Source organism: Dasypus novemcinctus, chromosome 27 (assembly GCF_030445035.2).
Source record: "Dasypus novemcinctus isolate mDasNov1 chromosome 27, mDasNov1.1.hap2, whole genome shotgun sequence".
NCBI classification, from domain to species: domain Eukaryota; kingdom Metazoa; phylum Chordata; class Mammalia; order Cingulata; family Dasypodidae; genus Dasypus; species Dasypus novemcinctus.
The window spans coordinates 17770736-18059093 of record NC_080699.1 but is presented as its reverse complement, the minus strand read 5'-3'; the positions used below and the strand labels follow the sequence as shown (position 1 = coordinate 18059093).

At 40.9% G+C, this 288358-nt stretch overlaps 6 protein-coding genes and 1 pseudogene across 21 annotated transcripts in view; 2 read left to right on the top strand and 5 right to left on the bottom strand.

Annotated features, from left to right (window-relative positions):
* DIXDC1 (DIX domain containing 1) overlaps nucleotides 1-81262 on the bottom strand; it is an 89435-nt gene extending 8173 nt beyond the window's left edge. Inside the window, exons 1-19 of one of the 6 annotated variants that reach the window (XM_058289080.1) lie at nucleotides 81156-81219; nucleotides 80612-80703; nucleotides 80014-80105; nucleotides 39076-39205; nucleotides 34697-34822; nucleotides 32474-32705; nucleotides 31790-31897; nucleotides 25268-25380; nucleotides 23222-23370; nucleotides 20633-20722; nucleotides 19903-19956; nucleotides 18712-18762; nucleotides 17164-17268; nucleotides 16651-16704; nucleotides 16072-16164; nucleotides 15921-15992; nucleotides 15103-15192; nucleotides 14586-14747; nucleotides 13327-13393 (exon numbers count right to left, since the gene is read on the bottom strand). In XM_058289080.1, the coding sequence (XP_058145063.1) occupies nucleotides 13327-13393; nucleotides 14586-14747; nucleotides 15103-15192; nucleotides 15921-15992; nucleotides 16072-16164; nucleotides 16651-16704; nucleotides 17164-17268; nucleotides 18712-18762; nucleotides 19903-19956; nucleotides 20633-20722; nucleotides 23222-23370; nucleotides 25268-25380; nucleotides 31790-31897; nucleotides 32474-32705; nucleotides 34697-34822; nucleotides 39076-39205; nucleotides 80014-80070 (1753 nt within the window). In that variant the 5' untranslated portion in view covers nucleotides 80071-80105; nucleotides 80612-80703; nucleotides 81156-81219. Of the gene's footprint in view, nucleotides 1-13326; nucleotides 13394-14585; nucleotides 14748-15102; nucleotides 15193-15920; nucleotides 15993-16071; nucleotides 16165-16650; nucleotides 16705-17163; nucleotides 17269-18711; nucleotides 18763-19902; nucleotides 19957-20632; nucleotides 20723-23221; nucleotides 23371-25267; nucleotides 25381-31789; nucleotides 31898-32473; nucleotides 32706-34696; nucleotides 34823-39075; nucleotides 39206-69143; nucleotides 69656-80013; nucleotides 80106-80611; nucleotides 80802-81151 lie in introns of those variants that run through there. The other 5 variants (XM_058289079.2, XM_058289081.2, XM_012520691.4 and 2 more) reach the window with 5 other exon arrangements.
* Nucleotides 81263-81747: 485 nt separating this feature from the next.
* Nucleotides 81748-91408, bottom strand: C27H11orf52 (chromosome 27 C11orf52 homolog). Of its 6 annotated transcripts, none has more exons than XM_071212331.1 (6): nucleotides 91258-91408; nucleotides 88481-88504; nucleotides 84524-84587; nucleotides 84357-84394; nucleotides 83223-83287; nucleotides 81748-82578 (listed from the first exon to the last, which is right to left on the bottom strand). In XM_071212331.1, the coding sequence occupies exons 1-6, from the start codon at nucleotides 91343-91345 to the stop codon at nucleotides 82327-82329; spliced, it is 531 nt and encodes a 176-aa protein (XP_071068432.1). In that variant the 5' UTR covers nucleotides 91346-91408; the 3' UTR covers nucleotides 81748-82326. The 6 variants fall into 6 exon arrangements, with proteins under 6 accessions (XP_071068432.1, XP_012376160.1, XP_058145060.2 ...); XM_012520706.4 differs by lacking the exon at nucleotides 84524-84587 and adding an exon at nucleotides 88205-88243 and having other exon boundaries at nucleotides 91258-91393; XM_058289077.2 differs by lacking the exon at nucleotides 91258-91408 and adding an exon at nucleotides 88205-88243.
* Nucleotides 91409-95007: 3599 nt separating this feature from the next.
* HSPB2 (heat shock protein family B (small) member 2) lies at nucleotides 95008-96825 on the bottom strand. Its single transcript, XM_004481145.5, has 2 exons — nucleotides 96119-96825; nucleotides 95008-95666 (listed from the first exon to the last, which is right to left on the bottom strand). Exons 1-2 carry the CDS (start codon nucleotides 96324-96326, stop codon nucleotides 95212-95214), a joined length of 663 nt encoding a protein of 220 aa, XP_004481202.3. The 5' UTR covers nucleotides 96327-96825; the 3' UTR covers nucleotides 95008-95211.
* A 315-nt stretch (nucleotides 96826-97140) lies between these two features.
* Nucleotides 97141-100202, top strand: CRYAB (crystallin alpha B). The gene is made up of 3 exons (XM_004481144.5): nucleotides 97141-97520; nucleotides 98559-98681; nucleotides 99855-100202. Exons 1-3 carry the CDS (start codon nucleotides 97320-97322, stop codon nucleotides 100056-100058), a joined length of 528 nt encoding a protein of 175 aa, XP_004481201.2. The 5' UTR covers nucleotides 97141-97319; the 3' UTR covers nucleotides 100059-100202.
* Nucleotides 100203-126685: 26483 nt separating this feature from the next.
* Nucleotides 126686-130292, bottom strand: CFAP68 (cilia and flagella associated protein 68). Its single transcript, XM_004481140.5, has 4 exons — nucleotides 130165-130292; nucleotides 127795-128025; nucleotides 127197-127263; nucleotides 126686-126967 (listed from the first exon to the last, which is right to left on the bottom strand). The coding sequence occupies exons 1-4, from the start codon at nucleotides 130186-130188 to the stop codon at nucleotides 126792-126794; spliced, it is 498 nt and encodes a 165-aa protein (XP_004481197.2). The 5' UTR covers nucleotides 130189-130292; the 3' UTR covers nucleotides 126686-126791.
* Nucleotides 130281-282182, top strand: ALG9 (ALG9 alpha-1,2-mannosyltransferase). 6 transcript variants are annotated; one of them, XM_071212326.1, is made up of 21 exons: nucleotides 130305-130498; nucleotides 130745-130901; nucleotides 132524-132727; nucleotides 133077-133235; nucleotides 143003-143235; nucleotides 144025-144163; nucleotides 145006-145140; nucleotides 160958-161028; nucleotides 169879-169967; nucleotides 173295-173430; nucleotides 177847-177934; nucleotides 178113-178218; nucleotides 184663-184785; nucleotides 187968-188122; nucleotides 190129-190258; nucleotides 190868-191015; nucleotides 192144-192273; nucleotides 250013-250143; nucleotides 266413-266489; nucleotides 278663-278781; nucleotides 279052-282182. In XM_071212326.1, exons 5-21 carry the CDS (start codon nucleotides 143105-143107, stop codon nucleotides 279115-279117), a joined length of 1974 nt encoding a protein of 657 aa, XP_071068427.1. In that variant the 5' UTR covers nucleotides 130305-130498; nucleotides 130745-130901; nucleotides 132524-132727; nucleotides 133077-133235; nucleotides 143003-143104; the 3' UTR covers nucleotides 279118-282182. The 6 variants fall into 6 exon arrangements, with proteins under 6 accessions (XP_071068430.1, XP_071068428.1, XP_071068429.1 ...); XM_071212328.1 differs by lacking the exon at nucleotides 266413-266489 and having other exon boundaries at nucleotides 130297-130498; XM_071212329.1 differs by lacking the exons at nucleotides 133077-133235; nucleotides 266413-266489 and having other exon boundaries at nucleotides 130281-130498.
* Nucleotides 264685-265328, bottom strand: LOC139437711 (serine/threonine/tyrosine-interacting protein pseudogene; annotated as a pseudogene).
* Nucleotides 282183-288358: the final 6176 nt, after the last annotated feature.

Sequence of the window (288358 nt, the reverse complement as noted above, 5' to 3'; positions counted from 1 at the left end):
ATAAGAACAAAAAATTACAATCCACACCAAGAAACAGGACGCTATGGTTCAGTGAAAGGAATAAGATAAGCCTCCAGATAACATAAAGGACTTGAGACAACTAATCATAGATGTTCGTCAGTAGACTTGGCCCAGTGGTTAGGGCGTCCGTCTGCCACATGGGAGGTCCGCAGTTCAAACCCCAGGCCTCCTTTACCCGTGTGGAGCTGGCCCATACACAGTGCTGATGTGCGCAAGGAGTGCTCTGCCATGCAGGGGTGTCCCCGCGTAGGGGAGCCCCATGCGCAAGGAGTGTACCCCGTAAGGAGAGCCGCCCAGTGCGAAAGAAAGTGCAGCCTGCCTAGGCATGGCGCCGTACACACGGAGAGCTGATACAAGAAGCGGACAAAGACGATGCAGCAAATAGACACAGAACAGACAACTGGGGTGGGGGGTTAAGGGGAGAGAAATAAATAAATCTTTAAAAAAAAAAAAAACTAATCGTAGATGTTCAAACAAAGCTCCTTAATAAATTTAATAAGATGGCTAAAGAGATTAAGGATATTAAGACACTGGATGAGCACAAAGAAGAATTTGAAAGCATACATAGAAAAGATGACAGAGAGAAATAAAAATTTAAAAATATTAAAAAAAAAAAAGTATTGGTGGTAGGGTGATGTACTAGAGTCCTGTATGATGTTATATATGTTTGTTTTATAGGTTCACAACTATTACTACATACTTATTGTTTATGTATGTTTATTTTTTAAAAAGATTTATTTATTTATTTCTATCCCCTCTCCCCCCACCCCAGTTGTCTGTTCTCTGTCTATTTGCTACATGTTCTTTTTTGTCCGCTTTTGTTGTCAGTGGCACGGGAATCTGTGTTTCTTTTTGTTGCGTCATCTTGTTGTATCAGCTCTCTGTGTGTGCAGCACCATTCCTGGGCAGGCTGAACTTTCTTTTGCGCTGGGCGGCTCTCCTTACAAGGCACACTCCTTGCACGTGGGGCTCCCCTATGTGGGGACACCCCTGCGTGGCAGGGCACTCCTTGTGCGCACCAGCACTGCACGTGGGCCAGATCCACACAGGTCAAGGAGGCCCGGGGTTTGAACCGCGGACCTCCCATGTGGTAGACAGACGCCCTAACCACTGGGCCAAGTCTGCTTCCCATATGTATGTTTATGTATGAATGATATACTTCAATAAATTTTTTTTAAAAGCAAAAAAAAAAAAGATACAGGATCTACCTCATCCCTTAGCTACATAGACTCTAGCTTACATTCAAGCCTCCTTTTTCTGCCTAGGCCTTAAGGATTGTTCTCCTCAGCATTCCACTCTGGGCCCTCTTCTGTCTTATCCATTCACCCACAAGCCTTGATGCTCCTTTGAGCATAGCTCTTGGCACAGTGCCCGGCACACAGTGGTGGTTTCATAAATATTTGCTGAATAAGAGAAAATTCACATGAGTAGTGAAGTATATATTAAGATTCATTCATTCACAACAGACATTAAGCATCTACTATATATTAGATTTTGAAAATACAAAAATCAACTATATATGGTCCTTGTCTTCAAAGAGTTTATAGTCTAGCATGGACTACTAATAATTACAATACCTAAAATAAGAGTTGTACAAACTGTCTGGGAAGGCTAAAGATGAAGGCCTTTACTCCACCTAAGAGAGGCCAGAAAGGTCCTACAGTTGAAATGACCTTTGAAGAGAATCCTTCAAAAAAAGGCCAGGCTGAGACTCTATTTGGATATTAGTCTGAAGCTATGGGGAGATACTAAAAGGGATTGGTATAATCACACTGGCATTTTAGAAAGATCAATCTAACCACCAAGGAAAGTTTGGAGTGTATGGGAGAAACTCTGGAAACCAGGACTCCTGTTAGGAGGCAATTACAATATTCCAAAAGATGAGGTTTCAGAGAAGGGATGGATTTGGGAGAACTTTAGAAGGGAGTACTTGGGATATAAATGAACACAGGGCAATAAAAGGGAAAAATAAAAAAGGACTCAGAAAAGAGGTGGGGATAGAAATAAAGATTTAAAAATAACCAACATTAGAGTCGTTAAAATCATGGTAATGGAAGGGATCACCCAAAGAGAATATGAAAAGGCCTAGGCCTCAAATGGAATGCCACGGCACATAAACATTTAAGAGTTAAGCAGAGAAGAAGAACTGGGGTATCTAGTTCACCAGACTAAATCCATCTTCTTCACCTTTTTATCTCCACTAACACAGGTAGATAATAGATGCTCAATAAATATTTGTTGAATGAATAATCGGTTGACATCAAAGTTAAAGGAGAAGAATGCTTCCAAAGGACAGACTTGTCAAGAATAGTAAATGGTTTTGAAAAGTAAATGAAGCAGAGCAGCTGTAGCCCAGTGGCTGCAGGCCTGCTCTGCATGTATGAGGAACCAGGTTCAATCTCTGGTATCTCAAAAAAAAAAAAAAAAAGAAATCAATGAAAGGTAAGGTTTGAAGAATTAACCACTTGATTTGGCAATGAGAAAGTTAAACAAAGCTACAGAAAGAACACAAGGTTTAGTAACTGGGTTAAAGTCAAACTGCAATGGATTGAGTAGTGAATAGGATGTAAGGAAGAAGAGAGAGCAAGTGCGAACTATTCTCTCAATAAGTTTAAATGTTGGGAAGCAGATGTGGCTCAAGTGATAAAGCCTCTGGTTCAATCTCTGGGGCCTCCTGGTGAAAAAGAAGAAGAGAAAGTGTGCCTGCGTGGCGAGGTGAATCCCCGCGCAGTGAGCCTAATGCCCGCATGGATGCCCGCGTGGTGAGCCAGTGCCCGCATGGGTACCCGCGTGGTGAGCCAGTGCCTGCGTGGGTGCCCGCGTGGTGAGCCAGTGCCCGCGTGGGTGCCCGCGTGGTGAGCCAGTGCCCGCGTGGGTGCCCGCGTGGTGAGCCAGTGCCCGCGTGGGTGCCCGCGTGGTGAGCCAGTGCCAGCGTGGTGAGCCAGTGCCCGCATGGCAAGCCGAATGCCTGTAGGGTGAGCTGAGTGCCCACAGAAGTACTGGCGAGACGAGCCAAGTGCCTGTGTGGTGAGCCAAGTGCCCATGCGAGTGCCCACATGGCGAGCTGGGTGCCCACGAGTGCCCACATGGCGAGCTAGTGCCCCATGGCGAGCAGTGCCTGCACAGTAAGCCAAGAGCCCACGTGAGTGTTCACATGGCGGCCAAGTATCTGCATGGGCGCCCGCGTGGTGAGCCAGTGCCCATGCAAGTGCGTCATGCAGCAAGATGATGAGGCAACAAAAGAGAGACAAAGAGGAGAGTCAAGGTGAAGTGCAGCAGAGACCAGGAACTGAGGAGGCACAAGTGACATGGAACCTCTCTCCACATCAGAGGTCCCCAGAATCAAATCCTGGTGAATCCTAGAGGGGAAAAGACAAGAAGAGAAGACAAAAAGAGAAACAGATACAGAAGATCACAAAGCGAATAGACACAGACAGCAAGAACAGCAGGGCGGGGTAGGGGAAGAGAGAGAAAAAACGGTTAATGTAGGGGATTAAGAGAAATAAGACAGTAGCCAGAGGGCTAGCAGAGTTAAAGAGGTTCTTGTATTTTTAGATGAGAGATATTTCAGCTTGTATGTGTAGATGCCACAGGAATCTTTAGATCAAGATATTAGTTTCCAAGTAGCTATGCATATATTTAGAGTATTTTCAATAAATACTGCATATGGATGAAAGAATTTTTCCAGGGAAAAAGGAATTAGTCTTTTGAAAGAGAATTTCCAAATACTTAGTCCTGTCTACAATGGCAGTTTGCACTAATGTAAAGAAAGCACTGAAGAGGATAACAATAAGATAAAAACCCTCTCAAGAAAACAGAAATAGGCAGCGAACTTGGCCCAGTGTTTAGGGCGTCCGTCTACCACATGGGAGGTCCACGGTTCAAACCCCGGGCCTCCTTGACCCGTGTGGAGTTGGCCCATGCGCAGTGCTGATGCGCGCAAGGAGTGCCCTGCCATGCAGGGTGTCCCCCGTGTAGGGGAGCCCCATGTGCAAGGGGTGCGCCCCGTAAGGAGAGCCGCCCAGTGCGAAAGAAAGTGCAGCCTGCCCAGGAATGGTGCCACCCACACAGAGAAATGGCACAACAAGATGACGCAACAAAAAGAAACACAGATTCCCGTGCCGCTGACAACAACAGAAGCGGACAAAGAAGAGGCAGCAAATAGACACAGAGAACAGACAACCGGGGTGGGGGGGGGAAGGGAAGAGAAATAAATAAATCTTTAAAAAAAAAAAACAGAAATATTTTGAAACAACGCTGGAAAAAGAAATTGTAACTAATTTTGGTATTAAAATAATTTTTCATTTCCAGCATAGACAACTCTGTTCCAAGAGGGAAAAGATCTAAGATCAGAGGTTTGAGAATGTTTTATTATTTACTCTACAAAAATTATTTTGTATTCCATATTTGTGCAAATATTTTAACTGTTTTACTATTTACTACCATTTGGTTTCCATAAATTATTATTTGCTTTTGTCTAGGCCTGGATACATTATAAAAAAAAAAGAAAATGTGAACATTATTAAATCAAAAGTTAAACTACAATTAAAACAGAAATGACCAGGCAGGATAGATTCCAACATGTTGGAATGAACAGACAGGAAACTGTAAATAAATGAGGAGGTCAAATCATACTTCCTAACCATGTGCACTAGATGGTGCAAATATTTTATAAGACAAAAAAATGAATAACCTAAGCATTCAAAGTTTAAGGAAAATCCTCAAAGAAATTTAACTTAACTCTAGGAAGAACTGGAGGTTTTCTTTCCTGCTGTAGGGTGACTTGTGTGCATATATGTGTGTGTTCTTGTTTGTTTTACACTTTGCTTTGTTTGGTGTAAATGTTTTGAGCTTTTATCAGTTCCAAAGATGTTTTAGCTTCTAAGTCTGCAGCATCCTGCCCGTGGCTAACTGGCACTTGGAGTGATGGTGGTAGTGGTGACAGCTTGTCCTCATAGTCCTGGAAATAACTCTGTTAAGAATGAAACACATGGGAAGTGGACTTGGCCCAATGGATAGGGCGTCCGCCTACCACATGGGAGGTCTGCGGTTCAAACCCCGGGCCTCCCTGATCCGTGTGGAGCTGGCCCACACACAGTGCTGATGCACGCAAGGAGTGCCGTGCCACACAGGGGTGTCCCCGCGTAGGGGAGCCCCCCACACAAGGAGTGCGCCCCATAAGGAGAGCCGCCCAGCGTGAAAGAAAGCGCAGCCTGCCCAAGAATGGCGCCGCACACACGGAGAGCTGACACAACAACAAGATGATGCAACAAAAAGAAATACAGATTTCCGGTGCTGCTGCTAAGGATAGAAGTGGACACAGAAGAACACATAGCGAATGGACACAGAGAGCAGACAAATGGGGGGGGGGGAACGAAAGGGAGAGAAATAAATAATAAATCGTTAAAAAAAAAAAGAATGAAACACTACTTCCGGGAAGACGGCAGACTAGAAAGACATGGGACTCTCTTCTCCAGAAAAACAGCTGGAGGATAGGCTGAAGCAGCCTGGAAAAAGATCTTCTAGGGTTCAGGACACCAGGTGAAGGCTGGACACTGCCCAGAGGAGAAAGGGACCAAGGAAGGGAATCGCGACGAAAGAACTGAGATGAAACCAGAGGCTGCTGCTGTCGGCACCCTCCCCCACACCAAAGACACTTTAGAATTCTGAGACCTCTGGGCCTGCAGCTACAGACAAAGAGGCTCCAGGGATCCACCACCCTGGAAAGGGGAAAGAGAGGGTCGCAACCTAAGACTGATTCAGCTTTTGACTCACAGCCTTGGTCTACTGTGTCCCAGGAGCCCTTCCAGGCCGGGTGGGCTGCACCATTGTTTGCCTTGGAGCCTACCAGGGGCTCAAGATATACCACCCTCCCAACCCTCCTCCTCCACTAACAGGCACTGATTGTTGAGGACTAGAGGGAAGTGGAAATATTTCTGACCTGAGAAAAGGGAGGGGGCTGCCAGAGAAGGGTGGGGAACTGTCAGCGAGAAAGTTTGAATTACAAGGCTCTTAGCCTCCAAGACAGGAAACTGTGTCACTTTGATCCAGGCACTGAACTGAGATGCCAAAGAGCGCCATCTGCTGGCAGATGGAAGAAGGGCATGTGATAAAATTAAAATGAGTAAGAAAGGCTTTTTCTGGCCTTTACACTTTCCCTCCCCAAGGAACTAGGAAGCAGGTCTGCAACCAATTACAGGGTCCAGAGTCCTGTTTTGAGCAACTATAAGGGACAATCCTAACAATCCAGGTCAAGCCAAGAATCAAAAAGCAGAGGTAACACAAAGCCTCCCACCACTAAATCCCTACAAAAGAGAAAGAAATTGAGCATCTGAGTAAACTATATCTTAATCAGATGCCTAGACATCAGCAAATAATTACAAGCCATACTAAGAAAATGGAAGACATAGCCCAAGGAAAGGAATATATCAAAGTCCCAGAAGAGACACAGGATTTGAGAGAAATAATTAGCAAGATGTACACAAATTTCCAAAATCAAATTAATGAACTGAAAGACAATATGACTAAAGAGATAAATGGCATCAAGGAGACATTGAGCGAGTGCAAAGAAGAACTTGAAATCCTGAACAGAAAAGAAACAGAGCTCAGGGAATGAAAGATATAAGAGGTGAGATCAAAAATACATTAAAGGCATAAAAGAGCAGACTCAAAATGAGAGAAGAAAGAATAAGTGATACTGAAGAGAGAACAGCTAAAATTTAAGAAAGAAAAGAATGGAAAAAAATTGAGCAGGGGCACAGAGAGTTGAATGACAACAGAAAACACAGCAACATATGTGTCATGGGAGTTCCAAAAGAAGAGAAGGGAACAGGGGCAGAAAGAGTATTTGAGGAAAACATAGACGGAAATTTCTGAACTCTCATGAAAAAATTGAACTTACACATCCAAAAAGCACACCTTACCCCAATCAGAATAAATCCAAATAGACCTACTCTAAGACACATACTACTAAGAATGTCAAATGTCATTGATAAAGAGAAAATTCTCAGAGCAGCAAGGGAGAAGCAAACCATCAAGTACAAGGGACAGCCAGTAAAACTTAGCACAGATTTCTCTTCAGAAACTATGGAGGCGAGAAGACAGTGGTATGGTACAATTAGGATACTGAAAGGGAAAAATTGCCAGCCAAGAATTCTTTATCCAGCAAATTGTCCTTCAAATATGAAGGTGGGTATAAAATATTCACAAACAAAAACTAAGAGAGTTTGCAAAAAGGAGTCCACCTTTTCAGGAAATATTGAAGGAAATCTTAGAACCTGAACTAAAATGGGGAAAGGGAAGCGGATATGGCTTAAGTGATTGAGCTCCCGCCTACCACATGGGAGGTCCCTGGTTTGGTTCCTGGTACCTCCAAAGTAGACAGCAAGCTGGCATGACAGGCAGGCATGGCAAGCTGATACAAGAGACACAAGAAGAAAAACATAATGAGAGACACAACAAAGGAGGGAGCAGAGGTTCCCAGTATCTCCTATAGAGGATGAGCAAGACATCAAGCTGATGTGATGGGCAAGTGTGGCAAGCTGATGCAACAAGAGACACAAGAAAAACACAATGAGAGACACAACAAAGGAGGAAATGGAGTTGGCTCAAGCAATTAGGCTCTTCCCTCCCATATCAGAGGACCCAGGTTCAGTTCCTGGTGCCATCTAAAGAAACAAGAAAGATGAACAGACACAGCAAGTGCAAACAATGAGGAGGTGGGAAAAATAAATAAATTTATCTTAAAAAAAAAAAACAACTAATGGGATGCAGTTAAAGCATGGTTTAAAGTGAAACTCAGAATGTGTAAATGACAGGGGAGAGAGGCCTGGAGGAGAGTATAGAAAAAAGAATAAAAAAAGGATAACCAAAAGAGTAAAAACACAGACAAAAGTATGATACGACATAAGGAAACCAAAGAACAAAATGATAGAAGTAAATAATGCATTTATAGTAATATCCTTGAATGTGAATGGATTAAACTCCTCAATCAAAAGATACAGACTGACAAAATGGATAAAAAAACATGAGCCACCCAAATGCTGCTTATAAGAAACTCACCTTAGACTCAGGGATACAAAACAGCTGAAAGTGAAAGGTTGGGAAAAGATACTCCATGCAAACAGTAACCAAAAAAGACTAGGAGTAGCTAAACCAGTATCAGACAAAACAGACTTTAAATGCAAAAAAGCTGTAAGAGACACAGAAGGCCATAAAATATTAATAAAAGGGACAATCCACTAGGAAGATACTACAGTTATTAATATCTATGCAACTAATCAGGGTACCCTAAAATACATGAGACAAACTCTAGGAAAACTGAGACATCTCTATAATAATCACTGGAGATTTCAACACCCCACTTACATCATTAGATAGAACAACTAGACAGAAGATCAACAAGGAAACAAAGAACTTGAACAATATGATAAACGAGTTAAAACAGACATATACAGGGAAACGGACTTGGCCCAGTGGTTAGGGCGTCCGTCTACCACATGGGAAGTCCGTGGTTCAAACCCCGGGCCTCCTTGACCCGTGTGGAGATGGCCCATGCGCAGTGCTAATGCACGCAAGGAGTGCCGTGCCACACAGGGGTGTCCCTGCGTAGGGGAGCCCCACGCGCAAGGAGTGTACCCCGTAAGGAGAGCCGCCCAGTGCAAAAGAAAGTGCAGCCTGCCCAGGAATGGCGCCGCCCACACTTCCTGTGCTGCTGAAGGATGACAACAGAAGCGGACAAAAGAAACAAGATGCAGCAAATAGACACAGAGAACAGACAACTGGGGGGGGGGAATTAAATAAAATAAACCTTTAAAAACAAAACAAAACAAAACAGATATATATAGAACGCTGAATCCAAACTCAGCAGGTTATACATTCTTCTCAAGTGCCCATGGATCTTTCTTCAGGATAGGCCACATGTTAGGGCACAATGCAGCTCTCAATAAATATGAAAAGACTGAAATTATACAAAGCACCTTCTCAGATCATAATGGAATGAAACTGCAAGTCAATAATAGGCAGAAAAAAAGTAAATTCGCAAATGTGTGGAGGCTGAATAACACACTCCTAAATATATATGATCAAAGAAGAAATTGCAAGTGAAATCAGTAATTATATTGAGACAAATGAAAATGAGAACAACTTATCAAAACTCATGGCATACAGCGAAGGCAGTCTTGAGAGGGAAATTTATAGTTCTAAATGCCTATATTAAAAAAGAACAAAGAGCTAAACTCAAAGATTTAACTGAACAACTACAGAAACTAGAAAAATAACAGCAAACCAATCCCAAAGCAAGCAGAAGGAAAGAAATAATAAAGATTAGAGCAGAAATAAATGAAATTGAGAACAAAAAAAAAATAGAGAAAATCAACAAAATCAAAAGTTGGTTCCTTGAGAAGATCAATAAAAATCCCAATCTAGACTAACAAAGAAAAAGAGACAGAAGATGCAAATAAATACCATCAGAAATGAAAGGGGGGAAGTTACAACTGACCCACAGAAATAAAAAGGATCATAAGAGGATATTATGAGAAACTGTATGCCAACAAACTAGACAACCTAGATGAAATGGACAAATTCCTAGAAATATGCAAACAACCTACATTGACACTACAAGAAATACAAGAACTTTACAAACCAATCACATTTAAAGAGATTGAATCCATCATCAAAAATCTCCCAGTAATGGAAAGTCCAGGACCAGATGGCTTCACAGGTGAATTCTACCAAGCATTTCAAAAAGAATAAACACCAATCCTCAGAAGCCTATTTGGCTCAACTGATAAAGAGCGTCCACCTACCACATGGGAGGTCCAAGGTTCAAATCCAGGGCCTCCTGACCCATGTGGCAAGCTGGCCCATGGGCAGTGCTGATGGTGCGCACGGAGTGCCGTGCCACGCAGGGGTGTCCCCTGCATAGGGGAGCCCCACGCGCAAGGAGTGCGCCTCGTAAGGAGAGCTGCCCCATGCAAAAAAAGCACAGCCTGTCCAGGAGTGGCGCCGCACACACAGAGAGCTGACGCAGCAAGATGATTCAACAAAAAGAGACACAGATTCCCAGTGCTGCTGACAAGAATCTGAGCGGACACAGAAGAACACACAGTGAATGAACAAAGAGAGCAGACAACAGGGGGAGGGGGGAATGAATTAAAAAAAAAAAAAGAACAAACACCAATCCTGTTTAAACTCTTCAAAAAACTGAAGAGGAGGGAAAGTTACCCAACATATCTGACAAAATCCAGCATCATTTTTTGATAAAAACACTTCCAAAATATAGGAATAGAAGGAAAATTCCTCAATATGATGAAAGGCATATGAAAAACCCATAGCCAACATCGTACTCAAGGGAGAAATGTTGAAAGCTTTCCCTCTAAGATTGGGAACAAGACAAGGATGCCCACTGTCACTACTGTTATTCAATATTGTACTAGAAGTTCTAGCTAGGGCAATTAGACAAGAAAAAAAAAATTAAAGGCATCCAAATAGGAAAAGAAGTAAAACTCACTGTTTGCAGATAACGTGATCCTGTATTTAGAAAATTCTGAAATATTAATGACAAAGCTACTTGAGCTAATAAATGAGTTCAGCAAAGTGGTAGGATATAGGATCAACATGCAAAAATCAGTAAGGTTTTTGTACACTAGTACTGAACAATCTGAGGAGGAAATAAGGGGGGAAATTCCATTTACAATAGCAACAAAAAGACTCAAATACCTAGGAATTAATTTAACCAAAGAAGTACAGGACCTATATGCAAAACAATGCTAAAAGAAATTTTAAAAGACCTAAACAAATGGAAAGACATTCCATGTTCACAGATTGGAAGAATAAATATTGTGAAGATGTCAATCTTACCCAAACTGATTTATAGATTCAATGTAATACCAATCAAAATTCCAACAGCCTATTTTACAGAATTAGAAAAGGAAATTACCAAATTCATTTGGAAGGCAAAGTACACCAAATAGCCAAAAGCATTCTAAAAAGAACAAAATGGGAGGAATTTCACTACCTGACCTTGAAACATATTACAAAGCTACAGTGGTCAAAACAGCATGGTATTGGCATAAAGATAGACACATCAATCAGCGGAATCACATTGAGAATCCAGAAATAAACCCTTAACTATATGGTCAATTGGTTTTTTACAAACCTACCAAGTCAATGTTAATGGGACAAAACAGTGTCTTCAACAAATAGTGCTGAGACAACTGGATATCTATAACCAAAAGAATGAAAGAGGACCCCTATCTCACTCCCTATACAAGAATCAACTCAAAATGGATCAAAGACCTAAATATAAAAGCCAGGACCATAAAACAACTAGAAGAAAATGTAGGGAAACATCCTAAAGACCTTGTGATAGGTGGTGGTTTCTTGGACCTTATACCCAAAACACAGGCAACAAAAGAAAAAATAGGTAAATGGGACCTCGTCAAATTGCACCTCCCAGAACTTTATCAAGAGGGTGAGAAGGGGGAAACGGACTTTGGCCCAGTGGTTAGGGCGTCCGTCTACCACATGGGAGGCCCGCGGTTCAAACCCCGGGCCTCCTTGACCCGTGTGGAGCTGGCCATGCGCAGTGCTGATGCGTGCAAGGAGTGTCGTGCCACGCAAGGGTGTCCCCCGCGTAGGGGAGCCCCACGCGCAAGGAGTGCGCCCGTGAGGAAAGCCGCCCAGCGTGAAAAGAAAGTGCAACCTGCCCAGGAATGGCGCCGCCCACACTTCCCATGCCGCTGACGACAACAGAAGCGGACAAAGAAACAAGACGCAGCAAATAGACACAGAGAACAGACAACCAGGTGAGGGGGGTAAATTAAATAAATAAATAAATCTTAAAAAAAAAAAAAAAAAAAGAGGGTGAGAAGGCAGCTGACTCAATGGGAGAAAATGTTTGGAAATCGCATGTCAGATAAGGGTTTAACATCCAGGATATATAAAGAGACATTACAACTCAACAATAAAAAGACAAACGACCCAATTAAAAAATGGACAAAATACTTGAATAGACATTTGTCCAAAGAAGAAATACAAGTGGCAAAAAAAACACATGAAAAAATGCTCAACATTGGTAAACACTAGGGAAATGCAAGTCAAAACTACAATGAAATATCATTTCATACCTACCAAAATGACCACTATTTAAAAAGGCAGAGAATTACAAGTGCTGGAGAGTTAGGAATACTTCTTCACTGTTGGTGGGAATGCAGAATGGTATAGCCACTGTGGAAGACCATTTGGCAGTTCCTAAAGAAGCTTAATATAAAGTTCCCACATGGCCCCGCGATACCACTACGGGGTATACACCCAGAAGAACTGAGAGCAGTGACACGAAAAGACATCTGTTCACAGCAGCATTATTCACAATTGCCAAGAGCTGGAAACAACCGAGGGGTCCATCAACAAGAATGGATAAACAAACTGTGGTGTATTCACACGATGGAATATTATGCAGCTGTAAGAAGAAATAGTCATAAAGCATATGACAACATGATGAACCTGGAGGACATTACGTTGAGTGAAGCAAGCCAGACTCAAAAGGACAAACATTGTATGATTTTATTCCTATGAACCAAATATACTGTGTAATATATTGTATGAATAAAAAAAATTTATATGTAATCCAGTACATTTAATTGAGAAATATGTTTTTATTCAACTGTTTTTCATTTTTAATTATTGTTTATATTTTCAATTATTAAATTACAAAATAAAGTTAAAAATAACATAAAATAATTTTTTTTAAAGGAGTGAAATATTATGAGAAAAATCCTATCCTCAAAATATCAGTAGCACAAAAAATACTAAATGTCTGGTCTAAGATTCTAGGAGGGGAAGTAGACTTGGCCCAGTGATTAGGGTGTCCGTCTACCACATGGGAGGTCTGTGGTTCAAACCCTGGGCCTCCTTGACCCGTGTGGAGCTGGCCCATGCGCAGTGCTGATGCACACAAGGAGTGCCCTTCCACGCAGGGGTGTCCCCCGCATAGGGGAGCCCCACGTGCAAGAAGTGTGCCCCGTAAGGAAAGCCGCCCAGTGCAAAAGAAAGTACAGCCTGCCCAAGAATGGCACCACACACACGGAGAGCTGACACAACAAGATGATGCAAGAAAAAGAAACACAGATTCCCAGTGCCACTGATAAGGATAGAAGCGGGTCACAGAAGAACACACAGCGAATGGACACAGAGAGCAGACAACTGGGGGGAGGAGGGGAGAAGGGAAGAGAAATAAATAAAAAATAAATCTTTTAAAAAAAAAAAGATTCTAGGAGTATTTACAGAGCAATAATGATTACTCACTTGAATTAGGGGGCCAGGACTCCCGGTATCCACTACCTGCTTGAGTTCTGGGCAACTTACCCCGAACCTGGGGAGACACACAAAAATCACAAGAGTTATGATCAATGGGGAAACTCAACCAAGAAATTTAAATCAAAAAGTCTACCTCAAATATATACTTCTCCTACCACATCTTCCACAGTATATAAAATTGAACATATTTGTCCTGAGAATAGTAATACACATTTATAAAATGCTTTCTAGTTTCCAGTGCATTTTCCCATATATTATTTCATTCAATACTCTCTGTGTCAAGCTCTTTTGGTGGGTGGAGGGTATGTGAGTAAGCAGAGAGACCCTGTGGGGTCAGGAGTCACAATTCCTGATATGGTTATGAATTCCAAAAATAGATATTGGATTATGTGTGTAATCTGGTCTGTACTTGGGTGTGATTAAGTTATGTTTAGGGCTTTGATTGGGCCACGTCATTAGGGCACTGAGTCCTTGATGGGTGGGGACTCACAGATAAAAGGCATGGCAAAGGAACAGAGTTGAGGGTTTTTGATGTTGGAGTTTGATGCTGAAGCCTTAAGCTGGAGCACTGGGAAGTAAGCTCACAGAGAACAGAGAAGCCAGCCCCAGGAAGAGAGGAACCCTGAGCCCAGGAAGAAGCAAGCCCTGGGAAGAAAGGAACCTTGAACCCAGAGAGAAACAAAACCCTGGAAGGGAGGAACCCAAGAAGCCCGAAGCCTTGCAGCTGTCGCTAGCCATCTTGCTCCAACACATGAAAACAGACTTTGGTGAGGGAAGTAACTTATGCTTTATGGCCTGGTATTTGTAAGCTCCTACCCCAAATAAATATTTTTTATAAAAACCAACCAATTTCTGGTATTTTGTATCAGCACCCCTTGGCTGACAATTCCTAGACAGCTATCAAGTTGTTAGAAGTAAGAGTTGTCATCATGGTGATGGCAGCACAACTTTGTAAATGTAACCAATACCACTGAATCGGATACGTGAAGGTGGTTAAAATGGGTGATTTTATGTTGTACACGTTACTACAATATAAATTAAACAGAAAAGCGTTATCATTAACTTCTCCCTGGATTATCACCCCATGATGACTAATCAGCTCCACTGAGGGGAAAACCAAAGAGAAAAACAACTGCCACCTTCAGCAGGGTCTTCTATCTTTTAACCCCGCCCTCATCTAAATTAAAGCTCATAAAGCCACGCTTCCTCAGGAGCTTGCCTAAGAGACACGATAGAAAGAGGATCACCCTTCTCTCCTGTTTCTTCTGGGTCTCCACGGCGTGCAGGCGCTCCATGAGGCTCGAGATGCCCTGCTCCAAGCTGTCGATGGTGTGGTGCTGAGGGTCGTGGCCACTGAAGCTGTTGCGCAGGCTGCGGAGAGCATCGCGAACAAGCTGCAGGTCACTGGTCTGTGGGCAAAAATAGGGTGCTACTGGCGTGGCGCAGTGCCCCATTATTAGTCAGGGCCCAGCCGTGGGGTTTAGGGAGGTACGGGAGAGAGGTTTCCAGGAGAGATCTTTCATTGGGGGTTGAAGGGGAGAAGAATGGTGTGGACCGGAGGAAATTTTCTTCCATAGAAGCAGGCCATCTATTTGCCCATGAATTCTTAATTTTGAATAGCAAGTGTCTCTCATCTTTATACACCCAACAGATGCAAAATCAGAGAACTGGAAAATGAAAGGCATAAGCCACTCATGATGTCTGGGGCACTCTCCTGGTTTCAGATAGAAGTGGCAGTTCAGAAGCCAGATCCTAAGAACTTACCCCTCTGTGAGTGATTGAAGCAGCTCCTTTTCCCGCCATTGGTAGGAGAAAACCATTGCTTTGAGAGTTGTGACTGTTGTAGTTGGTCACCTATAGCAGCAAGAAAAGGGTTGCCTGTTTTAGGGGAGAACCCCAAGCCAAGATAGATGTCCTGCCTTATATTTCTTCTTTACACTCATCACTGCCTCACATAATATGTAATTATTTTGCTTAAGATCTCTTTCTACTAACATGTAAGCTTTATGAGGGCAGAGATGTTTTTCCCTTTTGATCACTGCTGTATTTCTAGCACCTGAAATATTGAATGAATGAAATGGAAACCTCAGCCTAGAGCCCCCAACCTGGCCTCTGCCATGGCCATGCTGGAGGACCTCACACTTGCGAAGAGTCAGAAAGCTGCTCCAGAACCACCTGCCTTTGCTTCAGTAATAAAAAGATAATAACAACAATGAATAATATTTTTGAGCCTGACTGTGTCAGATGGAACTAAAAGGATTGTGTTTAGTTACTTACATGAATTAGCTCATGTATTCCTCATAATGACAGAAAGGCCACTATTATTTCCGTTTTCCAGATGGCAACTTATTTCTAAGGCTCAGAGGTTAAGCAACTCACTCAAGGTCACACAATGTATTAAGTGGTGGAGCTGAAATTTGAAACCAGAGTTTCTTATTCTGGAACCTGCACTCTTACCCACCTCACCAGACAAACAAACTGCCTAACAAACCAACCTGTGGCCTGGTTTCTGGCCTGAGTTAGAAACAGAATCTCTCTCTTTGCCCTTGTAACACAGGAAGAGAAACTGAATTGTAAGTTACCTCATCTGCCTCTCTTTTCATACAGTGAGCCAAGAGCACATCTTTGTGTTCCAGCTCCCGCTCTAGATCTACCTGCAAAAGAGAGACTAAATCAGAAAAGGATTTCTTCAGGCCAAGGGGACAAAAAATACGCAGCTCAGTGTGTTCTGACCTGCTGGTAACTGGCCTCAGAGAGTTTCCGGAGTGCTTCTTCCAACTTGGCCTGGTGCTGCTGAAGGAGCCGATCCTTCTGCGCCAGCTCTTTCTGCAAGGGAGAGAGGCTTTCCGATGTGTGGCAAGACCAAGGACGCGGAGCCGCTCACCCTTTGCAATGTGGTTTTCACCCGAGTAAAGTAGAGCCTCTGGAGGTACAGTCCTTTTCTCAAGCTATACCAGGAAGACGTTACACACCAAGAGTCTTGACATGGCACAGAGGATTCTTGGAAGGGTAAGGAGGAAGGAACTACCATTTGTAAGGGGATCACTAAGTACCGTCTGTGCTAGTTAGAGATAAAGGAACTCAGGTTTCCACGCTCCTAGTTCTGTGGTCCTTCTCCTAGCCATGCTATCTATTTATTAGGGTTAGCAAAACAAGGGAACATAGAAAAGGATTTTCTTGAAGAAGAAAAAAGAAGAGAACAGGGCATTTCAGTGCTTTTTGAGCAACAGCAACAATGGGTAACAGTCAAGCTTCAATGACTTCAATAAAAGCTTAGATGGAAATCATTTCCAAACTCATGTTTAACCTTACTTTATATTCTCCCAAGAGCCGGTTCCTCTCATCTAGCTTTCTCTGCAGATCTATCTGTAAAAAGGATAAGAGATGATTCACTAGTGTTAAATATTGTCTGCCAATTGTACTAGGAAAGCAGCTACTTACTTAAAGAGTTGATGTTAGCAGTGACAGTACATAACCCAGAGAGGGCATGATTATGGTAAAAAAACACAGCTCCTCTTCCAAGTTGTTAGCAAGATAATCAGACTGTAGACCCATTAGACTGTAGAACCACAATTTAGCCTCAGTGGCCCAGTGTCCTCAAAGTTGAGGAAGGGCTCAAGGAAGGCATTCCTGCAGAGGGTAGTTTGGGCTTTCACCTAGGATCAGAAATGAGCCTGATGGCGAATAAAAATAATTGCAGACACTGAGGGCAGGCATCCCAGAAGTAAGGTAAGAGAGATTAAGGATGGCAGATCTAACAGGATCATGCAGTGTCTTACTCTGTACTGGGCCCGAATGAGGTCAGAGTTCATTCATTTAACTTACATTCTGGTTGTGTAATTCATCTTTGTCCATATTTGCCCTCAGTAATTCTTGTTTGAGCTGAAGAACAGATGTGTCCTGCTGAGTCAATCTCTGCTGTAAAGCATCCTGGGGGAAAAAAGCATACCAATTAGTGTGGCTCCAATTAATCAATCAGCCAGTCATTACTGAAAGGTATTGAACCTCTTATTATGTGTCCTGCATTAGTTCTTTCAAACCAGGAGACAAAGAGAATATAAAGGTCTCACCACAAGAAGCTGAGCAGTGGTTTTCCTGCCACCCCCTCCAAGACGCCAGCATCTACCCATTGCTCTACCTTAATTTTCTTTCACCTCCTACTTACCCCTACCCTGCACGTCATTCCTGATACTATGGCATCCTGGAGCGAGAACTGAGCGGCCTTTGGGATCAGACAGAACTAGATTCAAACTGGAAGTCTACCACTTGGTATTTCTGAGACCTTGCACAATACACTCTCCCCCTCCTACCTTGACTTTCTCATCTATGTCTTGGGCTATAAATATTTCATCCATTAGTTCTTTTTCCTTGTACCTCTCTGTCCAATCTCCATTTCCTAGGGGGGCTGGATCCTATCCCTGCCTGCTTTGTTCATTCAGAATCCTTGGAATCATTCCTACCCTGCTTTCCAGAGCCTTCTCCTTCCCTGCTTCCACTGCCTTCCAGTGTCTGGACCAGGATCAAAATTATAGTTCTACTGCTCAGATGCGTGCTTAGACTGATATTTCCTCCTCCCAAATTCCCAAGATCTTACCAGCTTTAGGTTATCTTCCCTCACCTTGGATCCTCTATGTTCTTACCATGCCTAAGAAAAGGTGGACTGAATATATTTGTACTTGTGAGAGTCAGCTACAGTTCCTCCACCATGGTGACTGGGAATGGAACTAGCGACTTGTGTTGCTTCTCCCTGCTTCCAGTATCCTGGCCCTGCCTTTTCTCTCTTTTCAGACTACAGAGAAATGGTGCAGGCCCTGGAGACTGTGGGAACCCCTTCTTAAACATGCTGCCTGCCGCAACTGCACATGGCAACGAGAGTCTAAAATGTCTCTGGCATCCCTAGTATTACCCAGACTGTACCCCAGAGGGTGTTAATAAGCGTTGTAGGCGAGAAAAAGTGCTTCTTCCTTAGTACTGAAGGGGAGTATTTTGCATACAGATATAGCCACGGTGAAACGGGGAAGTGACAGCACCATGAGTCGTAACTACCAAAAAGGAAAACAAAGGTGTCTTCCTCCACACGTCTCACTTCCACCTGAAAAGCCCTTTCTTAACCAAAGGCACAGAGCCCAATAAAGAAAAGACTATAGGACCCAACTGTCCTCCTCCTGGCCAAGTCACCAGGAGACGATTCCTTGCAGAGACTTCATTTAAAGAGCTAAATGCTAATCCTGCAGTGATGAACGCACAATTATGTGACTACACCAGATACCATTGACTGTGCACTTTGGATGAACTGTACGCTTTATTAGTATGTGTCAATAAAATGGATTTGTTTAAAAATTTTTTTACAGAGTTAAACGCCTTCCTTTTTACCTTTATCCCCTGTAAGTTTCTGGCTTCTTGTTTACATTTCAGCAGCTCCTTCTGTAAACCAAATATAGTTAGATCAGATGGTAGCATCTGGGTTGTTTCAGAAGCATTACCTCATTCTGTCAGTAAGAGGACAATACCCAGATGACTATGCCATGAAAAACTACCTCTCTACTGAGGCAAAAGGAAGGTCTGGTCCAGTAAGGTCTGACCCATAGAAGCAAGAGCAGCGCCCACTCTGCTCCTCCTGCTGGCACCTAGGCTCAGGCAGAGAAGAGTCGTGCGGAAAGCAGCGACCGGCCATTCCCGTAGGCTCTTATTCCTATATTCCTATAATCCTCACTGACAGGAAAAGCTAATCATAATAATCTAAATTCTTCTCACTGAAATGGACAGTCGTATCTGAGCATGTCTACCCCCAATGTCATTAAATAATGGTCTCCAATCCTAATGTTCAGCAGAGGGTCAGAGTACTTTTGGTTCCCTAAAAGGGTATTGTTCTTTAGGGTCCAAACATAATGAAATCATGAGTAATCAACTGTCCCTTTAAAAAGAGTAAATGTATAAACCTGATAATACTCACTAGGAAAGAGATTTTGGGAGGGGACTGCCCATACCCCACTCAGCTGTCTTTTCCTATTGCATCATACCAAGAATTTGTGTCTAAAATGGGGACTCTACAGGTGGGCACACAGAGATGAATATTTCTGGAGAGTGGATTAATGTATGTAGTCATACACTTATGACCCCAAAAAGTTAAGAACCACTGACGAAGAAAATTCTAGGAAATATTAATTTTAAAATATCATAGTGGTATTAATTACTTTTTTAATTAAAAAAATATATACTATGGGGAGCAGATACAGCTCAAGTGATTGAGTGCCTGTGTCTCATGTACGAGGTCCCAGGTTAAATCCCTAGTACTTCCTAAAAAAGAAAAAAAAAACCCAAAACTATGAAACATCTCACACATATAGAAAAGTACAACCAATAACGAGCTGGACACCTACTACCCACCACCATGATATATTTAGGACGGATCTCTCTTTCAATTAAAGACATAACACAGATTCAGATATAGCTAAAGTTCCAATTCTGCATCCCCATCCCTCCCCACCATTACTGTCCTGAAGTTGGTGTGTAACATTCCCACAACTTTTTTTCAAAGGATAAAATGTGCATGTCCCAACACACCTTTAGGTCCTGATTCTCCTCCATACTCTGATCCAGACGACTTCGGATTACAATCTGGATATAAGGCAAAGAGATGTTTATGCACCATAAGCTGAGTTCAGTGGCCATTCATGCAACGAACACTTATTGAACAGCTACTAGATGCCAGGCTCTATACTGTGGATAAAAAGAAGAGCAAACCAGTCCCTGCCCTCTAGTCTAGTCTAGCATATGTCTAGTGTGCTACAAGTAGATCGATGTGGATAAAGCGGTGGGGCAAGGGGTTGAAGAGCCAGAGAGAGATGGGCTGAAGATAGATATCTGAGAGGCAAATCTGAGGGAGGTAGGAAGTACCGAAGCCACGGAGGCAAATAACAGTAAGACAGGTGGGGGCCCCGGGTGGAACGCCGAGTGTCACCAACATTGAAGGCACAGGCAGCAGAAGAGAAGCTCCCAAAGGGGGCATCAGTGTAACCTCCCTAAGGGATGGGCTGTAGGTCTCTTCTGTCTACCACCCTATTTCCAGCACCTTGAAACAGTGCTTGGCACATAGCTGGCCCACAGTAAATATCCATCGATGGAATGAATGAAAGAAGGAAAGAGCAGTCAAAGAGGTAGGAAGAAACGAGGAGAGCTGGGGTCAGGGAGGAGAGCATATCAAGAGGGCATGGTCGGAGGTGTCAAACGCAAAAATTAAATCAAGCACATAAGCCAGATGACTTCGTGTCCAGTCACAGAAGAGGGAGCTCACCAATTGTTCCTCGGGATTGACTCCTGGTTCACAGAGCGCCAAGGACCTGTCCTGTTCATCTTCAGGCAAGGATCCATTAAGCAGCAAGGCCTAGATGACCACAAAGTAGGCAGAAAATTAACTCCCTATCGGAAGGCTCTGCCCAGAGATGGTGTGGGAAGCTCACCCCAACTCAAAATCACAACCCGGTTCCCTCTAGAAGTCTCAGGAATTTTGTTCCCTAGATGCCTCTAACTACTAATCTAGGGGCTCTCTGGAGTTCCTTCTGTCAAGCCCATGCTCTAGGCCTCTTCCATCTCTTTGGACGCTCCAGCACCCTCTGTCCCAAGGCACCACAACCTAGAAGAAAAATCTAAAACCGAACCTTCCTTTGAGAAGTGACAAGACACATTTCAAATCCAAGCTGCTCAAACTGCATTTTATCAGCTGGAGAGGGAACAAAAAGCAGCATAGAACTATCCTGGCTTAGAAAAGTTCATTGGAACAAATAATTTGGAAAACGCTAAGAGCACGGTAATTCTGAGTTATTGTTGGTTTTTTTCACTCCTGAAGGCAACCTGGATAGAGCAAGAAAACATATCTGCAGAGATGTCCACATTCAACTCCCTACACTAGACTTTGTTTTCATTAGACTATCAGAGGGTGGAGAGGTAGGGCAGATTTACCCTCAAGCTGAAGAAGCTCAAGCTTCAGGGCCCCCTCACTTGCAGGGACCCCTTTCAAGGTGCTATACCTAATACTGTATTCGTAATTTTGTAATTTAATTCTTAAAGAGTCCTCCCAAATTGAATGCCCTTAGGACTCATAAAATTTGGATCCACCCCTGCAGGTAGGCATTATCAGAGCCATCAGTTCAGAACCTTTTAATTTAAGACTGAAACGTGTCCCTATTTTAAATCTTGATTCTGTCACAATTCAATCAAAACAGAAGGGTTACAGAGGTTACAACCTGTTCCATTAACTTATAACTCAAATTACATCACGAATAATTTAAATGTAAAGAACATTTTTCAATCCAGTCCATGGTTGGGCTACCAAGCACTGAATAAATTTCAGTTAATCAAATGAATTTGGTTTTCCCATGGACCTGTCAGGGGTCCAGGCATATAAATGAAGCTGCAGGGCTGCAAGGAGCTGAGGGAGAGCAATATTGACTCTAAAGGCAAACTGTTTAACAGCTCTAACCAAGGCATTCCTCTAAGTCAGAAATCCTGGATGTGGCTTAGCATGCAACTTGTTCATCATTTGAAAGAGTTAAGAAGCTCAGAGGATGCTGCGAGTGCCTTTGTCCTCAACAAAGGAACTGAATTCTCATTGTAATCATGTGGCTTGAATTAAAATTCCTCTGTTTGCAGGGAAATATTAGGATGCAGATTTTCTGCCAGGTCAATTCCTCCTTTCCCTATCTAATCTGCCACAGGATTTCTCCCAGTCTTCTCCCAGAAATGCAAACCAAACTGAGAGCCAAACTGATGGATATCAGGATAATGCAAATTATCCTGGGAAAAACTTGGTAGAGTCCCAAAGTTCTTCAAGGAGTGCTTCTTATTAAAGCATAGCACAAATAACCATTTCTTTCAGATATCCCTTAATGGAGTGGTAGAAAAGCCAGCTAAATGGCCTCACAAGTCAAGTGTTTTCAAAACACAGAGCAACACCTCTCCATGGGAATGTTTAGGCATGTAAACATTCCTATAACCCTTCTCAGTTCTTGGGGCATACATTATGCAAATTGTTTTGCCCCAGCACCAATCTCCTCTTTTCTTTAGGAACCCTTTGTGTCCCCACCCTGTTGTTGACAGGCTGGGAGCACGCCCTCCACCGCCTGCCGGCTGCCAGAGCCAAACACATAATGTGGGCTTTGTTTCATGTCCATAAATATTTGACAATTCAGAAGCAGTGCAGTTCCCAGCACACAGAGAAAGGAATATTCCTAGGCAATTTCAGGGTCATCTGCACATTACAAGGGCTCACCCCAAACAGGGACAGACACACAAAGAGAGGATTGTGGGGGTCATTCAGGGTAGGAACTATGTCAAGTGGATCAGTCAGTCCCTGAGGAGATTGGCCGAGCTGGCACTGCAGGTATAGTTCAAGCCAGAGGGCTTTGTCGCTCAAGGAAAACTTCCACCTGATCCATATGCCTTGGCATCCACTCACAAATGCATTAGGGGTGAGCTAAGTCCCCTGACAGCATTACTGGCTCTTGCAGGAATTCTCCTCTCCTGATGGAGAACTCCTAGAGGCGAATCCTTGGCTATTCACAGTGCCATTCTTTGGCGAAAGCTGCAATTGCAGGTTTGTAGCCCTGTAAAAGGGAGAAACTCACCTGTGCAAAGGGAGAGCCAGAATAAGGGTTTGGGAGGGACTGATAATGGTTCCTGGGCTTGTGGAAATCCTAACAGCTGCGCTTCAACAAGACTCCATTAAGTTCCTTTAAGAGTACTCATAAAACAAAAGAGGAATATCCTGCTCTCCCTCGATGGAAACTCCCCATTCAACCCTGACCTACGCAAAACTAAAATCAGTTTCTTTTCAATTGACACTAGTGATTTTAAAATATTAAGACAAACCACAAGGGAGACCTACCTGTAGCCCTGATATCATTTTCTTTGCTTCCTCCATTTCTTTTTCTAAATGTTCTTGTTGTTCCAACAGCTGTTCTTCCCATGAGGTCTCCAGATAGGTTCCTGGGCTCCCTGGCCGCCAGTCTCGGGATAATGGAGAATCTGTCTCCTCTACAAAATGAAAGGACGGAGTACAGTTCATGTTGGTGACAACTGATTTTCCGGCAGAAAGCATTCACGGAGCTGCATTCACGGGTTCAGGTCACCTGCCTTCTGAACCTGTCCTCATGGCACAAACTAGACTCTCCACCAGGTGGGGTTGCGAGGCCTCGAGTATTGGCTGTTAACTCAGGCTCCGGCTCTGGAAACATCCATTAAGCTATTAGTACACTCCTACTCTGTTAGTTCCTCTTTAGAACCCTCAGGCAGCAATAAGACTCTCAACCTGGGATTCTTGCTATAGGACACAGAGATTTTACTTTAAATTCTCCAGCACTGGGATTTCCAGAACCTGATTCTGCCAGATACAGAGAGGAGCTGTCGGATGCAATGAAAATTTCCTACTGTTCTCTCTGGAGCTTTAGAGGGGAAACCTCAGATCAGCCACTGCTGTTCTGACCATTCAGCCGTAACAGCTGAAACCCCTCTCACATCCAACACAGGAAACAAACCGAAAAATGCAAACTTTTGCACAAACCAATTAATACCTCCCCCTTGTTTCATTTTTCTACCTTTAGAGTGTCTTTGTCCTGGTTTTCCTTGTCTATTTTATTCTAACTGTATGCAGTCATTTTAAATACACTGGAATACAGCAGTGTATAAATTATTTGAACAAGTTTCTTCATTCGTAAAATGGGTTATAATCCCTCTGGGTTGTTGTGAAGATTAAATGAGAGCTTATGGGCAGGACCTGGTGGGGCCTGGCCCAGAGGAGGCACTCAACAAATGCCACCGGCCCCCACCTCCTTCCCCAGGTCTCCAGCAGTTTCGGCTCAGTAACATGATGGCTATTTGGTACTAATGCCAGGGCTAGAGGGGGAGCAGAGTAAGGAAGAATTTGATTCCAGTTTTTCTTCTGAGAGCTTTAGTTTCATTATACCCCTTACGGGTGAATAAAACTCTCTAAATCGCATGCTTGATTCTTTCATGCTTTCCACTATGTTTATGTAAGATACAGGACAGCAACTGAGGCAGAGCAAGAAGGCTGAACAGAGGGAATCCTTGGTGGGCCTTTCTGTACTCCTCATACCAAGTCAGATGTAGACCGCTGTCTTCTGGATCTTCTCACTCATACTACATACTCCTGGACTTAATTTACATGCAAGGGAAGCGGATTTGGCCCAACAGATAGGGTGTCTGTCTACCACATGGGAGGTCCATGGTTCAAACACAGGGCCTCCTGACCCATGTGATGAGCTGGGCCACAGGCAGTGCTGATGCGCGCAAGGAGTGCCGTGCCACGCAGGGGTGTCCCCCGTGTAGAGGAGCCCCATGCACAAGGGAGTGTGCCCTGTAAGGAGAGCCATCCAGCGTGAACAAAGTGCAGCCTGCCCAGGAGCAGTGCCACACACAGGGAGAGCTGACATACAAGATGATGCAACAAAGAGACACAGATTCTGGGTGCCGCTGACAAGATTACAAGAGGGCACAGAAGAACACAGAGTGAATGGATACAGAGAACAGACAACTGGGGCAGGGAAGGGGAGAGAAATAATTGAAAAATAAATCTTAAAAAAAAAATTTATGTGCAAGATGTATTGAAATTATTATTTAATAAAAACTGCTTACTTAAACAAGGCTTCTGTCTGTCACAGAGTCATTTCCTAATTCACTGACAATCAGATGAGGAAGGACCTCTCTAGGCTGTTGCAAGATTTCTGACAGTTAGGGCATCAGAAGTTATAAGAGGATAACAACCTTAACTGGTGCCAAAGGCATGAGAGCCTTTTCGAGCTGACCATGGAGAAGGAGAAGCCTGGAGAATTGGTAGGTGGACAGTCAGGAGCTCCCAACTCTTGAGTCTGACATCTTTTCCCTGAGCCAGCGCAGGCAGGCTGAGAGACAGTACCTGTTCTGTTCTCTATTCCTTCAGAGGGAATGATCACAAAATCCGCCTTCTCTTCTGACTGGGTTATAATGGACTCGCTCTTTGCACTGTGGATTGGACTGGGTGAGGTCAGGCTGTGATCAAAAGAAAAGGAAAAGAATTACTATGAACAACTTTTTTTTTTCTTTTTGTGTGTGAACAACTGTTTAGAAGTAATAGGGTACCCCAAATACATGTTTTTATTCGTCTTCGTCCTAATGCCTTCACACAGGACACTGATCCACAGTAAGAACAAATACATGTTTGTGAATGAATGGTGACCTTGTTGAATGAATGAAATGAATACCAAATGAATGAATGACCCAGTCCCAGGATATCTTTTCCACAACAAGCCTGCCTTTAAGCCTAATTCACGAAGAAGAGATCAGAAGGATGGGTAATCTAGCACTTTTTAAAACTCTAGGTTGTGTTTGTTTTCATTCCCACCACCACCACCACCATCCTTGGGCCCCAGTTCAGTGACTAATACCAGAATATATCTTAGCAGCTCTGGGAGCTGGAAGGAAAATCTGTTTCCAAGACATTGATCTCTCAAGCAGGACCAGCAAAATGACCACAGCAGATCACCTCAGGTGGATCACAAAACAGGGGACAGTGAAGGGGGATGATTTTTTTTAAAAAAAGATTTATTTATTTAGTTATTTCTCTCCCCTTCTATCCCCCACCTCAGTTTCTGTTCTCTGTGTCTATTTGCTGCATGGTCTTCTTTGTCTGCTTCTGTTGTTGTCAGTGGCACGGGAATCCGTGTTTCTTTTTGTTGCGTCATCTTGTTGTGTTAGCTCTCCGTGTGTGTGGCACCATTCCTGGGCAGGCTGAACTTTCTTTTGCGCTGGGCGGCTCTCTTTACGGGGCGCACTCCTTGTGCGTGGGGCTCCGCTACACGGGGACACCCTGCGTGGCACGGTACTCCTTGTGCACATCAGCACTGCATGTGGGCCAGCTCCACACGGGTCAAGGAGGCCCGGGATTTGAACCTCAGACCTCCCATGTGGTAGTCGGACACCCTAACCACTGGGCCAAGTCCACTTCCCGAAGGGGATGATTTTGGGGGAGAAATTCCTGGAGTGTGTACAATGCCAGGCTGGGCAGACGGGCAGGGATATATATCAATGATTGAACTAGAAGATGATAGGGAGAAAGATAATATATTGAAAGGGTAAAGACCTGCTCGGGAACGGTGGAGAAAAGGTAATTGCTGTTTACTTGATTTATTCTCAATAGTTATTCGTATCTCTGCCACAATATTTTCAAATTGTCATTGGAAACCATTTCAACAAAATTCTTAAGTTCTGGATGTAACTACCACCCTTGGAAAGAATTTTCAGATTTTCAGAATGACAGCAAATCTACAAGAAAAGATAAGAATGTGGGGCTGATACTTCCATCTGATAAGGAAAAAGAGTCGGAGAAGCCATTTTTCTTTGCACTGCACCTTGAGAACATCAGCCCTGAAACAATTTCAGGGGCTGTGAGAGCTGCAGGCCCAACCCCTTCTCAAGAATTCTTTCCAAATCTGTCACCCAAACAACAGTGCAAGTGTCTAGGATTCACTGACCCACTTAATGTCCCCTGAAGTCTCCCAGGCTAATCCTCACAACACAATCAGGAGTTAACATTTTGTCTTCCTATAAACCAGTAAAAACACAAGCCAAGCACACTGGAGGAAGTCAAAGATTTTTAAATCTCTGAAGCGGCCTGAGAACTAGTGTCTCATCCTCCCAGAGTCTAAGAGTTTAAGGGCCCTGGTGGGAATGACACAACCAGTCATACGAGCTCTTCTTTTTTAGAACCTGAACTGGCATGGAAGGTGAGGAGTGGAAAGAGTTGGTATTTAGAAATGGGGGTTGCTTTGCACAATTCTTTTCCATCTTATACCACTGAGGCAATCTGAATTCCAAGCCAACATGAATTAGCTGTTGGAATAAATTGGTCTAAGGATCTATGGGCATTTAGAAGGAGAATAGGTTTATGACTGCTCAGGACTCTGGGTTTGCCTTCTCACGGAACCGGGGATCCAAGCGCAGGTAGAGGTCCACAACAGCTGTTCCTCTTCGAGAAAGACTAAAACAACAGTTTCTCAGCTGACGAGGTGCTATGCATTACATGTTCCACTGCCTGCAATGTGCTGGGCCGCGGTGTATGTGCAAGACGAAGGGGGATGAGCCGTGGGGGTGTACTATGAACCGGGTTGCTGGAAAACTGCTTTCCTAAAAGCACAGACGCATGCTTAGCTCTCCTCTCCCTCCTATGAGTTGTCTCCCATATAAGGGCAAAGGGAGGCGGATGTCTGGCCATCCAATCCCGCCGGGGGAGTGGCAGCCCAGCCAAAGGAAAACAACATTTCTCTTTCTTGAATTAAGGCTGCCAGTGTGAGAGGCCATGGAAAAGTAAGGCCAAGTCAAAAGATGAAGGCCAGGAGGAAGACAATTCCTGAGGCATCTTCTATCCTAGAAGAAGCACCTAATGCATGAGAAAGGTACATTGAATCTTCTGCCTCAGGTCAGAGAAAAGTATTTTAATGCTTATTAGTTTTATGATTTAGGTTCCTCCCTGATTAGCTGAAAGTCCCTATCTTATAAACAGATAATCCCCTACTCCCCATCATAATCTTCTCTGAGGTCAGGGAATGACTGGTCAGGTCCTACTGATAAATTTCTTAATTCCCACATGTCTAACAGTTCCCAATCTTAATTTATCAGACAAGCAATCCTCCAGCAAAAATACATCCAAATTAGATTCAAATCCATTTTTATCATATGGGCAGTAAGTAAATGAGTCCTGTCGCCTCTTGAAATGCCCTCCTGTAGGAGAGTCACCAACAGAGTAAAGGCCACTCCTCTTTCCCCAATGCTCGCTCAGGCTTCCTAAAGCCCCTCTATTTTACAGTGATAACCCCAGACCAGCAGCCCCAGTAAACAGCCCCCGACCATACCAGCAGCCCCCTCCAGCCCTGACCCTGCTCCCACCCGTGCCCCAAAGTGGCTGCAGCTCACCATTTGACTTGCGCCCCTCCCATGGTCCCCCCTCCTGGCTCCGGCTTCAGCAAACCCGCTTCCCTGGATGAAGTGGGAGGCTGAGGATCACATCGCTCCCCAATTCGGGCATGTCAAGCCCCGCTGGGGCCCGAAGAACGACTCCACGGGCAGGCCAAGTACCGGAGCAGCTAGCTCGGACGGCGGGAGACGGCAGGAAGGACAGAGGGCCAGGCGTCTCGGCCCCAGGGACGGGGATGCTCGCGGGTCGGAGGCGGGCTGGCCCGGCGGCTCAGGCGCTGCAGCAGCCACGCGTCGGCGCCCGCCACCTCCCCGCGCCGGCGGCCGGGCTCCGGCAGCTGCATCTCCTTCTCGGCCGCGCGGCTCCGGACGTCCCCCCGGGTGGAGGCATCTCAACCCATCTCCGATGGGGAGATCCGCTGCGCGTGGAGCCGGGCGTCGGGCGTGCGGGCCTCCAGCTCGGCAGCCGCCGCCGCTCGCACGCCCTGCCCCCCACCCCCTGCGCTCGCGGCCCCGCCCCGCCCGCCCCCCGCGGGCCGTCACGTGGCGCCCGGCCCTGCGGGGCTCGCACCCCGGCGGCGGGCGCTCTGCTCGCCCTGGGCGCTCGGGACGCTGGGAGGGCGGGCAGGGCCGCGGGCCGGGCGGGGGCGGGAGGTCGGGGCGAGCCCCGGCGCCGGGGAGGGCCGCCGGGTCGCCGGGTGGCCGGGTCCCCGGCAGGGGCCTGGGTGGCTCCCGTCCCGGGAATGGCCGGGCCGAAACGTGAAACGTGGCTCCCCCGGAGGCCGGGCGGCGTGGGCAGGTCGAGCCCAGGGGGCGCGCAGCCCGCCCCCGCCGAGGGAGGGAGGCGGCTGGCGGGCTGGAGACTCAGGGTCTGCTCCGGAAACCCGCAGCTCTCCTATCTGCTCCCGACTTCCCCTCTGGCCTTTGATGCTGTCATTTTTTTCCTAAGGGTCATTTTGCTGGGACACAGTGAGAGGGTGGCCCGAGGTTTACGAACACAGGCGGGCAGGCAGGGCCTCGCCAGGGCGTCGCTCGCGGAGCTGCCAGGGGGGCTGAGACAGCCTATCTTCCGAGGCACCCCCGAGCCTGGGCCACGGCCCGGGGTCTCCTGGCCCCTTCATGGGTCACAGAGCGATTAGATGGGGCTCCTTCAATTGGAGGGGACTGAATATGCCAGAGCCTGCCGGGTCCCAGCAGCTGGGAAGCCCTCTCCTGTCCTTGGGGGCTCACTGAGGAAAAGGCACAAGGCTGACTGGACATCCCAAAGTGGGTGAGGGGTCTGCACTGGAAGAAAATGGCGAAATAAGGAAAGAGAGAAAAACAGGAATGTGAATTATTCTCCTCTGACCACTCTCCTAAGACTGTCACCAGGGGTCCACAGCAGCCTGATTTCCAGGGGGTCCCTAATTCACACTGTCCCATGACCTGGACCCTGCATGAGCCCTGCTGCCAGGGAGGAAGAAAGCAGGGGCTCATTAAGAAACCCTATTTTTGTGCTCCCTGACACTGGCAGGCACTACCTTGCTCCGAGAAGTAAAAAGTCTATAGACATGCAGGAAGCAACGCACCCTCCTTATACAACCCAACATCCTTTGATTTTGTAGCAAGTGAAAGGTAAGCAGCAAGCACGGAAGAAATGGTTTAGATTCTCATTAAAAGCATAACCTCAGGATGAAGGAATAAAATATGGATTAGAGTGGACTTACTGGTATTCTACTGCTATAGAACTATTGTGACTCTAGCAATGGAAGAAATTATATCATTGATGGGAGACTGTGGCCACGGGAGTTGCTGAGGGCAGGGAGAGGGAAGAAGAGGTGTGATACGGGGGCATTTTTGGGACTTGGAGTTGTCCTCAAAGATATTGCAGGGACAGATGCAAGACATTATATATCCTGCCATAACCCACTGAATGGACTGGGGGAGAGTGAAAACTATAATCCATGCTTAGTGGTAATGCTCCAAAATGTATTCATCAAATGCAATGAATGTGACACACTGATGAAAGAGGTTATTGATGTGAGAGGAGTATGGAGGAGTGAGGAGTGTGGAGGAGTGAGGAGTGTGGAGGGGTGAGGAGTGGGGTATATGGGAACCTCTTATATTTTTTAATGTTACATTTTATGTGATATATGTATCTTTTTTTAAAAAAGTAAAAATAAATTCTTTAAAAAGCATAACTGCTTAATGGGTATGGGGCTTCTTTTTGGGGTGATGAAAATGTCTTGGAATCAGAGGTGATGGTTGCACAGCATTATGAAAGTACTCAATGCCATTGAACTGTACACTTTAAAATGGCTAGCGGTTAATTTCATGTTCTATGAATTTTGCCTTCAATAAATAAATTTATTGAAAAGCACAGTATTTAATGCTAAAATTAAAGAAAGTTGGGCAAGGTTACCAGTATATTCAAGTGCTGGAAAGAATTCCACGTGACCACAATAAATTAAGGAAAGGGTCCATCAAAAGAGGATGGAATTTTATGAGGAAAACCAATAGGAGGAAGAAAACCAAGACATGTTAACACATATTCGACAAGGAACAGGCTTAAATAACAACAGACTAAGTTGGATAAGGGGTAGGAGAGAAAAGATCATAAGAGCATAAGCTAAATTTGATTCAGCAACAAAATGAAGTTAGCAAATAAACCAACATGATCTGGGGATGTTTGTAGGAGTGGGATTTACTGGAGTCAGGAAAAGATTCCTCCTCTGCCAGCAGGCCTTGATGAGGCTTTTAATAAGCACTGGGTCCTGTTTTGGTCTCTACACTTGGGCTCCAAGGCAAGGATTCTAAACCTTCTTTGTGCAATGAAAGCCACGGACCCCTTACCAAGTCCATACTATACTGTGCATTATTTAATAAATATATCACACCTGCACCAACACGTCTCCACAAGAAGAATGTTTTTTGAATTTCAGTTCAAGCTCATGGAGCCCTGGCTAAGAACCCCTGCTCTAAGGGATATAGACTGTCTTTCAGCCAGATTCTCAAACATCATTAGCCCACTCAAAAACACACTAATCTGCCTTAATTCCCGGCCCAAAAAGTGAAAAGCTGGAAACACTCTAATGACCTCAGACAGCTTGGCTCAATTTACTTCTCTTGCTATGAGCTTTTCGGGTCATAGCTTAGAGTTACACTCAGGCTCAAAGATAGTGTAATAGAACTGACTGTCATAAATATGGTCCATGGACTTGCAAGTGCCAGCAACACTGGCCTGGGGCCTGACAGGTGCCAGTCATGCCCCCGTGTGGTCACACTAAGCACTGGCACCATGGCTCTGCACAAAGCTTCCTGAGTGGAAACTCACCAGCACTCCACCCCCCGTCCTGCCAGCAAAAACCAGAGGGGAGTGCTGAGGACCACCCCTTGAAAGCCAAACGTGAGCTGTTTATCGGGTTCTTCTTGGAGCTGAGAACCCCAAAAAGCCCCAGGGGTTCCGCTTATAGCGGGGCCTGGGTGGTAAAGAACCTGCGGCCACGATTACCTGGAGCAGCTGGACTCGGCAGGGGAGCTCTGCTGCCCTTCGTACTGCTGCACCAGGGCGCGCACGCTCCAGTACGGGTTCTCAATCTCCTCGTCCATGCTGCTGTTCCTAAAGGCAGAGTGGTGGGGACAGAGGAGCAGGTGTCAGTCTGTCAGTGCAGGCAAGCCAGCACCACAAAGACTGCCACTCTGTGAAGTGCTATGGATACAAAGATGAATGACACAGGCAGAACTCGGCCCCCCCCCCACCCCCGAAAGATACTTAGAACCTCGTAGGGAAAATCTTTGTAACACCTCAGGGTCACACTCTCCCTAAGTGTAGATACATAGCCCCCAAAGCTTTGGATACGTTTCAGGGTAGAAACTCCCACAGATGAATTTGAACACTGCCCCTGCAGATCGCCCCTGTGAAGAAAACACACTGTACCAGAGGCCTATATTTAAAATTCTGGGCAAGAGAGCAAAAAATGACACACATGATTCCTTGACTTTCTGCTAACTACAAAATTTAACATCTCTAGAAGAAAGGGCTCCTCTCTTTTGGAATGCCCTCCCCAACCTCCACGCCACATTTTTCTCTGCAGTGTCGGGGCTGTCTGGGTGCTAGTCCATCTCCTGCATTGTACCATTTGAGAGAAGAACTAGCAGAGGCGCCAGTTCCCCACGGTCAGTTTTCCACCCTTACCTCTGTCTGTAGCGAAAGACATCCCGTCCTGACCGTGACACGTCATGGCACACATCAGCCAGAGCTGCAGCTGCCCCCTGGGCCACAGCAGTGGCGCAGTGTGGCTGGTGACTCTGCAGAGGGGCTCTGGAGTCCCACCTTTGGCTCACCATCCTGCTAGAGCCGGGCTTGAAGTGAGCTGCCAAGGCCAGGACCAGCCTCATGATGGACTTCAGATTTCCCTCCACAATATCTGTGGGACAGAACAGACTAAGAGGTCTTGATAGGGAGGCAGAGAGAGGACTCACACACTCACTGAATGCATCTTCGACTAGGTAAGCAAGGCAGCGAAGGGCTCTGTTCTCAGAACACTGTGTTCAACAGGGGAGATGCAAAGAACGATACAGTCACAACCCAGAACAGTAACATGTCCTGAAAGAGAAGAACAGACTTCTTTGGGAACTCTAGAAGGTTCAGAGAAGGATTCCTTGAGGAGGCGACTTCTACGCTGACTTGATTGATGAATGGAGGTGCATCAGATGAAAGAACAGAAGGTAAAAGAATTTGCCAGTAAGAGACAACAGCAGGTGAAGGTCCGGAGGTAAAGAGAGAGAGCCTGACTTTAGAGCTGCACTCCCTAATACAGAAGCCATTATATCTTGAGGCTTGTCTGAATTGAGATGTGCTCTTAGTACTTGGCACACAAAAAAGAAAGCAAAATGTCTCATTAATAGATTTTTATATTGATTACATGTTGAAACGCTAATATTTTGGATATTTTGAATGAAAATATCTTACTAAAATTAATTCTACCTGTTACTTTTTCTTTTTTTAACCTGGCTATTGGATACTCTTTAATTACATACGTGGCTTGCATTACATTTCCACTGGACATCCCTGCAGTAGAGGAGCTGAAAGAAGCTCGGCATAGTTATAGCACAGAGTGCAGGGAGAGCCGTGAAGGGTGAGGCCACAGGGGAATGGATCAGAGATCAGGTCACAAATGGCACAGCAAGCTACAGGAAGGACTTTGGATTTTATCCTAAGGGCCACCGTCGGGTACAGAGGAGTGGTATGAGCATATGTGCTCTTAGAAAGATCATTCTAGTTCCAGTGTGAAGAACAGACAAGAGGGAAACAAAAATCGATGACATGAGGCTAGTTCTCCAGGTAAAACACAATGATGCCCCAAATGGCACTGTTCCCTCAAAATAACCAACTTTAATGAGCCAGATCCCTAAGCGCTCTCCACGTGGGGACTAAATCACCGATATTAAAGCATTCTAAATTTTGTCTTAGAAAAAAAAAGAAATGCTGGCAGAAAGCAATTTGATAGGTCTGTTGAAAGTTAATGTAAGGAAATGGGAAGAATTCTACCTTTTTAGTTTCATAGTCTTTTAAATATGTGAGGCTTGGAAAAAGATTGACTAGTACCTTCTACAGGGTCCCCCAAAAGTTGACATCTGCCCCATCTGAGTGACCCCAACAAGAAAGGAGGGCTCCCTCCTGCCCCGTTCTCATCAGACCCACAGGCAAGGCCCAGAAACTAAAGCTGAAACAGAACCATTTGAACAGTCAGGGCCAGGGAAGAACGAAAACTGGTGTCCTCGGAGGACACCTCCACTGTTTCTTCCTTGTAGCTTGGGCTCAAACTGGACTGGGAATTGTCCACTCCCGGCAAACCTGCCTGGGACATATGCGACAGGACAGGGCAAATTAGAGGTCACAGAGCCCCTTTCATGTTGCCTAGAATGTTCTGTGAGGCCCTAAAAAAAAAGCTATAAAAACATTTTCCTTTGGAAAATTGGATGGGGAAAAAAACATGGGCTAAATAATACTTGGTCGTGAAACCCTAAGATCTTGAAAAATGAAAAGTAATCTATCTTCACTTTTGATAACTTAAGTGGGACATTCTATAATTAAAATCCCAATTTTGCATTTGCTTCTCTAACCATTAATTTTCCTGCACACACTCTCCACAAGCCTGCATTCAATTAAAATGAACAGAGAACGTCTCTCTCTACCCAGGTTTCCAAAGCACTCAGATTTTGATAATCACTCAGTCCCAAAAGGATAACTTCCTTTATGCAAAAATGATACAAGGTCCCAGGCCTGCTTCTACTCGAGCCTACTATCGAGGCTACTCAGAACCCTTGGCTACACAACCAAGGGTTGTTCCGAGGCTGATAATCACAGGTTAAAGTCGAGTGTGCCCACCCAGCAAGGACGAGTTGAGGCACTGACCTTTGGCAGAAGTCTGGTGCATACGAATCTTTTTGGAGGCCACAAACTGTAGCACTTTCTCCACATTATTCTTCATCTCTTGCTGGTTGCTGGGACTCAGCTGTACCCCACTTAGCTTTTCTCCTGCTGTTAGGAGAGAAAATAAACAAAATTATAGGGAGGAGCATTATCAAAGTTTCAGAGTAACCAGACACAAAGGAAGGGACTGTGTGATGTGAACACTGAAACTATATATTAATATGCAAGAGAATTAAGCCCTCGTGTTTGTAGTTGGGTGAGGAATAGGAAAATGAAAGCCTGTTTTGGAGGCTTCAAATTTTCAAATCTATACCCAGGAGCCAGTGAAGTTACTATGTATACATTTATTCATTCAAAAAGTATTCAATAAGCACCTCCTGTGTGCCAGGCACTGTTCTAGGCACCAGAGGGACAGCAATGAACAAGCCAGACAAAGTTCCTTCCCTCCGAGTTTACATTCCAGGAGGGCTGATAGATAACCAAGTCTACAAGTGTTTAATATAATTTCAAGTAGTGATAAGTGCTATGAGGAAAAATAAAGCAGGGTGATCAAGACCTTTCTGATAATACCTTTGGGCAGAAACATGAATAAAGTAGGAGATGTTAAGGTTTGAGAAGAAATGGTATATACGGATAATGGAATTTTATTCAGCCATAAAAAGGAATGAAGTTCTGATACAAACTAGATGAATCTCAAAGATATCATGTGAAGTGAAATATAAGCCAGACACAAAAGGACAACTATTGTATGATCTCATATGAAATAACTAGGATATACAAATTCATACAGACAAATTCATAGAAACCTCAAGGTGGGAATGATCTTGGCTTACGTGAGGAATGGCAACAACCAGTATGGCTAGAGTGGCAGGTGCGAGCAGTCAAGCCCTAGGAGAGGCCAGAGAGGTTAGCAAGGCCAGGCCAGGCAGGGCCACGGTAAGGAGTGTGAATTTTATTCCAAGTGTGATGAGCAGCCAATGGAGAGCTGGAGGTGGAGAGCTGGAGGCAAGGGACTGTCCTGATCTGATTTATGTTTTTAGTTGTTTTTTTTGTTTGTTTGTTTTAGGTACTGGGGCCAGGGATTGAACCTGGGACCTCATAGGTGGGAAACCAGAGCTCAACCAGTGGGTCACATCAGCTCCCCTGAGTTGTTTTCTCATGTTTACTTGTTGTTTTTTTGTTATAGCATAACTTATCTATTTCAAATATACAAAAATTAGAAGCATTTCAGTATCTTAAAATATCTTTGAATGGCAGCTTCCTTTCCAGTACTTTGAGATCTACAAGACGTATCTAGAAAATTTACTACTGTGAAAAATGAAGACTGCTTAAATCGAATGGGGTAGAGGGAGGGCCTGTAGATTTTCTTTTTGATTAACTGCTGTAAAACTGTCCTGCAGGTGGCTGAAGGAGTTTCATATTTTCTTTAGACATCATTAGGTGCTGAAGCTCTTGCAGGACAACTTCGACGCTATGTGAATTCTGCTATTTTGCTAGCACTGGTATGGCTCTTGGATCCACCACGCCATTAGAACTATTAACTCCATTCATATTAATTTTTCTTACAAATCTTACAAAGGAGGGTGCTTCTGGTATTTAGATCCACATTTTGTTCAAGGCTCATAAATTGTCTGAGCCCATGGTGAGTGCCATTTTGAATCACTAGAAGGCCAGCCCCTTCTTCACCACCCCCATCCCTGACCCTTTGTTTTTGTTGTTTGTTTTTTAGGAGGTACCAGGAACCGAACCCAGGACCTTCCATGTGAGAAGCAGGTGCTCACTGCTTGAGCCATACCTGATTTATATTTTAAGAAGTCCACTCTGTATGGACACAGACTATGCAGAGAGGAAACAGGGAGATGAGTTATAAGGATACTGAACATAGTCAAGGCAAGAGATAATATGCTAAAGTGGGGGAGGCTGACTTGTGAGAAATCAGATATTGGATATATTTTGATGAAGCCAACAGCATATGTGAAGGATGCTTATGATATATAAGGCAAAGAGAAATATTAAAGACAACTTCTAAGTTGTTAACAACTAGTTAACAACTAGGTGAGTGGCTTTGTGATTAAGATGAAGTAACCTGGAGAATAAGGCAATTGATGGGGAAAGGAAATCAGATGTTCTGATTGGGACTGATGTGTGCAAGGAGTGCCCTGCCACACAGGGGTGTCCCCCTCGCATAGGGGAGACCCACGCACAAGGAGTGCGCCCCGTAAGGAGAGCCGCCCAGCGTGAAAGAAAGTGCATTCTGCCCAAGAATGGCACTGCACACATGGAGAGCTGACACAACAAGATGACGCAACAAAAAGAAACACAGATTCCGGGTGCCTCTGATAAAGATAGAAGTGGGTCACAGAAGAACACACAGCAAATGGGCACAGAGAGCAGACAACTGCGGGGGGGGGGGGGGGAGGGGAAGGGGAGAGAAATAAATAAAAAACAAATCTTTAAAAAAAAAGGAAAGAATTGAAAATAAGGAAGTAGTTCAGTAAGTAGGTGAAATCTTTAGAGGAGTTTTTCTATATAAGCAAAGACACAATAGAATGTAGAGTTTAAGAGTTTGGGATTTGGGAGGTTAAGAATACATAATTTTCATAATTGCTTGTATAGGCATAGAATATCTCTGGAAAGAAATGCAAAAAAAATAGTTGCCTCCAGGAAGGAGAATGGATAACTGGAGGGGAGACAGCGGTAGAAAAAAGGCTTTTAGTTTTGTTTTTGTTTTTTTATTTACAAGATTTTTAATGACACAGGAAAATGTTCTTGATATAATAAGTGAGAAAAAGAAGATATAAGGTTGTATATATAAGATAATCTTATATATCTATATGAAAAAGGCATAAAATTGGTTATCTCTAGATGGTAGGATTATCAGTAATTTTTAAAATTTTCCACATTGTACTTTTACAGTTGATTTTTTTAAAAATTGTGGCAACATATATACAACATAAAATTTCCCATTTTAACCCTTTTTCTAGTATACAGTTCAGTGGTACTAATTACATTCACAATGTTATGCTACCATCACCACCACCTATTACCATAAGGAAAAAAGCTTTTGACTTTTTATCCCTTTGAATCCACTAAATTTTCTACCAGTCCAAGTATATTCTATTCAAGTAAATAAATAAAACATAAATATTTAAAATAGGCTATGGAATTAAAGCAGATCTAGGTTTTTTAAGTTTGCTTTGCTTAGCTTAGTTATGTATACCTTTGTTTAGTTATGTGACCTTAGAAAGTTGCTTAGCCTCTCTAAACCTCACAAAATAGTAAAATAGTAGTTCTCATGTCATACCAACATTATAAAATAGCATGCTAGCAAAATGCTTGACAGATACTAAGTGCTCAATGAATTTATTTATTCATTCATTCACTCATTTATATAAATACATTGTTAAGCTTCAGTTTTCTGTAAATGGGGATAATATTTTTCTCCCAAGGATGTGATGATTATATAGAATTAAATCAAATGAGAGAGAAAGCTTTCAATAAATGGTAGCTGCTATTACTATTACCACTATAAATGATACACTGGTAAACCCATGAGCTCTCCCAATGAGCTATTCATGGAGAAGCTGCCTATGGCAAACCTGGCTTCTTCCACATCCATACCTCTCAAAGGCTCTAAGCCAATCAGCTGACTACTATAAAAATAAAGGTTTGAGTATTTATCATGTGCTAGGCCCTTGGTTAGGGGTTGTGGACTGAGAAAAACAATGATCCTGTGCTTGCTTTTTAAGAGCTCAATCTAGACAGGAGATAAGTACACAAATAATTACCATTTGGTGAGACAAGTTAGGACAGAGCTATGGAGAAATGATGTGGAAGAAAGGTTAAGGCCTCATCTCAGAGGAAAGACAACTCTAAGGTTCCAAGAGCAAAAGCCCTTTCGTGGAGCTTTGTGGGAGTGAGTAGCATGGAGGGGTCCTTTCACTGGTCATACACTCTCTTTTTGCCTGGCTATTACTTCTGGCTTCGATTTAGACATCAATTCTCCTGGCAAGCCATCCCAGGACCCCAAAGACTGGGTTGGGTATCCCTCCTATGCACTCCCATCTATATTGTTAACGAATATTGACTTCACTTTCCAGTCTTCCTAACTAGTTTGGGAGATTCTTGAGAGCATGGTCTGTGCTCATCATCATATCCCAAAGCAAATACAGTGCCTGGCACACAGTATTTATTGATTAATAAATAGATGGATTGACCTTGGGCAAGTATTTAAGTCTTCTCTACCTCAATTTCTATATATTTTTAAAGAAGCAACTGGCTCTCCTCTTTCTGCTCAGAAGGGCATTTGGAAGATAAAGAAGGCCATGTTCTGGGCTAGGCTGGCATCAGGGCCAACTGACCGACAATCTCGATGAGATATGCCAGCACCACCCCATCCCGGAGATCGTGTCGCAGATCTTGCACAGGCTTCACTGCCGGCCTCTTCTTCAGCTGTGCATTCACCCAGGCCACATACGCCTGCAGCTGTTGCTGGAAAATGAAAGATAGAAATAAGGGAAAGGTTGCATATCAATATAATCCCCTACCCTGGACCCTCTAAGGCAGCATTTTGAGATTGAACTATGGTGGGCAGTCTATATCTGAGGAAGAAGAAGGAGGCTTTAAACAAAGAAACAAGATAGTAGCATGGTCAGATGTTGGGGCAAATGCCAAAATTCTCTAGTTTTCAACCAATCTCTGGGGTAAACTAACTTCTGACTTGGGTGGCATTGTAGAAACAGATAAGCAGATGACTGTTTTAATGATGATGACTCTTTCTTTCCTGGAGTTTTCCTCTAGTTCTAGGGATGAGGGCTGGGCCAGAACCACAGCAAGTTTTCAGGAATAATCACTGCTGCTGGTGACCCACCCTGCTTCTTGGGAACAATCACTCATGCACCATGTGCACAATGTGCTATGATAATCATAAGAACTGACCTTGGAGACCAGGAATAAACAGTCAACCAAGCTCAGGACTCTCTCTCCCATGGCAAAAAGGCGACTTAAGTGAAATCATCTAAGAGTCACCCAAAGATTCATTCTCCTGAGCCTATAATCCTGGGATTGCTATAGAGTTAGGTTTAATCTGTGCTTTATATGGTTAAAGAGGATCTGAGTTACCTAAAACTTACAAAAAGAAGGAAAAAGAAAGGCTATGGTAAACAGCATTACTGGGGACTTTCATTTCTTTTCAGACAAATCTAGGGCCCATTTAGATCAGAAGTCTGCCAGGCCCAGGTAGGCCCATATAACTCCTGCCAACCCTCGGACAACCTGATATATTCCATTTTATCCATTAAACAGAGCTTGAATTCAGATATTTATTCTGACTATTTGGTCAGAAGATGAGCACTAAATATCAAAACAACACATGGTGAGTGGATGTTCAAGTGGTTGAGCACCCGCTTCCCATGTACAAGGTCCTGGGTTCAATCCCCCAGTACCTCCTAAAAAAAAAAAAATTGAAAAAAAAAAAACAAAAAACACATGAAGAAAGTCATCATCTAGGCAGTAACTGTCTCATTCCTGTAGAAGTCCAAAACCCAGAACCCAAAAATTAAGTTCAAGGGATAACTGTAGTAAACTTAATTTGCTTTAACAACTAGGTAAACAGCATTGTAACAAATTATGAATGAGCACTGTCAAAGTATTACTACCAACTATAGTCCATATCTTATATTTGGTGTATTTGTACACCAAAGTACAGTAGATTTCTAAGTCCTGAGTACTTCCTAAAGAAACGATAATTTGGCTAAAGTATAGATGATTTCTAAGCCCCAAGTGCTTCCTGAAGAAACGATAATAGTAATTACTCATTGGCAGCTTCCTGAGCTTAAATGAAATCTTCATTATTTCTCTCTATCGATTTGTGAGAATAAAGATGGAAGACAGTACGAGCACTAATCTGTCAGCTACAGGCAAACTGCAGGAAGTGCAATGGTCAGCAGGAGGTGGAGGGAAGGGATTTAACTTATTACCTACATGTTTTAACACGTTAACAAATGTACCTGGCACAGGGCTTGACATGCTGCTGACGCTTACTAAATGGTCACTATTGTCTTCATCATCATCATCATCTAATTCTCACAAAAGCACTAAAGGGCAGGTATTACCTCCATTTTATGGATGAGGCTCAGAGAGGTTACATAATTTCTCCAGTGTCCCCTTAGTTAGGACATAGCAGACTTGGTACTGAAATCTAGTAAATGTTGTCCAGGCATTTACAAAGGGCCTCTCGCTATCCAACTCATTTTATAAGACAAAAAGTACCTGCGCCTTCTGCTATGCATTGGCCAGACACCTGATCCCAGATACTGGCTGAGGTATGTAAGGTCCAAGGAGTGTTCCCACTGCATAGCCAAAGCGCTGTCTGAGGCAGGACAGGTGAAGGGTGTCTGTCTCCTGCGGAAACCACGCAGGCAGAGGCGTTCAGGCCGGAAAAGGCACTGCGGGTAGGGTAAACTCAGTGAGCTCCCCGCGGGAGGGGGGGAACGTGTGCTTAACCTTAGTCCATGTCTGTGGGTGTGAACCCATCGTAAACAGGGCCTTTTCAAGATGTCATTTTTAGTTAAGCTGCGACCCCAGTGAATGAGGTTGAACCAAAATCCTATTACTGGTGGCTTGATGGAGAGAAAGCCACGTGGAGAAGAAACTAGCTAGAAGTCAAAGCAACCCAGAAGAAACAGTGCCCTGTTCACTGCCACGGGATGGAAAAGCCAAGGACCCGAGGATGAGCCGCAGCCAGCCCCCGAATGTCAGAGCCTTCAGGGAGAAAGCAGCCTTGCCGACAGCCTCAAAACCATGAGCCAATAAATTCCCATTGTTTAAGCCAAGCTATTTTGTGGTATTTGTGGTAGCAGTTGGGGAACAGGTACAAAGAGTAACAGCTGGGATCTGATTACCCGGCTTATGTATAAAACTCCTAACCAATCTCCCTTTATCTAACAACATCCTCCAATCCACCCACCACACAGTCAAGCTTAAAATCCTTCACTGACCTACCGTTATCCTCAAGATAAAATCCAATCTCCTTGTAATGAAAATGCCCTAATATTGATTGAAGTGATGAATGCACTACTCTGTGATTATATCAAATGCCATTGACTGTACACTTTAGATAAATTGTATGGTTTATGAACAAAAAATATAATAGGGTGGGTTGGGAGAAAATACACCAAATGTTAAGATATGGACTATAGTCAGTAGGATTACTCTGATAATGCTCTTTCAAAATTTGTTACAAATGTTTCACAACAGTATAAGGTACTGGTGATGGGATGAGGTATGGGAGCCCTGTATGATGTTATGCGTGTTCGCTTTGTAAGTTCACAACTTTTACTATGCGTTCATCGTTGATGTATGTTCACATACAAATGATATACTCTGATAAATTTTTAAATGAAAAAAAATCCAATCTCCTTAGCTGCCATTCGAGTTGTCATACTCTATTCTGTGCCTCTCCAGCTTCACTCACAATCCCCCATAAATCCCCAGGCTTCACTTCTTCCCAGCTGTATGCAGCTTTCCAAATGCACCCCACTTTTTATTCAGTCGACCTCCCCCTGCTTGCCCCTCTCTTCTTAAGTCTCAGCTCAAGCATCATCTTTTCCAGGAAGTCCTTTAAACCCTCCCCTACACTTAAGACTCTGATCTCTCTGAGGACTTTCTGTGTCATACAACCAGTTAGACAATAATGTGCCTGGCACTACAGGAGTAGAGGCACTGTATTAACCTATGGTGCTACAAAGAGCCCCACGTCTTTAAGAAGTTTGGAGGGGAAAAAAAGAGAAGAGGGGCAGAGAAGGGGAAGCCAGCTGGCTGGTACAGACCAGTATTTGAAAAAGGTGCACAGAGTGTGGGGGGATGTGTGGGGACCTCATATTTTTTTTAATGTAACATTAAAAAAAAAAAAAGAAAAAGGTGCACAGGGAGTTAAAGCATAGTCCAACCTGAGGCGTCATGGGGTTTCCTAAAGGAGGGGACAGAGGCAAAGAGAACAGGGAGTTCAAAGGTACTGAGCTCTGGAACTTGCTCTTTGCAGGGACAACAGTTCAGAGGCCTAGACTCAGCGTGATTTGTTTAAATGAATCTTTTGTCCCATTTCATCAGGTCAAGATTTAAGATGATTGCAAAAGTTAATTACACGGGGCAGACAAGAACAAGTATTTTTCATTAGGTCAAGATAATTTCTACCTAAGTAACTGCAGCCTTCCCTTGTAAGTCATCTCTGACGCACAAATGATTGGAGGTTCCTAACAGTACTTTTTGTGCACATTAATCACAGACCTGGTCTTCCAACAAAAGAGGACTCTATAACAGTGTAAACGATAATAGTCCCCACTTTTCTGAATATCCACTGTCAAGAGCTATGCTAAGACCTTTAATACATTTTCTCTAATACTAATCTGCCAGGGAGATTTTATTGTATCTACTTTGCTGAATGGAAATGGAGACAAAAAAGCTGAAATACTTTGTTCAAGGTCATTTATTTTCTTTTAAATGTTACATTAAAAAAATATGAGGTCCCCATATACCCCCCACCCCACCCACCCCACCCCTCCCACATCAACAACCTCTTCCATCATCGTGGCACATCCACAGCACCTGGTGAATACATTCTGGAGCACCGCTGCAGCACATGGACAGTGGTCTACATTGCAGTCCACACTCTCCCCCAGTCCAGCCAGTGGGCCACAACAGGACACACAATGTCCAGCATCCATCCCTGCAGCACCACCCAGGACAACTCCAAATCCTGAAAATGCCCCCACACCATATCTTTTCTTCCCTCTCCCTACCATCAGCAGCCACCGTGGCCACCCTCACCACATCACTACTACAATTTCTTCCCTTACTAATCACAATAGTTCCCCAACAGAACACCAGTAAGTTCACTCTAATCCATACTCTATTTCTCCATCCTGTGAACCCTGGGATGGTTATGTCCAGTCCCACTCTACATCAAGAGGGGTTTAGATTCCACATGGATGATGGATGCAATTCTCCTGCTTGCAGTTGTAGGCACTCTTGGCTCCCTGGTGTGGTGGTTGACCCTCTTCACCTCCCTGTCAGCTGACCAGGGTAAGTCTAAGAAACCAGAGAGTAGGAGCCACAAGTCTGCTGAGGCCCAGGGCCTGGCTGTCACATGGACAGTCCAGAGATTCAGGTCCAGTAAAAGTAACAGAAGAGGCATGTGTAGAAAGGTCATATCTGAGTCCAACTCCATCACACTCAGGAACACAAACTCCAAAGTAGGGCCAACTGACATGCCCTGAACTCTTAAGTCAATGCTCTTTCCCTCTCCCACTCTGTCACCTAAATAAATGCAGCTCCAACGCTGAAATGATCTCACTGAAACCCTCAGGACTGGAAGGGACCTTCGTCTGACCCATTCCCTCCACCACATTCAGTGCTCGCTTGAGTCCCATGTACATCGCACAGTTACCCACACTAAGTGGCTTATCTCTGCCTTTGCTGCCCCGGGACCAGCAGCATTGGCCTCAAATGGAAGACTGGTCGATTCTCTGACTCCATCCCAGAGCTACTGAATCAGAACTTGCATTTTAACGAGATCCCCTGGCGACTCATATACGCTTTAAAGTCTGATACACACTGACCCAGCCCACTAGTTCCATATCTGGCTGCACATTTAGATCACAAGAAAAGTTTTTCAAAAATACAGATGTGCAGACCTCACCCCGAACCACCAAATTCTCTCCTGTGGTTAGAACTCAGAAAACTTTACATTCCCAAGCTCCTTCAAATGATTCTTGTGGAGATGGCATGTCTTCTAGCTAAACGTTTCAGTTCCTGTAACTCAGTGGACCTCAACCCTTTATAATCTGTGCTGATTTGAATCTTTTATATGCGGACCCCAGAAATAGATGTTCTTAAATTAAACCTATTGTGACCCCTTGATTATATTAGATGAGTTAAGGACCATTTGATTTCACTGCTCCAATAGGGAACAGGCCAATGTGGGTCTTAATCCTCATACTAGAGTCCTTCATAAACAGAGGAATAAGCACTGCAGATGCAGAGAGAAGACTCCAGATGTTGACGAGCCCGGGAGAGAGAAAAACCCCAGACGGAGTAGCCTGAAGCTGAAGCAACAGCCGGAGGAGAGGGGAGAGGGGAGCAGATCCCACCATGTGCCTGACCACCCACAGCTGAGCTCAGGGACAAAGTGGGCCTGGAGGAGCCGGCAGAGACCAGCGGAACCATCATTGTGCCCTGCCACGTGGCCGGAGGCCAGGATCGCCAGCAACCAACCTTCAGGGAGAGAGCTTTGTCTGATGCCTTGATTTGGGCATTTTCCCCAGCCTTGGAACTGTAAGCTTTTAACCTAATAAATCCCTATTGTAAAAGCTGACCCACTTCTGGTATATTGCATTGGCAGCCTTTAGCAAACTAAAGTGTAATCCATCAGAATCTCTGAAGACCAATCAGAATTTCTGAGAGGCTCAGAGATGAGAACCAAGGTTAACCATTCCTTACATAAAATGGTTTCAAGTATTATTGCCATTCCAGTCTAAATTTCTCTGAAACCCTGACAACTAGACCCAAACCTAATACTCTAGGTGTAAAGAAGTGTAGCTCCTCATTCAAAATATTTTTTTCTTTTTTTTTTCTGACCGCCAGATGACATTTTTTTTTCGGACCACTAGATCAACACTGAACAGTCAGTCAAAACCCCTAAGTATTTCTCTTAATATATTAACTTTTCATTCATTTTGAAATAATTCAGATTTGCAAATACTGGCAAAAATGGCACACAGAATTCCCCTGTACCGAATACTCAGCTTCCCAAAATGTTTACATCTTATATGACGATAGTACAATAATCAAAACTAGCAATATACACTGACATCCTATTATTAACTAATTTACAAATCTTATTCAAACTTTGCCAGTTGTTCCACTAATGTTATGTTTCTGGTCCAGAATCCAATCCAAGATCTCACACTCCATTTAGTGTTTTTTGTTGTTGTTGCTGTTGGGTTGTTTTAGGTACCAGGGCCAGGGATTGAACCTGGAACCTCGTATGTGGGAGACTGGCGCTCAACCACTGGGCCACATCAGCTCCCCTGAGCTGGTTTTTCATTTGCTTGCTTGGTGTTTTTTTTTTAGGAGGCACCTGGAACTAACCCAGGACCTCCCATGTGTGAGGCAGCCACTCAACTGCTTGAGCCACATCCATTCCCCTCCATTTAGTTGTCATATCTCTTTAGTCTCCTCCAATCTAGGACAACTCTACAGTTTCTCTTTGTCTTTCATGACCTTGGTGCTTTGAAGATTTTGAAGAGTAATGGCCAGTTATTTTGTACAGTGTTCCACAATTTGGGTTTATCTGATGTTTCCTCGTGACTGAACTCAGGTTATGCATTCTTGGCAAAAATATCTCAGTGCACCATATCAAAAGGCACATGGTAGCAAAATGTCTCATTACTGGGGATGTTAACTTTAATCACTTGGTTAAAAGAGTGTCTGTAATGGGAACACTCATCCACTGCTGGTGGGAATGCAGAAGGATCCAACCATTCTGGAGGACAGTTTGGCGGTTTCTCAAAAAACTAACCATAGATTTGCCATATGACCCAGCAATTTCACTGCTGGGTATATACCCAGCAGAACTGAAAACAAGGATACAAACTGATATATGCACACCAATGTTCATAGCAGCATTGTTCACTATCGCCAAAAGTTGGAATCAACCCAAATGCCCATCAACAGATGAATGGATAAATAAAATGTGGTATATACATACAATGGAATACTTTAAGAAAAAATACACTACAAACACACGTGATAACATGGATGAATCTTGAGACCCTTATGTTGAGTGAAGCAACCCAGGCACTGAAGGACAAATACTACATGACCTCAATGATATGAAATAAGTAAGCCAAGCTGCCTCAGAGAGCTAGAGACTGGATGATAGGCTTACAGGAAATAGGGGGGAAGAGGAAGGATATAAGCTGACATCTACCTGGGTGAAATCTATGATAAGCTGGAGGTAAGTATGTGTACAAGGAAGGAATAAAATGGGGGTATAGGGTTACCTTTGGGTGGGGCTTTGTGGGCTTGAGGGGGCTAGAGATGGGCAGATGGGTAATATTGCCCAAGAAATGGGGGAGGGTGGGGCAACATATGAACACAGGAGATTGTCAGGTGTTCGTTGAGAGTATAATGCTGAGAAAACCTTTTCAAAATATAATTAGGAAAGTTACCTGTTTAAGATACTTAAAGGGGATAATCTGATGTAGGACAGATTCCTAGGGAATATGTGAATGCTCATTTTGCCAGAGTGGGTTATATCGTTGGGTAGAGACCCATATAATGAGAGTGAAGGTAGATCCACAACCTGGGGAGGACTAATGCCATCAAATAGAGGGAACTGTATCTCTCAAGAGAAATGGTGGCTCCCAGGGCATTAGGGCAGTTGAGCATGTCAAGCCTTCAACACTGTTGCAAGTATCTCTGAACATGGCTCTTCAAGAAATGAAGACTGACTGTCACTGTGGGCCCTAAGGGGAGAGGGAAATAGATATTGAATAGATGGAACCAACATAACTGTGAGGGCAATAGAAGTGTTTCACAAGAGTACACAAGGATGGATATAAAACATGTAATATTACACCAAAAACATATAGGGGCTGACAGACTAATAATGTAAATCATAATGTAAAACATAGGATAACTAAAAATTTAGAAAATTGTATAGCCCAAAGTATAAACCACAATGTAAACACAAATGTTACCTTGTTTGAAAGCTATTGTCTCAATATCTGTACATCAGTTTCAGTAAATATGGTATGAATATGTTAAAAAGATTATTGCTGTGGAAGGGAAAAGGTTTTATATTGGATATGTGGGAGTACTGTATATTGTATATATGAATTACTGTGATCTAAAACTTTTGGGAAGATAAGCTTAATAATTAGAAAAAAGAAAAGAAAAAGATAGGATGTAGAATTTCTCCAAATTAATATGTATTCTATATCTAACCTTTAAACTCATCCCTATATTCCATTTTACTATTAAGGGAACCTGGCATTATATTGGGCTTCACTTTTCAGGAAGTTTCGGATCACAGAGTGGTTCAACAATGGCAGCGGAGGAATACTGGTATGGGATGTTATTGACAGGGGACATATGGTTGACAGGGAGTTGTACAGGGCATGTGTCTGGGGTGCATGGAAATGTTTGGATATATTCATAGTGGAAACAATTAAAAACAAGAGCTGGGGGGGTGCTGGGTTCCTGGCCGGGGAGGCTCTGTCGTGGTCCCTAGGGGAGCAGCGGCAGTCCCCCGGGTGCAACAGCAAGGACCAGGAAGAAATGAGGGTCCAACAGTGAGCCCCTGATACTAATGACTATGCTTATGAGCCTATACACCTGAAATAAGAAAAAGGCCTAGAGCGGCAGTATGCCTAAGAGTTCCCTCCTGAGAGCCTCTGTATTACTCAAATGTGGCCAGTCTTGAAGCCAAACTCAGCGTGTAAATGCACTGCCTTCCCCCCAGCGTGGGACATGACTCCCGGGGATGAGCCTCCCTGGTGCTGAGGGATCACTACCAAGTACCAGCTGATGATGTAACTACAAAATGTCCTTGAATAAGAGGTTCAATTTGGACCAGCAGAATATCCCTGTCTACATATAATAACAGGAGTTAAAAATGCTTTTTGACCTAAATCAAGGGGGAAATGGAAAGGACAAATGAGTTTATATGGCTGTGAGTCGCTAAAAAAGAGTCTGGAGGTTATCAGAAGGGTTGCCCTTATGCACACCTGAGCAGAGTCTCAGAGACAGATAAAGTAGATACAACCCCAGGTATAGGTTCTTCTGAGGGCTAAAGAAACCCACAGGTTCTATGGTCATGGCAGATGGAGTTCACTGCCATGTCAGTTGGCCCTTCTTTGGAGCTGGTGTTTCTATGTGAAAGAGCTGGACTCAGATGTGATCTCTTTTCACAAGCCTTTCCTGTTACTTTACCAGAATTGTAGTTGGTGCTGGAGTTTAAGATATATCTAGGGGATCTGAATCTCTGGACCGACCATATGATAGCCAGGCCCTGAGCCTCAACAGACGTCAGCTCCTACACTCTAGTTTATTGGACTTACCCCTCTCAGCTAACATGGAGTTGAAGAATGTCAACCACCACACCATGGAGCCAAGAGTGCCTACAACTGAAAGCAGGAGGATTGCATCCAGTATCCATGTGGAATCTAAGCCCCCTCTTGACATAGATGTGGAATGGACACAACCAATCCAAGGTCCACAGGATGGAGGAATACAGCAAGGATTAGAGTGGACTTACCGATATTCTATTCATGAACTATTGTGGTTAGTAATCGAGAAAATGTGGCATTGGTGTGGAAAAAGTGGTCATGGTGGCTGCTGGGTGCGGGGAATGGGAGGAAGAGATGAGATGTGGAAGCATTTTTGGGACTTGGAGTTGTCCTGGGTGGTGCTGCAGGGACAATTACCGGACATTGTAGATCCTCCCATGGCCCACTGGATGGAACGTGGGAGAGTGTGGGCTATGATGTGAACCATTGACCATGAGGTGCAGCGATGCCCAGAGATGTATTCACCAAAAGCAATGGATGTGTCATGATGATGGGGGAGAGTGTTGCTGTGGGGGGAGTGGTGGGGTGGGGGCGGTGGGGGGTGAATGGGGACCTCATATTTTTTGAATGTAATATTTTTTAAAAATGAATTTTAAAAAATATTTTTTAAAAAAGTGTCTGTCAAGTTGCTATTTTTCCCTTCGTAAATAATAGGCATCTTGTAGGGAGGTGCTTTGAGACTATGAAAATACCCTTCTTTCTCATCATCACTTTAGCATCCTCTGTTTATTTATTTATTTATTTTTGTTTTGTTTTGTTTCTTGAGGGGATTAGACCCGGGACCTTGTATGTTGGAAGCTGGCACTCAATCGCTAGCCACTTTGGCTCCCCTGAGTGGTTTCCCCCCCCATTTGTTTTGCTTGCTGTTTGTTGTTTGTTTTTTTTTTAGGTAGCACCGGAACCAAATCAGAACCTTCCATGTGGGAAGCAGGTGCTCAACCACTCGAGCCACATCCACTCCCCTCGCATCCATTTTAATTTCAGCATCTATTGATTATTCTTTCCTGCAACAATTACGGTTGTGTTTGCCAAATGATGATTTTCTAAATCCATAATTCCTTCTCCCTTTATTAATTTGAGTTCCTTCTGTGAGAAAGAGTTCTCCCTTCTCATCCATTTATTTATAGCATTATGGACTCATGAATATTTATTTTATTTATCTATTCTATTAACTCATTACTATAATTATTTATATAGTTGCCAAAATTGTTTCAGATTTGGTTCCTGTATCCTTTCTGTATGCCCCCATCATTTTCTAAGCACTTCCTTACTTTCTGGCATCAAAAGAAAGCTCAACGTAAGTGGAAAAATATAGTTTTAAAAAACCTACTTTCCCTGCCCCTGCTCTGGAACCAGCCATCTCTCCAAGGTACTTTTATTGAAGAATAATTTTTAAAAATCAAGATTTACGTGTGGGATGTGCTCACTGCTACTGGTATAACATTGTTGCTAGGTCCTCTCAGTAGAGGAACCTACTGAGTTCACACGTCTATATCTGCTTCTCTCTTGATAGACAATAGGCAGATAGACAGATAAATAGATAGAGCTATAAAGATATATGCCATAAATTATACTGATATCTCCAATTCCAACCCAACACCACCATGTTCCTTTTTTTTGTAGTAACATATACAACACAAAATTTCCCATTTTAATCACTTACATGTGTAGAATTCAGTGACATTAATTACATTCCTAATATTGTGCTACCATCACCATTATCCATTTGAAAATTTTTTATCACCCCAAACAGAAACTCTGTACCCATTAAGCAATAATTCCCCTTCTTCCACCCCCACCCTAGCCCCTGATACTTTCCATTTCTGGATTTGCTTATTCTAGCTGTCATATAAGAGAAATCATACAGTATTTGTCCCTCTGCCATGTTGTATCATGCATTCTTTTTTATGGCTGAATAATATTCCATCATACGTATTTTATGGCTGAATAATATTCCAGTATGTACATACCATATTTTGTTCATCATTCAAATGTTGATGAAAATTTGGGTTGTGTCTACCTTTTGGTAATTGTGAATAATACTGCTATGAAAATTGGTGTACCAATATCTGTCCAAGTTCCTGTTTTCAATTGCTCAGGATATACACCTATAAGTAGAATTCTAGGTCATATGGTAATTCTATGTTTAACTTTCTGAGGAACCGCCAAACGATTTTCCATAGCAGCTGCACCATTTTACCTTCCCAGCAACAATAAACGAAGGTTCCAAATTCTCCCAATACTTGTCAACACTTGTTATTTTCTGTTGTTGCTTTTTGAGTTATAGTTATCTTGGTGGTTGTGAAGTAATGTCTCATTGTGGTTTTGATTTGCATTTCCCTAATAACTAATGATGTTAGGCATCTCTTCATGTGCTTATTGGCCTTTTTTTTTTTTAAGATTTATTTATTTATTTCTCTCCCCTCCCCCCTCCACCCCAGTTGTCTGTTCTCTGTATCTATTTGCTGCATCGTCTTCTTTGTCTGCTTCTGTTGTTGTCAGCGGGTTGGGAATCTGTGTTTCTTTTTGTTGCGTCATCTTGTGTCAGCTCTCCATGTGAATGGCGCCATTCTTAGGCAGGCTGCACTTTCTTTCGTGCTGGGCGGCTCTCCTTATGGGATGCACTCGTTGTGTGTGGGGCTCCCCTATGCGGGGGACACCCCTGCGTGGCACGGCACTCCTTGTGCGCATCAGCACTGTGCATGGGCCAGCTCCACATGGGTCAAGGAGGCCTGGGGTTTCAACCGCGGACCTCCCACGTGGTAGACGGACACCCTAACCACTGGGCCAAGTCCGCTTCCCCTTATTGGACATTTTCTATCTTCTTCAGAGAAATGACTTTTAAAAATATATATATTTTTTTAAATTTCTCTCTCCCCCCCACCCCATAGTCTGCTCTCTTGTGTCCATTTGCTGTGTGTTCTTCTGTGTCCGCTTGCATTCTCAGTGGCACCAGGAATCTGTGTTTCTTTTTGTTGCTTCATCTTGCTGCGTCAGCTCTCTGTGTGTGCGGCCCCATTCCTGGGCAGGCTGCACCTCTTTTTGCCCAGGGCAGCTCTCCTTGGAGGGTGCATTCCTTGTGCATGGGGCTCCCCTATGTGGGGGACACCTTGCATGGCATGGCACTCCTTGCATGCATCAGCACTGCACATGGGCCAGCTCACCACACGGGTCAGGAGGCCCTGGGTTTGAACCCTGGACCTCCCATATGGTAGGCGGACACTCTGTCAGTTGAGCCAATATCCCTGATATTCTTTTGAACTTTGCTTTTTTCACTTCACTTTACTTAATATTCGTTAATATATCCTGGAAAGCAATCCATAACAGATGATAGAGATCTTCCTCATTCTTTTTCTATAGCTCTACTAGATGAATTATATGGATATACCATAGATTATTCAAACACACTCCTGTGTATGGGCATTTAGGTTATTTCCAATATTTTACAGTTAGAAACAATACTGCAGTGAATAACCTTGGGCATATGTATTTTCATTTTGACCAAGGTATATCTCCAGGATAGATTTTGAGAAGGGGGATTTCTGGGTCCAAAGACAAGTGAAGATGTAACTGTTCGATATTGCCAAATTCCCTGCCAAAGATTGTACCCATTTGCATTCCTACCAGTAATGTGTGAGTATACCTGTTTTCCGACAGCCTCACCAACAGAATATGCTGTCATACTTTTAAATTTTCTGATGAGCGAGAAAGTGTTACTTTAATTTTCATTTTTCTAACTGTAAGTGAATTTGAGCCTCTCTTCATAGATTTAAGAAACAGTTTTAATTTATCTAACAGAATTGTCTGTTAGTCTCATTTTGTCCTTTGTCCCTACATTTTAAAAATTCTTATATATATTAAGGATATTGGCCTCTGAATTTTGAGTTCTAGATAGAATGACTTTCACTTAAGGTGAAAGAGGAACTCGCTTCTATTTTCTTCTGGTTCCTGTATGGTTTCATTTTTTACACTTAAATCTCTAATCCATTTGGAATTCATTCTTATGTATGGTATAAGCTATGGATCTAATTTATCTTTTTCTAACTGGATACCCAATTGTTCCAAAATCATTTATTACAAATTCCATCTTCACCCCAGTGAGTTTAGGTGCCTCCTTTATCATGTCCTAATTTTCATAAGTTTTTGGCTCCATTTATGGGCTTTCTTTTTTTAATTTTTTTATCTTTTTAAAAAAAGATACATAGATCACACAAAATGTTACATTAAAAAAATATAAGAGATGGGAAGTGGATTTGGCTCAACTGATAAGAGTGCCTACCACATAGGAGGTCCAGGGTTCAAACCCAGGGCCTCCTGACCCGTGTGGTGAACTGGCCCATGTGCAGTGCTGATGTGTGCAAGGAGTGCCGTGCCACACAGGGGTGTCCCCCCCATAGAGGAGCTCCACAAACAAGGAGTGCACCCTGTAAGGACAGCCACCCCATGCAAAAAAAGCACAACCTGCCCAGGAGTGGTGCTGCACATACAGAGAGCTAACACAGCAAGATGACGCAACAAAAAGAGACACATTCCTAGTTCTGCTGACAAGAATCCAGGCAGACACAGAAGAACACACACTGCAAATGGACACAGAGAGCGGGGGGGGGGAATAAATTTTTTTTTAAAAGTCTTAAAAAAAAATATATATATATATATATATATATAAAAGGTTTCCATATACTCCACTCCCCACATCCCCCACTCCTTCCACATTGACAACTTCTTTCATTAGTGCGGTACATTCATTGCATTTGGTGAATACATTTTGGAGTGCTGCTGCACCGCTTGGATTATAGTTTACATTGTAGTTTACGCTCTCTCCCCCAATCCACTCAGTGGGTTATGGCAGGATATATAATGTCCTGCATCTGTCCCTGCAATATCGTTCAGGACAATGCCAAGTCCCGAAAATGCCCCCATATCATACCTCTTTTTTCCTCTCCAAGCCTTCAGCAATTCCCATGGCCACTGTCTCCACATCACTGATATAATTTCTTCTATTGCTAGAGTCACTATAATTCTCCAGTAGAATACCAGTAAGTCCACTCTAATCCATATTTTATTTCTCCATCCTGAGGATCCTGGGATGGGGATGTCCACTCCACCTCTAAATCAAGAGGGGGCTTAGATACCACATGGCTGATGGATGGAATTCTCCTACTTGCAGCTCTAGACTCTCTGTATTTATGGGCTTTCTATTCTATATTACTGGTCTATTTGTCTATTCATGTACTAGTACCTCACTGATTTAATTATATAGGTTTTATGATGTTTTTATGCCTTGCAGAGCTAGTTCCCCCTTGGAAATTTTCTTGTTCGTATTTCCTGGCTATTCTTGAACATTTATTTCCCCATATAACTTTGTTTGTTTGTTTGTTTGTTTGTTTGTTTGTTTGTTTTAGGAGGTACTAGGAACTGAACCCAGGACCTGGTACATGAGAAGCAGGAACTCAGCCACTGAGCTACATCTGCCTCCCTCCCCATATAACTTTAGTATCAATTTGTTGAACTCCTTAAGAAAGCTTGTGGGCATTTTTGTTAGGATTGTATTAAATTTACAAATTAACTTAAGAGATCTGACATTTTTATGAGGTTGAACCAACCTATTCAAGAACAGAGGATGTCTTTCCAGTTGTTCAAGTCCAGCTTGGGATTTTTCAGGAGTGTTTTAGTTTTCCTCCCATAGATTTTCCTTAAAACATTATTTTTTAAGTTTCAAGAATTATTGATAGACTGGTCTAAATTCCTCTAAAACCATGATACCTAGAACCAAACACAATGCTCTTGATGCAAAACCAGACACTCAGCTTTCTGATTCAAGGTATTTCACATTCTTTTCTTTTTTTTGTTTTTTGCTACTACCTCACATTGGTGATTCGCACTGAGCTGTCAACCAAAACCCATAAGTAATTTTTAACACAGTCTCCTGTAAACCAATCTCTTCCATCTTTGTGCTTGTAAAATTCATTTCCTTGATCCACATTTACCTTGTTAGAGTAACAAGTTGGATTCGCCATTCAATGCATTCATTTATTCAAACTGACCAACATTTCTTGGATCTCTACTGTATTAGGCAGCCAAAGGGGTGCTGATGCAAAATACCATAATTGGCTTTTATAAAGGGTATTTATTTGGGGTAGGAGCTTACAGATACCAGGCCATGAAGCATAAGTTACTTCCCTCACCAAAGTCTATTTTCATGTGTTGGGGCAAGATGGCTGCCGACATCTGTGAGGGTTCCGGTTTCCTGGGTTCCTCCCTTCCAGGGTCTTGCTTCTTTCTGGGTTCGGGGTTCCCATCTTCCCAGGGCTTGCTTCTTCCTGGGCTTAGGGTTCCTCTCTTCCTGGGGCTTGCTTCTCTTTCCTCTGTGTGCTTACTTCCTGGAGCTCCAGCTTAAGGCTTCAGCATCAAACTCCAACATCAAAAACCCCTCCAACTCTGTCCTTTGCTATGCCTTTTATCTGTGAGTCCCCACTCACCAAGGGGTGGGGACTCAATGCCCTAATGACATGGCCCAATCAAAGCCCTTGAATCATAACTTATTCATGCCCAGGTACAGACCAGATAACAAACAAAATCCAATATCTATTTTTGGAATTCATAACCATATCAAACTGCTATAGCTACTATCTGCCACACATTGTGCGAATAAGCAAGCCCAGAGCTTACAGGCACAGAAATAACTATGATAAAAAGTGACTGCTGCTGCGGTAGGGAAACATCACAAATGTTATCAGTGCACAGAAGGAGCAAAGGATGAAGGATGGGGGAGATAAGGGAAGGGTCAAGAGGGGAGCAAACACTTGGCTGGCACTTTAAGGATGTTTGCCAGTTGGAGAAGAGGATGTGGGCACTCTAGGCAGAAGTGACAGAAGGAGGAAGAGCCAGGAAGGCATACGGCGTCTTGGAATGAACAAACAGTTAACAAGTTAGTATGTGGGCAGCACTGCCAGAGGGAGGTGAGGACACTGGAGAGAGAAGCCAGCACAAGACCAAACTCCACTTAGACTTAAGGCTTAAGACCTTCAACAGGAGAGCGTGGGGAGCTTTCAAACAGGAGAGTGAAACTTAGATCTGCATCTTAGGAAGGTCACTCTGGATAGAAAAGAATATAGGGTAGAAAGAGGAGCACCCATATTTGGAGAAATGAATGGGGAGAAATGAATAAGTCACAGAAGACATAATGACAGAGATGAGACCCTAAACTGAAGCACTAACAGGGAGGAAAGCTAGGAAGGGAGAAATTCCAGAAACAGGTCAGAGGTGCTTGATAGGACACAGGCAGTGACAAGATGAGAGGGTCCAAAAAGTGATTTCTGAATGACTGGCTGGATGGTGATGCTTTAACCGAGAGGGAGAATACATGAAGAGCAAGTGTTGGGGAAAAGCAAATGGTTCAGTTCTGAATAAGAGTCTGAGCTATCTGTGGAACATCAGGGTGGAGATGTTCCATAGTCGGTTGGCAAAATAGAGGTCCAGAGTACAAGAAATGAGGGTCAGGTGAGAGTACATGTTTGAGAGTTTCTGCATATAAGTGACAGTAGTTAACATCTACTGAGCACTTAATACATACTAGATAGTAAGCTAACACTTTATCACATCTATATAATTCTCAAATTGATCCTGTGAGGAACTATTATTTCCATTCTACAGATGAGGAAACCAAAGTTTAAGGCGGTAACGTGTCCACAGTTACCAGACCTGTGAAGAGAACAGAGCAGCCGAGCCTGGAAAGAAACAGACCCCAGGAGAGAGACGAGCCCTATGCCAGCCTACAGCTGGTAAGTGGCAGAACAAGGATTTGAACTTACTCATGACTCCAAATCCTGGACTCTACCACATTCTAAAAAGTAAAGTGAACTACAAGATGTTATTTGGAAGGAAAGGGAGTGGGAAAAGAGGGAATTGAAGGAAAAGAAGAGAACCAAAATGTACTGAGTGGCAACTCTTGCCAGTGAAGGAGGCACTTTATATTTTATATGCATTTCTCCTTTAATCCTCATTCCCAATAATTAAATTAGTTACTATTAGTCCATTTTTCATATGGGGACCCTTGCTCCAGATCATAGCACTGGTAAGTCATGAGACTGGGATTTGAACCCATTCCTTTTTACTCCAAATAAGTTATTTCTCCTGTACAAAAGCAAGCATACAAGGAGAGGAAAGAAAAGTAGACTCAGGACAGAAGCTGGGATATATCAGCATTAAAGAAACAAGTGATAAAACACCTATCAGAATGGCCACTAGTAAAAAGACAGAGAACTACAAGTGCTGGAGAGAACAGGGAGGGACAGGAACGCTTATCCACTGTTGGTGGCAATGTAAATGGTACAGCCATGGTGAGGACTGTCTGGCAGTTCCTAAAGAAGTGGAATATAGATTTGCCACATGACCCTGCAACACCACTATTGGGTACATACCCATAAGAACTGAGAGCAGTGACAAGAACAGACATCTGCACACTGATATTCATGGCAGCATTATGAACAAAAGTTGGAAACAACCAAGGTGTCCATCAACTGATGAAGGGATAAATCAGCTAGGATGTAGTCACACAATGGAATATTATGTAGCTGTAAGAAGAAAGGAAGTCTTAAAGCATATGACAGCATGGATGAACCTGGAGGACATTAGGCTGAGTAAAGCAAGTCAGACACAAAAGGACAAATACTGTATTATTGCATTACTATGAACAAAATATACTGTGTAATATATTGCATGATTCCATTTATATAAAATGTTAATATAAATCAATTTATAAAGATGAAATTTGATTAGTGGTTGTGTAGGGCTAGAGAAGGCATGTTAAGGGGTGTGAACTTTTTCTTTTTGGAGTAATGAGATAACTCTAAAATTTTTTGTGATGATGAATGCACAACATTGTGATTATACCAATAGCCATTGATCATACATTTTAGATAGAGTGTATAGTATGTGAATACATATCAACAAAATTGCTTAATAAATAAATAATTGTGCAAGAATAGCCAGAAATAGAAGCTATGTACAGCAGGGAAACAGAGAAAGACTGAGAGGTGAAAAAAATTTTTGCTTGCCCTATTTATTATTATTATTATTATTATTATTATTGAAATAATGCAGATGCTCTTGGAGGCGGACTTGGCCCAGTGGTTAGAGCATCCATCTACCACATGGGAGGTCCGCAGTTCAAACCCCGGGCCTCCTTGACCCGTGTGGAGCTGGCCCATGCGCAGTGCTGATGCACGCACAAGGAGTGCCCTACCACATAGGGGTGTCCCCCGTGTAGAGGGAGCCCCACGCACAAGGAGCGTGCCCTCTAAGGAGAGCCACCCAGTGCGAAAGAAAGTGCAGCCTGCCCAGGAATGGCGCCGCACACACGGAGAGTTAACACAACAAGATGACGCAACAAAAAGAAACACAGATTCCCGTGCCACTGACAACAACAGAAGCGGACAAAGAAGACGCAGCAAATAGACAGAGAGAACAGACAACTGGGCTGGGGGGAGGGGAGAGAAATAAATAAATAAATCTTTAAAAAAAAAAAAGAAAATCCTCTAATAATAAATGAAGTAATGTGCACAACTATGTGATTATACCAAATACCATTGACTGTTTCGCATGAATTGTATGCTTTATTAATATGTATCAATAAAATTGTTTAAAAAAAGGAGACATTTGGAGAGAAAAAAGAAAAACCATTCTTTTAGAACAGGAAATCAGAGGGTATTAGTAATTGAACCATGTCCCCCACAGACAGCCTGTTCAGGTCCCAACCCCTGGTCCTGTGGGTGTGAACCCATTGTAAACAGGATTTTTGATGACATTATTAGTTAAGGTGTGTCCAAACTGAATGGGGGTGGGCCTTAATCCAATATAGCTGGAGTCCTTATAAGCAAAGGAAATTGGACACATAAGAAAAAGTCACTGGGGGCAGCAGGACCTGGAAGTCAATGGAACCCAGAAAAGAGAAAATGCCACCACATGCATTGCTACACGATGGAAAAACCAAGAACCAAAGATCACCAGCAGTCAGCCCCAGAATGCCACATTTTTCAGGGAGAAAACATCACCTTGCTGACACCTTGATTTTGGATTTTTCCAAGCCCTAAAACAGTGAGCCAATAAATTCCTGTTGCTAAGCCAAGCCATTGTATGTTATGTGTTTTAGCAGCTAGGAAACTAAAACAGATAGGAGAAAAATTGGGAGACAGTGGTAATGTGGGAGTCAAGGAAAGAAAGAATTTTAAGAAGGATGGCAATAAGGTCAAATGCTGTGAAAACTCCAGTCAAGGACTGGAAAAGGCCATTTGATTTCATAATTAACAGCTCTGGGTGTTAATTATGGTGACCTCTTTGATAACAGATACTGTAGAGTGGCGGGGTTAAAAGTCAGATGTCAATGATTATGAAAAGACCCAAGGGAGTAGGAAAAACAGGAGCAGTGAGAGAAGAAAGAGTATTAGCTGGAGAGGAGAGCAGGGATAAGGAAAGAGGGCTTTTTAAGATAAGAGGACATGTGTAGGCTGTTAAGAAGGGGCTAGTGGTGAGTGAGAAACAGAAATACAAGAGAGGGGGAATAAATGTAGTGAGGTTCCAGGGAGCAGGCTGAAGCCCACTTCGTCCTCTGATATTGGGAGGGCAAGACGAGGCACCAAGGTGGCTAACTTTGCAGGTGAGGAAGAAGGCAGTTGGGGGAGTTGATGCTGGACTGCCCCACTATTCATTATGAAGCAGACAGGAAGCCAGTTTATCTGTTGAGAGGGAAAGAGACAGGGAGAATGAAGGAGGCTTCAAGAAAGGGACCACCATTTGGAAGAGACCCTGCAGGAAGCTGGAAAGAACAGTGACTTCCCCCAAGACTTCCCCCAAGTACCAAGGACTCAGATAGGGCTGGGAATCATAATGTTGCCATTTAATCCATCAGCAAGGTTAGAGGATTTACCCTGGCAGTGCTCAGCAGGCCTGGGCCGTGGGCAGAGAAACCAAGAATGAGTTCATGTACGGCTGAGTGGAAATGGTCAGAGGAGAAGCAGGGGTCACCAGGGCAAAGGAAGTGAGGATGTCAGTGAAAGTATATTCGAAATGATTGACTGCGGAGTCTGGGCCAGGAAGAAGAAAAGAAAATAAAAGAACTGATAACTGAGTAAATAAAGAATAAGGAGAAGAGAATTTGATAAAGTTGAGAAAAAATAAGGTTAGTGGGAATTAAGGAATGTGAAAATAGGGGTTTTGAGCAGAAAGAATTTTGGGGTTCAGGATTTCAGGGGGTAAGGCAATTCTGTGGGATAACTTCCAGGGTATGGCCTGGATATGTGGCACAGAGGGGAGCAATCATTACAGTGGTGAACTGGGAACTGGGAGACTAGGCCACCATCATCTTTAATCCCACAGTCCTCCCAGGATGGTGGTAGATATTAAGAAGCTGGGGACATTCACTATTCAGCCCAGATCCATGTAAAAAAAAAAAACAAAAAACAAAAAAAAAAAACAACAACCTGATAAGCATGCCTTCAATTAAATCATTGATAATTTTTTTTTAACTGGAGAAAGGCCTTTAGCATGTTACTACTATGTCTGTATGCTGATATGGAAGTTAGTTATCATCTAACAGAGTTTCAAAGTCAAATGGGCTATCCTTAACACAGGATAAGGGTTACACCAGCTTTAGGTATCTGCATCTCCCTTTAATACTATTTTTTTTTACAATTTTTTTTTTCTTCCCCTTCCCCGTCCACCCCTGTTGTCTGCTCTCTTGTGTCCATTCACTGTGTGTTGTTCTGTGTCCGCTTGCATTCTCAGCGGCACCAGGAATCTTGTGTCTCTTGTTGCATCAGCTCTCCGTGTGTGCAGTGCCACTCCTAGGCAGGCCAGTATTTTTCACATGGGGTGTTACTCCTTGCAGGGCCCACTCCTTGTGCGGGGGGCTCCCCTACGCGGGGGACACCCCTGTGTGGCATGGCACTCCTTGCATGTGGCAGCACTGAGCATGGGCCAGCTCACCACATGGGTCAAGAGGCCCTGGGTTTGAACCCTAGACCCTCCATATGGTAGGCAGATGCTCTATCAGTTGAGCCACATCTGCTTCCCATCCCTTTAATTCTATTATTCAGTGAAGCCAAGATGCAATAGATGCAGCAAAATTATTAAGGTTGGTGCAAAAGGACTTGTGGTTTTGGACCATGAATTTTAAATCATTATAACTAGGCTCAAACATGTTTGTTAATCAAAATAGGAACCATAACAAGCACATTTTTGCCAACACGAAATAAGTTTGTTTATTCCTGTAGTGTAAAAATCCATGCTTCAAAATTCAATGAACCTTGGAAAGTATTTTCTGCATCCTGCTGGTTGTGGAAGTATTTTCCCTGCAAAAAGTTGTTGAGATGCTTGAAGAAGTGGTAGCTGGTTGGCTAGAAGTCAAGTGAATATGGCAGATGAGGCGAAACTCTATAGTTCAATTCGTTCAACTTTTGAAGCATTGGTTGTGCAGTGTGGGGTCGGGTGTTGTCACAGAGAAGAACTGAACCCTTTCTGTTGACCAATGCTGGTTGCAGGTATTGCAGTTTTCAGTGCATCTCGATTTGCTGAGCACACGTCTCAGATGTAATGGTTTTTCTAGGATTCAGAAAGCTATAGTGGATCAGACCAGCAGCAGACCAACCACACAGTGACATGACATTTTCTGGGTATAAGTTTGGCTTTGAGAAGTGCTTTGGAACTTCTTCTCAGTCCAATCCCTGGGCTGGCCATCGCCGGTTTTTTGTATAAAATCCACTTTTCATTGCACATCACAATCCGATCAAGAGATAGTTCATTGTTGTTGCAAAGAATACGACAAGATGACACTTCAAAACGACAATTTTTTAAAATTTTTGGTCAGCTCATGAGGCACCCACTTTTCAAGCTTTTTCACCTTTCCAATTTTCTTCAAATGCCAAACGACCATAGAATGGTTGATGTGAGTTCTTCAGCAACTTCTCGTGTAGTTTAAGAGGATCAGCTTCGATGATTGCTCTCAATTGGTCATTGTCAATTTCAGATGGCCAGTCACTATGCTCCTCATCTTCAAGGCTCTTGTCTCCTTTGCAAAACTTTTTTTTTTTTAAGATTTTTATTTTTAAAAATATTTTTTCTTCCCTTCCCCACCCTCCCCCCCACAGTTGTCTGCTCTCTGTGTTCATTCGCTATGTGTTCTTCTGTGTCCATTTATATTCTTATCAGTGGCACCAGGAATCTGTGTCTCTTTTTGTTGCACCATCTTGCTGTGTCAGCTCTCCAGGTGTGCGGCGCCACTCCTAGGCAGGCTGCACTATTTTCCACACTGGGCAGCTCTCCTTACAGGGCGCACTCCTTGCACATGGGACTCCCCTATGTGGGGGACACCCCTGCATGGCACATCAGCACTATGTGTGGGCCAGCGACACAAGGGTCAGGAGGCCCTGGGTTTGAACTCTGGACCTCCCATGTGGTAAGCGGACGCTCTATCTGTTGAGCAAAACCCACTTCCTTTAGCAAAACTTCTTGAGTCACCACTGCACTTTACAATCATTGGCAGTTCCTGCCCAAACACATTGTTGATGTTGAGTTGTCTCTGATATTTTATGGCCCATTTTGAAGTCAAATAAGAAAATCACTCAAATTTGCTTTTTGTTTAACATCATTTCCATAATCTAAAATAAATATGAAATAAACAGCAAGTAATGTCATTAGCAAAAAAGTGTAAAGTGAGAAATGTACATTAAAATGATGTATAACATAACCACATTTATTTAAGAATGTATTCCAACATCAAATGGCAAATTTCAACAATGTAAAACCACAATTACTTTTGCACCAACCTAATAAAATATTTGGAACACAAAAATTCCACTGTGCCCAAGACCTCAGTTCTTGGTCTGCTTCCAACAACAGCTACAGAGACACAATGGGACCATGGTCAGACTCAGACCAGGCCCAGGGGACGAGGTGGCTAACAGCTCTTGGGGTAGCTGCCCAGTTCTCGGTGATTCTTCTGCAGGACCATCTCCCTTCCCACACATGGCAGTGGGCCCTGTGGCCAGGTCAGTCTCTTACACCACTCACCACAGGTGGTCTAGCTGAGATGATTGGTCAAATCCACAGAATTTTTTGAACTGGCATTTCGGGTCAAAATCAGTCACTCTCTAGTGGACAAAACTGGGAGATTTAGAGCTTAGATATTGCCATAGGGTGGTCGCCCACCTGATAGGGACACACCATCTGTGGTGAAAGGGAAGAGAGTCACACAGAGAAAGAGGCAGGGCACAGAGGCAGAAGGGATCCTGAGACTCTGCTGCATTCCTGCCCTCTCCACGGTTTGGCTTTTTCAGCCTTTCCTTGGATTCCATGAGTCAATAAACTCTACTTTCTATCTCTGTTAGTTCAAGTTCGGTCCTTGTCACTTGCAACTAAACTAATGGGAAAAAAAGCAGACAGTTAAAACATTCAACCTCAGTGGCAGCGTAGAACTAATCTCAGCCCTGAGTTCCATCTAACTTGTTCCGGGGAAGCTGGAGGGATGCCAGTGTCATCCAGTCTAGAACCACTGAGAGCTTTCAGGTCAACCCTTCTGAGTCAGGCCCCAGGGGAAGGAAAAGGAGATGCAGCAACCAAGACAGACAAAGCTGTCTGAGAGAGCTCCCTCAAGCTGTCAGAGCAGTGGTGGTACCAAGAAGTGGCCAGCGTGGTGAGGCCTTAGCAACCCCACAAGCTCTATCAGCTTCCTCCAAGGCACTCCAAATAACCCTACAATTTGAATTAAAACTCTTCCAGCATGGACAACTCTGTCTGCATTTCTTCATTTGGGTGAGAAATTGTGACTCTGAAAGCTTTCTTGCCACCAAATATAACGTTGTTTTTCTTTGGGACCTGCCCTTCCTTCCAAACACATGTGTAAACCTAGCCTCTACCATCCAGAACCTCCCAGCCTCAAGATCAAAGAGAATTACTGCGGGGGCCTGTTTGGTTAGAGTTGCAAAAGCACTGACTGGGCTTCAGCAGGGAAGACCTGGGACTTACCCTTTCTAGTGGAGAAACATCCAAGGGGCCTGCTTTCCGGCTCACTGCTGGCCAAAGAGAAAAGCAGCAGGGCTTCTGCAGTGTGCCAGAGAACAGGCAGTTCAGGAGGAGACAGGAAAGTCTCCGGAAGGAAATCAGTTTTACAGTGAAACCAGATACCTGTTTAGAACTGAGACCCTCCAGCAGCAGAAGACGGAGATGGGGGCAGGGGCAGGGTGGGGGTGAAGAGCTGCTGAGGGATTGAGAGGAAGGTGGGAGGTTTAGAAACCTTGAGTTATTATTGGCCTAAATTCTGCCAGGAAAAGAACACGATATTGTATTTCTCTTCCATTCACTCTTTCAGGCCTTTACTCAACTAGGAAAGGATTTGTTCATTGAACCTGATAGCTCATTAGGTAAAAATAAAGTTTGCCATCAAAAGATGGTATGTCAGAAAGTGAAGAGCTAAAGATTTCTGAGAGATATTTTCTCCTAACCTTATTTTTTCATTTCTATTTGTTATGCGCTCCCCCGTTACTTCAAGAGTATGTAACAAGGTAAGTGCTCAGGAAATGCGTGTGAATGAATGAATGAATGAATGAATGCGGTATCACACATTGTCTATGAGTATCCCTTATCCTAGACACAGAGCACGAATCCACCCCTTACCACACGTGGCTACGGAAGGTTATACCATGACCTCTTAAGTTGGGCCTGCTTTGGGGATAAGAAACAAGACAATGCATTCAGAAAAGTGTCAGTTTGAGTCTTTGGTCTTTAGGGCCTAGATAACAAGTCCAGTTACGGTAGGGGAAGACTTTCTGGCGCTCCCCAGACTCTCTGAACAGCCTGGAAGAGTGGCACCTGGCAAACAGCACCCTCTCCCTGCTTCACACGCTGGGCCTGCCCATCACTCACTACGGGGGCATCAAGCCACCGATAGCATGCTGCCAGGGAGCATCTGCTTTCCTGGCATCGACTCCTGCGGGAACGTTGCCAGCGAGCCTGGGTGGAGAGGAGAAATCAGTCCGGGATAGAAAAAGAAGGTTGGGGAGTGTGGTGCTTTGTTACATTAAAGACTTAATAGGCCTTTCATTTCTACAGCACAGCACAGAGGAATCCTTTGTGAAGATGCCCAGGAGCCTCCAGTTGGCCCAAGGCTCCATGCCCTGGTCCATGGAAGGCAAGGGGCATGAAGAGAGATGTTCGCCGCAGCTGCCGCACCTGCCAATCCTCTTCTTCACTCATTCTCTGTCCCCCTTATGGGGCTGAGTCCAGACAAAGGCGCTTCCTAAATTTCTCAAGGACTGCCAAGCAGATGAATCTTAATGTGGAATTTAAATTGATTTTCTACTTGGTGGCGAACTGGCAAAGAAAGACTGCCAGGTCATGTGTTAAAATGGTTAAGGCTCAGACAGCTGATGTCCTGTTGGCCAACACTTGAATAAATCATTTCAACAACGTCCAGCCCCTCTGGCCATTCACACTGTAGCCCAGGTATGGGATCACTCTTATCCACAAAGGAGATTTCTGTATCACCACAATTTTCCCAAGTTTGATATTCTGAACATTTCCTTTCTTTATCTTCATGGGCTTGTGAGCTCATAAGGGCACAGATTCGATGTTCTCTGACTTCTATTTCCAGAGGCTGGCATACTGCCTGGTAAACAGGACGATTCAGTGAATGTCTGGTGAGTGAGGGCTTGCATACACATTTACGTGACTAGCAGGAAACAAAAATACTGGCCTCAGTGAGCAGGTAGGTTAGTAAATATTTGGTGCTTTTCCAGATGTTATTAATTAACAGGTATCTCTTTGATCTCCCATAAACCCTACTGATCACATTAAGCATCTTATTACAGTCTTTTTTTTTTTTCTATTATGGTCTTTTGAGCACACCTTGTCTCTCCCTGTAAGTTCTTTGGCAGCAGAGACCAGGTATTTTTCTTTTTTTTTTTAATCCATCCTTCTCCCAATAAATGACTGAACAACTGAATGAATGAACAAATGAATGAATGTTTCTTCATCAATCTATATTATATAGCCTTGCATCTACAAAAACCTTCCAAGACAAACACCAAAGTCTTTTTTTAAGAAACGTTCAGCTCCCAGAGAAACACTGGCAGAAATTCATGTTCACACACTAACCAAAGACAACGTCCACATGGCAACATCAATACCAGGAGGCAGAGAAAACAAACAAATAAGAGTTTTGAGGCAGACCCAGAGTGGAAAAATTGTGAACTGTAGAAAGCCTGACCAGACCCAGAACACAGGAGACAGATGACAGCCACAGTGGACTAGAGAAGGTGGCAGAAGTCAAAAACTGGTGGATAATGCACAATGCAGGTTAAACATGGCAATAGAAGAGCCTGTACTGACAGCACTGACATGGAGCAATTCTGCGAGTTACTCAGCAAGTATGCTGAGGCCAGGGCTCCACTCAGGAAACACAGAAGAAAATTCTTCATGCGTGGTTATGCATAGCGGTACACGGGTTGAGAACAGAGGCCAACAGTGGGTAGAGGGAAACTTTGATTCAGGGCTCCTTCCTGCTGCAGGGTTTCCTGATAATTAGCCAGTTAGGGCCATAGCCCCATTTCCTGTGGCAATTTTCACTACCATACAAAATGAGGTCACAGCCCTAACCACACTGGCCTATGAAGCATCTGGGTGATAAAGCTTCAGATGCACTTGGATCATCCCCAGATGAATGGATACATATGTGGTTTATTCTTAGCATCAGTAGGAAGCACTTCTCAGAGGAATTAAAGTGGTTTTTGGGTTGTCATTTTTTTGAGGTATCAGGGCCAGGGATTAAACCCAGGACATCGCGTATGGGAAGCTGGCACTCAACCACTGAGCTACACCAGCTCCTCCAAGTTGTTTTTTTCATTTGTTTGCTTGTTTGTCTTGTTTCTGTTTTTAGGAGGCACCAGGGAACAAACCCAGGACCTCATACGTGGGAAGCAGGTGCTCAGCCACTTGAGCTACATTCACGCCCCTGAAGTGTATTCTGACATCGGTTTTTAAGTCCCTATTTACATCCTTATCATATGACCTTACAAAAGAGATTAAATATTATTGGGTCTATTAGGCAACCCTAGAGACTGGAATAGGTCAAACTGGGCCCCATCCAATCCAGAATAACCAATCATACCATTATGTAGTAGCACTAAAGGTGAGGCTGTGAAAAACAAATTATTTAATATGATTTATTATGCATGTGAAAGAATGATTTAAATTGTAAAGGACCATTCAAATTTAACATTCTTAGTAATAGTAGTTAGATGATGTCAGTTTCTCAGAGCAATCAAAAGTATTGGCTGTCAGAGTTCCACAGAAGGGAACAGAAGTATAGCCTGTGGAGGAAGTGGAGGCAGCTTATTGGATGAATAGAAAATCAAATGTCAGAGAGGGAAAATAGGAATTACTCTACAGATAAATTAATTATAAAGTTGTCTATCTGCTGCATTTATGAAGATTCCATCACTACCATGAAAAGAAAAAAAACTCTCCCTCTCCCATTTTCTCTAATGGTTTAAAAGAATTAGAGGTCTGGGATATTTATGGAAGCACCAAAGCAAGAAAAAGACACCCAAGCCCCTTGGTTCAGCTGGTTCTTCAGCTGAAAGGTTTGAAAGTGAAAATGAGCAGAAGGCAAAGGCTAGGACCGACTCTGGGCTGGTTTCCTCCTGCTAATCAGACACCAGGACCTGATACTTGGGGGCTGGGTGGTAAAAGCTGAAGGCACATTTGGTAGACCAGTTGGCCCTATAAGGCTAAGGCGTAAAGGAAGCCAAAGGTAGGGAAGGAGAACAGAGGAGACAGGAGGACTAGAAGCTCTCAAAGAGGGGGCTCCCTGGCTCTTCTGTGTTATAACCCTTTGGCTGCAGCTCTTTGTTCACAATCCCCTTACGTGTGGTGACAGGAGTGATACAAAGGGTAAGGAGTCCTGCAGTGCAGGCTGGAGGCAAGCTTTGCCCTTCAATGAAGGTTGTGACACCCCTCAGCCAAAGGAAAATTCCGGCTCAGTTGGGTAGGTTGGGACAGCACTTTTCCAGTTTTCCTCTGTGTCAGGAACAAGGCTGGGGCCTCAGGGCCGGGACTGGAAAAGGTTCTGAGGCAGGTCACGCTGCAGAGCTTCTTAATTAGAAACAGGAATTAAGGGAAGGGCCTGGAATGCTGCTGTAGAAAGAAAATCTTCAGCACGAATTCATGAGAGTGAATGGGGGAACGCTCCAGACTGGAGGGACGGCCAAGGGCAGGCAATTCAGCCTTGCCTGTACTGCTAGTATTTGAGCATATAAAGAGGGTCTATGTGTTACTTATAGGATAAAAAATACTTAAAGTTAAGAAAGAGAGACATGGAGGGTTGGCAGGGAAAGGCAGAAAGGAGAGAGAGAGAGAGAGAGGAAGAAAGACAGAACCAACCGCCAAGGTCTCCTTGCAGGAGTCTCCCTGGACGCTGGATGAAGCTAGCCAAGGGGATGGGGGCCCAGAAGCCATGGAAGACGTGTGGAGCAAATCTCAAGGGGGCAGGGAAATGTCCCAAACCAGAATTTCCCAGGTCACAAGAGAAAGAAACGAAATCAACGGAATTTTGAAAGAAGAAAAGTCCCTTCTCTCTGTGAGGGGAAATGCCCGCCGGGCAGGCCCTGGCCCATGCTGCCTGTCCAGTCCAGTTCCCACTGTCACAAGAAGGGAGAAAACCCTGGCTCCCCCAGACTGGGCCCGAGACCCAGGCCCCCTCTCCTCATAGCCCCTCCTGCCCATCATGCCTTTAGTTGTGGAGAACCTAAAGGCCCGGATTTAGGAAGAGCTAGGGTCGTGCTGAAGGCACTTCGTATGGGCCACCTACAGCCCTCTGCCCTCTCTCCAACTTTCTATGAATGCAAGGCCACCCGGCTCCTCCCTGGGCTCACTAGCTGCCAGCCGGTTAGCTCCCGAAATACCTTGAGAAACTTCCCCAGAGGGCTTCCCTGGGGGGGAAATGCCCCCAGAGACCACCCCTTCGGGGAAGAAATGACTAAACGCATCCGTGGTCCTGCCCTCTGGGCTCAGGTCAGCTGTCAGGCAAGGTGACCCGCCAGTTCAGCTGGGGCGGGCGAGCCTTCCGATTTCTCCCAGTTCACCCGCCCGCCCCGCATCCGCCCCCTCAGCGCCCCTCAGGGCTGCGCGCGGGCGACTCCCTCTGGGGTTCGGGTGCGGAGGGGGAAGGAGGAGGACCCCTTGCAGAGACTGGGCGGGAGGCGCAGGGGGAGGGCAGTGGGGGAGAGGAGGAGGAGGAGGACGGTTACCTCGTTGAAGCCCTCCTGCAGGCCGTCCATCAAGTTCCCCCGGGTCAGGCAGGCGAGCATTGTTCCCGCCGGGGGCTCCCCGGGCGGGGGGCTCCAGGCCCAGCGGCCGCCGCCGCCCCCAGCTCCCACAGCACACAAAGACTCTCGCCTCAGCTCCCCGGGGTCTCTCCGGAGTCCCGCACGCCACTTACTGGAAACCCAGCCCAGAGCCCAAGTAGCGGCTTCCACTGGGCATGCTCGCACCCCGGCCTCCGCAGGAGGGGCCCGGCGCTGCCGCAGTTCCTATAGAAACAGCTGGGCGCGCCCGGGATGCGCGGGCGCGGGCGGGCTGCCCCGGCTTCGGCTCGCGCGCAGGGAGAGCCCCGCGGCGCGCGAGCGGGCTGGCGGGCGCGCCGGTGTGTGTGCGCGCGCTGCACACACGCACCCACACGGACACACGGGCGGGTGGCGGGGCACGTGTTCGCGCTCGGGAGACGCACACACCCGCCTTGCGGGCGGGCCTGCCGACCCGTGCGCGCGCGCTGCGTGCACACACACACGCAGACACACTCGTTCACCCCCATGGCGGCGTGTGCATGCGTTCACAATCACACATACACACACTCATACCCTCCCTGCTGATTTAAGGCCCCGAGCACCCCACCGCTAGGTGGGTGGAAAAGGGAATGAATCATAAGAATTTTTTTCCAGACTAGCTGAAAACGGCAACCTTTTTCCAATGGGGCCAAAGAAGAGGAAGCAGAAGGAAGAGAAACGAAAAGAGAAAGAGAAGAACAATCGCGATGGACCGTTAAAGGGGAAAAAAAATGTACAGAAAGAAAGAACTTTAGTTTTGGATGGTACTGGAAAAGTGCTGAGCAAATCCTGCAGGATCATTACAGAAGCCTCAAGGGTGAACCAAAGATGACTAAGGCTTTACCCAAAAAATCTTTTTCTTTCTTTTTTAAAAAATTATCATTAAAATGTAAAACCCAAATTTCTAATGGTTTTTAAAGAAGTGGGTTTTAATTAAAACAAAAAGTGCCAAAAATATCTTGGCGCTTTTGCGAGAGTTAAGTAAAAACATTCTCAAGTGAAACAGTTATTTCCCTTTGTTTCTAGTGATTCAAGCCACAGCCTTGCTTATTTACGTTTAAGACTACTAGTCACTTGCTCTAGTGCAAAATCTTGTTTCTACAGGAAAAGCAAAAGCTGAAAGACTACCCATATTGTTACTCCTCCTGATTCCAGGTGGCAGAGAAGAGTTTTCAGAGTGGTAAGGCTCAGAGAAAGTTGGCCTTGCCCGAGGACACAGCTTATCGTGGCAGAAGCAGCTGAGGAGCCCAGACTGGACACTCATGATTTTTCAGAAGGCCCAAATTCCCTCCCCCAACCCCACTAGTACCTTAGGAAGGAGGCTCACTAATGGCTCATATTCAACCTAATGTCCTCCTTTCCAGTTACCAGTAAAGAAAAACCTTACCTTAAACAGCCAACTAACAACATCTTGTCTGAACATCTAAAGCTGCTAAACACAAAGATGCTTCTGGGGAAAGACACAGCCCCTTCTGCCCACAATGGGCAGGAAGCTGAAACCAGCACAAGTATTGTGCTGTACATTGGATGCTATGAGTTCAGTTCTGGCTAAGGCCGGGGTATAGCTATGACACCAAATCAAATGGAGCCACTCATAAATCAGAAGATCTCTGTCCTGTATAATCTCATCTAGCTGGGGAGTTTAGCTGGCAAGACCTCCCTGACCCTGCCATAGGGGTAACACCTTCAGTGGAGACACTAGCCAATGCAACAAGCCTCTTTTTTTAGGTACTGGGGGCCGGGAATTGAACCTCAGATGGACCTAGTAGGTGGGAGGCCGGCGCTCAACCACTGAGCCACATTGGCTCCCCTGGGTTTTTTTTTCGCTTGTTCGTTTTTGTTTTCTTTTCATTTAAAAAATGTATTCAAGTATATCACTCATACATAAACATACATAAATAATAAGTGTATAGTAAAAGTTGTGAACCTACAAAACAAACATGCAAAACACCACACAGGGCTTCCACACCTCACCCCATCACCAACACCTTGCATTGTTGTGAAACGTTTTTAACAAATGATAAAAGAGCACCCTCAAAATATTACCACCAACCAGAGTATCTTACGTTTGTTGTATTTCTCCCCTAACCCATCTTATTAACATTATTATTTGTGTGTGTGTGGAGGAGAAAAGAATTTTATTAACGGTCTTGCAATATCAGTCGTTTGACCTGGATAAAATGGCCGACCTATTACTATTATTTTTATATCACTCATACATGAACATACATAAACAATAAGTATATGGTAAAAGTTGTGAACTTACAAAGCAAACATGCATAACATCACACAGGGCTCCCATACATCAACTCGATACCAACACCTTGCATTGTTGTGAGACATTTGCTAAAAAATATGAAAGACTATTGTCAAAAATCTTACTATCAACTATAGTCCATATCTTACATTTGGTGTATTTTTCCCCCAACCCACCCTGTTATTATTTTTTTAATATCTTTATTACAGAAGTTGTGAACTGACAAAACACTCATGCTCATGTGCAGAATTCCCACTCAACACCCCTCCATCAACACATTATACCATAGTGAAACATTTGTTACAGATTGTGAGATATCATCATCAGACTATTACCAGTAACCACGGTCCAGAGTGTACATTTAGCACACTTTTCCCATACTCCCCCATTATCAACACAGTATATCATTGGCACAGATGCATGAATATCACAATATTGCTGTTAACCACAGTACATAGGTCACTCCAGATGTATTTTTCCCATGCTTCTCCACATTCCTACCACCCTGCAATAATGGCATACATCTGCTCTAGCTCACAGAAGGACACTTGCATCTGTACCATCAATCACAATTCTCATCCACCTCTGGATTTACCGTGTCAGTCCCTAGATTATTCTCTAGCTTTCTGTCATTTGACATTTACATCCCTAGACTACCCTTTCCAGCCACATTCCCATTTATAAACCAGCTGCGACTCACTATAATGTGTTAACATCAACTCTATACATTTCTATACTTTCACAGTAAAGTTAATTAAAACTTCTACATATATGAAACATCAGTAGTCCATCTCAGTCCTCATCTTATCTCCTTTAAGAATCCACCACCTACCACCAGGTCTTGAAGATGTTTTCCTGCATTTTCTTCTAAAAGCTTTATGGTTCTTGTTTTTATATTTAGGTCTTTGATCTATTTTGAGTTAATTTTTGCATAAGGTGTGAGATAGGGATCCTCTTTCTTTCTTTTGGCTATGGATATCCAGTTCTCCCAGCACCATTATTGAATGGACTGGTATGCCCGAGCTGGGTGGGTTTGACAGGCTTGTCAAATACTACTTGTCTGGTACTGGATGTTGCTCAAGCAATTGGGTGCCCGCCTCCCACAGGGGACATCCCAGGTTTGGTTCCCAGTACCTCCTAAAGAAGATGAGCAGAAAGACAAGGGAGCCATCTCCGGAGGGGGTAGGGGCAGGGGATAAAAATTTAAATTTACAAAAAGTATACTGTCCCTCCCAAATGGTTTCCTTTAAATAAATAAATAATCACTTGACCATAGATGTGAGGGTCTGTTTCTGAACCATCAGTTTCGTTCCATTGGTCTCTGTGTCTGTCTTTATGCCAGTACTGTGCTGTTTTTACCACTGTAGCTAGGTAACATGATTTAAAGTCCAGAAGTAAGAGTCCTCCAACTTCACTTTTTTTTTTAAAGATTTACTTTATTTATTTCTCCCTACCCTCTTGCTGTTTTTCATTTGCTGTGTCTGTTCGTCTTGTTTCTTTAGGAGGCACCAGGAACCTCTGCTGCTTTTGCTGTGTCTCCCATTATGGTCTTTTCTTCTTGTGTCTCTTGTTGTGCCAGCTTGCTGTTTTCTTTAGGAGGCACCAGGATGCGAACCCGCAACCTCTCATGTGGTAGGTGGGAGCCCAGTCACCTGAGCCACATCTGCTTCCCTCTTTTCCTTTTTAAGATGTTTCTGGCTATCTGAGACCCCTTACCCTTCCAAATAAATTTGATAATTGTGTTTTCCATTTAGTTAAAAAATGCTAGTGGAATTTTTATCAGGACAATATTGAGTATGTATATCAATTTGGGTAGAATTGACATCTTAATGATATTTAGTCTTCTAATCTATGAGCATGGAATGTTCTTCCAATTATTTAGGTCTTTGTATTGTAGTTTTCTGAATGCAAGTGCTTTACATCCTTGGTTAAGTTTATTCCTAAATATTTTATTCTTTTAGTCACTATAGTAAATGGAATTTTTTCCTGACCTCCTCCTCAGATCGCATATTACTAGTGTCTTTTAAGGCCTATTTCGGGAAGTAGATGTGGCTCAAGTAATTGGGCTCCCGTCCACCACATGGGAGGTCCAGGGTTCAATTCCCCGGGCTTCCTGGTAAAGACAAGAAACTGCACAGTGAGCTGGCCAGGGCAGAGAGCTGGTGCAGCAAGATGACACAACAAAAACAGACACAAAGTAGAGACAATAAGAGCCACAGCAGACCAGCTGAGGTGGTACAAGAGATTGAGCACCTCTCTCCCACTCTGGAAGGTCCCAGGATCAGTTCCTGGTGCCACCTAAAGAGAAGACAAGCAGACAGAGAGAGCAGACAATGGGGGGGATGGGGTGCTAAATAAATCAATCTTAAAAAAAAAAAGTCTATTTCATCTGATGTGTAACTATTCCAGCTTTTTTTTTTTTTGGTTATTGTATGTGTGGAATATCTTTTTCCAGCCTTTCACTTTCAATCTATTAGTATCCTTGGGTCTAAGGTAAGTCTCTTGCAGACAGTATACAGATGGCTCATATTTTCTTATCCATTCTGCCAATCTGTGTCTTTTTTCTTTTTTAAAGGTTTATTTATTCTTCTTTAATTATGTCCCCCTCCCCCAGATGGTTCTCTCATCTGTCTGCTCATTTTTTGCTCACCTTCTCCAGGAGGCACCAAGAACCAAAACCAGGACCTCCCACATGAGAAGCGAGCCCAGTGGCCTGAGCCACATCCCCTTCCTGTAGGCTGCAGCATCTGCTGGCTTGTGGCATCTGTTTGTTGCAGTTGGAGGCGGCATCTAGTTCATTGCAGCAGAAGGCAGTGTCTCGCTCATTGTGGCAGGAGGTAGCATCAGCTCATCCTCTTTTAGGAGGCACTGGAACCCAAACCCAGGATGTCCCCCCATGTGGTAGGCGGGCATCCAACTGGTTGAGCCACATCTGCTTCCCCAGTCTTTTGATTGGGAAGTTTAATCCATTAACATTCAATGCTATTACTGTAAAGGCAGTTCTTATTTCACCCATTTTGCTTCCAATTCCAGCCATGGAATAGCTCCCAAGGCAGCTTGTGCTGCCAGTGGAGGTTGGGTACCAGCCTCTGCTGCATGGAGTGCTCTATGAATCTTCTCTGTAGATGGGCAGTCTCCTCCTTCCATTCTTTTGAGGATGTTGCAAGATGCTCTTCTGGTCTCCTTGTGCTTTAGATAGTTCTGGGTGATTACTAACTGTGCTGTAGCACAAGCTGACTCTAGGAGCTCCTTACTCTACCGCCATCTTGCTCATTGTCCACTAGTTTTTTGCTTTTGGTTTTAGGAGGCACCGGAAACTGAACCCAGGTCCTCCTATGTGGGAAGCAGGCGCTTAACCACCTGAGCCACATCTGCTCCAAGCCCTTTTTAAAGAGAAGCATGGAACTTCCAACAGCATAAAATTCCACGCAACACATCTAAGTGCACAGGGACACAAAATCAAAACACTCAGTTGGTGGGTCCCTCGGTAGAGAACCTGAGTGGATGACAGACCATCATGCTTTGGACACACAGCAGAAAACATTGAGGCATTAGAGGGAGGGCCTGCTTAGAGGCCACTTCTCCCCAAACACGTCATCTGCGTACCACCTGGGAGCTCAATTATCTCAGAAAAGCCTCATTCAATCACTGAATTTTAAAGCTAGCTCCCGCCCCCCCCCCCAAATCTATCATTTGGCTTAACGCCCTCATTCCACACAAGGAGGAACCAGGGTGCGGAGAGGTGCCCATGGTCACTCAGCAAATCACTAGGGAGCGAAGATTGGAACCAAAGGCTCCTGAGGCCTGGCTCAGTGCTCCTTATTCTGCACCTCCCAGCATGCTGGAAGAGTTAGCAAGAATTGTGGTGAACTGATAAAAAGAGATTTAGTATAGGGCATGTATGGTCCACGATTGGACTATTCCCCACAATTCTGCAATGATACCAAACACATATTCTAGAGCAGTCCTGTCACTTAGGACTTTTTGTGATGATGAAAATGTTCTATATCTGTGCTGTCCCATATTTTATTTTATTTATTCTTTTCTCCTCCCCGCCGACTTGTTGTTTGCACTTGCTGTCTGTTCTCTGTGTCTGTTCACTGTGTGCTTGTCTTCTTTTTAGGAGGCACTGGGGACCAAACCCAGGACCTCCCATGTGTGAGGGAGGCACCCAGTCACTTGAGCACCTCTGCTCCCTGCTTGTTGTATCTCTCATTATGTTTCCTCATTGTGTCTCCTTGTTGCATCATCTCATTGCAGCAATTTGCTGCGCCAGCCCATCACATCAGTTCACTGTCTTGCTCGTCTTCTTTAGGAGGCAACAGGAACTGAACCCAGGACCTCCTGTGTGGTAGGCAGGCACCCAACTGCTTGAGCCACATCTGCTTCCCCAACATATGGCCTTGAAATGTGACTAATGCAACTGAGGAAACTAACTTTTTAACAGTATTTAATTTAATTAATTAAAATAGAAATAGTACAATTTCAAAATATCCTACTCCATTGTCCCCATGTAACTATTGAAATGTTCCAAAAAATTATTTTCAATATAGTCTGCTTCTCATACTTGGAAAAAGTGCAAAATTCCTGTCTAAAGTTTTTGTATAAAAGATATGTTTATTGCAGTCTGCTTCAGGTAAAGAATTGAGCTTTATGAAACTTCCATGCAATGCTAACATGTACTATCCTTTCCATCTCCCCACTCCTACCTTGTGGTATCAGTGTAAGAGCTGAGAGAGTAAGTAGGTTAGCTAAAGGATGAGTAAAAAAGTAGGACAATGATCAGCATTCTGTAATGCCTGTAAGGGGAGAAAGCTGCAAGCCCACTTGCATGAACCACTCCTAACACAGCAGGCGGTCTTTCACTCTGCCTGGGAGGAAAGGCAAAGAAACACAGCAAGCCTCCTTCTGCATCTTCTCTGCCACACTGCATGATTTCAGAATTTATACCTGGCCTCCTCAGTCCTACACTATATTGGCAGTAATGGCAGATACTTAATTCCACAAACTGAAAGCTATATACAGCAGTAACTATTACAGCAGCTATATACAGCAGTAACAATAGCAAAATTGAAATTTACCATGTGCCTAGCCTTGTCCTATGTACTTTATCTCATTTGATGGTCACAAGTTTGTTTGTTTTTTTAATCTTTTTCAGGAGGTATGCAGGATTGAACTGGGGACCTCATACATGGGAAATAGTCGTTCAACCACTGACTACACCCATTCCCCACAACTATCATTAACACTGGGGGTTTTTATTGTCCAGTTTTACAGATGAAGAAAGAGAGCTTTGGAGGATAATTTTTGCATCGACTCTATAGCTACTAAAGTGGTGAAACCAGATTAAAACCCCAGTCTAATTTCAAAGTCCAGATTTTAACCATTATTCAAGCCTACTTTTTTACAATGCTTGTAAAACAGAGGGTACTCAGTAAATGTTTTTAGTTGAATGAATGAATGTGCCAGTGGAGGAACCTTAGCAAATGCATTCACCACTTCTGTTAATAAAGATGATAACTTGTTAGCCTAACTAAGACTTTGAGCCTTAAACAAAATTGCCATTTAGTTAAAATATTGACTGTGACTCCTCCCTGGATAGAGCTAAGATATGTGAAATTCACACCTATGTCAAATTTAGCACCTCTGTCATGGTTACAGGTTATGTTAATGACTACAAAGAAGCAGTATGGCCATCTGAATAAACAAATAATTAAAACTGTCAATGGAAATATTTGAAATGACCCTCTGAGATAAATTCTTAATCTTTTTCCTGTTTTGTTTCACATTAGTTGAGATCTTTGGCAGTCACAGATGTTTAAAATTTCTCTTGCATTTACCTTCTGAGACATCAGCATTGACATACAAACAGGGCTCATGCCAGCAAAGGTCCCAAACATGTCCTGGCTCCTAAGCTGCTCTCTTTGACTCCAGGCTTTTCCACCTGTCAATCTACATCCATTTTAATCATCCTTAGACACTGCTTTCATCTTGCTGCTCAACTGCTCAAACGCCTTCAAACACCCCTTTTTCCGAGTGTGCCCAGCTCTGAAGGCCTCCCCACAGCCACTGCTGCTCAGGTGAGGAGGCTCCTCACCGCCCCAGATTTACAAGGCTCATTTCACGTCCATGCCTTCATGACTGTCCCTCTGCCTAGAATGTTCCACACTCCATCCTTCTGCTCCCCAAGTTTTCACCAGGCCTAGTTCAAGTTCCTCTTCCTCCAGAAAACTCCTCTGACCACTCTTGATTCCGATCTTAGCTTGATCTGTCTGGAACACTCATCCCCCATGGTGTTCATTCCTGCTTTTCCTTCGGGGTTCTGCTAAAATGTCACTATATCCATTTGGCCTTCTCTGACCCATTGTAGATTGAATTATGTGCTCCAGGAAAACATGTTCTTAATCTTAATCCATCCCTGTGGGGGTGAACCCATTATAAATGGGATTTCCAAAGATGTTATTTTTAGCTAAGGTATGGCCCAATTGAATCAGGTTTGGGCTTTACTCCAGATTACCAGATGGCTTTATAATCGGAATGAAATTCACACATGGAGAGAGAAAGCCGTAGAAAGGAGGAAAAACTGGAAGTCGAAGAAGCCCAGAAGAAAAAGGAGGGGACATCACCACGTGACAAAATAGCCAAGGAACCCCAAGGATTGCTGGCCAGCCAGAAGACACCCACCCTGAGAGGAAGCCAGCCTTCTAGTCTCTGAAACCACGAGTCAACAAATTCCCTTCGTTTAAGCCAACCCATCACATGGTGTTTGTTTTAGAAGTAGCAAAACTAAGACCACTCTATATAAAACGGCAACACCCCTTCACCCCAACACTCCTCATCTTCTTTCCTTGATTTATTTTTATGTGTCTTCACAGCATTAATCACTCATCTTGTATATTCTATATTTCACTTGTTATTTGTTTATTGTCAGCCTCCTCTTGCCCAGAATGCAAGCTCCTTGGGGGAAGGGAATTTTCTGTGTTTTGTTTACAGGTTTATCCGTAGCACCAAGAATAGTCCCTGGCACAGAGTAGATGCTCGAGATCTATTGGCTAAATGAATGAATATTTCTGTCTTTAAAATTCAAATTTAGGAATGTAAATCTTTGCCTCTTCTACTGTATTTCCAAACCAAACGTACATTTATTTGTACATAATATTTGGTAGGCTTCTTTTTTCCTTTCCCTCATCCATGCATTCCTCAAACATTCATTAAATCTATGTTGAACACTTATTACGTGCCTTCTATGCCAGGTCCTATTCCTTTAGTACAAACTTGAAGAACTGACAGTTACATATAAATACACACACATATATACACAGGCAAGAAAAAAGACTGGAAGAAATAACAGTAAAAGAAAGACTGGTAAAACCAAGAATCCAATATTATTACTGTGTGAGGACAGGGTATATGGGGTGAGTGTGACAGACTGAGTGGGTAGAAGAAAAAAGATAGAATAGTGAGAGACTAGAGTAGGATGTCAGCAAAATAATCACCAGATGCTAGTGCTTAATATAAACCATGCCAAAGTGGATATGCAAATGCATTCTACATGAATTTTTTAAAATTCAAATCTCAAAAGTTATCTGCCAGCTAGATAGATGAAAGTTAAGTAAGACTAGCGACATCTGGTGGATACTTTGGAAGTGATCCCTGAGTTTGTCTACTTTGAAAACACTATAAATGCCCCCATGCCTCTGTACTGGGGCTCCACAATACAAATCATGAAATAATCTTTCTGCAGAGCTCAGGGTCTCATTGAAGCAGATGGCCAAATTTCTACTGAGGACCTTCCTTGGTAAAGAAATTCTTTTCAAAGGTAACAATATTTAAAATGTTCATATCCTTTGACTAGGGATTCCACTTCTGGGAATCTACCCTAAGAAAAAAGTCTTGAGTAAATAAATATTGTGTTCCAAGATCCACATGGACAAAGTTATTTACAACAGGGGGAAAAAGCAAAAATAACCAAAAGTACAACAACAGAAGAATGCCAAGAAAATTAAAGCCAATATAATGTTTACCACATTATAACATTTTAACAATTTCATATCAACAAATGTTAAGTGAAAGAAAGCAAAGCCAAAATTTGTGCATAATATGATTTCAAGTATGTAAAAGTACACATAGGAAAAAAGACTGGAAGGAAATCTCCCAAAATATTAACACTGGTTTCTTCTGGATGAAAGAATTATGGATGTGTTTCATGCTTCCAAAATATTTTCCAAAGTTCTACAATTACCATGCATTATTTCTATAACTTTATCTAAACCTTTTAAAATACATATATTCTGACTAATTGATAGAAGTTTCCAACTTCTCCTTGATTTTATCAATTTCAGAAAAGATGATGAAGGGAGCATCAAGACCCAAGTGAATTAGAATTTTCACATGAAATGTAAACAAGAAAAGAAGGCAAATATATTATAATTCTGTTCCAGGGTCTGAGTTCTGATGGAGAAATCCCCCAGTTGTAAAACTGTACTGAAATTTTAATAAGGTCATTACTCTCCTTTCATCAATTTATCAGAAACTTACAGAGGGCTCTGCTGGCAGCACGGAGGTACAGAGTCTCATAACCACTTGGGTCCCCATCTTCAGAGTATCTGGAAAAGCTGAATCAGGGCTACCTTAAAATAGGAAGAGGAAGAAATATGCAAAAATAGAGAGCAGGAAAGAAATCCCAAGAGCTAAACCAACCTAGTGGGGTCAGATTCCTCCCCCAACACAACCAACTTAGGTATTCATGAAGTTTCAAGAAATGGGGACTTGGTTAGCAGAAATCAAGCCCAAGAAATTATGATCAAAACAGGGCTCTACTGGCATTCATAAACCTAGTCACTTAGATTTTAATGGCAATAAAGAGCAAAGCTTCCCTATCATTAGTCAAGTAACAATGCATTTTCCCTCCTCCCTACACCTATCAGTCCTGGATCACAGGAGTATTCAGAAGACAATTAGGAGAAATACTGGAAGCTCTGCCCAGGCACTTACATCTCTCAATCCCCAGCATTTATACTTAGGGCAGAAATTTGTATAAAGCCCTTTATAGTTTACAAAGTGCTATCACCTATATCATCTTATTTGATCTTCACAGTAAATAACCATTGGAGATAGACAGGGTTAATTTTATTACCTCCAGTTAATATAGAAAACGGGAGTGGGAAGTTGTTCCTCCAGGCCACCTCTTTTGAATCCAACTGCACCAGTTCTGAGTCAGAGAACAGGCTGGGAAAAGAGTGACGATGGCGGTGGTGGTGGTGGCGGCAACAGGCAACATTTGACTGCATACTATCTTCTGTTCCATGGGCTTTAAAATCTCATAATCGCTCTATAAGGCTGGTACTATACTATCAACTTTTTTGTGCTGCGATTCTGTTTTCAGTTCTCTCCACCCATCTTAACGGAACAGTCCCTCTCAGGGACCAGTCGAGGCGCAATGGTCTTTAGGGAGCATGAGGTACAGGTTGAGAAAGGGAAGTGCGTTACCATTCTGGTCCAGCCTTGGAAAGTCTGAATCAGGAACTGCACACTAAGAATCTGTGAGGCTCAGAACCTGAATCCCATTCCACCCCTGCCACTCCTCATATCTCCACTACTGATCTGGACCCTCAACCAGTGGAGGGGCGTTGCAAGAGGATCTTTCACTTCCCAGGTACCCACCACCTTCCAGCACCTACCGCTTAAGTCGCCGGTCCGTCAGGTTCAGCACCCGGGTACCGGCCCTTCCGGGCACTGGCTGCTCTGACTACGGCGTCGCCGCCGCGTTCCGCTGCCATGGTGACGCGGAGGCCGCCGCGGCCTGGCCCGCCTCCCGCGAGCCCTGGCCTCGCCCCCCTTGGGCCCGAACCCCGCCTTCTGCAGGCGGGAGCGGGCCCCGCCCCCTGCCCATCCCAGCCGACCCGGTCGGCCCTCAGTCGCCCCCTACCGGCCCGAACCCCGCCTCCGGCTGGCCCGAGAGCGCCCCGCCTCTCGCCGGCCTTGGCCCCGCCCACCCGGCTTGGCCCCGCCTCCTGGCGACTCCGCCCCTGTCGCCTGCGGCCCTAGACCGTTCGGCCTCCCGACCCTGCCTAGGGGGCTCCGCCTGGCGCCACGGAAGCCCCACGCCGGCCCGCCCAAACCCCGGCCCCGCTCCGCCGCCCCCGCGGCCTGCAGGGCCGGGCGCCGGGGCTCCTCTGCCAGCCCGCCCCTCGGGCCGCCGTGCAGCCGGCCGAGCCCTCGCTGTCCTCGAGGGGAGCCCGCAGAACCCTCGCCCCAGAAAATACACCATGCTTGTTCTTCAGGCCGTTTATTGAGGCTGTCAGTGTCGGTGACCCTCAGAAGTCCCTGTCGCCCGTGGTCGGAGACCCTTCCGCCAGACCTCAGCCCCGCCTCCATTTGCCTAGTTGGGTCCCGACCCCGCCGCTGAGGGGCGGACCCCGCCCAAGCCGGCCCTCTGTCTGCTGGAGTTCAGAATGCTTTTCCAGAACGCCCCCTCCAGGCCTGGAGCTGAAGGTGTGTTAGAGAGATACCATTAAATAAAGCCCGGCAAGATCAGCCCACAGTGCTTAGAAGGTAACCTGTGCTTTCTGCACTTTTCCTGAGAGCAGGAGCGGAGGTAGGCGTCAGAGGCCTAGCTTTCCTCCTTAAGTGGACCCACCACCCCGGCTAACCAAAATAAAGTCCAAGCTAATGCTGGCAAAGAAGAGATACGCCTAGGGGAGAGGGCAAGGTCGGTGGCCCTTACAATTCCAGGAGCTCTGAAAGCCTAAAACGTGGCCAGCGTCCCTGGGCTGCCACCCAGTTCCTCAAAGTAGATTCAGTACCAAAGTAGTGGTGAGATGATGGAAACTGTCCCCTGCACCCCAAGGCTCACACCAGCGTCCCATTCTTGCTGTCATAGTGAGGGGTGGCCCGGGGGAAGCGAAGGGTTGCATACTCCGTCGTGTTTTCTGACCGCAGGTGCTTCATTCCGCGGACAGAGCGTGGCTGGGTACGGCTGCACACTTGGATGTCGGCATAATACAAATTGCTCTCCTCTGGCCAGAGGCCTGGACTCCTCCTGTCTTGAGACTTGGGGTGCTCTAACACCTGCTCATATGTATGTCCTGGTGTTTCAGGGCCCTGTGAGGAATGAACAGTGTTCATTGGCTTGGTTTTGCCCCCGTCCTGGGTTGAATAGTGTCCTCCCAAGTTCTATCCATCCAGAACCCCAGAACGTGCTTTTATTTGGAAAAAGGGTCTTTGCAGGTGTAATTAGTTGAGATCATACTGCATTAGGGTCCTTATAAGGAGGGACATTCAGACACAGAGACACAGATGCAGGGCAAAGATGGCCAAGTGAAGACAGAGGCAGTGGTTGGAGTCAGGCTGCCCCAAGTCAAGGAATGCCTGGCACCACAATAAGCCAGAAGAGGCGAGGAAGAGTCCTCCCCCAGAGCCTCCAGAGGCAGCGGGGCCCTGCTGACACCTTGATTTCAGACTTCTGGTCCCCAGAATTGTGAGAGACTTAAGTTTCTGTTGCTTTAAGCCATCCAGTTTGTAGTGATTTGTTACAGCAGCAACAGGAAACATACACACCTCATCTCCAATGCAGGGCCAGTAAGACTGACATCCCTTCCCTTTGCCCCTTTGGGGAGTGGAGAGAGCTGGGTAGAATCAGCAAATTTTATTGATGCCTGAGATGTATCTGTCCCAGGGTAAAAAACCCACTGTACTGAGATCCCATGTCCTCCAGCCCAGGGAAAGGGACAGAGGCCTGTCACTACCTTTGTGCCATTCTGTTGCTGCGGTGGTGGTGGCTGCTGCTTTGGCGGCTGTCTTGCTTGACTCCCTGAAGGGAAGAAACCAATTTAAATATTCACCTAGATTGTCCTCTTCAAATCTCTATTCAATTACTATGGTAGCCTTTGAACACATCTCCCTGCCTCCATTCTCACCCCTCTTGAGTCCTACCATTCCTACACTGCTATCAGAGCCACTTTTGTGTCTTCCTACAAATCTCATGGGGTAATTTTGGGACTTCAAAGCCTAATCTGGCTGCCCATTGCCTTAGAAGGGGAGACAATCCGGTCCTTTCACAGTCTGGCCCTAATGTCTCATCCTCATTTTCTCACCAGCCCCTAATATAGCTCAGCAAATATATGTCGAGAGCTCATTACATGCCAGGCTCCATGCCATGGGGACAGAATGATGAGTGGGATGTTTGCCTGCCTTGGGAGCTTAGTACTAGGGGAGATCAAGAAGTAAAAGACTATTACAATGCAGCGTGATGAGTGCTCAGCTACTCCAAATAAGCTGCCATTTTCAATCAAATCAGCCTTTTTTTTGCGGGGGGAGGGAGTTGATGGGCTAATTCCGCTGCCTAAAACCCCTCCCCTGCCGCCTCCTCTGCTTCCTTGTGAAGCTGCTATTATTGTTTTGGCATTGGTGTCCTTTCCCATTCTCCCACAGCATGAGTATGTGTCTGCTACAGTACTAGTAGATGGTATTATGATTATTTATTTGCACCTGTCTCGTACTTGATTTGCAGTTTTTCCAGGCCTGAGACAGTGTCTCCTTCTTGTGCCTCTCTGGCCCCTTGCGAGGCCACAATGCCTCACATACAATATAAGTGGTCAGTAAGTATTTCCTGGATGAATGAAAGAAGGAGTGAACAACCTTGCTGATCAGAGTTAATGGAAAGAAGATTCAGAGGTCCAGAGCCAGCTTGAGCCCAGTGATCTGAAGAGTCTTTCTGGTGTACCACCTCCCTTTGTCCCTTCCAAAGTCACTCCTCTTTTCCACCCTTGAGCCTTTCCAAAGACACCATCCATTTCTATTGTCTTCTCTTCTCTAGTTTGCAGCTCAACCCCAGATTTCTTCAGACACTCCCCACCCCACCCCCACCCCCATACTATTACCTGTTTTCTTTTTCCTCCGGACATGTGGTGGACAGCTCCTGTGATAGGAAAAACAGATCACGCATGTGCAAGAGCCCTGGTCTCCATCTTTCCTCCTTCATCATTTGCTCTGTTATGTCCCCAAAATTCTGGAATGACCCTCCCCCACCTCCCTCTAACAAACTCACCCTGAGCCAGGTGCAAGCCCAAAGCATTTATCCAGAGTAGCACACCTCTTCCACATGGATGATTCTGGAAGGTGGAGTGGTACAACTGACATAACCAAACCCCAAATACAGCCTCAAACAACCCGGTGCTGTATGCCGGGGATGTAGCTGGGCCGAGGACTATTCCTGGATTGTCTAACAGGCTAATCCCAGCAGAGGGCAAGGGAAACCTGCCAAATAATGTCATATTCCTGGATTCGGAGACCCTCATGCTGCTTCTTCAGTGCCTTTTTCATGGTCTTTGCCAACCTGGGGTTTTCATTCTGGGATTCAGTAGAAGCTGCCCCAACCAGGGTTAACTAGTTTGGGGCCCCTCAGAGTCCTTTCGGAACCGGGCGATCTTGCTTCCCTGCTTTCCTGTCCTTGTTTTTAATTAACAGAGAAAGTGAGAGATGTTTAACCTTTCCTGTCCTTTTGGGAACTTTGTCCAGAGCACAGGGAATGCTAAATTTGGTGAGTGACTCAGCTTCCCTGCCCATGCTGCAGGGCAGACCTCTTATATTCATTTCTGGGCCCCCGGAGTCCCACAAGGAGCCTGTGTGCCTGCGTGATTGTCAGGTGTTTCATGTCCAGAGAAACAGCATTTTGTCTGGGGAAACGGGCTGAATAGTTTCGGACTTACGCTGTGAGCTTTTTCTTGCTAGTACTTGCCCAGCTCACGCCCGAGCCAACCCTATTTGTCTGACTTCTAGACTCTTAGGAAAGTTTCCTTCCTTTGCTAATTAAAAAGAAAGAGAAAGGGAGACTTCAAAATCATGACGATTTTACTAGCTTGACGGACATTTGTGTTTTGGTTTGATTTTTCCTTTTAAAGATTTATTTAAATAAATAAATCTTCCCCTCCTCCCCCCACCCCGGTGGTTTGTTTTGTTTTTGCTGTCTGTGTTATCTTCTTATTTTCCCTCCTCTGGGATTCACCAGGATTCGATCCTGAAACCTCTGATGGGGAGAGAAGTCTGCCTGTCAATTGTGCCACCTCAGTTCCTGGTTTCTGCTGCACTTCACCTTGACTCTCCCCTTGTCTCTCTTTTGATGCATGATCACCTTGCTGCATGACTCACTTGCAGGAGGCACTGGCTCAGCACAGAGGCACTTGCATGGGCACTTGTGCAGGCACTGGTTCACCACACAGGTACTTGCACGGGCACTGGCTCGCTGCACAGGCGCTCTTTCTCTTCTTCTTTTTCACCAGGGGGCCCCAGGGATCGAACCCAGGTCCTTCCATATGGTAGGCAGAAGTTCTATTACTTGAGTCACATCTGCTTCCCTGATTTTTCTTTTTAATTCAACTTGCCTGAAAGCAGTCAGTGTCTCCATCCAGACTCTATAGGTTGGTTCAGAAGTTTCGAAAAGTACCTCTGGATCTTTTGCCTCCCTCTTCTACCACTTCAGCTCTTGCTTTCTCTTACTGCTGCCCAGTCACAGCCTTATCCCAGCTTCTAATTCTTTGTACTTTGTCGCTGTCTTCCTACTAATTTCTACTTAAATGGGTAAAGAGAATATTAAATGGAAACTATAAGCACTTGGGCTTCTCAATTCTAATGAACAGAGCCTATTCCAGGTTAGATATTTCACAGTGCCTGGACACAACCCAAACAGAACATTCAGTTATTTATAGGTAATGGGATTTTATTTTTTGCTCAGAATTAAGAAAAATAAATGGACACTGTCTGACACTGGTCATAGGAATAAACATTGGCACACTCTTTCTAGAATGCAGTTAGCAATAACTATTTTTTTTTAAGTCCTTAAAAAAAATGTGTGGACTCTGTGCCTCTCTTTGGCCCTGAGAAGATGGCAGAGCAGGCATCCAAGTCAGTGCTGCTTGTATGTATGAGCAACATCTGTCAATCACCATTTCCAAAGCAGTTTTCAGAAAATTTGTAACTGATCAAAAGTATTTCCGATAATTGGAGGTTAGACAGTGCTGCCACAGCCACATATGCGACAGGAAAGACTCCTGATTTTCAAAGGCAACATTGCATGAGGAAGCATGATGATCCTATGAATCACATTGCCCAGCAGATTACCCAGCAAAAAGCAGATTTTTGCCACATTTGATTATATACTATGTATGGATGGAAAAAATCGGGAAGACTTGAATAAAAAAGGTAATCAAGTTAAAAACTGCAAAGCTAAAATTGAACCACTTGGGAGCTATGATCCACAAAAACAGCTTATTATTCAAGACCCCTATTATGGGAATGGCTCCAACTTGGAGACCGTGTACCAGCATTGGGGTAGGTGCCGCAAAGCATTTTTGGAAATGTCACAGTAAAGTTATACCTGTTCAGTGCTGAAGGCCAACAAATGATTAACATCTTTACAGTGATGTTCTAAGTTTTATAATCAATCAGTGTGTTAAAGTGTAATGTTTCATATAGCTCAAGGCCACAACCATTTTTTTAACAGACTTACTATTTCTTCTCTTAAAAAATAATTGTGATGAAAATCAGTGTTTTGTCTGGCAGAAGAAGAAAAATCTTTGATTCAGACAGTTTATGGGGTACATTAAAAGTCCTTAAATAAATTGGGCCTCTTATCTCATTCCAACTACAAAAAGTGGAACAAATAGTAGAACCACAAAATATAATGTTTTTTGTGTGTTTTGTAATGCAGTAGTTTCTTGCCAGTGTTTAGCCTGAAGGTACTACCCAGTGACAGCTAGCATTCTAATATTCTCAATTATGATTTTAATAAATAACAAAACAAAACATCACTTTAAGGCCCAAGTCAATATATGAGCTCGTTGAAACTTCCAATAATCTACCTCTTTAGTAAGCTGATATGGATAAATTAATGGAAATGTCCTCTACTCACCTATACTACCTCTCTTTATCCTTTCATTGAATTGCAAATCCCTAGTCATAGCATTCACAATCTTGACTGGAAGTATTCTAATTCACGCACACATATAGTACATGTCTGTATGTTAAAAGGATAGGAAAGAGAATGATTTATGGAATTAATCTTTAGTATCTTTGATTCTTAATTTTTGTGTTTATCTAATCTATTTCATAAAGAGTCAGCTTTTTTGCTCCCATTTGGACCACTTTGCCTCTGAAAATTTAATTATATCCAGAAAGGACACTGGATGCTGTTTTATCTTACGCTCACTTTGACAAATGGATTTGTTGTTATATACATATACAACCCAAATGTCAAGTATATATTGGCTTAGATGAGAAAAAGTAGTTTAAAAAACTAGAGAAAGAGAATTCTATTATGTTGAAGTCCTTGAATAATATATTAGGTGTTTTTGTTTTTGTTTTTGAGGTACCAGGATCCAGGTATGGAACCCAGGACCTTGCATGTGGGAAGCCAGCGCTCAACTACTGAGCCACATCAGCTACCTTGAGTTGGGTTTTTTTTTTTCAGTTTGCTTGTTGTTTTTTTTAGGAGGCACTAATACCGAACTCAAGACCTCCTATGTGGGAGGCAGGCACTCAAATGCTACTTGAGAAAGCTAATCTTAAATTCATTTGGATATTCATCAGAAATGACTGTTTTCAAAATAAACTGGGGGAGCAGTTCCTGGTGATTCCTAAAGAAGACAAACTATAAGCACACAATGAGCAGACAACGGGCAAAAACAAACTAGCAGGGAGCAGATGTGGCTGAAGCGGTTGAGTACCCACCCACCTTACACATGGGAGGTTCCAGGTTTGGTTCTGGTGCTTCCTAAAGAAAAAACAGACAGACAACAAGAAAAAACAACACACAGACAGATGAGGGAGCCACCTGTGTGTGGGGGGGAGATAAACTGGGACATACAGAAATACAACTAAGAAAAAAAAAATTAATGGTGGAGCAGATGTAGCTCAGTGGTTGAGTACCCACTCCCCATTTACAAGATCCTGGGTTCAATCTCCAGGACCTCCTAAAATACATAAATAAGTAAATAAATAATAAATGTACCTTTTGATGTAGCAATTCCATATCCTAAAAAATAATCAGATTTGTGTAAATATGGATGCTCACTGTAGCAATATTTATAAACACAATCAGAAATACCCTATATGCCCAACATTTGGGAAATGACTAAATAAGTGGCATATCCAGTCAATGGAACTCTCTGCAGCCATTTTAAAAAGATGTTGGAAGAACACTGTCAACCATGAAATAACAAATTAAGTTGTAAGGCACCAAAGGCATTTATTTGGGGTGTTAGAATTGCAATTTGGGGTGCATAGATTCAGGTAGCAACCCAAATTGTGTCCTGTCTTGGCATTTCCAGGCAAGGGTTTTTTAAGGAAAAGAAGATTAGACCAGTTTTTTTGTGTGTGGTTGGTGGATATTTGTTCAGTTTTTTGTTTTTGAAGGAGAGATTGAACCCAAGACCTCATCTGTGGGAAGCAGGCACTCAACCACTGAGCTGCACCCACTCCCCTTTAGGGTTTTGAGGAACATTGTTCCAAGTCTTTGCATTCTTTGGCAGTTTGTGCTTTCGGCTAAGACTTGCATAAGAGTAACCTCCAGAAAGACCTCTGACTCCATTTAAAATCTCTTAGCCATAGAAACTCTATTATTTATATATTTTTTTTTTTTTCTTTTTTTTTTTTTGAGGTACCGGGGCTGGGAATTGAACCCTGGACCTCACATGTGGTCAACCACCCAGCCACATCAGCTTCCCTGAGCTGGTTCCTTTGTTTACTTGTTGTTTGTTTTTGTATTTAGGAGGCATCAGGGACTGAACCCGGGACTTCCCATATGAGAAGAAGGTGCTCTACCATGTAAGCCACATCCGCTATCATGTTTTATTTCTTTTAACAACACCTAACAGCATGGAAAAAATTTACTCTTTATTAAGCTTGAAAAAAGATACTAAGATGTTTGGGAAGAAAAACTGGGTATATATGCATTTTAGAAGGATTATATGGAAATCTACTAAAACATTCCTGGCTGTCATCTCTGGGTGCTTATATTTATGGTTGCTTCTTATTTTCTACTCTGGTATTTTCCAAATTCTCTACAGTGGTTATGTCTTTTGTAATCAGAAAAAGAAACAGCAACAACAACAACATTTTAAAGTGAACAATTCTGGGACTGTCCTAGTATCTAAATCTCCAGAATTTTAATGAGATAATGAGCAATTTTTATCGAATCCTAATAATATTTTAGGAGACAAAAAGTAGGTTTTGGTTAGACTGTCTGGTGTACAGGTTTTATCACGGGCTCTGGAGTTAGACTGTCAATGTAAGATTATCTGTGTGAACTTCAGCAATTTTTTAACTTCTCAAGAACTCTCTTTTCTTATTAATAAAATGAGGATTGCACTAGAATTTAAACATCATGGGATTATTTTAAGGGTTGAATATAATAATAAAGGTAAGATACTTAGCATGGCGCCTGCATATAACGAGCATCAGTAAAAGCTGACTCCTATGACAATGATGCCTACTGCCATCAGAGGAAGAACTGACCAATAATGAAGAATATGAAGATTTGGAAGGAGAGGAAGGGAAAGAAGATGTTACATCCACTTCTCTAAAAGCCTTTATATGTCTCTGGATGTCCTATGTCTGTACAATATCTAATAGTTGAAAGAGTGTGTTACGTCTTTTTGATTTTCAAACTAAGGACCTAGAACTTTGCTGTCTTAATAAGGCAGGGATCAAATTTCCTTTTATTATTATGTCTTCTGCACCTAGCCCTGTGCCTGGTACATAATGGATGTTCAATAATATTTGTCTAATAAATGAATAAGTAGTAGGATCAGAAGTGAATCCAAGGTACTGACTCCAAACCCTATTTGCTTTCCAACGCGTCTCACCTGCCTCTCTAAATATGATGATGATGCTTTATTTATAAACAAGACATCCCACAGCTCTGATCCAGGCCTGGAATGGTACCGCTAAGAAGGCAGTGGACAGATAAAAGCAGGCCTTGGGATTTATTGTGATGACAGTTCTGGGAAAGAAGGAGAACAACAATGCAATGTATTATGAGATTTTCATATAATCTCTCACTCTTCGAAACAAACCTGTGTTCTAAACAAGGTGGGTCATATTATTTATGACCACTTTTACAGATGAGAAACAAAGAAGGTAAAAGGGACTTGCCTACGGTCTTACAGCAAACACGTGAAAATTACATTCAACTATTCCCTGCCTATCCTCCTTCTTCCCACTTCTGTTCTTTTTGATGAACATTTCTGTGAAGTTGATTTCCTTGATCTGAGAGGCAGTACTACGTAGTGGTTAGAAGTCTGGGCTCTAGAATCAGATAAGCCTAGGTTGGAATCTCAGTTCACTGAGAAGCCACGTGACCTTGGGCAAGTTACTTAACTTCTCTGAGCCTCGGCTTCTCTGCTATAAAATGAAGGGGCAGGAGAAGACCACTTACCTCACAAGAGTTGTTGTAAAAGCACCTGGCACATAACAAACTCTTAAATGCTAGTATTATTATCATTAGGGGAAGAAAAGGGAGAGGGGAGGGGGAAGAGGACAAAGAGAAATGGCTGCTTCCCCATCCAGCCCTGCTCTGGCCATCCTGCAGACAGCTGGCCTGGCTGTTTCCTAAGGTCCCCTGAGAGGAGGGGGCACGGAAGGAGGTGCCAGGCAGGGGAAGGTGGCAGAGAACCACCTCTGGGCTCTGTCTTACTCATACATGTCATCAGGGGGGTGATATTTTCCTCCTTCGGGACCCCCTGTTCCCTATCAGAGATGTTACCCTCAGCCGTTTCCCCTACTCACCAGCTTTCCCCGCAGCAGAGCCGGTTTCCCATGGCGCTCTGACTCCAAGGGAGCCCAGCTGTTTGCTAAAATAAAGAGGCTTGTGCATTTCCTGGTTCCTGCTCAGGCTTCCAGTGGCAGCTCCCGGGAAATCTGTCAGTGTCAGATTTCAACCTAGCAGGTTGGACTTTGGAAGCCACCTGCTGGAAGGATTCCCAGGTGACTGAGTCAAAAGGTAGAGCAACACAAACCCAGCTCCGGGTGAGAGCTCGCTCACCTTAGGGATTTGAAGCTTCTTTGGTGAAGCCACAGACTTTGAGCTTCGAGCTTCAGTGAAAAGAAACCTGAGATAGAAAGGGGCTGTGGGTTTCCTTTGGAAATGCTTCTCCACTACATCTCATTGTCGTTGAATCTTACCTTAGGTTTCCCCAGTACCACTCAGGTTTAATTGAGTTTCACTTTCAAGGTAATTGGTGCCAATTTCTTATCATCCCTGCCCAGAATCTGGGGTTGGATACCCGAGTCTCTTGCAAGCTCGAATTTAGGGAAATTCCTTTTATATTCTCCCTGACTGTGGGAATCAACTTGGGCAAAGCACTTGACCTTTCAGGGCCTAGGTTCCCAGGACTATGAAATGAAACTTGTTATCTCATCCCCTTTTCGGTCTCATCATCCGAGTCTGATTGTACTGGCCTCAGCACTTCTTAATCGCTCACTTCTCCACCCCCAGGGCACAACTACCGACTCCCCACTTACCCCTTAACCCAGCTTCTCCTTCCAGTGACTCAAAGTCGGACTCACCCTACACTTACCAGCAGCTAGGATGTCATCAGGCAAATTCCTTGGCAGAAAACATGGGCTCTAGGAGAATTCGTGAAACACGTAAGGCCTGTTTACAGTGCTCTTTGGTGTCTTCCCCAGATGCCTGGTTATTCGTGTGCCCCTTGTGGATGATCAGAACTCAGCACTGCACTGACTTCCTCCCCATGTCCTCCTGCTAAGTGATTCCCCAATAGGATAGTGGTGATGATTAAATGAGATAATGCAGGTAAAGCTCTAGTCCTGGCACATGGGAAGCTCTCAGGAAGTCTTAGTTAATATTATGCTATTATTACTTTTTGTTCTCAGCTAATTGTCAGGTGGAAAGCATCTTAGTTTATCATCTCGTGCCTGGATCACTAGCCTCTTATCTCCTGGCCGCGATTCTCCCGGGCAATCTATTGTATACTCTGCCATCAGCTGTAATCTTTCCTTCCTGTTGTCGGTCTAGACCAAAAGCCATTAATGATTTCCTGTTACTACAGGATAAAGGTCAAGCTTCTTAGCCTGGCACTCAGAGCCCTTCTCAGTCTGGTCCCTTTCCAGCCACGTGCTCTATAATTTAAAGGAAAACATCTAAGATATTAGATGATCAGAAACTCCCAAGGAGCCAACAGGGTGACGTGGTAGTCACAAGACCAGATATATCTCAAGTAGTATTAACAGAAGCCTAGAGATACCAAGCAAGGGTGTTGATTAGTTGGCTGACATCTGTACCAGTCACTTCATAACTGGAATTGTAATTTTAGGTTTAGGTGTTGGCTTTCAAGTCATCAAAAGGCATTTTGTTCAAAAGAAGGTTGTCTGGGTAGTAAGTGGTATGGAAATTGCCATAAGATATGGTTCTAGGCATGTTTTAGCTGGAAGAAGGGAAGCAAGCATTAGGAGAACATTAAAGAATAGTTATCTTTAAATATCTGAAGGACTTTCAAGTGAAAGAAGGGTTGCATTTATATTCTGGACATAACCAAAACAAATTGGCAGAAGTTACTGAAATGCAGATTTTGATTCAACAGAAGAAATGAATTGAAAGAGATATGTTCAAATAAATGAAGTGGGCTGCCTTATTAAGTTCTAAGTTCTCTGTCACTCAAAATGTCCCGGGAGAAGTTTACCAATTGCCTGAAAATAACTTGAATGGGGTAAGGAGCTGGACTAGATCAGAGGTTTTTCAAATTTTTCTTAGCTAAGGAATTCTTTCTTTTAAATAAGACGTATAAAAAACCCCAATTACAAAACAGACCCATGTGAAGCTGGTCTAGTTGAAGTTTGAGTAGGGCCCTTTTTAAAAATTGTTTTTCTTCTCAACTAGATGTTAAGATTTCTGAAAGTAGGGAAGTGGATTTGGCCCAATGGATAGGGCGTCTGCCTACCACATGGGAGGTCCAAGGTTCAAACCCAGGGCCTCCTGACCCATGTGATGAGCTGGCCCATGCACAGTACTGATGCTCGCAAGGAGTGCCCTGCCATGCAGGGGTGTCCTCCGTGTAGAGGAGCCCCACGCGCAAGGAGTGCGCCCCATAAGGAGAGCTGTCCAGCGGGAAAAAAGCGCAACCTGCCCGGGAATAGTACTGCACACATGGAGAGCTGACACAGCAAGATGACGCAACAAAAAAATGAGACACAGATTCCAGGTGCCACTGACACAAGCGGACACAGAACACACAGCGAATGGACAGAGAGCAGATAACTGGGGGGGGGGGGGGGGGAGGAAGGGGAGAGAAAAAAATCAAGTTGTAATTTCTAAAAAAAAAAGATTCCTGAAAGTAGACAATAAAAGACCATATTTTAGTATAATTTAATTTACAATTCATATTCCCCCATAGTGTATTAGAGTTTGATTTGAATGAATTAAAAATGAATCTACAAATAGTTATTTCTCTGAGGCAATCCTTATATTAATCATTGAACTTCTCAAGTGAGGGTTTTTATCCTGGGGATCCATCGATCCCTAAGAGGAATGTATGAATGGATCTCAAGAGTTTTGTGAACCTATTCAAATTTTGAGCATGTGTATTTTTCTGGCTAGAAGGTTTTATATTATAGCTTTTGTTAGATTATCAAAGCCATCTGTGACCCAATTTAAGAAACACCGCTTTAATGGAAGAATTTCAGGTATCCACCAGTTTGGTAGAAGACGTATTTTTAGGCAGGAAGGTCTTCTGGACACTCCCCAAATCATAACCATGCATGCTCTCTTCACTACAGAGAGTAACTGAGGGGTCAGAAGCCCAGGATTTCCTGAATACCCCATACTCATAGTTGTAGGACTCTGCTTCCAAGGGGATATCCCCCTAGAGCCATCCCACCCCCCTAATGGCCCTAGAACCCCTGCATTTGGACTGGGATTGGATGTGGTGATGCAGTGTTTCCTCTCTTTGGAATGTTCTGGGATTGGAGACCAATGCTTTCGTGGGCCTCCCCTGTGAGAGGGTGGGGAGACTTTAGGGTGCGGTGATAATGGTAGAGGCTGTGTGTCAGTGGCCCTGTGTAGGCATATGCAGTTCCTAGGAATCAGAAGCCATTTTCAGTAGAAAGACCTTAGTATGGGAGAACCAAGTATTCACTCCAGGGCTTTAGGTAATTCTTTCCAGCCAGTCACTGTTTTCCTAACCCCTACCCCAAAAAAAGGGGCCAGACGGTCTGGAGACCCTAGTTTTTGTGTCTCTAATCACCAGCTCAGACAGTGCCCTCTGGGCTGTTCGGATGGCATATCCCATTTCCCTCCCAGGATCACTCTTCTTTTGTTGCACTGTGAGAAAACCATGGCTAGGAATTTGATCTGGAGCCAGTGCCAGCTTGCGGGTATGAGCTCGGCATCCAAATGTGAGCTCGGGGTGCCGTTGGTACCTTGGGCACATCGAACCCAAGAGCGTCTGTCTAGCTAGCCACGACCTCTTCCCTCCCTGCCCATCCCATCCTCCAGGCCACACAACAGGGAGCAGCACAAACTAGGCCCCGAGATCTGGGTTTATTCAGCCCCACCCAGAACTAAGCCAAAGCCTATATGACACGTCCCAAGGGACCAAACCATACATTGCAGACCCTGCACCGCTCCCCTCTCCCAGGGATGCTGCTACCCCAGGGGTGGCGGGCAGCTGCTCCTACCACTGCAGGAGGCAGAGAGGGAGCTGCTAGGTGCTGGGTCTGAGGCCATCAGGGCTCCATGCTGGTGGCCTCCTCCTCTTCCTCCGGGTCAGGAGGCGCAGGGAGCAGGGAGATGTAGACCTCATTGACCTCCGTGTCCAAGTGTCGGCCACCCCGAGGCGCCTCCAGGTTAAGGATGCCATCGTGGGAGAGGGCGGCGCGGACCCGCCAGGGGTCCACATCGGCAGGCAGGACGTAGGTGCGGCAGAACTCGCGGGACACGAAGCCGTGGCGGTCCAGACGCTGGGGGTGCCGGGCGGACACCTCCAGCAGGTTGTCCACAGTCCTCACGGTCACCTCATCTGGGGTAAAGTGGCTCACGTCCAGAAAGGCCTGGAACTTGCCCTCGCTGAGCCGAAGCTCCGAGGCCCCCGCCCTGCTACCCTCCCCAGCCTGGCCGGCCCGAGGCCGGATGTAGTAGCCATGGTAGAGGGTGGGGGTCAGGATCTCTTCTGGCAGGAGGCCTGAGGGGCAGAGAGAGAGAAGGGGAGAGGCGGAATGAGGGAGGAGAGGAGCTGGAGGTGAGGGATGGGGGAGCAGGAAGGAGAGTCAGAAGTGGGGAGGGGCAGGGGGCAGCTAGGGAGAGGGGATTGAGAAAGGAAATGGGGTGGGGGTGAGGAGGGCAAAGCAAACTGGGACAGGGGGATTAGAGGGGGGACAAGAAGGCACACGGGGGCGGGGGGCCGAGGAGGAGGATCAGCGTGTAGGCACCGTGTCTGTTCTGAGGTCAGAAGGCCCGGGACAGCGCCCTGCTCGTTGGGGCTGGGGGGGGGGGCGGGCATCTGGGGTGGGGGAGATGGCTCGTCCCAGGAGTTCAGTTAAGCCCAAAGTGGGGTGGAGGCCAGTAACGCTGGGAGGTCCGCCCAGAATTTCAGGGGGTGGGGGTGGGAGGCAAGGGGTGGCGTCTGTGTCCTACCTTCCCCGAAGCGCTGCTCGCCCAGGCGGCTCGGGTTGGCAAACTCGTACTCGGCGGTGGCCGGGTGGGCATGGGGCACCGAGCGGCCCGACATGGCAGCAGCTGGGCGGCGGCCCCGGTCCGAGGTGCAGCCCCGACAGGCGCAGCGCGACCCTTCCAGCCGCCTGCAGGGCCAGGGCTCGGCCGGAGGTGGGGGCGGGGTCTGCATCACCCAAAATAGTGCCGCGCCTCCGGGGAGGGGCGGGCCGGGGGGCCCTGGGTGCGAGCGGCGGGGGTGTGCCTGGTGCCGCCCGGACCCCCGGTCCCCTCCCCCGCACGCCCTTCAGCTGTCGCAGGGTGCCTGAGAGGACAGCTGGGGGTCCTGGCTCGGGAGTGCGCGGGGGGGAGGGGAGGCCGGTGTCGGGAGGTGGGGGGCGAGGGGAGGCGTAGCTGAGACCCTCACCCACGGTTTGCACGTTTTCCTCCTCCCCAGGCGCCGGCAGCGGGCTCCCTACTTCCCACGGCAACTCCTGGGTTTAAGGGTTTGCCAGCCTTGCAGGCTGACAAATGCAAGAAACTTGTCCACCTTTCCTGTGGGGTCAGGGTCGGGGTGGGGGTGTCTTCCTGCGCCGACTAATGTTAGGGTCCTCTCCCGAACCCAGGTCAAGGCAGGGCACCAGGCAGACGCCTGGCCCTGGCATGCTGGGGCTCACCGCCCTCCTCCAGGGACCCACAAGGAGTTAATGTCCCTGGGGCCCAGCCTTGGAAGATTCCAGTGCCCGGCCAGGCCCAAGATAGTTGCTGGCCGGATGCCCCTGGCAGGCGAGCGCCTGGGGGGGGGCGGGGGGCGGGGAGGAGGGGCACCCCACCGCCTGCCTGAGATTCTTGACGCGGGCCCAACTCCAGAGAACAGAATGAGGGCTGGGGGTGGGGGTTCTGCTAGTGGGTGTGCATAGGAAAGCCAGTGAAATGAGACCGGGACGAGTCACTGGCCAGCTCAGACATGTTTATGTTTCTCTTTTCTTAGCTCAGTGAGTATTGGGTATGTGTCACCCTGCCAAATCCCATCACAAGTCTCCATGAACGGGTGGCGAGCTGGGATAATAAAACCCCTGACATCACCATTCCAGAAGCTTCACAAGACTGTGTATATAAAGGGTTGGCTGTAGCGGAGGCTGAAGGAGCTGACCAACCAGCTGAGTGCCCACGCTCGCCAGCCACCATGGACATCGCCATCCACCATCCCTGGATCCGCCGTCCCTTTTTTCCTTTCCACTCCCCCAGCCGCCTCTTTGACCAATTCTTCGGAGAGCACCTGTTGGAATCGGATCTCTTCCCAGCTTCTACTTCCCTGAGCCCCTTCTACCTTCGGCTGCCCTCTTTTCTGCGGGCACCCAGCTGGATTGACACTGGGCTCTCAGAGGTGAGCCCCCCGTCCCTGCCAGGGCAGGAGAGTTCTTTCTAGAACTTCCTGGACACTTCTCCATCCACTCTCCTTTCCCTCTCTGCTTAAACCTGATTATATTTAAGTGCCTTAGGTGTCTAGAAGTGAAGAAAGAGGAGTTGCTAGGACTGCCCTCCCCCGGTTACCTATTTGATGCTTCTCTATATCCTGTTTATTAGTGCACGGTCTTTATGCACCATAAAAGTCATCTTCTGACCTCTAGCTTCTGAGCAGGATGTCCATTCCCTGGCTTGGTTCATAATGATCTGCAGGGAGAGAGCTGCCTTCAGACTCGTTTGCTCCCTCTTCTAACACCTCATTCTCCTGGCCACATCCTGGCTTTTCATCCCTATTGGGTGGAACTGGAGACAGCCACCGCTGTTCCTTTTTATTCTCAGTGGCTTTCCTGGCTTCTCAGGGATGGAACTGGGCATTGGCCTAGGTCCAAGCCTTTTGAGGAAGAGAACTCCACTTATCCCAGGAGGGTGGGAGAAGGGTGAGCAGATAAGGGTGACAAAAGCTGCTGCGATAATAACCTTGATTTAAAAATAATCAAGTGTGAGTAAACAAGAGCTGAGTGGGCAAGGGCTTTGGAAGGACAAGCAGAGCCAGCGGAACATTCCAGATGGGTGAGTAGGAAACTTGGCAGAGAGCTCAACAAGAAAATGGGGCCTTTGTCTCACAGACAAAGGCCAGGCATTGGAGTTAGGGAGGCAGCAGAAGCCATGGCCAGGCCATTCTTGTGACGGGTGAAGTCCCCTGAGTGGCCTGTCTTCTTGTCTCTGTAAATAAGGTTTAGGCCTCATGACTAAGTGGCGTGCTTTGGGTACCACTGTGGTGGTTCCCCTAAACCAGAAAGCCATGTTTCTTTATTCAAAAAGGCATTTTTAGCAGAAAAGACGAGGATAAATTAGCTGGACAGAAGGCAACTCTGTAGAATGATGAGACCATATGAATGTAATGGGATCTCCTGCCATCTTTTCCACTGTCCCCTTCCCCCCACCTTGCTGTTTCTAGATGCGCCTGGAGAAGGACAGGTTCTCTGTCAACCTGGATGTGAAGCACTTCTCCCCAGAGGAACTCAAGGTCAAGGTGCTGGGAGATGTGATTGAGGTCCATGGCAAACATGAAGAGCGCCAGGTACATAGCTTGTTTTCTCTTCTGCCCATTCATTCAGTGCCTACTATGTGCCTGTCACTGCCATCAGCCTCTGAGGCTGGCAACATTCCAGTCTGAGGGTCTGGATCAAGGTCACACATCAGTAGCCAGAAGACTAACTAGTCACAGACTTTTTTGTTGTTGTTGTCAAGAAAGTGGCCTTTGTTTTGATTTGATTGCCTTAAATGGGAGAGATGGAATGTTCACTCTCCATTTAAGCCAGTGGTTCTCAATCTTGGCCACATTAGAATCACCAGGGTGAGTTTTCAAAAATCCCAATGCTTAGGTGCACCCCAGACCAATTACCTCAGAACTGTAATTGTATGAGAATGTTTAGGTGAGACCCAGGCAGGCATCGGCATTTGGTTAAAGCTCCCTAGATAATTCTATACACAGCCAAGGTTGAAAACCACTGATTTAGGCATAGTACTTGTCAGACACCTGGTTGCTTTACATAATTACATTAATTTCATGCACCCGAAGGCATGTGAGATTGTGGCTCCTCTTATATTTGTTCAGGAATCCATTTCTCCTCTTTATGCCCATCTTACTGCTGAGCTACTCTGCTTGCCTAAGTGTCAGTGCTGTGCTCAGTTCCTAATAGCTAGATGGAAATCAGTTAATTGAGAGCCTGCCTGGATAAATGAGTATGCTTCTCGCCATTAATCATAACCCAGAAACTTGTATATCAGACAGAAATTTGTCTGCAGGCTGGTTCCATTTTGCTTACATAATTTAAGTTTGGGTCATAGTCGCCCTGGAGGGCAGCAGTCCTGTTGGTCTGGAACATCCTGGGTACTCCTGAAGAGTCAGGACAATTTATGGGCTTCCCCAGAGACTCATAACCTCCATGCCAGGGTGAGATTCCAACTCTTGAAGGTCCAGCAAACCTCAATCTAAACGTTTGGGAAATACCCCTAAACGTAGCTGTGCCCCAGAGTTTGGAGAACCATGAAGTTTGGAAATGTTTCCGACTTCTCAGACACTCTTGTTGGTAGGAATGGCCACCTGCGCAACTTCATTTTAGCCCCCAATCTGAAATGAACAACTACTTCGCTTTCTTTCACCTCGTTGCCATGGAATGTGGGCTGTAGTCAAGTGGTATGATGTCCTATTCTCATCTCTCTCCCCTCTTCCCTTGTTCCCTTGGATTAGGATGAACATGGTTTCATCTCCCGGGAGTTCCACAGGAAATACCGGATCCCAGCCGACGTGGACCCTGTCGCCATTACTTCATCCCTGTCATCTGATGGCGTCCTTACTGTGAACGGACCAAGGAAACAGGCCTCTGGCCCTGAGCGCACCATTCCCATCACCCGTGAAGAGAAGCCTGCTCTCACTGCCTCCTCCAAGAAATAGATGCTCTTTCTCTAGTGAATTTTTTAACACAAAAAGCTTCCCCCAACCAGTGAATGAAAATCTTGTGCCTAGTGACAAAGCTTATTAATGCTAAGGGCAGGCCCAATTTGTTAAGCTAATAAAATATCATTCAGCAACAGATAACTGTCTCATGTGTGACTCTTCAGTATGTTTTTAAATGAACGTGCACATCCCAGCAGATCTATTTAATCATCCCATTATGCTTTGGGGGGGCTCCAAGGATTTTAGAGTCAGAATGACTGGCGGCACCACTTCCTAATGATATAAATTTAGGCAAATCCCTTAACTTTTCTGGTCTTCAAGTTTTTGTTTACAACATGGGATGATTATTTGTACAAAGTTGTAAGGAGAGAATTAAGGAGAAAAAGTAGGTGAGGCCTCTGTCAGAATTCAAGGAATGTCAGTTCCTCTCTTCCCTCCTTCTTTGAGTTTAGCCTTCAGTTGCAACAACCTGAGCAGATCTGAAGAAACTCTGGATACCAGGGTTCAAAAGGCCTTACTGCATCTCTGAAATAAAGAGAATATATGGCGCCTCCAACGTTGATATTTTCCTACTGATAAGCATTGCCTTTAGCGGTTTCACAAGGGCAATTAATGGGTCTGGGTGTTTATCACCTAACAAGCCTCTCAGGCGTGGCCTCTAAATTAGACAGCAAATACCTATTGACTTAAGACTAAGAACCATCCAATTGATGACTGTAGCAGTTTGATATTATTTATGAATTCCAAGAAAGATATTTGATTATGTTTGTAAACTGGTCTATTACACTGGCTATGATACCCTTTGATTGTATTAGATTCAGCTGTGATGACTTTGATTAAACTGTATTACAATTAGGGCTTTGATTCAACCATATCATTAGGGTGTGTAGGGCTGAGTCCCTGCCCCCATGGTGGGCTGTATAAATTGACGCTTAAGCAAGACAACAGAAGTAGATACACAGAGGAATAAGAGAGAGCTCCACAGACATGGAAGAGGAGAGAACTTGTCAGCTTTGATCCTACAGACCAGGGAAGAAAGAGGAGTCGTTCATCTGATAGTCTATAGTTGACCTTGTGGAGACCAGAGCAGCTGAGCCCTGATAGAAACGAGCCCTCCAGCCTACAGCTGAGATTGGAAGCTGGGCCCACAGAGCCTTAAGAGGAAAGAGGAAGGCTGAACCCTTGCAGATATTGGCAGCCATCTTGCTTCAACACGGGGCAACAGACTTTGGGTGGGAAAGTACCTCTTATGGTACCTTGAGTTGTACTCTGTAGGGCCTTATAACTGTAAGCTTCCACCCCAATTAAATACCCTTTATAAAAGCCAACAGATTACTTGTATTTTGCATCAGCAACCCTTTAGCTGACTAATACAATGACCATGAGGAAAAAGTTAAATTTTAGAAATACAATGACTAATTCATCAATAAATGACTCCATTATTTAACTTAAACATCACCATTTCTCTTGGTAGGTCTAGATAAAACTGACTTAATAGAAAAATAGCCTTGGTATAGGATATGTGGCATAAATGTTTAGAGACAACACTTTTTTTTTTTTTCAGCAGTTTCTACTTGATTTCTGATTTCTTAAGAAGTGCTACCTAATAACTGTGAGGCAAAGTGAGATTCTTGCCCTCAAAGAGTAGGTTTGGGGACTGACCATGCTTTTAAAATATTCTACACAAAACAGTTGCCTAAGTTTTTCATGATGGAGTGTGGAATGTGGAGCTAGGACAATATAAATTGAAAATCAACCCAGTTTCAACATGCTTTCTCTTCAGAAACAAAAAACAACTTCCTAATGGCTGGAAATGTTGCGATCTAGCCAAAAGTCAGATTTCTCTAACCTTACAGTCAGTTTTTGTGGCTTTGTCACACACACTATTGGCTGCCTATACAACAGCTATTGTGGTCTCGCCAGCAGTACCCCAGAAGGGTTTAGGTATCCACCTTGTTCTTCCTAGATCATGTGTTCAGGGAAGGGAGTCCCAAGTTTCCACTGCAGGTGAAAAATCTTGATTAGTTCAACTCAATCACAGGAATTCCCTGGTTTTAAAGGACCATGGCTCAATTCTGACAATTAGACTGGAAGAAAGTCTGCTAGATATGCTTTTAGAAAAGGTTTCTTAGCTTGAAAAAAAAATTTATTTTTTTACCCTCTGTATATTGTGGCATGAGAATGTCATTTCCAGATTGCAGTAGCCCTCTTGAAACCAGCAGGCATCTGTGATATGCTGAGGATGGTAAGGTCCCTGAATTGCTGAATTTACCAACTCTGGAGCCTTCTTACTTTGGAATTATATCTTGTTTTTGAGTAATTTTGATGTGAGTTTTTTGTTATTGGTAGGCAGAAACATCTTAATTGAGAAGAGGCTGAATTAAATAGTATAAAAACTGAAGAATATCCTGGGAACCATGTATCAAAATAATATTAATGTTGCATCAATTTTAATCATTTTAGTGAATTATAGGGGTGTTTCTCAAGCAGAAATCTGAGGACACTTTGCTTTCAACAAATGTCTTAAGTATGTGCAGGGTCACTTTTTTTGTTGTTGTTTATTGTTGCCTTGCCCAAGTTAGACTAGTTCTTTATTGTTTTTTTTCAAATTACAACTTTTGCTAAGATTGTTTGCAGCTAGCATAGACTTTCCTGGTCCACTAAACTTGAGGGTTTTATTTTTATTTTTTTAGCTTTTTAGCTAGCTTATCCACAATTTAGCTTCATTCCTTATATCTGAATTATGCCAGGAATTTGTTGAGGTAATTCTAACTAGCATTTGTTTTTGTTGTTGTTTTAATGTTAGATAACATTTATGGAGTACTTACTATGTGATAGATACTTGCTAGGAGCTTTTAAAAATCTAGCATTTTTTAAGGATGAATACTGGGAAATATGTTTAACATATGGTATTTGTGCAAGACGTAACACTTAAAAAAATGGTGGAGCTCTTTGCCTAATGGTTCTAGATAATAATTTAATTTGGGAATGTTATATATTTCATGCTTAGAAAAGTTCACTTCTATTTTATACTTCATATCTTATTCTAAGGACTGCAGTGAGTCTATATTCTGAAGATTTACAATGGTTACTCAATAATTATTTGCATGCCTACTGTGCTTCTATGTGCCAGCTACAAAAATAAGACATGTTTTATGCCCTTAAGGAAGAATCAAGTGGAAGAGCAGACAAGTAAAAAGACAATTCTAAGGCATAGTTTCAGGATTCTAAGATGTCCATTTAAAATGTTTGATATGAGGTCCCTCAAGAGAAATACTTACTCTGGGCATGGACGGATTCCTGGAGATGGTTATACCTGACTAAATTAGCATTTTATAGCTTTCTTGAGAGAAAAGTCTCATTATATATAATTCACCCATTTAAAGTGAACATTCAATGGTTTTTATTTTTTTAATTTCTTTTTAAAGATTTATTTTATTTCTCTCCCCCCACCCCCAGCTGTCTGTTCTCTGTGTCCATTTGCTGCGTGTTCTTCTTTGTCTGCTTCTGTTGTTGTCAGGGGCACGGGAATCTGTGTTTCTTTTTGTTGCATCATCTTGCTGTGTCAGCTCTCTGTGTGTGCATTGCCATTCCTGGGCAGGCTGCACTTTCTTTCGCGCTGGGCGCCTCTCCTTACGGGGCACACTCCTTGCATGTGGGGCTCCCCTACGCCGGGGACACCCTTGCGTGACACAGTACTCCTTGCGCGCATCAGCACTACTCATGAGCCAGCTCCACACAGGTCAGGGAAGCCCGGGGTTTGAATCGCGGATCTCCCATGTGGTAGATGGATGCCCTATCCATTGGGCCAAGTCTGCTTCCCTCAATGGTTTTTAATATATTCACACAGCTGTGCATCTATCATCACAATCAATTTTGTAATAATTTCATTGGCCCAAGAAGACATTCTGCACCCCTTAGTTGTCACCCTTCAATCCAACCTCCCTTTCCTGCACCCAGGCCCAGGAAACCACCAATCTATTATTTGTCTTCACAGATCCTCCTATTCTGGACATTTCATATAGGAATCACACAGTATGTGTTCCCTTGTGATTAGCTTATTAGCATAATGTTCATGTTGTAGCATGGATCCATATATCATTAGTTTTTATTACCAAATATTACATTATATTGATATACCACTTTTTGCTTAACTAAATTCATCAGTTGTGGACATTGGGGTTGGAGTTTCACTTTGGGGCTATTATGAATACCTGTATATGAGTTTTTGCATGGACATATGCTTTCATTTCTCTTGGGTATATACCGATGAGTGGAATTGATGGCACATACGGTAACTCTCTGTTGAACCTTTTGAAGAACTGCTGGACTGTGTTCCAAAGCAGTTGCTCCATTTTACATTCCACTGGCAGTGTATGACTATTCCAATTTCTCTACGTCCTCACCAACCCATGTTATCTGTTTTTTATTATAGCCATTCTAGTGGGTGTCTGACTGAAATCTTAAAAGTATATATGGGGAGCGTATATGGCTCAGGCAGTTGAGCACCCACCTCCCACTTGGGAGGTCCCAGGTTCGATTCTCGGTGCCTCCTCAAGAAAAAACAATGAGCAAAATAAATAAAAAAATAAATAAATCATTTAAAAAGTATATGTGGGGGAGTAGAGGTAGCTCAAGTGGTTGAGCACCTGCTTCCTATGTACGAGGTCCTGGGTTCCATCCCAGCACTTTCTAAAAACAAAAGCAAACAAACAAAACACCAACTTTTATTGGGGAGCGGACCATGTATGAGGTCCTAGGTTCAAACCCCAGTACCTCTTTAAAAAACAAAAGAAGTATATGTGACTTAGCAGGCGAAAAGGGAAGGGAAATATAATCCAGGGAGAAGGAACAGCATGAAGTACCCAGAAAACTATGGGAATTCAGATTTGGTTGGAGCACTGGTTGAATGAGAGGGAGTGTGAGAGATGAAGCAAGAGAGTTAGAAAGGGGCTCAGCTAAGGAGTTTGGAATTTATCATGAAGCTTGTAGAAGCCAATGAAGGATTTTAAGTAAGGGAGTGACATGACAAACTGCATTTTTTAAATTTTATTTTATTTTTATTTCTTTCTCTCTCCTTCCCCGCTCCCGCCCCATGGTCTGCTCTCTGTGCCCATTTGCTGTGTGTTCTTCTGTGTCCGCTTGTATTCTTGTCAGCGGCACCAGGAATCTGTGTCTCTTTTTTTTTCTCTTATTGTTGTGTCATCTTGCTGCATCAGCTCTCCATATGTGCAACGCTACTCCTGGACAGGTTGCACTTTTTCTGTGCTGGGCAGTTCTCTCTATGGGGCACACTCCTTGTGTGTGGGGCTCCCCTACACGGGGGAAACCCCTGCGTGGCATGGCACTCCTTGCGCATGGGCCAGCTCATCACATGGGTCAGGAGGTCCTGGGTTTGAAACTTGAACCTCCCATGTGGTAGGTGGATGCCTTATCCATTGAGCCAAATCCACTTCCCTGAACTGCATTTTTAAATGATCATTCTGGGAACATTATAATGATGAATAAGGAGGCACAGAATGGGAAATAGAGACATCAACCAAAAGGGCATTGCAGGAGACTGTGAGGTGGGTGGTCAAGTGGATTATCAAATACAGAATATAAAAGTAAAATGGCATCTGAGCTGAAGTACCTATTAGAGTTAGCAAAACTTTTCCTTTCATAAAGACAGTTCGAGGATAGTTGTGGGTCAAAGAACAAACAGGGGAAAGACTTTGACAAGTTAGAGCAGTGGGTTCATGTTTGATGTAACCCTCTGCTCCAAACACATGGCAATGGTAGGTCTAGAAGCAAGCAATGGCAGCTGATAAGTTTGACATTCCTCTGACCCGCCCCGGCTAACCTAGATCCATCAATTTTAACATCTTGCCACTTTTGCTGTATTAACATTTTGCCTATCATCCGTCTATCTTCTACCTATCCATGTATCATTTTCTGAACACTTAAGAACAGATTTTGGGGGAGCAGATGTGGCTCAGGCAGTTGAGCACCCACCTCCCACATGGAAGGTTTCAGGTTCAGTTCCTGGTGCCTCTTAAAGAAGACAAACAAACAATGAGCAGACAATCAGGAAAAACAAAAAACCAGCAGGGAGCGAATGTGGCTCAAGCAGTTGAGTGCCTGTCTCCCACATGGGAGGTCCTGGGTTTGGTTCCCAGTGCCTCCTAAAGAAAAAACAGACAACAAGCAGAGAATGAGCAAAAAAACAATGATCCAAACAGAAGAGGGAGCCATCCGGGGTCTGGGGAACAGATTGCACACATCATACTCCTTGAACACATAATATTTCCACGTACTTTTCCTACAAACAAGGATATTTTCACTTATGTAATCATCTCAAGTGTAGTTATCAAGTTTAAGAAATTTATTGATATAAGGCTTACATTCTATGTTCTAATTTTTCCTTATGTCCCAAAATGTCCCTTTGAGCCTTTCCTCCTCCATTCCTAGGTCCCATCCAGGATCATGTATTGCATTTAATTGTCATTATCTCCTTACTTTCTCTTTTTTTTTTCCAATTTGGAAACATATACGTAAGTGTTCCCATCCCAACCTCTCCTAAGCATACATTCTATGGGATTAATAACATTTGCAATATTTCAGTACCTCACCACCCGAATTTTCCCTTCACCCCAAACAGAACCCTACCTCATTTTGCATTAACCCCCCACTGCCCCACCCCACGCCCCCGATAAACTGTATTCTTTCTGTCTCTATGAGCTTGCGTATGCTCTGATATTTTCTTGTAGTTACCATGGGGATTAAAAAATTTGACATCCTGCAGGCGGCAGACTTGGCCCAGTGGTTAGGGCGTCAGTCTACCACATGGGAAGTCCGCGGTTCAAGGTCTCCTTGACCCATGTGGAGCTGGCCCATGCGTAGTGCTGATGAACGCAAGGAGTGCCGGGCTGCGCTGGGGAGCCCCATGGGCAAAGAGTGCACTGTATAAGGAGAGCCGCCCAGCATGAAAGTGCAGCCTGCGCTGCACACACGGAGAGCTGACACACAAGATGATGCAACAAAAAGAAACACAGATTCCTGTGCAGGTGACAGCAACAGAAGCAGACAAAGAAGATGACGCAGCAAATAGACACAAAGAACAGACAACCGGGGTGGGGGGGGCAGGGGAGAGAAACAAATAAATAAATAAATCTTAAAAAAAAAATTTGACATCCTAAATCTATAACAATCCTGTTTGTTTTATACCAACTTAACTTGAATGGTATATACAAGCTATGTTCCTATACCCCTCTGTCCCCCATCTTTATGTAGAGTTGTCACAATTTACATATTTATACATTATGAGTCCCAAACCCTTGATTTATCATGTGACTTTTAGATCCTGTAGGAAGTAAAAAAGTGGAATTACAAAAGTAAAAATAAAAAGTAGTACTGTTATTTATATATATATAAATATCTAAGTCATTATCTTTACCAGAGATCATTGTTTCTTCATATGGTTTCAATCAATTGTCTATTGAAGTTTCCTTTCAATCCCCAAATCTTCCTTCAGCATTTCTTGTAGGGCCAGTTTAGTAGAAGTGAAGTCCCTCAGCTTTTGTTTATGTGAGAATATCTTAACCCCTCCTTCATATTTGAAGGCCAGTTTGCCAGATGTAGAACTCTTGGTTGGCAATTTTTTTGCTTCCAGCATTTAAAATACATCTTCCAGGAGCATCAACAGCAGCACCAGGGTTGGTATATGGATCTATTCCGTTGGAATCTGAAACACTGGAATGATGGACATGTGTTCTTTACAAAGTAGCTCAACAGAAAAAACTTGAAGGCTATGTGGGATTTGCAAATCTCCCAAATCAAGTATACAGAAAATCAGTGAAGAGAGGGTTTGAATTCACACTTATGGTAGTAGGTGAATTTGGATTGGGAAAGTCAATGTTAATCAACTTGTTATTCCTCACAGATTTGTATTCTCCAGAGTATCCAGGTCCTTCCCATAGACTAAAAAAGACTGTACAGGTGGAGCAATCCAAAGTTTTAATCAAAGAAGGTGGTGTTCAGTTGCTGCTCACAATAGTTGATACCCCAGGATTTCGAGATGCAGTCGATAATAGTAATTGTTGGCAGCCTGTCATTGACTACACTGATGGTAAATTTGAGGACTACCTAAATGCAGAATCTCAAGTGAACAGACAACAGATGCCTGACAACAGGGTGCAATGTTTTTTATACTTCATTGCTCCTTCGGGACATGGATCAGTACTGTGATGCATCTGATACCTTCTCTTTTGTTTATTATTACTCAACTTTGCATGCATATTTTACCAATCCTTATCTCTATTAAAAACATGTATTATAGCAAATGTAAAGTTCCAAAGTCCATGTAAAACAGTCTTGTAAAAAAACCTTTTTAAAGTCTTAGATAAGCTCACAATGATTTTATTCCCTTACTTCCTCATGCCTACGGATTTTACCTGCTTCATGGAAAGGAACAGGATTTCCATCATGATTTATGTTTGCGTGTGGATAATTTAGCTTTCTTACTTTTTTCTGCCACTCATTGAATCACCAGATAAGGTGAAACAGACATAACAATTAGCCTAGACATATTTTAAGAAACCCCAGAGATGTTATTTGCTATAAGTCTGGTGGAAAAGGGTAAAAAAATCTGAACTACAAAAAAAAATAACAATAAAATAAAATAAATCTTCCCACTGCCTTCTTGCCTCCATGGTTTCTTTTTTCTTTTTTTTCAAAGATCAATTTTATTGATATATATTCAATTTTATTGATAATATATATAAATTCATCCAAAGTGCGCAATCAATGGTATTTGGCATAATCACATAGTTTGCATTCATCACTTCAACTACTATTAGAGCATATTCATTATTTCAATAATAATAATAATAAACAAAAAAACAGACAAACAAGAAAATTCTTCACCTCTCAATCTCTCCATGCTTCCCCTGTTGTACTGCTATTTCTGGCTATTCTTGCATAATTATTTACATTTTAAGAAGTTTTATTGAGATATATTCACATACTATATGATCTATTTAAAGTGTAGAATCAATGGCTTTTAGTAAAATCACAATGTTGTGATTTTAGAACAATTTTAAAACAATTTCATTACTCCAAAAAGAAAAACTCCACACTCCTTAGCAGTCCTCCCCAAGCCCTATATAACCACTAATGTAATTTCATCTTTATAAATTGATTTATACTTATATTTTATATAAATAGACTCATACCATAGGTAGTACTTTGTGTCTGGTTTCTTTCACATAGCATGATGTTTTTTTGTCTGATAATAACAGACAAAATATACATTTATTTAAAGAAAGATAGTTTTATATATGTATATGCAATTTTATATATTCATACTTCACACGTGGTTTTACTATGCTATACAGTTCCATGTTACATTTTTTAGCTTTCCCTTTAGTAACATAAATGACCTTAGATTTTCCCTTTTCACCACTTTCATACTCGCATACTAGTACTGCTAGTTACAAACATTATGTTGGGCTTTCACCTTTTCTATTCAGTTCCAAAGATTAATAATACACATCCTTTTTACCAGTTCTGCACAAGTTAACCCTCAGCTTTCCATTCTCTAATCTCATTCTATTTTCTGGTGACTCATTCAAGTTAGTAACTCCATGAGATTACACTATATGTTTAGTTCATAGGAGCACAATCACACAGTATTTGTCCTTTTGTGTCTGGCTTGCATCACTCAACACAATGTCCTCCAGGTTCATTCATGTTGTCGTATGCTTTACAACTTCATTTCTTCTTACAGCTGCATGAATACACCACAGTTTATTTATCCATTCATCAGGTGATGGACATCTGGGTTGTCTCCAATTTTTGGCAATCACGAACAAAGCCACTATGAACATTGGTGTGCACATGTCTGTTCGTGTCACTGCTCTCAGTTTTTCTGGATATATACCCAGTAGTGGTATTGCAGGGTCACATGGCAAATCTATATTCATCTTCTTTAGGAACTGCCAAACAGTTCTTCACAGGGGCTGTACCCTTCTGCATTCCCACCATCAGTGGTAAGTGTTCCTATCTCTCCATAGTCTCTCCAACACTTGTTGTTCTCTGTCTTCTTTTTTTTTTTTTTTTTTTTAAAGATTTATTTATTTATTTAATTTCCCCCCCTCCCCTGGTTGTCTGTTCTTGGTGTCTATTTGCTGCGTCTTGTTTCTTTGTCCGCTTCTGTTGTCGTCAGCGGCACGGGAAGTGTGGGCGGTGCCATTCCTGGGCAGGCTGCTCTTTCATTTCACGCTGGGCGGCTTTTCCTCACGGGCGCACTCCTTGCGCGTGGGGCTCTCCTACGCGGGGGACACCCTTGCGTGGCACGGCACTCCTTGCGCGCATCAGCACTGCACATGGCCAGTTCCACACGGGTCAAGGAGGCCTGGGGTTTGAACCGCGGACCTCCCATACGGTAGACGGAAGCCCTAACCACTGGGCCAAAGTCCGTTTCCCTCTCTGTCTTCTTAATAGTGGCCATTTTACTAGGTGTGAAATGATCTCCTTGTATCTTTGATTGACATTTCTCTAATTGTTAGTGAAGTTGAACATTTTTTCTTTCTTTTTGTATTTCTTCTTTGGACAAAATCTATCAAATCCTTTGCCCATTTTTTAATTGGGTCTTGGTCTTTTTATTGTTGAGCTTTATTGTTGTCTTGGTCTTTTTTATTGTAGCATCTCCCTATATATCATGGATATTAAACTCATATTGTGGGGAATGGATGTGGCACAAGCAGGTGAGTGCCCACTGCCCACATGGGAGGTCCCAGGTTTGGTTCCTGGTGCCTCCTAAAGAATATACAAACAAACAGTGAACAAAAACAACAAGCAGACAATGAGCAAACAGAGCAGACAATGAGCAAAAACAAATGAGCAGGGAGCAGATGTGGCTTATGCAGTTGAGCATCTGCCTTGCACATGGGAGGTCCCAGATTCAGCTCCAAGTGCCTCTTAAAGAAAATACAGACAATGAGCAAAACAAACAAACAAGAACAACAACAACAAAAAAATGATGAGCAGACAATGAGCAATGAGCAGAAACAATGAGCAAAAACAACAAGCAAAAACAAACAAACAATGAGCAAACAGATGAGGGAACATCTCAGGGAGAGGGAACTGAAAAAAAAAAACTAAACAAAAAATTTTTTATAAACCACTTATCAGATATGTGATTTCCAAATATTTTCTCCCATTGAGGGAGCTGCCTTTTTACCCTTTTGATAAAGTCCTTTGAGATGTGAAAGTGTTTAATTTTGAGGCGGTCCTATTTCTTTTTCTTTGGTTGCTCATGTTTTGGGTGTAAGGTCCAAGAAACCACCACCTACCACAGAGTATCTTGAAGATGTTTCCCTACGTTTTCTTCTAGTAGTTTTATGGTCCTGGCTTTTCCATTTAGGTCTTTGATCCATTTTGAGTTGATCCTTTTCTAGGGAGTGAGATAGGGGTCCTAATTCATTCTTTTGGTTATGTATATCCAGTTCTCCCAACAACATTTGTGTAACAAACTCTTTTGTCTCATTAACACGGCTTTGGTAGGTTTGTCGAAACCAGTTGGCTGTAGAGGTGAGGGTTGATTTCTGGGCTCTCAATTCTATTCCACTGATCAATGTGTCTATCTTTATGCCAACACCAGGCTGTTTTGACCCCTGTAGTTTTGTAATATATTTCAAGTTTAGGCAGTGAAAGTCCTCCCACATCTCTCTTCTTTTTTAGAATGCTTTTGGCTATTGGGGTGCATTTTCCCTTCCAAATGAATTTAGTGATTGACTTTTCTATTTCTGTAAAGTAGGCTGTTGGAATTTTGATTGGTATTACATTGAATCTATAAATCAGTTTGGGTAAAATTTACACCTTTATGATACTTTCTCTTCCAATCCATGAACTTGGAATGCCTTTTCATTTGTTTAGTAGTCTTCATTGATTTCTTTCAGCATTGTTTTGTAGTTGTTGTTTTTTTTAAGATTTATTTTATTTATCTCTCCCCACCTCCTTGTTTTTTGCACTTGCTGTGTCTGTTCATCTTCTTTGTTTCTTTAGGAGGCATCAGGAACTGAATCCGGGACCTCCAATGTGGGAGGGAGGCACCTAATCATTCCCTCTTTTGTTGTTTCTCATTAAGTCTTTCTTCGTGTCTCTTGTTGCATCATCTTGTTGTGTCAGCTTGTCATCCTGCTTGTCCTCTTTAGGAGACACTGGAAACCTCTGTTCCCTGCTTTGTTGTGTCTCTCATTATGTTTTATTCTTCCTGTGTCTCTTGTTGTGTCATCTTGTTGTGTCAGCTTGCCACAACTGCCCATGATGGCAGCTCACTGTCTTTTTTAGGAGGCATTGAGAACCAAATCATGAATCTCCCAGGTGGTAGGCAGGAGCCCAATCACTTGCCACATCCACTTCCCTGCAATTTTCTGCATATAGGTCCTGTACTTCTTTGGTTAAATTGATTTCTGGGTATATGAGTCTTTTTGTTGCTATTGTAAATAGAGTTTTTCCCCTATTTCCACCTCAGATTGTTCAATACTAGTGTACAAAAACATTACTGATTTTTGTGTCTTGGTCTTTTTTCCTGACACTTTGCTGAACTTGTTTATTAGCTCAAGTAGCTTTGTCATAGATGTTTCACATTTTTCTAAATATAGAATCATGTCATCTGCGAATACTGTGAGTTTTATTTTGTCTTTTCCTATTTGGATGGCTTTTATTTTTGTTGTCTAATTGCTTTAGCTAGAATTTCTAGCCCAATGTTGAACAACATGGTGACAGTGGGCATCCTTGTCTTGTTCCCAATCTTAGAGGGAAGCTTTCAACCTTTCCCCATTGAGTGCGATGTTGGCTGCAGGTTTTTCATATATGCCTTTTATCATATTGTGGAATTTTCATTCTATTCCTATATTTCAAAGTGTTTTATCAAAAAAGGATGCTGGATTTTGTTGAATACCTTTTCTGCATTGTTCGAGAGGATCATTTGGTTTTTTCCCTCCAATCTATTAATGCTGTATATTATATTCATTGATTTTCTTATGTTGAACCACCCTTGCATACCAGCAATAAATCCCACTTTGTTGTAATGTATAAGTCTTTCGATATGCTGTCAGATTCTATTTTCAAGTATTTTTTTTGTGAATATTGCATCTATGTTCATTAGAGAAATTGGTCTATAATTTTTCTTTCTTGTATTGTCTTTATCTGGATTTGGTATTAGGTTGATGTTGGCTTCATAAAATGTTGGGTAATTTTCCCTCCTTTTCAATTTTTTTGGAAGAGTTAAAACAGGACTGGTGATAATTTTTCCCAAAAGGCTTGCTAGAATTCACCTGTGAATGGGAAAGGGATGTGGCTCAACCAATTGGGCTCCTGTCTACCATATAGGAGGTCCAGGGTTTGATGCCCAGGGCCTCCTGGTGAGGGCAAGCTGGCTCACATGGTGAGCTGGCCCATGTGGGAATGTCACCCCGCACAGAAGTGCCGCCCAGCTCAGGAAAGCTGCCCCGCGCAGGAGTGCTGGCCGACGCAGAGAACTGGTGCAGCAAAATGACACAAGAGACACAGATGAGAGAAAATAAGAAGACACAGCAGGGAAGTGGACTTGGCCCAGTGGTTAGGGCGTCTGTCTACCACATGGGAGGTCCGCGGTTCAAACCCCGGGCCTCCTTGACCCGTGTGGAGCTGGCCCGTGTGCAGTGCTGATGTGCGCAAGGAGTGCCTTGCCATGCAGGGGTATCGCCTGCATAGGGGAGCCCCACGCACAAGGAGTGCGCCCTGTAAGGAGAGCTGCCCAGCGCGAAAGAAAGTGCAGCCTGCCCAGGAATGGTGCCGCACATACGGAGAGCTGACACAACAAGATGATTCAACAAAAAGAAACACAGATTCCCGTGCCACTGACAACAGAAGCGGACAAAGAAGCAGCAGCAAACAGACACAGAGAACAGACAACCCAGGCGGGGGGTGGGGTGGGAAGGGGAGATAAATAAATAAATAAATAAATAAATAAATAAATAAATAAATAAATAAATAAAAAGACGGAGCAGAACAGGGGAGCTGAGGTGGTGCAAGACAGTGATACCTCTCTCCTACCCTGGAAGGTCCCAGGATTGGTTCCCGGAACTGTCTAATGAGAATACAGAAGAACACACAGCGACACAGAAGAACACACAGCGAATGGACACAGAGCAGACAGACACAGAGAGCAGACAATGGGGGGAATGGAGTGGACGCGGGGGGGCGGGCAATAAAAATAAATCTTAAAAATTCACCTGTGAAGCCATCTGGTCCTGGATTTTCTTTATTGGGAGACTTTTGATGACTGATTCAATCTCTTAGTATGTGACTGGTTCATTAATTTCTTGTATTTCTTGTAGGGTCAGTGTATGTTGTATGTGAATTTCTAGGAATTTGTCTGTTTCATCTAGGTTGTCTAGTTTGTTGGTTTACAATTTCTTACAATATCTTCTTATTTTTATTTATGTGGGGTCACTTGTAACATCTCCCCTTTCATTTCTGGTTTTATTTATTTGTATTTTCTCTTTTTTTCTTTGTTAGTCTAACTAGGATTTTGTCAATTTTATTGATCTTCTCAAAGAACCAGGTCTTGGTTTTGTTGATTTTCTCTAATTTTTTCATTTTCAGTTTCATTTATGTCTGCTCTAATCTTTATTATTTCTTTCCTCTGCTTGCTTTGGGAATATTTTGCTGTTCTTTTTCTAGTTTCTATAGTTGTTCAGTTAGATCTTTGATTTTTAGCTCTCCTTTTTAAATGTAGGCATTTAAGCTATAAATTTCCTTCTCAGGACTGCCTTTGCTGTATTCCATAAGATTTTTTAAAATTGAGGTATATCATTCATAAATGTACTTACATAAACATAAGTGTAGAGTAAAAGTTGTGAACTTACAAAATAAACATGCATAACATCATAGACAGGTTCCATATATCATCCCTCCACCAACACCTTGCATTGTTGTGAAACATTTGTTACAAACTATGCAAAATCATCATCAAAATATTACTACTGAGTTCATATCCTACAGGTGGTATATTTCCCCCCAACCCACCCTATTTTTTAAAAAAATTTATTTATTTAGTTATTCCCCCCTGCTCCTTGTTGTTTGCACTCACTGTCTGCTCTCTGTGTCCATTCTTCATGTGATCGTCTTCTTTTTAGGAGGTATCAGGAACTGAACCTAGGACCTCCCATGTGGGAGCCAATGGCTTGAGCCATCCCTGTTCCCTATTTTTTAAAAATATACTTTTATTATAGAGGTGGTGAACATACAAAACAATCATGTACATATGTAGAATTCCCATACAACAGCCCTTCAACAATGTACTACACTGTGGTGAAATATTTGTTACAGATTATGAGACATGTATCCCATAAATTTTGATAAATTGCATTCTTGTTTTCATTTATCTCGATAGATTCACTAATTTCACTTCAAATTTCTTTTTTGACCCATTGATTATTTAGGAGTGTGTTGTTCAGCTTCCAAACTTATGTGAATTTAACTCTTTCCCACCTATTATTATTCCAGTTTCATTCCCTTATGATCTGAGAAGGTACTGTATATAATTTCAATCTTTTTTATATTTATTGAAAGCAACATTGTAACCTAACATGTAGTCTATCCTGGAGAAAAATACATGGGCACTTGAAAAGAATATATAACCCGCTGAGTTTGGGTGCAATGCTCTGTTTATGTCTGTTAGATCTAGCTCATTTATCATATTATTCAAGTTCTCTGTTTCCTTGTTTATCTTCAGTCTAGTTCTATCTAATGATGTGAGTGGTGTATTGAAATCGCCAACTATTATTGTAGAGATGTCTATTTCTCCCTTCAGTTTTGCCAGAGTTTGTCTCATGTATTTTGGGGCATCTTGGTTAGGTGCATAGATATTTATGATGCTTATTTCTTCCAGGGGAATTGTCCCCTTTATTAATATATAATGGCCTTCTGTATCTCTCATATCTTTTTTGCATTTAAAATCTGTCTTGTCTGATATTAGTATAGCTATCCCTTCTCTTTTTTGGTTACTATTTGTGTGGTGTATCTTTACCCAACCTTTCACCTTTAGCCAGTTTGTATCCCTGGGTCTAAGGTGAGTTTCTTGTAGGCAGCATATGAATAGCTCATGTTTTTAAAATCTATTCTGTCAGCCTACAACTTTTGATTGTGCAGTTTAATCCAGTCATATTCAATGATATTATTACTATTATTATTTATTTCCACCATTTTATTCTTTGGTTTTCATATGTCATATCTTATTTTCTTCTGTCTTTTTTCCCCTCAGATTTAAATAAAAATTATTCCTCTTCCTCCCAAGATGGCTCTCTCATCTGTTTGCTCACTGTTTTTGTTTGTTGTCTGCTTGTTGTCTTTTTGTTTCTTCTTTAGGAGGCACTGGGAATCAAACCTGGGACCTCCCATGTGTGAGGCAGGAGCCCAACTGCCTGAGTCACATCTCTCTGCCAGTTTTTTTTTTTCCTTGCTCTCTGCTTGTTGTTTTCTGGCTGTCTTGTTCAGTTGTTTTTTTTTTTTCTCATTGTATGCTCATTGCTTTTGCTAGTTGTCTCATTGTTGTTACTCATTGTCTGCTTGTTGTTTGTCTGTCTTCCTTAGGAGGCACTGAGAACTGAACCTGGGACCTCCTAAGTAGGAGGTGGGCACCCAACTACCTAAGCCACATCCACTTCCTCTTCTTTTTACTGTTTTGGTTAGCCTTTCTGTTATTCTTTCTTCTATACTCTCCTCCAAGCCTCTCTCTCCTATCTCTTTATTTCAGGCTCTAAGGCTTCCTTTAATATTTCCTGCAAAGTTGGGTTCTTTTTTACAAACTCTTAGTTTCACTCTGTTTGTGACTATTTTAAACTCACCTTCGTATTTGAAGGACAATTTTGCTGGATAAAGAATTCTCAGCTGGCAGTTTTTCTCTTTCAGTATCATAATTGTATCATACCACTGTCTTCTTACCTCTCAGTTTCTGGTGATAAATCCACATTAAGTCTTACTAAGGGCCCCTTGTATGTGATGGTTTGCTTCTTCCCTGATGCTCTCAGCATTTTCTCTTCATCTTTGACATTTGACAATCTGAGTAGTATGTGTCTTGGAATGTATTTATTAAGATTTATTCTGAATTGGGCATATTGTGCTTCTTAGACACGTAAGTTCATTTCCTTCATGAGAATTGGGAAATTGTAGCTATTATTTCCTCAAATACTCTTTCTGTCTCTTTTCCCTTCTCTTCTCCTTCTGGAGCTCCCATAACACATGTATTGTTACATTTCATGTTATCATTCAACTCCCTGTACCCCTGCTCAATTTTTTCCATTCTTTTCTCTCTCTCTGTTCTTTTCTCTCTGCTATTTAAGCTATTCTGTCTTCTGCATCACATTTTCTTTCTTCTATCATTTCGAATTTGCTATTGTATTCCTCTAATGTGTTTCTGATCTCACTTATGATTTTCATTTGCATGAGCTCTGTTACTTTTCTATTCACGTTTTCAAATTCTTCTTTGTAATTGCTCAGTGTCTTCTTAATGTCCTTTATCTCTTTAGCCATATTCTCTTTCAATTCATTAATTTGATTTTGAAATTTTGTGTGCATTTCATTGGCTAGTTGTCTCAAATCCTTTGTCTTTTCTGGGGCTTGGATATATTCCTTTTCTTGGGCCATTTTTTCCCATTTTCTCAGTATGGTTTGTAATTTTTTGCTGAAGTCTAGGCATCTGATTAGGATAATGAGATTACTCAGATGCTCACTTGCTCTCTCTTTTGTAAGGCTTTAGTTGCAGCAGGCTATGTTATTGCTGTTCTTTGAATCTTGGTTCAAACTGTTCTGGGTCTTTAGGATTGTCACTGTTAGTTGCTCAAATATGGGCCCTGGACCCAGTAATGGGTTGCAGATCCACTTTCTAGAGCTTTGGGGAGAGAAGCTGTAAAGACCAGAAAAAGTCTCTCCTATTTACTTTTAATTTTCTCACATGCACTTCCTTGGTCCACCAGCAGATGGCACTCTTTGACCACCCTTTCAGTTCAATGTCTGGTTGGAGTATGTTTGAGTTCTGCCACTATGATTCTTTCATGTTTTTTATACCTGGTTGTGTCATTGTCTTTTGGTGCATCACTTTACCACGTGGGGACCTGCACCTCTCCATGCTGCATAAGGGCCTGTGCTTCACTGTGCAGGTCTGGGATGCCTTTTTTTTTTTTTTTTAACCAGGAGGTCCCAGGGTTCAAACTTGGATCCTCCATATGCAAACAGGAGGTCAATTGCAAACAGCTGCTTCCCCGTGATTCTTTTCACGAAAAGAATTTGTAGCCATCTTTTATCCTCTCAGCAGTGTCCAGCCTTCCCCTGGTGTCCTAAACCCCAGAAGCTTTTTTTTTTCCCCCTCCAGGCCATTTCTGCCTGTCCTCTAGTTATTTTTCCGGGATAGAAGAGAGTCCTCTGTCTTTCTAGTCTGCACTCTTCCCAGAAGCCTTATATTTTTTTGTATCTTGCTTCCATGGTTTCTGATGAGAAATTGGTACTTAATCTTATTGAGGCTTCCTTATATGTGACATATTGCTTCTCTCTTGAGGCTTTAAGAATTCTCTATCTTTTGCATTTGACAGTCGATTCTAACATGTGGTGTTGGGTCTATTTGGGTTTATTTTGTTTGATGTCCTTTGAGCATCTTGGATCTGTCTATTCAAGTCTTTCATTAAATTTTGAGTTTTTAGCTATTTCTTCTTTGAATTTTCTCTTTGCTCCTTTCTCTCTTTCTTCTTCTTGGATTCCCAGAATACATGTATTGGTTCTCTTGATGGTGTCCCACAGGTTCCTCAGGCTCGGTTAACTTTTTTTCATTCTTTTCCTCAGACTGGATAATTTCAAGTATCTTATCTTAAAGTATCTTATCTTCAAGTTCACTGATTCTTTTTTCTGCCAACTGCAATCTGCTCTATGGAATTTTATTTATTTCTCTCCCCCCGCCCACAGTTGTCTCCTCTGTGTCCATTTGCTGTGTGTTCTTCTGTGTCTGCTTGCATTCTTGGTGGCACCAGGAATCTGTGTCTTTTTGTTGCATCATCTTGCTGCATCAGCTCTGTGTGTGGCACCATTCCTTGGCAGGCTGCATTTTTTTCACGTGGAGGCAGCTCTCCTTGTGGGACACACTCCTTGCACGTGCGGCTCCCCTACGCAGGGGACACCCCTGCGTGGCATGGCACTCCTTGCGTGCTGCAGCACTGTGCATGGGCCAGCTCATCACATGGGTCAGGAGGACCTGGGTTTGAACCCTGGACCTCCTATATGGTAGCCAGATGCTCTATCAGGTAAGCCATGCCCACTTCCCATGCTCTATGGAATTTAAAATTTCTGTTACTGTGGGTCTTTGGCTCTGTTTCTGTTTCATAATTTCCATCTCTCTCAATAGCGTCTTTTTGTTCACCTATCATTTTCCTGATTTCCTATAGTTCTTTGTGTTTTCCTTTAGGTCTTTGAAAGAAAAGAAAAAAAAAAAGTAAAAACAAAAACATCTTTCCCAGTCTTTGTGGATTGTCCTGTGCTTCAGAGCTTATACAAAGAGTTTAGAAAATAACTTTTATGTACGTGCATTTTTTCTTTGGGAAATATGTTGGGTCTTAGGAGTTTCCCCATTTGCATGGATACCAATGTTCCCTCTTCCTTGGGAAACAGTTTTCTCATTGTCATGGACACTGCATTGTGTATCCCATAGCCAGCAATTCCTTGCCCCAGGCAGCATGACTTGACTTCTGTCCCACAGCATTCTGAAGATGTCTCTGAGCTGCTTCTACGTGCAGGCACCTTCTGGTATGAATCTTCAGGCCACCAACACACAGATAGGGCCAGAAATACATGTCCCAGTATGTGCACGAGGATTACTCTCTTTCCATTGGAATTTGGACTGGAATCTGCACTGGGAGTGTGGGGCTCTGTGCAGAGCTGGTGAAGGAATGGGGAGGGGAGAGATAGGTTTTTTGTTTTTGTTTTTTACAGGGGCTGGGGATTGAACCTGGGACCTCATAAGTGGGAAGCTGGCACTCAGCCACTGAGTCATATTGGTTCCCCTGAGTTGGTTTTTCAGTTTGCTTGTCATTTGTCTTTGTTTTTAGGAGGCACTGGGAACTGAATCTGGGACCTCCCATGTGGGAAGCAGGCGCTCAACTGCTTGAGCCTCCTCTGCTCCCCCCAGCCAGGTTTTAAGTAACCTTTTTCTTGATTCAGCACTCACCTTATTACTAGAATCTTTTAACGGTTTACTGTAGCTTTGAACAAGATGTTTCTGCCAATTTTTGCTTGTTGTTCAAAGTTTCTTTAGGTGGACAGAGCCCGGAAATGTCTCACTCTACCATCCTTTTTTTTTTTTAAAGATTTTATTTCTTTCCCCTCCCACCCCCCATTTGTCTGCTTTTTGTGCCCCTTCACTGTGTTCTTCTGTGTCCACTTGCACTTTTGACAGGTGGCACTGGGACTCTGCATCATCTTGCTGCATCAGCTCTCCATGTGTGCAGCGCCACTCCTGGGTGGGCTGTGTTTTATTGTGCGGGGCAGCTCTCCTTGCAGGGCACACACCTTGTGCATGGGGCTCCCCTACGTGGGGAGTACCCCTGCATGGCATGGCACTCCTTGTGCATGGCAGCACTGCGTGTGGGCCAGCTCATCACACAGGCCAGGCCCTGGCATTGAACCCTGGAACCTCCATATGGTAGGTGGATGCTCTATCAGTTGAGCCACATCTGCTTCCCTCACTCTACCATCTTGATTGGGGTGTCTCTCAGACCTCCACATCTTGATGAGAAGAATGTCAAACAATTTGTGGCTACCTCTTATCCCCCACAGTTGCTGACAAAAAGGAGAAAATATATGCAATCTCTAAAACTTATAAGGGATTGACTGCATTAATAGCTAGAATAGAGAAGGAACTCCTACAAATTAACAAGGAAAGAACAATTACTCCAATGGGAAAGAAAATTGACAAAGCCTATGCATAGGAAATATATAGAAGTGGAAACCAAGAGCCAACATGTCTATCAAGAAATGCTAAAGAATGTTGGGAGTTAGTGAAATTCAAAATAAAAATAATAATAAATTATCACTTTACACCAGGGTTTCTCAATATTGGCATTATTGACATTTTGGGCCAGATAATTCTTTGTTGTGTGAAGCTGTTGTACATTATAGGATGTTTAGCAGCATCCCTGGCCTCTATCCACTCTATGCCTGTAGATATCCCAACTGTAAAAAAAAAAAAGTCTCTAGACATTGGCAATTGTCCTGTGGAAGGCAAACTTACCCCCTGTCCTGTGGAAGGCAAACTTACCCCCACTGAGAACCACAACTTTACCCCTATTGCCTGGCAAAAATTAAGGAGCTGGTTATTGCTAAAATTTAAGCAGAGATACAGCAAATAGGAAGCCTCAGGTTTTGCTGGGGCTTAACCATTCTGGAAAGTAATAACCAAATTAAATATACACACCTCACAACCCAGAAATACAGTTCATGGTAAATATAAGAATCTTCTCTGCATCTTTGTTTCTGGCAGTGGGGAGTGAGAGGCAACCTAAAATGTGGTGGATAGAAAGGGGAATAAAATAAGATATATAACATATAAACTTCAAATATGTATATATACAACATTAATAGAGCAAGAACATGTTAAAACTTAAAAGATACGCAATGAAACATTCACATGGATACCTGGGTGGGGGATGGATATAGGAGTGCATGTTAGAATAAAAAGTAAAAAATTAATAACAAATGAATGAATACAAAAATAAATTCAAGAGAAGGAAATTGTATGCCAAAATATGATAACAATGCCATAAATAGGACTTAAATTAATTCACTGCTATTTAAGATTAAGAAAAGATGTTATTAGTCATATAATGAATAAAAAAATTTACTATCCACAGACCCTTCCCCCCTTTGTTGTTGTTTGCACTCGTTGTTTGCTGTGTCCATCCACTGTGTGTTCTTTCCATGTCTGCTTGTCTTTTTCCTTCTTGTCTTTCTTTTTCAGAGGCACTGGGAACTGATCCAGGGACCTCTGGTGTGGAAGAAGCACTCAGTGGCTTGAGCCACCTCAGCTCCCTGGTTCACTGCATCTCTGTCTTTCCTCTGCATCTCCCTTTGTGGCATCATCTTGCTGTGCCAGCTCTCTGCGGTGTGGGCTGCCAGCTCTCCGCGGTGTGGGCTGCCAGCTCTCCGCGGTGTGGGCTGCCAGCTCTCCGTGGAATGGGCCAGCTTGCCTTCACCAGGAGGCCCCGGGAATCTAACCTGGGGCTTCCCATATGGTAGATGGGAGCCCAATCACTTGAGCCACATTTATTTCCCCACAGACCCTTTCTTGCAAAATATTAAAGGAGGCAATTCAGGAAGAAGAGTACACTCCTAGGGAAGACATTGATATAAGAAACAAGGATGAGCACAGACATTGTAAAATTGATAAAATATATAAGTAAATTTAAATGTTTCTTGTAAAAACACTAATTACTTTTTGTTTAAAAATCACTATTTTTTGCATTAAAAGTTAATCTGAAATTCAGTAATAATGATAATAGCATGGACAAAGTTTCAATGGATAGTTAGAATGTACTAGGATCATGTTATAAAAACTATAGACTTAGAAAAACTTTAGTTAAGTATATATGTTAAAATATTAAGAATAGGCATTCATATATAATAGTATGGTGGGTAGAAAACTTCACTGACTGTCCCAATGAAAACAACTAAAAATGTTTGTTGAAATATATTTTCTAAATTATAATGCATTAAGTCACTGGTCTGAGAACTAAGAGTAGATGAGTGTCAAGAGCAGTGAGGCCAGCATTGAGGGCTACATTTGTTTTAGGGCATTTGTTGATCTGGAAGAGAGGGCTGAGGGGCTGAATCATGCTTTTGAAAGTCTTGCAGTGTTTGGGCTACAAAAGTCAGAATCAAAGGTCTACCGAGACTGGGAGCCACAATACCTTTTTGAAAATTAAAAAAAAAATTTTTTTTTAATTTTAAAAATTTATTTCTCTTCCCTTCCCCGTCCCCAGTTATCTGCTCTTTGTGTCCATTTACTGTGTGTTCCTTTGTGACTGCTTCTATCCTTATCAGGGGCACCGAGAATCTGTGTTTCTTTTTGTTGCGCCATCTTGTTGTGTCAGCTCTCTGTGTGTAGGGTGCCATTCCTGGGCAGGCTGCACCTTCTTTCGCGCTGGGTGGCTCTCCTTATGGGGCGCACTCCTTGCATGTGGGGCTTCCCTATGCAGGGGACACCCCTGTGTGGCACGGCACTCCTTGCGCACATCAGCACTGCACATGGGCCAGCTCCACACGGGTCGAGGAGGCCCAGGGTTTGAACCATGGACCTCCCATTTGGTAGGTGGACACCCTATCCATTGGGCCAAGTCCACATCTCCCTTTCTGCAATTTTGAACTGGGACTTTGAGAGGCTGGCTCCTAAGAATAAAGGCAAATCAGAAATAACCAGCTCTTGAATAGTCTGTTCTCTGGTTTCAAGTCAGCTGCACATTGCTGATGCACTGAAACTGGATTAATAGGACGCAAAGTTTTTTTACTTCCTTGCCTACTCTCCACCCCCCCAAAGAAAAAGAACTTAAAGGACACATTTAACAGTAGATTAGACCAGCTGAAGAGTCAGTCAATGAACTGGCAGAGTTCAGAGAAACTGTGCAGAATGAAGCAAAGAGGGATAAAAAGATGGGAAATATAAGAGAGGCTAAGTCACCCAGAAAGTCTAGAACATGTTCAATTGAAGAATGAAGGATAATAAAGGAGAAAAAAAGAATGAGGGAGAAGAAATTTTGAAGAGCTACAATGGCTGCAAATTTTCAAAAACTGAAAAATGAAGCTTCAAGAATTCCAATGAGTCCCAAACACATTAAATGAAAACAACAACATAGAAACATAGTGACAATACAAATCAGAGAAAAACAGATAGTATAACAGCCAACTATTAATAGATGACAGCTCACTTCATTTTCTTTTTTCTTGAAAAATTTTAAATCTACAAAAAAATAAAAAAAAATTACCTAAATACATTTCCAAAAATATCCAAAAGAATCCAAATTACCCAAAATAAAAAATCTAATAATAGCTACTGTACAAATTTCTACACTATTCCTAAACTGACTTTTCAAAGAGTTTATAAACAATTGTATTGAGATATAATTCACCTATCACACAAGTTACATAATTCAATGGCTTTTAGTATTGTATTAGTCAGCTAAAGGGGTGTTGATGCAAAGTACCAGAAATCTGCTGGCCTTTATAAAGGGCATTTATTTGAGGTAGAAGCTTACAGTTACCAGGCCATAAAGCATAAGTTACGTCCCTCATCAAAGTCTGTTGCCATGTGTTGGAGCAAGATGGCTGCTGACATCTGTGAGGGTTCAGCCCTCCTCTTCCTCTTAAGGCTCCATGGTCCCAGCTTCTTTCAATACCAGCTGTAGGCTGGGATAAGGCTCGTTTCTCTCCTGGGGGCTCCTTCCTCTCCAGGCTTGGCTGCTCTGTTCTCTCCACAAGGTCAGCTGTAAGGTTTTCTCTCTTCCCAGGGCCTCTGTTGTGTCTATGGAGTCATCTCTGTTTCCCTGTGTTCTTCTCTTCTGTGTTTACTTCTCAGGGTTCCAGCATCCAAAAACTGCAACTCCTCTGTGTGTTATTTTATCTGTGAATCCCTGCCCACAGTGGCCCAATCAAAGCCTTAATCATTATTTAATCAAGTAAAAGTGAAACTTCTAAATCCAATACAATCTAATATGCCCAGAGGAACAAACCAGTTTACAAACATAATCCAGTATCTATTTTTGGAATTCATAAACAATATCAAACTGCTATAAGTATATTCACCAGTTGTGCAATCATCACACAATCAATTTTAGAACAGTTCCATTACCCCAAAAAGAAACCTATCCATTAACAGTCACTTCCCATTTCTCTTCAACCTCCCCAGCCCTAGGCAACAACTACTTTGTCAATATAGGTTTGCTTATTTCTGACATTTCAAATAAATGAAATCATACAATATGTGACCTTTCTTGTCTGGCTTCTTTCACTTAGCATGTTTTCAAGGCTCATGTATGTTATAATGTGTATCAGTACTTCATTCCATTTTATTGCCAAAAACTATTTCATTGTATGGATACACCACATTTTATCTATTCATTTATCAGTTGATAGGCATTTGGGTTGTTTCCACTTGGGGCTATTATGAATAATGCTGCTATAAATATTCATTATAAAATGTTTGTTGTGGGTTTTTTTGGTGCTTTCATCGCTTCTGGGTATATACCTAGGAGTGGAATTGCTGGGCCATATGGCAACTCTGTGTTGAAACTTTTTGAGGAACTGCTAGACCATTTTCCAAAGAGCTGCACCATTTTACATTCCCACCAGCAGAGGATGAGAGTTCCAATTTCTCCATATCTTTGCCAACACTCATTATCTTTTTTGCTTACGGCCATTCTAGTATGTGTGAAGTGATAGCTCATTGTAGTTTTGATTTGAGTATCGCCAAACTACTCTTTTTTTCATTTATTTTTATTCTTTAAAAGATACATAAATCACACAGAATTTTACATTAAAAAATATAAGAGGTTCCCATATACCCCACTCCCCACACCCCCCACTCCTCCCACATCAACAACTTCTTTCATTAGTGTGGTACATCCCTTGCATTTGATGAATACATTTTGGAGCACTGCTATACAGCATGGATTGCATAGTTTACAAATAAGTTTTTAAAATAAAATTGATTAAAAAATAGCACTGAAGAGCAGTGGAGAAAATATGGTCTTTCAGTAACTAATGCTGGGACAATTAGACAGCCATATAGAAAAAAGTGAAATTTGGTATTTCACGTATAACACAAACTCCAGTCTATATATGAAACCTAAAATAATGAAGGTTTGGAAGGGATACCCATATACTCAGATATTGTATTGTTTTCTTAAACAGGAGACAAACCTATTAACAAGCTTTTTCCAATCCTCTACCAGTTCCCCAGTTTCAACCACTGAAAACTTACCCTCAAATCCTGTAAGTACCTTACTCTAACACCCCATTTTTGAATCATAACTAAGAGAGGTTTCCCTGTTGATGTTTGTGTGAAAACTGAAAACCATTTTTTAGAGATATATACTGAAATCTTTATAGATTAAACAATTTTTGAGATCTGCTTCAAATTCAAGAAAGAGGGAAAGTATATAAGGGTAAATAAGATAACCATAATTTGTTGAAGCTGGGTAATGGTACACGGAAGTTCATTATATTGTCTACTATTGTACATGGTTTAAATTCTATTTAATAATGTTATTTTTTTTCCTGGCCTAGTACTCAAAAAGGGATGTTCATTAAGGTAACAACAAAGTGCACTATATGACCGTGACTATCAGGCATCTCTCCAGAAAGCATCTAGGCCAAAAGAAGTTAGACTGGCTTTTGCCATTCTTTTACTGAAGGCAGGCAGGCAAGCACAGAGTAGTTGTAGATTTGAGAGAAAGAGTTCTCTTCAAGACCCTCAGGGAATACCCCTAATAGAGAACTAAGGGTAGATACAATTAACTTAAAATTGACATTTAATCTTGGCTAAAACAAAAAAAGGGGTAGAGATGTTTGTATTTTGTGTTTTATTTATTCAGAGAGTGAATTCTTCCTAGCTGTGTTTAGAATGTGCTTCCTATTATATTCTATTCTGGGGAAATTAAGCTTCTTATTCTTTTAGAATCCTGGATCCTGAAATTCGCCATTATTAGGATCCCACACACACCCAGAGTGATGCCCAGTTTGAGGCTTTGAATAGCTATTCATATAAGTTGACTTTTCTGTGCATTTGTATTGAGGAGGATCCAGTTCAGGTTGATGTCCTGGGAACCAGTGAGGTTCTCGCTTAAATCCTGGGAGAAGAGAAAAGAGAAAGAAAGAGAAGTGGAATCAGTTAACAAGGAGTTTAAGTGACAGCTATAACTTGATTCTGAGGCAATAGTGAGTCCTGTCAAAATTGAAAACATAAATCATTCATTCATTTACATTCATTCACCTAGTATATACTCTGAGTTTCTTCTATGCTCCAGGCACTGAGTTAGGTCCACAGAATACATGAACTAAAAAGAATAGTTTACTTACTATAGGTTGAAAGTACCATTTTATTGTTGTAGTTTGCATCATATGTTGTTTCAAAGTAGTGTCCAAACTGGAAAAAAATTAACAGATTAGGTATCTAGGAGTGTAGTGCTAAAATTAGGAAATAAAGGACACTGGCATCAATTAATACAGGCTCTGTCATATGTTAGATGGACTACAGTTCTATATGTCATTAGTCATATCACACTAACTTTCATATCTTTTTTATGTTTGTACATTTAGGAGAGATGTAAGGGTACGACTCAGATAAAGGACACGTCTAGGTTGAAAAGAACCAGGGGAGAAGCTAGCCTTAGAAGATATTATATTTCTGTAGATGAATAAATGAAGCACAAACAGAAGGAAGAGAAAAAGAGTACTGCCCATCTTTTAAGGACCTTACAGGTAATAAATAAATAGATAAATTAGTTCAACTTGATAGTAAAGTAGGATAGGTGTTCTAGCTGAGGACTGCTTCCTCAACTACCTCACACTGCAGTGAGCCTGAAAGTTATCTCAGTATTGGATTCTTATCTCTAAATTGGTCACTGGCATTTATTTTGTTAACAGAAGGGGAAAAAAAAGAGAAAGGTTAGAGTACCTGGGAAGGCAAGGGCTTTGGCTGCACAACATTCCTTAGGTCATATCTTTCCTGGTTCCAGTTGCCTATCAAAGTACGGTTCGAATAGCCATTCTCATTAGTGTTGCATCTCCATCCATATTGGAAAAACTTGGACATATCATTCCAATCTGTCCACACTTCAGCATGACCATCTGCATTAATGAGGCTGCCACAGTGTGGGTTTCTCAGGATATAAGCGAGGGACTGTCTCTGGGAAAAGGCAAGAGCAAGAATGGAAAAACGTGTTGCATAAACCAGAGGGCAGAAAAGGCAACATTTTCCAACCCTCTGCTCTACATGGCCAAGTATGTTTTAGCAAAGACCTAGGCTTTCCTCCAAAGTTAATTCTTATAGCGGTTTCTTTCTTTCCAGGTCCATGAACATTTTGGCCTAACCTCTCAAACAGCATAAGGGGGAAAATTTTTGATATCCACAATACTATATGGAGAACTAGCTAAATGTTCAGGTAAATTTGAGATGTAAGAGTTTAGGGAGGAAGAGAATACAGCAAAGTGAGAGTTGAGTAACTAGATAACACAGTAAAGCATCAATAAATAGTTTCCTTCTAGGACTAACTCAAGTGACACTTCTTCCATACCTTCCCTGAAGTTAACTTTCCCTTCAGCTCACTCAGAACTTTATCTTCATATCTTTCACTATACTTAGAACTTTCTTATGTTTGAGTTCTTCAAGGCAGAATCCATGCCTAATTACTGCAACCTCTCCCTCTCCCTGCCCTCCCAGTCAATTCAGATTTACACATACCAGATGATCACTATCTTAATCTCATTTTTTTTTCAAGTTATCAAAAAGCTAAACCATTTTTTAGGGGGAAGGGAAAATGAGCCTGGTTCCCTGGCTTAGGGAAAAGTGGTACCTTGTACGAAGAAAAACAATTTGATAAGTTGCTTGTGATGTCTGAAGTTTTCATAAGAACATGACATATATCCTTGTCACTTTCCATGTTCTTTAAGGGAAGAGGATGTTACCAAATCTGGCCTTTTCAGTTCTCCCGACGAAGAAAGAATGTAGATGACCCCGAATCCCTGGGCCCATGGTTTGCAAGCCGCCACTCACCTGCCTTTCCACAGGCAGGGACAGAGCCAATACTGTAGCTTTAAAGGATGGTATCCCAGGTAACTGCCCTCATGTCACCAGCCTTTATGAAGATAGATGCACTGATGTCACCAAACAGCATGATGATTAAAGAGGAGCTGGTCCTTCTAAGTCTAATAGATCTAGTAATCAGACTGCAGATATATGTGACACTGTCCCTGGGACTATAAGGACAGACATCACCGTCCACTCAGTTGCCCAGAGACTGGGGGGTTATATTTGACTCTGACTTATCTCTCAACCCCCTATATCCATCTAGTCACTAGGTCTTGTTGATTTTTGAATCAGCTCACTACTGCCAGTCCCACTGCCAAGTTTCTAAGACAGATCACTTTCAGCCCTTGCCTGGTTACTGCCAGCAGACTCCTATCTGATCCCTTTGCTTTGTTCCTCTCTAATTCTCCCCAGGAAAGCAGGACTTTTGAAAATGAAATGTTGTGTTATCTATTTAAAATGTTTCACTGGTGGGCCACTGCTCTCAAGATAGTTCAAGTTCTTAAAATGGTTTACAAAGCTCTACATGACCCGCCTCTGCTTAACTTTTCAGTCCAATCTATTAGCCACTTTACAATTGCTTCAATCAACTAAATTTGTTTCTCCATCATGCTTTTGCCATATCTTGCTCCTTCTGCCTCTTCATTCTACTTGACCCAGGTAAGATGTATTTTTTTCCCCTTAGCTTTCAACTCAGGTCTCTTCATCCAGGTAATCTTTCCACTTCACCCCCAAACTCGGTAAGTTTCCCCTTCTGCGTACTCCCATAGCACCCTGAATTATGCCACTGGCAGCACTCATCCCACTCTACCAGAATTGCCTTTTTGCCGTGCACATTCTCCATTAGACTGCAGACTTGGTGAAATCATAGCCCGAATCTTTTTCATTCTTATTTTGTCCCAAACCGCCTCACAGTGGCCTAATAGGCATGCAATAATATTTCTTGATGGTATAAGAGACAGGAGATAGAAGCACCCGGGGAAATTTTGGGCAGCAGACACAGTGGGAGAGAGCCATTCCGGATGAGATTAAGTCGGTTACAAAATCCTCTGTTGTAGGAACCTGCAAGGACTCAGCCCAACTTCTCCTTCGCCTCGCCTCGTCCTTGACCTGCGCCTCAGCGCAACTTGTGACCTCACGTAGGTGTGACGGAGTAGCTCAGGCAGGGCACAGGCTAAAGGACATTATGAACGTTCCGAGGGGTTAGGGAATGAGGGGCACAGGTTGAGGGGGTCTCACTCTTGTACTCGTGGTTGTTGTCATCCCCGGAAGGAGTCGCTCCAGCTCTTCAAGGCAACCAGACGCTGTAGCTGCGTCATCAGCCAAGGACCGACGGCGGAAAAAGGGTGACGTAAGAAACAAGCGCCCACCGAGAACGCAAGCCGGGAGTCAATTGAGGCAATGGCCCCTCGGCGCCTCCTGTTGGTTGGGGAGGGGAATTTCTCCTTCGCCGCCGCTCTCAGCGAGACCCTCGATGAGGACGCTGATCTTACAGCCACCTGCCTCCAGCACCCAGGGGACCTGGACGGGGACCCAGTGGCCCAGGAAAACTTGAAACGCCTGCGCGAGCGAGGTAGCGAGAAGCCCCGCCCAGCCGCCGGCGCGTGCCCGAGTGGGAAGGGTGGGGACGTGCGGACGTGGGGACACGGAAACCGTGGAGCTTGCTCTTGGTCATCCCGTGGGTGTTTACAGAGCGCCTGCTGTGTGCCTCGACTTGGGTGGTGTTGCACGTTTCAGGTTAAGGGAGGGTTTTTCTCTGGTCCCAGGTTTTCTGACATTCTCCTGTCTTTATTTCGCGCCTCCAAACTATCCTTGCCAGGCAGAGAGCTACGTTTTGATGTGGACTGCACCCAGCTGGCAGGTGCCTTTGAACCGCGAGACAGGAAGTTTGATCGAATTTATTTTAACTTCCCGCACTGTGGACGCAAAGCTGGAGTGGCTAAGAACAGGGAACTTCTTGCTGAGTTTTTCCAGAGGTGAGGAAAGGAGAGCCCTCACAGATAAAATATTTAAGGTGTATCTAACTTGGTTACCTCACTCAAACATACTGGTTGGGAAACTAAGGCAGATATGTGTACATTATGGTGATAGGCTTAAAAAGTATAAAGCCCAAAAGAAACCCACGGTCTGGTTGGAAAGGCAGACATATAACCCTAAATACTCAATAAAAATGCAAATAGTGTGCTCTTGGGCCTATAAAGGGAGGGTCACTTATTTCTGATGATGCAAAATAATGTGAGAATCAGTATTGTCTGATGGCTAAGTGTGTGGAGCCAGATTGTCTGAATTCAATTCCAAGCCCCACCACTTACTGGTTACTTTAGGGAAGTTTAGTTAATCTTTACTTGCTCCCCTTCCTCATGTGTCAAATGAGGATGTTAACAGTAGCTATCTCACAAAAATTATTGTGCACTTAAAGCAGTGCTTTACACTATTAGTATACCAAAATATGTGGTATTATTGGAAGTCTCCATGGGTTTCAGTTATCAAGAAACTTTATACAGAGGCAATATTTTAAGCTAATATATGAAGGATAGAATTTCAAGAGGCAGGAGGGGAATATAAAGAACTTTCTAAATGGAGAGTGTTATAGGTTGATCTGTGTCTTCCAGGGTTTTGTTTCTCTCTGGGTTCAGGTTCCTTTCTTCCCAGGGCTTGCTTCTTCTTGGGCTCAGTGTTCCTTTCTTCCTGGGGCTGCCTTCTCTGTGAGCTTACTTCCCGGTGCTCCAGCTTAAGGCTTCAGCATCAAACTCCAACATCAAAAACCCTCAACTCTGTTCCTTTGTCATGACTTTGATCTGTGAGTCCCCACCCACCCTTGGTGGCCCTAATGACATGACCCAGTCAAAGCCCTCAACATAACTTAATCACGCCCAGGTACAGACCAGATTACAATCCAATATATATCTTTGGGATTCATAAACATATCAAACTGCTATAATGACCCTGCCAACACCTTGATTTCAAGCTTGTAGCATTTGAGCAGATGTGGCTCAAGCAGTTGAGTGCCTGTTTCCCACATGCATGGGAGTTCCCGGGTTCTGTTCCTGATGCCTCCAACTAACTCAGGAGAGCTGATGTGGCCCAGTGATTAAGGACTGGCTTCCATATACGAGGTCCTGGGTTCAAGCCCTGGTGCCTGTACCTCAAAGCAAAAACAAAAACAAACCAAAAAACCCCCTTGTAGCTTCCAGGACTGTGACACAATACATTTGTTTTAAGCAGTGCAGTTTGTGGTACTTTATTATGGCAGCCCTGGGAAATTAAGACAGAGAGAAACAGTCAAAGCAGTGACTCATGTATAGGAACTTCGCAAACAGTGACCTTTCTATGACATATAGATGAGCAATGCATATACAAAGTTGGATAACTGCCCTGGTTAATGGGTTGAATATTGAATTTACATTCTTATTTACTTACAGCCACTTTCTTTGCATGCTTAAAGTCCAGTAGGTGTTTGCAAACAGGTGTGATTGGATTTTAGTTATTTGAAGTCCAGTCTTCCCAGCCAAACCATGTATATATAGGTAATTCCTGTGGTGATTTCTACCTGTTTCTGATAAATGGCTGGCATTTTCTCCACCCCACCCCTCATTAGCTGTGCAGATGTTCTCGCTGAGGAAGGGGAAGTCCATGTGGCACTGTGCAAAGGACAAGGTGGAACTCCTGCTGACAAGCCCAGGAGAGAATGGCACAACAGTTGGCAAGTGGTTGCCATGGCAGCCTGGGGGGGACTCATATTAAGTGATGTGCATCCCTTCAACTGTGAGACTGTGCCAGGGTACAAGTGCACTGGATATAAGTAAGTAATAAAATGGATTTGAGCCTTCTCTTTTTTTTTTTTTTTTAAGATTTATTTATTTATTTAATTTCCCCCCCTCCCCTGGTTGTCTGTTCTTGGTGTCTATTTGCTGCGTCTTGTTTCTTTGTCCGCTTCTGTTGTCGTCAGCAGCATGGGAAGTGTGGGCGGCGCCATTCCTGGGCAGGCTGCACTTTCTTTCACGCTGTTGAGCCTTCTCTTTTATCTCTCTCATTAATGATAAAAAGATCGCATCAATGGACTTTTCCCTGTAAATTTCCTCATTCAGTCTCTAGAAATACTTGCTTTTTTCAATAATGACAGATTTCATACTTGGTGTCTGTTTTGCCAGGAGTCAGAATAAGTCCTTTCATGTTGAAGGTGCTTTGAACCACATCTTCACCCGGAGTTTACCCTTCAAATCTTCTCAGCCTAGAATCTTCAGAATCAAACTAGGTGACCAGTGGTTTTTCTTTGCGGAACCAGAAGCACTTGTAGGAAAGTTGAACAGGTAACTTGTTATTTCACTGGATATTACATCCATTTCAAGCTGTGTCCTGATTGGCTTAATGGTAACGTCATATTAAATGGATGTTATATAAATTGTTAACGATGCTGGTGATGTGAATGCAGGTACATGAGTCCTCCTCAAGCCTCTTTAGAATTAAAAACTGTCATATTCTCCGCTGTGTGGTAGGGATGGTGCCTGGCAGCATTCTGAAACACATGATACCTCTGTTTATGGTAGATGATTTGTTTCCTTTCAGGATCAATTTAGGGATATTATTTTTTCTATGCATCTGTTTATATTTTTCATTCTAGCTATCTTATTTATATTATTTATATTTTTAAATTAGGAAAGTTATTTTGTTCCTGTGTGTGTGTTTAAACAGGGGTTTTCTGGAAGCAACCTCATGTCATCCTATCAGAAACATAAATGAAAAACTGATTGCTGAATTGGGCAAAGTTTTCCCTCTAAAAAGGCTGAAGTGTCCTTTCACTTTACTGCCAGAGGGAGGTTCCACTGTTTTCCCTTCCTGGATCCGAGACATTCTATCAGCTGCCTTTTGGATAAGTCTTGGGGACAGCTCAAATTCTGAATCCCTGACTGGTGGAACAGCACAAGATATGGAGGATTTTATAGTGTCATTTTCAGAACTTAGCCTTTCCAAGGCTTCCAAGGATCCTGGGAGAGATGATAAGGAAGAAACTCCTGAAGGAATATATGGCCTGGCCAAGGTTTGCCTTATACCTTCTCTCCTAGTTCATGTTCATTCAGTCATCCAAGCACCAGACTTCCTTCCAGGTTCTCTACACGTCCTCAGTGGACCTGTCTTTAAGAAGTGCCATATTTTGCCTTTCACAATGCCAGCATTTCATGAGACTTTATTTATTCTTGCGTTTAGTGAAATCCTGAAGGACACCTATCTTCAGTTACTATTGGATCATCTGAAGGCCATTCTAGATCATCTCCTGACCCACACATTGCTGGAAGGCTCTAAGCTGAGCAGTTCAGTAGAATTTGTCCTTCAACCAACTGAAAAAGATTATGTGATTTATGTGAAGCCACATAATTTTGGCCCAGATGATGCCAAGGGTCTCATTATTGGGTCTGTTACCACATTGGCTTTGAGCACTGTACAATGTTTTGTGTGTGTGTCTATGAACTTGGACTTGTTAGCCATGCTTGTCTGGGGCATCTCTGATTGGAGAATGTTATGGACCTTTGATAACCGTTTCCTGAAGAATTTTGTACCTGGAAGAATGGAGCCCTTTAAAAGTTATTCCCTGTATCCTCCATGCTATGTGCATGATATTAGTTTTTGGTTAGATGAGAAGAAAGGTTTTGATGAACTAGAGTTTCACACTGTGGCCCGAGCAGTGTCCCAGGACACTATCATAGCCATACAATTCCTTAGTCGTTTTCAGCATCCAAAGACTGAACAAGTCAGCCTTTGCTATAGATTGACCTATCAGACTTGTGATAAGGCCCTCACCCAGCAGCAAGTAGCATCAATGCAGTCCCAGCTTAGGAAAGAGATTCAGCAACGACTGTATGTGACACCTCGGTAGTTTAGTAAATACATTCCTGTGGTGTGATCCTTCATGCATGATAAAAGACCAATTTACAACCAGTAGCCCTTTCTGTAATGTGTTTTTTTTGTCGCCTTTTACCTTGTGATTATAGCCACTGTTGGTTCACCCTAAATATATCTGCAGCTCTCTCACTTAAATTTACAGACTGTAGTATTATTGGTAATTTTTGGAAGTTGTGCAGTGTTTTGGTCCCAAGTAATGACTAAGAAAATAAATAAAACAGCATCTTGCACTTTAGTTTTTCTGTTGCTGAAGAGGCAGTAAAACTTGGATGTCTCATCATATATATTTATGGATGTATTTATCACACTGTCAGTCCCTTTTCTCTTAACTATTCTATCATCTCACTAAATCAAATTATGAGAGTGACTTTTGGAGTTAGACCTACATTTATTAGCTTCAGTAAGTTGTAAGTGATCCATAATTAGTATTTGGTATTATTGTTATTATGCTATTATTTTCTCATCATCATCATCATTTTTATACTGTGGTTGACTATTACTAAAGTAATAGAAGTAATAAGTATCAGATTTAGGATTCACACTTGGGTTTGTTTGACTCCTAAAACCTATGATTTTTGAACTACTTTTTTTTTTTTTTAAAGATTTATTTTGTTTCTTTCCCCTTCCCCCCTCTTGTCTGCTGTCTGTGTCCATTCACTGTGTGTTCTTCTGCGTCTGCTTGCATTGTCAGGCAGCACCGGGAAACTGTGTCTCTTTTTTGTTGTGTCATCTTGCTGGGTCAGCTCTCTGTGGCACCACTTCTGGGCAGGCTGTGCTTTTTTTCATATGGGGTGGCTCTGCTTGTGGGGCACATTCCTTGTGCGTGGGGCACCCCTACCTGGGGGCGCCCCTGCAAGTCATGGCACTCCTTGAGTGCGGCAGCACTGTGTGTGGGCCAGCTCACCACATGGGTTAGGAGGCCCTGGGTATCGAACCCTGGACCCTCTATGTGGTAGGCGGATGCTCTATTAGTTGAACCATGTCTGCTTCCCTGAGCTACTTTCTGTTACCTGAGTTCTCCTTCTCTAGTCTTCAGCTGTAACCTCTCAATTGTGATTTAACTCTAGGGAAACGGACTTGGACCAGTGGTTAGGGCGTCCGTCTACCACATGGGAGGCCTGCGGTTCAAACCCCGGGCCTTCTTGACCCGTGTGGAGCTGGCCCATGCGCAGTGCTGATGCGCGCAGGGAGTGACTTGCCCTGCCGCGCAGGGGTGTCCCCCGCGTAGGGGAGCCCCACGCACAAGGAGTGCGCCCCGTATGGAGAGCCTCCCAGCGCGGAGGAGAGTGCAGCCTGCCCAGGAATGGCGCCGCCCACACTTCCCATGCAGCTGAGGACAACAGAACAGAAGCGGACAAAGAAACAAGACGCAGCAAATAGACACAGAGAACAGACAACCGGGGGAGGGGTGGGGATTAAATAAATAAATAAATCTTTTTTTTAAAAAAATTGTGATTTAACTCTAAACTTTGCTCCCCTAAATACTGGAGCCTTCTGCTGTAGCATCTTTAAGGTGCACTAGGAGAGAGGCTCAGTGCAGGGCTCTGCAGAATGGGGTATACTCTAACATGAATTAATATATGTTCCTGTTGATTAGCAGTTCAGCTCCACAGATTGGAATTATATTGTAAACTCTGTGAAGAAAATAACTGTCTTATTCATTCTTGTGTTTGGAGAAAGGTATGTGGGAAGGTAAGAGTGGAAGCAAAGAGACAAATTAGGAGGTTATTGTAGTAATACAAGCAAGAGATGATGGGACCTGGACCAGGGTAATGAGAAGTTGTTGGACTGGGTAATATTTAAAGGATATGCTGTTGAATTAAATGTATATGTGTGTAGGAGGGGAATGGGAGAGGAAAAAAAACAAGTAGCATCCCTAAGTTTTTTTTAATAAAACAAATCAGTTTTATTGATATATATTAATAAAGCATACAGTTCATCCAAAGTGTACATCTGAAGTGTACGATCAGTGGTATTTCGTATAATTGCATAGTTGTGAATTCATCACTTCAGTCATTATTAGGACATTTTCATTATTTCAGTAATAATTAAAAAACAGAAAAACAAGGATATTCCTCACCTCTCAATCTCTCTGTTTCCCGTGCTGTACATGGCTGCTATTTCTGGCTATTCTTGCATAATTATTTGTTTATTAAGCAGTTTTACTGAGCTATATTCACATACCATATAATCAATTCAAAGTGTATAATCAATGGCTTTTTAAAAAATTCTGTTAAAAGTCCTTTATTGTAAAACTGTAAAACAGAGAAATAGGTTGAAAGAAATTACAAGTTTTGAAAGAGAATGCAAGGGCAGATTAGATCTAATATAATCAATTATAAAAAATAACATAGAAACCTTTATAAATACAAATAATTCTAATATAATAGAAATTAATTATAACATAATTCAATTTTATATTACAGTTCTAACTATTGGATATAATCTCTAAGAATGAAATAAATCATTGGTTTAGTTATTTAATTTCCATTTAGGCCATAATTCTTTCCAGAAAATCAAATTCCTATTTGGGAATTCTTTACATCTTATTGGAATCAATTACAGCAGATAACAATTTGCCAACTCATAATTTTATGAGGCAAAAAAACTCAAAATTTTGTTCAACAGTAGTCATGCTAAATCATTATTGATCCTGATAGATTATTTAATTAAAGAGTACGAATAAGAAAGGGTTAAAGAAAAATGATATATCAAAAAATATACCTCTTCTCCAGTCTTCCTCAATGAAAAGCAAGTGTTTATTTTGTATGAAAAAAAATTACAAAATATTGATCACAGGAACAATTTGCCAGTTGCGCTGAGTAATTATTATTCATATGTATAATGTTGTTATTTTACATTTATCTAGTCTACTCCAGCTCTTTTTTTGTTACTATTTGCATGGAATACTTTTTTTCCAACCTTTCACTTTTAACCTGGTTGTGTCCTTATTTCTGTCTTGTAGACAACATATAGATGGCTCATTTTTTAATCTATCAGTCTATATCTTTGACTAGGTAGTTCAACCCATTAACATTCAGAGTTAATTACTGTGAAGACATTACTTAATCCATTGATTTTGTCCTTTGTCTCTCTGTGTCATATCGTTCTATTGTCTGTCTTCTGATCTTTTAGTTTACCCTTAATAATCTTCTTTTTTAACTCTTCTCAAAATCTCTTGTCCTTGTTTTTTCCTTTCAGGCTGTGGCACCTCCTTTAGTATCCCTGCAAATCTGGTCTTTTGGTAACATATTCTATCAGTTTTTGTTTGTGAAGACTTTGAACTCACCTTTATTTTTGAAGGACAGCTTTGCCAGATAGAGTACTCTTGGTGGGCAGTTTTTCTCTTTCAGTTTCTTAAATACATCATACCACTTTTCTTCTCTCCTCCACGGTTTCTGATAAGAGATCTGGACTTAATCTTATCGAGTTTCTCTTGTATGTGATGCTTTGTTTTTTTCTTGCTGCTTTCAGAATCCTCTCTATCTCATATTTGTCATTCTGAATGGCGGGTGTCTTGGGGTAGGTCTATTCAGATTTATTCTGTTTGAGGTATGTTGTTCTTGGATATTGATATTTATGTCCTTCATAAGGGTTAGGACGTTTTCAGTCATTATTTCCTCATATATTCTTTCTGTTCCTTTTCCATTCTATTCTCCTTCTGGGACACCAATAATGTGAAAGTTTGTGGGTTTCATGTCATTCAGTTCCCTGAGACCCTGTTCTATCTTTCCCATTCTCTTCTCTTTCTGTTCTGTCTTTTCCAGCTCAGATGTTCTGTCTTCAAAATCACTAATTCTGTCTTAAAGCAATTAAAATCTGCTTTATGTGCCTCTAATATATATATATTTAAAGATTTTAAAAAATGTATTCCCCCACCTTCTGGTTGTCTGCTCTCTGTGTCCATTCACTGTGTGTTCTTCTGTGACCGCTTCTATCCTTATCAGCAGCACCAGGAATCTGTGTTTCTTTTTGTTGCGTCATCTTGTGTCAGCTCTCCGAGTGTGTGGCTCCATTCTTAGGCAGGCTGCACTTTATTTTGTGCTGGGCGGCTCTCCTTACGGGGTGCACTCCTTGCGCATGGGGCTCCCCTACACGGGGGACACCCCTGCATGGCACAGCACTCCTTGTGTGCATCAGCACTGTGCATGGGCCAGTTTCACACGAGTCAAGGAGGCCCGGGGTTTGAACCACGGACCTCCCATGTGGTAGGCGGAAGCCCTATCCATTGGGCCAAGTCCGCTTCCCTCATATATTTTTAATCTCATCCATCATGTCTCTCATTCCCATAAGATCTGTTACTTTTCTTTGCAGGCTTTCAAATTGTTCTTTCGGGGTTTGAACCACATACCTCCCATGTGGTAGGTGGATGCATATCCATTGGACCAAGTCCGCTTCCCTCTAATATATATATATAATACATTACTTTTTTTTTTTTTTAGGTGCTGGGGCCGGGAGTGAACCCGGGACCTTGTATGTGGAAAGCTGCTGCTCAACCACTGAGCTACACCAGCTCCCCTCTAATATACTTTTAATATCATCCATCATGTCTCTCATTCCTATAAAATCTTTTCTTTGCAGGCTTTCAAATTGTTCTTTATGGTCTCCCAGTGTCTTCTTAACAGCCTTTATTTTTTTAGTCATATTTTCTGTAAATTCTTTGAAGTGATTTAGGAGAGTTGTGTGATTATCACTAATTGTATTAAATTGTATTAAATCCTGTATCTCTTCAGGATATTTGGTTTGTTCTTTTGACTGGGCCATCTCATCCTGTTTTCTAGTATGGCTTGTAATTTTTTGCTGACATCTAGGCATCTGAATATGTTGGTGAATTTACTCTGATGGCTAATTTCTCTTTCTTGCCTATTGTTTTTTTCTCCCACAGTTCTTCTTTGATATTTGGTTCAACTTATTCTCGTCTTTAAAATTGCCCAGCTTAAGTTTTCAAAATCGGGCCAGGGACTCACTGTTGAGGTACAGATTTTTCTCCCAGGGGTTGGATACAGAGAGTGCAATGGCTTTGTCCATGCAGTTTCCAGACCGGTCAGCAGATGGTGCTTGTCAGCGCACCTTTCCACAGAGATATTTTAGTCTCGGCTTTCCCGTGTTCCTGTGTTGAATCTCCATATCCAAGATGCAAAGTAGGCTCTGCTGATTGAATTCACTGAAGAAAAGCACCCCGAACTCCCCCTCCCTTTTCCCTTGAAACAGCTGACAGGAAGATGTCTGTTCCCCTTTCAGCCAGCTGCAGTGAGCGAGGGGTTTTACCCCAGCTGAATATCTTGGAGGTGGGGGAGGGGAGCTCTTCCTGGCTGCCAAGGGGGCTTGGTAACTCACATTTGTTGTTTCAGCTTCTTTGTCTCTTTGTCTCTCACCTTCCTGTGAGTTGTGTTGCTGTCCTGGTCTGCTGACCCCTAAAGCAGGTCCCTTGGAAAAATTTTTTGGGGGTGGGAGAGGGGAGCCCTTCCCGGCTGCCAAGGGAGCTTAGTAACATTTGTTGTTTTGGTTTCTTCATCTCTCTGTGTCTGACCCGCCTGGGAGTTGTATAACACTGTCCTGGTCTACTAATCTTCAGAGCAGGTCCCTTGGAGAACTTTTGGCTCTTTATCTGTTGTTTCAGCTCTGCCTGTTAGTCCACTGCCATCCTCCCACACTTCAGGATCCCTAAGTTTTTGACCTGAGCAGCTGGGAGAACAGAAGTGTCATTAAGTGGGATGGAAAAACTGGTATGGGAATAAATTTGGGGAGTGGAGTAAAGAATTCAGGGATCTCTTAGGCACATGTGTTTTGGCCTTAGCTCTTTGCATAGACTGTAAATTAACTGAGGGAAGGTAACATGATTTACACTTTTCTTCCATCCCCAATATTGCCTGGTCCGTGGATGAAGTTGCATTTGAGCTGGATCTTAAAACAAGGGCAGGGATCTGACAGGACAGGATAGTTGAAGAGGAAGGATGTCCATTCAGCCAGAGGGTATACATGAGCAGAGGAGTAGATAAGGGAACATTTGGGGCACTGTTTTAGTTGCTGCTAAAGCAATATACAAGAAATGGATTGGCTTTTCCAATGGGAATTTATTAGGTTAAAAGCTTACAGCTCTGAGGTCTGTTGAAAGTGTCATCAGAGATGCTTTCTCACTAAGCTGCAGCTGTGGGTGATCAGGCACACAGTAGGGCATAATGGTGGCATCTGCCAGGCTCTGCTTTCTCTTCAAGGCTCCCTTTCTCCCTGAGCTGCAGTTATGGGCAGTCAGGCTTATGGCAGAGTCTCACCCCTCTCCTCTGGGCCTCCTTGCTTTCAGCTCTGTCTGTGGCTTTTCTCTCTCTTGAGTTCATTGATTTCAATTTGTGGAGGCTTCTCTCTGTCTCTGCAGCGTTTTTCTGTGTCTGTGACTTTTTATTCCTCCATTTATAAAGGACTCTAGTAAGACGGTTAAGACCCAGCCTGGGTCACAATATAGTCAAAGGCCCTTAACTGAGGTAATGTTAGCAAAGAGTCCCATGTACAATAGGTTTATGTACACAGGAATGGATTAGCTCTAAGGACATGATCTTTTGGGGTCTCCACCCAGCTTTCAATTGTCACAGGCACTTTTCAGGGAAGTAGTCTAGTAAGTTGGAATGTAAAGTATGGGAAAGTAGAGATAAGATTGGAAAAGTAGGTTGGGGCTGGGGTTGGTTCATAAAAGGCTATGAATGCTAGAATGAGGAGTTCATACTTTTTTTTGTCAGGTAATAGGAAATGTCTGGTAATTTTTTTTTTTTTAAGATTTATTTATTTCTCCCCCAGCCCCTCATTTTGTGCTCTCTATGTCTGTTTGTTGTGTGCTCATCTTCCTTTTAGAAGGCCCCAGGAACTGAACTGGGAACCTCCCATGTGGGAGAGAGGTACCTAATCACTTGTGCCACCTCTGCTCCATGCTTTGTTGTGTCTCATTACGTTTTCCTCCTTGTGTTGCTTGTTGCATCATATTGTTGCGCCAGCCCATCGAGCCAGCCCATCGTCTTCTTTAGGAGGCTCCAGGAACCAAACCTGGACCTCCCATGTGGTAGGTGGGAGCTCAATTGCTTCAGCCACATCCAATTCCCTGGTGATTTTTGATTAAGGAAACGATATAGAATAGTGCTTCAGAAAATTAATCAGACAGTGTTCACAAGATGAATTTGAGATGGGAGAGCCCTATAAGGATACTATTGTAGTACCAGGTAGAGACAGGGGTGGACAGGCCAGCACTGGAGTAAAATGTAAAGGAGGGGTGGATTATGACATGTGGCTAATCTGGGGTGTCTAAACATGGTAACAAATGATTGCACATGGGAATTGAGTGATATGATCAATCTCCATTTTGCATACTTGGGAGTTTTTAGTAGGAAATTAGAACTTTCTGGGACCCAGTCAAGTCCAGTGTTCTCTCTGTAAACTTGTTTCAGTTATTGGTACAGAATTCTTTGGGTGGTGGTGTAGAGCTTTGTGACTGGAGGACTGGGGGAATGGGCAGAATGTGAGGAACAGAAGAATGACTCCTGAGAGTCATAGGTATGATATCAGCAACACGCCTGTATGAAAATCCTTGGGACCTTCCTGGTAGGAAGAGCATGGACTTTTGTACTAAGACACATCCTGGTTGGAATATGTCTCTGTCATTTGCTATTAAATTTTAAGCAGATAAAATTTGTAAAATACCTACTATAATGCTGTAGCAGCAATGACTGTGATTGTTGTTTGGTTGCATTTGCTGCACAGAATTTCTTCAGTCTTTCACTTTCTTCTTATTCTATACTCTGCCATTACTACTTTGCCTTTCGGAAGCTACAGGCTTCTCTCACTCTCACCAAAATACTGAGAGAGCAAGGGGTCAAAGTGATCTGTTAGGGACCTCCACTTTGGTAGGCAGTGGTGCTATGAGCTTTAACTGAATACCTCACTTTGTAGAGTTGTTTAGTCACTTTATATTTGTGCTTACATTTAAGTAGTGGAGCTGGAGGACGGTTTTAGCAGGCGAATAGAGAATATTAAGGTGAAGGCAAGAAAGTCTGAGGGAGGAGTGCCCAGAGTTAGCAGTGTGTAGGATAGTTTTGATGATGAAAGTAAAGCCTAAAGTCCTATTTTTTTCTCTGCTGGGAATTTGCCCCAACGGGACAAATAGTACAATAATTTGGGCTTGTCTGCGCATGTCAAGGTCTTTTGTCCCTCGGCGGACACCGTTTGCCAGCCGAAGCTCTGTCTCCGTGCTCCTCGACTTCGTGGGCTGCTGGATTCCACCTGCTCTTCCACGCTGGCCATGGCTAGCCGAGGGGCCCGGCAACGCCCGAAGGGAAGTGGCAGTGGCGTCGGGGACACGGCCTCGGCAGCGGAGAAGCTGCGAGAGCTGCTGTGCAGCCGAGAGACTGGCGCCGCGGAGCCCCGGAGCGAGTACGTGTGCGGACGCGGCGGGGGCGTGGCCGGCGGGCGGGCGGCGCGCTCGGGGCTGCCCAGGGAGGGTCGCGCTTCGTCGCCTCAGTCGGATCCTTCTGCTTTTCCGGGGCCGGTCAATGGTGTGCTCTTTGCCTCGCCTCGAATCCCTTCTCTCTGAAGGAAACCTTGGAGAGCGGGTGTGTGATGCCTCTGGCCCAGGCCTCGAGTGGGCTGGCATTGTCGGGCTTGAGTTGGCAGAAATTATGTGGGACACTTTGGCGAGAGCAAAGAGGGAGGGTACCGTCTACTGCTGTTTCTCGCTGCTTCCTTCATTCTCCCAGGAGCTCCCGCCCCCAAACCGCCAGCACCTGCAGCCAGCTTTCCCCAAGCGCAGGGGGCTACAAGTTAGCCTTACAAGAGCTGTTAACACATGGAATTGGAGGTTTTGCACATATTAGGTCACTACATATTTGAACAAATGGGCGAATGAATAAAGCCATGGAAATTAATGACCTTGTTAAGAAAAGAAAAGGAGAATGACAGTTTTGTTGTCTTCGAATCATTAGTTGTCTTGGGATAAAAGAGCGTCCTAGATGTAAGGAGCTAAAGTGTAAGAATTAATTTACACTTTTAAAAATGGAAGGAGTGATTAAAGTCATTTCTTTCCTTATTCATTGTACTCAGAAAGAATAACTATTGGTTATCTTCTTACCTGATGTCCCTTGCCCCTCTTGTCCATTACTGCTTGTTTTAGTCCTTCTGGTTAGCAGGTCCTTCCTGATTTTTTTTTTTTTTCCTTCTGAGCAGTTTATCTGGGAACAAAGCAGGACAAGTTTGGGCACCAGAAGGATCTACTGCTTTCAAGTGTCTGCTTTCAGCAAGGTTATGTGCTGCTCTCCTTAGCAACATCTCTGACTGTGATGAAACATTCAACTACTGGGAACCAGTAGGTGATTTCTTTAAAGTTTTATTTTATTCTTGATTTGGCTCCTTGGGACCTTGTTACCATTCAGGATAAAAATAAAAAAGTATGACAACTAGTAAAATTATTTTCACTTTTATATTCTAAACTGATGATTTGCCTACTATTGAAGGTGTGGGGAGTTTGGCTGGCTTACTCAAAGCTGTAATTTGTAATTTCATTTAAAGTTTTAAAAATAAAGTAATGCCTGAAGATGGTTTTTAAAGCTAAAACTACTACAAAACTTAAATGAAAAAGAGCAGTTTCCTGCCCCACTTTCATGTCCAAGTTTAACTGCCTACAGGCAACCTCTTTGTTTAAACCCATTTAGCTATTTTTCTGTTTACTAAAATAAACAGTTCTGCTAAATAGCACATTTGTATTGCTCTCTCTTGATTTATAAATTTGAGACACTATTTGTGAAATTTTTACTATAGAAAATTCAAAAGTAAGACTTATTGATCACATTTTGTGTCAAGAAAAAAAATCAGAAAAAATGCTTGGTGTAGGTAGTATAAGAAAATATGGGATTTAGAGTCTTTATTTTGGCTAATGATTATTTTTAAAAAGATAAACTTCAAACTTCTAGTATTAACCGAACAGTTATCTTGTAGAATCTATAATGTCCTAATATTTTTCATTACGTATCATTTAGATTCTTTTCTCATCTCTTGGCTGCAAATCTTGCTGAGAATTTCAGCATTTTTTGGTACCTTTTTTTCTTATATTTTTACTTAGAAACTTCATATGTATCTTTCTAACAAGGATTTTTGATCCATGTAAACCTGAACCTATCTGTTTTCCATTGTTTTGTTTATATGTTTTAGACACACTACCTCATCTATGGGAAGGGGTTCCAGACTTGGGAATATTCTCCAGTTTATGCCATTCGTTCTTATGCTTACCTGTTGCTTCATGCCTGGCCAGCTGCATTCCATGCAAGGATTCTACAAACTAATAAGGTAAGGGCAGGCCAAAAGGGAAGCAATCACAACTGATCTAGGGGTGAGATTCTGGAACACTTTCAAGGGAAGGACAAAAGAGATTGTTAGTTGGGAGGGGGGAACTCTTTTTGAAGAAGAATCAGTTTTTCATTCATTTATCAACTAACAAGGGTTAACAAATCAACTTTCATTTAAGAGACACTGTGTTAAATGCTGTGAATGTAATAATGACCAAGTCCCTGCACTCATGGAACTTAAAATTTAGCAGGAACGATGAACATTAAGTCATTATAAAAGTGGTGGGTTTTATGGAGGAAAATTACAGTGTGCAATGTTAGGAATTAACTGGAGCCTAATCTGATTAGTTTTCAGAAATTCAACTATGATGTGTTGTGGTGTGGACTTCTTTGGGTTTATTCTTTTTAGAGTTTGCTCAATTTCTTGAATCTGTAGGCTCGTGTCTTTTGGTAAAATTGGGAAACCATTCTTTTTTGAGTACTTTTTCAGCCCTGCCCCTTTTCTCCTTTCCTTCTGGGACTTCAGTGTTAGATCTTTTGTATAGTCCACAGGTCCCAGAAGCTCTGTTCATTGCCCGCCACCCCCCCTCCAGTTTTTTCTCTCTGTTGTTCAGATTGGGTAATTTGTATTGTTCTATTTTCCAGTTCACTGATTCTTTCCTTTCTAACCTGCATTCTGTTGTTGAGCCCATCCATTGAAATTTTAATTTTGTTTAGTGTAATTTTTCAGTTCTAAAATTCCATGTGGTTTTTCCATATATCTTCTTTTGCTTTACTGATTTACTGAGACTTTCTATTTCTTCATTTGTTTCAAACAGGTTCTTAATTGCTTGTTGAAGTATTTTTGTGATGGCTGTTTAAAAACTTTGTCACATAATTCTAACATTTCTGTCATCTTGGGGTAGCATCTATTAATTGCCTTTTTCATTCAGTTTGAGATCTTCCTGGTTCTTCATATGACAAGTGATCTTCAGTTGAAACCTGGATATTTTGAATATTATGTTATAAGGTCTGAATCATATATTTGGGCCCAGGATGCTTTTTCTGTGCCACTCTGCTTCTCTGGTTCTCATTTAAACCTCCTGTTTTAGCTGGCTTCTTTGGACAGTGCTCTGGCAGGGGAACTTGCAGGGACTTAACTTTGTTACTGCAAAGTAAGGGTAGAAGTATAGGCTTCCCCCTTGGCCTCTGTTGATACCTGTGGACCTCCTCACTGCTGCGGGGTGGGAGTGGGAGTTCTAGCTCCCCTCCAGGCCTCTGCTCATTCCTGCCTGACCAGCAGATATAGGAGTAACTCGTTACTGCTCCGTAAGTGGTTTCCACTGACAACATGGTGGTGGAAGGGTCTTCTTACTGCTAGGAAATGGTGAAAGTCCTGTCTCGCTACTAAGTCTGCTCTAACACCCCTCTAACAGGGAGGGATAGGGATACCTCTTCACTGCCAGGTGGTGGGTGTGGAAGTCGATGCTCCCCAAATGGTGTCTGCTGACACTGAAGGGGTAAAGGGTGGGGGGGTCTTACCACCCATTAGAGATAAAAGTCTGGCTTTTTACTGGATCTTTACTGACATGGGTGGGGGATGGAGGTCACAGTTTTTTTCTGGGGTGTTGGCTAGCAGAGAGTTGTTATTGTCTAAAAGTTTTCTATCTTGCTAGGTCGCTGTTGTCTTGGTCCTTTGACCAGAGAGATCAAGGATTTGTTAGGGCATTTTCTTTTTTGTCTGTACCCTCTGGTGATTTCAGATTGCCATCTTCTTGAGCTCCAAGTGGAATATACAAGATAAAAAGAAAACTCAGGGAACTTACCACCTTGTTGTTCTTTGAGTTCCAAAGTCCCTAGTCAGTCTGTTTTCTCTTTCCACCTTTTGGAGTCATTTTATGTTTGTTTTGTATATAATGTCCAAGGTTTTTACTTGTCTTAGCAGGAAGAACAGGGGAAAAGTATGACTAGTCCATCTTCCCGAAAGAAGTCCTGAGTAGAGAACTGAGTGATATATAGGAGTTGTCTAGATAAAGAATGGGGAAAAGAGAAGAAATTGGGAACAGCCCTCTAGGCTAAAGACCCCAAGGCTGAGAAGAAGACCAGCTTGACCTTCTTGTAATGGTGTGATACACGAGAGAGCGAGCAAGTGGTGGAGTGCGTTAGATGTGACTAAAGGGGTAGGAAGAGGCCTGGCAGGCTCTAGTAAGGAATTAGGATTTTTAAAAAAATGTTCTTTCTCCGAAGAGCCTTTGAAAGGTTTTAAACAGAGGAGAGATATGACTGGATTTATACTTAGAAAGATCACTGTAGGTCTAGATATGGTGAATGGATAGAGGGAGTCAGGAAAGGATGCTGGAATGACACTATAGAAGGATTTACAATAGTCTAGACGAGTGATTGTGAGGCTCAAACAAGAGGGTAGAGGTTGCAGGTCAGGTGATAAGGGTGTGCGCTGGTGCTAGGCTGCCTTGATTCAAATTCTGGATCAGCTAGTTGTTTGTTATGTGACTCTGGCAAGTTACCCAACCTCTCTGTGCCTCGGTTTACTCATTCTTAAAATGATCAAAGGAATTGATGCATGTCAGTTATTTAGAACAGTCCCTGACATATTAAGCACTCAGTAAATGATGGTTAATATAGGTGTTAAAGTAGTGGCTGTGGAGATGGGAAGAATCATATGGAATTGAGAGATCTTTAGAAAACAGAGTTGATGACACTTGGTAATTGACTGGATTTGGGGGATGAGGGAAAAAGAGACATCAAGAGGAATGAGTTGCAGGTTTCTAACTGGAACAACAGGGTGATAGGATGTCATTTATGTAATGTAGGGGATGTGAGATATGAGAATGTAGGGAATATGAGATATGAGAATGTAGGGGGAACAGCAAGGTTGGCAGGGAAGATGAGTTCACTTTGGACATGCCAACTTTGAGATGCCTGTGTGGTACCAACTGGAGATACTGAGTAAATTTTTATAAATGGGTTTAGAGCTCAGAAGAGAGATCTGGGCTGTAGATACTCATTTAAAACTCATGAGCATATAAAAGTTATTGAAGCCATGTGCATGGATGAGATCATGTAGGGCAGGCATGCTTGACCTGGGGGTCTCCTGACCCTCTGGGGTATTGGGTGGCATTACAGACAATCCATGAATTTGGATGGGAAATAATGATATGTTTATTTGCATTAGTCTCTAATTAAAATGTAGTATTTCCGGCCATTGTGAATATATTTTAACAGTAGTCTTGACTGTACCCATGACTTTCATATTACATTACAGAGATTGCAGCTACTCCAGATCTCATTTATGCTCATTACTACTTAGAAATTATAGCAGTTATCAGATAAGTCACTAGATCTTAATTTAATGATTTTATAGAGAAGCACATCTGTCATTATCACAAATATTATTTCAATCTGTATTTCAATCTGGTTGTTTTCCTTCATAGTCCTTAATTTATTTTATGTATTTAAAAACAGTATTTTGAGGAGGTGTCCAGCTATTCACCTACTGCCCTAGAGGTCCCAAATAAGAAAAGGTTAAGAACCCTTGACGTAAGGAAAGGTGGTTGAGCTCTTAAAGAGAAGGCCTGGGACAACGTTTTGAGAGTCTTCAACATTTAATATTTGGATAGTAGAGAAGATGAGAAGTAACCACAGCAGAGGAAAACAAGAAATGAAAGAACTACTTAGGTAAATTTTACTTCTTTTAGCACATGGATGCTGTTTCAGAGTCTGATCCAAGCCACTAGGTTTGAGGTAATCAGAACTTAGTCAAGGTAGCCCCTGTAGAAAGTGACAGAACACTGTCCCTCCCTTCCCTACTTAGTATCTCATTTGTGGTTTTTTGAACTTGTCAGAGGAAAGACATGGTTGATACAGGACTTGTGTATATTGAACCTCTCTCTCTTATGAAAGACTCAATAGAGAAATAACAGTATGTATTGCTTAGAGTTTTAAAAAATTTCCACTTGAGTATCTGTTGTCACTTCAAATTTGACATATCCAACCTAGAATAATATAAGTAACCTTAGTAAGAATATTATAAGTAACCTAGTTACTTATATTAGTAGTGACAGTGGCATTGCTGAACTATTCCTTAATACAATTATTATATTATTAATGTGTGTTAATTTTTAACTTTTTAGATGTATATTTATAATCTCAGTTAGATGTGGAGTCCTCAGGTGTTCTAAAATTATCTGTATTTCTAACAGCATCTACATAGTATTCAATGATAATAGATTTTCAGTACATTCCTTTAAAAACTTTTTATTTTGAAATACTTTCAAACTTAAAGGACAGTTAAAAAAAAAATCACAAACCCCATATTGAGAACGCCAACGTACCCCTAACCCCCCAGATATCCAGATCTACCAATTTTAATGTTTTGCCATATTTGATATATCTTTGTCAGTGTATCTCTCCGTCTATCTGTATATCAATCCATTTTCTGAACACTTGAGTGAATGTTGTATAAGTTATGCCCTTGAACACTTAATACTGCCATGTACATTTTCTTAAAATAGTGATATTCACCTATGTAACCACCTTAAATGCAGCCATTAATTCAAGAAATCTAACATTGATAAAACGTTTACAGTCTATATTCCAATTTTTTTCCATATGTTCCAATAATGTCCCTTTGAGCCTTTTCTTCTCTTGCTAGATCCCAGCTAGGATCATGGATTGCATCAAACTGTCATCATCTCTTTAGTTGCATTCTCTCTTTTTTTTTAATGTGAAAACATATATACAGCATAGACTTTCCAATCTCAACCACTTTCAAGCATACAATTAATGGGATTAATTATATTCACAAAATTGGGGAAGCAGACTTGGCCCAATGGGTAGGGCATCCGCCTACCACATGGGAGGTCCGCGGTTCAAACCCCGGGCCTCCTTGACCCATGTGGAGCTGGCCCATGTGCAGTGTTGATATGCGCAAGGAGTGCCATGCCACACAGGGGTGTCCCTTGCGTAGGGAAGCCCCACATGCAAGGAGTGTGCCCCGTAAGGAGAGCTGCCCAGTGCAAAAGAAAGTGCAGTCTGCCCAAGAATGGCGCCACACACATGGAGAGCTGACACAACAAGGTGATGCAACAAAAAGAAATACAGATTCCCGGTGCCTCTGATAAGGAAAGAAGCGGTCACAGAAGAACACGCAGCGAGTGGACACAGAGAGCAGACAACTAGGGGAGAAGGGGAGAGAAATAAATAAAAAATAAATCTTAAAAAAACGAAAAGGAAAGACAGTTTTGCCTGATATAGAATACTTGGTTGGCAATTTTTTTTCTTTTTTGCTTTCAGTACTTTAAATATGTCACCCCATTGCTTTGCCTCCATGGTTTCTGATGAGAAATCAGCATTTAATTCATTGAGGCTCTTTTTATGTTACCTTTTGCTTCTCATTTGTGGCTTTCAGAATTCTCTAACTTTGGCATTTCACAGTTTCATGCTGCAGCATGGGTCTATTTGGTTTTATCCTATTTTGAGTTTGATGAGCATCTTGGGTGTGAATATTTATGTCTTGTTAAATTTGGGAAATTTTCATCCATTATTTCTTTTACTATTTGTTTCAGTTTCCTAGGCTTCTCAAAGCAATACCATGAAATGATTTGGCTTAAGCAATAAGAACTTATTTTCTTACAATTAGAGGCCAGGTAAATGTCCAAATCAAGATATCATTAAGGCAGTGCTTTCTTCCTGAAGACTGGTGGCCATAGTCCTTGGCTCCTCTGCCATATGGCAGGGCACATCGTGGCATCTCCTGGTCTTTCCCTTTTCTTTCAGGTTTTGTTGATTTCAGCTTCTTGCTTCTGTGGCTTTTTTTCTTCCTTTCTCTCCTCATTCTGTTTATAAAAGACCCCAGTAAGAGGACTAATCCTGAATGAAGTGGGTTACAACTTAACTGAAGGAGCCTCATCTAAAGGTCCTACTTAAAATGGGTCCACACTCACAGGAATGGATTAACTTTAAAAACATGTCTTTCTGGCATACATTGAACATCAAACCACTGTAATAGTCTCTCTTTTTCTTTCTCTCTTGCTTCTCCTTCTGAGACTCCAACAATGGTATATTGGTATGGTTGATGGTATCCCACAGTTTCCACAGGCTCTCTTCACTTTTTTTCATTCTTTCCTCTGTGGTAGGAGTGCTCTTTGACCTGCCTTCAACACTCAGGGTAAATTCTGTGACAATGTTCCCCTCAGGCCACCATCAGTCAGATTGGGCCAGACATACATGTGCCAAGTATGTGAACTAAGACCACTCTGCTCCCTGTGCAGCTGGAACCAGAGTGTGGACCAGCTCTTCACCATGTGGGGAGGGGTAGGGGAAGGGCCAGCAGGGAGCAGGAGATCCTACCACTTTTAAGTAGCCTTTTTCTTTTTCAAAAAAATTTTATTTATTTATTTAAAAATTTATTTATTTGAAAAAAAAATTTTAAGATACATGGATCACAAAAAATATTACATTAAAAAAATATAAGAGGTTCCTATATACCCCACACCCCACCCCACTTCTCCCACATCAACAACCTTTTTCATCATTGTGTCACATTCATTGTATTTGGTGAGTACATTTTGGAGCACTGCTGCAAAATTTACATTGTAGTTTACACTCTCCCCCAATCCATTCAGTGGGTTATGGCAGGATATATAATGTCCAGCATCTGTCCCTGCAATATCATTTAGGACAACTCCAAGTCCCAAAAATGCCCCCACATCACATCTCTTCTTCCCTCTCCCTGCCCTTAGCAACTACCATGGCCACTGTCTCCACATCAATGATACAGTTTCTTTAATTGCTAGAGTCACAGTAGTTCTATAGTAGAATACCAGTAAATCCACTCTAATCCATATTTTATTCCTCCATCCTGTGGACCCTGGGATGGTGATGTCCACTCTACCTCTAAATCGAGAGGAGGCTTAGATCCCACGTGGTTGATGGATGTAATTCTACTGCTTTATAGGCACTCTTGGTTCCTTGGTGTGGTGGTTGACCATCTTCACCTCCCTGTTAGCTGATCTAGGTAAGTCCAATGCACTGGAGAGTAGGAGTTGCAACTCTGCTGAGGCTCAGGGCCCAGCTGGCACATGGCCAGTCCAGAGATTCAGGTCTCCTGAGTATACACCAACCCTAGTGTCAACCACAGGTTTAGTAAAAGTGACAGAAGAGGCATGTGTAGAAAGGCCACATCTGAGTCCAACTCCATCACACTCAGGAACACAAATTACAAGTAGGGCCCAATGAAAAGGCACTGAACTCCAGAGCCATCTGCCATGACCATAGAACCTGTGTGTCTCCATAGCCCTCAGGAGCACCAGTACCTGGGGTTGTATCTACTTTGGCTGTCTCTTGGATCCTGCTGAGACATGCTTAAGCGTGACCCCTCTGATGAACTCCTGACTCTTTTGAAGACTCTTAGCTATATAAACTCATTTTTATTCAAGGTCTTTTTCTAGTTGCTTCACCAGCTAGTGATCAGTAGTAATCCCTCGGTGCCAGGGAGGCTCATCCCTGGGAGTCATGTCCCATGCTGGGGAGAAGGTAATGCATTTACATGCTAAGTTTGGCTTAGAAAGTGGCCACATTTGAGCAACATGAAGGCCCTCAGGAGGTAACTCTTAGGCACCCTGCAGCTCTAGGCCTAGTTGAAATTTCAGTAGCCTTTTTCTTGATTCAATGCTTACCCTGTTACTGAAATCCTTTAACTGTTTTCTGAGCTTTGAGAAAGATGTTTCTGTCAGTTCTTGCTAGTTGTTCAAAGCTTCTGTGGGGGGATGGAGCCCTGCAGCATCTTACTCTTGAATGAGGTGGGTTTTGGGTCCTCCTAGCACATTTTTTTTTAATGAATCAGTTTTATTGGTGCATATTAATAAAGCATATAATTCATCCAAATTTTACAAACAGTGGTATTTGGTATAATGAAATAGATGTGTATTCATCACTTCAGTTATTATTAGAGCATTTTCATTATTTCAATAAGAATAAGAATAAACAAAAAACAGACAAACAAAATTCTTCACCTGTCTATCTCCCAATGCTACCCCTTCTATACATAGTTGCTGTTTTTGGCTATTCTTGCACAATTATTTATTTACTTATTAGCAGTTTTGTTGAGATATATTCACATGCTATATAGTCTTTCCAAAATGTAATATCAGTGGCTTTTAGTATAATCACAAGGTTGTGGATTCATTGCCACAAAAAATTTTAGAACTATTTCATTACTCCAACTCCATATCCCTTAACAGTCCTTCCCCAGCCTGCATAACCATTAATCTAATTTCATTTTTATAAATTGACTTATATTTACATTTTATATAAATGGACTCATACAATATGTAGTATTTTGTGTCTGGTTTCTTTCATTTAGCATGTTTGTTTTTTGGTCTGTTATTTTTTATTTCTCTCTCCTTGCCCTACCCCCCCCATCGTCTGCTGTGTCCATTTGCTGTGTGTTCTTCTGTGTCTGCTTCTACTGTCAGTGGCTCCAGGGTTCTGTGTCTCTTTTTGTTGCATCATCTTGCTGCGCCAGCTCTCCTTGTGTGCAGGCTGCACTTTTTTCACACTGGGCAGTTCTCCTTACGGGGCGAACTCCTTGTGCGTGGGGCTCCCCTATGCAGGGGATACCCCTGCGTGGCACGGCACTCCTTGTGCGCATCAGCACTGTGCTGGGCCAGCTCATCACGTGGGTCAGGAGGCCCTGGGTTTGACCTCCCATGTGGTAGGCAGATGCTCTATCCGTTGAGCCAAATCTGCTTCCCTTGATCTGTTATTAGCATCTTCTGTTCTTAACATACATTTGTTCAGCTTGAAAGGAAAATGTTCTTATATATGCAATTTTACTCATATTCTTCTTTCACATGTGGTTTTACTATGCTATACAGTTCCATGTTACATTTTTTAGCTTTTCCTTTTGTAATATACATGACCTTAGACTTTCCCTTTAAACCACTTTCACACTTACATAATAGTACTGCTAGTTACAAATTTTATGCTGAGCTTTCACCTTTTCTCTTCATTTCCAAAGATTAACACATGTCTTCTTTACCAATTTTTTTCTGGTGACCCATATTCAAGTTAGTAACTCCAGGAGATTATAGAATATATTTAGTTCATAGTAGGACAATCATATAGTATTTGTCCTTTTGTGTCTGCTTGCTTCACTCAACTTAATGTCCTCCAGGTTCATCCATGTTGTCCATATGCTTTACAACTTCATTTCTTCTTACAGCTGCATAATATTCCATCGTGTGAATATACCACAGTTTGCATCATTCATTGATGGACATCTGGGTTGTCTCCAACTTTTGGCAATTGTGAATAATGCCACTATGAACATCAGTGTGCACATGTCTCTTTGTGTCACTGCTCTCAGTTCTTCTGGGTATGTACCCAGTAGTGGTATTGCTGGGTCAAAGGCAAATCTGTGTTTAACTTCTTTAGCAACTGCCAAACAGTCCTCCACAGTGCTGTACCATTCTACATTCCTACCAACAGTGTATAAGCATTTCTATCCACATCCTCTCCAATACTTGTAGTTTTTTTTCTTCTTTTTTTTGGAAGTACCAGTACCTTGTACATCAGAAGCAGGTGCTCAACCACTGAGCTACATCTGCTCCCTTTGTCTTTTTTTTTTTAAAGATTTATTTATTTATTATTTATTTCTCTCTCCTTCCCCCCTACCCCCAGTTGTCTGGTCTCTGTGTGCATGCGCTGTGTGTTCTTCTGTGACCGCTTCATTCCTTATCAGTGGCACTGGGAATCTGGGTTTCTTTTTGTTGTGTCATCTTGTTGTGTCAGTTCTCCACGTGTGCAGTGCCATTCTTGGGCAGACTGCACTTTATTTTGTGCTGGGTGGCTCTCCTTACGGGGTGCACTCCTTGCACATGGGGCTCCCTACACGGGGGACACCCCTGCGTGGCGTGGCACTCCTTGTGCGCATCAGCTCTGTGCATGGGCCAGCTCCACACGGGGCAAGGAGGCCTGGGCTTTGAACCATGGACCTCCCTTGTGGTAGGCAGATGCCCTATCCATTGGGCCAAGTCTGCTTTCCCCCACCCTTTGTCTTTTTAATAGTGATCATTCTGATAGGTGTGAAAGGATATCTCATTGTAGTTTTTTTTTTAAGATTCATTTTTATTTTTATTTCTCTCCCCTTCTCCAGCATTGTGTGCTTTCTATGTCCATTTGCTGTGTGTTCTTCTGCATCCACTTGGATTATCAGGTGGTACTTGGAAATTGCATCTTTTTGTTGTGTCATCTTGCTGCGTCAGCTCTTTGTGTGTGTGGTGCCACTCCTGGGCAGGCTGCACTTTTTTCGCTTGGGGTGGCTCTCCTTGAGGGGCACACTCCTTCTGCGTGGGACTCCCCTGTGTGGGGGACACCACTGCATGGCATGGCACTCCTCTCGCACGGCAGCACTGTGGGTGGGCCAGCTTGCCACATGGGTCAGGAGGCCTTGGGTATAGAACCCTGGACCTTCCATATGGTAGGCAGACACTCTATCAGTTGAGCCATGTCCACTTCCCTCATTGTAGTTTTTTTTAATTTTTATTTTTTTATTTCTCTCCCCTTCCCCCTCACCCCCCAGTTATCTGCTTTCTGTGTACATTTGCTGTGTGCTCTTCTGTGACTACTTCTATCCTTATCAGTGGCACTGGGAATCTGTGTTTCTTTTTGTTGCGTCATCTTGTTGTGTCAGCTCTCTGTGTATGCGGTGTCATTCTTGGGCAGGCTCTACTTTCTTTTGCGCTGGGCATTTCTCCTTATGGGGCACACTGCTTGCGTGTGGGGCTCCCCTACGCTGGGGTCACCCCTGAGTGGCTTGGCACTCCTTACGTGCATCAGCACTGCGCATGGGCCAGCTCCACACGGGTCAAGGAGGCCCGGGGTTTGAACCACGGACCTCCCATGTGGTAGGCGGACGCCCTATCCATTGGGCCAAGTCTGCTTCCCAACCTCACTGAAGTTTTGATTTGCATTTTCCTAATCACTAGTGACGTTGAACATTTTTTGCATGTGCTTTTTTGCCATTTGTGCATATTCTCTTTTTTTTTCTGGTCCTTAAATACTTTAATAAACAATAATAGTTTGGGTATAACATGGAGTTCATATTTCAGAGCAAGTAAACATGATGGTCTTTATACAGGAATGGTAAGGTCTGTTTCATGTTGAACTTCTTTCCAGTGTAAATCTGTTTCTTTATAACTTCCATTTTTTAACTGACTTTTCAGGATTTTCTTCTGGGCCTTACATTTTCTCTGCCTCCCTTTCCAAGTTGTCTGCTTTTAAAGCATCAGCCAGTCTCGACCTTGCTTTTTTTACTTTCCATGCCTGTTTTCCTGACATCATTGTAAGTTACCTATTGTCTGCTTAAGGGTTCTGTGGGACATGAATACCTGGTTCTACATAATCTTCAGAAATGGTATAGGTGGGCTCAGGCCTGGTGTGACATTATCTGGCAATAGAATGGCTTACATGCTCAGCTAGACTGCCTGGTACAATTATTTGTAAGGCATTTGGAAAATCCAGGGTACTTAGTTATTCCTTCATTGCTGTAGGCCTGGAGTCCCTCTAGTCTCCTATACCAAGATGTCTGTTGTGGCTTATCCAAATTCTCCTCTGATCACATTTCCAGGATGCAGAGTACTTTTAGTAACAGGCCTTGGAAATATGCAGCTGGTCATTCTTAAAGAGAGGGTAAAACATGAACCAGTTACGTGATGTTGATTCTTCCTTGAACTCGGCATTGTATTTCTTTTGGAATTCCCTAGGAAAGGTTGGTTTGAAAAACCCCCACTGTGTCACAGTTGTCTGTCTCCATTACAGACCTGAGCTGTGGAAAGCCTCATCTCTCCTGGAAAATTCACTGACTTCCTCCTCTGATTTGCTTTTATGAAATTAGAGGTTTTTTAAATTTGTATGTCTTCTTCAGAAAACTGTTTATTCAAGTCTTTTGCCCATTTTTAATTGAGTTATTGTCTTTTTATTGTTGAGTTGTAGCATCTCTATATATATTATGAATATTAAACCCTTATAGGATATATGATTTCCAAATATTTTCTCCCATTGATTGGCTGCCTTTTCACCCTTCTGACAACGTTCTGTGAAGTGTAAAAGTATTTAATTTTGAGAAGGTCCTATTTATCTATTTTTTTCTTTTGTTATGCGTTCTTTGGGTGTAAGGTTCAAGAAACCACTACCTACCGCAAGGTCTTTAAGATGTTTCCCTACATTTTCTTCTAGTAGCTTTGTGGTCCTGGCTTTTACATTTAGGTTTTTGATCCATTTTGAGTTGATTCTTGTATAGGGAGTGAAATAGAGGTCCTATTTCATTCTTTGGGTTATGGATATGCAGTTCTCCCAGCACAATTTGTGTTAAGAGACTGCTTTGTCTCATTAACATGGATTTGGTAGGTTTATCAAAAACCATTTGGCAGTAGAGGCAAGAGTTTATTTCTGGACTCTCAATTCTATTCCACTGATCAGTGTGTCTGTCTTTATGCCAGTACCATGCTGTTTTGACCACTTTGGTTTTGTAGTATGTTTCAGGGTCAGTTAGTGAAGTTCCTCCCACATTGCTCTTCTTTTTTAGAATGCCTTTGACTACTCAGGTGCACTTTCCCTTTCAAATGAATTTGGTAATTGCCTTTTTTATTTCTGTAAAGTAGGCTTTTGAAATTTTGATTGGTATTGCATTGAATCTATAAATCAGTTCATATAGGCTTGACACCTTCATTATATTTAGTCTTCCTACTCATGAATAGAGGATGTCTTTCCATTTTTTAGGTCTTCATTTATTTTTTCCAGCAAAAGCTTTGTAGTTTTCTGCATATAAGTCCTGTACTTCTTTGATTAAATTGATTCCTAGGTATTTGAGCCTTTTTCTTGCTATTGTAAATGGAATTTCCCCCCCTGATTTCCTCTTCAGATTGTTCAGTACTATTGTACAGAAACATTCACTGATTTTTGCATGTTGATCTTGTATACTGCAACTTTGCCGAACTCATTTATTAGCTCAAGTAGCTTTGTTGTAGACATTTCAGAATTTTCTAAATATAGGATTATGTCATCTGCAAACAGAGTTTTACTTCCTCTTTTCCTATTTGGATGCCTTTTGTTTTTTTCTTGTCTAATTGCTCTAGCTAGTACTTCTAGCACAATGTTGAATACAGTGGTGACAGTGGGTATCCTTGTTTTTTTTTTTTTTTTTAAAGATTTATTTTTATTTAATTCCCCTCCCCTCCCCCAGTTGTCTGTTTTCTGTGTCTTTTTGCTGCGTCTTGTTTCTTTGTCCGCTTCTGTTGTCATCAGCGGCACGGGAAGTGTGGGCGGCGCCATTCCTCGGCAGGCTGCTCCCTCCTTTGTGCTGGGCGGCTCTCCTTATGGGTGCACTCCTTGCGCGTGGGGCTCCCCTATGCGGGGGACACCCCTGTGTAGCACGGCACTCCTTGCGCGCATCAGCACTGTGCATGGGCCAGCTCCACACGGGTCAAGGAGGCCCGGGGCTTGAACTGCGGACCTCCCATGTGGTAGACGGACGCCCTAACCACTGGGCCAAAGTCCGTTTCCCGGTATCCTTGTTTTATTCCCAATCTTAGAGGGAAAGCTTTTAACCTTTTCCCATTGAGTGTGATGGTTGCTGTGGGTTTTTCATATATGCCTTTATCATACTGAGGAATTTTCCTTCTATTTCTATCTGTCAAAGTGTTTATATCAAGAAAGGATGGTGGATTTTGTTGAATGCCTTTTCCGCATCAATCGAGATGATTGTGTTTTTTTTCCCCTTCAATTTGTTAATATGGTGTATTATACTAATTGATTTTCTTATGTTGAATCACCTTTGCATACCAGGAATAAAACCCATTTGGTCATGATTTATCAGTCTTTTGATATGCTGTTGGATTCTATTCGCAGGCATTTTGTTGAGAATTTTTGCATCTGTGTTCCTTAGAAAGATTGGTCTGTATCTTTTCTTGTAGTATCTTTATCTGGTTTTGTTATTAGGGTGATGTTGGCTTCATAATATGTCTTGGGTAATTTTCTCTCTTCAATTTTTTGGAAGAGTTTAAAAAGAACTGGTGATAATTCTTCTCAAAATGTTTGGTATAATCCACCTGTGAACCATCTGGTCCTGGGCATTTCTTTGTTGGGAGATTTTATTTTTAGGATTTAGTCATTCATCCATTCATTCATCCATTTATTTATTTATCTCTCCCCACCACCTTCCATAGTCTGATCTCTGTGTTCATTTGCTGTGTGTTCTTCTATGTTTGCTTATCTTCACTTTAGGTGGCACCAGGAACCGATCCTGGGACTTCTGGAGTAGGAGAGAAGTGCTCAGTCTTTTGTACCACCTCAGCACCTGGTCTGCTGCATCTCTTATTGTCTCCTCTCTGTGTTTCTTTTTGTTGTGTCATCTTGTTGCACCAGCTCATTGCTTGGGCCAGCACTCTGTGTGGGCCAGCTCTCTACTCAGGCCAGCTCTCTGTGTGGGCCAGCTTGCCTTCACCAGGAGGCCCCCGGGAATTGAACCCTGGACCTCCCATGTGATAGACAGGAGCCCAGTCGCTTGAGCCACGTCTGCTTCCCTATTGGGAGATTTTTGATGACTGATTCAGTCACTTTAAATGTGATTGGTTTTTTAAGGTCTTATATTTCTTGTAGTGTCAGTGTAGTTTGTTTATGCATTTCTAGGAATTTGTCCATTTCATTGAGGTTGTCTAATGTGTTGGCATACAGTTTCCCATAATATCCTCTTGTGATCCTTTTCTATTTCTGCCAGCACATTTTTAGTGAATAAATCTGGGTGTGTACTGGGTCATTTTATTGAACTCTTTTTGGGATTTTTTGGTTACAATGATTAAAATGGAAAGTATTTCCAAGTTATATGGCATATATATTAATTATAGTTGTATTTAAGTAGTGCTTAGTTGAGAAATTCAATGTTCTTAAGTGTACCAGTATACTATAATGTAAAAGCTACTTTATGTAACCCTATGTTATTCTTAAAAATTAATGTTCTTTAATTATAAAATTAATCCAACCATACTACAAAAGTTTGAAAGGAAAAATATTTATCTAAATTGCACCAACCTCATATAGCTACTTTTACCGTTGTATTATATTTATTTCCAGTCTTTCATATGCATATAGTTTCCATAGCTATAACTCTGATATATAAATAATAAGGTAGTATGCATTTTCATGTAATCCTTTGTAATAATCAATACCTGTCACCTTTTTTGTTGTTTAAGAAATGCTTATTGAATGAATGAGCATCATATTGTAAGGATTTTTCCACTGTCTTCATAACCATAATTTAACATCTATATAATATTCTGTGAAATAGAGGTAGCATAATTTATTTAACCATTTCCTTATAATTGGGCATTTTGTAGTTTTTGAAACATTTTCTATTAAAATCAGTGCTTCAATTGACATTTTCATGAACAGAGCTTTCCTCCCCACTTTTTTTTGCGCTGGGCGGCTCTCCTTATGGGGCACACTCCTTGCACGTGGGGCTCCCCTACACAGGGGACACCCCTGCGTGGCATGGCACTACTTGCATGCATCAGCACTGCGCGTAGGCCAGCTCATCACACAGGTCAGGAAGCCCTGGGTTTGAACCTTGGACCTCCTATGTGGTAGGCGGATGCCCTATCCGTTGGGCCAAATCTGCTTCCCTTTGTAGTTCTTGATACATACTGTTTTTCAAAATGATTTTACCAGTTAATAATGTCATTAAGAACTAACCAAAGTGGTTTCATTTTAGGAATTTTTGTAACTTGTTTCTGATTTTTGATTTTCACTCTGGTTTCTTTCAGATTCTTGTCTTCTACTTTTTGCGGTGTCTCCTGGCTTTTGTGAGCTGTATTTGCGAACTTTACTTTTACAAGTGAGTATATAAGTTTTGCTTCTAACAGTGCTATTAGGAAGTCCAATATAAATTAGATTATCTCTTTGATAATTGGGACATTATTTACAAATAGAAAACACTTTGTAGCTCCTAATATTATAGCTGAAGTGTTACTTCTTGTTTGAAACAGATGGAGAGGAAAACTTCTAATTATCATTTTCTTTCCTGAGGCTTATACATACATTTTATTATTTATTTATTTATTTTTAAAAAAGATTTATTTATTTAATCCCTCCCCCCTGGTTGTCTGTTCTCTGTGTCTATTTGCTGCGTCTTGTTTCTTTGTCCGCTTCTGTTGTCGTCAGCGGCACGGGAAGTGTGGGCGGCGCCATTCCTGGGCAGGCTGCAGTTTCCTTTGCGCTGGGTGGCTCTCCTTACGGGGTGCACTCCTTGCGTGTGGGGCTCCCCTATACGGGGGACACCCCTGTGTGGCACTGCACTCCTTGTGCGCATCAGCACTACGCATGGGCCAGCTCCACATGGGTCAAGGAGGCCCGGGGTTTGAACCACAGACCTCCCATGTGGTAGATGGACGCCCTAACCACTGGGCCAAGCCAAGTCCGTTTCCCCATACATTTTATTAATTTTAAATCTGTCCATACGTACCTAACTGATTCTTTACTTGGGAGGATTTACTAGAACCTTATTTTTAGCGCTGAGATATAGGATCATGATTTACCTCTTTTCCTAGAGTGTAGCTGGTAGGAGACTGTTTCCATTGTGGGATTCTCTGCTCCTATTTGCACCCAGTACATTATCTTTCAGAAAGTAGCTGTTGGTTGTTTGAATATTAGTGAAAGTATTAAGTTTTTAAGTGTTGTGATAATAAAATTAGCCAACTTTGTTACATGATAGCTAACAAATATTTTAATAATGTTTTAAAATGTGTATGGTCTTATGATCATTATTAAAAATATTTCCACTGAAAAACAGCTAAAAATTTCAAGAAAAATCTTTAGCCTTGACTCTGGGTGGAGGGGAGAAGGAAAAAAATGCCAGTGCCACCTATGCAAATTGTAACCATAAATTGGCCTTCATATGAGTTTGGACATGAATTCAGATCACCCACATAGTCCCCAAATTCTCAAGTTGAGAATTTATTTTCTTATTCCTTATAATTTTTATTTTCCTTTATTTTTATTTTACTGGGACCGAGGATTGAACCCTGGACCTCGTCTTTGGGAAGCCAGCACTTAACCACTGAGCCACATTGACTCCCCTGAGTTGGCTTCCCTGTTTGTTTGCTTGTTGTCTGTTCTTGTTTCTAGGAGGCACCGGAAACCGAACCTAGGACCTACCATGTAGGAAGCAAGTGCTCAACCACTTGAGCAACATCTGCTCCCTAGAGAATTTATTTGAACTTGTTTATGTTGGTAGTGCCTCCAGGCATTTTGGAAAAGCAAGAGTTAAATTTCTTTAGAGAAGTAGACTCTTGATCCAGGTGTCAAAGAATTACCACACATAAAGTTCTAGTAAACAAGAGATTATAATAAAAATCCCATAGCATAGAAGGGAAAAATTGCCATGAATGAGAGCCAGCAGAAATAACAATCAAAGAAAGCTGACCAGGAAAACACCATTTATTGGGAATTATTAAAATAAGAATATAAAATAAGCATATTTAGTACCAGTAGAGAAATAAAGGAGGGAATTGAAAATATGAACAAGAAACAAGAGACTACAAAAATGACCAGCCAATTTGAAAAAGACCAGATAGAACTTCTAGAGGAAAATATAATAATTGATATTTTTAAAACCCAGTGAGGGTAGCAGGAATAGCTCAGTGATTCAGTGCTTCCCATGGACAAGGTCCTGGGTTCAATCCCTGGTGCCTCCTGAAAAAACAAAACAAAAACCTAAACCAATGGGAAGTTGAAGCAGCAGATTAGACACTGCTAACAAACTACTTAATTGGAAGAGTGGTTTGAATAAATTACTCAGAATGCATTATTGGAAGAGTGATTTGAAGAAATTACTCAGAAACTTACAGTCACAAGGTCTTAAAGAGTCCAACTCATGGTACCATAAAAGGTACTTTCTCACCCAAAGTCATTGGCCATGTGTTGAAGCAAGATAGCAGGTGATGTGCGCAATGGTTCAGCGTGCCTTCTTCCTCTTAAGGCTCTGTGGTCCAGCTTCTTCTGATCTCAGCTATAGGTTGACATAAGGCTTGTCTCCCCGGGGTTCATTTCTTTCTGGGCTCAGCTGCTCAGGTTTCTTCACAAGATCAGCTGTAGACTTATCAGGCCCATCTCCCTTTCTGGGGCCTCTGCTGTATCTAATGAGCTGTCTGTCTTCCTCTGTGTTCTTCTTCTCTGTATATCTATTTCCTATGAGAGTTTGTTTAATCAGTCCACCAAGGGGGCCTGGGACTTACTGCTAAGTTGCACTCTGAATGACAAGGTTGAATCACAACCCTCATATTAACATAATTTAATCAGACATCTCAGCTGAATCTAATATAATCAAAGGACTATCATTCCCAGAAGAACAGTCCAGTTTACAAACATAATCAATATCTCTTTTTGGAAATCATAAATAATATCACTGTAATTTAACATTGTATTGGAAGTTCTAGCTAGAGTGGTTAGGCAAGAAAAAGAAATAAGAGGCATCCAAATTGGAAAAGGAAGAAGCAAAATTTTTCCTATTTGCAGATGACATGATCCTGTATATAGAGAATCCTGAAAAATCCACAACAGAGCTACTAGAGCTATTAAGTGAATTCAGCAAAGTGTTTGGGTACATGATCAACACTGAAAAGTCATTGGTGTCTCTATACACTAGTAAATGAATGACACGAAGAGGAAGTCAAGAAAAAATTCCATGTTCAATAGCATCTAAAAAATTGAGCTAGGAATAAATTTAACCAAGGATATAAAGGACTTCTACCTGGAAAGCTATAAAACATTACTGAAAGAAGTTAGAGAAGACCTAAATAAATGAAAGGGCATGTTGTGTTCATGGACTGGAAAACTAAGTGTTGTTAAGATGTCAATTTTATCCAAAGTGATTTACAGATTCAATGCAATCGTAATCAAATTTCCAACAGCCTTCTTTGCAGAATGGAGAAGCCTATCATCAAATTCAGATGGAAGGGCAAGGAATCCAAATAGCCAAAACCATCTTGAAAAAGAATGAAGTGAGAGGATTAGTACCTACTGATGGTAAAACTTATTACAAAGCTATAGTAATCCAAAAGAGCGTGATACTGCCACAAAAACAGACTTAGTTTGCCAAAAAGTGTTGATGCAAAATACCAGAAATGGCTTGGCTTTTATGAAGGGAATTGGGGTAGAAGCGTACAGTTCCAAGGCTGTGAAAATGTACAAAACAAGGCATCTTCAGAGATGCTTTCTCACCAAAGGTTGGCTGCTAGCAAATACTGGAGTCCTGCTACATGGCGAGGAAAGATGGTGGGTTTTCTGGTCTCGTTCTACTTTCTCCTTGAGTTCAGCTGTGAGTGATCAGGCATTTCTCTCTGGGTCCGGTTACCTTGAACCTCTTGGGGCTTTTCTATGTTTCTGCAGTTGTAGACGAACCTGGAGTTCTCTCTCTCACATGGCAGGATCAAAATGGCAGGGCTCCCTTTCTCTGTGTCTCTTCTTTCTCTCTCTGTGTTTATATATATAAGACCCAACAAGAGGGCAGAGACCCAACCTGGGTCACACCTCACTGATATCCAATCAAAAGCCCTAAAGTGATCTAATTGAAAGTGATCTAATCAAAGGGTCCTTAGTTGAAACTAATGCAATGAGAGGGCCCCGTACATACAGGAATGGATTAGTTTGAGGACATAATCTTTTCTGAGATTCACAGATTTCAAGCCATCACATAGACCAATGCAGTTGAATTGAGAGTTCAGAAATAAACCTTCACTCTTTTTGACAAGGGTGCCAAGTTCCCTCAATGGGGAAAGAAGAGTTTCTTCAACAAACAGTGCTGGGTTAACTGAATAGCCATATACAGAAGAATGAAGGTGGACTCCTATTTCACACCGTATACAAAAATCAACTCAAAATGGATTAAAGATCTAAATATAACAGAGCTATAAAGCTCCTAGAATAAAACATAGGAAAGCATCTTCAGGACCTTTTGTTAGGCAATGGTTTCTTTTTTTTTTTTTTAATTTTTATTTTTTTTAAGATACTTCGAGTGCATTTATGTTATTAATACATAAAAAAAAAATAGGGGATTCCCACATGCCCCACTGCCCACATCTCCCACCCTTTCCCACATTAACAGCATCCCTCATTAGTGTGGTACATTCATTGCAACTGATGAACTCATTTTGGAGCACTGCAGCTAAGCATGAATTACAGTTTACATTGTAGTTTACACTCCCACCCAATTCTGTAGGTTCTGGCAAGATATATAATGACCTGTATCTGTCAATGCAGTGTTGTTGAGGACAATTTCCAAGTCCCGAAAATGCCCCTGTATTACACCTGTTTTTCCCTCTCCCTGCCCTCAAAATCTCCAGTGGCCATTCCCTCCACATCAATGATATAATTTCTTCCATTGCTAGAATCACAATAAGTCTATAGTAGAATACCAGTAAGTCCACTCTAGTACATTGTTCATTCCCCAATCCTGAGGATTCTGGGATGGTGATGTCAGTTCTACCTCTAATTGAGAGGGGGCTTCGATCCCTTAGGGCCGATGGATGGGGCTTTCTTGCTTGTAGTTGTTGGAGGGGTCCCCAGGCCTGGCCAAGCCTCACAAACTCTCTCAGAGGTGTTCTCAACCCTTGACTGGCCACACCCTCCCTCCCTCTGTTTCTTCAGCAACCAGCCCAGGGAAGTGGGGAAGATGTTCCAGAAGGCATGTTATCTTTTAACTCCCTGCTGACTCTCAGGGCAAACAACTTCGCAGCCCCACCCAGCCTGGAAGTGTGGGACCCCTCCAGTGCAGCACACCAAGTTGTGGTCCAAAGTCTGAATTTGTCATAGGCTGTGTCCCTCCCTCTCCCCTTTCCCTGGGGAATAGGACCTCTTCAGCCACCTCAGTCCATAGCCGTTGTGTCCACAGATTGCTATTTGTTCCAAAAAGGAGGAAAGGGCACCCTCTGCTGCTTTTGTGGTTCTTCTCATGGGATTTTTTCAGCCAGCTGAGACCGCTTTCTTTTGTCCCTCTCTTGGCAACGTCTCACCTTCCCCTGATGTCAGCCCCACAGCAGCCCTTCCATCTCTGCCTGTCCTCTAGCTACTTTTTCTTGGAAAGAAGTGGTCCCTCTGCCTCTTATCCTCCATCTTCCCAGAAGTCTGATAAGGGTTTAATATCCAGAATATATAAAGAAATCCTACAACTCAACAACAAAAAGACAGACACCCCAGTTAAAAAATGGGCAAAAGACTTGAGTAGACATTTCCCCAAAGGAGATATACAGATGGCCAAAGACATCATTAGCCATTTGGAAAATGCAAATCAAAACCACAATGAGATACCATTTCACACCCATTAGAATGGCTACTATTCAAGAAAATTGGAAACTTACAAGTGTTGGAGAGGATGTGGTGAAATAGGAACACTCATTCATTGCTGGTGGGAATGTAAAAAGGTGCAGACACTTTCTAACAGTTTGGCAGTTCCTCAGAAAGTTAGGCATAGAATTATCATATGAACCAGCAATCCCACTTTAAGGTATATACCCCTAAGAATTGAAAACAGGGACTCAAACAGGTATCTGCATATTGATGTTCATAGTGGCATTATTCACAACTGCGAAAAGATGGAAGTCATCCAAGTGTCCCTCAACCAGTAAGCAAAGTGTGATATATCCTCACAATGAATATTATTTAACTGTATAAAGGAATGAAATTCTTAAAAATGAGACAACATGGATGAGTCTTGAAGACATCAAGTTGAGTGAAATAGGCCACACACGAAAAGGACAAATACTGTATGATCTCACTGATATGAAATAATTAGAATAAACAAAGTCATGGGCAGTATCTGTAATATAAGTTACTAGGGCATGGGGTAGGGGTGGAGAAAATAGGGAATTAATGCTTAACTGTATAGTGTTACTGTTTGGGATGATGAAAAAGTTTTAATTATGTATGGTGGTGATAGTAGAACAACGTGAATGTAATTAACAGCTCTTAATTATATATTTGAATGTGGTTAAAAGGAGAAATTTTAAGTCGTATATATGTCAGTAGAATAAAAATTATGAGAATTCCATGGAACTACACAACACAAACAGGGAATCCTAAGTTAAACCATGTATAATTAATAGTACAATTATTCGTGCTTTTATCAATTGTAACAAATGTAACGCACTATTGCAAGGGATTGATAATAGGGTGTTATATATTTTATGTATGATTTTTCTGTAAACTCACAACTAATAGAATACCTATAAGGCAAAGTTAGGATTTGGGAAGATTGACAGAAGACTTCTCAAAAACCAGAAGACAAAAAAAATCTTTAAAGTGCAGAAAGAAAATGACTGTCATCCTAAAATTGTGTACTCAGCTAAACCATGTGTATTAGTCAGCTAAAGGGGTGCTGATGCAAAATACCAGAAATTGGTTGGTTTTTATAAGGGGTATTTATTTGGGATAGGAGCTTACAGATACCAGGCCATAAAGCATAAGTTACTTCACTCACCAAAGTCTATTTGGAGCAAGATGGCTGCCAGTGTCTGTGAGGGTTCAGGCTTCCTGTGTTCCTGTGTTCCTGGGGCTTGCTTTTCTCTGGGTTCAAGGTTCCTTTCTTCCTGGGGCTGGCTTCTCTCTCCTCTGTGAATTTACTTCCTGGGGCTCCAGCTTAACTCTTCAGTGTCAAACTCCAACATCAAAACCCCAACATCAGAAGCCCTGAACTCTGTCCTTTGCCATGCCTTTTATCTGTGTGTTCCCACCCACCAAGGGTTGGGGACTCAATGCCCTAATCATAACTCAATCATGCCCAGGTACAGATTGAATTAACTAGCATAATCCAATATTTCTTTTTGGAATTCATCAATAATATTAAACTGCTACACCGTCTTTTATGATCAGGGGTTAATGAAGACTTTTCAGACCAAAAAACAAAGCAATCAATCAACCTAACAAACAAAAAACATAGAATTTACCATTAATAAATCCTCACCTAAAGAAATTTCTAAGGATATACCTAGGCAGAAGGAAAACTATTTCAGAAGGAAGCTCTGAGGTGCAATAAGGAACATGAGCAAGAAAATAGTGCAACAAGTGGATATCTCTGAAAAAATACTGACTAAATGAATCAACAAAAATATCTGAAATGTCTAATAATGTTTAATTTGTGGGGTTAAACCCCACAAGAGACTCAGCAATACCATTCCTAGATATATACCAGAAGAACTGAGAACAGGGACACGAATAGACATCTGTACACCGATGTTCATAGCAGTGTTATTCACCAGAGCCAAAAGTTGGAAACAACCCAGATGTCCATCACGTGATGAATGAATAAACAAATTGTGGTGTAGACACACAATGGAATATTAATACAGCAGTAAGAAGACATGAAGTTGTGAAACATGACAACATGGATGAAACTGGAGGACACTGTTGAATGAAGCAAGCCAGACACAAAACAACAAATACTATATGATTGCACTATTATGAACTAACTATATTATGTGAAATGTGAATATGGGTAAAACTGCATATATAAGACCATTTTTCTTTGAAGTTGAACAAATGTAGGTTAATATTACAAAATAAATATCAGATAAAAAAACCCATTATACTAAGTAAAGGAGATTAGACGTAGAATACTATATATTGTATGATTCCATTTATATCAACTATAAATATAAATCAACTTATAAAGATGAAATTAGATTAGTGGTTATATACTACTGGGGGAAGAATGCTAATGCGTATGGAGTCTTTCTTTTTGGAGCAAAGAAATTGTTCTAAAATTTTTGAGGTTGTGAATGTATACCATTGTGATTAGACTAAAAGCCATTGATTATATACTTTGGATACAGCATATGGTGTGCAAATATATCTTAGTAAAACTGCTTAATGAATAATTGTTCAAGAGTAGCCAGAAATAGCAGCTGTGTATAGCAGGGGAAACAGAGATTGAAAGGTGAGGAATTTTCTTATTTGTTTGCCTGTTTTTTATTTATTATTATTAGAATAATGAAAATACTCTAATAATGACTGAATGAAGTAATGAGGGCACAACTATGTGATTATATCAGATACCATTGATTGTACACTTTGGGTGAAGTGTATGCTTAATTAATATGTATCAACAAAATTGATTTGGTTAAAAAAAAAAAGCCCACAAGGAAGAACTAAAAGGAGCTGTATAATTGCTTGAATTTCAGAAACACTGACTTAGAAAACTACTATTAACATTTTGGTATTTCTCATTTTTTCCCGATAACTATTTGTTGAACACCTATGTGCCAGTAATTCTAAGCACTTTGCCATGCATTTTCCTTGTAGAAACCTCACAAAGTAAGTATTATTTATTATCCTCATTTTACACATCTGAGAGAGAGATTATGTAACTAGTCCAGGGTCCTCCTCCTAGTAAGTGAAAGAGCCAAAATTGGAACCTGTGCCCACCTGGATCCGAGGCCTCTTATATCTCCACTATATCAAGTTGTTTTCCTGTTGATAGTAGACATAATCATAGCACATAAAGTATACATTTCCTGTTAGGTAAGAAATACGTGTGTAAAGAATATGGATGTTTGAGTTATCCACCCAAAGTTGCTAAGAAACCTGTCAAGAAAGTTCTGTGTTTGACTTTAGATCTGCAGTGTTGTCTGTGATTCAGGCATACTTTTCTCCTTTGATTAGAAATATCCGTCCTTAAGATTTGCCTTTTTCTTAGGGCTGTGTGCAAGAAGTTTGGGCTGCATGTGAGTCGAATGATGCTAGCCTTCTTGGTTCTCAGCACTGGCATGTTTTGCTCATCATCAGGTAAGTCAAAGGGCAGGTGAGGGTGTAACAAGTCCACAGATACTTCACGGTTGCACTGAAGCTGTGAAATTTATATTTGTATAAAATTTGTATTTGTTTAAAATGTCAAGAATTTGCAAAGCATTAGTCCTCATTAGCTTGATTAACCCTTATAACAATCCTTTGGTACAAGTAAGATAAATATATTCTCATTTTTGCAGGTAAGGATATTGAAGCCCCGAAAGGTTAAATGACTTATTGAAAGTCACAGGATTCAGAAGTGGTAGAGCTGATATTCTCACCAGGGTGTATCTCTTACCACCACAAGGCTAAAAAACACAACCACCCACAGCCTTTCTTTGCTGTTAGGGGAGGGAAAGTAGTTCTACTTTGCTCAAGAAAGCTCTTTGTGCCTAAAACCTTTCTCTTGGTGATTCTTTTTCCTACCCATTTTTTGAGATGTATTCTATGGACGTGCATATCTTCTGTTGGGCTCTTTTATAATTTTCTAGATATTTAGAATAAAAACATTAAAATGGAGTCTTCCATACTGTGCTGTCATTGAACATTTGTGTTCTCTGAGCTGAGCTTGCTGCCAAAATTGAGTAAAGGTATTTTCCTCAAAATTCTCCAGAAAAATTGTTAACTAGATTGTAAAAATTGTTACTAAAAATTGTTACTTCCAGAAGTTGTCACTAGACATATTTGTCTCAATTTAATTTTTAAATTTCTGCTTATGGATACCAGAATCTAATACACACACAAAATGGTATCTAGCACCCAATTCTGTATTAATTCTATATGAATCCTTCCTTTGTTGAATGTAACAAAATTAATCTTCTGTAGGGACTCCAGTGTATAATTCTGAGATCCACTGTCCAAAATGAGAATGTACTTTGCCATTTTCATCTGGGAGAAACCTCAGATTCCTCTGAGGTTTGTGCTCTATATTGTCATCAGGTTTATATGACATCAATATTATTTTATTTAGCATTTATCTTTGAAGGTTGTATCTAACATGTTCATTTTTAAAATTTTTTTACTTTGCCATGCCTAAAATTGGTTTTTATGTGTGGGAGATACCTGAAAGTATAGTTTCATAATCTCAGTTGAGGATATTAAGACACAGATAAGTTGAAGACTTCCTCTGATATAGAACCTCTGAACCCCTTGTTGCATTTCTGAAATTATCCTACCTATTCATTGTGGTTCTTCGTAGAACTGGTACTAATTTTCCTTCTGTCATGCTAGGTAAAGAGGCTTTATAGAGCAGGAAAGGCAGAATTTTTTGTGAACAGTCTTGTTACAGCAGTTTTGTACAGTGGTTGGAAGTATAAGTGGTCTATGCTACACATGTTGGTCAAATTTATTTTTACCAGAGACCTTGGAAGTACTCAGGTCTTTGCTGTGTACAGCAGGTATGCTATGCTAGATAGAAATAATCAGAAGGACGTCTAAAAGCCAGGCTATGTCAGTCAATGCAGGATGCAAAGTTGTGTTACGATTGTTGTGTTACCATTTTGGTTCTTGAGAAAACGTCCTGAAATTCCTGTGGGCACAGGTGAGTTTGGGGACAGTCTGAGAAGACCATTAAAAGATAAGATTCACCAGAGATAGACTGTCAGCAATGGCTCTAAGTCTTTTGAAGCATATTCACTGCCTGAAACTATAATCTGGAGGTATTCTTGGGGAACTTGGAACCTGGAATCTTTATAAGTTTCGGATTTGGGGTATAGTCCAGGAAAAGAATAGCATGGTTAGTATTTATATAATAGGGGACCTACAGAACAGGAGTGAGACAATGAGGAAATCATTGAACTTCATTTTTTTTCTTCTTCTTTATTTTCTTTTAAATGTTACATTAAAAAAATATTAGGGCGGCAGACTTGGCCCAGTGTTTAGGGCGTCCGTCTACCACATGGGAGGTCCACGGTTCAAGGAGTGCCCTGCCACGCAGGGGTGTACCTCATGTAGGGGAGCCCCACGTGCAAGGAGTGAGCCCCATAAGGAGAGCTGCCCAGCATGAAAGAAAGTGCAGCCTGCCCAGGAATGGTGCCGCATACACGGGGAACTGACACAAGAGGATGCAACAAAAAGAAACACAGATTCCCATGCCACTGACAACAGCAGAAGCGGACAAAGAAGATGCAGCAAATAGACACAGAGAACAGACAACCAGGGTGGAGAGGGAGGGGAGAGAAATAAATAAATAAATAAATCTTTTTAAAAAAAATAACGAGGTCCCCATCTACCGCTCCCCCCCCCCATCAACAACCTCTTCCATCATTGCGGCACATCCACTTTACCCAGCAAATATGTTCTGGAGCACCACTGTAGCACATTGACAGTGGTCCACATTGTGAACTTTATTTTTTTAAAAAGAAGCACCATATCACTGCCCTTTTTTTTTTTTTAAAGATTTATTTTTTATTTATTTCTATCCCCTTCCCCCTCCCGCAGTTGTCTGTTCTCCGTGTCTATTTGCTGTGTGTTCTTCTTTGTCTACTTCTGTTGTTGTCAGCGGCACAGGAAATCTGTATTTCTTTTTGTTGTGTCATCTTTTTTTTTTTTTTAAAAGATTTATTTATTTATTTAATTTACCCCCCCCCCCCCCCCGGTTGTCTGTTCTTGGTGTCTATTTGCTGCGTCTTGTTTCTTTGTCCGCTTCTGTTGTCGTCAGCGGCACGGGAAGTGTGGGCGGCGCCATTCCTGGGCAGGCTGCTCTTTCTTTTCACGCTGGGTGGCTCTCCTCACGGGCGCACTCCTTGTGTGTGGGGCTCCCCCACGCGGGGGCACCCTCGCATGGCACGGCACTCCCTGCGCTGCGCATGGCCAGCTCCACACGGGTCAAGGAGGCCCGGGGTTTGAACCGCGGACCTCCCATATGGTAGACGGACGCCCTAACCACTGGGCCAAAGTCCGTTTCCCTGTTGTGTCATCTTGTTGCGTCAGCTCTCTGTGTGTGCAGCACCATTCCTGGGCAGACTGAACTTTCTTTCGCGCTGGGCGGCTCTCCTTACGGGGTGCACTCCTTGTGTGTGGGTCTCCTCTACGCAGGGACACCCCTGCGTGGCAGGGCACTCATTGCATGCATCAGCACTGCATGTGGGCCAGCTCCACATGGGTCAAGGAGGCCCGGGGTTTGAACTGCGGACCTCCCATGTGGTAGACGGACACGCTAACCACTGGGCCAAGTCCACTTCCCATGCCCACTTCTAATATAGCATTGAACAAAATATGTTCCTAGTTACTAATGTTTTCAATGTAAGGTAAGTTTTTAGTAATTGATACTTAATGAATCTGAAACTATTTTTCCCTTTCCTTTTTTTCATTTCTTTACTATTGCAGCATTCCTTCCCAGTAGCTTCTGTATGTATACTACATTGATAGCTATGACTGGATGGTATATGGACAAAACTTCCGTTGCTGTGCTGGGAGTAGCAGCTGGGGCTATCTTAGGCTGGCCGTTCAGTGCAGCTCTTGGGTAAGAAACTGACACAATTCCTCTCCTTCCCATCACTGGCATATAGTAAATCTTAATGTTAGGTTATCTGCATATTCTCTGGGTAGGACCTAAAGCAATAGGAATTAGTTAAGCCTGCAAAGGACCTGGGAAATGGAAGATTATTTCTCTTAGTGCATATTATTATGATTGATTCTAGTACGATAGTGATTATTAAGCATCTGCTATATGTTAGGTGTTGCTAAACCCTTTATAAATTTTATCCCTAAACCTTGCAACAATTCTGTAAGAAAAATCCAATTATTAGAACTTTCTAAATGAGAAAGTAGAATTTGAGAGGTTGAGTAACTTGCCTTAAGATATGCTTCCTTTAAAAAAAAGAAAACTATACAGAATATGAAGGTTTATTTAAAAAAAGAGTACATTTTTTTTAATGCTTGCTTTTTAATCCAGGTTTTTTCTGACTCTAAAGCTGATGCTTTTTCTGTACTGCACCACCATGTGATGTACCATTTTTCTAGTTACCCAGGTTGGAACTTTGAGTCTCCTTTCAGCCCTCCTACTTTTTTGCCTCTAGCATCTTTTTTCCAAATTCTGTAATATCTCTCACTCTTTTGCACTCTGCCCCTCCTCCTCCTCCTCGTTTGTGTTGCCTTTACTCCTTGCCTGTACCATTAATAATTTTTAAAAAATTTTAGTGTGATGTTGTTATAGAATTACTATGTCTTTATTGTTAAAAAAAACAGTACCAGGCTTTATGAAATAAAAAGAATTTCTAATTCTCTGCTTCTGTAGCACATTCTGCGAAGATAGTCACTGTTAGCAGTTTTGTATATATATTTCCAGAAATTACTATTGTGTATATAAATGCACACACATATACATATACATACATATCTACATTCTTGAAGCAAATAGCTTCTCATGTACATAGATTTATATCATTTTTTACCTCAGTTGCACTGTGTGCCATGAAAACACTGTCTGTAATTTAATTAACCATTGCCTTATTTATAGACATTTAGGTTGAGTTCACTTTTTGGCTGTTATATACAATGCTTCAGTGAACATTTTTTGTTTGTATACATTTGTACACTTGTGGAAATATATAGCTTAAATTTTTACAAGGGGAGTTACTAAGTTAGAGAATAGGTGTTTTTAATTTTCTTAATTGCCTTCTGAAGACTGGTTTCCCCACCTCCAATCTTTTCTTCTATTCTGCTCATCATCCTTAAACTATTATATTCCTCAAGACATATTCTTTTAGGTCCTCATGTATACATTTTGCTATCTCTCAACTGTCTTAATGACTTTCATTTATTTGTCTCTAGTCCAGTAATATCCCTTGAGCTTCACTCACATATTCCTAGCTGCCTATTATAAATATTTTTTATAACTAAATGTTTATAAAACTCAACATGTTATTTCCCTCCAAATCTATTCCTTTACCTATGTGTCTATCCCAGTAAATGGGACTACTATCTACTCAATGATGAGCCAGGAGCATGAAAATTAGCTTCTCTTTCCTATATCCTATTAATTTATTATATCTCCTGTTTCAGTTTGCTAAATACTGCTAGTACATTAATATGCCAGAAATGTGTTGGCTTTTATACTGGGAATTTATTAGGTTAAAAGTTGACAGTTCTGAGGCTATGAAAATGTTCAGATCAAGGTGTCATCAGAGATGCTGTTTCACCAGGTTGTAGCTGAGGGCGATCAGGCACATAGCGGTGTCCTCTAGCCTCTCCCTTTTCCTCCCAGCCTCCTTCCCTTTCAGCCTCTTGGGGACCTCTATCTGTGCCTCTGTGCCTTGCTGATTCCAGCCTCTGGCACCTTCTCTCAACTTCTGGGTTCTTCTCTGTTTCTGTAGCTTTTTTTCTGTGTCTGTGACTTTTATTCCTTGGTTTATAAAGGACTTTAGTAAGAGGATTAAGATCCACCCTGGGTCATGCCTACTGTAGCAGTCTAATTACATGGCCATTAACCGATCTAATTTAATCAACGTTCACAATAGGTTCAATTTAAGAACATAACTTTCTGGGGTCCACAAAAAACTAAAACCATCATACCTCCTGAACATTTTAAAAAATGTGAATACTTTTCTTACCTCTCTGCTCCTGGATTATACAATACAGTGTCTTTAGTGATCTCCCTGCTCTAGTCTCGACTCCTGCAAATCTACTGTCCACACTCAACCTCTAGTTATCTTTCTGAAATACATATATTATTGTATCATTCTCCTGTATAAGTTCTATAATAGGAAAGTGGACTTGGCCTAACGGATAGGGCGTCTGCCTACCACATGGGAGTTCCGTGGTTCAAACCCCGGGCCTCCTTGACCTGTGGGGAGCTTGCCCATGCGCAACGAGTGCCCTGCCACGCAGGGGTGTCACCCGTGTAGGAACCCCACATGCAAGGAGTGCGTCCCGTAAGGAGAGCTGCTCAGCGTGAAAGAAAGTGCAGCCTGCCCAAGAATGGCCCTGCACACGCAGAGAGCTGACACAACAAGATGACGCAACAAAAAGAAACAGATTCCCACTGCCTCTGATAAGGATAGAAGTGGTCACAGAAGAATACACAGCGAACGGACACAGAGAGCAGACAATTGGGGGGCAGGGGTAGATAAATAAGAAATAAATCTTAAGAAAAAAAAGTTCTATTATAGTTTCCCTATTACTGTATGTCATAGGGGTTGGCAAAATTCAGCCTGCCAGCCAAATCCAGCCAGTTTGTTTTTGTACAGCCTGGGAACTAATAGTTTTTATATTTTAAAACATTGTTCAAAACCAATACAAACACACACACAAAGAATATGCAACAGAGACTATATGTGCCTTCAGAGTCTAAAATATCTTTTCAGGCCTTTACATAAAGTTTGCCAACCCCCGCTCTATAATATCTGGACTCTGCTGTGCTTACAAGGCCTTACATGATCCTCCCTCCTTTTACTTCTCCAACCTTTTTTTTTGTCAGTTCCTCCATTCCTTTCACTCTCTATTCTATGTAATTAAACTTTGTTGAATTCCTCCAAACCTCTGGGTGACTCATTTTGATTGATCTGCCTTTAGCTGACAGGCTAACAGTTATTCACCTAATAGTTATTCAGCTATTCAGCTAGCAATCTACAGCCATTTATTGAATACTTAATTTGTGCTTGATTTTGCTGATATTGTGATAAATAAGACAATCATGGTTCCTGCTGTTATGAAGTTTATGTTTTAGTAAGAAAGAAAGACATGAATAAGTAATTAAATGTCTGATGTCTTACCTAAGGAGGAATACAGGGTGTTATGGAAACATAGCTAGTTTGGAAGACAAAAGATAAAAACACAAAATGTTGATACAAAATTGACATAACTTAGAATGTAGAAGTTCAAATCCTAGAAGAAATGTCCTATGGCAGCATGTGACATTGCCAAGTAAGTGATACAGATGTCGTGCTATATGAATTCAGAGATGGTATAAATTGGTTCTAAAAAGATTTTATGGAGGAGGTGAGATTTGAGCTGGTAAATGTTGTGTGGGTAGATTCTGTGTAAGTAGGTTGGTATGGAGAGAAAATTCTTTGTGACCAGAGAGCATGCTGACTAGTGTCTTGGATTTGGAAGTCATGAATGTGAAGGTGATTGTGCAACAAGAGTGGATGCACCTACTGAGGAAATGAATATAGAGAAACAAGTGTGGAAGCTTGTTTTTGGGAAATGTGACCATGGTGAAGGGGTAGGAAATAAAAGAAGCTGAGGGCAGAGAACAGGAGCCATGGGAGTCTGAAGAGAGAGGAGCAGATCTTTTGTTCCAAGTGCAGAAACAAAGGGAGATGGAGATGGTGAAAGATAATGGGTCTGGCCAAGAGGCGGTTGCTGTTGACCTTAGGATGGTCTTATTCGCTTGGTGCAAGACCTTAAGGAAGAAACAGTGAAGACAACATATGTATGCCACTTGCTTGAGGAAATTAAATAAAAGGAAGAACAAGTTGTATTAGCAGGGGGTATATCAGAATTGAAGTCAAAGTTTGTAATATTATTGTATTACCAAAATCCTAGGAAGCTCCCATTAATGGAAGGGAGAAATCAGTATTTCACCCTATAATCAGCAGGATGGTTATATGGCACTAGGGCTTATTTACTCACAATTAACATATTCTAAATGTCCATTACACATAGATACACGTGAAATGGAGTTCATTCTAGCAGCTCATTATTTATGTTTCTTGTGCATCTGTGGATGCACAGGACTCTGATGGGTCCTGTGAAGAGATCAGCACATTCTTGAGAAGATGTCCTCTCACATACCTGCTTTCTTCCCTCCCTGTAATTGGCAGAGACATTTTATTCTCAGTTCAGCATGAGGTACGTGTGAATCCAACCTGTTTGAGTCTTTCTTCTCTGTATGTATTTTATTTAACTCCCCACTTTCTGTTTCTTTATTAAATAGTTTACCCATTGCCTTTGATTTGCTGGTCATGAAACACAGGTGGAAGAGTTTTTTCCACTGGTCACTGGTGGCCCTAATACTCTTTCTGGTGAGTTTTCTTTTTTCTTCATTTTGTTCTAAAATCATAATGAAAGCAACTTCTGATGTAGGAAAGTGAACATTAGGAATTTATTCTGTTTTTCATTCTGAGGTATATCCCATTTGAATTGTGAGAATGTTTCTGAAACAAAACCCTGCAGTAGCCCTGTGTTTTCTCTCTGTTTCAGGTGCCTGTGGTGGTCATTGACAGCTACTACTATGGGAAGTTGGTGATTACACCACTCAACATTGTTTTGTATAATGTCTTTACTCCTCATGGACCTGATCTTTATGGTAAGGCTCTAGGAAATTTGGGGAAGAGTTAGGAGATAACTTAATTCACCTGAGCTTCAAAATTTTAAGTTAGTTGCCTCATTGCTTCAAATATAGCATGTCTTTGCTGGTGATATTTTATTTAAAAATAGAATGGCATTTGACTATATCACAGTGATGACATGTTGTAGTTACTTAGATATTTCTCCTTCATTAATGTGACCAGATATTCAGATACTGCAGTCTGTTATTCTGGATTTCAGAGTTTTGAAGATTCTGTCAGTGATGTCAAGATTTTGATACTACTTTTTTAAAATTAAAAGTTACCTTTTTCTCTTCTTGTAAGACAATCAATACAACAAAAAGAAGAAAATAAAAATGACCATAATTGTGTCATCTCCAGATAACTCTTCTTAATGTTTTGTAGTTTGTTCCTCTAGACATTTTCTATACATATATACATTAGGTATTATTATTATTATTTTTTAACATTTCTTCAGTATCGGGATAGGTATTAGGGGAGAGAGTTTGGAAAATCTGCAGACAAAATGTAGCAAACCAGGAAGGTGGGTAGTTTGGCTAGTTTAGAGTTAAGAGAAAAAACAAATTTGAGTGCCATTAGTGTGGGGATGCATTCTCCAGTTTACCCCCATCCTCACCCCTCTCTTGATACCTTTCACTTAGACAGCAATTGAGCCATTTTATCTGGCCCATAAGAGGATTTGAGTTTGTGGCCCAGAAATAATTGTTGCAGAGGGATGAGCTGGAGATCCATCTGATCAGGTCAGGAATGGTTGCAGCCAAGTCAGTAAATATTTTATGAGAGAGAGAGTTTTATATTAAAATACGTGTAGTTTCATTTGCCTTACTCTTTTGGAGCATTCTTTGTATGTAATTGTCTTGGGGTTCTGCTATGAAGCAGGTTAGTATATCTCTGTTGGTGCTTCTTGTAAACATAAGGTGTGCTGATATCCATGTCCATAATTTATCTGTGCTGCTTTGCCAATAGAACCAATAGATGGAAAGAGGAGATGTAAAGTAAGAATATGAATGAGATTTAATACAGGCTCCTGGGATTTGGGGAATTTTGTCATTTTTGACGGTAATCGGTCAAAATAAGCTGTGTTTTGTTTGGTGAGTTGCCTTCATAGACTGCATGGGTAGAGAAAAATTGTAAGTGAAGAAACTTTTGAAAGACTTTCTTATGGCTCCAAGATCCCTAAGGAAGTGAGAGAAAGCCCCAATTTGGGGTTTTTGCCTAAATGTGTAATCTTTCCCTCTAGATGTCTCCCGTTAGCTAGGGAGAGTTTGCATGCCTTTAGTTTCCTCTTGTTTAAGCTGACTTGTAAAAGTTCATTTGATTCTACGAAGAGAATCTCTTCTTAAACCCAGATTGTACATTAGAAATCAGTTTAGGGCAGTGGAGTTGGCCCAGTGGTTAGGGCATCTGTCTACCACATGGGAGGTCCCTGGTTCAAACCCCGGGCCTCGTTGACCCGTGTGGAGCTGGCCCATGCTCAGTGCTGCTGCACGCAAGGAGTGCCGCGCCACGCAGGGGTGTCCCCCGTGTAGGGGAGCCCCACGTGCAACGAGTGCACCCCGTAAGGAGAGCCGCCCAACGCGAAAGAAAGTGCAGCCTGCCCAGGAATGGCGCCGCACACACGGAGAGCTAACGCAGCAAGATGACGCAACAAAAAGAAACACAGATTCCCGTGCCACTGACAACAACAGAAGCGGACAAAGAAGACGCAGCAAACAGACACAGAGAATAGACAAACTGGGTGGTGGGGAGGGGAGAGATATAAATAAATAAATCAAAAAAAAAAAAAAGGGAGCAGATGTAGCTCAAGTGGTTGAGCGCCTGCTTCCCATATATGAGGTCCCAGGTTCAATACCCAGTGCCTCCTGAAAACAAACATGCAAACAAATGAAAAAACCGACTCTCATTGGGTATGAGGTCCTGGGTTCAAGACCTGATACTGCCTAAAAAAAAAAAAGAGAAAGAAAGAAATTAGTTTACATGGAACAACATAATATCCATTCTGCATGGGTGAATAAATTGAGTTCATTTGAGTTTAAATTGGAAAAACTGGTATCGACACCTTCATAGATAATTACCTATTGATATTCTCACTGCTTATTTATAAAAATATTTGTGAGAGTGCATGGAAAATACATTTCTTCTGTAGACCGTTAGATCGATGAGGTTTATACATCTAGAAATAAGCAGGTTGTTAGGAGGAGTAGAAAATAATTCTGACTTATGTTTCTAGATGGTAGTGGATCAAGGAACCCCTATAATAGGTCTCAGGACCCAGCAGAGCAGTGGCCAGCCTTTCCTTGGACGTTGGCATTTGTGTTCATTTTGCTAATATTTTACTGGGAAGTCCTTGGGGTTTCTTCCTGCCCATTTTAATGAACCTAGGATAGCTTCAGTTTGGATTTTTGTATTCTATATGTTCTGGAACTGATCACTTTCCTATTTGTAGGTACAGGGAATTGGTACAGGGAATTGCCAGAGCAGGGCACAAATAGGACTGGTGCTGTGCTGTAGTAAGCTGGACTTTGGGGGGTTGTTCCTTGATAGTAAAATTTTTGTGCTTTTATATCATCTTTAAATTTTTTTCTGATTTCCATTCTTTTAAAGAGTGCTAATTCCTTTTAGCTTTAGCAGGTCTGCATAAAGAGTACTTCTTCCATCTTAGGTGTAGGTATTTTTAAAATATTTTAGGTCTTCAATAAAGATTTGTCAAGAATGAATAGATGAATCCTGAAGAATCCATCAAGTTACATAGTGCTTTGATTACTATTGCATCCTAGAACTATTTTGGTTAGACCTGGCTGTGGCACTAGGTTTGGATTTTCTTGATACCAAATAAGAAAAGTACTTTTTAAACCAAAAAGTCACACACTCCAGTACTGAGCTTGACTCCTTTCTTTAGAAGCCAGGGAAAAGAAGAGGATTATTTTTTCACAACTATTAATTACAGTAACTTCTGTTTATTTAATACCTACTATATACCAGAAATTTTACACATACCATCTCATACCTCACAATACTGAGATTTTAGATACCCTCATTCACAGTTGAGGAAACCAGCATTGAGATAGTGATAAACTTTGCACATGGTTAAATAAGTGGCAGAAATAGGATGAGTCCAGGGTTGTTTGACTACAAACCTGTGTTCTTTCCTCTGAAACAACCTAATCAAAACCCTGGAGTATGGTTCTTGAGACTCTCCAAGGGAATAAAGCTTATAAAAACAGAGAGCATGAGATGGGTTTAGGAGAAGATAAGATGCAATCTCTTGAATGGGCTGTTCGTTGCCCCTTTGAAGACTCAGTGCTGAGTTGGGTTTGGAGGGTGACCAAGAGCCACAGAAGGGCTTGGCTGGCAGAGGGACATGCATACTGGCAGGCTTTCCTTTCAGTGGGAGCATTGCACCACACCCTTGCTGAAGGAAAGAGGAATGTTTGGACAGGATAAAGAATACTCAGCATTTAGGAAATTTAGAGTAGTGTAGACATAAAATTCTGAACATATTGGGAAAACATCTAGTATGTGTTCAAAGATCAAAGAAATTTAGTGTTGCAAAAAAGGTGACAAGTGTCAGCTGTGATTTTCTCTTTGACCCTTGAAACATTTAGAGTCCTCAGATGTTGCTGTTGATGCATATTTTTGTCTGGCAAGTTTCTGATGAGGATTACAAAGCCCTGGGGGAAGGCTTAGAGGAAAGTTATAAGAAATGTTCTTTCTTTGGAAATAAGAGTGGGTCTACTCAAGGATGCTACTTTCAGTTAGGACGAGATTACAAGAGCTGTTTATGTTTCATCAGCTGCACAATCTCTGGGCAGGCAGTTGCAGAAGGTAAAAGTGAATGCCTTCTATTAGAAGGTCTACCATTTCTCAGCGGCAGAGGAGAATGTGCAGGTGGAGTCTTGGGAGGCCTGCTTAGAGCTGCCTGCCATCCAAAACTCTTCTAGAGCCTTCACTCTTTTGTTAATCATTTCTTTTGGGCCCTGGTTGCTTTTTCCTCTTCATGATGTAAATTTGGTGTTTATAAGGATGCCTTACTATAATTTAGTTCTTACAGTTCTATAAATTGTAGGTATTTAAATCACTTCCCCTTCATTCAATCTATTGGACAGTAAATATTATCCCTTCTTCTGTTAGCCTTTTTCATTTCTCTCTTATTGCATTTGAATGAAAAAAAATTGAGGCACTTTCCATAAAGAGGAAGACTGGTGAGTCACTCCCTGAAGAGGCCCTGCTTCTAGTTTTTTTTCACCTTACATCTTGACATCAGTTAAATGCTTAGGTTGTCATCCTGACACATTTTTTCTGCATAGTTCAGCTTCAGTACTTTCTAAGGAGCAGCATTGAATATCTCCCTAGAAAGAGATAAAAGCTTTTTACTCTTTCCTTTTCTGAGACAGGTGTCTCATCAAGTAGGGGAGGATAGTGGCATGAGAGCGATCACTCTTTCTGTCCCCTTTTACCCTTTTTTTAAAAAATAAAATTTTATTGAACTTGATCATTCATAAATGAATTTACATAAATGATAAATGTATAGTAAAAGTTGTGAACTTACAAAATGAACATGCATGTCATCATACAGAGCTCCCATACATCACCCCATCACCAATACCTTGCATTGTTGTGAGACATTTGTTATAAATTATGAAAGAGCAGTGTCAAAATATTACATCTATCTATAGCCCATATCTTATATTTGGTGTATTTTTCCCCAACCCACCCAATTATTATTATTAACACCCTGTTTGTTATCGTGCATGACAGAACGTTCTCATAATTGTTCTGTTAACCACAGTCCATCTTCCACCACTGGATAACACTCTATTATACAGCCTCATGCTTTGTACAGTCCACTCAAAGTGTACAGTCAGTAGCTCTTATTTTCACACAGAGTTGTGCTGTTATTACCTCAGTCAATTTTAGAATGTTTTCATTAGTCCAAAAGGAGACATTCTATACCTCCTCATTACACTATTACTGCTAACTACTGTCCATAAGTTAAATTAGTTGTAATTTTCCCATGTGTTACCATATGACAGGGGGGTTCTTGCTATTGATGCTTATTAGCATCTGTATTAAGATGAGGTAAAAGATGACTGATTTTTCTTCAAGGGCTCAGATTTCAAAAATCCTATTAAGGGAAAAAGCAGGTCAAAAGTTGGAAGTTCTTCCTGAACACTTGTACAGCAGAGTGTTGTGTGAAAACTAACCTCTCTGAAAAGCAGACTCCTCAAGGATTCAATAGAGGAACTGTTATTAAATATTAATAAAAATCCAGAGAAGACCAATATTTCTGTTTGGAAAATAAAACCATCCATTAGCTTTCTGTAGTCCAAAAGGTTACTTTTAAAGAATATGAGATATTAATGTCCATAATAAACTTAGCCTGAACAATTGCAATCATTGTATTTAGGCAGGAGTGAGCTTTCACAGAAAGTGACACCCCTGATTGAACTTCAGCCCTTCATGTATCCCCTTTCTCTTATTCCTTTAATGTTTCTAGCATTATGGGTTTGGTTTCTAATCTTATTTTGCTGTGCAAGCTGCAAAAATGTCAGGTTTGCCTGACTATTCCTCTGCCTTCTGATTAGCCTTTTAAGCAATGCTGATTACAGGAAATTGCTGTGATGCAAGGCGGGTGTCACAACACACAGTGATTAAAATCCGCATGTGTCATTCACTGACTGATTGAAGTAATCATACAGAGAGGCAAGGCAGATGAGAAAACTGCTAAATGTGCAGAGGGGGCTGTTTTTCATCATTTGGTTTTAAGGATTTTGAGTTAAAGATTCAGAACTAACATGATTATATTTTCAGACATTTTGCTTCGTTCTGAATCCTCAAGGCTTCTGAGCAGGGCTTGGGTCTGAACATGATCCTGATGCATGGCCCCCTATGTACATGCCTATAAAATGGTGGTTGAGCATATTCCAGGGGAAAGCATGTCGAATGTAAATGGAACAAACAGGTGAACAAAATGGCAGAGGCCCAAGTTTCTTTATCACTTTCCTTTAGTCTTTAGAATGGTAAGGGATTAATTTGATTCAAAATAGCATTTTAATTTTTTTAGCTGTACATGGCTATATGTTCCTAAGCTATTTAAATTATTTGGTTGTTATGAAAAAGTATTAGTCCCACTTGTGCATGGCAACTTAGACTAGATATAGTGGCCACTATAGAAAATACAGCTAAATATTATCAACTTTTGATTTTTATCTGAATCATCATGCCTAATCCTGTTCCCGTCCCATCTTCTATGTTTGTGCTTCCTGTGTGTAGCTGAACATGGAAAGAGAGTGGGCTTGTGGGCTCTCATTCCTGAGTCATTGGGTCATCAACGTTACTTGAGCAAAGCTTATTATGAGTCAAGCATTGTAATAAGTATTGGAGGCATTCACTAATGATGCCTTACCTCCTTGTTTCCACAGGTACAGAACCCTGGTATTTCTATTTAATGAATGGATTTCTGAATTTCAACATAGCCTTTGCTTTGGCTCTCCTGGTCTTGCCACTGACTTCTCTTATGGAATACCTGCTGCAGAGATTTCATGGTGAGTGGCATGAAAGACACTAGGGTTTCTTGTGAGGAAAGAGCAAGTAACAATGTATACCAAGAAGTGAAAAAAAAATTCTACTTATTTCATTCTTCCTTTTCTTCCAATGGGAATGGATTTTCAATCTGTTTTTGTAAATTTATGAACCCATACAATTTGATTAATTAAACTAATAGAAGGAGGATCTTCAAAACGCTTCAAGTTGAGGAAGTCAGGATAATTTATAGAAACACCCAGGGAAGCAAAAGCATTTATGAAATCTCAGGGGTAACAGGCCTATTAGAATCTTCTGTCCTGAAGAAGTGACTGTTAACCTGAAAGGCTGCTTAAGATAAGTCCTGCTTAAAGGCAGACATTCTTTGGGAAATGACTTCAACCCAAAATTTGAAAACCAAACCATGCAGTGTGGTTTCCCCCAAACTGAAGTAAGAAAAGATTTGTACTTCTAAGAAGCAACATGCTTTTCTTTGTACCCTTTTGCTTCTCTTTTTGCCTTATTGTAGAAGGTATGATTTGTTATTTATTTTGCTTGCTCTGATTTTGTATTGCACAACCAGTGTTCTCTTTGTAAGTTGTCACGGCTCTGGATATTTAGTGCTTATGATTTCTTTTATGGAAGACAGATTTGAGCAGAAATTCATATGATCTTTGTAAGGAGATTTAATTACAGATTTTCCAGTCTGATTTAGATGTAATATAATTGATTCTTTTCAGCCTACTCTTTTTCTGCTTTTCTACTATTAATCGTTTATAAAGAGTTCACCATGTTCTAGTACTGGACTATGAAAGCAGCCTGCAAAGTCATGGGTTTTTTTTTTTGTTTCCATAGTTTTATTTCAACATAACCATAATGCCAGTGTTCTATCAAGATTAACAATAGTTTCTTTTCTTTTTTTTAAGATTTATTTTATTTATTTCTCTCCCCTTCCCGCCCCCCCCCCCCCCCGCCCAGTTGTCTGTTCTCTGTGTCCATTTGCTGCGTGTTCTTCTTTTTGTCCACTTCTGTTGTTGTCAGCGGCACGGGGATCTGTGTTTTTTTTTGTTGCATCATCTTGCTGCGTCAGCTCTCCGTGTGTGCGGCGCCATTCCTGGGCAGGCTGAACTTTCTTTTGCGCTGGGCGGCTCTCCTTACGGGGTGCACTCCTTGCGCATGGGGCTCCCCTATGTGGGGGGCACTTCTGCGTGGCATGGCACTCCTTGCACACATCAGAACTGCATGTGGGCCAGCTCCACACGGGTCAAGGAGGCCCGGGGTTTGAACCTTGAACCTCCCATGTGGTAGGGGGATACCCTATGCACTGGGCCAAGTCCGTTTCCCTACAGTAATTTTTGAATATCATCTAATACCCAGTTGATAATCAGATTTTCTAGGTTTTCTGAAAAATGTCTTTTTATAGTTAGTTTGAACAGGATATAAGCAAGGGTCACAAATTGAATTTTTCATTATGTTTATTATGCTTCTTGAGAGTTTCCTCCTCTGTTTTTTTCTCCCAAAGATTTCTTAAAGAAACCAGGGCGTAGATATATCTTGCATACTATCTCACATTTTGGATTCAGCTGTTTGCTTCCTTAAGGTGTTAACTTAAATTCTTTCATTCCTTGTATTTCTTAAGAACTGCTTTTTATTTTTTTGTAAAGCAACTTTTTGCCAGACTATAAAAATATTCGGTTTGTGGGAATTTTGCAAGTTCTTGTGATATAAGTTAAAAGAAAAAGTATAGTAAGCCATTCTCTACAATATATATGCAAATTTGACTTAAAAATATCTGTCATCCATATGTCCACCTAGTAAGAAAATTTAGCATATGTATATTTTATAATATAAATAATACTTTAAAAAAAATAGAAAAATATAAAGAAGCAAGACATTTCAAAATTTTAGGTCATATTTAAAAAATTTATCTGTTAGCCTTTAAAATACAAAAGATGAAATAACTGTTCTTGTGTATAAGAAATAGATTTATTTTCTTATAATTATGAAAATTCCAACTTAAAATACACTTTTTGGAGAGTTAAAAATCCTAAATTATTGCCTATAATCTCATGGTAAAATCTTAGAGTGGAAATTTTTAAAATTAAGCTTGTTATTGAGGTTCAAGAATTTTTATCTCTAAAGAATTTTTAGAAAGATACAGATAACCTAAAAATGCCAAATTGGGCATCACTCAGGTAGATTTTTCACAATCCTGATCTTGTCATCTAAACATGTTTGCTGGAGTCATACTGGACACCAGGGGGCATGGTGGACCTATTTGCCAGTGATTTGGATGCGCTGCTCATTATCCACTAATATAAGCACAGCAGGAGATGCCTTCACTGTGGGTTATGGATTTATCACTCATTGTTTATGTACCCAACCACAGCAGGTTCATGAGTCTTAGTGTTTTTTAAGTTCCTCTAATTTTTTTTTCTTAACTTTTGATTTTGAAATAACTTCAAAACTTACAGGAAAGTTGTAAAAGTAATATAAAAATAATGCCTAGAACTCTGACAACCCCTAACCCAGTTACCTAGCCTTTAATCCTTTCACAAGCTTTGAGTACATTTCTGGTTCCAACTTTGAGTTCCATAGTGGATGGGTATTGCAGAAGAGGAAAGAAAACTTAATCAGTAAATCTTCCTTTAAGGGTGTTTTTATTTTTGCTTTTGAAACAAGCTCTTTTTCATTTGTAGCTTAATGAAAACCAGGGATGGGTTTGAGGATCCATCTCCTTTTCTTTCCTTTGATTTATGGCTATATGACCTTTTAGTTTATAGGTAAGAAGATTAATGTACAAACAGACATAGGAATTAAAGCCCAAGAAATGAGTTTATGCTTTTGATTAATCTCAGGAACCTTTTGTCTTAATGACAGGGTTCTTAGAGATACAAGGCTTTTTCTCCCTTCATTTAATGTAGAATTTATTAAGCCCAGTGACCATTAGCCTGACTTCTGTTTGTATTCTAGCCAAATCTAGTATTGTACCTCCCTTAGATTTTCGATCTTTTGGGAGAGCTGTGGAGTATATTCCTTTTTCTACTTGACACCTTTATTCCACTGAAGAAAGTATGAAAGATATAGTTGAAACTTGGGGTGCCCTAGGACATAATCCCAATTCTGAAATCAAAAGCATATTGACACTAAGTATGTTGCTTTGTTTTAATATGGTGAAAGGTGGATATTTTTCTGTGTCTTGCAGTTCAGAATTTAGGCCACCCATATTGGCTTACCTTGGCTCCAATGTATATTTGGTTTATAATTTTCTTCATCCAGCCTCACAAAGAGGAGAGATTTCTTTTCCCTGTGTATCCACTCATATGTCTCTGTGGTGCTGTGGCTCTTTCTGCGCTTCAGGTGAGTTTCAGGAAAATGTATATCAGCATCATTCTGTTTCACTTTTTAAATCATAACTCATGAAACTTAAGGGCAAATTACAGAATACATCTGGCTAAGATATTTTATCCATCACATTTAACCTGATACAGATCATGTTACTAAAGTTTCTTGTATTGATTACTTAGCTGTTTATTATATCCTTATTTACCGATTACGGATTTACAGATGTGTGTTAATTGGTCTCTGTTACCAGCAAAAATAGTTGTTTTTTTTTTAAAGTCATTATATAGGCTTACCACAGAATGGTGGTGCTATAGGAGAGCAAATGAAATATCAGCTCTTCAGCTACTAGAGGAGAATAAAATTTGCCCAAGTGTTTGTGATTATATCAGGCAGTTTAGCAATATGGGATACTTTATAATCCTGGCTTAAAACCTGTCCAGGTCAATTCCCTGTCAGAGCTAATCTTAACTTTGTTTGAATATAGTTGTATTTATGGTCTCAACATCCTCTAGACGTTCTTGCCCTCTGCTCGTATTTGCAGCTGGCAGAAAAAATAGTTTTTTTTTAACAACTTTATTGAGATATAATTCATATACTGTACAACTTACACATTTAAAGTACAATTCAGTGGTTTTTATTATATTCACAGATATGTGTATCCATCATCAAGTCAATCTTAGAAATTTTTCATCACTGTAGAAAGAAATCCTTCCCCTTTAGCTTTTGTCCCTCTTTCTCCATATACCCCTCCTGAGCTGTGAGCAACCATTCATTTCCTTTCTGTCTCTGTAGATGTGCCTATTATAGACATTTTGTATAAATGGTACCATAAGACATGGTCTTTTGTGAGTGGCTTCTTTCACTTAGTTTAATGTTTTCAAGGTTTATCCATGTTAGGATGAAAGTCTTAAAATTTTTTTTTAATTATAAAAGTAATTGAACTGCATTAGAAAGTAGTAAAAAAAAAAAAAAAGTTACTGCCACTACCCTTACAAAGCTTCCAGCATTTTTGGAATTTCTGATTTATTATGATTGTAATCAAAGTATACATATTATTTTATACCCTTTTGAACTTAACATTATGCCATAACATTCTCTGTTACTTTATCTATACCCATCATTTTAATTACAGTCTAACATTCTGCTGAATTACATATAGTATACATAGTCTCTGTATAACACATATTATTGTATAATATGTATAATATATAATAATATATTGAATTGGATATGTAGTATAGCAATTGGATATAATGTAATTCATGTTGGAATTTAGTTTGCTTTACTTTTCTCAGTATTTTAAATAATACCAGGGCAGATATCTTCATTTCAGGACAGAGATCTTCATTTGAATCATTTCTTTAGGACAAATTCCCCAAAATATGAAAAGGGTTCAAACATATTTATGATACTTGTTATATATTGTCAAATTGCTTTCCGCAAGTGTTATTCCAGTCTAGGAGGAAATGAAGAAAGGAAAGAAATCTAAGAAAAGGTACTCAAAGACAGCAGAATTCATGCATGTGTGTATACATTATAACTGTATTCATCTACTTGGTAAAGTAGTTTGGCAGATAATTAGAAGCAAATTCTTAGGGTTTTTTGTGATGGATTATTTTATCATCTTGTTTGATCATGAGACATTTTGTTGATACTAAAAACTGATGAAAACTTTTGGGTAAGGAAAGTAAAGGTTAATGGAGATACTTCATTTATCAAAACTACAAAAAATAATTTTTGTTTTAACTATTAAAAATTATTGTGGCTTTAAGTATTAGGGAAATATTCATATTTCCTGTGATGCTGGTGAGATAACCTTGGCTGAGCTGACCATATAGATAGTCTTACAGGAGTTTGCTTTTATCTTAGAATTTATGGGGGTTATCCAAGTCTATGCAATTACCCTTAAAAGAGCCCCTTTTTCTGCTTCCTCAGTCTTGGGATTACTGTGATATCTTGTGGTTTTGTATATTCTGCAAGATATTATCTTCTTTTTTCAAAACAATTTTCTTCTTTTCTAGAAATGTTACCACTTTGTCTTTCAACGCTACCGCCTGGAGCATTATACAGTGACGTCCAATTGGCTGGCATTAGGAACAGTCCTTCTGTTTGGGCTCTTATCCTTTTCTCGCTCTGTGGCACTGTTCAGGGGTAGGTGTACCAACAATATTTTAACTTGAGGTTTTACTTAATACACAGTTGTTTAATACATATTCAGCTTAAGCTAAGAGGAGGCCTTTCCTATAGGGAGAATCTGTTGCCATATTATTATGACTAGGATATGACTTCTGTACCATAGGACTGAAGAGATGATTGGGAATTCTTTTTACTGTGATTTTATTTTATTTTCTCTTATTTTTGTTGTTTTTTTCTCCTTTTAAAGAATGCTGATGAATTAAGAAAGCCTTAAACTTAGGATGCAAATTTGGGGCTTAATTCTCATGATTATATTCTTTCTTGTGATATTATTTGGACCCAGAATATTAAAATGTGCTCAAAGAACATGAAGTTTAAAAGGTAAAATGGTGAAGAGACGGACAAGAAAGCAAATTATTTTTGGCAAAATACGGCTTTGGCTGTAACCATCTTCCTAACCGTAAAGATTGCTCTGTAGAGCAGGCTTCCCGTTGGAGTTGCTGGGGTCCTTTGCACTCTCATATTTAATGTGGATTTCAGTGGGATGTTAGCACATGTGATAATTAAATGTCAGAATCTAATCTTGCTCGTTGTTGGCTTTCACTTAACCTTTCTCCCCTTCAGGATATCATGGACCCCTTGATTTATATCCAGAATTTTACCGAATCGCTACAGACCCAACTATCCACACTGTCCCAGAAGGCAGACCTGTGAACGTCTGTGTCGGTAAAGAGTGGTATCGCTTTCCCAGCAGCTTCCTTCTGCCCGATAAGTAAGTTGTCCTTTAATTAACAGTGTTTTAAACCAAGGGGTACTAGCAGCAATTCCATGGCATTGCTTCCTTAATTTTTTCTTTTGTTTTGAAGTTTTCACAAAAAGTTATTGAATGATTTCCCATCTCAGAGAGCTGTGGGATCTGCCCTGTACCCCCATCTCCTGTGTTCATTAGACAGGGTGCTGTCTGTCTACACCCTAACTGCTTACAGCTACGTGTGTCTGGGAACTTCTGAAAACACACTGGGCCCTAGACCCCTGCTGGTGCCTCTTACTGAGGGTTCATATTTAAATCCTCTTCTGTAAAGCAGTCTAGAGGAGTGTTTTTAGAGAAGGACTTTTTTTCCACCTAACAACAGTGAAAGTTCTTTGCCAACTTTGGGACACTGGGGAACGCTGTGGCGAAGACATGTGTCCGCTTACCTTCATGCTGTCTGTTGTTGGAGATGGTAGCATGGGCTCTGGAGTTCCTTGTATCTGCTTAGTTCCCACTGAGGAGAGTCCTATTTTGGTAAAAGGGAAATCTGGTCAAGATGACTGTGTTGCTCTGTTTGAGCAGCTTAACTTTAGCTGGTGGTATTTTGTGTTTGATAAAGACCCTGTATCTCTTTACTGATTAAAACTTTTTTTTCTTTAAGTATTGACTTTGGCCTTGCCTTTTATACTTGAAATGGTTTTATAACTAAAGGTACTTTGAAGGAACAAAGTACTTTCTCCCATAGTGTTTTCTTAGTGTTGTATATTACATTTCATTCTTTTCTTTATATACTGATGAATTTGTTTAATTTTTCTAAGTCCTGATTACATGGAAATGGACAATAAACTGAAGCTTGTCTGGTTGCATCTTTGCCCCTATTTGTATGACCATTTGGTTGCAAATTTCACTGCTGAGAGTTGGTGAAATGGATTAAGAGACCTCTAGTTTTAAATTTCTCAATAATCTTGAATCGACTCATGACCTCTGCCTCTGTGCTCCCTGGTTGAGGTTTTAGCAGAAATATTTTTTTTCCAAGTGAAATGTTTTTCACGTGATTTTTTTTTTCCTTTTGGTTTGTTTGTTTCAAGTACATTTAGCAATATGATTCCCCTGTGCTTTTCTTGTTCTCCTTATTTGTATTTCTGACAGCTGGCAGCTTCAGTTCATTCCATCAGAGTTCAGGGGCCAATTACCAAAACCTTTTGCTGAGGGACCGTTGGCCACCCGGATCATCCCTGCTGACATGAATGACCAGAATCTTGAAGAGTTGTCCAGATATGTAAGGGCACCCTTCTCCTCTTCCTTACGTAAATAGCCTTAACCCTAAAACTGGTTGGTATTGATGAAATGGGAATTTCTTAGAAAACAGCTTCTTTAGGGTTAGGGATAGACAACTTTGTTGAAAAAGTGTTAACAGTCACTTTTATCTTCAAATTATCTCTTTACTTGTGTTTTTCCTTGGTGAAACATATAATTCAATATGATTTCTTCGTTTTTGGGTGGGCTGGAAATTTCCTTATGGTAGCATTTGAACTTCTTTTCTAGAATACATTCTGAAACTCTTATTCCTTGGCCCATTAAAATATGTGGTGGGGAACTTTCCAGTTATCAGATGAACGTGTGGCTTAACTGCTGATATGTTCTAGTTTTCAGAAAATGGACAGTGGAAACTATTTTCATAATGCCATGGGGCATGCTTGATCAGTTTTAGATCTTCTGCCTACTTGTCTTCATGTGCTATGAGAGTTCATGCTCATTTGACTTCAGTTCCTTTAAAAGGTGGTACTTTTGACATTTGATTCCTGTAAAATCAAAGATGAGAGCAATAAAACCAATGGTCCTTCTGGTTCCCAGAGACAGTAAAAGATTGTTTTACAGAATTTTTAGGAAGCACATTTTTGGCAGCCTGTCAAAGAAACATTGAGCAGTTTAAATGTGAAACATATTTCATTAAGACTTTTGTATGTCATATGCTTAAAATGTAAAGTATCAGGGCCTCTAGTTTCTAACGAAGCAACCATACAGCCACATCTGACCTTATGTCTCCTAGATTGGGGCTGGTTAGACTCCATAGAGACCCTCAGGCTTATAGGTGAGGTTCTTATTGTATGAGCTTTAACTGTAAACTATCTTATGACACATGCTTGGGCTGGCCCCTGAAAAGGTAAGATACGTATTTCTACCAAGTGGCTGATGTTAGAGTGTCATTCTTCTCATTTAAGCTCTGCTTCCTGTTAAAATGAAAATACCCCTGGGCAGGGTAAGGTGTTATTGGTCATTTTCACTTTAGCCATGGATATTCTCCTGAGAACAGGTTTTGATGTACAGGAGATAATCATGGGGACAGCGGACAGTCAAGAAGGAGGGAGAATACATCATGATGGGGGAAGATATAAAGGCAGAGAGATGTTACCAGAACTATGCTTTTGTAAAAGGTGTGGGGTAGTTAAAAAGAGCATGGACTTTGGAGTTGGAGAGCTCTGTTGCTTACTACCTTGGTGACCTTGGGCAGATTAGTTAACTCCTCTGTTTAATTTTGGTTTCTCTCTGTGAAATGGGAATAATAATACCTACTTTGGAAAATTATTATGAGATAAGATATTGTATCCCTTTCATATTTAGCACAGGGTCTGGCACAAATAGATTTTCCAATAAATATTTTTAGTGTGATAATGGCATAATAGATGGATTAGAGGGAAAGGAACATGTAAAGCCCCAATCTCTCTCTTTTTCCTTATTTTTATTGTTTCTAAACCTAATTTTTGTTCCAGTCTCTCCAGACTCATTACTGCCTTTTCCATGCCAGTAACTTTGCTTTAGTTGGGAATCCTGGCTAAACTACCTTTGTTTTCTTCTCAAACTAAAAGAATTTTTTTTCTCTCTGAAGTATTTTCCAATAATTTAAGTCACATTGAACAGTCCTTCCTTAAAGTGCCTTAAGTATGTATCTGTACAGCTCATTTAGCCATTTAATTCTGTTATTTTATGTTATTTAAATATTTCTGATATGTATATCTTACCTTTCCCCATCAAATTGTTAATATTACTAAGGGAACTACTACATTATTTCTTTTGTATGCTTTATAACATCTGGATAGTGCTGCATACCTGGTAATTAGCCTGCACATGCTTTCTGAGTAGATAAATGCATATTCATCAGTTATTGGGATAGAAACATGAAAAAAAGCTGGCTATAAAATCTACAATGGCTTTTTGCACATTTCTTAGGTTTTGGTTACTAGCTGTCTCTGGTTAGATCATCTTTATATATTCTCAGCTACCAGACACCTCTAAATTTGATTAAAAGTGACTGTATGTTACCTTTGCCTAAGGTGAAGATTTTTCAGAATGCCAGTAGGAGTCACCAAAACGCTGGCTGACCAGTTAGATATCTGTTAGTTGTGTATTGTCCAGTGTGCCTCATCCACTTTCCTGTGTTTGAGAGTTTTCTTGCAGAGTTCTTTTTGTGTTCTAGTTTCAGGGGCTTTTCCTGCATGCTGGGAGAATTACCCTCCAAATTGAGGCCCCTTATTATTATTATTTTTTAATCCCCACTCGTGGCTTTTTGCTTGCTATCTGCTTTCTATGTCCATTCGCTGTGCATTCTTCTGTGTCTGTATTTTATTATTTTTATTCCCCCCCGCCCATGGCTTGCTTCTTGTCTGCTCTTTGTGTCCATTCACTGCATGCTCTTTTGTGTTTTTGCTTGTCTTTTTGTTCTGTCACCTTGCTGAGTCCACTCTCGGTGGTGCTTGTGGGCTGGGAGGCACTCTGCAGTGTGTGGTCAAGCCTGCCTTTACAAGGGGGCCCCAGGACGCGAACCCAGGGCCTCCCATGTAGACAGGAGCCCAACTGATTGAGCCACAGCCGCTTCACGAGGCCCCTTATTTTTGACCCTGTGGAAAGTAAAAGGGACATTTGGTGGCTTACTGTTGAGTTGTGATCAGGGATTCATTTCATTTAGTTAACTGTTTAAAAAATATTTGTGTTTCTCTGTTGGATAAAAGTAATATACATTCACTGTATAAAATACTGACAGTTATGGATAAGGGAAAAAAAAACATCCGTCATCCATTACCTATCATTACTACTATTACTATTTTGATGTTCTTAGTTTTTTGTTTTTTTTCTTCTGTTATTTTTTTTCCTTCTTTCTATATGAGCATAGCTTTGTGAAAGAAACACCTCAATTACTTTTAAAAATTTTATGTGTTTAGTTCTTTAAGAAATGAAACCAGAATCATGATTTTAATGGCCAAATAACTTTGCCTGACCTTTGAAGGAGCACATGCCATACTATCCTTGATGCTTCTGGTATCAGTCCTCGTTTTAAGTCTGGGTTGAGTCAAGAAGGCAAAATAATTCTCTTCTCCCTCTTCCTGAGTGTGCTAAAGGGCAGCATTGTTTTTGTCTGCCCTTTGGCTCTGAGCGGCAGGTTTTAGGCAGTGCTTGGTTTCCATACTAAGGGGTTCAGTCTGTGCCGTTTCTGTTCTGCATGGAAACTAGGAAACACACATGACCTCCTTTATTTCACTATCCTCCTTGACCCTCTTGAGTTTATCAAGATTTAGGAGTGAGTGTTAATATGGGCTTTGTGATTTCTCCTGCAATTATAATTATATTGCAAAAAGAATTTATTTTTTATTTTGCTGTAAATTCTTTAATAGTATTGATTAGTTGGTAAATATCCCCTTGTTGAACAGGTGGTATTTCAGTGGAACATGCTGAAATTTTCTGTCAGAACTGAGGTCCAATTTTAGAAGATATATGGAGACAGATAACCCTAACCGTGTCACCTTTCTGTTTCTTGACAAAACCAAGTTTTTGTTCACTATTTGAAGTAGAATGATTTCCTTCCAGCTCCAAATCTGGTATCTGATTTGGGAGCAACCTCGTCATTGGATAGACTTTGGAGGAAAAAACAACTCTTTCGGAGGGAGCTTACAGATCTGACTTTGATTTAATGCTTAAGCAACCTTATTAGAAACTTACCTATATGTTACCTTTTAAAAAAAGCAAATTGGTTATTGATTAATTTTTTTCTAACTTAAAAAATGTTAGCCCCAGGATAAGAAATTTTATTTTATTTGGTTAAGGATTTCCTAATATTCTTAATATTATATATCTCCTCTTACTTTCATAGCCACTTATGGTTTACTCATATGATACATCATTTGAATGTATGTTTTCTTATAACAGCTAATCATTCCTTGATGTAATGGAGCTGAATATACATTAAGTAGCTGAGCATTACTTTTTTTTTTTTTAAGTTGCTTTCTATTTCTAGAGTTCTTTTATACATCCCAAGTACTTTAAGTAGTAAATACTGTTTTTATCAATCAGGAGGAGTGACCAAGACCCCTCCCCTTTTATTTCTTCTCTTTCTTCTTTTTCTCTTTCTTTTTAACTTTTTTCCTTCCCTTTTTGGAAGTCTTTATTGGAAAAGCAAATAAAATGCCCTCTGACTCTTCTCACTAATTGTTACCACCCTTGGGTATGAAAGCATGCAGAGTCAAGTATTTATAATATGTGCAGTGGAATAAGATTGGAATTTACTAAGAATTTAAATGAAGGCTGTTCAAAGTACTTCTTTAAAATTAATTTTCTGGTATGCCTTATGTTGGCAGTTATAAACAGTTTTTCATGATCTATATTGGTTGAAAGACCCAAAATTTCTGCCTAAGTTTACATTTTTCAGTGTAGTAAAATTTTACTTGTGAGTTTAAAATTTTAACAAGAAAGTTTTAGCAGGGCTTTCTGGCATACAGAAAAACTATTAGGCAGTCTATGTCTCTGGATGACAACAACTTTTTAAAAATTTACTTGGAATAGCTATAAAAGAGAAAATTAACCAGAAAAATGCTTGAACTATTATTTCTTCTCAAATGTTTCCTCTCAGACCCCAGTGTTCCTAGTTGAATAAAGGAAATAACATAGGAGATATTGAGGACTGGCTATTTGATGCAATGGCAAAAGCATTGGACTAATTATTAGGAGAGTATGTGATTCTTTTCTGGAATTGAATGAAATTAATTTTCTTCTGAAATGGCTATGAATTTCCAGGACTCCTGAAATTTCTTTGCATCTCTTTCCAATTTTCTGTTACTACACTTGAAATCCTGTTGGGATATTTATACTTCAGTTAATAAAATATTTTATATTGGCAAAAACTTATTTTGAGATATGATTCCTGGGCCATGGGAGCCGATGACCAGCAATGAAAGTCCACACGTTGCTTACTCAGTGCTGTGTGGTACTACCTGAGTGTGATGCACATGCGGGAGAATTCAGAAGATATCACTGCAGGCCCTAACCTTGGTAGAAGCTCCATTACAAATGATGAGGAAAAGTTGTGAGAATATTTATTCCGGCCCAGCTCTCCTTAAATTGCTTCTACCTCTACAAAAATGCATACCTTCTATTAACGGCTTCTTAACCTCTGTCTCATGCCTTGTTTTCTTTGAGAATATGTATTTTTGCTGCCTGGAGTAGCATTAAATTATTGCCCTTAACATATTTTATTGATAAGATATAAATAATGTGATACTAATTATCAATAAATTATTTGAATTCGTGCCCCCCCCACCTCTTTTCTTTTAACTTGGAGGTGCTAATTTGTTCTTCTCCAAAGCTGCTAGTGGTTGCTAGAAACTGAAAGAAGTCACATTTCTTTCGAAATGAGTCTTAAATGCTTGTGTTTTACAGAATTTTAAACTATGGCATATTTTTAGCTTCAACAGCTGGTTGATAATGTAGCCTGTGACTAATGAAATGAAACACATTTTTGTTTCACAATCATGTGTTAATGCCACCCTACAATTTTGTTATTTTTGATGCAAGAAAGAATGATTAAATCTTAAGAAACAACAAAAAAAAAGAATCTTTGGTGTAACTTTAAGTAGATTTAAATCCAGTCTTTTGATTTTTGAATTGCAGATGATGTGGTTATGGAGAGTGGGCCCAGATAGTGCAGTGGGAGACACTGATAAAATTGAGAGAAGGAACTATTCTTTCTGACCCTTAGCTAGTGTTACTTTAGCCTTTAGATCTGAGGGGTAGTAATCACTTGGTGCTATCAGGAATTAAAACTGAAAAATCTGAAACTAAAAATAAATGCAATAAAACAGTATATATAGCTTGATCCAGATTTTGTGAGTAAGAATCAATATATTATAACAAAAGGTCTGTGACATATACTAACTGGTTGATAGTGATTTTCTTTGGGTGGTGGGATTATAGGTGGTTTTTAAAAATGCTTTTTCCCTTATAATTTTACAGCAGATCGTGTTTTCCTTTCATCATTTGAAAAAATAAATAACCACAACAGGAGTTGTAGATATCAAATTGTGAAACTACTATGAAGCTCTCTTGTATGCGTTATAGGCAGCACCCAGCATGCTGTCAGTTGACCTCAGGTTTCCCTTCTTCACGCACAAGAACTTTCAACTCAAATTTGGGAGTTGTGTTTCTTTTTAAGTAACTTTAGCCTCTTAGGAGCCTTCTGGCCTTTCCTTAATTCAATAATTAAATTTAAGACTGCCTTTGCTCCTCTTTTTGCAAACAAAATCTAGATTGCTTTAAAGAAATAAATATGGTTTACCTGTTTACAAACTATGAGAAACAATTTTAAAAAAGAATAAAAAGAGGGTATTGCTATAGGTAAGGAAAATAGACTATGAAGTAATAAATGTAAACTCTCCAGGCAGGAAGGTAGTGTATTTGCCTGCTGCCAAAGAGCCTTTGTCTGCCTGGTAAGTACGCAAGAGATTACCTGTTGGCTGGGCAGTTCCAACAGTCCTGAGTGACTGTATTAAAAAGTTGATCTATAACTTAATCTAAAATCTTTTGGCATCTTTTAATTTCTTAATTATTTTTTAAGTGTTCTTCATTCTGTCTGTGATTGGTTCATTCATTCAACTTTTTATTTTTCCTGTGTGCTGAAAATACAAAGTGACAGAAAGCATAACCTCTTGTCATTTGAGGAAAGTCCCTAACAAGAAAGAGTGGAAGAGCGAGAGCGCACATGTGCATGAGAGAAAGAATGAACTAATGAACTATGGAGAAAAAAAGGAAACACTGTAGGGAGCAGAAAAAAGTTTTAAACTTCTATATTCAATATTCCCTGATAGATTAAAGAAAAGATCAGGATTAATAAAACAGGAAACATGCTTTGAAAAGAGAACAATCAGAAAATTTTAAAAAGAACTCCTTGAAATTAAAAATAAGAAATGGAGATATAAAAAATTTGTATAACAACTAGAGGATAAAGTTGAAGAAATCTTCCATACTGTAACAACATAAAAAAAACAAAACAAAACACAGAGATGGAAAATAAGAAAAGAAAAACAAAACCAAAAAAACCCCCCAGAGGATCCAAATCTAGCTAATAAGAGGTACAGAAAGCGAGAAAAGATGAAATGGAGAGAAAATTGCCAAAGAAATGATGTGAGAAAATTCCCAGAATTGAAGGACATCAGTTTTCAGATTGAAAGGGTCCATAAACTGTACCTAAAATGATGAACGAGAAAAGACGCATACAAGAGGTTTCAAGTACTGTTTTAATTTCCTGGCTGCTGAAACACATATCATGCAATGGGTTATCTTAAACAATGGAAATTTACTGGCTTACTGTTTGGAGGCTAAGAGACGTCCAAAATCAAGGTGTCGTCTAGGTAGTGCTTTCTCTCAGAAGACGGTGGCATTCAGGGCTAGCTGTTGGCAATCCTTGGTCCTTGCCTTTTCTGTCACACAGCAGTGCATGTGGCAGCCTCTCCTGGCTTCTCCTTCCTCTTTTAAGTTACACTGACTTCCAGCTTCTGGCTGCTCCCTGTGGCTTTGTCTCTATGACCTTTCCTCTAAGGACTTAAGTAATAGGATTAAGGCCCATCCTGATTCCTTTGGGCCATACCTTAACTGAAGTAACTTCATCAAGAGGTTGTATTTACAAGGGTTCACACCCACAGAAATGGATTAAATTTAAGAACTTGTTTTTCTGGTATACATAGCTCTACCAAAGTACCAAAGAAATTTATCTGACATTTGGAAAATCAAAAATTATTCGGAAAAAAAAGCCAGAAGAATTGCGAATAGTTGCCTCAGGGAAGCTAGATGGGGAAGTAACAAAGGTTGTGGGTATTGTTTTTCATTAAAGACTTGACATTTTTTATATGAGAATTTGTGGATTCACAGAAAAATCATGCATAAAATACAGAATTCCCATATACCACTCTACGAAACACTTTGTGCTAGTATGGTACATTACAATTCATGAAAGAACATTTTTGTAATTGTGCTATTGACTATTGTCCATTGTCCCCTATATTCTAGATATAGCCATGAGTTTACAAAAATTATTTCATGTCAGTGAGATCATACAGTATTTGTCCTTTTGTGTTTAACTGATTTCAGTAACCTTGATGTAATCAAGGTTCATCCATGTTGTTGCATGTGTCAGGAATTCATTCCTTTTTACAGCTGAATAATATTTCATTTTTTGTAATTTTCTGTTTTTTTAATAGTAGCCATTCTAGAGGGTGCGAAGTGATACCTCATTGTTGTTTTGATTATCATTTCCCTAATGGCTAATGATGTTGAACATCTTTTCATGTGCTTTTTGGCCATTTGTATATCTTCTTTGGAGAAATGTCCATGCAGGTCTTTTGTCCATTTTTTAATTGAGTTATTTGTCTTTTTGCTGTTGAGTTGTAGGATTTCTTTGCATATTCTAGGTATGTGGTTTCCAAATATTTTCTCCTATTATGTAGGTTGTTGTTTTACTTTCATGAATAAAGTCTTTTGATGCACAGAAGGTTTTTATTTTGATGTCGATTTAACTGTTTTTTCTTTTGTTGTACTTTGGATGTAAAGTCTAGGAAATCATTGCCTAACAGAAGGCCTTGATTCTATGAATTTTATAGTTCTGGCTGTTATGTTTAGGTCTTTCATTCATTTTTAGTTGATTTTTGTGTATGATGTGAGGTAGGGGTCCATCTTCATTCTTTTGTATATGGAGATCCAGTTTTCCAAGCACCATTTGTTGAAGAGACTATTCTTTCCCAATTGAGTGGTCTTTACTCCCTTGTCAGAATCAATTGGCCATATGTGTGAGGGTTGATTTCCAAACTCTCATTTTTATTCCATTAGTCTATATGTCTGTCCTTGTGCCAGAACCATGCTGTTTTGATTATTGTGGCTTTGTAGTAAGTTTTAAGATCAGGACATATGAGTCCTTCAACTTTTTTGTTCTTTTTCAAGGTGGCTGGGGCTATTTGGGACCCTTTACCCTTCCGTATAAATTTAGTAATTGGCTTTTCTATAAAGAAGACTTTTGGAATATTGATTGGGATTGTGTTAATCTATAAATTGCTTTGGGTAGAATTGACACCATAACTATATTTAGTCTCCCAAACCATGAACACAGAATGTCCTTCCACTTATTTAGGCCTTCTTTGATTTCTTTTAGAAATGTTTTGTACCATTCTGTGTACAAGTTCTTTACATCCTTGGTTATATTTAGTCCTAGATACTTGATTCTTTTAGTTGATATTGTAAATGGAATTATTTTCCTTGATTTCATCTTCCAGTTGCTCATTACTAGTGTATAGTGACACTGCTGATTTTTGGGTCTTGATCATGTACCCTGCCACTTTGCTGAATTCATTTATTTATTTTTTTAAAGAGTTTATTTCATTTATTTTATTTCTTTCCCCTTCCCACCCCCCACCCTGGTTGTCTGTTCTCTGTGTCTATTTGCTGCATCTTCTTTGTCCGCTTCTGTTGTTGTCAGCGGCACTGGAATCTGTGTTTCTTTTTGTTGCGTCATCTTGTTGTGTCAGTTCTCCGAGTGTGTGGCACCATTCCTGGGCAGGCTGCACTTTCCTTCGTGCTGGGCGGCTCTCCTTACAGGGCACACTCCTTTTGCGTGGGGCTCCCCTACGCGGGGACACCCCTGCATGGCACAGCACTCCTTGCGCGCATCAGCGCTGCACATGGGCCAGCTGCACATAGGTCAAGGAGGCCCAGGGTTTGAACCGCAGACCTCCCATGTGGTAGATGGACGCCCTAACCACAGGGCCAAGTCTGCCGCCTGAATTCATTTATTAGCTCTAGTAACTTTGTTGTAGATTTTTTAGGATTTTTGATATGGTATGGGTAATGTCTTCTGCAATGAGGAAAAGTTTTACTTCTTCCTTTCCAATCAGATGCCCTTTATATCTTTTTCTTGCCTAATTGCTCTGGTGAGACCTTCTAGTACAACATTGAATAACAGTGGTGACAAAGAGCATCCTTGACTTGTTCTTGTTCGCAGAGGGAAAGCTTTTTTTCACCATTGAGTATGGTGTTAGTGTTGGGTTATTCGTGTATGCCCTTCATCATTTTGAGGAAGTTTCCTTGTATTCATGGTTTTCTAAATGTTTTTATCAAGAAGCTGTGTTGGATTTTGTCAAATGCATTTTCTGCATCAGTGGAGATGATAATTTCCCCTCCTTCATTCTGTTAATGTGATGTATTACATGAATTGATTTTTCTATGTTGAATTATCCTTGCATACTTAGGATAAATCACACTTGATTATGATGTATATTTCTTTTAATGTGCTGTTGGATTTGGTTTGTTAGCATTCTGTTGAGGATTTTGGCATCTATATTCATAAGAGATATTGGTCTGCAATTTTCTTTTCTTGTGGTATCTTTATCTGGCTTTGATATGAATGTGATGCTGGCCTTGTACAATGTTTTAGGAAGTGTTCCTTCTTCAATTTTTTAAAAGTGTTTGAGCAGAATTAGTGTTAATTCTTCTTGGAATGTTTGGTAAAATTCCCCTGTAAAGCCATCTGGTCCTGGGCTTTTCTTTGTTGGGAGGCTTTTGATTACTGATTCAATCTCTTTACTAGTTATTAGTTTTTTCTCTTTCTTCTTGAGTAGTTTGTGTGTTTCTAGGAATTTATCTGTTTCATCTAGGTTATCTAATTTTGTGGCATACAGTTGTTCATAGTATTCTCTTATAGTCCTTTTTACAGCTGGGGGTTGGTGGTAATGTCTCCCTCTTCATTTTTGATCTTCTTTGTGTCCTCTCTTTCCTTCATCAGTATTGCTAAAGGTTTCAATTTCATTGCTCTTTTCAAAAAACCAGCTTTTGGTTTTGTTGATTCTATTGGTTTTTGTTTTGATTTGTTTTAACTCTTTTCATTTATCTCTGCTCCTATCTTTGTTATTTCCTTCCTTCCTTCTCCTTTTGGGTTTAGTTTTTTCTTCCACTTTTGAGGTTAGAACTCAGATATTAAATCTTTCTTCTTTTTTAATTTAATTATTTAGAGCTATAAAATTCCCTGTTAGCACTGCCTTTGCTGCATTCCATAAGTTTTGGTATGTTGCATTTTCATTTTCATTCACCTCAAGATATTTCCTGATTTCCCTTGTTCTTTCCTCTTTAACCCATTGGTGGTTTAAGAGAATGTTGTTTAGTTTCCACATATATGTGTGGATTTTCTGTTTCTCCCTCTTACCAATTTCTAGTTTCATTCATTATGGTTGGAGAAGAGATGATTTCAGTATTTTTTTAATTCACTGAGACTTGTTTTGTGACCCAAGATATGATCTATCCTGGAGAATGATCCATGTGTACTAGAGAGGTACGTATATTCTCTTGCTGTGTATGTCTGTATTAGTCAGCCAAAGCAGTGCTAATGCAAAGTACCAGAAATCTGTTTGCTTTTATAAAGGGTGTTTATTTGGGGTAGAAGTTTACAGTTACCAGGTCATAAAGCATAAGTTACTTCTCTCACCAAAGTCTATTGCCATGTGTTGGGGCAAGATGGCTGCTGACTCTCTGCCAAGAGTTCAGGCTTTTTGAGTTCCTCTCTTCTCCGGGCTTGCCTCTCTTTGGGCTCGGCTGCTCATTCTCTGGTCTATGCAGCTGAAAACTATCAGGTAAACAGCTTGTCTCTCTTCCTGGTGCCTTCTCTCTTTCTTCACAACCAAGCTCCGCTGTGTGCTTGCTTCTCAGGGCTCCAGGTTAATACTTCAGCATCAAAACTCGAACTCTCCTTTGCCATGTCTTTTATCTGTGACTCCTCACCCACCAAGGGGCGGGGACTCAACACTCTACTGATGAGGCCCAGTCAAAGCCCTAATCATAATTTAATCACACCCAGGTACAGACCAGTTTACAAACATAATCTTATATCTATTTTTGGCATTCATGAACCATATCAAACTGCTACAATGTCTGTCAGTCTAGTTTGTTTAGAGTGTCATTCAAGTCTTCTATTTCTTTATTGATCATCTGTCTAGATGTCCTGTCTGTTCTTGAAAGTGGTGTATCAAGTCTCCTAATATTAATGTTGAACTGTCAATTTCTCCCTTCAAGTCTGTCAATATTTACTTCATATATTTGGGGCTGGCTTTGCTGTTAGGTGCATATATATTTATAGTTATTATGCCTTCTTGTTGAATTGACTCTTTTATCAGTATACAGTGACCTTCTTTGTCTTTTGTAACAGTTTTTTACTTAAAGTCTATTTTATCCGCTGCTAGTATAGCTGCCCCAGTTCTCATTTGATTCATACTTACAGGGTATATATTTTTCCATCTTTTCACTTTCAACCTTCTTATGTATTGGAATTTAAGGTGAGTTTCTTGTAAACAGTCTATAGTTGGGTCATGCTCTTTTTTTTTTTTAATGCAGTTTTATTGAGATAGTGTACATATATCTTACAATCCATCTGTAGCAGTTTGGTGTTATTTCTGAATTCCAAAAATAGACATTGGCTTATGCTTGTAAATGATCTGTTCCTGAGTGTATTACATTGGATTATCTTCAGAGGTTTCACCTGATTAAATTACGATTAGGGCTTTGATTGGGCCACATCAGTAGGTCATTGAGTCCCTGCTTCCTTGGTGGGTGGGGACTAACAGAGAAAATGACAAGGCAGAGGAGTTAGTTGTAGTTTTGGATGTTGGAACCCTGGGAAGTAATACACAGGAGAAGAACAGAGAGGAATAGTGATGGCTCCATAGACATGGCAGAGGCCACAGGAAGAGAGAGAGCTTGACAGTCTACAGCTGACCTAGTGGAGAGAACAGAGTAGCCAATCCTGGAGAGAGATGAGCCCTGGAAGAGAGATGAGACTTACCCAGCCTACAGCTGACATTGGAAGAAGCTGGGACCATGGAACCTTAAGAGGAAGAAGAAGACAGCCATCTTGCTCCAACATGTGGCAACAGACTGTAGTAAGGGAAGTAACTTAGGCTTTATTGCCTGGTAACTGTGAGTTTCTACCCCAAATAAATACCCTTTTATAAAAGCCAACAGATTTCTGGTATTTTGTATCAGCGCCCCCTTCGGCTGACTAGTGCACCACCCAATGTGTACAATAAATGGCTTTTAGTATAATCACTGAGTTGTATATTCATCATCATAGTCAATTTTAGAACATTTTCATTATTCCAGAAAGAAAAGCTCCATATTCATTAACAGTCATCTCTCAATCCCTCTGTCCTTCCCTAGTCCTACATAACCACTATTGTAATTCCAACTCTATAAATATTTACATTTTATATAACGGAATCATATATTTTATAGTATTTTATGTCTGGTTTCTTTCACTTAGCTTAATTTTTTTTGTTTCATTGTTATTTTTTAAGTAGAAAAGGTGTAGGTTTATGGAAAAGTCATGTAAAAATCCAGTGTTCTTTTATAACCTCCGTTGTTGACATTTTGCATTAGTGTGGTACATTTGTTAGATTTGATGAAAGAATATTTTAATATTACTGTTAATACTTTACATTAGGTGAATTTTTCCCATATACTGTCATCTTATTAACACATCGTAATAGATTGTATATTTGTTATAATTCATGAAAGAACATTCTTATATTTGTATTATCAACCACAGTTCATCATCCTCCACAGAGTTCACTGCTTACAGTTCCATATTTTGTACAATTCATCCAGAATATAGACTTAATGGCTCTCAGTCTGATCGTAGAGTTCTGCACTTATCACCTCAGTCAGTTTTAGAACATTTTTCTTACTTCACAAAGACAATTCCCATATACCTTTTTTTTTTTTTTTTAAAGATTTATTTTTATTTATTTAATTTCCCTTCCCTCCCCCGGTTGTCTGTTTTCTGTGTCTTTTTGCTGCGTCTTGTTTCTCTGTCCACTTCTGTTGTCGTCAGCGGCACGGGAAGTGTGGGTGGCACCATTCCTCGGCAGGCTGCTCCCTCCTTCGCGCTGGGCGGCTCTCCTTATGGGTGCACTCCTTGCGCGTGGGGCTCCTCTACGCGGGGGACACCCCTGTGTGGCACGGCACTCCTTGCGCGCATCAGTACTGCGCATGGGCCAGCTCCACACGGGTCAAGGAGGCCCGGGGCTTGAACCGTGGACCTCCCATGTGGTAGACGGACGCCCTAACCACTGGGCCAAAGTCCGTTTCCCTCCCATATCCCCTTTTACTCCCCAGTTTTGACCCTTAGCATTAATTGATATAGTACCTTTGTTGTAATTAATGAAAAAGTATTAATATTTCTGTTAACTGTAGTCCATAATTTACATTGGTTGTATTTTCCCCATGTATCACCATATTATTTACACCTTGTAATAGTGACATAACGTTTGTTCCATTTCATGGAAGAATACTGTTGTTATTTGTATTGTTAGCACATTCCTTATCCACCACCATGATCACTGTGTTATAGTGTCTCAAGTTTATCCTCTAGCTTTCCTTTTATTGGCATTTATGACAATAGACATACCCTTTCAGCCACAATCACATAGATAAATTGATGTTGTAAATTATACTCACTGTAATGTGTTACTATCATCTCTATCTAATCCTCAACATTTATAATCAACCTTATTAAAACCTCTACAGACATTAATCATCAGCTTCCCCTTCTCAGCTTTCATTCTATCTCCTACTAATCTGTACTCTGTCTTTTAACTTGTTAAGTTTACTCATTATAATTAGTTCATATTAGTGAGACCATACAATATTTGTCCTTTTGTGTCTAGCTTATTTCATTCAACACGATGTCCTCAATGTTCATCCGTGTTGTCATATGCTTCCCAATCTCATTTCTTACAGCTGAATACTGTACCTATATACCACATTTGTTTATCCATTCATCTGTTAATGGACACTTGGATTGTTTCCAACTTTTAGTACTTGTGAATAACGCCACTGTGAACATCAGTGTACAAATGTCTGTTTGCCTCCCTGCTTTCAGTTTTTCTAAATATATGCCTAGCAGTAGGATTGCTGGATCATATGGCAGTTCTATATTTAGCTTCTTGAGGAATCTCTAAATTGTCTTCCGTAATAGCTGCACTATTCTATTTAATACATTCCCACCAGCAGTGAAGGAGTATTCCTATTTTTCCACATCCTCTCCAGCACTTACAGTTTTCTGTTTTTTAAATAATGGCCATTCTATAAGGTGTGAGCAGAGCAGGTCTAGCTCAGCGATTGAGTGCCTTTTTTGCAATCCCTAGTACTTCCTGAAAAAAACAAACAAACATCCATAAAGTATGAAATGATATCTCATTGTAATTTTGATTTTAATTTCCCTAGTAATAGTGATGTTGAACATTTTATGTGCTTTTTTTTCCCCATGTGCTCTTCAGCCATTTGCATTTATTTTTTGGAAACATTTCTATTCAAGTCTTTTGCCAATTTTTAAATTGGGTTGTTTGACTATTTATCATTGAGTTGTATCATCTCTTTACATATCCTGGAAATTAAACCCTTATCAGATAGTGTGATTTCCAAATATTTTCTCCCATTGGGTAGGCTTTCTTTTCACCATCTTGACAAGGTCTTTTGAAGCACAGAAGTATTTAATTTTGAGGAGGTCCTGTTTATCTTTTTTTTTTAAGATTCATTTATTTTAATATTTATTTCTCTCCCCTTCCCCCTCTCCTACCTTTCCCCCTCAAACCCCCCCCCCCCCCCGCAGTTGTCTGCTCTCTGTGTCTATTCGCTGTGTGTTCTTCATTGTCTGCTTGTATCCCTGTCAGCAGCACTCGGAATCTGTGTCTCTTTTTGTTGCATCATCTCGTTGTCTCTTTTATCTTTAGTTGCTATTGCTTTGGTTGTAAATTTTAAGAAACCACCTCATACCATAAGATCTTGAAGATGTATTCTCACATTTTCTTCTAGGAATTTTATGGTTCTAGCTTTTATATTTAGGTCTTTGATCCATTTTGAGTTATTTTTTTATATTAGGTTTGAGATGGAATCCTCTTTCTTTCTTTTAAATATGGATATACAGTTCTCCTAGCACCATTTGTTGAAGAGACTGTTAAGTCCCATCCAGGTGGGCTTGACAGCTTTGTAAAAAATCAGTTGAACATAACTGTGAGTCTCTATTTCTAAACTCTCAATCATTCCATTGGTCAGTATGTCTATCTTTATTCCAATACCATGCTGTACTTTTTTTTTTTCAATCACTGTAGCTTTGTAATATTATTCAAAGTCAGGTCCTCCAACTTCATTCTTCTTTTTCAAGATTTTTTTTGGGCTATTTAAGGCCCCTTACCTTTCCAAATAAATTTGACATTTGGCTCTTCTAACTCTACAAAGTAGGTTTTTGGGGTTGTGATTGTGTTAAATCTGTAAATCAATTTGGGTAAAGTTGACTTCTTAACAATATTTAGTCTTCCAATCCATGAACACGGAATGTCCTTCCATTTATGTGGGTCTTCATTGATTTCTTTCTTTTTTTTTTTTTTTAAGATTTATTGTTTATTTTTCTCCCCTTCCCCATCTCCCCCCCCACTTTGCCCAGTTCTCTGCTCTCTGTGTCCATTCACTGTGTGTTCTTCTGTGCCTACTTGTATTCTTGTCAACGGCACCAGGAATGTTGTGTCTCTTTTTGTTGTGTCATCTTGCTGCGTCAGCTCTCCATGTGTGTGGTGTCAACCTGCGCAGGCTGCACTTTTTTGCCCTGGGCAGCTCTCCTTATGGGGCGCACTCCTTGTGTGTGGGACTTCCCTATGCGGGGGACGCTTCTGTGTGGCATTGCACTCCTTGTGCACATCAGCACTGCATGTGGGCCAGCTCATCACAGGGTCAGGAGGCCTTGGATTTGAACCTTGGACCTCCCATGTGGTAGGTGGATGCCCTATCCTTTGGGCTAAATCTGCTTCCCTCATTGATTTCTGTTAGCAGTGTTTTGTAGTTTTCTGAATACAGGTTCTTTACATCCTTGGCTAAGTTTATTCTGAAATATTTGATTCTTCTAGTTGCTTTTGTAAAGGATTTTTTCCCCTTGATTTCCTTCTCAGAGTGCTCATTACTAGGGTATAGAAACATTACTGACTTCTTGTGTTAATTTTGTATCCCACCACTTTGCTGAAATTGTTTATTAGCTCTAATAATTTCACTGTCGATTTTTCAGGATTTTCTATATAGGTTATGTCTTCTGTAATGAGGGGAAGTTTTATATGCCCTTAATCGTGTTGAGAAAGTTTCCTTCTATTATTCTCTTTCAGAGTGTTTTTTATCAAGAAAAGAAACTGAATTTTGTCAAATGCCTTTTCTGCATCAAGACGATCATGTGATTTTTCTCCTTTGATTTATTATGTGGTGTATTACATTGATTTTCTTGTGTTGCACCACCCCTGTATAATTGGTATAAAACCCTCTTGATCATGGTGGATAATTCCTTTAAAGTGCTATTGGTTTTGATTTGCAAGTATCTTGTTGAGGAATTTTCAATCCTATGTTCATTAGAGAGATTGGTCTGTAATATTCTTTTCTCATAGTATCTTTATTTGGCCTTGGTAGTAGGGTAATGTTGACTTCCTAGAGTGAGGTAGCATTCCCTCCTCTTCAATTTTTTGGAAGAGTCTGAGCAGAATTGTAATTAATTCTTAGAGTGATTGGTTGAATTCATCTTTGAAATTCATCTACTTCTGTGCTTTTCTTTGTTACAAGTTTTTTGGTGACTGGTTCAATCTCTTTACTTGTGATTGGTTTGTGGAGATTTATTTCTTCTAGGGCAAGTGTACATTGTAGGAAATTGTTCATTTCATCTGTGTTGTCTAGTTTGTTGGTGTACAGTTGTTCATAGTATCCTCTTACCTTTTTTTATTTCTGCGGGGTTAGTAATAATGTTCTCCCTCTCATTTCTGAATTTGAGTCTTCTCTCTTTTTTATTTTGTCAGTCTAGCTAGGGGTTTGTCAAATTTTTTTTATTTTCTCAAAGAACCAACTTTTGTTGATTCTATTTTTTGTTGTTGTTGTTGTTGTTCTCCATTTCATTTACTTCTGCTCTGAACTATTTTTTTCCTTCTGCTTGTTTTTGGATTACTTTGATGTACTTTTTATAGTTCCTCTAGGTATGTAGTTAGTTCTTTGTTTTTGACTCTGTCTTCCTTTTTGGTGTAGATAATTGAGGCTATGAATTTCCCTCTCAGAACTGCCTTTGCTGCATCCCGTAATTTTGGATATGTTGTGTTCTTGTTTTCATTCGTCTTGAGATATTTACTGATTTTATCTTGCAGCTTCTGCTTTGACCCAATGATTGTTTAAGAGAATGTTGTTTAACCTCCATAAATTTGTGCATTTTCCAGTTCTCTGCCTGCTATTGATCTCCAGCTTCATTCCATTAGGAGCAGAGAAAGTGCTTTGTGTATAATTTCAGTCTTTTAAAATTTATTGAGAGTTGTTTTGTGACCCAATATATGGTCTATCCTGGAGAATAAGCCACATGGACTTGAGAAGTATATATAGCCTGCTGGTTTGGAATACAGTGTTCTGTATGTCTGGTAGGTCTAGTTTATTTATCAAATTATTCAAATTCTCTGTTTACTTATTGTTCTTCTTTCTGAATTTTATGTCTGTTCATATGAGTGGTGGTGTATTGAAGTCTCCCGGTGTTCAGAATTCTCTATTTTTGGCATTTGACATTCTGATTAATGTGTGTCTTGTTATAGGTCTATTCAAATTTATTTGTATTGGAGTATGTTGTGCTTCTTGGGCATGGATATCTACGTCTTGCAAAAGAATTGGGACGTTTTGGGCCATTATTTCCTCAAATACTCTTTCTTCCCCTTTTCCCATCTCTTCTCCTTCTGGGCTACCGAGGACACATATGTTTGTGCACCTTTTGGTGTCATTCATTTCCCCAAGAGCCTGTTCAATTTTTTTCATTCTTTTCTCTATTTGTTCTTCTGTTTGTTCAATTTCAGAAGCCATGTCTTCTAGCTTGCTGATTCTTTCTTCTGCCTCTTCAAATCTGCTGTTGTATGCCTCCACTGTATTTTAGATTTCATTTTTTGTGCTTTTCCCATAAGATATGTTGGTTTTTTTGTGTGTGTGCTTTCAAATTATTCTTTATGCTCATCCAGTGTCTTCTTAATATCCTTAATCTTTTTAGCCATCTTACTGAGTATATTAAGGAGATTTGCTTGAACATCTTTGACTTTTTTTGTTTTAGGAGGTACTAGGAATTGTACCCAGGATCTTGTACGTGGGAAGCAAGTGCTCAACCCCTTAAACAGCATCTGCTCCCCTAAAGGTCCTCTTTGACTTTTTTTAGACCTTTATAATAGCTCAGGATTAAATATTCAGATTTTTTTCCCAACTCATATTCATCTGATTCTTACACTGAATATATGGTATAATTTTTGAGGTTGCACTATTTGTGTACTTATTTGAACCCCAGAATAAAACTTCTTTTCCCTGTTTCTCCTCCAGGAATGTTAATCTGTTCTGTTTGTTTTTAAATTTCCTCTATATAATTTTAACATTCCTTTTGCTTTCTCTAGCTGCTTTTACCTGGAGGGCTAATTTGGTAGGAGGGTCCGCTCAGAGACAACCTTCCCAGGTCAGTTTTTCCAGCCAAAACAGGCCCAGGTGCTCACTGGGGGTGGTGGTGTAGATCATATCCAGTGTGTCCTGGGGAGGGGACCCAAAAGTCCATCTTGCTTTGATGATTTCCCAAATCTATACTTTCCTGGTATACCCAGCAGATGACCCTCTTCAGCCAGCTCTTCCCTACCCCCCTAATATGGTACTGCTCCTTTAATACTTAGCCAGCTTGGTCCCCTATTGGGAGCGTGGTTGAGACTGAGGCTGCCAGCATTGCAGGGGCAGGATGAAACTGTTGTAGAAATTCTAGTTCCTGCGATCTGCATTCTCTTTTCAACTGCCGCAACCAGCACTGGGTCTTGCCCCTTCTTTTCTTGGGGAAGAGCTGCCCTTCCACAGGCTGTTTTCTGCCAACTGACCATTCTGCCCTGAGAAAGTGATCAAATTGCACCCAGCTTCCTCTCCTGCTGGGTGTGGGAGTCAGTAGTGGCTGCCAGCAGCTCTCCAACCCGGGCATATTGAAACTGATCCTTATCATCATTGGAAGTCACTATGTTAATTGGCTGTACTTCCTTCCCTACTGTGGATGGTGGTTTGAGCAGTAGCTGCCTATGGCTGTCTGACTTGGGTGACTGAAATTGTTCCCTACTGTCCCAGGAAGTTACTGTGATTTTCAGTCTATCCCTCTTCTACTTCTGCTGGGGATGGAGTTAAAATGAATGCTGCTGGCTTCTTTCTGGCTTGGGTGGATTTAGACCTTAGCTGGGTTCAGAATTGGAAATCCATCTAGCTGAATTTGCTAATCAGTAGCTGTAGTCAGTGCCTGACCATGTCACCTTCACCTGATTTTGGGAAAGGGAGCTTCTATTTCCACCCATACAGTGGCTCCCTAGGCAGCTCGCCATGCCAGTAGGGCATGGCCACCAGCTTCCATGGTTTGAAAGGAACTATTCAAAAATCTTCACTGCAGATTGTCCGTCTCTTCCTTCCACCTTTTCCTGGATGGTGTGTAGTGGTGTTCTGGTCTCCGGAGCCCCCCAGAGCAGTTAATTTAGACAGATCCTGGCTGGTTACTAGCTGCCCTATGGGACAAACTGAATCTTAGAATGTCTAACTCTGCCACTATCTTGGATCCCACTTGAGTCATGCTCTTTTATCCATTCTGCCAACCGTTGCCTTTCGACAGGAGAGTTTAGTCCATTTACATTTAAAGTAACTACTTATAATGCAGAACTTTCTTTGGCCATTTTGCTATTTAGTCTTCGTAAGTCATATCTTTTTCATCCCTCTATTCTTCCATTAATGCCTACTTTCATATTTATTTGGTTTATCCTACACTATATTGATTCCTTCTCATTTCCTTTGTATATGTTTTTCATGTATTTCCCTATGTTCACCATGAGGCTGAATTTAACTTCCTAATGTTCTATATGTTATATATTTTAACATCCTAAATATATAACTATCATGTTGATTAGATATAAACTGGACTTCAATGGCATACACAAACACTGTTCCCCCTACCATTTTTTGTACTTATTACAAATTATCTTTGTACATTGTCTGTCCAAAACTATATATTTACCATTACTTTCTATACATTTGCATTCTAGCACTTGGAAGAATAAGAAGTGGAATTATGTACCAAAAAATACAATAGTACTGGCATTTGTAATTATCCAAATGGCTACCTTTACCAGAGGTCATTATTCCTTTATGCTGTCTTGAACCGTTGTCTAGTATCCTTTCCTTTCATTCTGAAGAACTCCCTTTTAACATTGTTTGTAGGGCAGGGCCAGTGGTAGTGAACTCCTTTTGTTTATCTGGGAATGTCTTAATCTCTCCCTCATTTTTTGAAAGAAAATCTTGCTAGATATAAAAGTCTTGCTTAGCAATTGCTTCCTCTTAGCAGTTTAGGTATTTTAAACCTACTGCCTCATTGCCTCCATGTTTTCTGATAAGAAATCAGTGCTTAGTCTAATTGGTACTTCCTTGTACATAACAGGTTGCTTTTCTCTTACACTATTGTCTAGTATCCTTTCCTTTCAGAACTCTCTCCTTGTCCTTTGAATTCAACAGTTTGATCAGTTGTGGTGGTGTGTATTTCTCTTCCAGCTTATACTATTTGGTTTTTTCTGTGCTTTTGGATGTACATGTTCATCTCTCTTGCTGAGTTTGGGAAGTTTTCTGTGATTAGAAAATGTCCTTCTGCCCCTTTCTTTTTTCCTTCTGGGACTCCCATAATGATGGTATCTTGGAGGTCTCATAGGCTATTTTCACTTTATATATATATATTTCCCCCCACCTCTCAGTCTGGCTCTAAAGTTGTTTTTTTAAAAAAGATTTATTTATTTATTTTCCCCCCCTTCCCCTCCTCCCACCCTGCTGTTTTTGCTGTCTGTATTGTCTTCTCTTCTCATTTTCTCTCCTCTAGGATTTACCAGGATTTGATCCTGGAGATCTCTGATGGGGAGAGAGGTTCCTTGTCAATTGCACCACTTCAGTTCCTGGTTTCTGTTGCACTTTACCTTGACTCTCCTTGTTTCTCTTTTGATGCATCATCTTTCTGTGTGACTCATTTGCACAGGGCACTGGCTCACTGTATTGGCATTCATGAAGGCACTGGCTCGCCATGGAGGCATGCTTTCTCTTCTTTTTCATCAGGAGGCCCCAGGGATCGAACCCAGGTCGTCCCATATGGTAGGCGGAAGCTCTTATCATTTGAACTATATCCACTTCCTGCTTCCCATAAAGCTGTCTTTGAATTCTCTGATTCTTTCTTCTGCCAGCTTCAGTCTGCTCTTGAAACCCTCTCGGGAATTTTTCATTTGAGTTATTTTGGTCTTTACCTCCAGTGTAGTCATATCTTGGTACTCGACTGCTTTGAACCTCATTGAATTTGGTATTTGATGCATTTTTTTTTTTAAGACTTTATCTTCCCTCACCATCTGTGCTCACTGTCTGCTCTCTGTGGTCCATTCACTGTGTCCTTTTTGTGTCTGTTTGTCTTCTCTTTAGGGAGGCACTGGGAACTGAACCTGGGACCTTCTGTGTGGGAGAGAGGCACTCAATTGCTTGAGCCATCTCCACTTCTGCTTTGTTTTCTCTCTGTTTAGTGTTTCTGTGTTTCTTTGTGTCTCCTTGCTTTGTCATCTTGTTGCGTCAGCTCGTTGGGCCAGCCCATCATGCCAGCTCATTGGTCTTCTCCAGGAGGCCCTGGGAACCAAACCTCAGACCTCCCATGTGGTAGGCGGGAGCATAATTGCTTGAGCCACATCCGCTTCCCTTGATGCATTTTTACGTGGAAGTTTTGTCACAGTGCTCCTCATTTGTTTGGTATTCAACATACATACAAGCTAGAACTTGTTCGTGTTGGTTGCCTTGTGATTCCCTACCTTTTCCAGCCAAAACAAAGGGTCACACATTAGTCATGTGGTAGCTCTTGCCCTGTGCACATCCCGTTGAAGTCTTGTCTTAGCTTCTGTGGTCACTTTGTATATTTTTGCATTTTTTTTTCTCTTTATGGGTCCTAAGAAAATGAGCAGTGATAGCACTGAGCAGAAAAGAAAATTACTTTTCTTTTCTACTACTACTACTGTTGAGCCAAAAAAAGAAATAATAGGGAACTATGAGAGCAGAATTTGCATTACTGATCTTGATTGGGAATATGGTATAAAGAAGGGATAAAAAAGGCTGATGTTGCAAAAGGAGCTAATGTAGTGCTTCCAAATACTGGAAGGAATTGAAAAGCTGTTATTAATTTGGGTAAACGAGGAGCAGTTATTGGGCAACAGGGTATCAGAAGCCATGTTATGTGAAAAAGCAAAAGTGTTCCATGCCAATCTTTTCTTTTTCCCCTCCCTCTCCCCCCGGCCCTGCTGTTTTTTGCTGTCTGTGTCCATTTGCTGTGTCATCTTCTGTATCTATTTCTCTTTTTTGTCTTCTCATCTCATTTCTCTCCTCTAGGATTCACCAGGATTCGATCCTGGGGACCTCCAATGTGGAGAGAGGTTTCCTGTCAGCTGTGCCACCTCAGTTCCTGGTTTCTGTTGTGCCTCGCCTTGACTCTCCCTTCGTCGCTCTTTGGTTGCGTCATCATCTTGCTGCATGACTCACTTGGGTGGGCACTGGCTTGGCATGTGGGCAGTCGCCCTGGCACTCGGCTCGCCACATGGGCACTTGTGCAGGCATTTAGCTCCTCGTGTGGGCACTTGCATGCCAAATCTTTTGAAAAACAAACCAGAACCTAGTGATAAGAGTATTGAAGATTTTTCTATCTGGTTGTGTCGTTGGACTTTTTGATGCATCGTTTTGCCATGTGGGGGCCTTGCACCTCTCCATGCAATTCTGGGACGCCTTTTTTCTTTTTTTTACCGGGAGGTCCCAGAGATCAAACCCAGGTCCTCCATGTGGTAAACAGGAGCTCAGCTGCTTGAGCCACAGCTGCTTCCCAGTGTTGAAGTTTTTAAGGCCAGCCATGGCTGGTTTGATAATTTTAAAAAAAGGACCAGCATCCATAGCATCATGAGGCATGGCAAGGCAGCAAGTGCTAATAAAAAGACTGTTGATGGGGAAGTGGATGTAGCTCAGCACCTGTCTACCACATGGGAGGTCCTGGTTTGGGTCCTGGTACCTCCTAAAAGAAGACAAGTTAGATGCTGCACCCTGCTGCAGTGAGCTACATGCCTAAACAAGCAGATGGCACTAGCCAGCAGCCCACAGGGAGCAGATGTGGCTCAGGCCGTTGGGCACTCACCTCTCATGTGGGAGGTCCAGGTTTGGTTCCCGGTGCCTCCTGGAGGTGAACAAACAATTAGCAGATAGACTAGAGAAACATCTGGGAGAGGGGGGATAAATAAAATAAGTAAATAAATCTTAAAAAAAAAAAAGCTGCTAATAAATTTGTCAATGAAATACAAGACTATGTAGAGGATGACGGTTTTTTCCCCACCAAGTTTCTTTTCTTCATCTGTTCTTTTATATGTTCACTTTCAAAGGCCATTTCTTCAAGCTCACCAATCTTTTCTTCCGCTTCCTCAAATCTGCTATTATATGTTTCCTGTGTTTTTAAAAAAATTTAATTTGTTGCATCTTTCATTCCCATAAGATTTGCTATTTTTCTTTGTATGCTTTCAAATTCTTCTTTGTGCTCATCCAATGTCTTCTTAATATCCTTGATCTCTTTAGCCATCTCATTGAATTTATTAAGGAGATTTGTTTGAACATCTATGATTAGGTGTCTCAGCTCCTTTATGTTATCTAGAGGCTTATCTTATCCCTTTAATTGGGCCATACCTTCCTGTTTCTTGGTGAGGATTGTAATTTTTTGTTTGTGTCTTGGCATCTGGCTAGCTAGAGTATTTATTCTGGGTGCAGTTTTCCTCTTTAATTTAGGGCTTCTTGCCCTTTCTCTCTTGCTGGTTGTACAGTTGGGAGTCAAGGATGTAGTTGGTGGTATAAGCTGTGGAGGCTCACGCTGCCCTTACTGTGCCAGTGACCAATGAAGCTTCTCCTAACTTTCTCCTTTGCCAGGGGTAGGGTCAGAGTTATAGCTGTGTGGAGTAATCTACGTCATGCAGGCCTAAACTGTAGTTGCCCAGAGAGACTGATGAAGCTTCACGCCCCTTTCTCCCCTGCCTGGGCCTGGATGGAGCAGCAGGTATGGGCAACAATCTACGCAATGTGTGTCCAAGCTGACTGCAGTTGCCCTGGTAGACTTCCGATTATTCAGTCTGTGCCAGCCAAATGTACCTGCAGTTACCTGGATAGACTGGTGCAGGGCCAGCGAGCCTCCTCCCTGCCAGAGGTGGGGCTGAAGCCTAGACTAGGGCTGCAGGCTGATCTGGGTGAAAGAAACTAGTCCCTCTAGTCACTGTGATTTGCGGTCAGCCCAGCTTCCCCTCATGCTGGGGGTGGAGCCAAAATGTGGCTGTTGACCTCTTTGACTTAGGTTCAAACTTTAGCTGTACTTAGGGTTATGCTTTATCCAGCTAAATTTACTAATCAGTAGCTGAAATCAGTGGCCAATCGTCTCTTCCTCCCATTTTTGGGAAATGGGAGCTTCCATTCCAGCCACAGAATAGCTCCTGGGGCAGCTTGCACTGCCAAAGTAAGATAATAACACCAGCCTCCGTGGGTTCACCAGTAATTTCCCAGAGAAGCTGATGCAGGTCCCCGCAGCTTCCTCCCTGCCAGAGGTGGGCTGGGGCTTAGGCTAGAGCTGCAATCTCACCTGGATGGAAAGAAGCTGGTCCCTACCAGCACTGTGATTTTCACTCTGCCCTGCTTCCCCTCGTACCAGGCACGGAGTTAAAATGGTGGCTCCTGGCTCCTTCTGACTTGAACAGGTTCAAACTTTAACTGTTCTTAGGATAATACTTTAGCCCACCAAATTTACTAATCAATAGCTGAAGTTGGTGCCCAGCCATCTCTTCTTCCCCCATTTTTGGGAAGTCGAGCTTTCAATTTCAGCTGAGAAACAACTCCCACGGCGGCTTGTGCCTCCAGTGGAGAATAAGTACTGGTCTCTGTGGCATGGCGTGCTGTACTTACAAATCTTCTCTGCAGATGGGCAGTTTCCTCCTTCCATTCCTTCAAGGATATTGCAATATGATCTTCTGGTCTCCTGGAGCCCCCAAACTGGTGCTTCAGAGATAGCTCTGGGTGTTTGCTAACTCCCTGTAGCAGGAGCTGACTTCAGGAGTTCCTTCACCCACCGCCATCTTGCTGGTTGTCTCTCCATGCTTGCTCTTTTTTTTTTAAGTTTTATTTTATTTATTTCTCTCCCCCCACCCCTGTTCTCTGCTCTTTGTGTCCATTCATTGTGTATTCTTCTGTGTCCACTTGCATTCTTATCAGGCACCACCAGGAATCTGTGTCTCTTTTTGTTGCGTCATCTTGCCGCGTCAGCTCTCCTTGTGTGTCGCCATTTCTGTGCATGCTGCATTTTTTGAGTGGAGCAGCTGTCCTTGCAGGGCCCACTTGTTGCGTGTGGGCACCCCTACGCAGGTGCCACTGTGTGGCACGGCACTCTGCATGTGGCAACACTGTACATGGGTCAGCTTGCCACACAGGCCAGGAAGCCCTGGGTACTGAACCCTGGACCTCCTATATGGTAGGCAGATGCTCTGTCAGTTCAGCCATGTCTTCTTCCCCACATTTGCTTTTTAAACTGTTAATTATTCCGCTCCTTTGCCAATGACTTGGGAGGATTCCCAGCTGTTTGCTGTTTTCAATAATTATCCCACCCATCAGTCCCCCAGGAGGGCCCATTGATAAGCCCCCGGAGAATATCTGGGGCTTCTCTTGGCTTCTGGAGGAAATCTCGTTCTGCATTGGTTTTCTTGCAAGGGTCTTCCAACAGCCATCTTGAGGGTACCAAATGACACATGGACTTTTTGCCAGGTTCCAGATGTGTCTATTGATTCCTTGTCTAGCCTGCTTTAATCCAGTTTGCTCCCATGGTTACGTCTTATGTTATTATAGCACAATACCAAAACCAGGGAATTGACATTGTCATGGTTCTCTGCCATTTTATCATATATATAGATTCATGTAATCACCACTGCAATCAAGAATCAGAACTACCTCTTCACCACAGAGATCTCCCTTGTGCTGCAACTTTCTGTTATACCCCACTCCCATTACCCCTAACTTAGGACAACCACTAATTTATTTTCTTTCTCTATAATTTTGTCAACTTGAAAATATTGTATAAATGGAGTGTCACTTTTGAAATTGACTTTCTTGATCATTGTAATGTCCTTAAGATTCACTCAAGTTGTGTATATCTTTTTATTGCTGAGTAGTATTCTATAATATATGTAAACTACAGTTTAACATTTACCTATTGAAGGACATCTTACAAATAATGATTTTTTCAAGCTGTATGTACAGGTATTTGTGTGAATATGTGTTTTCAGTTCTCTGGGATAAATTCCTAGGACTGTGATTGCTGGATCACATGGTAAGGCAACGTATAGTTTTTTTTTTTTTTCTTTTTGAAACGGGCAATTTTCAAAAGTTGCTTTACCAGTTCAAGTTGATGTGAGAAATATTACCTCCATTTATGTCCCTTTACCTTCTCCTATTTTTAATTGTCTTAAATATTTCCTCTGCATACATTGAGAACCAACACATCATTGTTATAATTTTTGCTTCATTCTCTTATTACATGTTACTTACTTAATTACCTGTTACTTAGTTAACACATGACAATAACTACAAAAACAGTAAATCTACTTTAGTCAGCAGACTACCCCCTTACTTTTGTTTATTTCTCAGTCTTGTGAAATGAACACTCTGACTTCTTCAGGCTGAGAAGGGACATAGATATTTTATGGCTGAGAAATGAAATCTTTTGCTTGCAGTTGAAGTTACTCCTTCCTTTTGGGATGGGGTTGGTCCATTATCATTGTCTTGTTAATTGTCCAGGGCAAGCTCAAAGAACTGGAGAGTTGGAGTTGGTCATATATCTGCTGGGTTTCAGGGCTCCACTGGCATATGAACAATCCAAGGCTTTTAGTCTCTGAGGAATATACTTAACAAGTAAATTGGAAATTATAGATTCAGATAATAGAAGTAGAAGAATCGTGATTAGGGGATTTATACCTAAAGTATAACTATATTATATTGGAGAAATAGCTTTTCATATATTCCCAGATAGAACCCTCGAGGGAGTGTTGATTTTGTGTGGCCCTGTGGCTTGCCTATGGTGTCCGAATGTCCCTAGCGCCCTCAAGATCTCTTTTGTTTGAGGCTTTGTTTACTGTGGCATTTTGTGGAGTCTGGCTGGGCTGCATAAGTGTAACATCTGGAATAATCTCCTGACTCCTTTGAAATCTCTCTGCTGTAAAAACTATTTTATTTAATATTTCTCCCTTTCAATCAAAGCCTTTCTTCAAATACGTGAGTGATGCTTCATTCTTAAATTATGATTTCAAAACTCAGGAGGGGGAAGGAAAATCTATTTTACCCATATTTATACTCTTTCCATTATTCTTTCTTCCTTCCCAATATTCCAAGATTCCTTCTTTCATCATTTATTTTGTTTCAGGAATTCTTATAATCATTCTTTTAGGTTATGTCTACTAGCAACAAATTTTGTTGGTTTTCCTTCATCTGAAAACATCTTGATTTCCTCTTCATTTAAAAGGATTTTTCCCCTTTTTTGTGGATATGGAATTCTGGTTGACAGTTCTTTTTTTTCCCCCCAGTATTTGAAAAGCATCATGTCACTTCCTTTTGACCTCCATGGCTTCTGATGAGAAATTTGCTGTCATTCTAATTGGTTTTTCTCAGATACAAAATATTTTGTTTTTCTCTGGCTGCTTTCAAGATTTTTTCTTTATCTTTAGTTTTTGGAAGTTTACTTATGGTATAGGCTTTTTTTGGGTTTATAGTGTTTACAATTTACTTGGTTTCTAGAATCTGTAGGTTTATATTTCTTGTCTTACCCTCTTCCACCTAGCCTGTCTGTCTGACTCACTTATACCTGTAAGTCTTTACAAAGGTAGTTTTTGTACCTGCTAATCCTCTAATGGTATTCTTTCTTCTTCTACCACTTCTCTTCAAACTAGTCTGCCAACCCACCTTTCAGGCTATTTTCTTCAGGAGTTCCTTGCAGATAGAAGAAAAGAGAGATCATGATTTAAAAAATGTTCTTATTCTGACACAGTTTTCCTATGGCCATTTGCCCTGTTCAATCCCTTAATAATTATGTACTACCCCTTTCCTCCTAAAAAATCCACTTAGTTTCTTTAAAGATCCATTTACTCTTAACATATATAATATAACCAGACATCTCATAATTATTGCTACTAACACTTCATTATGAGAATGAGAAATTTTGAGAATTCACATCATTTCATATAAACTAACAAAGTTGCTTATGGAAGCCTGGCATAAGAATCACCAGAAACTTGAACACTTTCCCTAGTTCTTTTCCTCCACTTAGCTTTCCCAACATTTCAAGCCAGGAGTAAGTTGTATACTTAGTTCGTATGATTAACTTAGATAGAGTTACATCTATTGAATTTACATCCCTTTGAATGGGTGATGAAAATAATTGTGAGAAGTTTTGAGTTTTAAATGGTATTTCCTGTCTTAGATCACAAATTGTAAACCAGGAACTGGTAATAGTTAAGCAGAAAAAATTATAAAAGCCTAAGATTTTGTGAGCATGTTTTGCCAACTCCGGTTAACTGGAAATTAACCTTCTGTTACTTTCTAGTTATGCTTCATGTAATGGCATTATTCTGTTGACTAATGATGTTTAAATGTTATTCTTCTGATGTTGTCCATTTTAGTAAGATCCTAAAGGGAAGGTATCTGTCTACATTGTTTTCCCCTGGTCCACTTTTAAGTTGTAATGCAATATAAAACTCTTAAAATTCTGAAATTTTTGGCAGAAATGGCACGTGACTTTTTGTATACATGGCACAACTTAACTCTAAAGTAAAAATTTTCCAGAATTTGTGATTTATTTTTTTTCTTGTTTCCTAATTTGGTACTTAATAGGCTGTTCCTGATAATAGTATTGATAGTAACTTTAGTCATATATACTAATGAATTTCACTCTAATTATAGATATATTGAAGTATTTAATGTAATCTTATGTTTTAAAAATTAGATTTACAAAAGAAACCCTGAATTTATTGTAAAACAGAAGAAATTAAGCTATCTCCCATGATTTCTGTTTTCTAAATATGCATTTTTATATAAAGTAATATATTTGTTTATATGGAGTCATGTTATTGAGTATTGAGTCCAGAGATATCTACATTGGACTTCATTGAATTGGCAGTACCACAATCTTGGGTGTTCACCTCCATTTAGTGTGTTAGTCAGAGTTCTCTAGGGAACCCTTACCTGGCTGAGTTGACACATTAGCCTAACTATTACAGAAGACAAATAGATTCATTGAATTTGATACTTCTGTTCAATTGATAGGGACCAGCTGGAGTCCTGGGTTGAAAGTATGATGACAATGTTTCCTGGGTCAGTGAAAGAGTGCCACAATTGATTACTGATGTCAAGCATGAGTAATGGAAAGGGAATAGTTTTCTGAGCTTCCATACTTGTTATCACACAGCTTCATAGATAGATCTGAATGGTGATTCTGGGCTCTGTAAGGAAGATACGTGATTTGTTTCTCAGTTATGCATTATTTATTGACAAAGCATTTTCTACTTGGAGTTGAAGAAGTTCGGTAAAAATTTAAAATTTCCAGGCATTATATTTTCCTTACCCTTTTCATAATTAACAGTGTCAGAGTGTCAGTGATAATATCTTGGCTTTAAATAGCTCTCTGACATCAGCAAATTCAGAGAACAACTACATACATGATCTTATTTTTTCCTTTGCCATTCCTGACAAATACACATCTTTAGCTATGTTAGTGCTAGAATTAAGGCATAGACTTTCTAATTGCTCAAGTCTTGATTATATTTAAAAAAAAAAAACAGCAGATTATCACTCTCCAGCAAGGCTGTCTTTTAATATGAAAATATATTTGGTGATGAGCAGCAGCAATTTAGAGAAGAGTAGAATCAGTAAAGTGGAACATATTTACAATTGTGGTGAAATTATTTTTTCTATAATGATCCCATTTTAGAGTTGAGAGGGATTTTAGTGATTTGCAGTCCAAACTTTTTGGAGAGATACTAAAACTTCTGAAGCTAGAGTATTTAGAGGTACCATTTCTTAGCTCAAAAGGTAATAATACATAGATTTATATAATCAGAGTAGAGTCTGGGTCAGTGAGTACAGAGCATTATTATATTCTGCTTTTGTTGTCATTTTGCAGTTAGTTGCTTCAAATACTTGTTTTATGATTGCTTACTGATATAATCCGTATCCAAATATGGTAGGGTATATACGATACGATTTCATTTTACAATTATATTTTACCTAACTTTTTATTTTGAGCTAATTTCAAATTTCTGGACACTTACAAAAATAATACAGACTCCATATAGAGAATTCCAACATACCCTTACACAGATCTTTCTGTTTTAACATTTTGTCATCTTTGCTGTATCATTCTCTCTGTCTACTATCAATTAATCTATTTTTTGAATACTTTAGGTTGTATATATCATGTTTTTTTGAACAATTAATACTGCCATGTACATATACTAAGAAAAAGGAATATTCACTTAGAGTGTGCAGTTATCAATTTCAAGAACTTTAACATTGATATAAAGCTTAGAGTATATATTCCATTTTTTTCATATGTTCTAATAATGTTCCTTTCAGCCCTTTCTCCTCCCTTACTAGAGCCCATCCAAGATCATATATTGCATTTACTGTCATTGTCTCTTTTTTTAAAAAAGTTTTTTTATTAACAAAGTTGTAATTTACAGAAAAATCATGCATGAAATACAGAGTTTTCATATACCCCCTCTGTTATTAACACTTTACATTAGTGTGGTACCTTTGTTACAAATGATGAAAGAATATTACAACTGTACTGTTAACTGTGGTCCATAGTTGACATTAGGGTATATTTTTAATACCTCATGCTAGTGTGGTAAAGTTGTTAGAATTCATGAAAGAATAATATTATAATTGTACTGTTAACGATAGTTCATCATTTATTGTAGGATTCACTGTATTGTATAGCCTTATGTTTTTTCTTTTAATGTTTTTCTAGTTACATAAATAAAACCTAAAATTTCCCCTTTTTAACCACATTCACCTATGTAATTTAGAACTGTTAATTACATTCACAATGTTGTACTACCATCACTACCATCCATTTCTAAAACTTTACAATCAACCCAAATAGCCATTGTAACTCCCTATTCTGTATCCATAATCTAAACCCTGGTAACTTATCTTCTAGATTCTGACTTTCTCAACTTATGTTTAGCTATAAATATCTTAAATACTCCTTCATTTTTAAGAGATTATTTTGCTGGATATAGAATTTTTGGTTGACAGTTTTTCTTTAAGGACTTTAAACCTGTTATCCCACCTCTTCTAGCCACCATGGTATCAGATGAGAAGTTTGCTAATCTTATTGGGGATCCTTTGTATGTGTCAAGTTGTTTCTCTATTTCTGCTTTCAAAATCCTTTCTCTCTTTGTTTGACAATTTCACTGTAATGTGTCTTGGTATACACCTCTTAGAATCTTTTGTGCTTGGGGTTCATTGAGCTTCCTGGATGTGTGTATTGATGTCTTTCATTCTATTTGGGAAGTTTTTGGCTATTACTTTTTCAAATACTTTTTCTGCCCCTTTCTCTCTCTCTTTTGTACTTCTGGGACTCCAATGCATATGCTGGTATGCTTGATGTTGTCCCACAGGTCCCTCAGGTTATGTTCAGTTTTCTTCATTATTTTTTCTTTCTCCTCCTCACACTGGATAATTTATCTTCAGGTTTGTGGATCCTTTTTTCCCTGCCTGTTCAAATCTGCTATTGAATCTATCTAATGAGGTTTTTTTTCAGCTTCTGTAATTTGTAGTTCCAAAATTTGTTTGGTTCCTTTGTATAATTTCTGCCTCTTTAATTTGTTTCAACAGTGTTTTCCTAATTTCTTTTAGGTATTTGTATATGGATTTCTTTAGCTCATGGAATATGTTTAAGCCAGTTGATTTAAAGTCTTTGACTAATAGTTCCAATGCATGAGCTTCCTTGGGGATGGTGTCTTAATTCTTTTTTTTTTTTCTTCCTTCCTTTGGATGGGGCATACTTTCCTGTGTCTTTGTGTGTTTTTGTAATGTTTTATTGAAAACTGGACATTGTGAGTACTATGTTATTGTAACTCTGTAAGTAAAATTCTCCCACTCCTCCAGGATTGCTAGGTGTTTGTTGTTGAGGGCTGGAGCCATCTATTTGTGACTTCGACAAACTATTTTTGCTTACAAGTGGGGAAGGGAAAGAGAAGAGAGAAGAAAAAAAGGCATTGCCTCTTTAAGGCTTCAAGGTCCCCTCTGCTTGAGTGAGGTTGGAATAATGGCTGCCTTCAAAAGCAGTGATCAGAAGCAGTGATCAGCAGTCAGACCCAGATTTTGGAGCCCTAGGTCCTTATAGCCCATTCCGGCACTAGCAAGCTACACCAGGAGCCTGAGCTACAGCCCCCATTGCTGCTTGCCATGCGGTGGGGGATTTAAGATGGTAGCCATTCCACACAGGGTGAAAATTACTGATACCTACTGCTGTTTACCAGCTTCTTCCTCCATCCCTTCCCTGGATGCTACACAGTGTTCCACTAGACTCCAGAGTTTCAAAATAGTTAATTCAGAAAGTTCCTATAGTTCAATAGTTGTCTTGGTGGAGGGACTGATTCCTGGAGCTTTTTTCTTGTTTTGGCTCTCACACTGTTACTGCAGTCCTTTAATTGTTTTCTGTAGCTTTGAAAAAGATATTTCTGCCAGTTTTTGCTGGTTGTTCAAAGCTTTTTTGTTTTTTATTTGAAAAGATTGTGGCTAAAGTGGAGTCAAAAGATAACTTACCAAAACAGTCTTGAAAAAGAACAGAGTTGGAGATCTTACACATCCTGATTTCAGAACTTACTACAAAGCTACAGTTTTCACAACAGTGTGGCTTGTTTGTCTGTTTTTTGTTTATTATTATTATTATTATTATTGTTACTGAAATAATGAAAATGCTGTAATAATGATTAAAGTGATGAATGTACAACTATGTGATTATTCCAAATACCATTGTTATACACTTTGTGTGAATTGTATGTTTTATTAATATGTTTCAATAAAATTGATTTGTTAAAATATGAGACAAAAAGAACTCCACAACAGTATGGTACTAGTGTAAGGATAGTTCCATAGACTAATGGAATAGAATTGAAAGTCAAGAAATGAAGCTATACATCTATGGCTAGTTGATTTTAGACAATGATGCTAAGTCCCCTCAGTGGGGAAAGAATAGTCTCTTAAGAAATTTTGCTGGGAAAATAGGATATTCACATGCCAAAGAATGATATTAAACCCTGTACCTTAAACTATTGACAAAATTTAACTCAAAATGGATCAATGACCCAAATATAAATGTTAAAAGTGTAAAAACAGGAAAATGGAAAAATCTTCAGGACCTCATTTCAGGCAATGGATTCTTAGAGATGATACCAAAAGCATAACTAACAGCAACAAAAAGGGATAAATTAGACTTTATCAAAATTAAAAACTTTGTGCATCAAAGAACATTATCAAGAAATTGATATGGCAACCTAAAGAATGAGAGAAAATCATTGTAAACAATGCATCTGATAGAGAGATTTATGTCCAGACTATATGAAGAACTTCTACAACTCAACAACAGAAAGAAAAACAACTCAATTAAAAAATGGGCAAAAGACTTGAGTAGACATTTCTCCAAAGAAGATATACAAATGGCCAATAAGCATATAAAAATACGCTCAACACCATTAGTCATTAAGGAAATGCAAATCCAAACCACAGTGAAGTACCATTTCATACCCTCTAGGAAGGCTATTATTTAAAACATGGAAAATAAGTGAGATTTCCTTTTATTTATTTTTTAAAAAGATTTATTTATTTATCACTCCCCCTCATTGCTTGGGGTTGCTGTCTGCTCTCTGTGTCCATTTGCTGTGTGCTCTCTGTGTCTGTTCATCTTCTCTTTAGGGGGCACTGGGAAACGAACCTGGGACCCCTCATGTGGAAGAGCCGTGCTCAGTCACCTGAGTCACCTCAGCTGCCTGGTTTGTTGTGTCTCTCATTGTATTTCCTCTTTGTGTCGCATCATCTTGTTGTGTCAGGTCGCTGCATCTGCCTGCCACGCCAGCTTGCCTTCTCCAGGAGGCATTGGGAACCAAATCCAGGACCTCCCATGTGGTAGGTGGAAGCCTAATGGCTTGAGCCACATCCACTTCCAAGAGATTTCCTTTTAAATGTAATTTTTTTTTGTTAATTTTCTGTGCCCTTGGGGTTCAAATCCCCTTCCCAATAGTATGTGCACACTTATAGATTTGAATGGAGTTTTACATTCTGATTACAAGAGTGGAAATCCAGGAATAATTGTTTATATCAATACTCTAGACAATTCACAGTCTGCTTTTCTTTTTTTTTTTTTTTTAAGATTTATTTATTTCTCTCCCCTTCCCCACCCCCCAACCCCGGTTTTCTGTTCTCTGTGTCTATTTGCTGCATCTTCTTTGTCTGCTTCTGTTGTTGTCAGTGGCACGGGAATCTGTGTTTCTTTTTGTTGCGTCATCTTACTGTGTCAGCTCTCCGTGTGGGCGGCGCCATTCCTGGGCAGGCTGCACTTTCTTTTGTGCTGGGCGGCTCTCCTTATGGGGAGCACTCCTTGTGCGTGGGGCTCCCCTATGCAGGGGACACCCCTGCGTGGCACGGAACTTCTTGCGCCCATCAGCACTGCGCATGGGCCAGCTCCACATGGGTCACGGGTTATGGGAGAAGTAGATTGTCCAACAGGGGCTAGAAGCTAAGGGAAGAAATTCTTGGCCTTTATAGATACCTGGTCATAGTTTTTAATAGCTTGGGTTTTGGAGGTGTCCAGTTTCCTGGTGCACTGGTGACCATTCTTTCCTTTAACAAATACTTTTTGACTGCTTGCTGTGTGGTAGATAGATGCCTTAAACCACTGGGCCAAGTCCGTCACCAGTCTGCTTTTCCATTCTATAAAATACCAAGTAATTCAAATAATTTTATGATAAATTATCTAGCCTACCTAAAATTAGTATAGAGTTTACTGCAGCTTGAACTCATTTTGTTAGAATTTTTTTTTAAAGATTTTTAAATTTCTTCCCTCCTCCCTGTTTGTCTGCTCTCTTGTGTCCATTTGCTCTGTGTTCTTCTGTGTCTGCTTATCTTCTCTTTAGGCAGCACCGGGAACTGATCCTGGAACCTTCAGGAGTGAGAAAGAGGTGCTTTATCTTGTGTGCCACCTCGGCTCCCTGGTCTCCTGCAACTCTTATTGTCTCTCCTCTGTGTCTCTTTCTGTTGCATCATCTTGCTGTGCTAATCCTCTGCTCGGACCCGCTCACCTCTGTGGGCCAGCATTCTGCATTGGCCAGCTTGCTGTGTGGGCCAGCACTCTGCGTGGACCATCACTCCACATGGGCCAGCTTGCTTTCACTAGGAGGCCCTGGGAATGGAACCCTGGACCTCCCATATGGTAGACAGGAACCCATTTGCTTGAGCCACATCCGCTTCCCAAGATATATATATTTTTTGATAGATTTATTACATTGTGATTGGATAGTAATTTTGTTATATTATGGGAGAAGTAGATTGTCCAACAGGGCCTAGAAGCTAAGGGAAGATATTCTTGGCCTTTATAGATACCTGGTCATAGTTTTTAATAGCTTGGGTTTTGGAGGTGTCCAGTTTCCTGGTGCACTGGTGACCATTCTTTCCTTTAACAAATACTTTTTTACTGCTTGCTGTGTGCCAGGAACTGGACCAGGTATCCAGGGTGCAGGGTCATCAAGCCAGACCTAGTCCCTGCCTTCACAGTGCTGGTAATGCCCAGCCATGAGAAGGCCTGGGCCTGGCTAAGTCGCTTAGAGGGATGTGTGGTCACGTAATGAATTAGAATTTATTACATGTTTTGGAAAGAAAGACGACATCCCAAATATTGCTTAATAGTTAAGTATAAGTTAATAGCATGTGTCAGCCATTGTTACTGGTGGATAACCTCCATTTTGATTAAATTATTCTTGCTATGGGCAAAGTATATAAACAGTTTTTCAGCTTTAATACTACTATTTGCCTTGGAGATTACAGGACAGTTGATTTTGGTTGATCTTTCATACTATCCTTTTAGAATCTTAGAGACTTCTTTATTGTATTTGTTTACCAGGGAATTTTCAGTGACATTTGAGAAACAAGATCCATCTTATATATGGAGATGGTTTTTCAGGAATGTTCTTCCTTTTGGCCCTTGTCAGACATCTCCATTTTTACAGCCACATGCCATCATTGTAATCTCCAGCTGATAGACACCTGAATGTAAATTCACATCCTTCCTGTTTTAGGACCTGTGGGGCTGGGTCCAGGCAGCTGGAGTGACAGCAGGGAAGGTCACTAAGAACAGGAAGTTGAACTATTAGTTCTTTCCTTATCCTCACACAGCATTCTAAACTGTGATAAATTGATTGGTACAACTGTTGTCCCCATCCCTGTTGTTACCTTTTTTTAGTCTTCAGCCTCTTCACAGCCTTTCTGTTTATTTGAAATCCCTCCCTGATTTCAGTCTACTTTTCATGTTCTCCTCCAGCAACCTCTCTAATGGTTCCTTCTGTCCTTTGCTTGTTCTACTTCTTTCTTTTGATTGCATCTTCCCAACCTTTACCCATGGCCACCTGTTTCTCTGTTCCTTTTTTCTCTTTCTTCTCCTACTTTTTCACCATTTCTTCCCTCCTTCTCTTCCTTCCCCTTACTACATGCAGTCTAGGTATGTTTGTTAAATATACATTTGCTTAGCACTGACTTTGTACCTTGTACTGTGCTAGTTTTTTGGCATTCAGGAGTGAATAATATAGACACAGTGCCAGCTTTCATAGAGTTTGCAACTAGTTTTCCAATTAATTCTTAAATTATAATCATGAAAATATTTTGATGGAGAAGTACTGGTTGTGATGAGAGCATATGTTTTAGTTTGCTAGGCTGCCAAAATGCAGATACCATAAAATGGGTTGGCTTTTACAAGGAGAATTTATTAGGTTAAAAGCTTACAGTTCTGAGGCTGTGAAAGCATCTGCACCAAGCATCAGGAGAGCCTCTCTTCCCGAGTTGCAGCTGTGGGCAGTCAGGCACGTGGCGGAGTCCTCTAAAGATGCGTCTCTCCAAGCTGCAACCTTGGACGATGAGGCACGTGGTGGCGTCCACTTATGTCTCCCCTCTCCTCCCAGTCTCATTGCCTTCAGCTTCTGGCTGCTCCATCTGTAGCTTTTTTTCTCTCCCAAGTTCAATTTCTGGAGGCTTCTCTCTGTCTCTGCAGCCTTCTTTCTGTGCCTGTTACTTTTTATTCCTGTTTATAAAGGACTCCAGTAAGAGGATTAAGACCCACTTTGGGTCTTACCCTACTGAAGTGATCTAATCAAAAGGAAAGTCCCTTAATGGAATCTAATCAAAAGGTCAGAAATGGTTTGGTTTTAAGAACAGGATTTTCTGGGGTCCACAAAAGACTCAGATTGCCACAACATATAATTTAAGGTCCTGGGTTCTGGTTTAAGTGGTCAGTGCAAGTTTCTTGAGGAAGTCAATTTTAGCTGAACTATGAAGACTGAGTAGAAATTTTTCAGTGGAGATGGGGAGTGTTCCAGGCGATAAGAACAGGAAACACCCTTTGACTCTCAGTATATGCAGTTACACTGCACTTCTTGCAATGACTTGAATACACCATGCTTCTTTCCACCTTAGTAGGTGTAAAATACAAGTTATTATCTTTCCTCAATCTCAGTCAAGCTGATTCTTCCCTGCAACCCTCTTTGTTTCCCAGTTCACTGCATTAGAAATTTTGGTGGTGTTAATTTTTCTCCTTTATCTCTGGTTTGCTCTGTTACTGCCTTCATGAGCTGTTTCTTTCAGAAAGACCTGTGATTTGCCCTTTCTTCTTTCTACCCTCCCATTATTGTAGACATTCAAGGCTTCTGCACTTCCCAATTGGATACTGCATAAGCAACTGGAGTCCTTGCTTCCAGCCTTTTCCTCCTCCACTGCCCTGTCCTCCCCTTCCCAACGTAGTCAGTATACTCTTGCTGTAGCTCTCCAAGACCCAGTTTTTTAAAAAAATCATATTACTCCTTGTCTGAAAAACCTAGAATAGATTGCTGATGCACAAAATCTGACTCTTTTAAATTGGATCCTCCATATCAGTCTTTAGACTCTCTGGTTTTGTCAGCACATACCTTTTGGGACAGATATTCTATTGCCCCCCTCTGTACTCTATTCTCATATTTGCCTTATTTCCTCAGTTGTTTCTTTAAATTTTATTCCTACCTCTAGGAAATCTTTTCAGCTGTTGTAGCCTCCAGTGATCTCTTCCTCTCTGAACTCTGATTGCTCTTATGGTAATACTTTCTATATTTCATGTATGTGGATGTCATTTCCTCACCAAAATGATAAGTTTCAGAACAGAGAAAGGAATTTTATATGCCCTAGTTTAGGATTCACCAAATAATACCTAGTAAATGCTTTGATTATGCCCAGAAGATCCATTTTGATCACACAGTCCTTTAGTGCACACTGCTAATTCATTACTAACAGGCACTGTGAGTACTTCCTGTTATAACCCTTCTGTCTTACATGTTGAGCTTGACTTGTATTGACAGTAGACATCAATCTAGTTTGAAAATAAGAATACAGAATTGGACTTGGCCCAGTGGTTAGGGTGTCTGTCTACCACATGGGAGGTCCGCGGTTCAAACCCCGGGCCTCCTTGATCCGTGTGGAGCTGGCCCATGTGCATCTCCATGCGCAGTGCTGATGCGCGCAAGGAGTGCCCTGCCATGCAGGGGTCCCTGCGTAGGGGAGCCCCACGCGCAAGGAGTGCACCCCATAAGGAAAGCTGCCCAGCGCGAAAGAAAGTGCAGCCTGCCCAGGAATGTTGGCGCCCACACGGAGAACTGACACAACAAGATGACGCAACAAAGAGACAAAGATTCCTATCCGCTGACAACAACAGGAGCGGACAAAGAAAAAGACTCAGCAAATAGACACAGAGAACAGGCAACCGGGGCAGGGGGGTGGGAGGGGGGGAAGGGGAGAGAAATAAATAAATAAACCTTTAAAAAAAAAAGAAAATAAGAATAATCAATTTGAATGGACTCTAATGCACCAAGGCTTTTTTCTACGAGTCAAGTTCTTACATTTCAGTTAGTCAAGAATTCCTTCTAATATTGGTATTTGTTTAGTCCTTTGATTATATGAATCATCTTATTTAATCCTCATTACAACTCTGAGTTAAATGGTATTATCCTTATTTTACAAATGAAGAAATTAGAAATGAAGGTATAAAAAACTTATATGGATATGTGTCACCCAAGCTAGTTTGTAGTGGAGCTCAGCCTGTTAACTTAAAGCTCCTTTTCTAACTTTACTTCTTCCCTATGAGCCTTGATTGGCTCATTTTCTGATGGGGGTCTTCGACCTTATGTTTTAGTTGTTCAGCAGCAGCTTCTAAGAAAAGATGAAAAATAGGTTAATGTTTAAATGGATTTGGTGCCCAAATTAAAATGTTTTTACCTTGATATATTTTTAAGCCTTTACTTTAATGGAATTTCATACTGATGGTGTGATGAGTGAAGCCTAAGTTGACTGGTATAGTTGGCTGTTAATTAGTCCCTGCACACATCTCTGGAGGACCATGTACCCAATACCAGGGCTGGGTATCCAGACCTGTAGTGTGCCTGGCCAGCAAAAGCCAAGCTGAGGCCAAGTATTGAACTATCACACTGAGGTCCCCCTCACTAAAGGTGGTCTAGGCGTAAGACCAACCTCTTACTGGTTCTGTTTGATTACAGATGCATGGCACTTGGGAAACTTTTAAAAACTTGTTCATGTTCTTAAAATCCTTGGGAGCTACAGAGTGGGTGTGCAGACTAAAAAAGGCTGCTTCCTGAAGTGTTTATGTAGACGATCAATTTTAGAGAGTTATGTGGAATGGAATTGGGTCTGACGTCAGTTCTCCGTGTGCTTTCTTTCCCCTGGAGGAATAGCGCATATGTAGAGACAGATGTGAAAGCGAAGTCATTTTTACATATAAATAATGCTGGGAGAGAATGAGAACATTGCTGTGAGTTAGAGGTTGGGGAAAAAACAGGGTTCACTGAAAGCCAGATATGACCAAGTTGTTCTTATATGTACTTAAAAAAAATAGATGTTATGTCTCAGAGTAGTTTTAGGCTTGTAGAAAAATTGTGCAGAGTACAGAGTTCCCATTTGCCTCCTCTTCCCCCCCTGCATAAGTCCTCTATTCTTTTTTTTTTTTCAAGATGTATTTTTTATTTATTTCTCTCCCCTCCCCCCCCACCCCCCCGCCCAGTTGTCTGCTCTCTCTGTCCATTTGCTGTGTGTTCTTCTGTGTCCACTTGTATTCTTGTCAGCAGCACCTGGAATCTGTCTCTGTTTTTTGTTCTGTCATCTTGCTGTGTCAGCTCTCTGTATGTGCAGCGTCACTCCTGGGCAGGCTGCACTTTTTTCACACTGGGCAGCTCTCCTTACGGGGCACACTCCTTGCATGTAGGGCTCCCCTACGTGGCAGACACCCCTGCATGGCACGGCACTCCTCGTGCACATCAACACTGCGCATGGGCCAGCTCATCACACGAATTTCCTCTATTCTTTACATCTTGCATTAATGTGGTACATTTGTTAATATTGATGAACCAATATTGATGTATTAACTAAAGCCCATGGTTTTCATTAGGGGTCTCTGTATTGTGTGCAGGTCTGTAGTTGTTGTTGTTTGAGGTACCAGAGATTGAACTCAGGACCTCGTACATGGGAAGCAGGCTCTCATACCACTGAGCTACATCTGCTCCCCTGTATGTGTTTTGATAAAAGCATAATTTCATATATACATACCATTGCAGTATCATACAGAATAGTTTCACTGCTAAAAAAATGCCCTGTGTGCCACCTATTCATCCTACCTCTCCCCACCTTGAGCCCTTGTTGTTGTTTCTATGTTTGCCTTTTCCACAATGGCATATAGTTGGAATCATACAGTATGTCGTTTTTTCAGACTGACTTCTTTCGCTTGGCAATAGGCATTTAAGATTCCTCCATGTCATTTTGTGACTTGATAGCTCATTTATTTTTATCACTGAGTAACATTCCATTGTATGGATGTACCAGTTTGTTTATCCATTCATATATTTAAGGATATCTTAGTTGCTTCAATTTTGGCAATTATGAATAAAGCTTTGATAAACATTCGTATGCAGGTTATTATGTGGATACCAATTTTTCAACTATTTGGGTAAAATGTGATTTGAATGGGAATGTGATTGCTGGATGGTATTGTAAGCCTATGACTGACTTTGTAAGAAACTGACAAACTTTTTTCCAAAGTGACTATACCATTTCTCATTCCCACCAGCAAAAATGAGAGCTCCTATTTGCCATATCGTTGTCAGCATTTGATGTTGCTAGTGCTTTGAATTTTAGCCATTTTAATAGGTCTGTAATGGTATTTCATTATGGCTAAATATGCAGTTCTCTAATTACATATGATATTGGGCATCTTTCCATATGCTTATTTGCCACCTGTATAGATTTTTGGGGGAAGTATCTGTTCACGTCTTTACCCATTTTTAAATTGGGTTTGCTTTCTTATTGTTGAGTTTTAAGAATCTTTGTATATTTTGGATACAAGCCCTTTAATTCCTTTATTAGATATGTGTTTTGAAAATATTTTCTCCCAGTCTGTGGCCTCTTCATGATCTTAACAGTGTTCTTCACAGAGTGGAAGTTTTAAATTTTAATGAAGTCAAACTTAACAATTTTTTCTTTCATGGATTGTGCTTCTGGTATTATATTTACAAAGTCATCACCAAACCCAAGGTCACCTAGCTTTTCTTCTTCCAGGAATTGTATTCTTTTTTAAAATAAAATTTGAACATCTTTATTGTTTGGACACTGGCCTAGGTGCTTTGCTGTGTCAGCTCTCCGTGTGTGTGGTGCCATTCTTGGGTAGGCTGCACTTTCTTTCACTCCAGGCAGCTCTCCTTAAGGGGCACACTCCTTGTGTGTGGGTCTCCCCTACGAGGGGGACACCCCTGCGTGGCAGGGCACTCCTTGCGTGCATCTGCACTGCATGTGGGGCAGCTCCACACGGGTCAAGGAGGCCCAGGATTTGAACCTTGGACCTCCCGTTTGGTAGGCGGATGCCCTATCCATTGGGCCAAGTCTGCTTCCCACATATATAATCTTAAAAATTTTAGTAGATAAGGTGTGGGTTTACAGACCAATTATGCATAAAATACAGGATTCCCATACATCAAACACCTTGTGTTGGTGGAGAACTTTTGTTACAATGATAGCACTTTGGGTAATTGTACTAATTTTTTTAAATAGTTACCTATGTTACATTTGAAAAATTATTAAAATAGTAGTATTAACTATTGTCCATAGTTTACATTAGGTGTATTTTACTCCATATATCACCCTATTATTAACCCCTTCTGTTAGTGTCATACATTTATTATTATTCTTGAAAGAACATTCTTATATTTGTATTCTTAACTGTAGTCCATCATCTGCAACAGTCCTGTTTTATCTTTTAGTTTTTATTCTAGTAATGTATATAACCTAAATTTGCCCCTTTTAATCACACTCACCTATATAATTCATTGCGGATAATTATATTCACAATAATGTGCTGTATCACCACCATCTATTTCCAAACTTTTACAATTAACCTAAATAATTCGGTACAAATTAAGCATCAACGCCCCATTCTCTAACCCTAATCTATCCCCTGGTAACCTATGTTCTAGATTCTAACTCTATGAGTTTGCTTATTAAAATCAGTTTGTATCAGTGGGATCATACAATATTTGTCCCTTTGTGTCTAGCTTATTTCACTCAGCATAATATCCTCACAGTTCGTCCATGTTGTTGCATGCATCAGAACTTCATTCCTTTTTATGGATATTTAATATTCCGTTGTATATATATTCCACATTTTATTTATCCATTTCATCTGTTGATGGACACTTGGGTTGCTGCCATCTTTTGCCACTTGTGAATAATTGGCGTGTGCAAATATCTGTTTGAGTTCCTGCTTTCAGTTCTTCTGGGTTAATAACCTAGTAGTGGGATTGCTGGGTCACTTGGTAATTCTACACTCAACTTCCTGAGAACTGTCAAACTGTCCACAGTGGCTGCACCATTTTCCATTGCCACCAGCAATGAATAAGTGTTCCTATTTCTCTGTATCCTCTCTGTCACTTGTAGTTTTCTGTTTTTATGGTAATAGTCATTCTAGTGGGTGTGAAATGATAGCTCATTGTGGTTTGGATTTTCATTTCCCTAAAATCTAGTATGTTGAACATCTTTTCATGTGCTTTTTGGCCATTTGTATATATTCTTTGGATAAATGTCTATTCAAGTCTTTTGCCCATTTTTTATTTGAGTTGTTTGTCTTTTTATTGTTGAATTATAGTATTTCTTTATATATTCTAGATATTAAACCCTTATTGGATATGTGATTTCCAAATATTTTCTCTCATTGAAGAAGATGTCTTTTTACTTTTGCGACAGTGTTTTTTAATTTTTATTATTTTTATTTCTAGGAGGTACTGGAGATTGAACCTAGGACCTTGTACATGGGTAACAAGCACTCAACCACGGGAGCTACATCCACTCCCAACAGAGTCTTTTGATGCACAGAAGTTTTTAATTTTGAAGAGGTTCCGTTTATCTACTTTTTTTCTTTCATTGCTTGAGTTCTAGGTGTAAAGTCCAAGAAACCATTGCCCAACACAAGATCCCAAAGATGTTTCACTAGGCTAGGAGTTTTACAGTCCTGGTTCTTATAATTAGGTCGTTGGTCCATTTTGAGTTAATTTTATATATGGTGTGAGATAGGGTTCTTCTTTCATTTTTTGCATATGGATATCCAATTCTCCTAGCACCAAATGATTGTTGAAGAGACAGTTTTTTCCCCATTGTGTGGACTTGACAGCCCTTATCAGAAATCAGTAGGCACAAGGCCCCTCTGTTGTATGTCAAAGTTTATATGCATATGTTTATTTCCCTTATCTGTAAGTAACTGTTTCCATTCCTCATTCCACCCCAACTCTGTAGGCAAAACCCTATTGTAATGAATTGAATATGTAAATTTATGTTAGGATATGTCTCTACAAAATAAATTGGTATTGTTTTATAGTTTCATATACATGCAAAAAACGCAGTAGGCCATAGAAGTGGCAGTCTATTTCTGGACTCTCAGTTTGATTCCATTGGTCAATATGTCTATCCTTGTGCCAGTACCATGCTATTTTGACCCCTGTAGCTAAGTAATTAATATGTTTTAAGTCAGGAAGTGTGAGTCCTCCAACTTCACTCTTCATTTACAGGATGTTTTTGGCTATCCAGGACCCCTTACTCTCAGAAATAAATCTGATAATTGAACTTCGCATTTCTGTTAGAATTTTGATTGGGATAGTATTGAATCTAAATCATTTTGGGTAGAATTGACATCTTAACTATGTTAGTCCTTCAATCCATGAACATGGAATGTCCTTCCACTTATTTAGGTCTTCTTTGATTTCTTTTAGCAATATTTTGTAGTTTTCTGTGCACAAGTCCTTTATATCCTTGGTTAGATTTATTTCTAGATATTTGATTCTTTTAGTTGCTGTTATAAATACTTTTTTTTCTTGATTTTCTCCTCAGATTGCTCTTTACTAGTGTATAGAAATACTACTGATTTTTTCATGTTGATCTTGTATCCTACCACTTTGCTGAATTCATTTATTAGCTGTAGTAGCTTTCTTGTCTGCTTTTCAGGACTTTCTATATAGGATCATGCCATCTGCAAATAGTGAAAGTTTAACTTCTTCCTTTCCAAGTTGCATGCTTTTTATTTCTTTTTCTTACCTAACTGCTCAGGCTTGAACTTCCAGTACAGTGTTGAATAACAGTGGTGAACTGGGCATCTTGTCTTGTTCCTGGTCTTAGAGGGAAACCTTTCAGTCTTTAATCATTGAGTGTAGTGTTAGCTGTGGGCCTTTCATTTATGTCCTTTATTGTGTTGAGGATGTTTTCTTCTATTCCTATTTACTAAAAAAATTTTTTTACCAAGAATGGGTACTGGATTTTGCCAAATGTATTTCCTTCATCAATGTAGACAGACAATCATGCAGGTTTTTTCCTTTGTTTTTTTTAATGGGGTATGTTAATTTTCTTATGTTGAACCTTCCTTGTATACCTGGGATAAAACCCACTTGATCATGGTGTATAAGGCCTTTATTGTACCATTACATTTGATTAGCAATTATTGTGTTGAGGATTTTTGCTTCTATATTCATTAGAGCAGGAGTTATTAACAAGGGGTCCATGAGCTTTAATTGGAATTTAAAATAACATTATTCTTGTGGGGACATGTTTGTATGGGTGTGATATACTTATTAAATAATATACCATATTGTGTGGACTTATTAATGGGTCTGTGGTTTTCACCTGCCTGGCAAAGGGGTTCATGGAACAAAAAAGTTTAAGAACCACTGCATTAGGGAAATTGGTCTGTACATTTTTTTAAAACATAGTATCTTTATTTGGCTTTGGTATTAGGGTGATATTAGCCTCATAGAATGAGTTAGTATTCCTTCCTTTTCAATATTTTGAAAAGTTTGAGCAGGATTAGTGTTAAATTTCTAGTTGACGAACTCTCAGTTACTGTTTATCCATGAATATTTTAAACTCTCCCTCAGTTCTGAAGGACTGGATAAAGAATTATTGGCTGGTAGTTTTTCTCTTTCAGTACCTTAAATATATCATGACACTGCCGACTTGCCTCCATGGTTTCTGATGAGAAATTATACTTAGTCTTATTGAGAATCCCTTGTATATGGTGAATTGCTTTTCTCTTGCTGCTTTCAGATTTCTCTATTTTTGGCATTTGACATTGTGATTAGTATATGTTTCAGAGTAGGTCTATTATGATTTATTCTGTTTTGTGTATGTTGCACTTCTTGGACATACATATTTACGTCTTTCATAAGAGTTGGGAAGTTTTTGGCTATTATTTCCTCAAATATTCTATCCGACCCTCTTCCTTTCTCTATTCTTTCTGGGACACCCATGATGCTTATGTTTGTGTGCTTCATGCTGTCACTCAAATCCCTGAGATAAACTGCTTAAACTTTTCTATTCTTTTCTCTGTCTATTCTTCTGACTTATGAGTTTGATTGTCCTGTCTTCTGTTTCACTGATTCTTTCTTCTGCCTGTTCAAATCTGTTGTATGCCTCTGATGTTTTTTAATCTTTACTATTGTGCCTTTCATCACCATAATTTTTGTTACATTTCTTTTTATACTTTCAAATTCTTTTTTATACACACATTATTTTCTTAAAATCCTTTATTTCTTTGAATTGATTTATGACATTTATTTGAACTTCTTTGATTAGTTGTTCCAAATTCTGTTTCTCATCTCAAGTTTTAATTTGTTCCTGATTGAGCCATATATTCCTGTGTATTAGTCAGCCAAAGGGTGCTAATGCAAAGTATCAGAAATCTGTTGGTTTTTATAAAGGGTATTTATTTGGAATAGAAGTTTATGGTTACAAGGCCCTAAAGAGTCCAACTCAAGGTACCATTAGACTACCTTTCTCACACAAAGTCATTGGCCACTTGTTGAATCAAGATGGCAGGCGATGTCTGTGAGGGTTCAGCCTTCCTTCTTCCTCTTAAGGCTCCATGGTCCTAGCATCTTCTGACCTTAGCTGTAGTTTGGTGTAAGGCTCATCTCTCTCCCCAGGGCTCATTTCTTTCCTGGCTCAGCTGCTCTGTTTTCTTCACAAGGTCACCTCTAGACTCTCAGGCTCATCTCTCTTCCCAGGGCCTCTGCTGTGTCTAATGAGCTTTCTCTCTTCCTTTGCCTTGTCTTTTTCTTTGTGAGTGTCTGCCCACTAAGGGGTAGAGACTCAACGCCCTACTGATGTTGCTGAATCAAAGCCCTACTCTTAATTTAATCAAGTAAATGTAACCTTTGAATTTAATACAGTCAAAGGTTATCACGCTCAGAGGAACTGACCACTTTACAAACATAATCAAATATCTTTTTTGGAATTCATAAATAATATCAAACTGCTACATCCTCTTTCTTAGTATGGCTTGTAATTTTTTGCTGATATCCACACATCTGATTATCTTGATAGTTAACTCTGAAAGTCAGTTTCTCCCTCTTGTTTAGGGTTTTATTGTTGACTGGCTCTGTCTTAAGGTTCTTCTTTATCTTTAAAATAGCCTGTGTTTAACTGATCAGATTTTCTCAGCTCTTCATCTGATTCTTAACCTGGATTTGAGGTACAATTTTTTAAGAGTTTTTTTTTTTTTAAATATGTATTTTTTATTTTTTAAGAGATACTTAGATTACATAAATGTTACACAGAAAATATAGGGATTCCCATATGCCCCATTCCCACACCTCCCACAACCTCCCACATAAACAACATCCTTCATTAGTGTGGCGTATTCATTGCAACTGATAAATGCATCCTGGGGCATTGCCACTGAGCATGGACCACAGTTCACATTGTAGTTTATACTCTCTCCCACACAAGTCTGCATGTTATAGGAAGATATAAAATGGCCAATATCTGTTGTTGCAGTGTCCCCCAAGTCCCAAAGAGCCTCCATATTACACCTGTTTTTCCCTCCCTCTGCCCCCAGAGCCTTCAGTGGCCATTGCCTCTGCATCAGTGTTGTAATTTCTCCCATTGCTAGAAACACAATAAATCTATAGTAGAATACCAGTAAGTCCACTTCAGTCCTTAGTTCATTCCTCAATCCTAGCATTCTGGGATGGTGTTGTCCACTCCAACTCTAATTGAGAGGGGGCTTTGATCCCAAACAGCCAATGGATGGGATTCTTTTGCTTATAGTTGTAGGCTCTCTTGTTTTCTTGGTATGGTGGTTGTCAGTCCTCACCTCCTTGTTAGTTGTCCTGGGTGTGTCCAATGAACTGGAGAGTAGATGTTGCAACTCCACTGAGGCTCAGGGTGCAGCTGGCACATGGACAGCCCAAGATTCCAGTGTCTCGGACATACACCTACAAACTCCAGCAACTCTAGGTTTAAATAGAAGGGACAGATGAGCCATGGGTAGGGAAGCCATAACTCAGAGTTTTTGTTGCTCTCAGGAACACAAACTCCAGAATAGAGCCTACTGGCAAGGCACCGAATTCCGGAGCAATCTGCCCTGACTGTAGGACCCGTTTCACCTTGTGTTAGTCAGGGTTCTCTAGGGAAACAGAATCAACAAGAGATACCTGTCAATAGTGTGAGATTTTATGAATCTCTCATGTGACAGTGGGGATGCACAAGTCCAGGTTCCACAGGCAGACTGCAAACCCGGGACTCTCATATAAGTCCAGTGAAGGTCCTTGATAAGTTTCTGGGAGACATTGACTATCCAAACAGGAGCTCAGAAATTCTCCCTGAATGCTGAAATCACTTCCCCTTTTAATGCATTCAACTGATTTGATAAAGCATCACTCACTGCTGAGGGCAATTTCCCTGATTGATGTGGATGTAATCAGCTATCTATGCAGTAAACTCACTGGTGACAAAAGTCCATAAATGTCCTTGTATTACAATTAGCCCAGTGCTTCCTTGACCAAACAAATGGATACAATTACCTGGCTGAGTTGACATATTAGCCTAACCATTACAGGACCTTACTGCCTTACAGCAGTTTAGTTTAACATCCCCGCCCCCCCCGCCCGCCATTTTTTTTCCATTTCTTCCTTGTTAGGGTATCTTGTCCTTGGAAGCCAGATGGGGTCAATACAGAAAGGTGGTCTGTCTCCAGAAAAGTCCTTTTTGCGTTTAGGTGGTCTAGTCAATAGAAACTGGGTTTATTATGTGCAACACTGTCCAGCCACAGTTTTATCATGGTCTCTTTCTCTCTCTTTTTTTTCCTCCTGGGGGCCCTTCTGTAAGCAGAACTCCTCAGCAGCTTGTGTTCTGCCCCGGTCTCTGGGGCCTTGACTCCCTGTGCCTGGATATGCATGGGGTTTCTAACTCCCTGCTCTGGGCTCTAGAGACTATGTCCCCAGTGGGAGGTGGGAGGAATCTGGAGCACTGTTTCTCAGCACCTCCCAAGCTGTGCAGGAGGGAGATGGAGTGGACCAGCAGGTCTGGGGTGGATGTTTCCTACCTCGTATTTTTCTTTCTTCGATCCAATGTTTGTGGAGTCTGTCTCCAGTCTGTACTCTCTTCCAGATTTCTAAGCAAGTTGGATTTTACATTTTATTAACTGGATCTCTGTGGAGGCTTTTTTCAGGGGATGTCATACATCAGTGTGATTGTGACGTCTTGTATTCTTTTGTATTTTACAGTTAGTGAGAGGTGTGAGGTCTGTGTAGAGAGTCTTTTGGTTTGGTTTGGTTTTGCCTGGAAATGTCCAGTTTTCCCAGCACCATTTATTAAAAAGACTATCCTTTCTCTGTTGAATTGTCTTTGCTCCTTTATCAAAGATCAGTTGGCTGTTTAGGTTTATTTCTGGGCTTTCTGTTCTGTTCCACTGATTTGTTTTTTCTTGCCAACACCACACTATCTTGATCACTGTAACTTTATAGTTAGTCTTAAACTTTAGTAGTGTCAGTCATCTAAATGTGTTCTTTTTCAGTGTTACGTTGGCTATTCTGCGCTTTTTGCCTTTCTATATAAACTTTAGAATCAGTTTATTGATATCAACAAAAATAACTTGCTGGGATTTTTGAGTAGGAACGCATTAAACCTCCTGTAGTGAATAACCCATAAGCCTAAATGTGCAAAAACTGTGTACAGTAAATTAATAATAATATGATAATAATAAAGCAAGTTTCTATGTAAGCATCACTCAGGTCAAAGAATAGAACATTGCCAGCACCCGGAAACTTCCAAGCAATCTTCTCCTTTTTTTAATTAGAGAATTTGTGGGTTTACAAAAAAATTATGTATAAAACACAGGATTCCCATATTAATAACATGTTGCATAGGTGTGGTACATTTGTTACGATCAATGAAAGCACATTTTATAATTGTACTATTAACTATAGTACATGGTTTAATTTAGGGTTCACTGTGTTTTGAAGTTCCATGAATGTTTAAAAAAATTATTGTGGTAACATATATAGCAAACTAACATTTTCCATTTTAACCACATTCCCAGCATTCTCTTTTGATCACCACCCATTCCCTTTCTTTCAGAGGAAGTCTTCCAACTCTTAAAGAATCACTTCCTTGCTTTTTTTTTTTAGAATTACAACTTTTATATGTATCCCTAAACAATATAAACTAGTTTTCCTTGATTTCAAACTTCATAAACATGGAATCATATGGTATTTATTCTTCAATTTTTCGTACTTTCCCTCAACATTTTGTTTGTAACAATCATTAATGCATGTAGCTGTAGTTTGTTCTTTTTTATTACCATATACCATATAGTCATCATATGACTATACTACAGTTTATTTATTATTTTATTGTTGATGAATGTTTGATTGTTTCCATTCTGGGCTACTACATATAATGACACTTGGAACATTCTTGAACGTTGCTTTATGGTATGTGTCCTTCTGTTGGGAATACGTTAGGCTGAATCAAATGAAATTGCCATTTTTTGGATCAAACTACCGAATATTAGGAATTTTGTTGGGTTCAGTCTAATACCTAGGCGTAGAATTGCTGGATATAGGAAATATATATGTTCAATTTTAGCAGATTCTGCCAATTCATTTTCTAAATATGTTGTACCAACTCATTTTCTTGCCAGTATTATGTAAAAGTTTCTCCACATTCTGGCCAACACTTTGTCTTCTAATGTTTTCTTGTGATTTTAATTTGCATTTCCTTGGTTACTAATGATATTGAACACTTTTTCTTTTCTTTTTTTTTTTATTTCTTCTTGTGAAATACCTATTCAAGTCATTTGTACATTTTTCTATTGGGTATTCTGTCTTTTTTCTTACTGATTAGTAGGAGTTATTATGTATTTTAGACATTTATCCTTGGTGGTTAAATGTATTGCATATATCTTCTCCCATCTGTGACTTGTCTCTCCACTCTCTTAAAAGTTGTCTTTTGATGAATAGATATTCCTAATTTTAATGTAATCAAATTTATTTATCCTTTTATAGTTAATTCTTTTTGTATCTGTTCTGAAATGTCTTTTAACTCCAAGATCTTGAAGATATTCTCTTATATTATTTTCGAAGTGTTTCATCATTTTGCTTTTCACATTTAGGTCTATAATTCATGTGAATTTGACTTCTGTGTGTGGAGTGAGATTGAGGTCCAATTTAATTTTTCTCCTTAGGGATGTCCATTTGTCCCAGCACCAGTTAATGAAAAGAACATCATCTCTCCACTGCTCTGTAGTATCACTTCTGTCATAAGTCAAACATATGTGTGTGAATCTGTTCTAGGCGCTCTATTCGGTTTCATTGCTTTGTGGATCTGTTACTGCATTGATACCTCACCGTTCTTAGTTGATATAACTTTCTAGTAAGTAAACCTTTCACTATTTTTCTTTTTAGTTTCTTGGCTGTTCTTGTCCTTCTGTATTTTCATAAAGTCAGTGTGTTAAATCATGTTGCATGAAATAAGCCAGACATAAAAGGACAAATATTGTATGATCTCACTGTTATGAAATAATTAGAATATTCAAATTCGTAGAGTCAGGAATTAGACTATAGTTTGCCAAGGGCTGGTGTGGTGGTAGGAAAAGGGGAGTTAATGCTTAATTGGCACAGAATTTCTTTTTGGGGTGATGGCAAAGTTTTGGTAATGGGTAGTGGTGATGATAGCAGAACATTGTGACTGTAATTAACAGTGTTCATTTATATATTCAAAAGTGTTAAAATGGGGACTTTTAGGCTGTATATATGTTCTCAGAATAAAAATTATAAAAAATCATAGAACTATGCAATACAGTGAACCCTAATTTAAATGATGCACTATAGTTAATAGTATAATTACAATAGTATTGTTTCATCAGTTGTAACAAATGTACCACACTAGTCCAAAGTGTTAATAGTAGGGAAAACTGTGTGTGTATGTGAGGGGGAGGGCAGATGGGAACTCTGTACTTTCTGAATGATGTTTCTGTAAACCTACAACTTCTCTAATTAAAAAAAACAGCATTTCAAGTTTCACAAAACTTGTTTATTAGGATTATGACTGAGATAACATCTAATCTAGCAGTCAATTTGGGAAGGATGGACATCTTTAAAACAATGAGTCTTTCATCTAGAAATAAGGTCTATATCTCCATTTATTTAGGTCTATTTTATTATCTCTCAATAAAAATTTTTTTTGAGGTAAAATTCACATAACATGAAATTTACCATTTTAACCGCTTTAAAGTATACAATTCATTGGCTTTTAGTACATTCACAATATTGTGCAACCATCACCACTATCTAATTTTAGAACATTTTCAACATCCCCAAAAGAAACCTTATATTCATTAGGCATTCATTCCCCATTTTCCCCTCCCTTCAAACCACTAATCTGCTTTCTGTTTCAGTGGATTTGCCTATTCTGGACATTTCATATGAATGGAATCATACTGTATGTAACCTTTTGTGTCTGGCTTCTTTCACTTATTGTAATGTTTTCATGGTTCATGCAAGTTGTATGTAGCATGTATCAGCAGTTCATTCCTTTTTATTGCAGAATACTGTTCTATTGTATGGATATTTCTCATTTTGTTTATACATTTGCTAGCTGATGAACATTTTTCAGTAAAGTTCTGTAGTTTTTTTTATAATGGACTTAGCAACCTTTTGTTAGATTTATTCTAAGGCACATGTTTTCTTATCCTTGTAAATTGTATTTTTTCATTTTTGTTTATTGCCGTTATATAGAAATATGACATTGATTTTTGTACTCTCTAAGTTTGTGACACTCTTCTTAATTTTCCAAAAATTTGTCTATAGATTCTGTTGGATTTTTCATATACCCAGTCATATCATCTGCCATTAGTGAATTTTATCTCTCCCTTTCCATTTCCCCTGCCCTTTATTTCTTATCTTACTCTGCTGGTTAATACCTGTAGTAAGATGTTGAGTAGAACAGTGATAGCCTTGTTTTATTCCTGATCTCAAAGGAAAGGATGTCACCCCTTCACCATTAAATCTATAGTTTTCCTATAGATCTGTTCATGTTTCAAATGGTATTTATTTTAACTGAAGCCTGACAATCTAGGGGGGACTATTTTTTGGTTTTAATTTTCAAGAGAATTTATATGTGCTCCTGAGAGCACTTTACCTCTGATTCAGTTATTTTTGGCAATCTTGAGAATGTGACCTGTAATATAGATATGGAAAAAACATGAGTTTTGAAGCCACACAGACTTGGTTCAAATATGGCTGGCATATACTCATGCTATCTTGGTCAGGACTGTAAACCGTTTATCTATTTTTGTTTGTTTTTGTTTAGGAGGCCTTGGGAACTGAACCTGGGACCTGCCATGTGGGAAGCAGGCACCCAACCACTTGAGCCACATCTACTCCCTGTAACCCTTTTAGGGACAGAACTGTGCCTTATTTATTTGCTTTTGTATCCTTAGCTCTAACTTAATGGCTAGCACCTTATAGGGGCTTAATAGACTTATATTGGAAAAATGAAATTATTTAATTTTCCACTGCTATACTCAAAAGAACAGAAAGCAGGGACTCTAATGGATACTTGCACATGATGTTTGTAGTGGCTTTATCTACAATTGCCAAAAGATGGCAGCAACCCAAGTGTCCATCAACCAATGAATGGATAGACAAAATGTGGTATGCACATACAATAGAATGTTATTCAACTGTAAAAAGAAATTAAGTCCTGATATATGTGACAGCATAGATGAACCTTGAAGACATCCTGTTGAGTGAAATAAGGCAGACACAAAAGTACAATTATGTATGATCTCACTGATTTGAAATAATTATAATAAGCAAATTCTTAGAGTTAGAATCTAGAATGTCAATTACCAGGGGATGAGGTAGGGAAAGGGAATGGGAAGTTAAGGCTTAAAGAGTACAGGGTTCCTATTTGTTTTCGTTGTTTTTCATTTTTTAAGATCTGTTTTATTTATTTATCTCCCCTTCTGCCCGTTGTCTGCTCTCTGTGTCCATTTGCTGTGTGTTCTTCTGCATCCACTTGCATTATCTCATGGCACTGGGAAACTGCATCTCTTTTTTTGCATCATCTTGCTGTGTGAGCTCTCCATGTGTGCGGTGCCACTCCTGGGCTGGCTGTGCTTTTTTCACACGGGGCAGCTCTCCTTATGGGGTGCACTCCTTGTGCGTGGGGCTCCCCTACACGGGGGTGCCCCTGCCTAGCACGGCACTCTTTGAGCGCAGCAGCACTGTGCATGGGCCAGCTCACCACACAGATCAGGAAGCTCTGGGCATCAAACCCTGGACTCTCCATATGGTAGACAGATGCTCTATCAGTTGAGCTGTGTCCACTTCCCCAGGGTTCCTATTTTGGTAATGGGTGGTGGTGGTGGTAGCCCAACATTGTGAACTTAATTAATAGCACTGAACTATATATATGAATGTGGTTAAAGGGGGAAATATTAAGATTGTATATATGGTAACAATAAAACTTTAAAAAAATCCGTTGAACTACACCACACAAATAGTGAACCCAAAGTTAAATTGTGGATTTTAATTAATAGTACAATTATAAAAATTTGCTATTATGAATTTTAACAAGTGTTCCACACCAGTGCAAGATGTTGGTAGTAGGATGGTGTATGGGAATCCTGTATTTTATGCATTATTTTTCTGTAAACCCACAACTTCTCTAATAAAGAGAAAATATATATAGGTAACTAGCTGGCATGTAAAAAATACTGAAACAATATTAGTTTCCTTTAGTTCACCCTAAGATTTACTTTTCTTTAGCTGACCACATTAGTGATATATTTTCCATCATTCAGATTTGTTTAACCTGTTAAAAACTTCAGTGGTTTTCTAATTTTATTTTTCGCTTTTAAAATGTTAAATCTTTTTTTTTTTAATTAAAAACAACTTTAAGGGGAGCAGATATAGCTCAAGTGGTTGAGTGCCTGCTTCCCACGTATGAAGTCCCGGGTTCGAGCCCTGGTTCCTCCTAAAAAACAAAAAAATCAAACAAGCAAACAAATGAGAAAAGCAACTCAGCAGAGCCAGTGTAGTTCAGTGGTGAGTGCCAGCTTCCCACACATGAGGTCCTGTGTTCAATCCCCAGCCCAGGACTTCAGAAACAAAACTCTAAAAATTTCCCCTTGGCTGTTAAGTATTCTGATGATTCTGAGAAGAAGAAGATTACAGTTTAAAGTGAACTGTTTAACAACAGAAGGATCCTCCAGATTTTGTAGTATAATCCATTGAATTAGTCAATTTTGTGAGAAGCACAGTATAACGTTTCTAAATGAAATGTATCAGTATTTCTCCTGAGTACCTGTAACTGAATGACTATATATTTTTTCTAAAATAATTGCATTTTAAAAAAAGATTTATTTATTTTCTTTATTTATTCCCCCCACCCCGAGATGATTCTCTCATCTGTCTGCTCATTGCTTACTCGCCTTCTCTAGAAGACACCGGGAATGGAATCTGGGCCCTCCCACATAAGAGGCAATTGCCCAGTGGCCTGAGCCACGTCTGCTCCCCATGGGCTGTGGTGTCTGCTGACTTGTGGCATCCGCTCCTTGCGGCGGGGGCAGCATCTAGCACATTGCAATGGGGGCAGCATCTAGCTTGTTACAGGCGAGTGCTGCATCTGCTTGTATTCTTTTAGGAGGCACTGGAACCTGAACCCAGGACATCCCATGGGGTAGGCACATGCCCAACTGTTTGAGCCACATCTGCTTCCCAGTTGCATTTATTTTAAAAGCTAGATCATTCAGAATAGCATATCAAGGATAAATAGAACAACAGAAGCAATAGAAACTTTTTATGGTGAATGATTGTAGTTTTGCTAATATAATTTTCAGAGTTTTCTTCTCTCCTGCAGTTCTGATATCTCAGTTTTAGTGAACTTTTGCTGTAGGGACAGTTCCCATATCTTAATTCTGTTAAATTTTTGAAGGAGATGCTATACATGTGGTGTAGTATAATCTTTGTCAGAAGAGTCAGGGCTTCCTCACACATTAGCACTTATATTTTGGCACACCCTTTCAAGCTCTGTAATAAAAGGTAAAAGATGGGAAAGGAATAATATTGAGTAGGAAAAGATAGAATTTTGAGATTGTGGGCTCATGGTGGCTTCAGAAGTGTCTGTGGGGTTAGAGGGACTTAATAACCCAGGCTAGAATCAGACCACCCAGAGCTTACATGTATCTTTGACTGAGTAAGTGCGTTGTCTCTGGAGCTTAAATAATACCCCAACACCTAACCCTGATTCCAAGTAACATTGTAGGATATGTCTGAGGACTTAGATGTATATTCCTCTAAAACTCTGTGAGGATTCTTAGGATTGTATTCCCTTCTCTGAAGGGACCTTCACAATAACTAATGAAGAATTTGCCTTTTTTTTTCCTTTTGCAGGTTGACATCAATAAATGTCATTATTTAGTGGATTTGGACACTATGAGGGAAACACTCCGGGAGCCAAAATATTCATCCAACAGGGAAGAATGGATCAGCTTGGCCTATAGACCATTCCTTGATGCTTCTAGGTATGTTGCTTTAATCCTAAGAGATGTACTAGGACTATAGGATGAAAATTGGTTTCTAGGCTCAAATAACTGCCAGTTGTTGGCTGTATCCATTGTTTTCTTTTTATTGGGTCAGCACACTTATTCTTTTCTTTCGTTTCCTGAGAAATCTAAAAGAGTGCTCTCTTTTTCTAGGCAGCAGAGTGCAAAGCATATTCTGGTATCCAGATGAAGTAATCTAAATAATCTAAGTAAAACATACAGATCTACCTGAAAAAAAAACTTAGATAAGTGTTTGACATTGATTCAGGTATATTAACTGAGAGTATTCTAACACTTTTAGGAACATTGGCTTATGTCCTTTAAGGTATTAGGAGTTTATGTCCATTATATTCAGGCTCAAGGCTTCATCAGGGCTGAGACAGGCTTTTATCAGTTCTTAAATAGAGAATTCAAAATAGACCAGGGCTTGGTTGGCTCTTCAGAAATTTCTCAGGACTAATGATGAAGGGAGACTCAGGACAGTCAGGTAAAGGAGTCATGCGGAGGGTGAACAGGAGAAGTCAGGGTGTTTGTGTTATGAAGTAAGCAGAGACCCAGGTAAACAGAATTGGGGTTAAGGAAGTCTAGGGAGGTTATTGGGCATAGCCCAGGATCAAAGAGGTCTGGTGAGAAGCAAAAGGTAGAGGATCGGGTCTGGGATTTAGAAACAGGGAGTGGGGCTCAGATCAGGAATCTAGAAAAATGAGATGAGCACAAGGTACATGGTGTAAATCTGAGAAACTAGAACATGGGATGGGATACCAAGACAGGAAGTGATATATGGTGAGAAAGGCAAGGGTTCCTGATTACCAGAACTGGCATATAAGGCTGGTTCTTCTTAAGAAGGCAAGAGTCCTATCACTGTAAGTTAGTTCAGTTAAAACCGAACTAGCTGGAAGACTGAGATGCTGACCAAGATATTAGGTCACAAAGTTGGTCTCAGACCTGAAGCTGCAGCTGGGTTTAGATAGTTGCAGGAGCAGAGCAGAACATTATGGTTTTAGACCATCTCTTCAGTGACTTTATAAGCAATCGCAGTTGTGGTGTAGGAGGGTGGTTGGAGAGAGGAGGGCATTCAGGAAGTGGTCTGAGCTTTAGAGTGATTATCAAATGTGGGATTTTGAATCACACCATCATCCTATAAGCCATTCTGTAGCCTAAAGCCCTTCCCTCAATTATCTGATGTATAATTTCCAGGAGACCCTTTTCCATAGAATAGGGAATGGTGCTTCTTTTCAACAAATATTTTTTGAGATCCTATGATGTGCCACACCTTGTTCTTGGTGCTTTGGATATATCAATGAATAAAACAAAGATCTCTGCCTTGGTGGAGCTTACTGTTTGGAGGTAAACACAATAAACATGATAATAAGTAAATATATGGTATTTTAGAAGATTATAAAGGTTAAGAGAAAAAACTGAGCAGGTTAAGAAGAGGATTGGGAGTTCCACTGGGGCTAGGAGTTACAATTTTAACTGGGATGGCAATGTAGATAGGCCTCACTAAAAAGATGATATTTGAAGAGAGATTTAAAGAGGTGAGGGAGTTAGCATATGGGTATCAGGGAAACAGCCAGTAGAGAGGCCCTGGCCTGTGGAATGGTCTGCTGTGTTCCATGAGCCCTGTCAGGCTGGGTGGAGCTGCGCAGTGTTTGTCCTGGGAGTCAGCATTGACCAAAAGAGATCCAACCCTCTCAGACACCCTCCCTGCTGACCAGGACTGGTTGTTGAGGACACAGAGAGGAGTGGAATGGAGTTTTTTTTTTGGTTCTTTACAGCCTCCCTCCCAAAGACCTTTGGAAGGGGGCCTGCAACCCATTACTGATTTCATGGACTGGATTTGAGCAGCTAAGCAGGGAAAATCCTAAAGAGCCAGAATAGGTTGAACCAAGAATCAAAGAATGAGAGTAACACACAACTTCCTTGTACTAAATTCCTATGCAAGGAAGAGAAATTGATCATCAGAGTCACTCACCATCATAATCAGATGCCTAGACATCAGCAAAAAATTACAATCCATACTAAGGAAATAGAAGAAGTGGTCCAAGCAAAGGAATATATCAAAGCCCCAGATGAGATATGAGATTTGAGACAACTAATCAATGAGGTTCATATATATCTCCTAAATCAAATCAGTAAGTTGAAAGACAATATGACTAAAGAGATTAAGGATACCAAGAAGACACTGGTTTTGACAGATATTGCCAAATTGTCCTAATAGGGGTTATTTCAATTATACTATTATAACTTCAACAATACATTAAACATTTAGTTTTTTTCCAGTCTGATGGGTAGAAAACAGAATCTCATTGTAATTCTTTTTAGTCCTTCTTTTGCTTTGACTAAGGCTGGAAATCTGTTTACCAACTTTAAGTTTTCTGTGAGCGGTTTATACGATTTACCTGTTTTTATATTAAGTTGCTCTTTTTTGTATTGACTTTTAGGAGCTCTTTTAAGTGAGGAAGATTACCCTTTGTCTCTTATATGTGTTGCAAATAAGCTTTAGTTTATAATTTGTCATTAATTTTAAAAAACTTGAATGATAGGTATATGAAAGAAAAAAAAAGAAAAAAAAAGATATTGGATGAGCAGAATTTGAAAACCTGAATAGAAAAATGACGAGCTTATAGGAATATGGGAATGAGAGACTCAATAGGTGAGATCAAAAACACAGAAACCCAGGTGCCCATCAGCTGATGAATGGATAAACAAACTGTGGTGTATTCACATGATGGAATAGTATACAGCAGTAAGGGAAACAGACTTTGGCCCAGTGGTTAGGGCATCCGTCTACCACATGGGAGGTCCGCGGTTCAAGCCCCGGGCCTCCTTGACCCGTGTGGAGCTGGCCCATGCGCAGTGCTGATGTGCGCACGGAGTGCCCTGCTACACAAGGGTGTCCCCGCGTAGGGGAGCCCCACACGCAAGGAGTGCACCCATAAGGAGAGCCGCCCAGCGCGAAGGAGGGTGCAGCCTGCCGAGGAATGGCACCGCCCACACTTCCCGTGCCGCTGACGACAACAGAAGCAGACAAAAGAAAACAAGATGCAACAAAAAGACACAGAAAACAGACAACCAGGGGAGGGGAAGGGAATTAAATAAATAAAAATAAATCTTAAAAAAAAAAAAAAAGTATACAGCAGTAAGAAGAAATGAAGTTGTAAACCATATGACAGCATGGGTGAACCTGGGAGGACATTATGTTGAGTGAACCAAGCCAGACACAAAAGGGCAAATACTGTATGATGGTGTTATTCATGGACTAAATATATTGTGTAACATATTGCATGAATCCAATTATATAAAATGTAAATATAGATCAATTATAAACATGAAAAGAGGCATACATTAGAGGCATACAACAGCAGACTTGAAATGATAGAAGAAAGAATAAGTGATACAGAAAACAGAAGAGCTGAAATTGAAGAGAATAACATAGGAAGAAAAGAATGGAAAAAATTGAGCAGGAGGGGAGTTGAATGATAACACGAAGCACAACATATGTGTTATGGGAGTTCCAGAAGGAGAAGAGAAGGGAAAAGGGGCAGAAAGAGTATTAGAGGAAAGAATGGCTGAAAATTTCCCAGCTCACATGAAAGAAATGAATTGACATGTCCAAGAAGTGCAGTATGCCCCAATACAAGGGATGCCCACTAAGACTTAGTGCAAATTTGTCATCAGAAATGTTGGAGATGAGAAGACAGTGGTATGATAGTAATTAGGATACTGAAAGAGAAAAATTATCAGCCAAGAATTCTTTATCCAGCAAAATTGTCCTTGAAATATAAGGTGAATTTAAAATATTCACACATAAACAGAAACTAAGTTCATAAAAAAAAGAATCTGCCTTTGCAGGAAGCATTGAAGGGAGGCTTACAGCGCAAAAGGTAAAGACAAGAGAGGGGCTTGGAGGAGAGTGTGGAAGGGAAGACTATCAGAAAGGATAACCAAAAGAGTAAAAAGACAGATAAAAATAAGATATGATGTATGAAAGCCAAAGAATGAAATGATGGGAGTAAATAATGCATTTACTGTAATAACATTGAATGTGAATGAATTAAACTCCCCAATCAAAGGATATAGGCTGACAGAATGGATTAAAAACATGAGTCATTTATACATCCATAGGCTGTCTATAAGAGACTCACTTTAGATCCAGAGATACAAACTGACTGAAAGTGAAAGATTGGAAAAATATATTTCACACAAACAGTAAGCAAAAAAGAGCAGGGTTAGCCAAACTAATATCAAACAAAACAGACTTCAAATGCAAGAAAGTTATAAGAGATAAAGAAGGCCATTATATATTAATAAAAGGATCAACCACCAGGAAGAATTAACAGTCACAAATATCTATGCACCTAACCAGGGTGCCCCAAAATACATGAGGCAAACTCCGACAAAACTGAAGGGAGAAATAGATGTCTCTACAATAGTAGTTGGAGACTTCAGAACACCACTCACCATCATTAGATAGACCAACTAGACAGAAGATCAACAAAGGAATAGAGAATTGAACAATATGATAAACAAGCTAGAGCTAACAGACATGTACGAGACGTTGCCTCTCAAATCAGCAGGGTGTACATTCTTCTCAAGTGCTTGTGGATCTTTTTCTAGGATAAATCACGTGTTAGGTCACAAAGCTAGTCTCAGCAAATAGAAAAAGATTGAAATTATACAAAGTACCTTCTGTGATCATAATGGAATGCACCTGAAATCATTAATAGATGGGGAAGGGGGAAAGTGGCAAATGTGTGGCACCTAAACGGCACAGTCCTAAACAATCAGTGGGTCAAAGATGACAATATAAGAGAAATTAGTAAATATCTCAAGACAAATGAAGATGAGAACACAACTTAGCAAAACTTACAGGATACAGTGGAGGCAGTTCTGAGAAGGAAATTTATAGCCCTAAATGCCCTATACTACAAAAATACGGGGGGGAGGGAAACATGTGGTTCAAGCTAGTGAGCTCCCGCTTCCCATGTGGGAGGTCCCAGGTTTGGGTCTTTGTCCCTTCTGGGGAAGACAGGTAGGACATTGGGCTGGCGCAGCGAGATGACTCAACAGTAGACACAACAAACTGAACGTGGATGTGGCTCAAGCAACTGGCTGCCTCCCTCCCACATTGGAGGTCCTGGGTTCAGTTCCAGTTACTCCTAAAAGAAGATGAATACACACAAACAGACACAGAGGACAGACAGCAAGGGCAGACACCGGGCAGAGAAGGGGAAGGATAAATAAATCTTAAAAAATGTTAAAAAAAAAAAAAAAGAAGAAGAGCTAAAGTCAAAGACCTAACTGAATACCTGGAGGAACTAGAAAAAGAACAGCAAACCAATCCCAAAAGAAGCAGTAGGAAAGAAATAATAAAGATTTAAGCAGAAATAGATGAAATTGAGCACAAAAAATAGTGAAAAGCAACAAAATCAAAAGCTGGGTCTTTGAGAAGAGCAATAAAATTGACAAGCCCTTAGCTAGACTAACAAAGAAAGAAAGAAGATGCAAATAAACTCAGAAATGAAAGGGGGGAGTATTACAACTGACCCCACAGAAGTAAAAAACATTGCAAGAAAATATTATGAGAAACTACCAACAAATCAGACTACCTAGATGAAATGGAGAAAGTCCCAGAAATGCACATTCTACATTGAGTCTAAAAGAAATACAAGAACTTGTATTTAAACTAATCAGATTTAAAGAGATTTGAATCAGTCAGCAAAAAATCTCCTAACAAATAAAAGTCCTGAATCAGATGGCTTCACATGTGAATTCTACAAGCATTTCAAGAAGAATTAGCACCAATTCTGTTAAACTCTTTGAAAAATTGAAGAGGAGGGAAAATTATACAACACATTTTATGTAGCAAACATCACCCTAATACCAAAGCCAGATAAAGATACCACAAGAAAAGGAAATTACAGAGCAATCTCTCCAATGAATATTGGATATCTCAATAAGCTACTTGCAAATAGAATTCAATACTCTATCAAAGAATTATACACCATGACCAAGTGGGAATTATTTCTGTTATGCAAGGGTGGTTCAGCACAAGAATATCGATGAATGTAATACACACCACATTAATAAATTGAAGGGAAAAAAAAACACATGATCATCTCTATGGATTCAGAAAAGGCATTTGAAAAAATCCAGGATCTTTTCTTAAAAAAAAAAAAAACACTTCAAAAGATAGGAATAGAAGTTCCTCAATATGATAAAAGGCATATATGAAAACCCCACAGTCAACATCGAACTTAATGAGGAAAAGTTGAAAGCTTTCTCTGTAAAATCAGGAACAAGACAAGGACGCCCACTATCACCACTGTTATTCATCGTTGTGGTAGAAGTTCTAGCTAGAGCAATTTGACAAGAACAAAGAAAAGGGGGGGAGTCCAAATAGGAAAAGAGAAAGTAGGACTTACTATTTGCAGATGACATAATCCTATGTTTAGAAAACTCTGAAATGTCTACAGTAGAGCTTCCTGAGCGAATAAACGAGTTCAGCAAAGCGGCAGGATACAAGATCAACACTCAAAAGTCAGTTATGGGAAGCAAACTTGGCCCAGTGGTTAGGGCGTCTGTCTACCACATGGGAGGTCCGCGGTTCAAACCCCAGGCCTCCTTGACCCGTGTGGAGCTGGCCCATGTGCAGTGCTGATGTGCGCAAGGAGTGCCCTGCCACGCAGGGGTGTCCCCCACGTAGGGGAGCCCCACGCATAAGAAGTGCACCCCGTAAGGAGAGCCGCCCACCGCAAAAGAAAGTGCAGCCTGCCCAGGAATGGCACTGCACACATGGAGAGCTGACACAATAAGGTGACGCAACAAAAAAAACCACAGATTCCCATGCCGCTGACAACAACAGAAGCGGACAAAGAAGAACACCCAGCAAATAGACACAGAGAAAAGACAACTCTGGGGGGGAAGGGGGGGAGGGGAGAGAAATAAATAAAAAATATATAAATCTTAAAAAAATTAAAAAAAAAGTCAGTTATGTTTCTGTCTGTACACTAGTATTGAATAATCTGAGGAGGAAATCAGGAAATAAATTCCATTTAATAACAACAAAAAGACTCAAATACCTAGGAAAAGAAAAAGCCAGCAAAAGTGACTGAGAAGAATGATCAGTAAAATAGTTGGAAAACTAAGAGAGGACAAATCCTGGAAGTTAAGGGAAGAAAATATTTTTAGTAGGGGGTAGTCCTCAGCTATACGATATGCTGCTGATAAATCAAGTAAGTTGAATAACAATTGTTCATTGGATTTGGCAGCTAATGATGATAATTTTGGTGGAGTGGTTGGGGTAAAGGGTGAGAAATTAGAGGGATTAAAGTGAAAATTTAGGAAAAGAAGTAGAGATAGCAAATATTGACAGGTCTTTTGAAGAAGCTTTGCTATAAAAGAAAGAGAAATAGGGCAGCTATAGCTGGTGATAGGGTAGCAGGTAAGTGATATCAGAAGAATTTTTTGTCCTTTTTTTTAAGATAAGGGAAAATAAAAAGTGTGTTTGTATACTGATGGGAATGATCCATTGTAGAGCTGCAAACTGGTGATGTAAGGAAACAGGAAAGAATTGCTGGAGCAATGCTCTTAAGTTAAATAAATGGAGATGCACAAGTAAAGGGATTGGCTTTATTTAGGCACACAGATTGGTCATCTCTGCATGATGCTGTCTTCTAGAACTTTCTAAATAATGGAAATGTTCTACCTCTGCACTGTCCAGTGCAGTAGCCACTAGCCAGATGTGGCTATTAAGCATTTGAAATGTGGCCAGTATAACTAAGAAACTGAACTTTAAGTATTATTTAATCTTTTTTTTTTTTTTTGAGAAGGAAAGATGTGATTTATTGACAGCCAGCTGGCCTCAGGAGCTTTCTGTTTCAAATCTGAGCCTGTTTAATCTTAATTAATTTAATTTAAATTTAGCCACACATGGCTAGTGACCACAATAGTAGACAGTGTAGAATAGTAACAGGAAGCAGGTAGGCATGATGATGGGGGTCTGGAAGTATTCTGGTGGCCTCAATTTGCTCAGTGAGTAGGAAGCAGGATTATCAACTGAGAAGGGATATAGGGTTTTGAGACTTGTGGAGAGAGGGGAAGGTGTGAAATAATTGAGGAGAATGGGAGAAGAAAGGAACTAGAGAATATAATACAGTATGATTGGAGGACAGGGTAAGAACAGGCTTGAGTTTTAAGTGGTGCCTCTGCTGTCCGCCCCCACCCCCCCCAAGTAGTGTATAGCTGCACTGGTGAGTCATACACTAGGTGGATTTAACCCTTGTTCAGTTTTTTTAGTACTTTATTGAGGTATAATTTATGTACCATAAAATTCAACTATTAGTAAACTTACTGAGTTGTGCAACCACCACTGCAGTTCAGTTTTACAACATTTCTACCACTTCAAGAAGATCCCTCATTCCCATCCCCAGTTCCAGGGACTCACTAATCTTCTTCCTGTTTTTTGATATTTGCCTTTTCTGGAAGTAAATGGAATCATACAATAGATGGGTTTTTTTTTGGTCTGGTGTCTTGCACTTTGCATAATGTTTTTGAAGTTCATTCATGTTATAGCATGTGTTAGAAGTTTGGCTGGTACATACAGACTGAGATCCTTTGGGATGAGGTAAAGAAATCTGATGCTTTTGTACTTCTGACTAGAGATTTGAAATCTCTTGATAGAAGAGCAGAAGGTGTTGGTTGCCTTCCCACCTGCCTTGTGGTGAGCTGTGGGTGATTGGAGTTGATTAATTCAGTCACACAAGTAATCTGGTTGAGTGTCACTCCACCAGGCCTCTGAATAGTCCACATTCTTCTCAGCCAGAGGGAGCAGGTGACATCACTGGGAGACTCTGAAATGCAAGTGCCTTTCCCAGAGAGGCTACCCAGTATTTCTCCTGAGCATCCTGCTTCCCTAGTAAGCTAGAGTTTTAGTAGAAATAAAGTATAACTGACTCAATTTGGTGAACATTTATTGAGCATTTTTTACATCTAGGACTTGAGGTTGCATGCAGACATGGCTCCAGCCCTTGGGGAGTTTATAGTATACCTGTGGAGGTAGACCTCTGTTCAGATGACTACCATACATGATAGAATGTGATTAGTGTTATAACAGAAGTTCGGAAGAAGTGCTGCTGGAGTCAAAGGAGGGAGAGATGAAGTCTAAATGAGTGTGACCAAGGAAGATTCCAGGAAGAGATGACATTGGAAGATTTGCATTGGTGACAGTGTGGTGGTGATCTGGAAGGGGGGAAGGAGGCCTAGCAACAAGCTGGGAGGCTGCTCTGACTAGATCAGAGGTAATGAGGAATGTGCTCAACTACAAAGGAGGGAGAGGCTCAGGGGACACACTGCTTCAGAGGTCAGGGCAAGTTTTAGATCCAGGAAGCCCATGACTTTCCCCAATTGCCTGTTCAGGCTTTTTTTTCCCTTTCCTATATCACAAAGTATAGTACTTCTGGATTGGTTTTTCTCACTGGACTGATCCCTGAGCAGAAGCTTTCAGAGTTGAGCAGAACTTGCTACAGAGACCAGTTAGTAAACTTAATTCATTGTATGTGTTTTTCCTATTTGTTGGTCCCTGCTACTTCTTCATTTCCTGTCTCCTATTGGGCATACCTCTAGCATTGGGCCGCGTGTAGGTGGAAGGAAAGAGAAAATTCTTGGGCCATGCTTTCAGAGGTTTTTCATTTCCCATAAATTGTACTCAGATTTCCATAACAATATGCTGAGAAAGAAAGCAAGCAGTTGGGTTAAGAACTGGGGAGATGAGTTCACTTGAAGGTCTGCAAAGTATAGTGAAAAGAGCACAAAGTCAGAGGATCTGTGAATTGAATCCTGACCACTTGCTTGTTGTTCCCCTCTTAAGTCGCGAATTTCCACATAGGTAAAACAGGGATAATAATTATTTTATCTACTTTAGGGGGTTCTTGTGAAGTTTAAATGAGAGTGGGTATATGAAAGTGCTTTTAAATTTTAATGTATTTTGTAAATATCAGGCCTTTAAATTAATTGGCAGCCTGCTTAGAGTGCCAAAATTATGCTGATTTTCTTTACATTTTCCTTCCTCAGCATTTCCTAGTATACATTGATCTAACTTGCAAAAGTAGCAAGCAGGCTTCTACAGCCCACTTTGCCACTACAGTTTATATCTGTCACTACTTTAACATTTCATGTAACTGACTTTGGGCCACTTAAGATAGGCTGTGTCTCAGAACTGTCACTCTGGGGTGATGTGTAAAATGCTCTTGGGTGCATGACCCTGAAATGCCTCAGAGCTACTTCCCTGGGGTTGTTACACTTCCTCTGCCTTCTTGAACAATGGTTTTTGTACTTTAGTGATTTATATAAATATAACAAGGAAAATTTTGCGGAGTCTATCTTTTTAAAAATTAAAATATATTAAAAAAAAAACAAAGTTGGAGGATTCTTACTTTCAGAATTTAAAGGATATTATCTAGCTACAGTGGTAAAAACAGCATGGTACTGTCATAAAGATAGATTTGACCAATGGAATCAAATCAAGAATTCAGAAATAGACCCTCACATCTATGGTCAAGTGATTTTTTGATAAGGCTGTCAAGCCCAATGAGCTGGGTCAGAATAGCCTATTCAGTAAATGCTGCTGTGGATACTGGATATCCATATCTAGAAGAAAGAAAGAGGATCCTCATCTCACACATTATACAAAAATTAATTCAAAATTGATCAAGGCCCTAAATATAAAAACTAGAACCAGGAAATGTAAGGAAACAATGCCCTAAATATAAAAACTAGAACTAGGAAATGTAAGGAAACATCTTCAAGATCTTATGGTTGACACCACATCCGGGAGCCAAGAGTGCCTAAAAGTGAAAGCACGAGAATTGCATCCGGCATCCATGTGGAATCTAAGCCCCCTTTGGATATAGATGTGGAGTGGACACAACCATTCTAAGGTCCACAGGATGGAGGAATAGAATATGGATTAGAGTGGATTTACTGATATTCTATTCATGAACTATTGTGATTAGTAATCGAAGAAAATGTGGCATTGGTGTGGAGAAAGTGGCTATGGTGGCTGGTGGGGGTAGGGAGTGGGAGGAAGAGATATGATGTGGGGGCATTTTCGGGGGTTAGAGTTGTCCTGGGTGGTGCTGCAGGGACAGTTACCGGACATTGTATGTCCTCCCATGGCCCACTGGGTGGACTGTGGGAGAGTGTGGGCTATGGTGTGGACCATTGACCATGAGGTGCAGTGGTGCTCAGAGATGTATTCACCAAGTGCAAAGAATGTCTCATGATGATTGAGGAGGTTGTTGTTATGGGGGGAGGAGTGGGGTGAGGGGGGTGGGGGGTATATGGGGACCTCATATTTTTTTAATGTAACATTAAAAAAATAAAGACAAAAAAAAAATATCTTATGGTTGATGGTAGTTTCTTGGATCTAGTACCCAAAGCACAAGCAACAAAATAGATAACATGACTGTATGTTCCTCAAAAGACTTTGTCAAGAAAGTAAAAAGGCAGCTGAGTAATGGGAAAAAAAATTCAGGATCCATACATCTGATAAGGGATTAATCTCCATGTTATATAAGGAGATCACACAAGAAACCCTATTTAAAAATGGGCAAACTAATTGAACAGACATTTTTCTGAATTGGAATTGCAAATGGCGTAAAGACACATGAAAAGATGTTCAGCATCACTAGCTATTAGGGAAATGCAGGTCAAAACTACAATGAGATATCATCTCACATTATACAGAATGGCCATTTTTAAAAAAACAGAAAACTTCAAGTGCTGGAGAGGATGTGGAGAAATAGGAACACTCCTTCACTGTTGGTAGGAGTGTAAAATGGTGCAACCTCTGTGGAAAATTATCTGGCGATTCCTCAGGAAACTAAATATAGAACTGCCATATGATCCAGCAATAATGCTACTAGGAATATATTCATAATAACTGAAAGCAAGGGTGTGAACAGATATTTGCACACTGATGTTCATAGTGACATTCTTCACAATTGCTGGAAGAAGGAAACAAGCTTAGTGCCTGTCAACCGATGAATGGATAAACAAGATGTATATTCATACATTGGAATATTATTCAGCTGTAAGAAGAAATCAATTGGTGAAGCACGTGACAACATAGAAGAACCTTAAGGATATAATGTTGAGTGAAATAAGTGAGACACAAAAGGACAAATAATGTATGATCTCACTGATATGTACTAAATACAATAACTAGACTTATGGAGTTGGACTATGAATTGTAGGTTGTTGGGAGATGGAATGTGGGATGAAAAGGGAGAAGATGCTGGATGTATGTAGAATGTTTAATAAGGTCAAATATAAAAATGTGGTAATGGTTGGGCTTGATGGTAATCTAGTATAATGAATGTAACACTTGATTTATGGAATTTTGGCTAGAACAAGTCGTATAGGAAGATTAATGTTGGTTGGAGGATAGCTAGAAGATAATATTGGGAATGTATAATAATGACTTTGTCAGTAGATGAGGATTTTGGTTAATAATATAAGTACAGGAATAGGAATGTTCTACTACAGGCGTTAAAATGTGGTGATACGGGGGGAAAATATAATGAATGTAATTTATGGACTATAGTTAACAACAACATTGTAATGTTTTTGTAGCAAAAGCAAAGTCGGTACTATATTAATTCCGAAGGTAAAAAGAATATAGGGTTTAGTTTTGTGAGCTATGAATACAAATCAGCATTTTTTCTCATTAATAAGGAGACCTTGACCATGTCATTTAATCTGTATTTGTCTGTGTCTCTTTCTGAACACTAGAGGAACAATTGAGTTAGCAGTTGGAATTAGATGAGATAAAAGTGCCTGAAAAAGAGCTTTCTAGGAGTAATGTTTCCATACCTTGTTGAGTTGCCTTTTTCTGTTCTTTTATTTTTGTAAATTTGAAATAAATTTATTAATAAAAGTAATAGTGTAAGATCATAGGAGAGATACCAAATTTAATGCTAGAACTTCAAAGAAAAGAAAAATCTGGGGAGATTAGAGCAAACTGAGAAGGCTTCCTGAAGGAAGTGGTACTTGAGCTGAGACTTAAAGGAAAAGCAGGATTTGTACTAGTGGTAAAAAGGGAAGAATCACTTATTTAATTCAAGCAGAAGAAATCCTGAGCACAAGTATAAAGATTAAAAAAAAATGTTGAATGAGAGGTCTAAGGGTGAATTAGAAAAAAGTAATAATTTAACTCTTTAACTGGTTTGAATTTGCTTTTTTGGTAATCATATAATGTATCATTCAAATCAGGACTTTTCAAAGTAAAATGGGCCCTATCTTGGGACCACGAAATATGTGGTCATCCTGCTTTAATGTGAACCAGAATAAAGGGGCTTGTCCCAGAAAGCAGGATGGGAGAGTGAAGCATATAACATGGTTCCTTTTCCCTGTAGTCCGTGTTTACTATGTGAATTTGCTCAGAGTTTATTTATTTGACTTAATTTATTGACATTCCTTGTTGTTTGGAATGACTGTAGCCTAAATAGGGCCTCAGCTACATGAAAGGGAAGCAGTCTGGATGGTTTGAAGACAGTTCAGCACATAAAAACAACAACAGCAACAACAACAACAACAACAACAAAAACTCTGAGTGTATATCAATGGAGATTCAACTCCAAGGAGAACCTACAGATTATTAGGACAGTATTGTGATTGGTGCAAATTTAGGAATTATGAATATCTTTGAATTTATGAAAGGCTTATTTTCTGTTAGAAGATTAGCAAAGGTTTTACTGTTGTAGTAATTGAGAAGTAATCACTAAATGGTGCTAAATGTTATTAGTTCATTGGTGAGAATAGCTGCCAAGATGTCCATCCACTTCTTTTCCTAATACAGGCTTCTTTTCTTTACCAGAAAGGACTAGAGGCTACAGATCCCATTAGTCTGAAAGCAGATCTTGGCATCTGATCTTTTTATTTTTTATATTTTTAAATTTTTTAAATTTTTATTTTTTGCAGATTCCTGCATTTTAAAAATGTTTCTGTAAGAGGTTTCATCATAAAACTAAATTGTAAAATTAATTTTAAAATGCAATATATATAACGCAAAATGAATTTTTAGCAAATTTCAGTAAATTCTTGTTAAAAATTACCCGAATTTTATAAACAAATCCCCCTTACTTGCATTTTGTTTAAAGTAATGACTTTTTATCATACAAATAAATTTCAAGTATGAAAAGTACATTATTGAATACTTCTTTGCAAGTCCAAGATTCTTGGTTTATAATATAAATGTAAAGTGTAAAAGAAACAAAGAGTAAAACCACCAGTGCCATCTATTGCAGAAGTCTAACATCTTCTTAAAATGTTGCTCAACAAGTTGAGAGAAACGTGTCTAGAAGCAACATGTAATTGAAAAGAAACTACTTGTGTTTTTACCATTTTATATTATTGTCTCTATATTTTCTCCTAACCAATAGAAATTCCTGTCTTCTATAATGTTGGACTTTAAGCCAACCATTCTGTACAGTCACCACTAGCATATTTCCAAGATCATCATCTTCTGCCTGTGGTACCAGGATGGACAGATACTGATCTTTCCATCTGTAGTGGTGACATCATTTGTATTGTTAATTTTGCTCGGTAGATGCTTTCATATTCCTGAAGTTGATGGACAATTCCAGCATTAGGATTAATACAAAATCTTCTTTCTTGAACATAAACAAAAGCATCTCTGTACTTCATTCCAAATGTTTCCATAATGTCTGAAATAACAAAGGCAGCACTCCTGGAGATCCCCTGCATTTCCATGGACAAAAACTTTTCCTCCCTTTTGGAAGCACCCATCAATAAATTCTTTAGTCATGGGGGAAAAACTAGATTATCTACAATATCCAAGACGAAGTATCTAAATAATTGCTGAAAGTTTGGTTTAATGAAGTTTGTGTCAACATTTTGTCTTATGCATATGATATGGGTTATTCCATGTTTCTGTCATATAGGTAGCTTGCTCCTCATTGCAGATGAATATGGGCCTAAAACAACCCAGGTAAAATTTCCTACATCTCTCCTTGCATAGGATAGGTCCATTCCTAGGCATTTTCTTTGCACTGTGGGAGGGTGGGGAACTCCAGCTTCACATGCTCCGTGTGGAAGAGGAGGGTTGGGCGACTTGCAACTGGCCACCATGCTGCTGCCATCTCTCTCTTCCAGTGTCTCCCATCTGGTCTTTTTAATCTTTTTCTAGTCTCCCCTTGCACATAGCTGAAATCACAGCCACAAGTTCCTCTCCCTGGGTTTACCATGCTCATGTCTGGCTAATTTTATAAAAGTTTATCACACTTCCTGGATATGAGGTCTAAACTAGTTGATAATATCAATTTTTAAACCAGACACATTTGACACTCTATGGCTGCCTGATTTTACATACTTTCTAAAATAAGAGGTTTTTTTCTTTCTATGAAGCATGATATAATTGCTACTGTTACAAAGTTGCCCAACAAATGGGCAGTTGTAATGCTTATGCTGAGATTCCCTGGAGAGGAGTGAAGGAAGAATGTTGCAATAAATTACCAGGTTAACGGTGGGTTTCTTTGCAAGTATGGTGAGATTGTGTGGTTTCGGGAGTCTGGTGAGAAATGCCTCTTCAGGATGTTAGAGATGGCCTCCTGAGCAACAGGGCTCTGTTTGTAGCTTTTGAAAAATACTGTGATGCCATCACTGCTTCATGCAGCCACATTCCTCCCACTCTTTTCTCCTTTGTTATTGGTCCCTTTTGCTTGGACAGCTTTGCTTTCACCTTTGGTTTTAAGATTGTGAGATTTTATTTTTCCCTCTTTGGTATATATGAGGTTCATGTTACATTTTGTTTAGGTTTGCTTGATTAGGGTCTTGAGACAATTTGGTGGATCTTAAATAGGGCAAAAGCCCTGCAAATTGATAATTATGGGTGAAGAGTAGATGCAAATAAGGAATTAGAAGTTAATATCATCAACTGGTTTGTAGAAGAGAAACCTTTCTAGTCAGTGGACCTCTAAGGCAGCAAGGTAGAGAATATGCTGACAGCACATATAGCTTATGTTCTTTCAGTGCCTACCTAGCCCAGAGTTCTCAGTGGCCACTGAGTGTTAGCTGCTGAGGATATTTTTACTAAGTCCATAGCTTTCCTTTCAGCCCCCAAGAAGAAGTGAACAGCAGCTCTGGAGGCATAAAAAGTCCATGGCTCCTGTATCCATTTTGTTCCCATGTGGTAGTCGGGTTGGTGACAGTCATTTTCTCCCCCAGACCCTGGCTCCAGCACCAGCACAACTGTCTACTTTTGGAAGATAGTAGGAAGACCACTGGAGTAATTGCTATAAAGGGTGAGTTAGTTGTAAGCTCTTAGTCCAGTTATCTATTGCTTGTGAAAAAAAAATCACCCCAATCTTAGTGGTATAAAACAACAAAATTATTGTCTCTCACAGTGCTAGGGGGTTGCCCGTTCTCAGCGAGGGAGTTCTATTCAGGGTCTCTTCTGCATTGACCATTGGATGGTGGCTGGGACTGAGGACATCTCAAGGCTTTCTCACTCATATGTCTGGCATTTCACATGGACTGTTGGCTGGGATCTCAGTTGGGGCCATCAGCCAGGACACCTTCTGCAGCTTCTCCAGGTGGTCTGATCTTCCTTACAGCATGATGGCTGGCTTCCATGTATAAGTTTCTCAAGAGATGTGTGGCTTTTTATGACTTAGCCTTGGAAGTCATGCAGTATCTCTTCCACCTCATTCTTTTTGTTGGAACCAAGTTATTTGACTAGACTATATTCAAGGAGAGAGAAATTAGACTTCACCTCTTGATGGGAGGAATGTCAAAGAACTAATGGACACGTTTCAAAACTAGTACATCTCTTGATGCCATTCTTTTGGCATCAAATTGGATACTTTTTCAAATGTTTATTTTTAAAGGAGATTTCTTACAAAAGAGACATATGGCACATAGAATAGTCTAGTGGGCTTGTTCCACCTGCAGTTTCTAACTACCCAAGTAGAAAGGGAGACTGTACCCCAAGGCAGGATTTGCTTGCAGGCCAACAATTTGACATGCTTCAGATGATGTCAAGTCTTTTGGGTAGAATTAGTTCCCCTCCTAACCAATAATTGAAGTGCCCTTGCCTTTTCCCTTATGTGTCAATCATGGTGATACCTCCATCTCCCTCACCTAAGCCAAGAATACTGAGAAAACAGTAAAGAAGAAAAGATTGACAGTTCTGTAATTTTGTAGTTCTTTTTAAAAAAAAAAAAAAAAAAAAAGATTTATTGATTTATTTATTTCTCTCCCCTTCCCCCCTAGCCCCTGCCCCGGTTGTCTGTTCTCTGTGTCTATTTGCTGCGTCTTCTTCTTTGTCTGCTTCTGTTGTTGTCAGTGGCATGGGAATCTGTGTTTCTTTTTGTTGTTGTTGTTGTGTCATCTTGTTGTGTCAGCTCTTCATGTGTGCGGCACCATTCCTGGGCAGGCTGCACTTTCGCGCTGGGCGGCTCTCCTTACGGAGCGCCCTCCTTGCGCGTGGGGCTCCCCTATGCAGGGGACATCCCTGCGTGGCAGGGCACTCCTTGTGCGCGTCAGCACTGCACATCTGCGCATGGGCCAGCTCTACACAGGTCAAGGAGGCCCGGGGTTTGAACCGCGGACCTCCCATGTGGTAGACGGACGCCCTAACCACTGGCCTGCAGTTCTTTATTAACTTACTATTCTCTTGTACTTTCTATTGCTTACTTTCTCAGATTTGGCTTTTCCTTTTCTATTTCTTCCAAGATACTTTCCTGAGACCCTTCATCTGGTAGAGCCCCAGGCCAGATTTGACTTCAGAACACATTTTGTCTAATCATTGAGGCCTGCTGCCATTTTTTAAAGAAGATTTGTTTATTTATTCTGCCCCCCCCCCTTGTTGTTTGTACTTGCTGTCTGCTCTCTGTTTCCATTTGCTGTGTGCTCTCTGTGTCTGCCTGTCTTCTTTTCTCATCTTCTCTTTAGGAGACACTGGGGACTGATCCTGGGACCTTCCATGTGGGAGAAAGGCACTCAATTGCTTGAGCCACCTCAGCTCCCTTGTTTGTTATGTCTCTCATTGTCTTTCTTCTTTGTCCCTTTTGTTGCGCCAGCTCGCAGTGCAGGCCAGCTCGCTGTGCAGGCCAGCTCGCCTTTACTAGGAGGCCCTGGTAGATGAACCAGGGACCTTCCATATGGTAAATGGGAGCCCCATCACTTGAGCCACATCTGCTTCCTCTGCTGCCATTTTAGGATGAATGATCCTTTTTGTTTTTCTGAGCTCAGAGAGTCTGCATTTTATTGTTGTAAAATTAGTTCTCTAATAAGAGACCATTTACAGGTCATCTGTGCAATAAGGTTGTGCTATAGAGCCTTGCAGGGTTGGGGTATGTTTGTAGTGTTTCAAACTGCCACTGCTTTTAGCTAGCTTAGACCAGGCAGTTGGCACCATCAGAGGTCTTTGTTCTAGAATCTTTGAGATTTGGGATCACATCTCATGTTCATTCCCTACGACTCCTAGCATATGATAGGGTTTTAGAAAATAATTATTGATTATTTGGTATGTTTCATGTCCTTAAAAGTAGATTTATACTAGAATAAAAAGAAGTAAAATAAGAATTTCTTCAGGAGCTTCTGATTTGGTAAAATGAAAGATTGTTGTTGAGCTATTTTAAATTATACTCATTGTTTATTTCATCTTCATAAAGCTTGTCAAAATCATCTGCCAGAATCATCTCCAGTGCCACTTAATATTTGTCACATAGAAATAACCTAGATGAGGAACTAAATAGCAGGGCCAAACACCCTCTTGAATACTGTTTGGTGTTTTTCCCATAGAAATGGAGCATGTAGTAGCATTGGGTATCTAAATAGCTATCAGATTGAAAAAAAGACTGGTGAAGGGCATTTCTCCAGCACCTGGGTAGGATCAAAGACTCTAATACAGCCAGTTGCCTCTCAATTCCCTCATTCCGTATATTGGCAAAAAATGACTGGTTAAGGGGTTATAATATATTAGATTGGCCAGGGCCACAAATCAGAGAAATGATCTACTCTACATCATTCTTGCAGTACCATGATTATAATTGGTGTCTCAGCAAGCTTCCAAATCATTACACTTTATGGGTCTTTGATGGTTGCTACCAAATAGTCAAAACTGGATGCTTAAAGGTCGAGGATATGTAGTGCATGACTGCTGAAAATTGAGTATCATACTGGTCACGTGGATAATGATGATTCATCAGATTCTTTGTAAACTGAAACCTGGAGAATTTACTTGCCCTTTTGCATTAATATTTTCTTGGCTAGTATGGATGCCTTCTGCATCTCACTGGTGCTCTAACATTCCATGGGCTACTGCAGTTCCCACATTCCACTGCAAACTCCTACTTTGCTCTGCCCTACCTAATGGTTTTAGGGATGATTATTTGGTTAGAGAAGAGAAATAGGCATTCCACATTGTTTTTGATATTTCCTTTTCCTTGTGAAAGAGGAATATTGCCAGAACGGAGGGAGGTATTAGATGTTCTGATTTAATCGTTATGGCATAAGTCTTATTCATTCACAAATATTTATTGAGCACTTTTGTGGCACAAAGGTCTGTCCCGAAGGGGTTACCATTCTAGTGGAATATAACATGCCCATTTCTCTTTTGTGGGACAGGGTTATGTCACCTCTGCATTAGTTACTGTTCATTAGAGTAATGTCCTTTAACCCATTTCTTGTTAAAATCTGTTAGAGAATAGTAAGGTTTTTGCTCCATACCAGCTTTTGAACAGTTCCTAAGATGCTTGATATGGGAATGTAAGTTGACTGTGACCTACCTCTTGAGGGAATTCTAAGGTCCACTTTCCTAGAACTGATGCACTGTACTAGGGTTGTGCAAAATCTCCCACTGAAATGTGAATTGAGAGAGAGAGAGGGAAACGAGAAAGGAAGAGAAGAGAAACCGAGGTTTAAAAAGCTCCAGCTGGAAAGAAAATTGTCAGTGGGCTTAGATTAAAGGTTCATAGAGGATATTAATGTTTGGATGGATGGATGGATAGATGGATAGATGGTTAAAAATTAAAGATAAAACTAAGTACTAAGATGTTCTCTTTTAAAATAAAAAATTGACCCTGCAGATCCATTTGTGCCTGCTGAACTGGCAACATCAGTTACATTGACGTCAGCCAGAGCAGATTTAAATCTCCTCAGCAGAATGTTTCCCAGTCCTGATAAATAGGGTTGGTAATTGAATTAGAAAACATTCTGAGCTGTCAGCTAATTATGCTGTTCAGGCAGTTGCTTTGTCCAGGTCTATTTTACCCTGGAATTGCTTGAGTGACTTCTCTCTGGGAGGGAAAGTATCTCAGTTTCCATGATAGAGGCGCATATTTTATGCCTCCCTAAATTATGCTGCCTGTGTTCTCCCAGGGATACTTTGGCACTTCACTTTGTTACAGACATTGTTGTGTGATTTTTGATCGTCATTAGTTTTGTTCTGATTTGTGATTCAGTCAGATCTTTGTTTCTATGTGTATGGGTGTGTATGCATGCATTTTATTCCAATGCTCAGCTGTTCTTTTCCTTCACAAAGATTTTATTCCAATGCTCAGCTGTTCTTTTCCTTCACAAAGGCAAATAACTTATTTGATTTCCTTTTTTCCAGCAATAGTACAGTATAACAAAAGATTTATTTATTTATTTCTCTCCCCCCTCCACCCCCCGGTCGTCTGTTCTCTGTGTCCATCCGCTGCGTCGTCTTTGTCCGCTTCTGTTGTTGTCAGCAGCATGGGAATCTGTGTTTCTTTTTGTTGTGTCATCTTGTTGTATCAGTTCCCCGTGTGTGTGGTGCCATTCCTGGGCAGGCTGCACTTTCTTTTGCGCTGGACTGCTCTCCTTACAGGGTGTACTCCTTGCGCGTGGGGCTCCCCTACATGGGGGACACCCCTGCTTGGCATGGCACTCCTTGCATGCATCAGCACTGCACATGGGCCAGCTCTACACGGGTTAAGGAGGCCCAGGGTTTGAACCACGGACCTTCCATGTGGTAGACGGACGCCCTCACCACTGGGCCAAGTCTGCCACCTTAAAGTTCTTAATGTTAAGAAATTCATCGAGAACAGCAGCTACAATGTTAGAAATGAAGAATTAAAAAACAATTTATTCTTTTGGTTTAAAAAAAAAAAGTCACAGAAACTTCCCCCAGCTTAGGGGTAAGAATGGACCTAGGTATATATTGGCTGTTTCCTTACTTCATCTTCTAAAAGAAATTAGTGGCTTCTTATGTTAAAGATAGATAATGCTGTTAAAGATTATAAGCAGAATCTGCAGGAGAAAAGGTTCATCTTCTAATAAGATTTTACCAGTGCCAAGCTTTTATGATAAGTAAGTTCTTCTTAGCTTCTCCTTATATTTAATCCTTAACCTTATACATAGTTAGCTTTGTGTTCAGGTTTGAACCCAAGAAATGCCTTCTTGCTCCCTGAATACATTATTTAGAATTGGATGCTGAATTTCTTATGACTGTACACTGAGGGAGTATTGCAAAATCAAGATTTCTTCCTCCTGAATTTTTAAACAAAAAATTAATACCAGCTTTGTTTTGTCTTTGGGGGAGAGGGCTCACTTGCTACATGTGATTCAGACCTAAGTTTGGTAAATAAAACAGATGTGGTCTCTGCAGTCTGTGTATAGGGATGGGAGTGGGAACATATAATAACCAAGTTAACCAACAAATAAATAATTACAAATTATGAAGAGTGTAATGAAGAATCACACAAGGTACACTGATAAGAGAATAAGTGAAAGAAAGAAGTGGAAACTCAGGGTTTCCTAGAGTGGTTAAAGACCTCTCTAAGGAGGTAACTGTTAAGCTGAGACATGAAAAATGAGATAGACTTAGTCATGAGAAAGACAGGGTGGAAGAGTGTTCCAGGCAGAGGAAACAGCAAAGATCTTAGGCTAGAAAAGAGTTTGTATTTTTTTAATTGGCATATTGATTTTTAAAATTTAATTGTTTTTTATGTATCAGTGTTGCAAATTACTCAGTTAACACAAGATAATAACTACGGTAACAATAAATCCACTTTAGTCAGTGCTTACACTCTCCTCCCTTATTTTTGTTCATTCCTCAGTCTTTCGGAATATGGAACATTGTCCACTCTGCTTCAGGCTGAGAAGGGATGTAGATATTATGGGGCAAAGAAATTGAATTGATTTGCTTTGCAGTTGAAGATAATTCCTTGCTTTCAAGATGGGACTGGCCCATCATCATTGTGTTAGTTGTCCAGGGCAGGCCTGAAGGACTGGAGAGGGGAGTCGACCACATAACTGCTGGGTCTTAGGGCTCAATCAGTATAGGAACAATCCAGAGGCATGAAGTCTCTGAGAAATAATGTAACAAGTAAATTGAAAATTATAGGTTCAAATAAAAGAAGTGGAAGAATCATGATTAGGAGATTTATAAATGAGTATTACTATGTTATATTGGGAAATAGCTTTTCATATATTCCTAGATAGAGCCCACTGAGGGAATGCTGATTTTGTGTAGCTGTTTGGCTTGCCTATAGTATCCGGATATCCCTAGGGCCTTCAGGAACACTTTTGTTTGAGGCTTGTGGCAGTTTGTGAAATTTGGCTGAGTCCTTCAATAAGCATAATCTGCAGAATAATTTCCCGACTCTCTTTGTAATCTATTTGCCATAAAAACTCTGTTTTATTTATTACTTTCCCCTTTTGATTAAGGTCTTTCTCTGAATGCATCACTGATTAATAATCCCTTGATGCCAGGGAGGCTCATCTGTGGGAGTCATGTCACACATCATAGGTGGGGAGGTAGTGAGTTTATTTGCAATTTGGCTTAGAGAGAGGCCACACTTTAGCAACAGGTAGGTTTTCAGGAGGTGACTCTTAGGTGTTAATTATAATTAGGCTAGTTTTCATTATTAGAGAAATAAGCTTCATAGGTGCAAGCTTTAAGATCGAGGGCTTAGTTTATTAACCTGTTTTCTTTTACTAGGCAAGGCTTACATATTCCAGAGCTTTTGCCTATCTTGAGAAAGTAGCAGGACTTCTTCCCTGGGTGGAGAAGTTTAATTTTTTTTTTTTTTTTAACTACTGCTAGTACAGTAGCTTTTAACAAGGAAAGGCCTTATCTATCCAGAAAACATACCTATGGCAACAAGGACTCATTTATATCCCATGGAAGTATGTAACTATGTAAAAGTTCAAGATGTCCAAAAGGCCCTGTCCATTGAGACACTTAAACCTTGTCCCCACCTTTACCTTCTTATCAGGGTTATGTTAACTGGCAGAACATAATTTATATACTTAACTTGCTTTTCATGTAAAGTTTTTTTTTTCTTGAAGATGAAGCTTCTTCGACCTGTGTCTGGCGGCATGCACTTTCAGAGAGGCCTCAGAGTAAAACACTGTAACTGACAAGGATATTTGTTTGTTTCTGTGACATGTAACATTTTTCTAACAATAAAAAATATAATTCCCATATATCCCTTCCCCACCATTGTTGACACTTAACATTGGTGTGGAAAAGCTTTTATTTTTGAGGAACCAGAAGAAGGCTAGTGTGGTGAGTAGGCAGGGAGGGAAATGGCACAAGGTGAGGCAGGGCAAAGAAGCAAAGGACAGATCCCCTAGGCCCTTACAGACCATGATAAAGACCTTGAATTTTATTCTAGTCATTCTCCAGCTCCTGCTGAGTAGATAGGGCATTTAACGTGTGGTACCTTGGATTTGGTTATGGTTGGGCAAGTTGGCTTTTCTTGCTTAATTTGTATGGGAATGTTGGATGGATAAAATGAAATCATGTATATAATGTTTTTTTCAGACTTACCCAACCCTCAGTGCTTGTCCTCTCTTCTGAATGTGTGTGTAATCACTTTGAACTTCTATTTTAGCTATTTAGTATTTAGTATATACTAAGCTATGGTTATGTATCATTAATATTCTCTTTCCCCCAACTAGATTATTAGTTCTTTGCAAACAGATGTTTATGTCTTCAGGGCCAACACACAAAGCCTTGCACATAGTAGGCACTTAGGTTTCTTTGTTTTTAAGGATTTGCAGTTCCCTTTATTTAAAACTTTGCCAGATGGTTTTTCAAGATTATTGCAAACAAAATATTTCTCATACTACTTGAAATTTCTCTTACAGCAAGGGGGGGAAAAGTAGGTTGGTTGTTAAAAAAGAAAAAATTAAACAAGATTGTGTAAAGTACAAAATAAAATCTCCTGCTAGATTCATCTGTGCCTTTTACACTTTTGCTGGCAATATCTGTTTCTTAACTTTCTCACCATTGTTTAATATTATCAAACTTTAAAATTTTTGCACACCTAATTGTTGAAAAATCATATCTAGTTTTAATTTCTATTTCCCTGATTAGTAGCCTAGTTGAACATTATTTCATATGTTTATTGTCCATTTGCATTTCTCTTTAAATTGCCTATTCATATATTTTGTCAAATTTTTTTTTCTATTTGTCATTTTATTGATTGCAGGGACATTTTATATATTCTGGATATTCATTTCTGTTATATGTGTTGCATATATTTTCTCTGAATCTTTTTTATGTTTTAGCTTTTTTCCAGCTTGCCTTTTGCATTCAACAGTAAATTACAATGGCCCTTCCATTTCAGCCTGTCAGTATTTTTGATGATGGGCTGTCCCATGTGTTTCCAAAGATGGTTTCTGAAATGATCTTTTACAGCTCCCTGCCTTGGTTTCTTAATATTTTTTAACTATTATATACCAGAAAAAATAGTCATTACAATTTATCATCTTAGTCCAAAATGAAGCCTTTATGGGTTTTTGTTTTGTTTTACAAATAATTTACAGAAGAATAAAAGGATAGTGAAAAGCAACTTAATTTTAAATTTTAATAATAATTTAAACATAGTCTGAAATTTTTATTCTACATTCTCCTAATTCTGAAAGTATATATGTACCTGAAATAGACAGTGTTTATAAATGCAACTAAGTGCTCATCAGCTGTCATGCACGAACCTGGAACATATATGTTTTGTAAATACTGATTCCAGATTTCACATCTATCTATCATAGGTTCCAGCTTATCATTACTTTTGGATCTTCTTGCATTTGTATACTCAAAATGCAATATTTGAAGGATTTTTTTGAAACCTTTGATGTCTTACAGTTTTGTGGAGAAGAAGGCAGTCATCTTTGTTGCTCCATAATTCAAACATTTTCATTTTTAGATTTATAAACACCACTTAGATGACTAATCCAATGGATATTTAAATATTTCTTCAACATCTTCTTCCCCAGTCACCTTTATATATTCAACTGCCTCCAGCTTTTGTCCACTTAAGAAATGTATCAAATAAAATTAGGCACACAAACATCACAAAAGATTAAAGAATACTCTCACATGTTCTTTAAACATAACAGGATGGTCCAGGTTCTTGTTGCAAAATATTGCATGATGAAGATCTTCTTGTTGAATGATGACCTGGTTGAGAATACCATTTTTCCTTTGGGCCTTAGAAATATACTGTTCACTCATCAATTCTTGAGTTTGAGTAAATTCAAGTATATTGTCATCTGAAGGAAAGTGGATATGACTCAAGTGATTGGGCTCCCATCTACCATATAGGAGGTCCAGGGTTTGATTCCTGGGGCCTCCTGGTGCAGGCAAGCTGGCTTGCACAGCAAGTTAGCCCGAGTGGCAAGCTGGCCCACAGTGGTAAGATGGCATGCAGTGCAGAGTGCTGGCCTGTGCAGTGTGCTGGCCCATGCAGATGTGCTGGCCCACATGGAGTGCTGGTCCGTGTGGAAAGCTGGTGCAGCAAGATGACACAACAGGAAGAAATACAGAGCAGAGACTACAAGAGATGCATCAGACCAGGGAGCAGAGGTGGCATGAGAGATTGAGCACCTCTGTCCCACTCTGGAAGGTCCCAGCATCATTTCCTGGTGGAGAACACACAGTGAATGGACACAGAAAGCAGACAGCAATTGCAAAACAATGGGGCAGGGGAAGGGGAGAAATAAAGAAATAAATCTTTAAAAAATATTGCAATCTGAAGACCCATAGTATGAAATTCTGCTTATCTGATCACTTTCACTATCATCATTAGAGTCTGGAGTGCTGCTATTTGTCTTTCCATGTTTATCTTCTGGTTTGCCTAATAACTGCTAAATGTCTTTCTCTGCCAGTTTTCTTCTCATTGCCTGTATGAAGGGAAAATTTTAAAAATTCAGGAATTCTCAACTGTGTTCAGTGAAAACTAAAAGCAGACTACCAAGATATGTCTCCAGTCTTCTATGCCTTACTGAAAGGCGATGCAATACTTTGGGCAGTGCAATAAGAAAGTTGAAGGATAATGCAATAGTTGTGATTTATTTCACTATTGCATCATCCTTTTCAGTAATGGTCATCTTTCTTCCCTTTTATTATTATTTTAATCTTTTTTTAAAGCATAGCTGTAAATCAAGATATAAAACAAAATAAGACCACTGATCCTATTTTGTACCTTAGATTTATAAAAGGGTTCAGTGGACCCATACAGTAATGTAAGATAAAATGAGTTTTGTTCTATATTTTAAAATAAACACATTTTCTCTTTGTTTTTTGAAAGACATTAGGAAGGAAAAAATAGTTAGAATTATTTATAGTTCTTTATAGTTAGAATTGCTCCAAAAAGAAATTTAAAAACTAAAAGTGGGTCCCCTGGACCCTGATGTTTTAAACCAAGGGTTGAGTTGACCAGAAATCTATACTGAATATATTAATGAAACTTTTATTGTGGAGTCAACTGGAATGGGAACTAAGTTAATTTGTTTCAGCCTTTCTCTATATACTTAAGCTTGCAGTCAAAGCTTACGCCTTTCTATTCTGACCTTCCCCTTATCTGTGCAGCATGGGCAGAAAAGATAGATTAACTTCTTTTTTGACTGAGGTACTTGCTTCCTCCTCCTGTTCATTTTGTTTGCAAGATCCTTGCTTTATCTCTTGTGTCCCTCTTCTAACCTCTTCTCTCTATCAAAGCCTTTGAGCTGTTAGCTGTTGAAATGAAGTGCATCTCTGCTGAGCGCAGAGTACGGGCAGTGGCCCAATTGGAAAGAATCTCTGTGAGGTGTGTAAGCCAAGCACGATAGCATTGTGTGCAGGTATTGCAATCATCTGCTAAACCCAGGGGTAGGCTGCCAGCACAAAAACCACATTGACGTGGCATTTACAAGCTTAGGATCTGGAAAAGGACTCGTAATGGAACACCCTTCAGCTGCTTCATTTAGGTTGGCAGTAACTGGGCCACCTTTTAATTTTCACACAACAGAAATCAGAGTCAGGAAGCAATGCTTCATATAGAATTTGAAACTATCACTGTCTCTTTTTCTAGGAAATAATTAGTTTTGTTAGTCTGTTCCTGGAATTACAGAATAAACTATAGTGGTTAAGAGTACAGACTCTAGAGTCAGATCTGGATTTGAATCAGCTCTCTATCACTTACTGACTGTGTGACTCTGAGCAAGTTACTTAAGTCTCAATTTCCCATCTATAAAATCGGGATATGAACATCACTTTTTTCTTAGGGTTATTGGAAGTATTGAAGAGTATATTGAAATTGCCAAATCCAAGTGCCTGTCAAATTATAAATATTCAGTAAATGTTACCTTTTTCACATTCTTCAGAAATGCATGAGAAATCAGGTTTTCAGCTATCCTTATATTTTGGTAAAAAGTAGAACTATTATTTGCCAGAGACATGTCACAGCATGAGCTTGTGTGTAGACTCTCTCGTATCACTTAGACATTCCTAGAATGTTGTTTTGATACTATGTGCAGGAAGCCCAGGACATATTTTTCTTCACCTCTCTTGGAAAATTTAGATCTGGAGTCAGGGTCTTTTGAGCATTTGGTATCTCTACAGTGTCTTAGATATAATGCCATTTTTGTGTTAAGGGTTTAGCTCAGTAATAGCAGTCCTTTGATTGACCTGGAACTTCTGTGGCATATATATGTTTACGTGTGTGTGTCTGTATTTTTTAGTGGTTTTGGGCTGCAGAATGAGTCAGGCACCTTGTATGTGGGAAGCAAGCACTAAACCACTGAGCCATATCGGCTTCCCCTGAGTTGGTTTTTTCATTGTTTGCTGGTTGGTTGCTTTTAGGAGGGACTGGGGACCAAACCCAGGACTTCCCATGTGGGAAGCAGGTGCTTAACCGCATGAGCCACATCTGCTCCCTATGGAATATTCGAATTCAAAGTGAATACCTAGTGCTATTCTGAAGGAGATGCTATGGCTGATGAGGGAGACTGTCATTTTAGAGTAGGTAACATGGTACTTGGTCTTGATTAAGTCTTTTATCATGATCTACTAGCTATAAATAATGGGCTCTTCTGCTTTATATAGATATATTTATATTTATATATAAAATATATATTCACCATAGTACTTAGTTTATATCCTTTAATCACTTTCAGTGCCATCAGTAAATTCTCTCCAATGATAAAAATCTGTTTTTTCTTTTTCTTTGTTTTTCAGGTCTTCAAAGCTGCTGCGGGCATTCTATGTCCCCTTCCTGTCAGATCAGTATACAGTGTACGCAAATTATACCATCCTCAAACCCCGGAAAGCAAAACAAATCAAAAAGAAAAGTGGAGGTTAGCAGCACGCCTCTTGCCCCAAAGGGCAACTATCTTGTTAACTAGTGATTCCACTGACATGCCTCCCTCCAAGTCGTCACTTGTAACATTTGTAATAAAGGTCTTCTGACATGAATACTGGCATCTGGGTGCTTTGGGCTAGCCAGTCACTTTTACTCCTTACCAGTGTCTCTGTTCTGCATGTAAACTCCTTGCACACAGGCAGGGAAAGCATGGGGAAATTCCTTCCACATCTCATTGTTTTTCTTCTGTTCAATTATTTGCTAGACCGGAGAAGAGCAGAACCCACCTATAGGAAGAATTGAAAATTCCTGGAATGGATGGCTGTGTTAAGTTAAGCTGTTCTCCACTCTGGCATGGCATCAGGGAACTAGCAAGCCTCTCGTTGGCCATATGGGCTTCTCCACCAAAGCTGTTTGGCAGCTCCTAGCAGACCTTCTTGTTCAAATCCTAGTGCTGAAAATGAGTGCAGCCTGGTTGCCAACCTACATGTCCATTTCAACTGCAGCAAAACTAAGCTTCCCTAAAGCACTTCACAGGACTAGGATCCTGTCCTGGAGCTATCTCAGGAAAAAGAACCATTTGAGGAACTGTGACCTAATTTTATTATATGTGATGCCTCTAATTTTCCTTTTATTTCCAGTACAAAAAGTTGTGACTATATGGTTTTCTTTTTTTAAAGTTGAACATACTATTTTTTGAATTCAAGACTTCCTGTATAAAGGTACTAATAGACCAGACTATTGCTCTATAGGGCATATTTGGAAAAATTTAATTCTATTAGTTGGTAGATGTGGATGACATCACATTTGTAAGTTATGTATTCTGAGGCCTTTGTTAACAACCCTTATTGAAAATGATCAGTGTTTATAGAACCTATTTTTGAGTTCTGTCTACTGCAAAGCACATACGGCACAGGGCTCTTCTAGTCAAATAGAGAATGATAAAGACTTAATTAAAATTTACTAAGTGTATACTGTTACTTTACCTTTACCTATAGCATTTTACCATCTGCAAAGCCCTTTCACATGTTACCTCATTCTGATTTTTAGTTAAGAGTTTTATCTGGATTTCTTGGAGTTCTTTGTGGCCTGCTAGTTTGACTCACAGCTGTGCTTCATGATGCAGACTGGCCTGTGGCAGGAAGACAGTGCTCAAGTTGGGGAGTCATGTTCTGTTGCAGTCTCACAGGATCCAGTATCAGTATTCTCCTGTAGTAAATCTGGGGTCACATTATGAGTGCCTTATTACCCAAGGGTAATTGTTTCTAGTATCTGAAAATAGGATGAATCTATTTTTCAGAGTTTCCACCTTTCATTGTTCAAAGAGAAGGGCTTTTCAACAGGAACTGATCCCATGAGAGGAGAAAGGAAGTGAGGGAAGGGATGGCTAGTTACCATATAAAAAGTCTCCTTTTTCGGATTCCCTGTAAAGAAACCAAGCACTTCAGAGGCAGTATGGAGTGATTAACTGGAGAGTAAAGATAGATCAGGCTCCCACTTGCGCTTGAAAGATTATGGGATTTAATTCTAAATAACTGATTACTGTTTTCCAACATGAATATTGTCATACGTAGTCTGACTCCAGAGCAGAGAATTTTAAGAAAAGTGTCTTGTCATATGTGCAGAAAGAGCATACTGTCCTTCATAGTAGCTAAAACCTTCCACTTTTTGTACAGGTAAATTAAGAGTCCAGTAATGGAGGTCCATGATGAGTGGCTTTTTTCCTAATCAATGTGGTACAATGCTGATTTATTTTATCTTATTTAGGAAAAAAAAAAGGCTTTCTGAGCTAGAACTTAATTGTAATACAGCATTAAAAGGTCATGATTGATCCAGGATTTCCCTTAGAATATCTCTTTAAAAACCAGATTCTGGTTTTCTTTATTGTATGCATTTATCTTTAGTGAGAGCACAATAAATTGCAGGGCACTGTGCCCAGTGTTATAGGTAGAGGATACAAAAATGAATGTTTTTGTTGTGAAGGCATTTTTCATGTACTATTATATAAACACATTAACAATCTCCATTTCTTAGCAGTACAGGGAGGTTAGCTTTGCCTGGGAAAAGAGTGGCACAACACCTGGTCAGAGTAGCATTTCTCCTCCAAAAAATCAGTGTTCAACATGAGCTGACTGCTCACTGTAAGGATACAGTGCTTAAGGTACTTATTTCTCCATAGTATGTTGGGCATCAAGGTATGAGGACTACAAATTATTTGATATAGCCTTTGATATGGGCCTGAGCAAGGGAGTGTATGTACTTGGCAAGTCCAAGGCTCTCTGGTCTCTACATCTTAAGCAGCCTTATCTGAACCCCAAATCCTCTGACACCAAGAACCATTATTGAACTAGACTGAGTGGTAGCCATCTATTATCAAAATTTACTTCTCAACTCAGCTGGTAGGTGTCATTAAGACAGACCATCTTTTTTTTTGGGGGGGGGGGGTTGGTAGGCAAGGGAGTAAAGAGTTTATTAAGAAAGAAGAAATCAAGAAAATTATATGGTCCAAGGCATGGACCATTGCCATCCTGCAGAGTGAGATGCACACGTATGGGCCCCAGGTTAGACCTTTTAAGACTTTTATTCCCCACCCCCCACCCCCCATAATGTTGGTGGGGAGCCCCAGCTCTTTTCTCAGGCCATTTTAATCTCTTGTGTTAATCAACAAATTGAAGCCCATACTCTTTATTACTAAATTCAAGTTTAGAAATAGACTCATTGTTTTAAGCCAAGGTGGATCTTGATCTTAACCATTTATTTGGGTCATTTTTCCTAGGTTGAAGTTTGGGAAAGCACCATAAAAACCCTCTGATGTTGCATGATTAGATGTGGGGTACTATTAGGGAAAAGCCCCAATGGCAGTGTTTTACATTTTGTAAATTTTTATCAAACTAAGAATTCACTGTGGTTGTGGAGTATTTTGGCCAACATCAGGCAGGTATACTTCTAATTTGGTTAGTTTTATTTTCTCCAAAGAGAGAAAAGAGGCTCTATTTATTTAGTCTTTGCCTGTACAGGCATATTCAAGCTCATGTGTTAACAATTCTTATGCTCCTACCTTAAATGGGTAAATGAATAAATAAGCATGTACTCAGCTTTAATTTTTTTTTGCAGCAGAAAGAGCGTACTTCTTTATGGCATTGTTGGATTTCAGTGGCTCTCTGGTATGCCTGTAAATCTAAACGAATGCTGCCTTTAATTTTTCCAGTATATATAACCATGTGATTCATGTTGCAAATGAAATCAGGAAACGGTACAGTGTTGGAGCACAGGTATTGTCCAATTCTTCCTCATTCTTGTACTTTTATTTCACGGGTCAATGTTTACATTACATACTTTGTTGTATTTACTGTGAGAGAAAAAGTTTAATAAATATTGGCAGTTTAATTTTCCTTATCTTAAGGTGACATTTTCTGTTTTGCTTTTAGTTTTTAAATCTTTGTTGGAAATTGGACACTGAAGGAGCTCACCTCCTTCATTTTCCCCTCTGCCCCCTCAAGTGTATAGACCTGTCTTCACAGGGCAAAGATCTTAGAATGTTTATCCTGAAAACTTTAGGAAGAAGCCTTTGAGAAACCCAGTGAGGATTAGTTTTAGTTTACCTGTGGAAAAACTAGGTAGGAACTATTCGATGTTTCATTGTTGTGCATGAAGGGGATAAAGTTCCTAAGTCTATCTTTAAAGTTTTTGGATTGAGAATCTCTAGGCTGTGGGATTTTAATTTTCACAGAAATGCTGATTCAGTTATATCTAATATTTAGGTAACTTCACCCTTTGTTGGGAGTTGTCAGGGGCAAATGAATTCCTAACATCGTTCCTATACTTTGCACCTTATATACCAATAACTTCTTGTTGCCATCAGGTTTTGAACCATTGGTTATCATTTTTCTTCCCATATGATCCAAAATGTCCTTGAAACTTTGTTTCATTTCTTCCAAATTGTTTTAGGGAAGGATGCTTTTATCAATATAATTCCAGGAGGAAGAAGTCCATAGACATAATGAATTCCCTTCCCCCTGTCTAGAACAACATCTTCTGTCTCTTCCTCTTGTTTTAAGGCCAGCCCCATTTCCATTTTCTATGAAGCCTTTCTAGACTTCTTCAGATTCCTGAGACTATTTCCTTTCCTGAATCTTCTTGAGTACCTCGTGTCTTTACCAGCAGCATAGAACCTTAATATAGAAACCTTGTAAACCTGTCTCCCAAGAGCATTGTTGGCAAGTCTAGGGACAAAGATCACATTTGTATGTTTTCCCAGTGCTCAGCACAGTTCCTGAATGTTCTGGCACTGTACATGGTTATTGACAATGACAAAGAAAGAAAAGTACAAAGAAACCAGGAACTGATATACTGCCTTTGCTTTCTGTCTGACCACAGAAAACAGAGCAAGTCATAAATCCTGTAGAACTCAAAAGACAATTGGGAAGATGTGAATGAAGCTGAATATGTGTATATTTTAGCAATTCTGAAGTACATGGGCTTCCGCACAAAGATAGATTCCTCAGGGTAGCTTCTTAAAAGAGATATGGGGTGCCTACATCGAATCTTTCTCTTATTACTTGATTTTGAAGGGTCAGACTTAGCTCAGGACATCTTCTGAATGAGTTTGGGTTAGAAAGCTACTCCAGGTGTCAGGAGGTGCTCAGGTCCTACCAGCTACAGGTACTGCTGGGAAAAGAAAGTCTGACTTCAAGGTGACTTTGTAGTGATACAATCAAATTCAATAATATTAAATAGCAAGTTTGTTTTTCTTAAATTGGAAGTTGTTCAGAATCTCATCAGTTGTGGAAGTTAGCATAGATGTGATATTTAAGCAAATTATAAACAACAAATTTGATAGACAAATCAGAGTAATGAAATGAGGGAAATTTGGATTAAAGGCATGAAATTATGGCATTGTAATGACATGGTCAGACTGGGATTTTCCTGATACAGTTTCTTAGAATAAATATAGCTTCTGTTTAAATTAACAGTTGACTAAATAGCATTTTACCTGAGTATGAGCACTTTTTTCCCCCCAAAATTTTAAGTCAGTCTCCAGGTATCCTCATAAAATAGTTCAAGGTGGTAGGTTTTTCTGTTTGGTTTTTTGTTTTGTTTCCAGTTTCTGGACTTGTTTCTCTGCCATTACATGCCTGGAGATAAAGGTATAAACAAGGTGACTTTTTTTCCCCTCCCCTCCCCTCCCCTCCCCTCCCCTCCTCTCCCCTTGTCTCTCTCTTTGTTGCGTCATCATCTTGCTGCATGACTCACTTGCACAGGCACTCGGCTCACCATGCAGGCACTCAGCTTACCACATGGGTACTGCCTCGCTGCACAGGCATGCTTTTCTTTTCACCAGAAGGCCCCAGGGATTGAACCCGGGTCCTCCCATATCTGCTTGAGCCATATCTGCTTCCCAGGATGACTTTTTAAATGTTCTTACTGCTTAAAAATTATGTGACTTAAGAAGAATTTCTTCTGACGAGGGTAGTTTTTGCAGATCTACAACCATGGATTCCACACATTGACTGCTTTGCATGGGCTCTCTCTGACCTTCATTTACCTGCAGGACCAGTGTTTGGCAACTGGTGCCCTTTACCTGTCATTTGTCTGGCCAAATGAAAAGGGTGTACCTTCTGGTTTATATGGTAGTTGCGTCAACATCATTGAACTCAATGCTGAAGATGTAACTTACAGAGCAATGATTCTAAACTAGAGGGGCACATGAAAATCACTGGAGACTCTCTAAAAAAATTGCCACTTTCTGGTTGACCTCCAGAAATTCTGATTTAATGGTCTGGGATGGGTCCAGGCATCAGTATTTTGTTCTAGACTCCCTAGATGTTTTTACCTGATAGGCAGCTAGAGTTGAATACCACTGCTATTGATAAGAGGCACACAGTTACACCAAAGATCAAAGGTAATTAGGCAAAATATTTAGTATCTTTTTCTGATTATGACTCCTAGCTACCCAGGCTTTATCCAGGTCTCTTGCCCTCCGTGACACTTTTCCTTACTCTATCTTGCCTATCAAACCTTACCTATCCTAGTTCCTGTTCCTTCTGGACCCTGTTTTCCAGAAAACAATGAACTAATATGGTACCAAAGTGTACTAAAATGGATGTTAATAATTTACTGTAGTATTTTGTGTAATCTATATACCTTTAACTATAAAGATTACTGCAGTTCTTCCCATCCCATTAACACTTGAATGTTAATACAACTGGAAACAAAGAGAAGGAAAGACTATAATTTTGACAATTTCAGACAAATTCAGTGCCATTCCGTCTGTTTATTAGGTGGGAGGAGTTTGAGCAGGCAGATCCCACCTTGAGCAAAACTGCCTGACCTTCATAATAGCAATAGGCTTGGCTCCACTTGGCCTGCGCAGGTAAGGCCTTATCTATGGCTGTCTTAAGTAAGTAGAAAAAATGTGGATACTAAGATCTCCTGCTCAGAATTCACTGGGGGCAGCCCACCTTATACAATTTTTACATTCTTAGCTCTGTTTATATGAAATGAGTACAGTGAAGATCTCTATCTCTTTGTTATTCTGCCACTGGTCTAACAGAGAGCTTCTCTGGAGCTGCTGCCAACCCTTCAGACATGAAAGCAAAGGTTAATCTCATTTGGAGAGAAATGACCTGTAATGTGTGTACTCGCCCAACAAGAACACACTATGTATGGCTCAGGAGTGGGTCTGGTCTCTTCCTTATTTCCCTGTTAACAATGTCACTAAGCTTTCCTGGTATTCCCTATAATGTGTTCCCATTTTTTACTTGCCAATGAAATATTTGTGGAAAAATGTACAAAAGGTGGTGCTATATTTTTTTCAGTGCTATATTTACAAAGGAATCTTATGGATTTTTTTTTTTTTTTTACTTAGTCCTATCCCCCTTCCTTGGACTGATTTCTATAATTGCGTTTCCATAGTCTTTGATTACTAGAAGTATTTTGGAAAAAAAGAACAAAAGTTTGAATTTGTTGCCACTTTTTTTTTTGTTTTTTTTTCCCCCAAAGTGCTACTTTCTTTGAAAACATAAAGTTTCTTAAGACAACCTTGTCTGCAATGCCTTCATAGATCCTTCCCTACAGACCAGCAGAGGGCATCCTATTCTCACCAAAATTTTCAGAGCTTTTGCCCCCTGGGAAACTATTTTCAGTATTTGCCTTACTCTTGGTGTAGAAACTCCACTATAAGTTGAAATGTCTGAGTTGCTTTTCTTTAGAATCTACAATGCACTCCTATGTTGCTGTAATTGTAAAAAAAATTCCTGGAGCAAACCATACGCACAACTATCAGTATTGAAATATCCATCACAACAGCAATTCCCTGGTTGGTAGACTATCTACAGGTAATTAGTCAGGTCTGCTCAGTTAATTTCAGTACTATTTGGCATGACCTTGATTGTATTTATAGTTAATAAAAGCTATGTGTTTGGTTGAAAGAGGGAATCAGCTCCTTCTAGGATCACTTAACAGCCATTTGCCCCTTTCAGGGCAAACCACATCATACACACTGTCCTAACTTTGCCCCTGTTAACTTGTTGATACTGTCAAAGGCAACCCACAAGACAGATGAATGCCAGCACATTCTCCAGAGCACTGCAGCACCACAGACGGCCCTGAGCCCCTGGAAAATGGTGGGTCTTAGAATACCTTTGGTTGCTCCTCCTGCCTAGACCATGGGATAAAAAACAAACATCTGCAGAAGGAAGTAGAAATTGTATTTTAAAGGTTTAGGTTAACCACCTAGGCACACTGAGACCTAGGTCAAGGTCAGCTGTGCCAGATATAGGAGGGGATTCCCTGCTTTGTATAACACCTGATGCCCTCCCTCCTTTGAACTCAATCTTAGAACCATAGGGGGAATGTGTTGTTTTGTTTCGTTTTACCCTTTAGATTTACTCTGGAGAAATAATATGAGTAATAGCTAGCATTTATTAAGTACTTACTATATGCCAGGAATGTTAAGTTGCTTTTTTCTCACATAGTCCTCACTATCGTCTTCAGATGTAGGTAACTAATATTAACTTCTTTTTATGGATGGGGAAACTGATTCTCAGAGATATTGTCTTGGCCAAGACTGCACAGTCCCTCTTTTAACCATGCTTTTATACTCCCCATTTCATGAACTCTTTGAAGTCCACAGTCCATGACCTCCTCTTTTGGATGTAATGTTGGAGTATCTGGAAGGATCTAATGGGCACAGATGAGGACAAGATCCAGTCAAAGTTGTTTCCCATGTTTACCACTTCATGCATCTGCTTCCAGTAACCACAGTCTACAGTTGTCCTAGTAAAAAAAGGTATGCAAATAGTTCAGCTTTTGTAGGGACTTTTCTAGAATACTGTGGGCCCCAGCTAATATTTAATCACACAGCTAGATCAGAGAAGGAGGCGATTTCCTGAAGTCCTAGAAGTTTGTGGACTTCCGGCTTCTGGTTACAGTCCCAGCTGGATTTGTGCCGAGATGTGATTGCTTGTCCAGGGGATCTTGGCATGGGTCCTTCTTATTCCTGTGACTTTTCTCTTAACATTTCTGCTGGGCAGATCTTGAGAAAGAATACCATAGTCAGGAGAGACCACAGGCAAAAGCTTTCAGGGGACCAAGAAGATTTTACTAAGCCCTGCTCCTGCTAAATCAAATCTCTGTTTAGCTGAAGCTGGGGGATAGTGTACCCTGCTGCTGCAAGTGACTACTTATGTTGGCTGGGTCTAGTACCAGACATGATGATAAGGGGCTTACAAAAATAAGAGAGAGGAAGGAAATTTGGACCTTACCATGTCGACATAGCAGTGTTCGCACAAAATAGCTGGGCAGGAGTCTATTACACATATCCATGAATGCCATGGGGAAGGCCAGCCAGGAGAAGGCAGAGCACAGAATGCAGAGTGGCAACTAAAAGCCAAAGGGTTGGTGTATTTAAACAGGTAATAATTTTCATGGCTCAAAATCAATTTGTAAAAGCAATGTGGTATCCTAGATTGGATGCTGAAACAAAAAAAGTACATTAGGGGAAAAACAGGTAAAATTCGAGTAAAGTCTAGAGTTTGGAAAATAATAAAGTACATACGGATATACTATACATTGAAAACTCTTTCATCTCTGTTCCCAGGTACCCATTTTCCTGTAACCAACAAATGTTATAGTTATGTGTGACCGTCTAGATACTTCTTTATGCATGTGCAAATTCATGTGTGTGCATTTTGTTTTACACAAATGGTAACACTATATACACTGCTCTGGCCTTCCTTTTTTTTTTTTTTTAATTTTAAGGCCATTTTCATATTATGTAATATTGAGGAAACAATCTGTTATCTATGAACATTTTCAGTTTACACTCCACTCCACAACTTCAATAACATTGTGTACCGTGGTTTTTTTCACTTAACACTGTAACAGCGTTTCCGTTGAGCTATGTATAATAGCCAGCAAAATAACCAAGGTGCTATCCCGAGAACACTAGAGCCCATAACAGGACTTAGAGGCCTGTGACTTTTGAGAAAGGTCCCCGTGCCTACTTGATCTCCAAGTTTGCTGTAGCTTAAATCTACCCTTTGGTCAGGGGAAGTACTAATTCTGCATGC

Coding starts and splice junctions, on each gene's coding strand:
- C27H11orf52 (XM_071212331.1), bottom strand. CDS start 91,345: ATGCACAAGCCTCTTTATTTTAGCAAACAGCTGGGCTCCCTTGGAGTC. Junction 83,288..84,356: donor CCGGAGGAAAAAGAAAACAG/GTAATAGTATGG, acceptor TCTTCCCTTCAG/GGAGTCAAGCAAGACAGCCG. Junction 82,579..83,222: donor AGCAACAGAATGGCACAAAG/GTAGTGACAGGC, acceptor CATTCCTCACAG/GGCCCTGAAACACCAGGACA.
- HSPB2 (XM_004481145.5), bottom strand. CDS start 96,326: ATGCAGACCCCGCCCCCACCTCCGGCCGAGCCCTGGCCCTGCAGGCGG. Junction 95,667..96,118: donor CGAGCAGCGCTTCGGGGAAG/GTAGGACACAGA, acceptor TCTGCCCCTCAG/GCCTCCTGCCAGAAGAGATC.
- CRYAB (XM_004481144.5), top strand. CDS start 97,320: ATGGACATCGCCATCCACCATCCCTGGATCCGCCGTCCCTTTTTTCCT. Junction 97,521..98,558: donor TTGACACTGGGCTCTCAGAG/GTGAGCCCCCCG, acceptor TGCTGTTTCTAG/ATGCGCCTGGAGAAGGACAG. Junction 98,682..99,854: donor GCAAACATGAAGAGCGCCAG/GTACATAGCTTG, acceptor CCCTTGGATTAG/GATGAACATGGTTTCATCTC.
- CFAP68 (XM_004481140.5), bottom strand. CDS start 130,188: ATGACAACAACCACGAGTACAAGA. Junction 128,026..130,164: donor CAACAACCACGAGTACAAGA/GTGAGACCCCCT, acceptor GCCTTTTCCCAG/AGACAGTCCCTCGCTTATAT. Junction 127,264..127,794: donor CAAAGCCCTTGCCTTCCCAG/GTACTCTAACCT, acceptor ATTTTTTTCCAG/TTTGGACACTACTTTGAAAC.
- ALG9 (XM_071212326.1), top strand. CDS start 143,105: ATGGCTAGCCGAGGGGCCCGGCAACGCCCGAAGGGAAGTGGCAGTGGC. Junction 145,141..160,957: donor GGATTCTACAAACTAATAAG/GTAAGGGCAGGC, acceptor GGTTTCTTTCAG/ATTCTTGTCTTCTACTTTTT. Junction 188,123..190,128: donor TGGCTCTTTCTGCGCTTCAG/GTGAGTTTCAGG, acceptor CTTCTTTTCTAG/AAATGTTACCACTTTGTCTT.